At 42.4% G+C, this 288358-nt stretch overlaps 2 protein-coding genes and 1 pseudogene across 2 annotated transcripts; 2 read left to right on the forward strand and 1 right to left on the reverse strand.

Moving 5' to 3' along the window:
- The first annotated feature begins 9816 nt into the window (after positions 1–9816).
- PCSK9 (proprotein convertase subtilisin/kexin type 9) lies at positions 9817–32721 on the forward strand. Its single transcript, XM_036862380.1, has 12 exons — positions 9817–10421; positions 13587–13778; positions 16333–16456; positions 20274–20407; positions 20630–20771; positions 23706–23902; positions 25027–25210; positions 25726–25899; positions 26228–26376; positions 27218–27395; positions 29110–29291; positions 30816–32721. Exons 1-12 carry the CDS (start codon positions 10215–10217, stop codon positions 31032–31034), a joined length of 2082 nt encoding a protein of 693 aa, XP_036718275.1. The 5' UTR covers positions 9817–10214; the 3' UTR covers positions 31035–32721.
- A 3075-nt stretch (positions 32722–35796) lies between these two features.
- Positions 35797–191161, reverse strand: USP24 (ubiquitin specific peptidase 24). The gene is given in 69 exon segments (XM_036833258.1): positions 35797–36706; positions 37705–37815; positions 38156–38242; positions 39461–39536; positions 43527–43605; positions 51951–52017; positions 54058–54123; positions 55778–55891; positions 56775–56896; positions 58053–58155; positions 59701–59793; positions 60179–60295; positions 62649–62745; positions 66831–66944; positions 67387–67490; positions 68169–68264; positions 69219–69369; positions 71139–71280; positions 72341–72465; positions 73022–73242; positions 73673–73792; positions 74022–74163; positions 74560–74642; positions 75937–76035; positions 76672–76797; positions 77448–77567; positions 79649–79793; positions 82002–82119; positions 83095–83286; positions 85482–85543; positions 92548–92708; positions 93391–93461; positions 95616–95771; positions 96648–96807; positions 97507–97735; positions 97855–97950; positions 100733–100830; positions 103705–103805; positions 103808–103859; positions 105455–105548; positions 105712–105797; positions 109071–109244; positions 109328–109426; positions 110159–110269; positions 110410–110476; positions 112958–113073; positions 113985–114038; positions 114209–114349; positions 115673–115749; positions 117240–117351; positions 118219–118350; positions 118994–119143; positions 119809–119916; positions 125083–125130; positions 125340–125501; positions 125593–125688; positions 126258–126365; positions 126925–127028; positions 127225–127339; positions 128477–128635; positions 129253–129327; positions 131878–131943; positions 136076–136141; positions 136478–136513; positions 142233–142355; positions 143037–143180; positions 146947–147014; positions 148347–148512; positions 190804–191161. Coding segments are annotated over 69 exon segments (7860 nt in total). The 5' UTR covers positions 191128–191161; the 3' UTR covers positions 35797–36643.
- An 18929-nt stretch (positions 191162–210090) lies between these two features.
- LOC118897481 lies at positions 210091–218285 on the forward strand (annotated as a pseudogene).
- Positions 218286–288358: the final 70073 nt, after the last annotated feature.

Raw genomic sequence — 288358 nt, forward strand, 5'->3', positions numbered from 1 at the left:
TTAAAACAGTAGCTGGCACATGTAAAGTGATAGAGGGGCCTTTGTTCTGTTTATTCATTCATTTATCTTCAGGGTGGAAGAGCTCTGAGCATCTCAGAGGCTGGCAAGCCTTGGTGTGGACACGATGGAGACAGAATGTCAGAGCACAGTTCCTGGAGGAGGCCAGGGGAAAGGATGGGTCCCTCAACCTGCTGGACATCTTCTCCCTTTAAGCCTGCAGGGACAGAGCTGGTGTGTGGTGGGGAGGTGGTGCAGGAGGTGGGTGCCCCTGGCCTTCATTTCCTCCATGAAGTGCAGGCAGGAAGAGGGGGAGGGGACAGTGGAGGCTCATGGATGGCGAGAGCCTGGGGTAGTTCCTGAGGGGGGCCTTTTGGAGCAAGTGAAAGCATAACTGAGGCTGGCACTCTAGTCACCACTCTCTTTTGTTCAGAACCTCCCAGGACCCCTCCATCCACCGGAAGGGGCCGTACCTTTCCCTGGCCTCAAGGGAAACATTAAAAACTAGCCTCCTGTCCCAACGTCCCCAGCTGAGCCATGCACTGCTTGCTAGACATGTCCCCATTACAACTGGACCACAAATTCAGAGTTGTCTCCTCCAGGAAGCCTGCCTGGATCCAGTGTCCATCGACTGGGTCCCACAGAACCCAGCCTCTCTCTTCCTTGTGTGACTTGTTTCCTCCTGCCTCTCATCACAGAGGCCTGAGCTCTTACCTGCCTTGCTGTGGGCTCGCCGAGGGCAGGGCAGGGTCTGCTTCATCTCAGGGGCTGCAGCAGGCCGCCAGCGAAGTCTGGGCTCTGCCTGGCCTGGGTGGTTAGGCCATGGGCTCTCACGCTGGGCTCTGGGCGCCCTCTGCTGGCCCAGCTGGACACAGCCACTGCTCGCAAGGGACTGGAAACTTCTGGGAGACACACCTCTTTCCCTGGGCCCAGCCCCTCCCTAGTTCCTGCCTTCCTCCTCTCCTGAAATCCTTCACTGTGCTCTTGAAATCCTGGTCCATCACCACCGCCTTGTCCTCAAACGCCTCTCAAACATTCCTCCCTCCTCTTGCTTTGCCGAAAATCCCCGTCCCCCAAGACACTGTTTCCTCGATTTCCTCTCCTTTACCTGGAGCCTGAGGTGGGGTAGGGCCCTCCTTGCTCCTCACTGCGTCTTCCAGATCGCTGTCCTTCCGTCCTGCATACATACACACCGTCAAAGTGTTACTGACCAGGGTTCTTGGCCTCCTTAATCGATAGAAATTGATCAGAGGCCAGACAAGAAATTCAGGCAAGGCTTATTGGGGCCCCTGCTGCAGCAGAGGGGAGTGAGAACAAGTAACAGGTTCCCTTGCTCGCTCGCTCACTGTGGGGGGCGGCGAGCTGGTTCCTTCTATGGGGTGAGGATAGGAGTGTGTCCAGGCGTCTGGCTGGAGGGGTGCTTAGGTGGTTTGCCGACCCCCTTGGTGGTGTTGTGTGCAGAGGGCATGAGCAGTACCCTGCTTTTGCTCCCCCTGACCCCCTGCTTTTCTCCTGGCTCTTCAGACATGACAGTTGGGCTTTTTGGTCTTTCTGTATCTTGCTGCCCATAATTTGCCCCAGCTGCACATTCACACAGTTATTTTTAGTCCCTTATAGTGTCTTTGCATTTTGCTGCTTGAGGAGATGTTTGTCTAGGTGCAAGCACTGCAGCAAAGGGTCCCAGGTCCCAGCCTGTCTCAGAAGCTCCTGTCATCAGATTACACGCTTTACGTACTGGAGACTGAGCATACGGTCATGTTCTCCTGTGGGGGTGATTCCAACATGGCCTGGGCTCTCACTTCCTCTACCTCCAAAGACCTCACCTCCACTTCCTCTCAGCCACTCGCTCCCACCGCTATGCTCTTGACCTTGTCACTACCTGTAGTTCTATCTCCTCCAGAATCTCAGTTCCAAACACCCCACCTTCTGATCACCACATTCCCTTTTCCCAGCTCACCCCCAACTCCCGCATCCTTCACTGACACCTGATGTTGACGTCCCCCTTCTCACCTCTGGCTGTCACTCACCTCCTCCTGTGTCTCAGCTCTGCACACCTGAGGCTTCCCTGTCCAGCCTTCTATCTGCTCGCACCCTCGACTCCCTTGCCCCACTCTTTATTGTAATCACAGGCCAAAACCCAATCCTGCTTAGACCCCGCTGTCCACCAGCTCTGCTCCCGGACCCAGGTGGCTGAGCACACAGCAAGAGGAAAACATACAACATACACGCTTTCTGGTTCCACTTCATTATCAACCACAAACCTCCAGTGGGCCCTTGAGACTGTCCTACAAACCCACATGTTTTCTGAGCCATCACTCTTCCCAACTCATTTATTTTAGTTTTTGTTTTAACTAAAAATATAACACCTCTACTTTGCAGGTAATATTCTAAGCATGTTATGAATACCAATTCTTTTAGTTTCCAAAAAATTCTGTGAGGCAGGTTCTATAGTCACTTGGATGTTACATGAGGAAATGGAAGCGTGGTGGGGGTCCGTGGATTGAGCGACCTACACTGGGAGCCTCTGCCCTCAAGCCCCCAGAGACACTGCCTCGATTACATCACCCCTTCTCCTTTCTCCTCACACCTCCAAACCTTCTCCCATCCTTCCTTCCAGCTGATGCCATGCCTCCTATTTCCATGAGAAAACAGATACAGGAAAGAGAGGCCCCCAGCAGCTCCCTCTCCACACCACCCTGGCTGTACCTCTGCCCCCTTCTCCACCTCCCCACCCATTAGGATAAAGTGTTTGTGCCCTGTCTCCACTGCACCAGAAAACATCCCTTCTCACCCAGCTAAGAAATTCCCACCCCCACCTTCTGGCTGCCAGCTTCCCTTCTCTGCACATTGGCCTGCTCTCACGGTTCCCATCTAGGGGAAAAAAGCTTTCTTGGCCTCATACTCTCTCTGTCCACAACACACTTTCCTGCTCCCTTTATTAGAAAGTTCCTTAAAGGAGCTGTCCGCACTCTCTGGCTATCTCAGTTCCTCTTCCTGCATTCTCCCTAGAACCCTCTTCATTCAGACCATTCTGGTGCTAAACCTGATGGGATCTTCGGATCCCATCAGCTGATCTGTTAAATCAATTTTCCGGCCTCACCTTACTTGACCTGTGGGCTGCATTTGACCCACTTGGTCACTCCTCTTCTTGGACACACTCCCTTAGGGATCTCTGCAAGTCGGTGGCTTTGAATATTATCGATATGCTGATAACTTCCAGCCGAGCGTCTCCCTGAGCTCAGGTCACATGTCACACCGCTGATGTAGTGTCTTGGTTGTCTGGTGAATGGTCCAGACAGGGGCAACCAGAACCCCGCAGTTGCCCTGCTAAGCCTCTGCCCCTGGACTTCCCAGCTGCCTAATGACAGCCCCGTCCTTCCAGTAGCCTCGGCCCAAACTGGGAAACTTCACTCTTCTTTTCCTCAGACTCACATCTAAATTGTCGGCAAATGCAACAGGTTTTATTTTCAAAATACGCCCAGAATCCAACCACTCTCACTGCCCCACTGATACCCCTGGTCCAAGCCACTAGCAGCGGCTCACAGTCTCCTGGCTGCTTTCTCTGCTTCTGGTCTCGCCCCCTGCCATCTTTTTTCTAACCAGCAGTCAGAGCAATCCTTTAAATCATCAGGGCATTTCACTCTTCTGATCAAAGCCTGCCTTAGCTTCCCACCTTACAAGACAAAAGCCAGAGTCCTCAGAATGGGTTACACCCTCCTATTGGATCTGCATCCCAGCCCGGCGGTTACTGTGCTGCCTCCTGGTCCCTCCTGGCTTGTCCCTTCCGTGGCTGGGCTTGTGCACCCGCTGTTCCCTCTGTCTGGGGTGCTTTTCCCCCACCTCGTGTCCATATGGCGCATTCCCTCAGCTCCTTCCTCCCAGGGTCCCCTTCTCACTGAGGTCTTCTCTGACCACTCTATCTATCTATCTATCTATCTATCTATCTATCTATCTATCTATCTATCATCTATCTATCTTTCTATCATCTAGCTATCATTTTTTTTGGCCACAACGCACCGCACAGCATGTGGGATCTTAGTTCCCTGACCAGGGATCAAACCCGTGTCCCCCCTGCGGTGGAAGCACGGAGTCTTAACCACTGGACTGCCAGGGCAGTCCCTGACCGCCCTATTTAAAGCACAGCTCTCCCGCCCCTTCCTTTCCGTTATGTTTGATCCCCTTCCCTTTTTGTTTTTTTCCATAGCTCTAATTGCCATCTCATACACTGCATATTTGATTCATTTGTGATCTGTTTCACTCTCCAAGAGTGAGGGTTGCACGGGGATGGGAGGGCAGGATTTTGTCTATCTTATTTACTGCTGTGACCGAGTACTTGGCGCACAGTAGGTGTTTGGTAATTAACTAAATAAGTCATTAAGTATACACATCAGGCTCTGGCCTGGTGTTGGCCACCCCAGGGTGATTCAGACTAGGGAGAACCAGGCTAACAGGGTCCCTGCCTATGCCAAGTTCAGAATCCCATGGGGGAGACAGACACGTGACAGCTGGACTTGCAGGTGGCCATTTATATTTGTCACTTTGCGCTGCAGCCCTTACTGTACTCGGCAGGAAATGCACTCAAGCAGAGAGCTGCAGTCCCACCTCCCCCCTTACACGTCCTACCCACACCTCCTGGGACTCCACTAGCCGGCCTAGGAGCTGCTCAGCAGCCCCAGGAACTGCCCTACAACCCTCGGTGGACTTAGCCCTCACCTCCCAGAACCCCAGGGCATCCTGGATTTTAGGAAGCAGCTGGAAAGGGGGTCTGGGTCCACTTTGACAAGTAACTGTGTGATGTCGACAAAGTGCTCCCCCTCTTTGGCCTCAATTTCCTCATCTTTTAAACAAAGATAATGGTCCCAGCTCAGTAAGCCCCACGGGACTGAGGCAAGTAGATGCTGAGTATGAAAATGCTTTGTAGACGGGAGACTGTGGGCAAAGGTAAAGAGTTCTAAGTGGAATTAGGCGAGGCACCTTGTTTTGTTTTTTTGTTTTTTCACAATTCAGAACATGGAACACAGACATTGAGAGTCCCCTTGAATTCACTTCGGGGTCTATAACCTCGATTTTGTTTTGTCTATGTAGAGGTAAACATTATATATACATACGTAACCATTTTATGGAAACAAGATCATAACCTACTTTTTAAAAGTGATTGATTTCGGCCATCTTTCCATATCAATATATAAACATCTATGTCATTGTTTTTAACAGCTGCAAAATATTCCACTGTGTGAATAGTCTAAAATTTGTCCCTCCGTATTGATGGATATTTGGGTTGCTGAACCAATAGAAGAATTCAGTGAGAGCGAATGAAAATATTACACCGTGGCAGATCAAAGTGACAGTTTTATTCCAGAAGACAGTAATGCTGGAAGGAGAGAGCTAAGTGAATCGACCCGTGGCCGTGGGAGCTCCCATGGGACCAGATGAGAATGTCCCACCCTGCCACACGATGTCTGGGCTTTTATATCCTAGAGATTCCTTAGTGAGTCAGTGGCTGTTTTAAGAGCCAAATGCAACCATCAAATAGCAGAAGTTCTTATTAATGAGTATGCGCCTGTCCTTGACCCCTCGTCCAACCCAGGCCATGGCCCACTAAAGTCTTGTCCTTTGATGGTGGGTGAACATACTGGGGGCCTTGCTGGTTTATGTTAGGGCCTCCATATACTTCAATTGCTCTCAATTTTTCACAGTAACAACTGTTGTACCAATAGTACCTCTTCGTTCACTTGTCTATTTCCTTGGGATGACTTCCTAGAAATAACTGCTAGGTCCAAATGCATGCATGTTTTGACATTTTGGTATCCGCTAGAGTTATTAAAGGAGCAAAACAGAGAGCTGGAAATAGCTGCCAAGTCATAAGAGAATTTAGTTGCTGATCAGGTGTCATTTCTAATCATTGGAGAAAAGGTGGGTTATTGAACAAATGGTATTGGAGCAATGGGCTAGCCATTTGCAAAAAATAACCTCACTCATTATGCAAAAACAAATTCCAGCTGAAGCCAAGATTTAAATGTTTTCAAAAAGGAGAATTTTTATATGATCTTGATAAGGGGGAGGCCTTTCTAAGCACAGCACAGAAGTTAGAAATCATTAAATAGAAGACTGATAAATTTGACTCCAGAGAAAATATAATTTCCTATGGAGTAAAATGCCATAAAGTCAAATGTCAATCAACAAATGTGGGTGGAAGGGGTGTGGGTCACCTCTGGGTGGAAGCTGCATGCGATTCACCACTTCTGCTTCCCTCCTGCTTTGGCGGATTCAGCAAAGTTCTAGATGAAGGTGCCTTCTTCAGTCTGGTTCTGGGCTGAAACAGGGACCAGGAGCAAAGCCTACGGTGGACATGCAGTGTGAGAGAGAAACAAGCCTATGTCATTTGAAGCACTGAGATCTGGGGGTTGTGCGTAACCGAAGCAGAACCTAGCCTATGCTGATTGATTCCCCAAGCAACGCTGGTGGGACTATATCAGCATCAAACATTCACGCATCTTTTACGTAGAAATTCCACTTCTAGAAATGTATGAAACAGAGAGGCTCACACATGTGCAAAGAGGCATGGATGAGGCGAGGCATTGCTGCTTTGTTTGTAACAGCAAAAGGCAGAAAACAACCGGCACACCCATCAGTCAGAGATTGGAACATACATAGAATGGAATCGTCTGCCACCAGAGAAATGACAAAGCAGATGTAGATGCACCGACATAGTCGTAACCCGCAGATTAGGGCTGGAGTAAGACGATAGAGGCCCCTGTCCACCTTGCCCATGTAAATAAAAAGTTAAAAATGAGTCATAAATATTAAAATGTTAAATGTTTAAAAGTATTTTTATAAAAACATATCTGAAAAGTTACATAATAAATGGGTATACTAACTAGTTCCCAAGGGCTACTGTAACAAATTACAAATTACAAGGAAAAAACTTTGGTGGTTTAAAACAATAGAAATGTATTCCTCTCACAGTTCTGGAGGCCAGAAGTCTGAAATCAAGACCATGCTCCCTCTGCAGCCTCTCGAGAAGAATCCCTCCCTGCCCCTCCCAGCTTCTGGTGGATCCTGGTTTTCCTTGGTTTATGCATCATTCCCGACTGTGCCTTCATCTTCACATGGTCTTCTTCCCTGTGTCCCTCTGTGTCTTAAATCTCCCTCCCTTTTCTCTTCCAACACCAGTCATTGGATTTAGGGCCCATCCTAAACCCAGGTGATCTCGTCAGGAGATCCTTAGCTTAATCACATCTGCAGAGACCTTCTTTCCAAATAAGGTCACAGTTACAAGTACCAGGGGTTAGGAGTGGACAGATCTTTTGGGGGGGGACACTGTTCGACCCACCACAATGGGTAACAGGGGTTGCCCCTGGGAAGGTGGAGGGGGACAGTTAGGAATGGGAGGGAGATAAACTTTTCACTGTATATGCTTTTGAACTACTCACCTTAAAAAAAAAAAATTTCCTGTAAAACTTTTTTTTTTTTTTAAACTCTTTTTAAAACGAACATACACACAAAAAGGATGGGTCCCTCCCAAAAAAGAGTGTGCCCGTTCAAAATGTTGACACTGCTAAATTGGCCTAATGTACACTCATGGCAATAGCGGCTGCAGACTCCAAGTTTTCTGAGGTTGGAGAAGTACAGGGCGTAAATAGCGGGTTCTGTCTACCATTCAGACTGTGAGTGGGAGTGAAGGGGAGAGGGTCATTTTGAGGGAAGGGGTTTGGGGGGTGGAGAAGCTTTGAGAAATCTTATGTGGTGAAGAGGAAGAATAACAGGAGACGAGGGATGTGGAGGTAAGAGGGGGAGAGGAGATCGTGGACGCAGGAGATCCCTGAGGAAGCCTGACTGGGGCAGGTGAGGGTCCTCTGTGGACACGAAGATGGTCCCTTCTGCCCTAAAAGAGAAAGGAAGGAAGGAGGAGGGAAGGGTGGGTGTTGGCCCTGGAAGAACTCGGAGGGAAGGACCTGGAAGAGGCTCTGTCTTACCCTGACCCCTGCATCTTTGTGTCTCTGGTGGTGGTGGTGATGGTGGGTAGGCTGGTTGTCAGCTGGTCAGAGCAAGGGGGGGTGCATCTGAGAAGAGGGAGCTGACACCGCTGACACTGCTGCTTTGGGCAACTCTTGGGGGGGGTAATTAACAAGGGACAAAAGCCCTGCCCAGTGGCAGGAGGCCAGGGTGGGGCTGACGCCTCAAAAAGTGCAGTGGAGGATGCGGGATGAGAAGGGACTACCCTCGGGGTCCATCTGTTGCAAAATCCAAGGTGCCTGCAGGGCTTCCTTGGTCCCCCACCTCCATCCAAACACACCCACTGCACACTCGACAGTGCCCCCCCTTCCTCAGCCTGTTGACATCGTGTCCCTCTGTGCACGTGATTGATCATCTGCTGGTAGGTGAGACCCCAGGGTCCCCAAGGGGAGCATCAGGGAAAGCTTGCTCCCACCTCCCAAAAGAGGAGGACTTTGATGAGGAAGCTGCCAAAAGCACATTTCAAATACAATTCTTTTTACAGGAGACAGGAAAGGGAGCATCCGCTGCCTGCTGAGAGCCTCAGCTACCTCTCTCAGCAAAAAATTAATGAGCTCCTACTCTGTGCCAGGGATGGTGGGATATTCCAGAGGAGAACAAAGTGGAGGAGACTCTGACCTTGCAGAGGTCGCTGTCAGCCCACTGGCAGCACAGTCTTTGTTTAATTGGCCCTGCCCTCCGGTGTGAGGTGTCTGCAAACAAGGTGGAAAGGGCATTGACTTCAGAGTCCAGTGACCCAGGCTCAGAGCAAGTCATTTCACTAGAACCCGCTAATCATCTGCAAAGTGGGAGCAGGAAGCCTCCAGTTTCTACACTGTGTGGCCCTTCTGGGAGGATGCCTGGCTTTGTGTGGCACATCAACCCCAAGGTCTGGGGCTGCTGGCCTCCACATCCTCCCGCAGACAGCAGCTGTTCACCAGACCCTCGTCATGTTCTTGGACATGATGTGTAAACAGAATCTGCAAACCGAAACGTTTGGAACACTGACCTTGTGCTACAGTGGAATTCTTTTTTTTTTTTTTTTTTCTAGATTTTTTTTTTGATGTGGACCGTTTTTAAAGTCTTTATTGAATTTGTTACAATATTGCTTCTGTTTTATGTTTTGGTTTTTTGGCCACAGGGCATGTGGGATCTTAGCTCCCCGATCAGGGATCGAACCCACACCCCCTGCACTGGAAGGCGAAGTCTTAACCACTGGACCGCCAGGGAAGTCCCTACAATGGAATTCTTGAATGTACACGTATGATATCTCTGCAGATTAAAAACAGAAATATTTGTAGAATAAATCCCTTGAAATGTTTGATTAGCGCTGGCTGGAAGTCAAAAGCAACAGGACTTCAAGGGGTGGTTAGTTGGTGAGGTGGGTGTGCCGGGTGCACAAGGAGCAGAGGCCCGAGAAGGGTCGGGGCTGAGTTTAGAAGGATGGCACACTCAGACCTGCGGAAAGACTTGGGGGCTGGGGGCAGCGAGGGGTCCGCAGTCACTGGCGGCGGCGGCGGCGAGGAGGAGGACCCGGACGGAGTGGTTTAACATCGTTCAGGGGGTAGGCGAGGAGGGTGGCTGGCCAGTGCCAAGGCAGAGCCCAGAAACGCTTGACGAGGTGGGCTCAGCCGAACTTGGTGCCTGGCACAGCTCGCAGGGCTCGGGTTGAGGGGCGGGGAGAAGGCGTCTCGGGAGCGCGGGAACAGCCTTCCAGCCCAATTAAGATTTGGGATTTTGTCCTCTCTCTGAGCGTAATCTGACGCCGTTTGGGGGTGGGGGTGGGGGTGGGGGTGGGGAGGGGGAACGAGGCCGAAACCCGATCCTTCAGTCCGGGGGGCTCCGTTAATATTTAATCAGGTAGGATCATCCGATAGGGCTCAGGTGGCGTGATCTCCTGGACCCTGGGCGTCGCGCACCCACACCCCGGAAGGTTTCCCCCGCGGCGTCGAGGCGCGCGCGGCTGCAGGAGGGCTCAGGCTCAGGTCGGGTCCGAGCCAGGAGGGGCGAGCCAGGCAGTGAGACGGCCCGGGGCCGACAAGCCTCTCCTCGGCGCAGCCCCCAAGCCGGAGGCCTAGAGCCCGGCCCGGCGCGCGTCCCCGCCGGGGCCCGAGTCCCGCGCTCGCATCGAGCTCCCCGCCGCGAGGCACAGGCGCTGCGGGCCTGGCCCGCGCGCTGCCCCCGGCTCCCCCCGCCCGACGCAAACCTCTCCTGTCCCCACGATGGGTACGGGCAGCTCCCGGCGGCCGTGGTGGCCGCCGCTGCTGCTGCTCCTGCTGCTGCTGCTGCTGGGACCCGCGGGCGCCCGCGCACAGGAGGACGAAGACGGCGACTACGAGGAGCTGGTGCTCGCCTTCCGGTCGGAGGAGGACAGCTCGGCTGACACGGCCCAGAACGTGGCCACCGCCACCTTCCACCGCTGCGCAAAGGTGCGGACGCCGCGGTGGGAGGCGGGGGCGAACCCGCGCGGGGACCCGGGCGGTGGCCATATCCTCTCTGGCCTCAGCGCCCCACCCCCCACCCCGGAAGGGAGGGGCTGGAGAGAAAGTCACTGGGGGTGGGGGGCCTCTGCTCACCCGAAGACGGGCTTGGCGCGGATCTTGGGGACTGCGGGCGCGGTGGCGGGGAGAACGCGCACGGCGGCTCTTTGGGGTGCGCTCTGCGGGGGAAAGGTGCGCGGGGCTCGGAGACTGGTAGGCGCCAGCTAGGACGAGCAGAGCACCTCCAGGATCGCCTGCTCAGATCCTGGACGTGCCTCACCACTGAGGCTCGGGTGGGTCAAGGCGCTAGTGCCCGAAACGTGCTTAGAACGGCCCCGGGCAGAGAGGAGATATTATTATGCGTCCTGACGCGGATCGGGAAATCTGGGTAGCGCAGAGTGTGTGTGGGGAGTGTGGGAGGGTGTGGGCTTGGGGGTCTTGGGACGAGACGGCGCTGCTGTGACAGGAGTGGAGCGGGAGAGAAGGCGAATGAATGATAGTGGCGGGAGGCAATTTCTTCATGCCACAAAACTCACATTCTAGTATTGCATCTTTTTCAGCTGAAGAAAAGAGCAAAACTGAAGGGGAAGGGACGGAGTTATTCTCCAGGCCCGTTGGGGTCCTTGGGCTCGTCTGGGAAGGGCTTGTTGGTGCTCTCGGGAAGGAAGGAGCCTGGTAGCCGCAGCCCACCCACGCCTGTCCAGAGTGGGTGGGGCGAGTTTCCTGAAGATCAAGGCCAGCACCTGGCCACTGGGCTATGGGAGCTCCTGCCCAGGGTTGGGACTGCTGCTTCCCTCCAATTTTAACCTTCCCAGGGCTCAACTGAGGTCCTGCTACCGGGCTTGGAGTCAGCTCTGGGGTTGAATCCTGGCTCCATCACTCACTAGCTGAGTGGTGCTCGGCAAGTCACTTAACCTCCGAGCCTCCATTTTCCTTATCTTTAGAAGGGAGGTGACAGTCCTTCCCGAGGGTTTGTTGTGAAGAGTCAGTGCTGGGCAGATGGAGGAATGAAGGGAAAGGGGCTCTGTTGCCCACGTGAGTGACCTCCCCACCATGTGAGCCAGTGAAGAGAGCACTGTAAGAGGTAGCTATTTACCTGGCTGCAGTGCAACCTCCCAGTGATGCCCTTTTTGCTCCAAACTGCAGCTCCTGGGGCAGAGGGGAAGTTCTAGGCTAATGGACATCTGGCCTGCACTTCTGCCCCAGCTCCTCTGCCTGAGTGTGCTGGGTGCAGAGGGGTGTCAGGCCCTTAGTGTTGCCTGTGTCCTGTGTTAGTGGCAGGAGGGGAGGGACCTCTCTTCTTCAGTCTGGCTCCCACAGAAGAGTGAAGTTTACTCAGCTCCTAGCTCCTTCTTCCTTGTTCCCTGAGCCTTTCACCTTCTAGAAGGATGTTGATGGGTTGTGACAAGGATGAGAAAGGGCGTTTCAAGTCACCACTGCCCCCAAATAACTATTCTAGAAGTAGTGAATACCCCATCCTGAGAGGTGAGTAAGCAGAGGCCAGACAACCACTTAAACCAGGCGCTTGAGGGTATTTCTTCCCCAGCGGAAGTTTGGAACAAGAACCTCCAGAAGTTCATTTATTCATTCCTTCAATGGATATTTTGTAGAGATTGAATTTATAATGAAAATATTTTTGGCGGGCAGAGAAAGATTTTAGACCAATCCTTTTATTTTATTCATGAGAAACGGAGACCCAGAGAGAGGGGTTTCACCCCCCGATGCATTAGAACTAGGCTTCTAGGGCAAGTCTCCTTCCAGTGCACAAAGTGTCCTCCCAATTCATTAGATTTTCATTTAGCTGAGGGCATTTTAGATGGGCCTTTGAAGCATAAATAGGAGTTTAAATAAAAGTGGCAGGGGAATTTTATTCTAGGTGAAGGGGGTAGCATGAACAAAAGCTCAGGCCTGGGAAAGCCAGAGGTGGAGAATAGGGAGCACATGTGCACAGTTCCTTATCTGCCTTCTGAAATGTAAAGTGTTCTGAAACCCAAAAGGTTTCTTGTAATTTATTTGGTGGTAACCTGACCTAAACTGACATGAGATTATTTATAATTTATCCCACGGATGTAAATATTTATATTCCTATATTTTGCTGCATAGATTACAGTATGCTGCTCCAGACGCCTCTGAGCACCCTGATTGCCTATTATTACCTTTCTAAAGTCCAAATAAGTTCTGAATCTTGAAACCCATTTGACCCTAAGATTTTGGATAAAGGGTTGTAGACTGTATTCTACTCTGGTGCACGTACAGAGATGTGGGAGATTAGACTACAGAGGTAGGTTGCAGCGGGAACCAAGGGGGAGCATGGAGTTTGGACTTTGTCAGGCTATGGGGAGCCACTGAAGGTTCTTGAGCACAGGTGTGTCTGTTTGAGAGCAGTGGGAGCAGATAAGAGCTAAGAGCAAACAATTCTGCTCCTGTAGACCATGGCCTTGAGTCTTTTATCCCATGTGAGAAGTGTTGCCTTTGCTCACTCAATCATCCCTTCTGTTTGCTAGATGCTTTACACAGCTACATCTCTTAGCCTTCCCAGCAGGCCTGTGCCGTAGGTATTATGTTTCCCACACCACAGAGATATCTGAGGTTCAGAGAGGTTGAGTGACTTGCCCATGACCACATAGCCAGTAAATATTGAGGTTGGGATTCAGGCCATGTTTTTGGACTATCTCCGGAGGGGGTCAGGGAGGTACTAGAACCGGGAGGAAGTGATTATTTCAAATTGAGACACGGGGAAGGGAGGTGTAATTAAGAAGGTCTTCGGGAGGAAGTGGCCTTCAGGCAGGGCCTCCAAGGGTGGCCAGGCCTTGGTCGGCCCCACAGAGAACTAGGTGCAGGTGCAGAGGAGAACCTGGTGTTGACTGTGGCCCATGGTTCCCGTTTTTGCCTGACTGTCGAGTTTGAAAGTGTGGTATATGTTAGGTTAATACTAATAGTTGGCTTCTGTGTGGTTTGGGGGTCCTAATTTGGTGACTTCTCTTTATACTTCCTATACTCTATGGAGTTTCTTTTGCTGTAATTCTAACTTGTAAACATAGGTGGATGAAGCACTCATAGCATCCTTCTTCTTTTTTTAATGTCATCATGTCACTCCTCCTCGCTGGGGGCCAGGACGCCTGGAGGTTGCCAGGCACCTACATGGTGGTGCTGAAGGAAGAGACCCACCGCTCGCAGACGGAGCGCACCGCCCGCCGCCTGCAGGCCCAGGCCGCCCACCGCGGCTACCTCACCAAGATCCTGCACGTCTTCCACGACCTTCTCCCCGGCTTCCTGGTGAAGATGAGCGGCGACCTGCTGGAGCTGGTGAGCTCCGTCTCTGGGCGGGGCACTACTTCCAGAAAGGGCTGGGCTGCCGCATGCACACAGGGGACTGTCCTGGGTGTGCCCATGGCTGACCATCAGGAGGCAGCAAATGTTCACAGAGCGCTTACTGAGTACCAAGCACAGTGGCTCCTGGCCTTCAGTACGGGATGCCCTTCAAGCCTGGCCATACCTCAGTGGTACTTCATCTTCATCTGAAAGATGAGGAGACCAAGGTTCAGAAGGGACCACACAGACAGCCAGAGGCAGAGCTGGGATCAGACCCAGTGGTCTGTCTTCTAGCTCTCTTTGTGTTGGTGAACTTGCTGCCTATGAGAACCCTACAGGAACAAGGCCCTATGACATTAGTGGGGCCAGAGTCATTTTATAAAAACATGACTCAAGGATCCAAAATTCCTTTGAAACTGATGCTATTCAGAAGGTTTCTCCTGTAGGACAGGGAGGCTGTTCCCCCTCCAGCCCGACCCTGATGTCACCTCTTTGGTGCAGGGGCAGAACAGACATGGGTAGTTGAGGACTTCTGGCCTCCCTTCTCCTCATCCTGGCCCTAGTGCTTTAAATGCATATCTTAACCTTTCCTGGTGAGGTTCCCTGCGAAAGGGGGCTCTGCTTGAAACGAGTTGAGGGATGTAAGATTTGTAGCTTTAATAAAAAGGCAGAAGAGGGCTTCCCTGGTGGCGCAGTGGTTGAGAATCTGCCTGCTAGTGCAGGGGACACGGGTTCGAGCTCTGGTCTGGGAGGATCCCACATGCCACGGAGCGGCTAGGCCCGTGGACCACGGCTACTGAGCCTGCGCGTCTGGAGCCTGTGCTCTGCAACAAGAGAGGCCACGATAGTGAGAGGCCCGCGCACCGCGATGAAGAGTGGCCCCCGCTTGCCGCAACTGGGGGAAGCCCTCGCGCAGAAACGAAGACCCAACACAGCCAAAAAAATAAATAAATAAATAAATAATAATAAAAAAAAAAAAAAGGCAGAAAAGAATTTGGCAAATGCACCTTTAAAAAAAAAAACCAAAACAAAAAAACAACCCTTTCCTTGTTTTAGCCTCTGCTCCCTTCCTCCCAACCCGCCCCCCTCCCCTGTCCTCCTAACTTGATGAGAACACATGATTCCCATTTTCACACTGATTCTCTGCGTGGCTGGGGTGCTTCATAGCCTCCTGCAGACACTGAGACCCAGAGCGGGACAGGGTCTTGCCCGAGGTCACACAACACATAACTGGCAGAACGGGAATTTAGGCCCAGGCCTCGTCGCTCCACTGTACTACTACTGCATAGTTTCATTCCATTCAGCATACAGTGGCTGAACAACTACAGTGTGTTAAGTCCTGTGGGGACAATGACATGGATTAGACAGGGTCCAATCCCTTAGTCTAATAGGGGAAGCATCAGGTTAAGGCCTTCAATCAGTCTGCTCATCACATATTTAATGAGCACCTACTATGTGCTACAGACATGAGGATGGACCACCAGCCCTTTCCCTTGAGCTCACAGTTCAGAAAGAGAGACTGAGAAGTGATGGCCAGTCAGTTAACTGGGGGATGATATGCCCAGCACAGTGCGGGGGAAGGAATCATATGCCCACAGAGCCAGATGGCACGCATGAGCCCCGAAGGCCAGGCAGCTTCTCAGAGGGGAGACACTGCTGAGCTGCAGGCCACAGACATGTGCCCTCAAGAGCTGGGCTTTGGCATCGCGCCAGCCTGGGTTCACGTACCCTTACTAGTTTGTCTAACCTTGGGCAATTTTCTTCACCCCCTGAGTCTCAGTCCCCTACCTGTAAGCTGGCATGAAAATAGGAACGGTTCTTTAAGGACTAAATGAGATCGTCATGTATTTAAGTAGATGCTAAGCAAAGAAACTCACGGAGGTGTGGACAGGTTAAGGAAGCCCACAGGGACACTGAGGCACCCAGGGATGAGTTGCCGTGACAAGCTGATGGGCGAGGAGAGGGAATAGTGTCTTCTCTGCCATGTGGGAGATGGAGCTGTGGAGCAGGGGCTGCCCCGGGGGAGCCGTGGTCACCAAAGGATGAAGCCACCGTGGGAACCTTGCACCAAAACAGAGAGGGAGTGAAGACACCCCCTCATCCCCCAAAACTCCTTCTGGGCCTCCCTCTGGCTGATCCCAGCCAGAAGTCACTGCAAGGAGGCCTGGGTGCTGCAGTCTGCAGGGTCAGCCTCCCCACGCCTTGCAGGGTGGAGAAGGGCGGGAACGGATCTGGGGGAAACAGAATGGCCAGTGAGGGCATCATGATTTGGGCATGGAGTCCAGGTCCAGCCTTCCCCGGGGCCTGGGCACTGCCTGGCTCCCCAGATGGCATGTCAAATTCAGAATCCTTCCTAAAAGGCATCCTCCGTGCTGGCGGGTGCTGGGCTCCCCAACCTGAGCGAGGAAACCCCACACCAGGAGGGGACAGGTGTGTGACTGGCATGTGACTCGGGACAGGCTTGATCGGGTGGGTGAAGGGCTGTGGCTATGGCTGCTGTCGGCCAAATGGCTTTTGAAGCCGAGCCCCACCTCTCTGCCTTCTGCAGGCCCTGACATTGCCCCACGTCCAGTACATCGAGGAGGACTCCTTCGTCTTTGCCCAGAGCATCCCGTGGAACCTGGAGCGGATTCTCTCTGCGCGGCGCCAGGCGGACGAACACCACGCTCCTAGTAAGGGCCCCATGCTCCCTGCGCCTCTCCATCCGAGCTGAGGCCACGTGCTGCTCTCTCCTCCCTGCCGACGGTCCTCACCTCCCAGGGGCGTTAGAGCTCAGTACACTCCGCTGACCCCTTTTCTGTCCCATTCTACCCAATCCAGCCCCCATGCCCTGCCTTCCTTCTGCCCCAGGTACAATGCAGAAGTCTTTTTTTTTAAATGAGCCCCTCTCCCACCTTCTAAAAGTTCATGTTTGCCTTTTCTTGCCATTTGGCCCATCAGGCTGCACTCAGGTGGGGAGAGGGTAATCCTGACCTTGACATCCCCTAAGGCCCACAGGTCTGGGTGATCCCAGTGCCTTGAGGACAGGACTGGACCCCATAACGGGACAGATAAACCCTGTTTGCCACACCCCCACCTGGTCTCTGGTCTCCCGCCTTGCCCTGCTCCGCCTCCCTTCAGCATCGCTAGGCTTCCTGGAGTTCCCTGCGTGGGCTACTCTGTGTGTCCCCTCCAGGCCTCTCCTCCCACTCTTCCCTCTGCGTGGGGTGGCCTGGCCAGGAGGAGGAGGAGAGGCCAAGGAAAGCGGCCTGGGTTTGGGCAGGGCCTTGTAGGTGGGTGGAGGTGCCATTTATTGAGCTGGGGAAGAAGGGAAGGACAGCTGGTTTGGGGAGATCAGGGGCTGTGGTTGGGCCGTGTGGAGTCTGAGGAGCCACAGCATGAGGTCTGGAGCTCAGCGGAAAGACAACGCAGTGGTGCTCCGGGACTCAGCCAGACCTGGGGGTGAGTTCAGCCTCCGCCCTTTGCTGGTTCACGTGGGGTCTCAGGAAGCCGTTTCCCTCTCTGATCCTCCCCTTCCTCGTCTGTAAAATGGGCACAGTAATCCCATCCTGTCCTCACAGGGCGTAGTGAGGCTCCAGTGAGGTGAAGGATGTGCAAATGCTTTGGGAACTGAAAGGCTAGGCGGGTTCTGAGTTGCTGTCATCGTGACAGACGGTAGACCTGGGGCCTCCCAGGGCTCGCGGCCAGGATGGGAGATTAGTGGGAAGTGTGGAGCGTCACCCCAGGGTTGACAGCGGCAGAGGTGCGGGGCCTGGTCAGGCAGGGTGTGCTGACCAGTCTGGGCAGCCTGTGGCCAGGGAGGAGGTGCCCTTGGCAGGAAGAGCCTGCCTCTCCCCACCCCAGGCTGCTCCTCTCTAGGCAGAGACCCTAGAGACCCCACCTTCCACATCTGTGCCTCAGGGACCTCCCGGAGCCAGCTAGTGTGGGGAATGGGGAGGGGATGCTGTGCAGGGGGTTCCGGGGGACCCCAAGCCAAGCAGGAGAGAGCAAAGGCCACAGCCCCTAAATTAGTTTCCTAGGGCTGCCCTAACAAAGTACCACAAACCCGGTGGCTTAAAACAATAGAAATGTACTCTCCAGTCGGAAATAAAAGTGTCAGTGGGCCAAGCTCCTCCCAAAGGCTCTAGGGGAGCATCTTCCCTTGCCCCTTCCAGCTTCTGGTGACTGCAGCGTTCCTTGGCTATGGCTGCATTACTCCTGTCCATACCTCCTTCATATGATCTTCTCCGTGTATCTCTCCTCTTCTGTTTTTTTATGACACATCAATGGATTTAAGGCCCATCGGGATAATCCAGGATGATTTCATTTGGAGGTCATTAACTTAATCACATCTGCAAAGACCCTTTTGCCAGATAAGGTCATGATCATAGGTCCTAGGGGCTAGAATGTGGACATACTTTTTTGGGGTGACCGTTGGACCCACTGCCCTCCCCCAGGCCAGAAGCAGACGTGCGATCCTTTCCTTCCCCACTGGGATGCCCATGGATTGCCTTACCCTCCTCCTGCTCCCAGTGGCTGTGAGAGGTGGCGGGGATGGAAGACAGGAATGTGGAGTCCATCAGGAGTCACAGAAGGGCTTGGCTGGACGAGGCCCCCCGGGGGCTGTTGGGTCGGAGTGGGGCAGAGTGGGCACCATGCATGTGAGTGGAGAGTGGCGCACCTGGCCAGGAGCAGACCCTTCCTTCACAGAGAGGCCACCTGGCAAAGGGCTGACGAGCACAGGCTCTGGAGACAACTGCCATGCTCAAACCCAGACTTCAGCATTTTCAAGCTGCGTGAGCTTGAATGAGCCTCAGGTTCCTCTGCAAAAACGGGAGGTGATGACAGTCCTATCTGGGGGGCTGTGTTGGGGTTAATGCTCTTTATGCTGTAGCGAGCCTCCATCCGTGTCTGGTATAGAGTGAGAGTGCTGTCATTTCAGCCCTCCCCCTCCTCTCCTTCCATACCACAGTGAGTTCTCGAGTAGCCACTGTGCTCCAGGCACTGTGCTAGGTGCTGGGGACACAAAGACCAACAAGATGGACTTGGTCTCTGCCCACGCCCCGCCCCAGAGCTTCTAGTGCATGAAGAAGGCTAATCCATTGCTTACACAGATAGCTACATGACACCAGGTAGTCTGGATGGGGTAGGAGCTACGAAGGAGTCTAGACAGCTGTGAGCATGGAGTCAGGAAAGGCTTCCTGGAGGAAGTGACACTCAGCCAAGCCCTGCAGTGGGTATCATTAGCCCCACCAAGGGGAGCATGTCCAAGCAGAGAAACGAACAAGGACAGAGGCCCTGAGGCAGGAAGGGGTGTGGCCTGCGGGGAAGAGGCAAGAGGGTCAGGGTCAGGGGCCTCCTGGGCAGAGATGAGAAGGAGAACTTGGCTGCCTTCCGAGCTTCTAGGCATGGCAGGGGCTGTCCTGTGGGAGAGAGAAAGCTCCCTGCTCCGGAGGGATGCAGGAGGACTGGGCGCCCACCTGCCAGAGCTCCCTGCACTGAATCAGAGGCTGTAAGAGGCCACTCACAGGTCCCTTTGCCCTTAGTGATAACTCCTCTTGAGGCCCCTTTTCCCCTCTGTGACATGGGACAACAGCGGTCCCACCTTGCATGGGGGTACGAGGACGGAGCCAAGGCCTCTGAGGCTTCCGAGAGCAGTGCTGCAGTCTGGGGCTCTGCCTGCTTGACCCTCTTCCTTCCTCTCCTTCCACAGGTGTCACACCTGCAGGCTCTCCCTGCTTCCTCCTGCCCCCTCCACCTTTGTCCCGTGTAGGCATCTCCCCAGGAAGCCCCCTGCAGGTCTCGTCCCATCTTGGTGCCTGCCTCCTGGAGAATCTGAACTGACCCAACTAGAAATGATGAAGTGTAGGTGGTAGGCTTTTGGAGAAATTCCAATACTGCTGTTTTCTCTGAGCCTGTAACTTGTGTCAGTTGGAACCAGCCACCGCTGAGCCGTCCTGGCAGCTGGTGGAGTGGAGAAAGCATGGGCTTGGAGCCAGGAGGCCCAGATCCACGCATCCTCCTTGAGCCACAGTTTCCTCTCTGTGAAATGAGCGGACCTGCTCAGACGGCCATACAGGCCTGTTATTCTCCTTTTACTTGTCAAATCCTGTTCTCTCTTTAAATTCTGTGGTCTCAGGTTTGGGGAGCTGTGAAAAATTTTAAGTAGGGGCTTGGCATAGTTTTTTCCATTGTATTTATAAGTTTCGAGTGTTCACATTGTTATTTCATATTAATATCAATATTATGGAGCCAGACTACTTGGTTCTCTTGCTGGTTCCACCATCACCAGCTGTGTGACCGTGGACAGTTACTTACCCTCTCTGTGCCTCACATTCCTTGTTTGTGATATAAAGATATAAAAGTATGTACCTAGAGAGGATTTTCTGAGTTGACATATGTAAGGTGCTTAGAGCAGTGCCTGAGACATGGTAAACAATTTATATGTGTTAACTATTACGTTAACCTCATGGTTATTCTTTCCTTTCGAACAAACCTCACCTTGGAAAGCTGGAGGTGGCCTGGTGGAGGTATATCTCTTAGACACCAGTATCCAAAGTGGCCACCGGGAAATTGAGGGCAGGGTGGTAGTCACTGACTTCGAAAACGTGCCCGAGGAGGATGGGACACGCTTCCACAGACAGGTGAGCATGTCCCTCAGGCGGGAGGGCTGCCCCCGTCCCTCATCCCCGACCTGGAGGTGATGCCACCCGCGGAGTGCCACAGCTGCACCCCTGCTGGCCTCCCCAGCTGTCACTGCCCCTGCCCTGCCATCAGTTGTGGGTGGGGACGTCTGTCCGGTCACTCACTGATATTATTACAGGGTGGATGAGCTTTCTCACTCGGGTCTTGTATTGGTCGAGCAGGCGAACAAGTGTGACAGCCATGGCACCCACTTGGCTGGGGTCGTCAGTGGTCGGGATGCCGGCGTGGCCAAGGGCGCCAGCCTGCGCAGCCTGCGTGTGCTCAACTGCCAAGGGAAGGGCACAGTGAGCAGCACACTCACAGGTGAGTGATGGCTCCGGATGTGCTGGTCTCTGCATCCAGACCTGGCATGGGACGGGGCTTCAGCCCAGGGAGAACTGACTCCTGACCGAGGAGACCAAGGCAGCCTCTGCCCCAGAGGCAGAGTCCCAGAGTGTCAGAGTGGGCAGGGCCCCCAGGGGTCATGAGTGCTGATGGAGAAACTGAGGCCCAGAGAGGGGCAGGGCTCAGCCCAGGCAGGTCCTGCAGCTTTGACCCCTAGTTAGTGGTCTTTCTACAGTTTCACACTGCTCCCCTTTCCAAATCTTTTAAAATAGTTGCGTCTTTTGTCATGTTACTTTGGATTTGGATGTACCCTCGAGGTGATCTAAGCAAACTTTCTCCATCTTCTGCTTAACACTGGGGGACTCACTCCTTCTCATGACTGATTGGAGCCCTGGTTGGGTAGACCTGGTAGAGGAACTGGCAGAAGACTTTTTCCAGACTCTTGCAAGTTTCTCCATCCAGTCACCTCTGGCAAGGTCCAGCTTAGAGCTAGGACCCTGGGAGGCCTGTGGACAGAGAAGAGGGTGGGAATTCTCACTTACTGAGTCCCTCCTGTGGCCAGACCTTGAGCAAAGGACTTTGTACTCCATACCCTGAGGGTGGTATTGTGAGCCTGTTAAACAGTTGAGAAAATCAGCCCAGAGAGGGGAAGTGACTTGCCCAGGGTCACACAGCCAGAGCCAGTGACCTCGCTGGGGAAGGTGCCGGCTCTGAGTTTGACCTCCACTGCAAGCGCCCAGACCCCTGTGTCAGACGCTGGCCTCTGAGCTGGCAGAGGCAGCCATAGGCCTTTTTGAAGGGCTGGCAAGGGCTGGTGGCGCCTGCCTTGTGAGTGAGCTCTGCCCTGATTCTTTGCAGTTTAGTGCACAGGTTTTTGTTTGTTTGTTTAATTAATTTATTAATTTTTGGCTGCATTGGGTCTTCATTGCTGTGCGCGGGCTTTCTCTAGTTGCCACGAGTGGGGGCTATTCTTCGCTGCGGTGTCCAGGCTTCTCACTGCGGTGGCTTCTCTTGTTGTGGAGCACGGGCTCTAGGTGCATGGACTTCAGTAGTTGTGGCACTTGGGCTCTAGAGCACAGGCTCAGTAGTTGTGGCACGTGGGTTTAGTTGCTCCGCGGCATATGGGATCTTCCCGGACCAGGGCTTGAACCTGTGTTCCCTGCATTGGCAGGAGGATTCTTAACCACTGTGCCACCAGGGAAGCCCTAGAGCACAGGTTTTGATGTTCGGTTTTAAAGGCAAGAATCAATAATCCCCTGCCCTATCAGGTGACCCTTCCTTCCTGTCCCACCCCTTTATCCACTGACCTCAGCTCAGCAGGCCAATTCCCAAAGGTCAGTGTGCAGAGGAGGGGAGGCCTGCTTGTGCCCTGAAAGGCCTTCCACAGGCCTGGCACCCTAGGCTTGGAGGGTTTCCCGGGGAAGAAGAGGTCCCTGCTTTGGGAAGGGCCCCTAGCACATTACCTGGAGCAGAGCAGGGGCTCCACGAACAGTAGCTTTTACTTTCGTGGTCACCGCCGGTCTCCTCTGTAAGCAGATTGTTGAGGTAAAGTGTCCGAGCAGGTGGTTAATAAATGGCAGCTGTAATCGTGCTTATTCCTCACCTCCACTCCTACTTCCGCTCTGCCCCTCCTGGTGTGAGGGGCAGCTGTCTCCTCCTAAGAGGAGCCTGGCTATGGGACCCCAACTCCCACCTCTGCTGCAGCCCCGGGGACCTCCCAGAGGCCCAGATCCAGAAGGTTCTGAGAGGTCAGCCGGCCACACCCCCATCTGACGGAGCAGAAGCCGGAGCCTGAGAGGAGAAGCTGTCAGCTCCTGGTCCCCTGGCACATGGGGGCCAGAGCTGGTGTTAGAACCCAGGTCTCCACTGGGCCTGGGCTCCAGGCTGCACACTCAGCTCTGGGGCGGGGGAGTGCAGCCGGGGTCAAGGCATGACACCCCCCGAGGGGGCAGGGTTATCAAGTCCCCCCCCCCCCCCGACCCCACTCCAGCTCCAGGGCGAGGAGTCTTTTGATCCTCGACACAGTCCGAGCAGCAGTGTCCCCTTTCACACGTGGGAGGGCAGGGCCCACAGCTGCGAGTGGGCAGTGAGGACTCACTGGAGTGTGTGTGTGTGTGTGTGTGTGTGTGTGTGTGGTGGGGGAGGATTACTGTACACCAGCCCTCAGAGGATGGCAACGAGGTTTGTGAAGGTCAGAGGCAGGGCAAAGGGGGCCCTTCCTGTTCCTCTGAGAATCTTACTTATCCTCTTGGTGCCTCCGTTTCCTGGAAAGGGAAAATAATAGTAAGGTTACTGTGAGCATTGTGTAAATTCCTATAGTCAGGCACTTAGAAGGAGTCTGGTGCGTATAAGTGCTCGGGAGTTGGCTGGTTTTACAAGTGCTGCTGTTGTTAATGTGCTTCCCATGTGTATTAGTCAGGGTTGTCCAGAGACACAGAACCAATAGGATGTGTGTGTATATTTATATTTATAAATACATACATATACCACATAGTGGGCGATTTATCTTAAGGAATTGGCTTACATATTGTGGGGCTGGCTGAAATCTGCAGGGCAGGCTGGTAGGCTGGAAATTCTGGCAGGAGTTGATGCCACCATCTTGAGTCTGAAGGTAGTGTACACACAGATTTCCTTCCTCCTTGGGGGACCTCCATCTTTTCTCTCAAGACCTTCAACTGATTGGACGAGGCCCACCCCCATTATGGAGGGTAATCTGCTTCACTCAAAGTACTGATGTAAACATTAATCACATCCATAAAGTACTTTCACAGCAACACTTAGACCTATGTCTGAGCAAACACCCGTAGCCTCGCCAAGTCGACATGTAAAATTAACCCTCACGGGGGCCTTGGGGGCGGGGGTGGGGAGGGGGAGCGTGCCTCCCCATGGGTGACCTTGGCTTTGTCTTCTCAGGCCTGGAGTTTATTCGGAAAAGCCAGCTGGCCCAGCCGGCGGGGCGGCTGGTAGTGCTGCTGCCCCTGGCGGGTGGGTACAGTCCGACCCTCAACGCCGCCTGCCAGCAGCTGGCCGGGACGGGGGCAGTGCTGGTGGCCGCTGCGGGCAACTTCAGGGATGACGCCTGTCTCTATTCCCCGGCCTCAGCTCCCGAGGTGGGTGCTCCCGAAGGGAGGGGAAGGTGGCAGGTGGGCCCCTGGGGGCTTCATGGGGTGTGCTCCTGAACTGGCCTGGCTTTGGAAGGACGTGTCGGAGACTGCCGGGGCCGAGCCTGGGCAGAGGAGGGGCTTGAACCTCCACCCTCCCAGTCTGTGTACAGCACCAGCCTCAACTCTCCGCTCCCCCAGTGCAGCTCCAGCCCCACGCCCTGGCCCCTCTCCCTCCGAATGTCTCCTGACTCCCCCGGCCCCTTCTCCCTAATCCCATCGCCTCCGGCCATCTGCTGTCCCCTGGATTGACACCAGAGCTCCCTCCGCTTTCTCCCAGCCTCCCTCTGCTCCCTCTCCCGGTCCACTCGGTAAGGGCCCAGGGGCTTTGCCCGCATCACTCTCCAGCCAGTATCCCAGGGCCTCCCCACTGTCCACCTCCCCGCCCCCCCCCCCGGAAGGCCCCCGAGGCCCTGCATTGAGGGTCCAGGTGTGTCCCAGGGGAGCTACATGAGCACAGAGATGACGCTTCTCAGTTTAAGAGGTTGACCCAGCAGGTCCAACACCCGTCCATTCCTCTAACGTGCGAGGGCACCTACTGGCGGTGTGGGCACCGGGGGGACTAAGGGGAAGGAATCTCGTCCCACTTCAAGGACATCACAGTCTGGGGTGGGTGTGTTGGGGTCAGGGGGCAGGTGGGGGGCACACATGTCAGCCTGACACTGATGGATAACCTTCCCTGGCTGCCGAATTTAAAATCGCATAAAGCAGACAAAACCCAGCAAGTCTTTTCCACCTTGCCGGCTCTGCTTTTCTCCTTAGCACTTATAACCACCTAATGTGTTGCATTGTTTACTGTTTGTTTACTGTCTGGGTCCCTCCTTAGAATGGAAGCACCTCGGGGACTTCGGGAATGGTGCCTGGCATGTGGTAGGGACAGAGGGCAGCACCAGGGCCGGGTGGGGCAGAGAGTGCCAGAGTTCTGCCTGGAGAGTCAGATTTCCCTCAGGAGGGGATATTTGAATGGGCCAAACAGGTATATAGGAGTTGGCCAGCCCAGTTGGCAAGGTCTTAGTCTCCCTACATCCTCTCCTTGGCTCCCCTCTCTGCCATCCACTCCCTCACCTCTCCAGGTCATTACTGTTGGGGCCACCAATGCCCAGGACCAGCCGGTGACCCTGGGGGTCCTGGGGACCAACTTTGGCCGCTGCGTGGACCTCTTTGCCCCAGGGGACGACATCATTGGTGCCTCCAGTGACTGCAGCACCTGCTTCACATCACAGAGTGGGACGTCACAGGCTGCCGCCCATGTGGCTGGTGAGTAGCTGCCCCACCGCCTCAGCCATCATGATTCTGACAGCCCCTTTGGCAGGCAGGGTCTGCACCAGGACCACGTGTGCCAGGCTCTGTGTTGGGTATGGGGGAGTAAAGATGAGACAGACTGATGGTGCCCTCAAGGACGCTCAGTCTGATGGAGGAGGCAGGTGCACAAACGGAGTAGCCAGGGCTGTGTGGAAGGGAGAGGTGCCTGACCAGGCTAAAGGTCAGGGAAAACTTCCTGGAGGAGGGACATTTCATCTGGGGTTTGGTGGATGAATAAGAGTTTACCTGGCAAACAAAACAGCTATTGCCAAGGCTCGGAGGTGTGAGAGCAGGATGTACGTCTTGCTCTGGTCATCTTTTAGCACGGGATTGCAGGTGGTTTAACTTCTAAAGAACAGCTTGGTGTGTCTGTGTGTGTGTGCGCGCTCATGTGTGCACCAGGAGAGGAGTCCCAGGTTGGGAAGGAGGGCCAGGCCACCACCATCTCTCACCGCCTGCCCCACGACCAGGCATCGTGGCTAGGATGCTGACCGCTGAGCCGGAGCTCACCCTGGCTGAGCTGAGGCAGAGGCTGATCCGTTTCTCTGCCAAAGACGTCATCAATGAGGCCTGGTTCCCCGAGGACCAGCGGGTGCTGACCCCCAACCTGGTGGCTACACTACCCCCCAGCACCTATGGAGCAGGTCAGCAGGATGGCAGGGCGGGCAGAATCCAGACTGGGGCTTGGGAGGTCTCAGGGCATCTGTGTGGCCTGGGCAATCTTGTCCCTCCCTCATCTGTGGAGGGAGGATTCGGCCACCGGCTCCTAGACACTGGGGGAGATTGAGTAGGACGGGCTCCGGAAGGGCTTTGCAAGGGCTTTCATGACCTGTTTTAATGGGAAAATGGATCACGTTCTTTAAGGCCCCTCTCCCCCACCAGGAGCCAAAGATCTGGAGCCCTCTGTGAGCAGAGCCCTGACGGAGGCTCCCCTCCCCAGCCACCCCTCCTCACCCCAGGGCCTCGTTGCAGGTGGGCAGCTGTTCTGCAGGACCGTGTGGTCGGCGCACTCGGGGCCCACGCGGATGGCCACGGCTGAGGCCCGCTGCGCTGCCCCCGAGGAGCTGCTGGGCTGCTCTAGCTTCTCCAGGAGCGGGAAGCGGCGGGGCGAGCGCATTGAGGTGACCTGTACCCTCCCGTCGGAGCGTGAAGTGGGGTTCTCGCTTCCAGGCCCAGATCTGCCCGAGCCCCTTCCTCCTCTGAACTCCAGCGCCCATCTGCAAGTTAAAGCCAAATGGGGCATATCTCAGTCACGCGGTTTGGGTGCTGCAGGAGGGAGGAACACCGAGGGTTCCCGGGAGACTCTGCAGGATGAGAATGGATGGATTCCCGTGCCCGCCTCGGGGGAGGGGAGGGACGAGTGTGTGCCAGGGATTCGCTGCCTCTGGACGCAGTGGTCTCCAGGGCCCTCTTCACTCAGATGTTCCACGGTTCTGGCAGTTGAGAAATCTTCTCAAAGCAGCCAAAGAGGGGACTTGATGGGAAGGCTGCAGAGCCTGGCACAGATGCCATCTGGCCGCAGTGTTTTGGTGGAAGGGCAGTGCCTAGGCCAGGAGGACAAGGGGCGGGCAGGCGTTTCTGTCTGGGAGCCGGTGTCTGGGAGTGTGCTTGACTCTGCGGCCTCCTGCGTGTGAGTGCACGTGCGAGAGGCTGAGAGTGGGGCAGGGCTGAGCAGGCCAGGTCCTTGCTCTGGGGTCTTAGATTTCCCTGTATCTGCATTTTGAAGTCACTCTCAGCGTCCAGAAGAACTTTATAACACTCAGAACTGCCCATCTGCGGAACCATCTGCCTTGGGTGGAAGTGAGCTCCTTGTCCTCAGGGGCTGGCTGGCCCCTCGCGAGGCCATTGGAGACATTTCAAGGGGCTGGGACCAGGTGCCCGAGTCAGCTCCTTCCAGCCCCCTCATCCTGTGTTTTGAAGCCTTTTCTAAAGCAGGTTCCTGTTTCTGTCTTTGGCTCTCAGGCCCGAGGGGGCAGGCGCGTCTGCCTTGCCCACAACGCGTTTGGGGGTGAGGGTGTCTACGCCGTTGCCAGGTGCTGCCTGCTGCCCCAGGCCAACTGCCGTGTCCACACGGCTCTGCCAGCTGGGGCCGGAGTGCAGACCCAGGCCCGCTGCCCCCAGCCGGGCCACGTCCTCACAGGTAGGCGGCTGGGCCCACCCTGGGGTGAGGAGGCGTCTCTGGCTCCTGGTGCACCTGCCCCCACCCGGCTGGCCCCACGTTGGAGCCCGATGGCCTGGTGTGAAGGCCAGTGCTACCCTTTCCATCCCTGTGACCCTGGGAAGGCACCTCGTCTGTCTCCGTCTCAGCCTCCTCCTCCCTGAGAGGGGCGGCGGCAGTTCCTGCTTCACTGGGTTGCTATGAAATGAGTAACACGTAGAGCACCAGGCCTGGGGCATCGTAGGCATTTCCCCGCAGGCAGTGCATTGCATGAGGGGCAGTTTAGGGAGTGGCTCCGAAAGTGGAGCTGACCTTGGTTTAATCCTGGCTCTGCCAGTCGTCAGCTGTGTGACCTATGCAAGTTACTTAACTTCTCTGTGCCTCAGGTGCCTCAGCAATAGAATGAGGATAACGGGTGCTAAGCATTTAGCTTGGTGCTAGGACAACATAAGTGCTAGCTATCCTGGTTATCGCCCATTGCTTTAAAATCCATTCTCTGATATAGGTAACTGTGGATGGGCTACCTTGTGTCAAAAACATGCCCTGCGTAGGTAGCAGGAAGTCGCAGATGGGAACCTTGTGGGGGATCCAGGGATGCTGCCCCTCAAATCGGGAGGGGGCTGAGCTGTCCTGCTTGGAGGGTGCATGGGATGTCCTGGGGAGCGTTTGGGGAGAGGGCAGGTAGCGGGCCTGGAATAACTGGCTCAGGAGTTGATTCTTCATCGAGTATGTACTGGGGAGCCACTGAAGTTTGAGGAGGAGAAGGAGGGTGACAAGGGCGAGTGACGAGTTAGGAGCTGGCTCTGCAGGGGAAAGATGAGCCCAGTCAGGTGGAGAGGCTGGGACAGGTCCAGCAGGCCACCGGCCAACTTATTGGGGTCCTGGCTTGGTGGGAAGTCCACCGTGTTCTGATGGCTCTCCCCTTTGGGAACGCCCAGCAGATGAACTCCAGGGCACGTGCCAGTCCGAAGACATCGGAGTCATAGAACCCACTACCTATGAAGCACATCCAAAAGATTCCCACTTTACAGCAAAGGGAACTGCACCCTGACATGCTGAGTGACTTCCCCAAGGCCATACAGCTAACACACGGGCATTCCAGTGACCATGACCCTAACACGGGCAGAGACCTTGCCCGGTGCCAGACGCTGTGCTGGGCTCCTCGTGCATGTCATCACTTCACCCTTGCAGCCTCCCTTTTCATTTTACAGAGGGAAACTGAGGCTTGCTATATAGCCTAGGAACACTCTTTGAGGTCTCGTAGCCAGGGGTTGTGCCTGACTCCCAAGCTCTGGAGGGAGGTCCATGTCTCCCAGAGAGACATCAAGCTCACCCCTGAACTTCTGCCTGGGTGGCTGGGTTATGGGAATACCATTTCCTGGTCTAGCATCTCAGGCCTTGGAGCCCCCTCCCCTTGTCGAGGTGGAGAGGAGATGATGTTTTCCCTGAGACACTGAGGCCCAGAGAGGTTGTATGGCTTTCCTAAGGTCACACAGCAGGCCAGCAGCAAGGTTGAGCTGAGAACCCAAGAGCCCTGTCGCTCAGGCTAGTAGTGCCTTTTTCCTGCCAAGACTTGTTTCTGGGTTTCCCAGCTCCAGACTCAGACCCTAAAAAGATGGAGACTGAATGGGGTGGGGAGGAGAGACAGAGGGTCCCTTAGCATCCAGGTGTTTGAGCCGGCCCTCCTCTTCCCCAGGCTGCAGCTCCCACTGGGAGGTGGAGGACCTTGGCACCCCCAGGCGGCCTGTGCTGAGGCCACGGGGTCAGCCCGACCAGTGTGTGGGCCACAAGGAGGCCAGCATCCACGCTTCCTGCTGTCACGCACCGGGTCTGGAGTGCAAAGTCAGGGAGCACGGGATCCCGGGCCCTGCAGAGAAGGTGAAGGGGCTCGGGGGGTCGGGACGGGCGCCGGACGCCGCGTGGGGTGGCACGTGTCCATCCTGTGCAGCTTTTCTGGGTCAGTGTTTGTGTCACCACCATACCCTCACATATCTGGGGAGTGGCTTGTGGGGTGGGTGCTGTTAGCAGCTTTTGCAGCTGTGTGGACAGCACCTGTGTGTGTGTGTGTGTGTGTGTGTGTGTCGCTGGGCCAGTTTTTGCTTTTGTCCAGCTTAGTGAGATTTGCTCTCGGGGCATGCTTCTCCCCCCTTCGGAAGAATATGCGTAAATATGGCATAAGAAAAGCAGTCCACACACATTCACTGATTAATCCACTTAACACATCTGCTGGGAGGATGACTCAGCCATGACCCAGAGGACAGGACACCTGAGCTGAGCGCTGCAGGTGGAGGGGTGGCAAGCGGGACCAGCGAGGTGAGGAAGGGCTTGCAGAGAGGGGAGGCACGCTGGGGGACTGGGGCGTGAGAGGCCCTCAGAAACTGCCAGTGCAGACCGCAACCTCCCTACGGCTTCTCTATAAGTCTCCTTTTAAAAGCCACAGGGAGCTTCTTAAAAGGAAGCCCTGGGGAGTCCACTCTCCTGCCTCAGAAGAGGTTTTTAAGAGCAAGTCTGTAGTGATTGTGGTCTGGACGCTGCATTTCCCGAGGGCAAGGGCTGTCTCAGGTCCACTTGCTCAGCATGTACTGAGGCCTCTGGCATTCCAGGCACCATTCCAGGCGGTGGAGATACAAACCTGACAAGTTCTCCTGGGGCGTCTTTTCTAGTGGGATGACCGTAAACGAATGAGTAATATTACAGAGTACTTAGAAGTTGCTGTGGAGAAAAGTAAGGCAGGGAAGAGAATGGGGAGGGGGAGTTCAGGAGAGGCCTCACTAGGAAGGTGGGGGACATGACAGGGAACAGTGTTCCAGGCAGAGGGAACAGCCGCGGCAAAGGAGCACCAGGAACAGCCAGAGGGCCAGTGAGGTGGGAACCGAGTGAGGCGGGGAACCAGAGACAGGGTTCAGGCGGGGCCTGAGGGCCACAGTAAGGACTTTGGTTTTTGCTCGAGTGAGCTGGGAGCCACTCAGGGTTCTGAGGCTGGGGTGGGGGGAGGGGAACGGGTATCTGACCTGGGTGTGAGCGGGTGCGTTCTGGCCGCTGCGCCACGAAGACTGCAGGGAAGGGGGCGGAAGCAGGGAGGCCTGCTATAGGCAGGTGGACAGCTACGGCGACTGTCCAGGCCCGGGGGCGGGGGCTCAGCCAGGGCAGGAGCGTGGAGGACGCTAGGGCCTGAAGGAGGAGCCCGCAGACCTGAGGGACGGCGTGGTGGGAGCCGCGGAGGGGGGCATCCCAGGCTTTGCTTTGCCGCTGGCCGGGATGGGGAGGGCTGTGGGGAGCGTGGTGTCGGGGGAAGACCAGGAGTCCGTGTTGGCGTGGCAGACTGTGGCCTGTGCCCTCCCGGCCTGGCTCACAGTGTGCCGGGCCATACGTGCGCTTTCTTTCGCCCCCTGGCCCTGGCAGGTCACCGTGGCCTGCGAGGGAGGCTGGACACTGACCGGCTGCGGGACCCTCCCCGGGGCCTGCCCCACCCTGGGGGCCTACGCGGTGGACAACACGTGTGTGGTGAGGGGCCGGGACATCGGAGCAGGAGGCAGGACGGGCGAGGAGGCCGCCGTAGCCGTCGCCATCTGCTGCCGGAGCCGGCCCTCAGGGGAGCAGGCCCCCCAGGAGGCCCAGTGACCGCCCTGCCCAGGACGCGTGCATGGGGAAGGGGCCAGGGCCTGGGGGCCGTGGTCCCAGGCCTTGGCTGGGCTTTGAAGTGGTTCCTCCTTCCCCCTTCCTCAGCCTGGACCCCAGGGAAGAGGATACCTCTTGCTTCTGGAGCTCTCGCGCTGGCACTCGGGGTGCGCTGGCTCTCCACCTGGGAGAACCCCAGCTCTCGGCCTGGATCACCCCTTCCCAGGCCTGAGCTGCATGGGAGGCTGAGTGAGTAGGGCTACAGGTGCCGGGCAGCCCCTCCCTCGCTGTGGGGCTGGGTCCACATGCCACCGTTAACGCTGGTCAGGCTGTGCTCAGCTTCCTGCCAGCCGCTCCCAAGATGCCAACACTGTGGGTAGAACTACTTTTATTGAGCAGTCAGTCAGTCCTCAGGCCTCCATGCGGGAGGTGGTCATCCTCCTGTGGGTAGGCAGGGAGGCGCTTGAGGGCTGGAAGGGGCCAAATATTGGTCAGGGGAAGTGGAAGGTGGAGATGGCCCCTCACCTCCTGCCCGCTTTAGGGATGCCCCGTTGGGCTCCCGAATTAGTGGGAGGTCAGTTTTCCATGCCTCTGGGGGTGCAGGGTGGCACTGACGAGGGGTGATGCTTCCCCAGATGTGGTCAGCATTTCAAAGTGTCCAAAGGGCTTCTCCACCCACCTTCTCACAGAGTTTCAGAGTAGCCCTGGGGCAAAGGCAGGGCCTATATTCATACCCATTGGATAGATGAGGATGTTGAGGCTGGAAGTATGAGCCCAGCGTCAGCTGCCAAGATTCCTTGGTTCAAGTCCTTGCTCTTTAGAGAGATCTCCATCAGTTCGGTGATCTCCACGGGCCCTCCCAGTCCTGCTGTTACGACTCACCTCCTGAAGACAGCTTGTTGACAAAACTCCTAGCTCTTGTACCCACCAGCGGCATGACAGATGCAGCCAGATGTGTCCCAGGTGGTCACGGGGCCGTGCCTTTGTTTCTCCCAGCTGCCCTCACCTGGCCTGGTCCCGGCTTTGCAGTCCACCTGGCATCAGCCTGCAGGGGGACATCACCCCAGGGCTGACTCTTCAGTTCCCAGCGGAGGGCCACGTGCTCCATCCACCCTCTCACCCAGTCCTCGCTCCTACCCTGCACAGTACACAGTGTCATCCCCACTTCAGGAGGAAACTGGGAACCAGAGATGGGGGGTGGGTGCCCACCATTCACACAGCCAAGAAGTGAGGTGGTGCCAGGGTATAAACCCAGATTTGTCCCTAAAGCCAAGGCTCTTTTTACTGCACCAGGTTGGGCCCCCCATCTTTATAATAACCGAGGCTCATTAGGGAACACAGACCTGGGGTAGCCCTGTGAGCAAGGACAGAAAACTGGGCAAAAGGTACTGGCCGATTCACAGGGACCTGAGTGGAGAGGCCTTTGGAGGGATGCAGGGATGGAGGGGGAAGGGGAGAAGGGGGAGGTGCAACTCTCCCTCCTTGAGCTCCCCTATCCCCAGCCCCACCCAAGCAAACAAGCACGCATTTATCTTTTTGGTCTGTTTGTCAACAACTCTCTATTGCCTTTTTACAGCAAGTAGTTTTTCTAGATCTCTGTTTTGATTTTGTAACTTGAAGATATTTATTCTGGGTTTTGTAGCATTTTTATTATACAGTGACTTTTTAAAATAAAAACAACTTGTCATGACTCTTGCCTGAATTTGACCGTCTAGGATGAGGCCTTGCTTATACAAGATGCTTGATAACAATCTGTGGGGTGGTTGAGTAAATCAAGCCTTTGAGGAGCGTTTGTATTTTGAGTACAAGTACTCGAGTACTTGTGCCCATCCTGGGATAAAATCAGCATCTTCCTCTCGCTTCCGAGTCCCCCCAGCAACCAGGGCTCCCCCTCCTTGGCAACTTCTGCCCCACAATGTTCTAGATGCGTGGGGTGCCCGTGTCCTTTCCATTCTCCTCTCCCAGCACCTGGCACAGGGCCTGGTGCAGAGTCAATGTTTATGGTATACGTTAATTATACAAGTTTCTGAGGCTTCTGTAGTGAGTATTATGTCCATGGTCATTTTTCATGATTTGAAATTAAGAACAGCCTCAGAACTTTCCACCTGGCCAAGTATAATCATCCCATGCAATGCGGCCCCCCCGGCCCCCAGCCCCACTCTGAGGCTGGCAAGCGTAGCTGTCTTAAGCAAGGCCTAGCTCTCAACAGCCCATGTTATAAGTGATCAGGGAATCGGCCTGCAAAAGCAAAAATCCTCTCAAACTCTATTTGCTGACAATTTAGTGTCATGGAAAGCGTTCAAGAGCTGCCAGCTGCTAAGGGCCTGACTGCCAGTGGGCGTTTGTGTAAGTGGGCCCGCTGGCACCCTGCCTGCTGGGCACGCTGGACACCCCTCGCCCACCACCCAAGAGTCAGGGGTCAGTTCCTTAGCTGTCCACGCCTGGATGGCTCCAAGATCTGAGAAAAGGGAATGACTGTTCTTGCAGAGGTTGGCAGCTGGTCACTGGGAGTTGGGGAGGAATGGGTGTGGACCACAGAAGAAAGGTCTGGAGCAGCAAACACCCCAGGAGAGGGGAACCATGTGGGCAAACGCAGGACATTAGGGGTGAGACTGAGACCAGCGGGGTCCAGCAAGAAATCCAGCTTGACCAGGGACGTGATTTATGCTGGGGACCATTGGGAGACCTGAAAGCTATGGGGGAGATGTCTACAGGCCATTGGTCTGAGTTTAGCACATCCTATCCAGCTTTGCAAATGAATCCTGAAATGGTCAGGGTATCCAGAGAAGGAAATAGTAAAAGGCTTAGAAAAAGACCCACTGCCCCTCGTTATTAAAGAGTGGACCTTATTCACACTGTCAGTGCAAAGTACAAAAAGGAATCAGCACCATTTCCCACCAGGTCACTGGCCCCTGGTACCCCTTCCCCCGACCATAGCCATTTTCTGATATACACAGAAAAATGTCAGTGAACCCCCAACTCTGTTTTTGAAAAATTTATTTTATACCCTCAGAAGCTAAGAACTGCCACTCAGTGAACCAAATTTAGAATTAAGTTTCTTCCCTAGTCTATCTACTTCCTTTTGAAATTTTATAAACAAGATTTTGTACACAAGAGGTAGCAGAGGAAAATTCCAGTCTGCTCGTTCCAAGCTCAAAAGGTAACGGCCCACACCTCGATGTTAGCAGGGAAGGTGGAGCAAGACAGGGTGAGTCTGGTGACACGTGCTCTAGGCCCGCGTTTGTTCCGTCAGGGCCGTGTGTGGGCTCCAGGGGAAGTCACGGGCCAGGTGCCCTTCGGAAGGCTCATTTGCGTTCTCTCCCAGGACGCCTCTGAGGGGCTGACTCGGCCATCCTAAGACGGGCCTCACGAAGGGAGCTTCTTGAGAACACACAGCATTGAGTTTAGTTGTGCAATTCCTACTCGATTTGCAGACCATTTTGAAAGATTTATAAAAACATCTTCATCCAAAAAATTGGCAGTAAAAATGACCCTTCTTCCAAAGTAAGCCTGTCATAATTGTCACTTTGTTGTATGACATTAAAAAAAAAGTCATCAGCAGGTTCATAGACTGCAGCCATTGGAAATCAAGGTTACTGGCAAAGTGAAAGTGATGTTCCTTGCAGCAACAATGTGAGCAAATCAACCAGGGCACCTAGTATCAGCGACAGGTGATCCTGGTCCTGATGAACATGACTGAGGAGAGCAGGTGCTGGGGGCTGTGGAAGGCATTGTTTCCACAGGAACGAAGGGACAGAAGTGGCAATTTCACTCCTGAATCTGGGCTCCTGAGAGTGCAACTGCCAGCGTGATATCCTCACACTTTATCACGGCTGGCATTTCAGCGTCACGCCCTGTGGGGTCGCTTTGTGAGGATGGGGGCGGAGGGGACGGCTGGGGAGATAGTAGGACATGGGGTATTCGTGTACTCAAAATCCGTTTTGAGACATCACATTTGAATTTGCAAGAACATCAGAACCACATAAAATCTGCCTGCTGCCTCTGACCCTTTCCCTGGGGCGCAGTTCTGCTCTCAGGTGTCGGCCCTCCACCCACTCAGTGTCTTTTGACAGAAGCCACCACCAGCCTGTCATGCAATCGCAAACTGCAGCCTGGCTGCACCGTAGCTTCAGCCTTCGACCATGAGATGACAGGGTCTGCAGCGCGCAGCGGGAGCAGCTGTCTGTCCTGCCACGGGCCCACTGAGCCTGACTCTGCAGACCTGTGACTGGGGCCACTCGGCTCTTCCTGAGGTTCCCCTAGTCCTGTGCGTGGTGAGCACAGGACAGGGCAGGGCACACAACTAAAGGCAAACAGGGTTGAAAATGTGTGTAGTGACTCAAAACCCAAAACATACAAAATATACGAAATATGTTGGCATCCCCCCTCCCCTCGAGAAAAAGGGGGAGCTGGCATCTAACCTGAAATGAGTGCGTGGTACAAGACTTGGGAAACCCAACTAAATGGATGGCTGTTCAGTTGCTTACTAGTTATTTCTTGTCCCCATCTTTTTAGTGTCAGTTAGTCATGCTGAGGAGAAACTAAGTCTCAAATTCCTTCTCTGCATTAAAATGTCTAGAAACTCACAAAGCAGTTGTCTTTCAACTCAAATATTTAAACTTCATGTACAACCAGTACCAAGGGTTTCAGTAATTATTTTTCAGCAAAAGCAAATGATTGCAGGTCACATGACTTAAGACTACAGTTTATTCAATATGTCTCCAAGCATTAAAAAGATTTTATGAAGTCAAACTCAATAAAATTATATCTTAAAGTGCTTTTTATTTTGCTCTTTTTAAAATTTGTTTTGGGAACAACTCGCAACTTCTTCAGTAACTGATGTCAAAGAACGCACCCTGTACTTCTGGAGAACACAGCATTTTTTTTTTATTGCTCTTTCAATCTCAATTATATCAGAAAAATACCTTAAAGAGCTTAATTTCCCAATTTTTGATCCTGGTAACATTTCATCAAGATCCAAGTTTATGCGCAGAGCTCTCATCCAGACCCACCTGAAATTCTATACAAATAGGGAGACATATTAAATACAAAGGTCTGTGTAAACTGAGTTCTTTAACTACTATTTTACAGTGAAAAGGAATTTTTATCACATATCTTTACATCATTTTAAATTGGATATTCCTATTCAATGTTACTGCAAGATTAAAAATTTGCCCACACTCATCTAAAGGCAGCTTGCTTTTTTTTTTTTTTTTTTTTTAAATATAAAAACCAAAGGAATTTCTTTTGTAGCATCATAGAGAAAGCAACAGCTTTATCCTCACTCACTCTTGTTATGTTCATGTAACAAAACAGTCTGCCACCGGCTTTATTTCCTAAAATCTCCACAAAAGTGTCAATCCACATATGGACTGTGCCCCGGGTCAGCGGATCCACAGGCCGGAGTTCTCCTGCTGCCAAACAGCTCCCAGGCCTTCCCCGGGGGCTGAAGAGTGCTTTCCTTAAAACATGTGCTCCTCCCGTCACGCAGGCTCTCCCGGTCCAACCTCCAGGCTCTTCTAAAGGGTTCAAGGATGAGATTCTGATTTCAAAAAGGTCCTGAGCATCCAGTAACCGTGACGTGACTTCTCATCATGTGCTGGGCACATCCCCTAGGGATCGACATCGTCCAGGTCACTTCTTAACTCGCCGATCATCATGGGCGATTCAGAACCCTTTGGGAAAGGAAAAGAAGTTAAATACATACAGAGTTAAGTTAGAGAAAAAAGTTTTTCTATGCCAACGGACTTGTGTTCTGCAGTTCAAACATGTCCTCATTTAACTACTTAATGTTTATCAAAGGGCAACAAAACGTAGCAAGTGTAACACCTTATATTTGATAATTCGTGATTATGCAAAACTTTCATTTCTGTGTTCTCATTTAGTCACAGAAACAACCTAGTGACTTCCCTGCTGTCACAATGTGGTCTTGGGTTAAATCAAATCACTATGCTGAGTCTCAGTTTCCTTCTGTGAAATCAGCGTAACAGCGACCTCACAAGGTTGTTACGAGGATCCGAAAGATTTAGAAACAAACAAAACAGCGCACAGAACATCAGCAAGATTCATTTAATGAGGGCTCTGTGCCATGCACTGTGATGGAGCTACAGAGGTGGCTTTACAGAAGGTTACAGACCAGAGGGAAGACACAATACACGTCATTACATTTAAACCTGCTGCATTATTTTGCGCATAGTAGGTGTTCATAAATATTGCATTCCTTTTTCTACTATAGCGATTAGTATTACAAATACTTTAAAAATAAGCTTAAAATTACTCTTTGACTCTCCTGACAAACAGATTTCAATGGCATGAGGCCCTTCTTTTCAAGGGTCTGTGTTTCCAGGAAGGCTGGTGAGAGCAGAAGGAGGAAGGGGTGATTCTTCATAACCCAGCAGAACAAAGTACAATCTGGAAGGACCACATCTGCAGCCTCGCTTTATCAGGACGTTCTCCAAGCTCAGCAGAACAGCCAGCAGAGACTGAGGCCAAAGCCTGGCTTAATTTCACGGTGCAGCACTGTTCCGCTTTCTAAGCACACAGTGAGTGAGTCCTGAGCAGAGACTACTAGAGGGTGGAGCTGGTGTTTCCTTTCTCTCTTGATTATGGAGATTCTCTTTGGAGAACCTCAGAGCAGGTGCTGCCCTCTCACACAGGACATGCCCTACTGTACCTGCTGTAAGTGCCTGTCTCCGTTCTCATTCGCAGGACTGCTCTCCGACCCGTTACTGCTTCCCGACTGCTCCTTCTCATTCAGCAGAGCTGTGGCATATGCTAACGTGTCCTGCCGGAGATTGAAACACAAGAAAAAGTTAGGGGGTGTGCAGCGGCAGCACCATCACTGAGGAAGACTACGCTTCACTTGACCTTTGGAGGTGGTGCCTTCACATCAACCTCTGTGGCAGTGGGGGCCAGACTGACCGACCCTCATTGCTTTTCTTCCAGGCAAATAACTCTCAAACTGTACACCAACTTGCTGTCTTTTCATAGAAAATCAATTGTTTCTTCCAGCCTTACTCATTTTTAACCTATACCTCTTTTCTGAGGCTGCAGTTTCTGAGAAACATACTAAAAATCCTACCTAAGGGATTTCAAGCCACACAAAACCAAAAGACAACTCTCACCTGAGCTGAAATTGTTCGCTGAAAGGTTTTTCCAGTTGATGTTTCATTAGAGACATTACTCTGCGGTGTCCAGTAATGTTCTGACATCTGAGACAGAAAGTCAAAAATGCCATCAGGGCTTCCCTGGTGGCGCAGTGGTTAAGAATCCGCCTGCCAATGCAGGGGACACGGGTTCGAGCCCTGGTCTGGGAGGATCCCACATGCCGCGGAGCGACTAGGCCCGTGAGCCACAACTACTGAGCCTGCGCGTCTGGAGCCTGTGCTCCGCAACAAGAGAGGCCGCGATGGTGAGGGGCCCGCGCACCGCGATGAAGAGTGGCCCCCACTTGCCGCAGCTGGAGAGAGCCCTCGCACAGAAACGAAGACCCAACACAGCCATAAATAAATAAATAAATAAATATTTAAAAAAAAAAATGCCATCAGAGGACTTCCTGGGTGGTCCAGTGGTTAAGAATCCGCCTTCCACTGCAGGGGACGCAGGTTTGATCCCTGGTTGGGGAACTAAGATCCCACATGCCGCAGGGCAACTAAGCCCATGTGCCGCAACTAGAGAGGCTGCGTGCTGCAAACTACAGAGCCCACGCGCCACAACTAGAGAGAAGCCTGCATGCCGCAACCAAGATCCCACGTGCTGCAACTAAGACCCGACGCAGCCAAAAACATAAATAAATAAAATATTAAAAGAAAATGTCATCAGAGATGACAAATAAGCCCACGTGAGCCCACGATTTCTACCATTAGATATTACAGTACAAAAAGCATCTAGGGACTTCCCCGGTGGTCCAGCGGTTAAGACTTCATGCTCCCAATGCAGGGGCCCCAAGTTCGATCCCTGGTCAGGGTACTAGATCCCGCATGCCACATCTAAGAGCCCGCATGCCACAACCAATAGATCCCGCATGCAGCAACGAAGATCCCACGTGCTGCAACTAAGACTTGGTGCAGCCGAATAAATAAATAAAATAAAAATAAAAAGCATCTAAAATAGCATATAAATTGACCCAGACTTTCTGTAACATCAGGAGATTCTTTCTTAGAAGATTCCACTTCCATTCTCAAGAGCTCACTAAAATATCAATATTATCTCTTATATAATCATCCTTACCTTTTTATCCATAAAATTAAAACACATGTATTAAGATACAAATTAAATGCATAAAGATAGGTATCAACTGTACTAAAAAAAAGTCTGAACTATGAAAATATTTTGAGGACAGTCTTCAAATTAAGTTTGAGATTTTTCCTGATAAGATATGCTGCTATTGATTCCAATGTTATAGCCAGAAAAGTTAAAAACTCAATTACCTTCTTCTGCAGCCACTGGACAGCCCAACTCCAGTGATGGGAGTTCTCCTTGAAGTATTCTTTAGCAGCAGGACACCTGGTGATTGGAGGAAATTTTTATTAGCCAAATGCTTTCTCTGCAAATATACTTCTTTAATATATAGTACTTTAAAATTTGGAAACACAAGTGCTACTTTCATTAAAGTTCAGTTGTCTTTACATTAAATGTGTATGTTTTTTGGTTTGGATACATTCACATGTTTAAACTTCAAAAGGCAGTAAAAGATAAATATGTAGTGAAAAGTTTCTTATCTACCTCTAACTCACCCACTTCATTCTATTAAAATTCCAAGTTGGAAAATGAAAAATAAAACAAAAATACCCACAACAAATTGCACACTTAATAAATAACCTATTTATTTATTTATTTACATTAAAGTATAGTTGATTTACAATGTTGTGTTAGTTTCTGGTGTACAGCAAAGTGATTCAGTTATAAATATACCTTTTCAGATTCTTTTCCATTGTAGGTTATTACACGATGTTGTATATAGTTCCCTGTGCTATACAGTAGGACCTTGTTGTTTATCTATTTTGTATATAGTACTGTGTATCTGCTAATCCCAAACTCCTAATTTATCCCTCCCCCACCTCCTTTCTCCTCTGGTAACCATAAGTTTGTTTTCTATGTCTCTGAGTCTGTTTTTTTTGTAAATAAGTTCATTTGTATCATATTTTAGATTCCATATCTAAGTGATATTTGTCTTTCTCTGTCTGACTTACTTCACTTAGTATGATAATCTCTAAGTCCATCCATGTTGCTGCAAATGGCATTATTTCAATCTTTTTTATGGTTGAGTAGTATTCCATGGTATATATATACACATCTTCTTTATCCATTCCTCTGTCGATGGACATTTAGGTTGCTTCTATGTCTTGGCTATTGTAAAGAGTGTTGCAATGAACATTGGGGTGCATGTATCTTTTCAAATTAGGTTTTCTCCAGATGTATGCCCAGGAGTGAGACTGCTGATCATATGGTAACTCTGTTTTTAGTTTTTTAAGGAACCTCCATACTGTTCTCCATAGTGGTTGTACCAACTTACATTCCCACCAACAGTGTAGGAGGGTTCCCTTTTCTCCACACCCTCTCCAGCATTTATTATTTGTAGACTTTTTAATGATGGCCATTCTGACCAGTGTGAGGTGATACCTCATTGTAGTTTTGATTTGCATTTCTCTGATAATTAGTGATGTTGAGCTTCTTTTCATATGCCTATTGGCCATCTGTATGTCTTCTTTGGAGAAATGCCTATTTAGCTCTTCTGACCATTTTTTGATCGGGTTGTTTGTTTTTTCTGTTATTGAGTTGTATGAGCTGTTTGTATATTTTGGAAACTTGGCCACTGTCGGTTGCATCATTTGCAAATATTTTTTCCCAGTCCATAGGTTGTCTTTTTGTTTTGTTTATGGTTTCTTTTGCTGTGCAAAAGCTTAGAAATATGATTAGGTCCCATTTGTTTATTTTTACTTTTATTCCTATTGCCTTGGGAGACTGACCTAAGAAAACATTGCTACAATTTATGTCAGAGAACGTTTTGCCTATGTTCTCTTCTAGTAGTCTTAAGGTGTCCAATAAATGACCTCTTGATAAAATCAAACTAGTCTTTAACTTTTGTGATTTAAATAAGAATTAAGAATGATATTATGGGGAAAACAATTTTAAAATGTGATTTTGGAGCCCCCCAGCTTTCCATTTTTATTTGCCCATCTAGAAAGCTGTCCTTATTTGAAGACACTACCGATGGGGATATTGCCACTAATGTATATAAAATGTGATATGTGCAGGGTATGGAAGCACATATAAAGACACTACTGATGTCTGGACCGTGTGTCTGCTGGCATAAGACATGCTATGTGGCCCCAACACTACTTGGAAATGTCACTTTTAGGCAAGGGCTTATGATGACATGTTGCCAATATGAAGCCTAATTAATGAACCCACAATTGTGGCAGGATGATCTCCATCTGTGTCTACAATGTTATGTCATCTGGAAAACGCGTGTTCGTGCATTATTTCAATGGGGCTCTCATTTAAATCTGTTGAGGATGCTCAAATGCAGCAGATTAATCCCAACAGATTTCTCATTCTCATTCTGGTACAAGTCCAAGGATGGAAATACCCATGCCTAAGAATCAGCGAAAACCTGGAGCAAAATAAATTAAACTATAAAAAGAGCTCGGTGCAAGATTCGGTGTTGGCAGTGCAGTCTGCTCAATAACCTTGGGTTACACTCCTGTATATATATCCTGAAAAGACAAAATCTCTAATTTGAAAAGATACATGAACCCCAATGTTCACTGCAGCACTGTTTACAACAGCCAAGACATGGAAACAACCCAAGTGCCCATCAACTGACGACTGGTTTAAGAAGATGTGATGTGTGTGTGTGTGTATATATATATATATATATATATATACACACACAATGGAATATTACTCAGCCATAAAAAGAATGAAATATTGCCATTTGCAGCAACATACATGGACCTAGAGAATATTATACTTAGTGAAGTTAGACAAAGAAAAATATTATATGATATCATTTATATGTAGAATCTAAAAAATAATACAAATGAATCTATATATAAAACAGAAACAGACTCACAGACATAGAAAACAAACTTATGGTTACCAGGGGAAAGGCGTGGGTGGGGAGGATAAATTAGGAGTATGGGATTAACATACAAACTACATACACACAACAGATAAGCAACAAGGATTTACTGTACAGCACAGGGAACTATATTCAATATCTTATAATAACCTATAATGGAAAATAATCTGAAACAAAATATATAACTGAATCACTTTGTTGTACACCTGAAACTAACACAATATTGTAAATCAACTATACTTCAATTAAAAAAAAATAATAACCTTGGGTTAGCATGCAGTCACTCCAATCTTTTGTTGGCCAACGTACTAAATCAGGGAGCTGAAGTTGCAAACTACTCAGGTTCCTTCTAACATTGAGAACCTTTGCTTTCCAAGGGTCTATTGACAGATGAATAGATAAGCAAAATATAGTATACATATATCTATACAATGGAGTATTATTCAGCCTTAAAAAGAAACGGAATTCTGATACATGCTACAATGTGGATACACCTTGAAGACATCATGCTAAGTGAAATAAGCCAGTCATAAAAGGACAAATACTCTATGATTCCATTTATGTGAGGTACCTACGACAGTCAAATTCATGAAGATAAAAAGTAGAACGATGGTTGCCAGGGGCTGGAGGGAGGAGGAATGGAGAGTTATTGTTTACTGGGTACAGAGTTTCAGTTCTGGAAGATGAAAAAAGTTCTGGAGACTGATGGTGGTGATGGCTGTGCTAACAATGTGAGTGTACTTAATGCCACTGAATTGTACACCTAAAAATGGCTAAAATGGTGAATTTTATGTTATGTATATTTTAGCACAATTAAATAAAAAGAAAAAAGAACCTCTGCCTTGAAGTCAGTCAGCCTGTGATCAAGTCCTAGCTCTGACGGCAGGCATGTCACTTAAACCACCTATGATATGGGACTAATAACAGTACTTAACCTCATAAAGTTGTTGAAAAGGTTAAATGAGAATACAGGCAAAGTATTTAGCATAGTGCCTGGGTTCATAAGTGTAATTAGCTGTTTTATGACTGTCTCTTGAGAGACAATTTTGAAAGTGGGGACCTAGAAGCCGACACAGTTGGTAGTTAACTAAAGATCTCTTGAGTGAAGGTTCATGAACTCTTTGCTGTCGAGGTCCCTAAATCTGCCTTGGACTCCTGCCCTTCCTGCATAAAGCCTGGTGGTTTAGCATTTTTTTTTTTCCTTGGATTACACAAGATCTGTTACCTTTAACACTCCCCCTCCACATCTCTTGGAGATCATTTGAATAGTTGTCTGTACCATCCAAGCAAGCATGCCCTGACTGGGTGAGATTCTCTAGGTACTAAAACAAGGCAGATTTTTTCCTCTGGTCATGTTTGACTTGTAACTAAAACACCATTTCCTCACTGCATTTTGAGTCAATACTTACTTCTGAGCAAGAGTTACAAGAAATTTGACACACTGGTAGCAGCGACTGCTGTCCACGTGATTACTGTGGTGCATCAGAGCTGAAGGAACAGAAGAGGAAATTTTAACAATAAAGCACTAAACTGAAAGTGGGTCCAAGTAATAACAGCTCTCTTGTTCTGAAAATTTACAACAAACTATTTTGATAAGCAGATAAGAAACTTAACAAAAACATGGTGGTGCTGACTCAACAGGAGTCCCTAAATTCTAATGGGTAGAAACACTAAGTAGTATTCAACAAACACACAGGGTGGTGAAAGTTTGACTTTTACAAGAACTGAAAGGAACTAAAATTTATAATGGCTGATAATTCACCTAGAGACCTTCAAAGTTCTCCATCCACCACACTACTGACAGAGAGTAGTTAAAATACTTTTACTGTGATAAATGGAAATGTATGGTATTAGTTCAGTTCAACAAATATTTTCTGCTCTTTGCTTTTAGCATTTAAAGATGAATACGGCTGATCCTTGAACAACATGGGTTTGAACTGTGCAGGTCCACTTACATATGAATTTTTTTCAAGAAATACATATAGTACTACACAATTTGTGGTTGGTTGAATACTCAGATGCAGAACTGTGGATACAAAGGGTGGACTCTGGAACTTGAGCATCTGTGGGTTTTGGTAACCGAGGTGGGTCCTGGAGCCAATGCCCTGCGGGTACCCAGGGATGACTGTAATGCCTGGTCCCTGCTCTTGAGCAGTGTATGCTCCGTTAAGTTCCAGAGAGCCCGGGGACTGCCCTGAGCGGAGTACACCATTCCAAAGGGGGTGGCCTAGAATGCTGTAGCTACAGAACCTTTCTCGCATAAATTTCCTTTCTGCAATAAAAAGAGATCCTAGAGAGATTAACCAAGATGGCGGAGTAGAAGGACGTGCTCTCACTCCCTCTTGCGAGAGCACCAGAATCACAACTGGCTGCTGGACAATCATTGACAGGAAGACCCTGGACTTCACCAAGGAGGATACCCCACGTCCAAGGACAGAGGAGAAGCCACAGTGAGACGGTAGGAGGGGCGCAATCAGAGTAAAATCAAATCCCATAACTGCTGGGTGGGTGACTCACAGACTGGCGAACACTTATACCACAGAAGTCCACCCACTGGAGTGAAGGTTCTGAGCCCCACGTCAGGCTTCCCAACCTGGGGGTCCGGCAACGGGAGGAGGAATTCCTAGAGAATCAGACTTTGAAGCCTAGTGGGAATTGATTGCAGGACTTTGACAGGACTGGGGGAAACAGAGACCCCACTCTTGGAGGGCACACACAAAGTAATGTGTGCATCGGGACCCAGGGGAAGGAGCAGTGACCCTGGGGGAGACTGAACCAGACCTACCTGCTGGTGTTGGGGGGTCTCCTGCAGAGGCGAGTGGTGGCTCTGTTTCACCGTGGGGATAAGGACACTGGCAGCAGAGGTTCTGGGAAGTTCTCCTTGGCGTGAGCCCTCCCAGAGTCTGCCATTAACCCCACCAAAGAGCACGGGTAGGCTCCAGTGTTGGGTTGCCTCAGGCAAAACAACCAACAGGGAGGGAACCCAGCCCCACCCATCAACAGTCAAGTGGATTAAGGTTTTACTGAGCTCTGACCGCCACAGCAACAGGGAGGGAACCCAGCCCCACCCATCAACAGTCAAGTGGATTAAGGTTTTACTGAGCTCTGACCGCCACAGCAACAGTCAGCTCTACCCACCACCAGAGCCTCCCATCAAGCCTCTTAGATAGCCTCAACCACCAGAGGGCAGACAACAGAAGCAAGAAAAACTATAATCCTGCAGCCTGTGGACCAAAAACCACAGTTACAGAAAGATAGAGAAGATGAAAAGGCAGAGGGCTATGTACCAGATGAAGGAACAAGAAAAAAACCCAGAAAAACAACTAAATGAAGTGGAGATAGGCAACCTTCCAGAAAAAGAATTCAGAATAATGATAGTGAAGATGATCCAGGACCTCGGAATAAGAATGGAGGCAAAGATTGAGAAGATGCAAGAAATGATTAACAAAGACCTAGAAGAATTAAAGAACAAACAAACAGAGATGACCAATACAATAACTGAAATGAAAACTACACTAGAAGGAATCAATAGCAGAATAACTGAGGCAGAAGAACGGATAAGTGACCTGGAAGACAGAATGGTGGAATTCACTGCTGCGGAACAGACTAAAGAAAAAAGAATGAAAAGAAATGAAGACAGCCTAAGAGACCTCTGGGACAACATTAAATGCAACAACATTCGCATTATAGGGGTCCCAGAAGGAGAAGAGAGAGAGAAAGGACCAGAGAAAATATTTGAAGAGATTATAGTCGAAAACTTCCCTAACATGGGAAAGGAAATAGCCACCCAAGTCCAGGAAGCGCAGAGAGTCCCATACAGAATAAACCCAAGGAGAAACACGCCGAGACACATAGTAATCAAAGTGGCAAAAATTAAAGACAAAGAAAAATTATTGAAAGCAGCAAGGGAAAAACGACAAATAACATACAAGGGAACTCCCATAAGGTTAACAGCTGATTTCTCAGCAGAAACTCTGCAAGCCAGAAGGGAGTGGCATGATATACTTAAAGTGATGAAAGGGAAGAACCTACAACCAAGATTACTCTACCCGGCAAGGATCTCATTTAGATTTGATGGAGAAATCAAAAGCTTTGCAGACAAGCAAAAGCTAAGAGAATTCAGCACCACCAAACCAGCTCTACAACAAATGCTAAAGGAACTTCTCTAAGTGGGAAACACAAGAGAAGAAAAGGACCTACAAAAACAAACCCAAAACAATTAAGAAAATGGTCATAGGAACATACATATCGATAATTACCTTAAACGTGAATGGATTAAATGCCCCAACCAAAAGACATAGACTGGCTGAATGGATACAAAAACAAGACCCATATATATGCTGTCTACAAGAGACCCACTTTAGACCTAGGGACACATACAGACTGAAAGTGAGGGGATGGAAAAAGATATTCCATGCAAATGGAAATCAAAAGAAAGCTGGAGTAGCTATACTCATATCAGATAAAATAGACTTTAAAATAAAGAATGTTACAAGAGACAAGGAAGGACACTACATAATGATCCAGGGATCAATCCAAGAAGAAGATATAACAATTATAAATATATATGCACCCAACATAGGAGCACCTCAATACATAAGGCAACTGCTAACAGCTCTAAAAGAGGAAATCGACAGTAACACAATAATAGTGGGGGACTTTAACACCTCACTTACACCAATGGACAGATCATCCAAAATGAAAATAAATAAGGAAACAGAAGCTTTAAATGACACAATAGACCAGATAGATTTAATTGATATATATAGGACATTCCATCCAAAAACAGCAGATTACATGTTCTTCTCAAGTGCGCACGGAACATTCTCCAGGATAGATCACATCTTGGGTCACAAATCAAGCCTCAGTAAATTTAAGAAAATTGAAATCATATCAAGCATCTTTTCTGACCACAACGCTATGAGATTAGAAATGAATTACAGGGAAAAAAACGTAAAAAGGACAAACACATGGAGGCTAAACAATATGTTACTAAATAACCAAGAGATCACTGAAGAAATCAAAGAGGAAATAAAAAAATACCTAGAGACAAATGACAATGAAAACACGACGACCCAAAACCTATGGGATGCAGCAAAAGCGGTTCTAAGAGGGAAGTTTATAGCTATACAAGCCTACCTAAAGAAACAAGAAAAATCTCAAGTAAACAATCTAACCTTACACCTAAAGAAACTAGAGAAAGAAGAACAAACAAAACCCAAAGTTAGCAGAAGGAAAGAAATCATAAAGATCAGAGCAGAAATAAATGAAATAGAAACAAAGAAAACAATAGCAAAGATCAATAAAACTAAAAGTTGGTTCTTTGAGAAGATAAACAAAATTGATAAGCCATTAGCCAGACTCATCAAGAAAAAGAGGGAGAGGACTCAAATCAATAAAATCAGAAATGAAAAAGGAGAAGTTACAACAGACACCGCAGAAATACAAAGCATCCTAAGAGACTACTACAAGCAACTCTATGCCAATAAAATGGACAACCTAGAAGAAATGGACAAATTCTTAGAAAGGTATAACCTTCCAAGACTGAATCAGGAAGAAACAGAAAATATGAACAGACCAATCACAAGTAATGAAATTGAAACTGTGATTAAAAATCTTCCAACAAACAAAAGTCCAGGACCAGATGGCTTCACAGGTGAATTCTATCAAACATTTAGAGAAGACCTAACACCCATCCTTCTCAAACTCTTCCAAAAAATTGCAGAGGAAGGAACACTCCCAAACTCATTCTATGAGGCCACCATCACCCTGATACCAAAACCAGACAAAGACACTACAAAAAAAGAAAATTACAGACCAATATCACTGATGAATATAGATGCAAAAATCCTCAACAAAATACTAGCAAACAGAATCCAGCAACACATTAAAAGGATCATACACCACGATCAAGTGGGATTTATCCCAGGGATGCAAGGATTCTTCAATATACGCAAATCAATCAATGTGATACACCATATTAACAAATTGAAGAATAAAAACCATATGATCATCTCAATAGATGCAGAAAAAGCTTTTGACAAAATTCAACACCCGTTTCTGATAAAAACTCTCCAGAAAGTGGGCATAGAGGGAACCTACCTCAACATAATAAAGGCCATATATGACAAACCCACAGCAAACATCATTCTCAATGGTGAAAAACTGAAAGCATTTCCTCTAAGATCAGGAACGAGACAAGGATGTCCACTCTCACCACTATTATTCAACATAGTTCTGGAAGTCCTAGCCACGGCAATCAGAGAAGAAAAAGAAATAAAAGGAATACAAATTGGAAAAGAAGAAGTAAAACTGTCACTCTTTGCGGATGACATGATACTATACATAGAGAATCCTAAAACTGCCACCAGAAAACTGCTAGAGCTAATTAATGAATATGGTAAAGTTGCAGGATACAAAATTAATGCACAGAAATCTCTTGCATTCCTATACACTAATGATGAAAAATCTGAAAGAGAAACTATGGAAACACTCCCATTTACCACTGCAACAAAAAGAATAAAATACCTAGGAATAAACCTACCTAGGGAGACGAAAGACCTGTATGCAGAAAACTATAAGACACTGATGAAAGAAATTAAAGATGATACCAACAGATGGAGAGATATACCATGTTCTTGGATTGGAAGAATCAACATTGTGAAAATGAGTATACTACCCAAAGCAATCTACAGATTCAATGCAATCCCTATCAAATTACCAATGGCATTTTTTACGGAGCTAGAACAAATCATCTTAAAATTTGTATGGAGACACAAAAGACCCCGAATAGCCAAAGCAGTCTTGAGGGAAAAAAATGGAGCTGCAGGAATCAGACTCCCTGACTTCAGACTATACTACAAAGCTACAGTAATCAAGACAATATGGTACTGGCACAAAAACAGAAACATAGATCAATGGAACAAGATAGAAAGCCCAGAGATTAACCCACGCACCTATGGTCAACTAATCTATGACAAAGGAGGCAAAGATATACAATGGAGAAAAGACAGTCTCTTCAATAAGTGGTGCTGGGAAAACTGGACAGCTACATGTAAAAGAATGAAATTAGAATACTCCCTAACACCACACACAAAAATAAACTCAAAATGGATTAGAGGCCTAAATATAAGACCGGACACTATAAAACTCTTAGAGGAAAACATAGGAAGAACACTCTTTGACATAAATCACAGCAAGATCTTTTTTGATCCACCTCCTAGAGTAATGGAAATAAAAACAAAAATAAACAAGTGGGACCTAATGAAACTTCAAAGCTTTTGCACAGCAAAGGAAACCATAAACAAGACGAAAAGACAACCCTCAGAATGGGAGAAAATATTTGCAAATGAATCAACGGACAAAGGATTAATCTCCAAAATATATAAACAGCTCATTCAGCTCAATATCAAAGAAACAAACACCCCAATCCAAAAATGGGCAGAAGACCTAAATAGACATTTCTCCAAAGAAGACATACAGACGGCCACGAAGCACATGAAAAGATGCTCAACATCACTAATTATTAGAGAAATGCAAATCAAAACTACAATGAGGTATCACCTCACTCCTGTTAGAATGGGCATCATCAGAAAATCTACAAACAACAGATGCTGGAGAGGGTGTGGAGAAAAGGGAAACCTCTTGCACTGTTGGTGGGAATGTAAATTGATACAGCCACTATGGAGAACAATATGGAGGTTCCTTAAAAAACTGAAAATAGAATTACCATATGACCCAGCAATCCCACTACTGGGCATATACCCAGAGAAAACCGTAATTCAAAAAGACACATGCACCCGAATGTTCATTGCAGCACTATTTACAATAGTCAGGTCATGGAAGCAACCTAAATGCCCATCAACAGACGAATGGATAAAGAAGTTGTGGTACATATATACAATGGAATATTACTCAGCCATAAAAAGGAACGAAATTGAGTCATTTGTTGAGACGTGGATGGATCTAGAGACTGTCATACAGAGTGAAGTAAGTCAGAAAGAGAAAAACAAATATCGTATATTAATGCATGTATGCGGAACCTAGAAAAATGGTACAGATGAGCCAGTTTGCAGGGCAGAAGTTGAGACACAGATGTAGAGAATGGACATATGGACACCAAGGGGGGAAAACTGCGGTGAGGTGGGGATGGTGGTGTGCTGAATTGGGCGATTGGGATTGACATATATACACTGATGTGTATAAAACGGATGCCTAATAAGAACCTGCAGTATAAAAAAACAAACAAAACAACTAATACTAAACTTTCATTGGGTTATTTGTTTGGAAATATGTTAATATAAATGTTTCAGACATTACATGAAATTTCTAAAAATCTTATATTTGTATTTGTATGGAAATATGTATGGAAATATGTTAATATAAATGTTTCAGACATTACATGAAATTTCTAAAAATCTTATATTTGTATCTGTATGGAAATATGTATGGAAATATGTTAATATAAATGTTTCAGACATTACATGAAATTTCTAAAAATCTTATATGTTCTGGTATAATGTTATAAGTAATAATCCTAGTTATTACTTTAAAATGTATATCTCAGAAATAACTAATTTTCTTGTCAACTGCATTATTATGAACTTTCATCAAATCTTTAACCGTGGTCATTTTTAAGTCTTTTGTCATTTACAGACAGTTCTGGGTGTACTCTGATGATTTTGCAAATATGTTCCTATAAAAGGGTTTCATCTTCAAGAAATTCATGGAAAAGACTCTGACAAGTACAGGTTTCTGGTAACTGACTGTACTGCTGAACTGAATGAATAAGCATTTTCAGAACTCTAATGAAAAACTGATGAACTCATAAAAGTGCTAACAAAAGATCAAGAGGGAAAAAAATTAATTACATGGGACTGAGTGAACTGATGAGGATGAGTATAATTTTTGTGACTTTCTGTCTGAATTTAAAAAAAAAAAAAAAATCCCACAAGGACTCAGAAGCAAAGAATATACAAATCAATTTTCACTGCAAAGTAAAGGAGCTGTTACAGTGGAGGATTACTGGACTGAATGTCAATATTATGACATAGTATGAGTGTGTTTCATGTTTGGTAATTGCAATCATTGTTGCTTTTGTTGTGGTCATCCATGTACAATGCTTGGTGTCAGTCTATTTATCTCTTGTAAAAATAAAATACAGTGTGTGTGTGTGAAAAAAAAAAAAAAAAAAAAAAAGAGATCCTAAAACTTCTCTTAATACGTAGCAAAATCTAAAATGACTCAAGTTAACTGGAAATACAGGTGGATGGTGGGAGTTGGATAAGACTATTTTTAACTAAACTCTTCCTAAGAAATAGCTCATTAAAGCCACTTTAGCCTTCTGAAAAAGAAAACTCTGTCAAAAAACTTTTATGAATAGACAATAGAAATTTGGGTACATTCATACCACAAGTAAAAAAAAAAAAAAAAATTACATTTCATGAGCTTGACAATATCCTGCGTCTAAGGTTTTAGTTTTTTCCTCCTCAATGGCTACAGAGTGGGATGAAAGATTTCTTGCTTAAGTGGACAAACTTTAGCTTGTTGAAGAAAGTCACAGCACCCCCAAATCTTACCTGACCCAGTAAAAGGACCTCAAACTGTGTCTTACTAAAAGCAGGAGAGTGTCCAGGGCGATAAGATCCTCTGGCTCTAATTCTCCTGACTAGAATGAGGGAGCCCAACAGCCCTGACCAGACTTCTCGGGGCTTCCTCACTGATCCACGCCAGGCAGAGCGTGTGGGGCAGCCCCGGGGAGGAGAGACTGGCTGGAACGATGAGCTCTCTGCACATTTACTGCAGACACTTCTTCGTAAGGCAGCCATACTTGCCTAGTAATCCATTTTCTGTCTCAAACACAAATTTGACTCGCTCCACCTGTATGGGATCCTCAATGACCTGGGAGAAGTAGGAAACAAAGGCTGGTAAATGAAAGAAGGAACTTGGGTTACAGCCACTGGTGCCTTTAAAAAAAAAATAATTCAAGAGATTATAGTTTCTAACATAACAAAACCAAATACAAACAAATATCAAGTCGTTGCCGTATTTCTCAACAATATATTAAATTTTAAACTAAACATGAAAAACTATTACGTAAGTGATATTTGAAGATACACTCATTTCCTAATACGTGTTCTTACCGATAACATCTAGAGTTCTCTGTGGGTTATATGGACGCGTATTTCATGATCCCAAGGATAAGAGGTTTATGGTTTACAAAAAAACGTGTCAAAGTTTTGATATAACACATGCTCTACAAGTTGATGTGGAGGTTTACGCCACGCCAAACAGGGCCGGATCTATATCTTACTCTCGCTGTACTTCTAATGCCCGGGCACTGAACCGGGCATGGTGCAGTAAACTAAATGGGTCTGTTGTTGAGCAGGTGAACAATACGCAGTCCCACCCCAAGGAGCAACAATCTTCCAAAAGCACTAGGACCAGAAGGTGGTAAAGACCAGAAAGACAGACTTCTTAGAAATGGCACCCATGAGGTACTGCCATATTCAAAAGTGTTTATTAAATGCCTACCCTGTGCCAAGGCCTAAGGGACCTAAAGGGAACCCAGCCACCCCCACCCCCTGCCCACCACAGCCTCTCTTTAAAAAGCCCCTGGGCTAGTCTCTCACTGGCTCACGGTCAGTCACCAAATTCTACTGATTCTCTTTCTAAACACCTACTGTTCTGGCCTTTGCTCCCTCTACTCCTGTCTCTCCTTAGTACACGCCGTGTTATTTCACACTCAGATTATTGCCACAGACTCCTATGTGGTCTTCCAGTTCCAACCTTGCCTCCTTCTTTAGTCCATCCTTCAAGACAACTGCCGGGGGAATCTTTCTAAGACATAAATCAGGTCACATTGCTTTCCTGCTTCAAACCCTTCCATGGTGCCCATCACCGATGGCAGAAGTTGCTAACTTAAATGTCTACAGAGCCCAAGACGACAAGACATGAGCCATGCGGCAGACAAGAGGAGTGGTGAGGACACTGGGGAACGGGAGACCACAAGCCTCATCGAGGGGGTGCGCCGCGGCTGTTCTAGGTGACGGGGTGTGGAGGAAACGGAGCCAGTGTGGCCAGATTACCTGATTCCTCAAGACAGGCTGGGATCCAGAAAGTAAAAAACAAGACAATTTGCGCCAACTTAAATAGACATGTAGGCGGAACTTGGCCACCAGAGTGTCACCACTGACCTACAGGGAAAAGTCCACACGCACTGGTACCTGAAGCCTTTCCTGGTCTGCTTTGGGCTTCTTCCCCAAGCCCTACGAGTTCCCACTCCTTCTAGAAGGCTCTACCTCTACAATTCACTGAGCAAACCAGGGGTTTGGTGGAGAGCATGGGATCCAGGCCCAGTCGCTTGGCTCAGATCCTGGCTCTGTCACTTACTGAACAATGGCCTTGGGCAGCTCACTCCACCTCTCTAAGTTCAGCTTCTAATAAAACTATATTTCACTGATTACAACTGAATTTTAGCCCCTGCTTTTCATATTTCTGAAATTGGGATGCACCCTACAGTGGATTACATTTCAGTTTTTTGGCTCATGAAGATATTTTCAGTAGTACACAGACAGTCAGTGGTGTCTCAGATTCGAGTGAACTGTAGAGCCAGCTGTTCACCTCTGCCGGTCACAGGGTCACACAAGATCACATCTGAGCTGATCACAGTTTCCTGTCCATGGTGAGGCCTTTGCTCTCTGCACTGTGATTGCCTGTGTACTTGTCTGGCTCCCTCACTAAACTGCAAGTGCCTATGAGGCAGTTTATCATCGCTCACTTCTAAATCAGTAATGCATGAAAAGTGGCTGATATGAAGAGGACTCAGTGAGTGCAGACCAAAGGAACGCACAGGCAACCCAAGGACACAGTTTTTATTCATGAACACATGTTGACTAGTAAATACCTAAATGCAAGTGAATTAGAACATTTATGACTTACCAACATCTCATGAAGTAGTTGGAACGTATTCTTTAACTCATGAGGTGGAGCTGTTTCTAGTTGGTTCTGAAATATTTTTTAAAAGCATAAAGATTCCAGTAAGTCTTCAGTGGAAAGCACACTGGAGTGGCAACCAACAGTGCTGGATTCCAGCCCTAGTTCTGCCACCTCCTGGCTGATCTTGGGCAAGTCGTTCCCTTCTCTGCGTCTCAGTTCCTCAAATGCTAAATCTGGGGACTGAAACAAACAACCTCTACGGTCCTCCCACATGTAACCCTCCTTGATATTTTACTATGAAATTAGGAAGGAGACAGGAAAAAAAGCAGAAAGGAAGGGAGATAATTTTCAGTCACTAAACAGGCCTAAATTTGTACCTATATTTCACTTATACATATCCTATTTTGTTGAACATGCTGGAGTAGCTATGAGAATGCAAATGCGAGTGTTCTGAGATCAGCATGCTAGGAGTGAAATATATAACAAAATTCAGCGTAGGAAGTGGAAAAATCTGCCAAGATACACTAAGTGAAGAAAGCAAGGTTCAGAAAACTCACACTCCTGTGCATTTTAGTAACCTTATACATGTGTGTAGTAGGAAAGGATACTGCATTACCACACCGCACTTGCAAGGTGCCAGGTACGGTACTAAGTAAGTGAATGAGGCCTGGAAAGACATATACAATGTGACACTACGGATCCGTGGGGTAGGGTGGAGAGGGGATGAGCCTGGCCGGTGGCGGTCAAGGTGGACTTTGGCCTTGTTTGCACGTTTTAGTTTTTCACCAAGAGAATGCAGTTATATATTATCCATGTAATTAAAAATTAAAGATTAAAAACAAATAAAAATGCTAGGTGTAGGCGTAAAGGTTTTTCTAATAATCCCCAGCAAGGTAGTAAACAATATGGTTAAGAGCACAGCCCTGGAACCACACTGCTGATGTTCAAACTCCCACTCTGCCACTTACTGGTTGTGTGACCCTGTGCCTCAGTTTCTTCAATTGCAGAATGGTGATAAAAACATATCTACCTCAAAGGACTTATGTACTTGAGAATTAAGTGAGTTAAATAGGTAATATTCTTGGAACAGTGCTTGGCATCTAATAAGTGCAACATAAATAATTACTACACACTGATCAGAGCTTCATAAATGAACTACATACATCACTATTTCAGAAGGTGACAAAAATCAATCTAGTTTTGATATTTTAGATGCTGCCTGGGGAAATAATCTAAAACTGTAAAACCATTTTACACAATAATGGTCACCACAGCATTATCATTAACTATAAAGTATTATTCTTAATAGTTAAGAATTGAACCCAATGCAAATATGCATCACTAGGAAGGGAATGGCTAAGTAAATTATGGTACATGAGAGAATGAAATATACTCAGATAACTTTTAATGATATGGAAAATACTTATAAATGTCAAGTGAAAAAAAGGACACAAAATCATAAAGACAATAAAATCCCAATTATGTTAAAATACATACATAGAAAATAAAAGGGAAATGTATGAGAATAGTGTAAATGGTAAGATTTTGAATTCTTTTTTATTCTTCATTTAAAAAAAAAACCAGTAAGTATATACTATTTTTATGATTAGGAAAAACAATTAAGGTTATTAAAAGAAACACAGTGCCTGGGAGCCAAAGGAATGCTTTCCTCGTGTCTCACCCACAGGCTCTCAGGCTATCATCGGGCTTCCCGAGGTCCTACCTTAATGAAATGCAGCATGGTGAAGGAGAAATGCTCGTTACAGAAACAGCAGTACACCACCATCTCAATGAGCGCCAGCAGTGAGCCCGTCAGCTCTCGCAGAGCAAACATTACCTAGCGGGAGGGCAGAAGAGGAGTCGGCCTTTCTTCCGTCACAGTTTACTGTTGATGTGCTGTTTCCGACTTTCACTGAAATTTGCTCAGATTTATGATCATCAACATTGCCTCAAAAGAGTCTGAGTCTGTCTTGAGAGTTAACACAATTTGTGCAAATGTGCACCTTTCTCTCGGGAGTCACTTTCATCAGATTTTTAAAGGTAAACCTCCCTCCCCCATTAAAATAACCACCGATAGATCCAAAAAAAAAATACACAATGAAAAGCTTAAAAAAAAAAAAAAAAAGGAGATATATAGCACAGCACTGTTGATGTAATTAAAAACCAGTATGATTATGCTCACAGAGTCATACTTATGTAAATCAAGTTATGAAAGAAGGACTGGAAGATGACGTTCTCAAGAGGGGTAGCTCTAGGTGGAAGGGGAAGGGACTCGTTGTGGATGGGCCACAGTGGGGGGTTGTGAGCAGCCCATTTCCACACTCCTGAGGTTGAGAAACCCATGTGCTTCAGAGCTGTAGTGTTCCAGGACCAGGGACACATACAAGAGATTGGGAATAAACCCTCTGATAATAAACTGAATGACTGTTGACTGGGGAGGTGCCATGTACCTAGCTCCTGGGACCTGGAGGGGTCATTAGCTGGGCTGGATCTTGAGGCCCAATTCTTAGTTGCAGAGAGGACTAAGACTATTTAGTCCTTATTTCTTCCTGACACACATATAGGAAATAAAATTATTTGAAATAATCACTTCTCTTAACAATACTCCCCTTCATCAGAGCAACATACAAAATACAACTTATAACAAAAGGCATTTTTCCTCAAAAAGAAGAAAACAGCTGAAACGAAAAGAAAATGGCTTTAGCAGAACAAGTACATACCTCTAACAGGTAAGGTTTCCCTTCAGACAAGAACAACAGGGCTTCGACTTCCTCGTGGAGGGGCAGCAGAGGACTCGAGGGGGCAATGCTAATAGGCGGCCGTTGTTTAAATACACCCGGAGCTTTAGGGGACCAAAGAAAAACCCACTTTACTGGATATTATCACATGAAATCGACTCTACAAGGCAAAGCGATCCCCTCAAGATTCACACATGCAACCACTGAGCACCTACAACTGTTCCCTCACAGACATGAGATGGGAGAAAACACTTACCCCTCTCTTTCAATGTATGCCCAGGATGTAGGTGCAAGATCTCTAGCCTCCTGGTGATTCCACCCAAGACAATCTTCCGAAGAAGTTAAAATATACAAAGTGCATGAAAAAAAAAAATGCCCAAAGTGCCTCTGAAGAGACCGTGGACAAGGCACTTCTGTTGCCCAATGGCCAACACCACCTGTGCTGAGCAGAATCAACCCACGTGGAAGGGGTTACCCCACATGCTAGAAAAGCAAGGACTCTCACTCTCATTTTCTTTTGCAAACTCTTCTAACTCATGAATGCGGCAGCTTTGCCTCTGTAGATGGGCGAGTCAGAGTTTAGGAAGCACGCTCTAGCTCACGACCGTCTGAGCGCTCCCAACGTCCCTTCAGACAGCCAACGGCATTTCCAGATCAGAGGGACGCCCTGTGATTTTAATCTAGTTTCCTGGTCAGATGACATGAAAACCCTACCACAGGCTCGGGGGTCAGAGGCTTGCATTCCACACTGGCTGCCACGCCCCTGACTAGCGGTGAGACTTTCAGGGGCTACTAGACCTCTCCCTATCTCAGCTTCTGCGCACACAGGAGGGGAACTGCCCTCACAGGTTTGCTGAGGGGATTCAACACAACAAACTGCGAGCCCCACGGAAAGGCACAGCACACAGAAAACACTGACTACTTCTCAGCTGCTTTCCTGTATTATCACTGTTACTGTTGCTGTCACGACAAGGCCTAGAAACAGTGCAGAAATGTACCTTTATCCCTAGAGTGTTGTTAAATACTTCTATATCCCACCCCAAAGAAATGACTGGCTTGCTCTTGTGACAAACTAGTAAAATAAGGTGAAGTTTAACGTGGATTGAAACAAAAAACTTTAAGTGTTCCTCAAATATCAAATAGCCAAATGAGAAACAAGTAACACCCATTTAACTGCCAACGTTGTTACTCTCCACGTGTTACTGACAAACTCACCATCTCTCTGTTTTCCTGATGTATTAAAGACAGGTTAAAGCTTACCAACGTTCCTTTGGGAAGAGACATCTGAGTGCAAGACAAGCAACGCCACTGTATTGTGAAGGTTCCCAAATTCTCGTGCTTGTGCCGAACTCCATCGACGTATCTGTTGTCAGAGAAAATAAAGTGGATGTTAGTGCTTTGGTTAGAAGGGTGTGCGGGTTCATGATACTTTGAGCCACATTCTTTCTCAATGTTTGACAGTAGGACAGGTCAAAGTCCAAAAAAGTCATGGGTTTTAAGCCAGCTTAAGAGTGGCTTAACGTAGATGTATATTAACTTGTATTCTAAAACAAATCCATTTATGTATTCAATTCAGGTACTGAGCGCTCACCCTGTGCCAGGTAATTTTCCTGCACCCAGTACAGTGGGGAAAGCCTGTGGGGCTGGAGGTCTGCAGGCCTGGCTCTCCTCTGCCACTCGCTGCACCACACGGATGTGGGCGAGTTCTCTACCTGACTTCTTTGTGTAAAGACAGAGATAACCTACCTGTTCCGCCCACTTCGTGGTTGTGAGGACCAAATGAAACATGAAAGGTAGAATGTTTTCAAACTCGTGTGCTCCATAAATGCAAAACAATATTAATCATACAACATAACACCATTAATTAAATCTTATTTAAATTACAATGAATTTAAGTCAATCGCCAGTGTCAATGGAGTCCCTGATAAGGAAAAGCTTGAAGTGAAAAAATAGATACTGTAAATCTCAACATAACATCAACACACAGAGCATGTCAGTACTTGTTTCTTTAACACTAAAGAGTCACAGCGGCAAGGTGGTATGACAGGAGGCTGAGAGGAGGCCTAAGTAGCAAGTCTGTCTCCCTTAATAAAGAAAGGAAAGCTTCCCTAGGCAATGCATCACATACAGGGGAAACCAGAGCTTTAGCCCTGTGACCTTGTCAAGGTTGTCACAAGTTGTCACAAGTCACAACTTTTCTGAGCTGTAATTCTTGCCTGAGAATGGGGAGGAAACTGCCTGTTTTACTGAATTGTGAGTTTCAGAGGTACAGCATGAAAAGTAACCAGTTCCATAAACAGTATTTATCATTACAGCATGTTCACATTTTGTGCATTTTAAATCTATCAAACAGAAGAAATACAATGATTGGAGAAACACACCAATATAGGAACTTCAAACAGGAGAGTCATTTTTTGATATATCTGACCCTATTATCACAAAACCACTTCCCTTTCATTTTCCGAATATGAGTATTACATCTGCAGCAACATCGTTCGGCGTGTAATGGTTCGACTTCACATCTGAATCCTGGCCTGTGACCAGCATCCCGTGTAAGCACGCCCACCAACACAGCCTTGCTCACAGCCCCAGAGAGCAAGTGGAGGACCCAATGCCACTATTTCTTGAATGCTTTCGAATCCCCCAGGCAGAACCCATCTTTCCTCCTAGGTCACTCAGCACTTAGCATTTTGAGTGATATCCTAGTTAGTCATTCCCATTGGTTACAGCATTTAGAATAAATTCTATGAGGAGGCTGTAAAAATAACTGAACTCCAAAGAATTCTAAAGGCTATGTAGTACTTATACCTGGACTCTGATGAAATTAATATTTATTCCCTACAAAGAGAAACACTGTGGCTTCCAAAACTGTGGCCACTTCGCTGGGATATATAAAAGTAGGCATTACCTGACTGTTCTGCCGGTTGGCCCCTAGGAGAAAGCTGATCATGTGTCGCAGAGCTGAATGCTTCAGAAGAAGATCTCCGGCCCTAATTCCTTGCTGTCACGAGATATTGAGAATGACAAATTATATTCCTATCCAGACAGAGATCTATTCCAAAAATACAGTTAAATGAGAAGTTTTAAGTGGTAAGTTTTTAAATGGTATAATTTACATAGAGAAAGTACTTGTTAAAAATCTAACAGCCCTGCAGTGCTGCACAACGGCCCCTAGTCTCAATGCAGACTTCTACTCCAACAGTAAGTAACGATCCCTACATACACTGGAATTCTTGCAAGTAATATAATGCACGAATTAAGATTTTTAAGAAGAAACACTCATAAAACCATATCATATAGATCCTATATTGACCAGTCTGAATTTTTTGCACATATAAAATTCCTTTAGACTATCAATCTGCTATATTAGGAAAAAAATCATTTACCTTTTGTACAAAAGTGTTGAACAGGAAAAAGTACTGAGCACAGTTTTTACAATTTTCGGGAACATCTTTATCCAACAGAGCAAGTAGTACCTCCAGTAACTGATGAAGGCTCTTTAACTGATTAGAGGAAAGATGAAATTACATAAAGAAAAAGAGTATAAGACAGACATCTGTAACAGGATTAATCTGAAGTAAATCACCATGAGAACAAAAGGAAAGTCTGATTGATACAATCCAGTCTCAGATTCAGATGGATTTATGCTTTGGAGAGCAAAAACAGAATTATCAATTTGATCTTCCAGGGAAGACTGGTGGAACTGTAGAAATAATTAAAAGAAAAGCCTAGTTTTGTTTCCTAGCTTTCAGACTCAAGGCACGGTTCTACTGCCTAATTGTCACATTTTTTGCAGAGCCCATTTCTTTCTGTCTCTTAAAAGGCAGGGGGTTTAGAGGTAACATATTTCTGAATCCCTCCCTCCACTATGCTACTTCTTCACATAATCACAGATGCAAAGAATAAAAAACACAGACACAGGCATAGGGGCTAGAAACCAAGCCAATGGAGCAAATGGAGAGCAACAGCCTGACAGAATGACAACGGTAATATCGACTCAACTGTGAACTTACTTGAAAGCCCGCTGACGCCTCATGGAAAGCTTTGAAAAACATTTTATTTGTTTAGAAACCATTTTGGTCATCACATTGCTTCTTCTTTCCCTCCCACCCCAACTGTTTTTGGACAAGTCCCTAGAAATTCATGTGTGATCTGAGAATTCAGACCAGCCTTACTACTCTTTATCAGTTCATTTCCTCTGGAGATGGTTCTCACAGACTTTTGAAATACTCCCATCCATCCTGTCACACTTGTTATATACAGTAAAATCTACCATTTATGTAGCACTTCATTTCAAAGTACTTCACAATATAAAGTGGGTAGCAAGAGGTACCATTTCCATTATGGGGTAAAAATAGACATAAAATACATCAGCTGGATATCAAGTAGGATTTACTGAGGCAAATGGTTTATGTCCTCCACCACTCCCTTCCCTTTCTCCCCACCGCAGCCCTGCCTTTAGAGGTTGGTGGGATGATGCGCTATGGCCTGACCCCAGCTGTAGGGAGACTACGCTAATTCTGCCTTTATCCTTTGTCTGGGTTTGTACGTGGGAGGAAGGAGGAGAGTAAGAAGGTCCTTATGTTAAATATCTTAGAAAACTTCCACAGGGGTACTTCAGAGCAACGGTATCCAAACTGTCCTAGGCTGCTCCCAATGACCTATTTTTAAATATTCTGCAACCAGGTAAATAAGGTTTTACCAAAAATGGTTCTGCTGTTTAAGCTGATCGAAAGCCAATGCCTTAGAGTAAACCTCTACTTCCTTAGGATTCCTGGAACTGAGAGGGACAGTCTTCCTCTAGATCCTCCCTGAAGAGTATATTTGACCTCCTTCTCCATCCTGGATTGAGCAGAGCTCCTGAGCATGTCTGGTCTAATGGTGCGCCCCGGCTCAGGACTGTTGAAGGAACTAAGTGCCTGGGTGCCAGGCACTGGGTGTGGATCAAGGGGCTCTTTAAAGGACTTGCTCAGGGTTGAACAGTAAAGCCAACATCTGAATCTGAAGCAGCAATTCCTAGAATTTGCATTCAGTTCATTGAGACACTGCCTCAAGCCAATTTATAAGGAGTTTACAAGGAGCCAATTCGTTCTGAAAACAACATTTTTCAAAGTTTTCCATGTAGTGTCAGCTGTTTGAAACAGCAAACTTGGGAAGTAACTGCTGTATTTGCTAGGACTTAATAACAGACTGAATAATTAGACTCATGTCATTTATGTCCCTAAGACTTAAAATTTGGGGGGATTGAGGATGGTAATAAATACCATGGTTTGTTTTAGCATATGTGGAATTGTGAACCAGAAGAAAATATGTTACAGGAAACATGGTTAAGAAGAAGAAGAAATTCAGAAGAACAGGAACAAGGATTAGGGAATAACGGAGATCAAAGAAGGAACTATTGTGGCCAATGCCCCTGGATGGATGGCACTATTTGGTCCGGCTGCCAAATGAAGGTTCGGGTCATGAAAATAACTTAGGAGGGAAGAGACAAAGCCAGGGGTGGCTCAAAATGACTGTCGGTCTAGACTAGAGACTCTAGACTCAGGTTGGTCTTAACGCAGAGATCGAACACAAACTCCCGAGAGAAGACTCTGAGAAGGAAGTGCTCTAGAGAGAAAATCCTGACGCAGACCAAAGCAGATCTGAATTCCTAGCCTACCCTGACATCTGGGATCTGAGGAGGAGAGGACAAGAATGCCTTCTAGCCTGGCATTATCAGGAAGTCTGTGCACAGAACGTGCATTTTATGTGGCTAATTACCAGACTCTAACCCTAGGCTTTCTTTCTTATTATGTGCACTTTAAAACATTTGGTAAAAACAGAACGTGTAAATAACATTTAGAAAACAAGACTGACCTTATCCTGATAAAGCAAGGCACTGTCTAGGGTTTTCTCCAGGATGGTGGCCACAGCGACACGTACTTCTCTCACATTGCACTCCAACAAGAAAATCCTAACATAAAGAGAAACGTGGTGTGAAAAAGCAAGATAGATTTCTATAACCCAACCTTCCCAACATGGTCCCACCTACTGTCCAAGAAAAAAATTACTCCAAGATGTCAGTTCAAGTCTCCTGACAGCGTCAGCACACACAGGCCCTTGTGAGGGAGGAAGGAGGAGAAAAAGGAAAACAAGACCCTTGAACACGGAAAGTGGATTTTTTCCTCTTTCTTCTTCCTTTCTTCCCCTAAGATGAGTATCTGTATAAATGTAAATTCAGACTTCAAGAGATATACAAGCAAAGAACCTAAAATTTTATAAGTTCTGTTCACCCAGGAGTAGTTCTCCCTGGCACCCCTTCAATGTCTCAGAATAAGACACAAATTAAAAGTTCTGAGTCAACACAGCACCTCCTAATCCCCCTGTGCACCTGGTATTTCCATCCTTTCACTTTCCTCTCCTCTTCCCTCCCAACGTTTACTTATTACTCAGTCCTCCCAAAAGCATGTGAGGCTGAAAAGGTCCTGCTTCCTTCCTTCTTCTTCTATGATGATGATGATGATGACAGCAGCTTTAAGGTTTATCAGACACGTCCATCATATTTGGCACACCCAGTGTTACACTGGGATGCTACACTGCCCGCTGCAAAGGCACGACCTAATCCAATCCTCCACACCACCAAGGCGGTAGAGACAGCAGCCTCAGATGTGGCGGAGGGCACGGTCAGGCAGAAACACCCGCTCCCTGGCGCCGGGCGGTGGTGGTAACTACCTGAGAGCAACTAGGTAACTGCACGCTTCCCCACAGTCAGCTTTTCTTTCTCTGCTTCACACACACACTCTGACATGACAACCCATATTATAATCAGCGCAGTGAAAACTTACCTATCGTTTCTAATATCTCTTAACAGAAAAGTCTCATTGTTCCATGAGCAAGATTTAATATAACATAATTTTGATGACCCAAGGCAAAACTGTCCTGATGCATTCTTTCAGGTCACAACAGTGAAAGCTGCTCTGGTTGGTCCCTGTCTGAGGGCAGCATTTGCTGACAGCCCTGCCCTCCTTCTCCCCACAGGAAGATGACAGCGGAGCTTTCTGAAGCCACTTCACTTCTGCTCATTGCACGTAACTGTCAATGCTAAGCATTAGCTACCTAATGTGAATCTGACACAAAGGCTCTGTTTAACATCCACTAAGATTCTAAGTGGCAACTCCAGGCAAGTTTAAAAGATAACAAGTACTCTTGTAATATCTAGCTCTAGATGTCTGATCAGATTCAGGTACAATTCTTTTGCAAAGAATATCTATAGGGGGTGTTCCACATTTCCTATCACAGACATTAGGAAGCATCGTGAGAATGCAAACAAACCCAGAATATGGGCAGTTCTATAGGACAAATGACCTGTCTCACCCCAGTTAAATGGCATGACAAAAAAGGTGGTGGGGAAATGGAACAATTACAGATTAAAAGAACCTTAAGAAACATACAAGCCAAATGGAGACCAAATGGAGCTCATTTGGAGCCTGATTTGTACAAGTTCAATGGTAAAATAACACTTTTGAGACATCTGGGGAACTCTGAACATAGACTGGGTATAGGATGATAGGAAGGAATTACTATCACTTTTGTTCAGAGTGATGATGGTAAAGCACTTATTTATTTATTTATTTTTTAAACTTAACCTGTTAGAGATACATGCTGAAAAATTTATAGTGAAATTATATGATGTCTGAAATTTACTTTAAAATATTTCAGAGGATAAAAGAAAAGCATGCATGTGAGCATGTGTGGGAATCGGGATAAGCAAACAAGACTGGCCAAATGCTGACAACTCGAGCTGGGGATGGGTACAGGAGAGGGTTCGTTATTCTGTCGACTTTGGAGTATGTTTAAAAATTTCCACAATATAAAAAAAATTTTAAAGATGTAAAGTATCCTTCATGTTAGTAGTTTTAATTTCTTTAGATCAATTTGCAAGCATTATTTGCTAATTTAGTTTTTTACACTTATAATTACATTTAAAAATTGTCCCTCAAAAGGGCTACAGAGGGGCTAATCTGAGAGACGACAGCCTCTTCACATGCACAGTTACTGAGGTATTAGTACAGTGTATGTTTATTTTTTAGTTGTAACAACGACAACTTAAGCTATCTTAAAAGTTCTAAAGAAATAAGTAATTAGAGAAAGGAGAATATTAATTCTTCAAATCACTGAGGAATTGATAATGATGAGTAATTGGGCTTTATAAAGAAAGACAAAATATAATAAACTCTACCAGGAACATTTAGATTAGGTAATTCACTAGGTTCTTTACCATTAGGAATTCTAAGAAACCAAATCATGCTACCAAAGGAAGTTACTGAGTTTCTCTGGAGATATTTAAGAGCGAGCCTGCTTGATGGTAAACTAAGTATTTTGCCATGTTCCTTTCAAATGGATGATGATTCTATGACGTTCTACTGCTTAACACAGTACTCAGGAGTGCTAATGGGAAGATATTTTGGAATTAAGCTGGAAAATGGGTGAAAGGTTATCTTTAATGCAAACTCTAAAGGGACAGGCAACAACACTTCAAAGAAATGTTTATGTGTTCTCTCTTTATGAACTGTATGAATGTATTCATGCACAAATACGTGAGCACTTAACGTAGGGAACCAAACGGAGTAGCTTCTGCCCGTCAGGAAGCTGAAGTTTAGTGGAGGAGACAGAGCAAACAATAGGGCAGACCTACTTTAAATTGGGTGGCCCTTGACATCTGATGGATGAGAAGGTGCTTTCTATGCAAAGAGTAGAGGGGAGACTTTCAAACAGAGGGAATAACTGGCGAAAAGGTCTTTAGGCAGGACAAAAAGCTTCGTGTGTTCAAGGAATCAACAATCAGGTGAATGATAAGCCAGGTGGAAAGTGAAACACACAGGCAAAGCCCATACTCAAGTGAGGCCTTTTGTATTACATTATGGCAAAGATTTTGGATTTTATTATAAGTGCGGTGAGAATCCACTGAAGAATTTTTAAGCAGAGAAGTAACATAATCTAGTTTGTTTCAAAAGAACCCTTTTGTTGCTGTATGAGGTACACTGGAGGAGGCAGAGGTGGAGATACCAAGCAGGCCAGTGGATGAATGTCTGAAGCTCAGACCTCAAGATGAAGGGGATACGGGACCAGGAGTTTCAATTAGATCTTAACTTGCCGCCGCACGACGATCTCCCTGTGGGAAGGGACCTGCATTTCTGAATTCCTTCTTGTCTGTTTTAAGTTGAGAGATACCAGAGCATATTTGTATGCCGAGAGAAGTGACCCAACAGAAAGCTCTGGAAGGTAAAGACGCCAACTTCCTTGAGAAGCTTTGCTCATGCAGAGAGATTCATTTTGAGAGGAGAGAGGACACTTCCTCCATTCTATCAGGAGGAAAGGAGAAGGTGGGAACAGACTGGCTGGTGTGCAACTTGGGACGGGGCGGGGGCTCCACCTGTGCTGCGGGTGAAGGCTGAGGCAAGGCCATTGGCTAGGAGTGGGTGAGCCAGCTCAGCACGTCCGAGAGGCGTGGGGCACAGCTGCGGCAGAGGGAGGGAAGCGGCCACTGGGGGTAAGGCAGCCTGGCCACTGACAGCTCAAGGTGCTCGCTGGGTCTCCCGCATCGATGCTGAACTCTCCGAGGATGAGAGAATAAGGAGCAAGGTGTAAACATTCACAGTGATCGGACCTTCTTGAAAAATCCAATTACTTTTTTACTATAGACATGTAGGTAAGTATACTATCATGGTATATTTACCACACTATCATACTATCAAAAACTTTTTGAAAAATAATATTTTAGCCAGAATCCAAACATATTAGCAATACTGCGGTATTACTGTGTAACCCAGGACTGCTGACCTTTACCTGCCACCAGACTGTGAGTCCGAGGGAAGAGGTTTGTATTTTGGAATCCCCTGGGCAACAGCAGTTGCCTGTCAGCGCCTGGTTACCTGCTTAGAACTGATTCCAACCAGGAAAATAATTTCAAGTTGAAATAAAAAGAGTTATGAGAAGCTTCAGCTCTAAATCACTGGAAGAGACACAAATTTCTTTTAACTGAAAGATACTGACACTTACTTTATCAATTCTCGTCCTTCAGAACTAATAAAATATTCAACCAGCCACTGACAAGCATCAAAACTTTTTGAAAGTAATGCTTCAATAGTGGCAATCCATTCTTCAGTGTCAACCCTTTAAAAAAGCAAAGACAGCGATGTTAGACAGCCCAGCAAATAACGCCATGGAGTGTCGCTCATTTCTTTTTATTTAAAAAAAATTTTTTTTGGGGGGTGGGGTGGAGGATAAGTTATGTACTCAATGACTGCTGGACTAACATGGATAGTCAGTTCAAGCCCCATGTCTGGATATGACTTTTCCCAATTTCTAAAGACATACAGCATTTATGCCTTACACCACAGTTCTTTCTCTTTCTGTTTTGTCCATCTTTCCTGCTGAATTAGAAATACCTTAAACATAGGAACCCATATTTTAATCATCTGGGTGTTATTAGGTAGTTGCCTTCAACTACCTAAAACAATGTTTTGAATTTTTAAGTGTTTGAATTTATAAATTCAACTTTAATTTAATTAATGCCTTTTGTCACAACAGACCATCAAAACGTATCACTTCTTACCTGAGTTTTTTCTTTGTCCGTAGATAAGTTTGAAAAAGGAACTGAATGGCAAGCTGTAAGCTCACCTTTGCCATGCAAGGATAGTACGGATGCTTTAATTTAGTCTACAAGAGAGGGAGAAAAAAGACAGGCTATTTTTCACAGAAGTTTTATAGATTATTATGCATTGTTATGAACTGAATAATGAGATATATATAAAATAAAGTTAAATACTAGTAAGAAAAATCCAGCCAGTTCGTAATAGAAAATGTTGCAGTTAAATTTTAAAAAGATTAAGAAAAGATATCTCCTTCATTTCTTTTATGAAGCTTTCTCAAAATAGAGCCTTTAGACCACAGGATGTTAATTAAGCTACCAACAGACTAAGAAAGTCTTCCCCTTATTGGCAAACTGTGATCATGGTACTCAAGAAAAAGAAGCACTTAGAAGCTGATCTTGAGTCTGGTAACATCTGATTACGAATTGGGAATAATTAATCTCCTCATAGCCCAATATCTGTTTACATCACCTATGGCTACTCTTAAATTTTTTATAAAATATAACAAGAGCACTTAAGCCAGTAAGTAGAAACCCACATTCATTCACAATCTGCATTATACATTCTGAATATTGCCTGTATTTTAATATCACCCATTAAGTGACACATTTGTGGGAATTTTTTTTGGCATTTAATCTAAATGCTAACAAGTGAGAGTGAGGGTGAGTCACTGAATGCTTTAGTGGATAGATATTTAACTATGATCCTTTCTAATTTGTTTAGTAACAATCCAACTAGTACTTACAGCATTCAATGATGCTAAAGACAAAACAAAACTGAAATAATCACTACTGTACACATCTCTATTCTTCATAAACTTGAGGTTTTCATCTCTCACCATCTATAAAAGAAAATTGGTAATTATTTTTAAGAAACAGGGTAAATTATTCAATATGTAGAAGACATTTTTACTGATATGTTAGGTAAAATGGGTTCATAAAAACACTTGTCTCAAGCCTTGAAATTTTTAAAAAGGAGGAAAAACTTCCTTTCAAAGATAAGAAGTTGTGAAAAGGTGAATTATGATTCATTAAACCAAATTCTTCTGGGAAATTCAGGAAGACCACCATGTGAAGGACAAGTGAATTCTAACCTGTTACTCTAAGTGGAAAGAGACAATCAGAGCTTTCCCAAGTACAACCAACTCCATGCTCTCTGTGTATCAGACGCTCAGTTCTCTCTCTCTCTCTCTCTCAATCAAAGACTCCATATTTTTCTTAAATTTTTTGATTCTGGCTACTTAGCTTTTGATTACTTAGTGTATAAAGTCTGGACTGGGCAGCTGGACAGTCTGAATTTAAATCCTGGCTCTGTGACACTGACAGATCATTTCTCTTTTCTAAGCCTTTTCTCCTTTTCATCTGAAAAATGGGAATAAAACCTGGTACTCCACGAGAGCGTTTTAAGAATTAGGGATTTGTTGAAGCATGTAGCACAGAGTAGGTATTCAGTAACTAACGGTCATCACTGTTATATTAGTTTTACCCAAAGGTTATGAACCTTAACTTATTTTTCTCTCCAGATTCAATAAGTTAATTTCAGCAATGTGTTTCTGCACTGCCCACTCCCTCCCCCTTGTTTATGTGGGGCATCCCACAGTCACACAGCAGGTCAGTGACAGCCCTGGCCAATCTTGAGTCTGTTGCCACCTCTGTGACAAGGTGGGTCAGAAGACGTGGTGCTAGAGGTACAACTACGTCCACAAGAAGGCTGGCAGGAGTAGTTCTGGACCCATGAGATAGATTTTGACATTTATCTGGATTTTATCCCTTAGAACTTTTTATACAGTTCTTACCTGGTATATGCGAACAGGCATCTTCTCCACAAATAGTCCTTTCTTCTCGCCTTTTTTAACCAGCTTGGTTAGAATAGAGAGCCGGTCATTGTTAGGCCTATGGGGCCGAGGAGATGACTGAGGTGAAATTTCTGGTGAAGATGGTGCTGACCTAACAGATGGAATCAGAAAAGTGTTTGTCTAGAATAAAATAGCTATTGTTTTAGTAGTTTGCTACAACCGGATAAACTTAACATAAACAGGGTATTAGACTTAAACTGTATACTTTCCTGATCTAATGTATTAAAATGCAAATTCACAGAAAACAGGACCTTTAAAAAAAACTTTCCAGACAGTGCTGGTATAGTATTGGGTTGGCCAAAAGGTTCGTTTGTTTTTTCCCATAAGATGGCTCTAGTAGCACTTAGTTGTCTTTAACTTCATTTGAAACAATTTTGTTGGACTGTATGTGACAGCTGTCACAGCAGAGTGCATTAAAAAAGACATCAAAATTGGTGAATCTCTGTGTAGCCATTTTAATATTGAAGATGGAAGAAAAAAAGCAACATTTTTGGCATATTATGCTTTATTATTTCAAGAAAGGTAAAAAAGCAACTGAAATGCAAAAAAAGACTTGTGCAGTGTATGGAAAAGGTGCTGTGATTGATCAAACATGTCAAAAGTGGTTTGCGAAGTTTCGTGCTGGAAATTTCTCGCTGGACGATGCTCCACGGTCAGGTAGACCAGTTGAAGTTGACAGCGATCAAATCGAGACATTAATTGAGAACAATCAACATTCTACCACGTGGGAGACAGCCGACATACTCAAAATATACAAATCAAGCACTGAAAATCATTTGCACCAGCTGGGTTATGTGAATTGCTTTGATGTTTGGGTTCCTCATAAGTTAAGCAAAAAAAACCTTCTTAACCGTATTTCCACATGCAATTCTTTACTTAAACGTAATGAAAACGTTCTGTTTTTAAAAAAAATTGTGATAGGCAATGGAAAGTGGATACTGTACAATAATGTGGAACGGAAGAGACCATGGGACAAGCAAAATGAACCACCACCAACCACACCAAAGGTCGGTCTTCAGCCAAAGAAGGTGATGTTGTGTATACGGTGGGATTGGAAGGGAGTTCTCTATTATGAGCTCCTTCCGGAAAACCAAACGATTAATTCCAACAAGTACTGCTCCCAATTAGAGCAACTGAAAGCAGCACTCGACAAAAAGCGTCCAGAATTAGCCAACATAAAACGCATAATCTTCCATCAGGATCACACAAGACTGCATGTTTCTTTGATGACCAGGCAAAAACTGTTACAGCTTGGCTGGGAAGTTTTGATTCATCTGCCGTATTCATCAGACTTTGCACCTTTGGATTTCTATTTATTTCGGTCTTTACAAAATTCTCTTAATGGAAAAAATTTCAATTCCCTGGAAGACTGTAAAAGGCACCTAGAACAGTTCTTTGCTCAAAAAGATAAAAAGTTTTGGGAAGATGGAATTATGAATTTGCCTGAAAAATGGCATAAGATAGTGGAACAAAAGGGTGAATACTTTGTTCAATAAAGTTCTTGGTGAAAATAAAATATGTGTCTTTTATTTTACTTAAAAACTGAAGGCACTTTTTGGCCAACCCAAAACTATGCTCTGGACATAAAGTGTACTCAATAAATGAGATTTTTAAAAAATCTCAATTCTAGAACGAAATAATTTCTATGCATGTTTCTGAAAACAAAATAACTTCTTGCCAGGGAAATAATGACCAGGTAGCAGCAAGAAAAAAGAAAAGGAGTAGAGGGATTTACTTCTTTTCTTTTTAGAATTTCTCTCTAGCTTAGCTAATTACCCTTAAATCCCAAACAGCATACTCTGAAGATCACGGTATCACCTACTGAAATCACACAGCAAATTACACAGAGGAGAAACTCACAGAGAGAGATCCTCAGCTTCCTGTCGCACAACGCTGACTCGACTTTTCTTTGGTAACACAGGGGAGTTCTGATCAGACACCCTTTGGTAGAAGAGCATATAGGCGTTCCAGTATCTTCGGCGTACATCAGTATATGGGTTCGCTTCATAACGAGACAATAAGAAATAACTCTTTGTAAATAAAAAAGGTTTTTTTTTTTTTTGTCTTGACAATCTAAAACAAAGGACCCACAAATCCAGCAAGTAATTATTTACTAAATTTGTTAAATGGAAAGCGTAAGTGAAGTGTGTGTCTTTTTAGAGCACTGCTTAAAATCACTCTGAAGGTGATGCAGAGGGGCAGGGAGTAAGGAGCTGTATGGTAGCAGAGTAGGGGAAAGAAGGTAAACATTCTGAGGCAAGTGGAAGTTTAATCAAAAGGCAAGTAACATTTAAAAATAAGTTCTGTGGCATAGGATGGGATTATAATTGGCCTCACTTAACCATTTCTGCATAGAAGAGCCAAATCCAGGTAAATTCTGGCAATGACACTATGTTCAGCTAATAAAGGTTACTACCATTAGATGCATGACTACCATGGTCTGGTGTCAAAATCTAACATTGTGGATCTCATACAGGTGGAAAAATTTAAATGCCCCTAGAGTATTTCAAAATCAGGTTTCAAAAATGTCAAGGTCTCTGAAAAATATTTCTTCTTCAAATAGCAAATTCTGATGGGATTCTGTGATGTACTTTTCCTTATATTTTTTCTTCTGGGGGTAGGGTTGTGGAAAGATTCCTTTACCACACTGCATAACAAATAAGGTTTTAAAAACACAGGTGCTAGAAATGTCTTCTCCATTAATCACACCTCTACATAAGTGAAAAGGAAATTTGAAAATTTTAGTGGACTACTACTTCTGAAACTGTATTTTTAAGGTTGAAATTCTTTCAAGTTGTCCTTTAATATTCATTTCTTCCACTTAACTCACCCCCCATCCCAGGGCTGTTGTAAGGAATTATTTAAAAAGAATTCTGTAAGCAGCTTGAACCTTTTCACCCTGGCTATCAAGGAGTTCATGGATCTACATGGCTAGAGCAGTCGTATGCAAAAAAAATAAAATCTGTTCTATTTTTATATAAAAAATACTGCTTCCCATCTGCTAGAAAACTATAAATTAAGAAAATAGAACTAATGGAAAATATACATTTGCAAATACTTACTTTGATCATAAACTTTTGGTCTATATTCTCCTCCAAAGCATTCGTACTCTAGGGTCTCATCATTTAGGTCAAATTCTTCTATAACTGTGTCATTAAATTTATACCACTTTCCTTTTCCACATCCCCTAGAGCACAGATTTGATAAAACAAGTATTATGAGGTTACAAATCAAACCTCCCTATCCCCAGCATTTATCTCTATGTATTGTCTACAAATACAGCAGGTAATTACCATTTGAAAACACCTAAGGAAAATATAGCAACAGTTACTTCAATTTCTTAAACAACTTTTCTAATTGAAGGGATAAAACAATTGCAACAAGTTTTAAAAATCCAATATGAAATAAGATCAAAGAACAATGTGAAAGCTTCTTTGCACCGTAATGATAAGTGTGGATGACAAAGTAGGGCAGGGAGAGCAGAGGAGAGATACAGGGGGGCGGGGGGAGCAGAGGAAGGATACAGGAGGGCAGGGGGAGTGGAGGAGGGATACAGGAGGGCAGAGAATGCATAGGAAAGATATAGGAGGATAGGGGTAGCAGAGGAGAGGTACAGCAGGGCAGTGGGAGCAGAGGAGGGACATAGGAAAGCAGGGGGAGTGGAGGAGAGGTACAGCAGGGCAGGGAACGGAGGAGAGACTACCGGAAGGGTGGAGTGAGGGAGCGGTACGAGAACCCCTTACCGCCTGTCCTTGATGAAGGAATAGTAGTGGCCTGCATGTGCCTGCCCACTATGTACAATAACACCGACAAGTTCGTAGTTTTCTGTGAGGGCAACTTTTTTTCGTGGAGATCCTCCACCTCCCTGATCCATATTTCGCCCATTTTCACCAACTTCCGAAGATGAATCTTGGCGAGCCATTCCTGAAACTGTGTAAGGCTCCATGTTTAGCATCCAGGGAAACTATTTAAAAAGCAAAAAGAGCACATTAATGTTGGTTAGTAACATATAGGGTCACACCCAATTAAGTCTGTACAAAGAAGAGGGATGTGTTTTCCTAATTTAAGCTAGGACCACCCTCCAATTCAAGTACACAATTTCAGAAGGGCTCACAAGTCTAGGAAGGTTTAAGCAGTCTCTTGCTTGAGCATTAAGGAAAGGATTTCACTTCATCGCTGTCACTAGGATGCCTTCTAGAAATGAGGGTTACTGTCTAGAGATCTGCCGGTACCACTAGCAGCAGCTGCTTAAGACGAGGGGCTGTGTACTCCTCAGAATGCTGAGACCACAGCCTTTCACATTTTAGATGAAATTTGAAAATATAAAAAGGACACAATAAAGGGAGTACAGTAATAATGGTTATTAAAAAACCCAAGAAAAAAAAATAAGTTACCCTTATCTGTTCATCATATTTAATGGAGCGTCCACTCTCCCAGTCAAATCCAAATCTCATCAGGTGGATGACCAAGACACTAGGTAACGACTTAATACAGGTCCTTTTCACTGTTGTTCTCTAAAGAGAAGCAAAACCCAATTATCTCCATGGAGACAATAAAATAACAAAGTAATTAATATGAAGGTCACAGATTTCTACAGGGCTTTCCCATCTCTGTGAACACAAGTCATGACACAATCTAATGGCAGTAACAGTAGGAGCTTAATACTGATCTTACATAAAACATAAAGACAGCGTCCATGAATAACAAATTAATCTTGTTTTTTGAGAAGGGCAAATGTAATACCTTTTCTTTACACTTCTCACAGTAATATGCATTACTTCCCTCTAGAACTTCTCCTCTAACAAACTGGTCCAAAGAAATTTCCAAACTCTGACAGGAAGTAACTCCTAGATTGAGAGCCATGAAAGCTTCCTCGCGCTCATATCTGCTTAGGAAATAACAGAAAAACCATATCAGCAATGGAATTTAAAAATCTTGAAACTACCACAATACTTGAGATTGAACACAGAACTACTGATACATTCCTAATCACTATAATTAACAAACACCTTCTCATCCTTCTAAAAGTATACTAAACAAAAATGCCAATTTTTGACCACTCAGAATTGCTTAAAATTATGAATTTCAACAAAGAAATTTTAGAAATGGAAATTAATTCCCTGGAAATTTCCCCAAAGAAATTTAATTCAATAAACATTTATAGATCCATTAGGAGATATATCTGCAAACCTCTCAATGAATAAAAAATTTACAACATTCTAGAAAAATCATTTAAAAATGATGGTGATTATTTTTTGATGTCAGTGTTATCTTCACTAACCTGTGAGGACAGTCTTTACAGATCTTCTGATCAGAATAGATGCCCTGAAAAGTATTCTTAAAAATTTGGTCTCTCCCCATTTTCTGTTGAAATAAAAAGTTAAAATTTTAGTTGATGCCTCTAGAACTTTTAGGTTGTTTATACAGAATTTTACTTAGACCTGAGCTAAAGCATAGATTTTAATTTAACCAACAAAATAAAACGAGTCAGCTTGGTAGTTTAAGCTGGGAACTAATGAAAGAATTATAACCCGTGAGACCCGCTGCCAGAGTAATGCAAACGATCAGAGAAGGAAGAGGATCGCCATCAGCCACGCTGATGACAGGACGGCATTCTCCATGATGATCCTGAATCCTTCTCCCCGTGCCACAATTACCAAGCTCGGAGTAACTCTCCACGATCTTTTCTTTTTTCTTGTGGATAGAATGCTACAAATTTATAAGTTATTTTTATTTAATTTATTTTTTTGGCTGCGCTGTGCAGGTTTCAGGATCTTGGTTCCCCAACCAGGGATCGAACCCATGCCCCCTGCAGTGGAAGTGCAGAGTCCTAACCACTGGACTGCCAGGGAAGTCCCTATAGGTTATTATTATTTTTTTTTCCCCAGTTGCGCCGGGTCTTAGTTGTGGCAGGTGGGCTCCTTAGTTGTGGCTCACTGGCTCCTTAGTTGCAGATCGCCGGCTCCTTAGTTGTGGCATGCGAACTCTTAGTTGCAGCATGCATGTGGGACCTAGTTCCCCAACCAGGGATTGAACCCGTGTCCCCTGCAGCGGAAGTGTGGAGTCCTAACCACTGGACCACGAGGGAAGTCCCTATGAGTTATTTTTTTAAAAAGAAATGGATAACTTGTACCTACTGAGAGGAGAGGCAAATGCTGGCAGTGATGGGAGGCTGTCTGTATCTTAGAAGGCAATACCACTTAGGAAGTTTGTGACACATTTTCCTGGGTAGATGTAGAAAGCTTTGGGTCGCATAACCACAAACAACTTTTGAATCTGGTCCTTTTGTACCCTTTGACAAAGCAAAACAGCTCTGCACGGGGCCATCAGTTCACCGGTGACAGCAGCATTCCTCTGAGGCCAGGTTACTTCAATGCAGACACAGAGCATATAGCTACAAATGGTTATCATTATGGGGTATAGGTTAAGAGTTATATACTTTATCAAGTGTCAGATGAATTAAGAAGAAAATAAATCTATAATCTGTAGTGTTCTGTGTATGTTTTGATATTCAAACCCAGAAGAAATGAATTACTGTTGTGGTATTAAAGATGATCACTTTCTGATTTGTCAGTTTCATAGTAATCCCAAATCCTAAACCACTGCTCTCATGTTACAGAGTTTGAGGGAGTTAGAGGGAAAATGAAACTTTTTCTACCTTGAGATATTCATCCATCTGATCGATGAGACTGGTGAAGAATTCATATGCATCCTGTTGTTCTCTCACATAAAGTTCTTTGTTCCACATCTTGAAAATCTATGTAACAAGAATTAGATGTGTTGTTACAGGAAAAGTAGCAATTTCTGAATATGGTAGAAAAGGAAAATGAAAGAGTCCTTAAATGCTTCTAAAAACCAAGTTTACTATTAGGGTATAAAAGTTTTTACTGACGTGAGATTAGCTTGCATTCAGCCATCTATGTTTTTCCTCGGTCCCTTTATAAAAAGTCTATGAAACCATAGAGGGTGAGATCTAAGGCCAGGGAACAGAGTTTCTCTCTTAGAAACTAACCAACCTATAGGGGAAAATATAAGGTAAAACATAGTAAAGCAATGTTTTAGAAGAATGTTCTTTATTTAGAGGCATTAGTGAAATTGGCATAAATTCAGAGGAATAATTTGAACAAATATTTCAAACAGCTAAATAAGAATAATGGGATATAGTCAAAACATTTAAGATTAGCAAACCCCTAGAAATTATAAATGACTATTCTCAACATTCTAATCACTTGACTCAAGCTCCAATGCCAATAAGAATGGTATAGACATTTCTTTTATAGGTTCTTGGCAATGGGATTAGTCTAGAGTCAATAAACAAGACACTAGAGAAAGAATGCAGCCACGCTCCAAATACGTAACACCCTTCAATCCAAAGAGTTACTGGGTAAAATACCTTCCAAAAGTTCTCAGGAACATAGTACTGCAGCTTGCTTTCCATCAGATGCCCAAAGAGAGACTGCACTTGGTAGAATACACTATCGTCTGGATTGTCCGTGTCGTCATCCACTGAAAGTAATGACTAAAAAGAAATGAACTGTATTAAATCAGAAATATTCAACCGCTTTCAGAACATCTTGACTTCTGTATGTGTGAGTACCCACTGCTCCTTCAGAATGGTATGTAGGTTTGTATATGGCTATAACTCTGCATATGTTTAGCTTCAACGCTTCCTAGCTGGTGTAATCATGAATAAATCATCTCTTTGAGCTTCTGTTCGATTATGAAAAACTGGAACTAGTAATGCCAGGATCTCTATAAGAAGTGTGACATGATGACACATAGAATATTCTCAAAACTATTTCATAGCTTTGCTATATCACAAGCTACTAATAGATTATTATAGAATGCTAATGATAGAGTCTACATATTTCTAAAATACCAAAAATGTTAGTAGCTTTATGGAATACAATTTGAGAATAATTGAGGAGTTCAAAAATCACATTAAGTCAAATCCATCTGTCAAACAGGCAGCATATTACCTCAGCAGATATACAAAAATATGTGACTATGAACAATGTCGTCTATACAGATTTCAGAAGCTACTACAGAATCTCTAATTATGTCCAGTTTAGTAAATCCCAAAATGCAATATATGAATATGGAACAGTTCTCAGGCAATGTACACATACATCATTTATGATACTAAACAGGAAAGAGGAAGAAAATCACCTCCGGGAGACCAGGTTGCATATACAGCTGCTGGAAGACTGCATTCATGTAACATGTAGCGCCACCATTCCTCAGTCCCACAAACCCTGAGCTGGACCTGCTATCCACTGGGGGAAGGTACTAGGAAAGAGAGGAGCAGAAATAGAGAGAGAGAATTAGTATCTCTGCCACTAGCACATTTCCTTACAGCTTTATGAGATGTCTGAGAGGAAAAGAGAGATACAGATTTATCCATTCGGTGTGTTACGAGTTATGGTAGCAAACCTATGTTCATGAAGTACCTCTGCAGATGCAATACAATTCTAAAACTACTATCTCAATGTTTCCTTTTAGTTCCTAAAGTACCTCACATATATACGAAGCATGTATCTATACATCCACTATGTAGTCTTGCATTTAGTCACTTGATTATCATTTGACAAACATTTAAGAGCACAATGTGCCAGGCATTGTGCCAGGGATATGAGAGAGAGCAGAAATGTATTTAGTGCTTATCTCAAGGAGCTTACATTATAGTAGGGTATACATTAATTAAGTAAAAATACTGATATATATTTACAAACTGAGGTAGTAACCTGAATAGTAGGAAGGGTTCTGTGAAGCGTTTACTGCAAGAATCCTAACCTGTCTGGATAGTCAAAGAAGGCTCACATTCCTTCCCTTCCTTTTTTGAGAAGGTAACATTCCTCTATTGAACTTCCTCTAATAAGCATGCCATTAAAATAAGTATGTAAACACCCTAGCATTTCACTTAAGGATGATCTGTAACAATGTAGATTCTAGCACAGTATTTTTCTAGGTAGAAATCATCTAGAAAAGGCATCTTGGATACAAGTTCAACACGGCACTTCAATGGATATTGTAATGACACACTCTGAAATGCTATTACAGCAGAATCTTGGTTCTAATCCTATGACCAGAATCATGTTATCTGCATATATCAAGTACGTGTAACCATGTAATAACTAACCAATTGACAAAACCCTGGAGGTCTTCTGGACTGAAAGGAATTGCTAAATATCACATACTTTTCATTAACATTCAACATGCACTTAGAGCAGGGTGATTTCTAAGATCTAATTAACAGTGTAATTTATTTGTAGTCCAAAGCACAGACTAAAAAAAAAAGTTATAAAATAAGAAAAACTGGTTCATAACAGTGCTAAAAATGTAAGTATTTATATGACAAATATTTTCACTATGCTGATATAATCCCTGACTTATTAAAATAAGATTGTCATTTTAATCTGATTATTAAATAAATGCATGTAAAACTTAAAGCATAGCATAAAGTAAGCATTATAAACTAAACAGTTCATACCAAAATAGTTCCCAATTTACGTACTCACATTCCACTTTGCAAGTGCTCTTTCCTCTACTTAGAACACCTGTTCTCACTTCTTTTCCTGCCTAACTTGTATGTTCCATAGTACTCGGCTCAGGCATCCAAAGGGATGAGACTGCCTCTTTATGATGTTAGTGGAGAATGCTTTAAAAGTGTCCTCCCACTCCTTGTCTGGTATTCCAGGGCATCTGCAGCTCGCTTCCCTCTTGCAGATCCCGACATATACAAAGCTGTCCATGGCTTTTCATGTCTGGAATGACCTTCCCACCTTGCTTCAATTGGCTCACCACTCTTAAGGGCTCTATTTTAAATTCCATCATTTCTAAGAAGCTTTCTAAAACACCACCATCTGGTGTTGAAGTGCCTCTCTGTTAGTAGAGCATTCAGGACATACCTCAATCTTAGTGCTGGATTCTATCTTCATTTCTGAACTCCAAAAGCCAACAACACCTCAGCGCATAGTAAACTCAATAAATCTTAGTTGAATTTAAGTGAACATAGACTATACTGTGACAGAACCAATGTTTTCTGGAATTTGTAACTCCAGTGCCTGGCACTGTGCCATGCATAGTTCCTCAAAAAATAGATTGAAATGCTACTTTTTACTGAGAGTAATTATCAACTGACTTGAAAATCTCTCTTCTTTTTTAATCAAAAGGGTACCATTTAGTAATATATTACTGTGTATTAGTATAATACACTATAGATTATGGTTGATTTGAGTACGTGAATTTGATAAGCAAAAGAATAACACTGACTTTCTTTGTGACTAGGATAATGCAAACATAGTTTTAAAATACTATGTTTAAGAGAGCACTCTAAAAAAATTAAGTGCATTGAGGTCTAGAAAACTTACATCAAACTCCTTGGTAAGAGCAGGATCCGGTTGATGATGCATAGAAAGTAGTTCTTTTGTAATAATTTGAAGATTTGAAGGTGAGCTATCAGCCAGCATTACAAGGACTTCGTAGGCTGCCAATCGGCTATTCACTGTACTACATCTAAAAACAAACGACACAAGTCAATTTCAACAGTGAATAATTAAGTCACTTATTAAACTAAATCAACATTTGAAATGAAAATATAAGAGCTGTAATTCCTAAAACAGGGTTAAGTCAGGTCTGATGGCACAACCTAGTAATCTAGTGGGAGGTGCTCACTTAACAAAGGAAGAGACCATGAATACAGGAGGGATGATTATGGTTTAGAGCTAAGTATCTTCTTGGCCTGATGATAAAGTAGCAAATCTTTTAATTATGACTCCAGATTATTATCTAAGGGATGGATCAGCAAGAATAGAGAATAGAGAGTCTGAAAACTTTAACAAAAACACAACATGGAAATAACTATCTTTCAATTAAAGTAGGTAGAAAGAAAGGTTTTTGTAGATACTGCCCTGAAATTCAAATATCTACATGGCAGAAAGCTATACAAATCAGAATAGATGCCCATAAACATTTGCTATGCACCTGCAGATAAAAAATTCTTCAAGGACACTAATCAACTTTCTATTTTCCTGAAAATGTGGAGGCAGAAATAGTTTGCCAAGTCAATTTACTTAAAGTGACAATGAGAGATAACTAGCAAGCATTCTGCAGGAAACCAAAGGCTTCTTCACTGCTCACCTTTAGTAGAAATCATTTAGGGGATGGACAGTGATTTCTCACAGTCACCTAAGCCAACCTTGCATTTGTTAGGAGATCACAGGTTAGGAAGGATACACAGAAAAGAGGACATCCAACCTTTGAGAGAAACACTTATGGAGTGGAGTGTGGGAGATGTGTTCAAGAGGGGGTTGAAGGGCATGGAGATCAGAACTGCATCAGGCACTGAGGACAAGAGCCATGGAGCTGACGCTGTCCTTTGCTTCTTACCTGCATTTCTGGGTTGCAAAGGACAGGTAAAGAATGAATAGAAGGTACCATATATACAGGTTAAACATGAAGAAGTTCTTTTGTTGGTGTGATATAAGAATAGCATTACTTGTGAAAAGAGTTTCTGTGTATTTTAAATCTCTTTCTGGCTTCCGTGTTTAGGTGGGAAAAGGCTGGGAGTCACTGTGATAAATGAACACCATTCAGTACACTGGATGAAACAAAATGTTTCCTTTTCTATTCAAGGCACTGTATATGATTAAAAAAAACACAACTCCTCGTTGATGGATGTATTACTTTTAATAATTACAAATGGAAGAATTCATGAAAAAAATTTCAGTAAAACTGCTGAAAATTTATTTTCTCTGTTCAATGAAAACTGAAATACTCATGTATTTCTACTGCTTTAATAAAAGACTCCCGCAGAGCTAGCACCAAATTTTCCAGAACAAGACTAGGGCAGAGGTAAGGATGGGAGTGACAGTGTGAGGGACACCCCAAGAGTTTTAATGAAGGTTTATTACCTAAAACAGATTTTGCTAATAAGGAATCTCTAGATAGAGAAATATTCATACATGGTAAGAAACCTCTTAAGATTCCATAAAATACTGCTTATTATGCCTTGCCCATTTCAATAACCACTGAAATTGTATGGGAATTTTTTTCACTGGTTAAATACCAAATCCTCAGTTTCTTCAGGATTACTCAATTAACTCTGGTTTTCGTGAGAAAAGAATGAGGTTAAGTTAGATTCAGAGTAAATAAGATGGCAGCTTGTAGCAGCCTCTTCCTATTTCCAAGAGTACAAACATCACCCACAAAGGGTCAACATTGCAAAAGATCTTTCAAATTTCTACCCATAAAAACTAATATAAAATTTGACTCTAAAATTACCACCGTAATAAATCACTAGCAGTTTTAATTATAAGGACACAGTCAACACTCAGCAAATCACAAGGTTCATGCACTAAAGCGCCTATGCTTTTCTCCTAGCAGAAAGAAACCCTCAAGACTCAGAGCCTATTTATCTTTACTTTGGAAGCAATTCTTACAACCTCAGTTTCTCTTGGAATTTGTTACTGACAAAGTTAACCACATTATTACTTATTCTTCCATCTTGATGATAATAATAGTACCAGCTCAGCAATTACTATGTGCCAGGCAGGCTTTATCCTAGCCCCCTTACATGCATTTCTTTATACAGCAGATAATGTCTTACAAGCTACACACACTCACAAGATGGAAGACAAACTCCAAGTTAAGAAAATCTTTTTTGGACTAAAGTTTCGAATTAGAATTTTTACCAAAACTGAACACAACGTGCATTTTCCATACTTTGGATGAAAGTCCTGTTGACTGATGGCGGCACTGCCAGCTGGAGAATGACTATTTAAAATAATTCTAGAAGCTCGGAAAAGGAAGTCATCTAACAATGGTTTAATGAGTGATGAACCTGGAATAGAGCATAATATTCATGTTGAGGATGAACACATATTTTAATTCAAAGATCTTGTCTTGCACTTTCATATCAGAGCAGCAAAGGCACCTGAGGCCACCCAATGGCAAGGCATTCAATTTAACTTGATGCTCATTTTTTGAGCACTTATAATACATGGCAAAGATCTGTGGGGCAGAGGAGTGGGGATGGGTGGGAGAGTCGGGACAGGATGCAAAGATAGACAAGTGAAGGAACCTTCCTTTATGAGCTTACAACAGAGTGAAAGGAGTTAAGCTTTCACTTTAGAAACACAAATGCCAAGAACATCACAAGGCAGACGGTTTGAGTGAATAATTAACTTTTACTTTGGGCATAGGGGAATCCACATAAAAGTTTTAAAAACTTTAAAAATCTTTAGGTAAAAATGATGTGCCCATCTCACCCTGGTTTAGAATCACTCTTTTCTATGTATCCCCAATAGCCAAGAAGATTTTTATAGAACTCAGTTTGTGTGATAAAAGTGATAATTAACATTTTGATTTGTCTTCTGAATATAACTTATAATACCGAATATGGTTTTACAAATTATATGTGTATCCCACCATCCAGGGGTGGTGGTTGGGGGCTGCCTCTCCAGACAAGAATTATCCTTAAAAGAGGTAAGGCATACAATGGACTGTCTTTTATAAAGTATGTAACAGTAAAAAGAGAAGAGAAAAACCTACTTTGATTTATAATTTTTATTTGTTACTAAGTTATGTGATCCAACTATTTTGAATGCTATAAAATTCTCTATATGGTTTAATGACACAGATAAAATGCACCTTAAATTTGTTAGCCACTAAAATTCCAGACAATACCCTACTGTCTGAGGGTCAATTTTCTATGGAACATTTAGTACCTATCTTATTTTTCCAATTTCACACAACACTATGGCAATAACTGAGAACTGAGGTACTCTGTCCCATGGTAAGATGAAGTAATAATTACCAAGCATTTCCTTTTCTGCCCCACAGAGTGAAAGCAGGGTCTTGATGAGCCGTAAGTGTCCTGCCAGTAAGATGTTATCTGCTTCACTGGTCTCACATTCAGCTGTGCGATTAGGTTCAAAGTTATCCAGCCAAGTAATCTCATCTTCGAGCATGGTAGCTGGGCTGATTCTTAACTGCTCCATCTCTGAAGCTAAGATGGAAAAACAAAACAAAACGACCTCTCATCCTGAAGAAAGAAGGATTTCTTTTCATGGAGTCAAAATCCTGAATTAAAGTAAGCAGAGACAAGTCTCAATCTTCTACTTCACAGATTTAAAAAAACTGTCATTAATGAACAGCAGCTGCCTACAGGACTACGAAGGCTCGCACACGTCCGTTCCTTCCCTTCCTCCCTCCCTCTGTCACAAATCCAACGGTACTGAGCGCCTCCTCTGTGCAGGTCGCGGTGCTGACGCTGGGGGTACAAGATGAAAGGGACACTCCTTGTTCCGAAGAAGCTCCTGTTTGGTGGTGTTAGCAGATGTCCCAGGGAAGAAACCCTTCTAGAGAAGGAAGGGGTCGAGGGGTGAGAGGAGAGCCGTCACTCCCACCGTGTTACCTATGCCGAGGGAGGGGGGAGCCCTGTGAGGGAGAGAGGGGTCCACGGCGCAGCAGCAGAATCCATGTCTCCAGATGATGAGCCAACCTCCAGAGAACCACTCTTCGGTATTAAGTATTTCACTTTCCCCTCCAAACAAGGATTGAAAACAAGATTCCACGTTGGAGGCGGGGATTAGGGAGGAGAGCAGGAGTCATCACGCTCCCTTCCCACTGCACTGCAGCCACAGGCAGGCAAGGTCCCACCCAGTGAGGTGGAAAGGGATACTCCAGGCGACACTGTGTACCCTTGTTTCCTCATTTATAAAATGGGGCTAACACCTACGCTGCAGGGTGCTGTGTATACAGTGTCTAGTATAGGCACTGGCATACAGAAAATGCTCCCAAAACGGCAAATGTCGCTTGTTTCAAGACATAGTCCCTCCCTGCCCTCAACATCCCATTAAGGGATCTTGGATCCCTTACTTGTGGCTCAATGGCACAGCAAAGGCCTACACTGATACCTTGTTCATGCATTCTGAGGATGTTATGTGTCTCATACAACTCATGAGTCCAGCTCTCAAGCAGCAAAGCAGAACACCCTCTCAAAGTCCAAGCCCGAGAGCAAACCTTTGCTGGCTGCTGTGCAGCTTAACACTGAAAGCCTAGCTGAAAAATGCAGGACTAGGCTAGGCTGTTAGATGGACACGTAGTCCATCCACTTCTCTAGATAGTACAGGTGTTATCCCTGAATCAAGACACACAGACTATATCATCTCAGGCTCCAGCAAAACCAATTTCACTGCCCTGCTCAGAGCACCGTGTCCTCAGCTTTTGAGAGACACTTATGAAACCCAGGAAGGCATCTGCCTTAGAGACACTGCTGAGGTTTCTTAGCCCCTCTGTCTTTATGTGCCCATTACATGAAGACCTTTGTGTGAAGTTTCTTCTAGGTTTGAGTGCTGGGGAAAAGATCTGTTTCTTTTGAGAAACCATTCTGTTTCTTCCTCTAGGGTATTGAGAACAAACAAACAAATGAGGTTTCCTTTTTACCTTGGTCCTCCAGGCACCTCAAAACCTAATTCTGACAGTGTGGGGCTTTTCAGCCTGCACATACACAAGGTATTTTTTTTTTTCCCCCTCCTGGTCTTGACATTCTTTTCCAATTAACATTTTTGTTGATCCTGACTTTCATTTTATTTATTTCCTATAGGCAGAAGCAAATCTTTCCTATAAGCTTTGTGTAAAGAACAAGGAATAAACTGACAAACTCTTGATTGGAACAACTGAAATTTGCACAGAGGACTCCAACAAACCTTTGCATTATATAAGAGTAGGTACAGATGATTAAAATCTAAACACTCTAATAAAAGAGTTTGTAACAATGATATTGCAAACACCTAACACTAAACAATTACCTGACTTCTATCATTGACTTCTATTACTATCAACATATCTCAACAGAGATTCCCTCTTTCCTTCAAACCTTCAAAACTGTCAGAATTGACTATAATGGAAAGACTCTTCTTAATAGTTCTGTATCAGTGTAATTAAAATATGAGCCTTTGACAATTTTTAAAATCAACAAATCTTTTAACACATTAATGGCTGGGTATATAATAGCAGAAGAGATAACTGGTACATGGGTTTACATGCTATTTCCAAGAAAATAAAATTCAACTTCAAACAATAATTTTAATGTTATTTATATCTGAGATACATTAAGTCAGATTTAGAAATGTCTGTCTTTCTTTTCTAGTCCTTCCCAACCCCTCCCCCAACATAAATCAAAGTTAGACATCTACTTACTTGTCAGATCATCTAATAATTGGCACCTCAGATCAAAATACTCCATGCACTGGGATAACAGTCTAAAAAACAGATTACGGTTATTAAAAAAAAGGCTGATTTGAAAATTAAAAAAAATTTTCCTTGTAAGAGTAAGTTCATAAAACAACTGAATAAGAGAATTTTCCTAAGCATAAAATAACTACTTTACATCAATTCAACTTCAGTATTTTAGCAAGACACACACTAGTGATTTTACTTATACAGACATAGTATAAGAATAATAGTGTAAAGAGAGAAAACTTACTAAATCTATCACATTATGTAATGATGTACACACTGACTGCATACATAATGCATTGATTAATTTGTTCAAATATCAACTGATACACACTAAGCACCTACTATATGCTTGGAACTGTTTTAGGGGAACAGTGAACAAAGGAGACAGACAACAGATGAAAAATACATACATATGTCAATTGGTGATAAGTGCTAAGAAGCAAAATAAAGTGGATAAGAGAAGAAAAAAGTAAATTCTTTTATCTAGGATGATCAATGAAGCTTTTTCTGCAATTACAGAAGTGAAGAGCACAGGTTTTGAAGTCAGGCGGACCTTACTTTTAATCCTGGCTCCACTACTTACAGCTGGGTGTCCAGGGACAATTGATTTCAGTTGTCTCAGTCTTCTGATTTCTAAAATGCTTACTAGAGCCTTAGAAATAAACGTGCACACATATACACAAACATAAAGGGCTCAAGAATGCACTAAGGATGAGACTACATAATGAACCAAGAATTATGATTATTAAAAAAGTGGGGATAATAAAACTGCCAAACTCATTTGGCTATTGTGAGGATTAAATGATAAATGTATGCAAAGAATTTAGCATACTGTGGGGCACATAATCAGCCCGTGATAACTGCAATTATCATCACTACTACTATTATGGGAAAATATGTACCAAACTTGGGCATTAAAAAGTTGTGAAATGCAATTTTCAAATTATAAAAACACATAATTAGGGGCTTCCCTGGTGGCGCAGTGGTTGGGAGTCTGCCTGCCAATGCAGGGGACACGGGTTCGAGCCCTGGTCTGGGAGGATCCCACATGCCGCGGAGCGGCTGGGCCCGTGAGCCACGATTGCTGAGCCTGTGCGTCTGGAGCCTGTGCTCCGCAACAGGAGAGGCCGCGATGGTGAGAGGCCAGCGCACCGTGATGAAGAGTGGCCCCCGCTTGCCGCAACTGGGGAAAGCCCTCGCACAGAAACGAAGACCCAACACAGCCATAAATTAATTAATTAATTAATAAAAAAAAAAAAAACAAAAAAAAACATATAATTAAAAGACCCAATATTGTGTAAAATTAAATGCTTTACATTCAAGAGCTTCTCTGAGAATGTATGTTAAAAAATTCATTTAATGCTTTCTGTTTCTTTCCCAAAGTTTAGAGGAATTTAATAACAAATCAAACTGTTAATGGTTAGTTACGTTAAATAATCTCTTACAACAAGTAGAAGCACAACAGCTTACTACTTAAAAAATGGCTTACACATTTAAACTGAAGAATCACTGATCTAACTAGTTAATAAAAGGATTATCTGATTTTAGGAAACTTTTAACTAGGAAAAATTGGAATACTAAAGTAAAAAATGTACAAGGGCAAAAAAAGAAGTTTCTATAACTTTTAATCCACACGCCTTTATCAGGGAAAAATCATTCTCTGAAGTTCTGGCTTTACACCATTAAAGACTTAGTTTTCATGACCAGAAACACACAGCTAATGTCTATCTAATTTAGGTTAAATCTTAAGGGTCAACTGCAAGTCTGTAAGTTTTAGTTAAACTGTAATTGTAAGTTTTAGTTAAATTTTTAAGTTTTATAAATCACTCACAATGATCTCATCTCAGAAACAAAAATGTTAACTTCTTTGTTATTTATAAATTTATAACGTTAAAATAGGCTAGATGCTTCAAAATAATATTTGAGACTTAGACATGTGGGCCAGGAACCTCCATATACGAGAGTGCGTGAGAACATAATCAAGGTTGAGACAAACATTTAATCCTGAAATGAAGACTTGCAAACTGATAATATAACTCAGTTCAAAAAAATTCTGAAGATTATATAACTTACAATTAGAAAATACAGGTATTAAAAGAAAAAAGTCAGGGACAGATTGGAGAAGAAATCACAAGGAAAATTAGAAAATATCTCGTGACAATAAAATGAAACACACAACATATCAAAAGTTATGGGATGTAGCTTTTGAAAACAGTGTTACTAGGGAAATTTATGCCTATATGTGCTTACATTAAAAAGGAAGAATGATCTCAAATCAACAACCTAATTTTACACCTTAAGGAACTAGGAAAAGGAGAACAAATCAAATCTAAAGCTAGTAGAGGAAGAAAATATTAAGAATTAGAGGGAAGATAAATAGAGAATAGGAAAACAATACACAAAATCTACAAAAGCAAAAGCTGGTTCTTCGAAAAGATTAATAAAATGACTCAGAAAAAAAGAGAGAAGATTCAAATTAATAAAATCAGAAATGAGTGAGGACACTACTACCAATTACAAGATAGTATATGAGCAAGTGTACACCAAACAAATTGGATAACCCAGACGAAATGGACAAATTCCTAGAAACATAACACCCTGCAAGACTAAATCAGGAAGAAATAGTGATTCCTTGCTATCACTAGCAAGAAGATTGAATCAATCAAAACCTCCCAACAAAGAAAGCCCTGGACCAGATGGCTTCACTGGTGAATATTACCCAACATTTAAAGAAGAATCAATACCAACCCTTCTCAAACTCTTTCCAAAAAACTGAAGAGGAGGGTACACTTCCAGCAAACCTAACTCAACAGTACATTTAAAGGATTTAACACCTTGAACAAGTGAGACTGATAACTGGAATGCAAGGATGGTTCAAAATACGAAAATCAATCAATGAATACACTACATTAACAGAATGAAGGAAAAAAACCCATGATCACCTCAACTGACATAGAAAAAAAAAATTGACAAAATTTAATGCCCTTTCATGATAAAACACTAAACAAACCAGGAGAGTAAGAAAACTACCTCAATCCAATAAAGGCCATATATGAAAGTCCCACAGCTACTATCATGCTCAGTGGTTAAAGACTGGAAGCTTTCCCCCACAATCAGGAACAAGGATGCCTACTTTCACTACTTCTATTTAACATAGTATTAAAAGTTCTAAGCAGAGCAATTAGGCAAGAATAAGAAATAAAAGACATCTAAATTGGAAAGACAGAAATAAAATGATCTGTTTGCAGATGACATGATTTTATATATGGAAAACCCTAAAGAGTTCACAAAAAAAACTGTTAGAATAAACGAATTCAGCAAAGTTACAAAGATACAAAATCTGTACATAAAAATCAGTTTCATGGGCTTCCCTGGTGGCGCAGTGGTTGAGAGTCTGCCTGCCAATGCAGGGGACACGGGTTCAAGCCCTGGTCTGGGAAGATCCCACATGCCGCAGAGCAACTAGGCCCGTGAGCCACAATTACTGAGCCTGCGCGTCTGGAGCCTGTGCTCCGCAACAAGAGAGGCCACGATAGTGAGAGGCCCACGCACCGCGATGAAGAGTGGCCCCCACTTCCCGCAACTAGAGAAAGCCCTCGCACAGAAACGAAGACCCAGCACAGCCATAAATAAATAAACGAAAATAAATAAATAATTTAAAAAAATCAGTTTCATTTCTATATACTAACAATGAACAAAGAAAATGAAAAAAGAAAGACAACAATTCCACTTACAATAGCAACAAAAAGAATATAATACTTAGGAATCAACTAAACCAAGGGAGCAAAAGACTTGTACAGTGAAAACTACAAACAATGCTGAAAGAAATGAAAGAAGTCTTAAATAAATCTAAAGATATCTTATGCTTATGGATCAGAAGACTAAATCTTGTTAAGATACCAATATCCAAAATGATCTACACATTCAGTGCAATCTCTATTAAAATATCATTGATGTCTTTCACAGAAACAGAAAAACCCATCCTGAAATTCATATGGAATCTCAAGGGGACCTCCAAATAGCCAAAACAATTCTGAAAGATAAGAACAAAATTGGAGGAATCACACTTCCTGATCTCAAACTTATTACAATGCTACAGCAATCAAAACAGGGAGGTACTGGCATAAAGCCAGACATATAATCAAGGAATAGGAATAAAGAGCTCAGAAATAAACATGTATGCATGCATCTATGTATGTGTGTAAATATATTATATATATATATATATTTTTTTCAAATGATTTTCAACAGAAATGTCAAAACCATTCATTGGGGAAAGGACAGTCTTCAAAAAAATGGTGCTGAGATAACTGTATATCCACATGGAAAAGAATAAAGTTGGACCCTTACTTTACATCATACACAAAACAACTCAAAGTGGACCAAAAACCTAAATGTCACAGCTAAACCAATAAAACCCTGAAAAAAACCAGGGGAGAAACTTCATGACATTGGATCTGTCAGTGATTTCTTGGATATAACACCAAAAGCCCAGGCAACAAGATAAAACAGATAAACTAGACTTCATTAAAATTAAATACTTTTGCATATCACAGGACACTATCAAGAGAGTGAAAGAAATCCCACAGAATGGGAGAAAATATTTGCAAATCATGTATATGATAAGGGATTAATATCCAGAATATATAAAGAACAACAAAAAACAGACAACCTAACTTAAAAACGAGGAAAAGGGGGACTTCGCTGGTGGTCCAGTGGTAAAGAATCCGTCTTCCAATGCAGGGGATGCGGGTTTGATCCCTGGTCAGGGAACTAAGATCCCACATGCCACAGGGCAACTAAGCCCGCGTGCCATGAACTACAGAGCCCACACGCTCTGCAGCATGCGTTTCGCAACTAGAGAGAGAAAACCCGCATGCCACAACTACAGAAGCCTGCGCACCACAACGAAAGATCCCGCATGCTGCAACTAAGACCCGACGCAGCCAAGAAATAAATAAAATAAAAATAAATTTTAAAAAAAATGAGGAAAAGACTTGAATAGACATTTCTCCAAAGAAGATATACAAATGGCCAAATAAGCACAATGAGATACTCAAAATCACTAATCATTAGGGAAATGCAAAACAAAACCCTGAGGTGCACATCACACCCATCAGGATAGTTATTAACAAAAGCAAACAGAAAACAAGTGTTGGCAAGGGTGTGGAGAATATGGAACCCTTACACATTGCTTGTGGAAATGTAAAATGGTACAGCCACTGTGGAATGGTGGTTCCTCAGAAAAATCAAACATACAATTGCCATATGACCCAGCATTTCTACTTCTGGGCATATACCCCAAAAAACTGAAAGCAGGACTCAAATTGATATTTGTATACTCATGTTCATAGCGCCATTATTCATACTAGCTAAAAGGTGGAAACCAAATGTCCATCCATGGGTGAATGGATAAACAAAGCATGATATATACATACATTCAGTCTAAATAGAAATGAAACCCTGACCCACGCTGTAACATGGATGAACCCTGAAAATATTACGCTACGTGAAATAAGCTAGACACAAAGGACAAATATTGTATGATTCCACTTTTACGAGGTACCTAGAATAGTCAAATTCATAGGGACAAAGTAGAATGGTGGTTGCCAGTGCCTTGAGGGAGGAGGGAAATGAATGGGGAGTTACTGTTTAATGGGAACAGAGTTTCAGTTTGGGATGAGGAAAAAGTTCTGGAAATGGACAGTGGTGATGACTGCACAATGTGTATGTACTTATTGTCACTAAGTTATACCCCCAAAATGGTTAAAACGCTAAATTTTATGTCATGCATATTTTGCCGCAGTAAAAAAAAAAAATAGCATATCTGAAAAAAAAAAATCATATCCATGATTGTCTTTGAATGGTCTCTCTTCATTTCCTTTGTCCATTTTTCTACTTGGCTAGCGGTCTTTTGTGGTTTATAACAGCTCTTCACATATATTAGCAAAATTGGCCTTCTATCTGTCATATACGTTATAAACCTATTTAGTCAGTTTAACTGACTTTTGACTCTACGGCATTTTTTTTCCACATAGAAAATTTTAATTTTTATGGAGTCAACTTTATCAGTCTTTTATCTAATGACTTCTTACTGGGTACATAGTTTTAGTTTAGGATGCTAAAAAAGTCTTGGAGATGGATGGTGGAGATGGTTGCACAAAATTGTAAATACACTTAATGCCACTGAATTGTACATTTAAAAATGGTAAAAATATTAAACATTCTGTTATGTATATGTTACCACACTAAAAAAAAAAAGCCCAAGTTTGGATGCTTATATGTTAGGGGTTTAGAGTAGCTCTAACGTTTCTTCCCTCTAAGAGCTCTAATTTGTAAAGCATATACATATTGATTTCACAAATCTCTGTGGCACCTTCTAAGCCCCAGAGCAAGGGCTCGCTGGTAAAGCTGAATTAGAGAAACTGGCTTAAACTTGAGGTCAGTGTGGGATCTCTGATGTCCCAGCCTGGGCCTACACTGGGGCACCCCTGCATGCAGGCTTGCCTAAGGAGACAAGATGGGGCAGGCAGAATGGATTTACTCAAGTCATTCTCTGAGCCTGGACCTCAAGCCTTCTTCCATGCCCAGGCATGTATAAAACCAAGAAAGCAAGCTAGAAGGATACCCTAGTACCTCTAGACATGGAGTTATGAAGTAGGCTGAGCTAAGAAAGTGATGTACAAGTGGACATGGGCAGTGCGACCTTTACACAGTGATCTGGCTTGAATAATGCAGCTTCTCAACCACCAGGTGAGTCCTCTTTCTCTCTGGGGCAGGTAGACCAGGAGGAGTGGAGGCGGGAGTTGCGGTGGTTGAGAGGAAGAAAGCCTGGTAATGTTTTCTTCTAACTCTTCTGTCCTGAATGGGGAGAAAACCTGAAATGCCCTCTTTCAGGGTACAAATGTTGGAAGAGGAAAGGAGAAAGTCTATCATCTCAATCATGCACTGTGGACTCTGGGGGAGCAGTACACAAATCATTATTCTCTTTCTGTATGACGTGAACTTTTTCATCTTTACGTACCTCTGATTGACTCCTCGCATAATACTAGTTGGGGACCAGAGAGGCAGCTGAGCAGTGAGAATCACACCTAGGAGAAACTGATTTGGCTTCTGCACATCTGGATGGGCTGAAGTATCTGTCTGACTAAGAGTATACAGTTGATCACAGGCAACACGGCGAATCTGAAATTACATTTTTAGTGGCAAAGGAAGTACATCAACCAATACTTACAGACTGCTTAAAAAATTATTTTCCTCCAAAGTCCACCTGTGAAGGATGCTGGAAGGGTTTGAGTATTTCAATCTTTAATGGTAAAGTTTACATTGAATAAACTAGGGCTAATTTAAAACAAGTGTAGTCTGGGAACTAATTTCCCAAATTATTCTAGTACTGTACTCTAATCAACAGGTTTATAATTTAATGTAAATGAAAATAAGGAAAAAACTCTTCTTCAAGTGCCTCAAAGTTAACTTTCAAGGTCATGTACAAAAAAGAGGATTATAAAATCTAATGAAAGTTCATGGCTTGAGGTTGGTCTTTCTTGATTTTGACCACCTTGTTGATGCTTAATGCTAGCTGCCTTGGCCAGCTATGGATACTGAACACTGGCTGTAAGATTCTGTTATAAACAAACACAAGTTAATCACAGCACTAGTCTCTTAACTTTCAGTGAAATATGGAACAGAAAGGAGGGCAACAGTCCAAATGGTCACTTTGCTTTCAGAGTGCTCTGTGGCCTCTTTGTCTGATTCCCCAAGAGGACTAAACACCATCCCTTCTATACTCCCCATAATGTCACAGGTATCCAGAGAGCCCACGCAGAACAGGACCAAAGGGGCTTTTTATAAAGTAAAAAATCCTTACCTCAGCGCTTGGTGATCCAAGCAGAATATCAATGATAAAATCAGCAACACAGGGCAAGTTATAAAAAGATGCTAATAATACGAATAAAGAGAATGGGAGCAGGGGAGGAAAATAAGTTAGGAAATGCATTTTCAAAATTTCAAAAATTTTGAATAATTTCTTAAGCTTAACTATCTTAGAAATCATCTCTTCTTCCACACAGAATCAAATTCAGTGCCTCCACAACTGCACCCACGTCTCTGAGTCTATCCCATGAGAGCCTAAGGTGCTCAGGAGCAGGACCGTGTCTTGGTCATCTTCATACCCTGACATTTTTGCACGATGCCTTGTGCATACCAGTTACAGGATAAATGTCTTGCCTTGAGAAAACTATTAATACTTGTGAACTATAAAATGTACCCCACAATAAACTTACAAATGATAAAAAAGCTTGAAGTTATAATTTTTTCATCTTGATTTGAAAATATCTCTATAATTAAACAACTGCAGGAAAATCGAACTAAAAGTATGGTATATGCTCAAAAGCATTTCATAATGAATTAGTTTCATATATAAGCCTTTAAAAGCATTTCTGCTCAAAGTAAATCATTTTTGATATTATTTAACTGTCCCATAAACATCTAACTCTTTCTATATGTTTATCTTGATATCTTACATGATGAGTTTGGATGTTATACTAAATACATAATGATCACCAATTCTATGAACAGGCAGTCTGAATCAGTAATAATAGTGAAGAATAGGGCTCTGATGTGTTGGTACAATTTTTAAAAGTGGAGTTGTTAAGACCTCATCCCTGAATAAGTATTTATTGAGGGCCTACTACACATCATACAGTGTTTGGGTGCTAAGGGTTCAGTAGGGAACAAAATGAACAAAAGTCTCTGTTCTTAACGGAGCTTACCATCTAGTTGGGGAGGGGATAATGACAATAAACACAGTACGCAGAGAAATTATATTGTATGTGATAAAGTGACAAGTGATAGAGAAAAAAAATAAAGGGTTTAGATGATGGTGGGTGAGAGAAGGGTTGCGATTTCTTTAAAAAAGGCAGGGGAAGAACATACCAGGAATTAGGAACAGGCAGTGCAAGGGCCCTGAGGCAGGAATGTGCCTGAGTGTCAGGGAACAGCCAGGAAGCCAGGGTGGCTGAAGCACGGTGCATGAGGGGAGAGCGGGAGAAGGTGAAGGCACACAGGTGTCACAGGGGTGGATGGTGTCAGGCCTTAGGAAAGACCTGGCTCTCACTCAGTGTGAACCGAGAGGCCACTGCAAGGTTTTAAATAGAGGAGTGATACAATCTGACTTACATTTTAGAAGGTCCATTCTGGTTATTGTGTGGAGAATAAACTGCAAGGGTAGAAGCAGGGAGATTAGTCAGGGAACTACTGCTATAATCCAAGTAAGAGATGATGACAGGTCAGAGGGTGCTAATAGTGAAGGTGGTCTAAGGCGTGGAATCTAGATAGAATTTGAAGAAGGATGTGCTGACAGATTAGAAGGGTGTGAAAAAAAAGGAATGAAGGATGTCTCCAAGAATAAAACTGCTATCAATTAAGATGGGAAATCTCTTGGGCGGTATGGGCCAGACCAGTAGTTCAGTTCTGGACATGTTAATTTTGGGAAGTCTATCTGATATCTAAGTGGAGATGTCAGGGGAGCGGTCCAGGCCGTAGAGCCAAATTTAAGTGTTATCAGCACACAGAGGGAATTTAAGGCTGTGAACATGGATGTGATTATGTGGCGAGAATGAGTGCAGACAGAGATGAGGGACTGAGCCCTGAGGTGTCTAATGTTAAAAGTATGATTAGCAACAGCCCTAGTTTGCCAAAACCAACAATAAAGACAAAAGGGCAAATCTTAAGTGTCATAATTTTTAATACTGGAGTCATTATCAGTTTAGGAATTGATATATAATTCTACTTCTATAGTTTATGACATACAACTTTGGGTTGTTTTAATTCCTCCACTAGATGGTAAGCTCCTGGAGAGTAGACATACTGCCCTGTACCATCTACTGTGGAACCTTGTATACAGAAGGTGCTCAATAAATACTTGTTCAGAATTTAAGTACTCTAGCACTATTCTTACCTATTCCACATGCCAACTTTCCCCTCTGCCATTTCTATTAATGTGACCTTATCTATGAAGGGATAGAAATAATTCCCAACAGAAACCTGGTCTTTTACTAAAAGAGATGAATGGCAAGTAAGCCTCCTGCATACCCAGTTGTTGGCTCCGAAGCTGCAAGCACGTAACAAGAAGAGACAAAGCCTCTCCCGCAATCAGTGAGTCTTTGGTGGACACGGACTGTTGTCGCACACAGATGCCTGCGTGCAGGGCTACCGGGTCCCCTTCACTTCCAGAGCTGCAATTGCTTCCTGGAAACAGGCAAGCAGAAGGTTACTGTGGATCCCACAGGACCCTTGAGATTATAATATCCTTTAATGAGTCCCGTAATCCTCAAGTGAAAGTAAAGAGTTCAAGAAGACACTTTAGGCTAAGAAACAAGAGAGACTTAATCACTTGATTTGAACCTCACTGCTCTGTACTTAAAACACATTTGGAACCATTAAAAAATATGTTTATGAGGCAAAACTAGTTTCAGGTGATAGAAGTAAGAACATTGCAATTTTGGAGGCATGTGGGAGTCCTGGGGTATTAGAAACGTTCCTTATCTCGATTTAGATGGGTTACACATATGTAAAAACCCTAAAAATCCTATATATTTAGCATTTCTGCACTTTACTGTGTGTATGTCATACAGTTTAAAAACTTTTTACTATTGAGGTATATCCACACACATAGATTGAGCAGGGAAACCAAATGAAGCTGAGAAGTAAAGCTATTTATAAAGGCCTAACAGAAAATAACAGGCCAAACCAAGAAAATGATTTTTCCAGGTAAAAATTCTAGATGAATTTTTATTACAGCCACGATTATTGGCCTCACTATACTTTTACACTCAACAAGCTAAAACGCTGCTTGGTTTCTCTATATTCTGTATTTATAACCTTTTTTTCTTCTCTTAGTATGACATACGTTAATGAAGTATGCGTATGCATACATGCATATTTGAATGTGCACAAATCTAGAGTGTTTATCTTGATGTTCAGAAACATTTAGTTTTAGCTTACGCTCAAAAACAAGAGAAAAGGCTTTCTCCTTTCTGTGACTCTGAACAACCTATACAAAGATGATTCTTACAGCTACTTCCTGCCCAATATTCTAATTACTTTATCCTTTTTAATCAGTACCTGAACTGCTGAGTCTGTTTCGAATTCCAGCAGGAAACAGAGAATTACTTTCTTTAATTGGTTGGCTACTGCCAACAAGGTCAAGCCGTCCTGCAGCTGCAGCCCATGACAATCTCATGAAACAAGCCACAGTAGACGTGAAATCACTGACTTCCATTGTCTAAGGAAGTATGGAAAGAGTGTTGTGAGAAAAGGTAGTACTTGAACACATCCCGCTGACTTCAATAACCTCCTCCCAGTCTCAGTTTTGAGACTTGTTTCCCTCCAAGATCATCCACAAGATAGTCTTTTCCATGCTTCCATACTGTTCGGAGACTTTCACTACCCCTCTGCTACTTGTAATACAGAGACTCTACTCTCCATGTTCTGGCTTCAAACTACCCATCACCAATTTTGTTTTCACAGTTTCCCCTCTTCCACATTCTGCGTTTTGGCCTATGCGAACCACTGTGTGACCACCCACACAGGCTCTGGCTTTCTCTCTAACTGCTCACGCCCTCCCTTTTGCTTGAACAACTATCCTCTCTCCAAGCTAATCTCTGTATATAGAATCCCTACCTATTCTTGAAGGCCTAGCTCAAATGCCACCTCCTACATAAAATCATCCGTGATAGCCACACATGAAGATAATTTATTCCACCTCCTCTCACGGCCTGTAGAATGTTTTGCCTTTGTAGTTCTCCTATAGCATTTGGTATCTTCTACCTGAATTACAGTTATTTCTGCACTAGTGATCTCTTTCTTACCATTAGCTTCTTGAAGGCAATATTCATGTCAGTAATTTTTATATCTGCACACCACCACCAGTGCCTTCTAAACAGGAGGTACTTAATATTTCTTGAATACACAAATCACTTACTTGTATTGCGACTCGAGCCGCAGGGATGATTTCCTCAACCCTAATGGAAGACCTGTCAGACACTGACAGCTGTCGGTAGGATGACTTTTCTGGGGTACCACATAAGGACATCTGCCTGCTTGTCTGCCGGCTGACATTTCGGAACGGGCGAGAAGTAAGTGCTTCTATGCCGTCTTTGGTGAGGTCTTCCTCTAATAATGTCGGCAATGTTTGTCCCACAAGTAAAAATCTTAAAAGGAAACAAAAAGCTAGGCTTCGTCAAGGTCATTTCATACTATTTTAAAGGATGGGATTTGGAAGAAAAAGTCAAGAATTGCCTTCTGAGACTAACGCAATATATTTACATACCTTGCAAGTTGTAGGCAGATGGAATAAACTCCCTGCCTTGTTTCATAGTCTACTTCTGATGGGATGGAATCCCTCTGCATGACATTTACAACCAAACTTCAAAGAAAAGAAAAAAAAGGGCAGACATTAAAGACTTCTATTTCTTTCATAGGAAATTTTCTGTAAGTAATTTGATTGCTTATAAATGTTATCAGTTACTTAAAATTTCTACAAGATCTTTACCTATAAATGGATCATACATATTCCTATTACAGTTATTTCCTATGGTACATATAACCCTCCTGGTCCATTTAGAATTAGACTCCTTCCTTAGCCAAAAAGATAACCAACACAGAGTGTTTGGATGGTTCTTCTCACTGACTGGTTTTGAGTGCACCGATCAACTGCTATCTTGGTACTAGTAGAACTGTCAATTCAAAAATATGTCCAGAATTGGTGTATTCCACAAAGCTTGTTTTTCATAACCACTACCACCTATATTGCTGCAAAAGCTTCCCAACTGTTCTTCCTGATTCTACTCCTGATGTTTCACCGCCAAAATCTATTCTCAAAAGATCAACCAGAGATCCTTTAAAAATGGAGGTCACCATGGAACTGCTCTGCACAAAATCCTCCCATGGCTTTCTATTTCCTTCATAGTAGCTTGTAAGATCCTGCATAACCGGACCTCTGGTATCTCTGCGACCTCATGCTTCCTACCCTGCCCCCTCACTTGGCCCCAACCACACTGGACCCTTGCCGGCTTCGCAGGCACCAGGTTCGCCCACACAGGGGCTCGCACTGGATGCTCCTCTGGACAGCTTTCCCCCGTATCTCCAGGTCTTGCTCCCTCACCTCCTTCAGGTCTTTGTAAAATGTCACCCCATCAGTGAAGCTTTCCCTGATCACCCCACTGGATATCAAACCCTCTCCGTCCACTCTCATCTTATTTTTCTCTACAGCTCTTATCACCACCTGACATACACTTTTACTTCTTCGTTTATTGTTTGTCTTCTGTTCCAGACTGTAAGCTTCATGAGGACATGGATTTTTGTTTCATCTATTCACTGCTCTGTTCCCAGTGCTTAGAACAATGCAGGCACGTACGTTAACTGACATTCAAAAATAAGCCAGAAGTAAAATGCCTTTATTAGCACAGCTCTGTAATTGGCTGAGTGATCTGAAATGAGTTTTAACCTTCTAGTTCCACTTCTCTGTTTCCCACACCCTTTATCTCCTCAAGGTCTCACCTAACTTCTCTTCCCCTGAAGGCCTCCAGACAGGAATTCCTTCAATTACCCTCTGCTCAAACTTCAACATGGTCTTCACTCCTTCCTCCCCCAGAGGAAATGGCATGCCTACTTCTTTCTGGAGCAAATCTCCTTCCAACTGCAGTGGAACTTAGCCCCATCGGTTGATCATCCCCCTTACTTTTTTTTTTTTTTTTTCCCCCCTTACTTTTATCTTTATTCTTTTCTTTTTCATCGGCCCCTTTTAGTCAGCCTACAGTGAGAATCAAGTCTTCTACAAATTAAAATCAAAACAGAAGAGCAAACTTTTCCCTCAGTTATTCTACCCTTCAAACTCCTGTCACCTCCTTCTTCTCACTCAACATAAAGCAGAGATTTCTACTTACTGATTCTGCTTCTCGTCCTTACACTTGCCACGCGACACTTGGCCAGCTGCTTATGCCCTAAGGCTTTACTTACACATTGATGTCTCCCTGAACCTCTAGTGCCATTCTCCACTTCTCTCGAGAGCATCATGTCCAAACCATCCCCTTCACACGACTCACAGGGACCTTGTGTGCAATCAAATTCTTGACTTTCTCAGTTTCCTCCATCTCGTTCCGTATTTATTTTCCATATGGATTAAAGATTCACCATTCACTCACTCTCCCAAGCTAGAAATCACAGGCCATTTTATAAATGTTCCTACCCTGTATCTAGTCATAAAGACATGCCTATTTCACCTTATAAATGTCCTTCTACCACACTGTCCCATATTTAGAAACTGTCACCTCTCCTCTGGAACAGTCATAGTTCTTATAGTTCTCCCTGCCTCCAGCCGCTCCCTCCCACTTCCATTCATCTTCTCCACTGTAGCCAGAGTAACTGTTCTAGGTAACTCCTGGCTGAGAAACCTCCTGTTTTTCCATGGTCTACAAGATAATGCTGAAATTCCTCAATGTGACCCCTCTTTACATATTTCTCTCCTTTACCCTTTGCTCTAGCCTCACTAGGCAACTGTACTTCCCAAGACAGTCCATGATGCTTTCACTTATCCCCACCCCACCTCTGGCTTAGAGTGCCCTTTTCCCCTTATTTACCTAGGGAATGGCAACTCATCTCTCAATTCCTAGCTCAAATGTCACTTTCTGGGAAGCATTTCCTACTCTTATTATCCTAAGCAAATCTAACCATTTAACCACTGCTTTCTTCTCCACCCCACAAAGCACTTTTTATAAGCCTCTGTTTTGATACTTACAATAACTGTTTGTTATTCTTTATTAAACCATGAGGCTCTCAAGGGCAGGGATAATATCTTTGCATCCCCAGCACTAATGCCTTGCACAACATAGATTACCGACAATCAGATTCACCTTATCTCAAACTGATGTGGGAATGAACAGAAACAGTAAGCCTTCTCTCCTCTACTCGAGAATTTCCCTCACCACCAGAGAGGAAAGAGACATGCTTCTGTCAGTTTTCCAAATAATCAAAAGTTATAAAATGAGTTAAAGTATTCCAAAGACTAAAACATCATTCCTTCTTATTATAACTCTCATAATGCTTCACATAATGCCTTGTAAGAATAAGCAAGGCTTAGCAGGAGAAATTAACTAAAATAACTAGATTCGTTTTCTGCAATTCATATAACATAATATCGAGACTCTAACCTCAAACCTCCTGCTTTGAGGAAGTTCTCACAAAAGGATTTTGCACAGTTTCTTGCCATGTCATCATCAGCTGTTGGCATGAGTTTGGAGCTTAGAACCTTGGAAAAAGATAAGCACAATTAATCATCCCAACATTTCCAGTTGAAATTACTCCTTTATACTAAGTAAAACAATCAGACAATTTGAGTCAGAATCTCTTTAAATGCTGCTCTTTTTTTTACCCCCAGTAGTATAAGGAGGCTGATATTTCACAAATAAAATAATCACATTTTCCAAGTTCCATTTACTTAGCATGAAAAACCTTTCTGTTTTTAAGAGAGCTGGTGTATTCTTCTTTTTATGAAACCAGCAAATGTGAAGGTCTCAGGCTCCCAGACTTAGATAAGAGCAGGTAACATTATATGTTATGCTGATATGTTCTAGAAAAAGTATATAAACTAAAGTCTTATAAAACAGCCCATTTATTATAAATGCTGGATGAGTTGCCTGATAATGATTCTAACTCCTATTTACTGAGCACCTATCTACAAAGTACTAGGCATAAGGTGAGCTACTTAACATGCATCCTCTCTTCATCTCACTACGCACAGCACAGGTATTTTATTCTACAGGTAAAGACTGAGACCTGAGAGGTTAAGTGACCTCCCACCCGAGGTCACATAGTTAGAATTCAAGCCCAGATGTGCCTCACTCTAATACCCATGCCCCTTTTATGACACTGCAATACCCACCTAAAGGAAAGCTCAACTAAATATTCTGGTATAGTAGAGAATTATTTCACATAAATAATCATACTGTGGTATGAGACTACGAATCTAGCTCACATTCTAGTTTTACCACAGACTAGCTGAAAGATCTCAGATATGTAATTTTCCTTTTTTGCCTCGGGTTTCTCAGGTAAATGAGGACAATAATTACCTTTACCAGAGGATTGTTTGTAAGTAAGATAACACAAGCTTAAGGTGCTTTAGTACAAGCACTGGCACAAAACAATTGCCCAGTAAACAACTGCTTATTTAGTAACGACTTTTAAAAAAATTTTAAAGCTCACTGCCGCAGTTTCCCCAAGGTTTTAATCTAGATGTAATTCAAGATCCTTTTCTATTCAAAAAAATCTGCTTCTATGAACCTATTAGTTTTACGAGCTTAGGTTTTTAATGTGGTATTTTTGTTTAAAGATGCTTTCTTCCTAAGCTGCCCTTTGGGAAACAGGCTCCCCAGCCTCAGATCACAAGCATCACACAGGAGAATGGGAACCCTGTGCTATCCTAACCCCTCCCGAATGTCAACAGCCACATGCACACACTCCCCATGCTTAACGGACAATTTAGTGAAGATGGAAGTTTTCTCCAAAGGAATGGGTATTTGGAATATCCACTTTGAATTTTCCTAGTAGGCAAACATAAGTTACAGATCGAAATGCAAGGACATTAACCTTGCAGGTAATAGTAAAAATAAGTGCTCTGGGAGTGTTAGGTTTTCTACATTTTTTGTGTCAAGTAAAAGAAAACCTATCAGAGGAATTTCCAGTTAATCAGAAGTCCTAAAATTATACCGGAGATAATTTATATAACCCTTTGGCTCTAAGATAATGCAATCTAGGTAACCAATGACAAGCTAGACCCACTGTTGGGCCATTCTGTTTCTCTGGGTGCTCTCAAATGTGGGTGTTAAAATTTATACCTTAACTTTTTGAGACAATCATTCAAAAGCAAATGACAAATCTGGCAGTAATTGTAAGATGCAAATCTCCTAAGCTTGAATTAGCCAAAAGTTTCTAGGTAATTTTCTGTTTTGGAATATTGTATGTATTTTTAAACGTCTGCAAGAAATAAGGACATATTTTATTTTAAAAATATTTGCTAGATATTTTCTCCTTTTGAACCCAACAAATGTTTTCACAAGAATGATTATTTTAAGGCAAATATGAAATGTTATCACAGCTCCACCATATAAATGAGTGAAACATAAAAATGAATGAATGTAATTTTATACTCCAAATTAGATTGTCAGATGAAATAAAACTTGGAAAAAATGTCCAAGCAGGTACCTTCCTACCAATTATGACCTGTGTTGTGATTCAAAACCTACTGAAGATAAATGGTAATTTGATGATTAAGGTTGCTTAGGCACTGATCTGGATTCCTTAATAAATAACTGACTGCAAAGAACATCTTAGGGTAAAGCAAAATCATTCAGGGCTTTATTTTCTCCAGATCTTAAGTGGCCTGAGGGTCTAGCCCCTCACCCTCCAAGAGTGGGCCACTCTCCACACTGCTTTGTTACTGCTTTCATTTCATGACTCAGCCTATCCAGCCTCCCCTATGTCTTACTCATAAGATCTTGGAGCAATTATCTTGTCTTTTCAACTCTGACCCTTTAAATACCACAATGACTTGTAGACAGTAAACAGTTAGGAAATGTTTACTGAACTAAATCTACTAGTTTAAAGCTACTATTGGGAAGAAGGGTAATAAAAATATTCTTTTGTTCAAATTCTTTCAGTTCTTTTTTTTAACCTTGAAATAATAATGTTAATGTGACTCCTGACAAACTCCTTATAAAGCTTCATTAATGGCGACAATTACAACAGCTTTAAAAAACTTAGGATGCATTTAATAACAAGAAGGCTGAGGACTAGTAACTGATGTTATACAGACTTGCAAAACTTCCACAGGAAGATAATGACACATCTTAATACATAACGCTTCCTAATTATTTATTTACATGCTATTTTGCAAGTATAACAATGCACACAGGTATAAGCTGAAAAAGAAAACTGAGCATTTTCAAAGTCCAAAACAACAAAATACTTCAATTTACATTCTGTTTTTACTTTTTTAAAACTAATTTTTTTAAACAAACCATTCAATAATAATAGAAACCTATTTACTTATTTCTGATATCTGAAAGCATGAACCTTTAGGCCAAAATGAATCTGTTAAAATGAATAAAAGAAATGAGGTTTCTACTTCTAAGTTGTAGAGCACTCTGAAGGTGGACATTCCTGGAGCGAAAGATCGAAACAGACTTTCTAAAATTGAACTGGCGCTTGGCTGATGCTGCTGCTTGAAGAGAGGGATGGAGATTTTGAAGACTGAGCACTTGTTTCAGACAGCAGTGTTTTCTAAGTTTAATTAGAAAGAAAAAGGAATATACAGCTCAAAAGCACAAATTAAAGAGAAGCAGATATCACTACAGACTCTCATGTTTTTTTCTGACTTTAATATAATCAAATCAATGACATTTTCTAAAAACTAACCTCAAAGCCACATCGCTCTAATTATTAACAAAGCACTGAACTCCATCACACAGACAGTAAATGCTCAACAGCACTGCAATCCTACAGGAATGCTTCTGGGATTGTATTCTAAGCAACACTAGTGGGGTCATCCTAATTTGTTTCCGTGTTTTTAAAATTTGTACCACTAGGAGACTTCCCTGGTGGTCCAGTGGTTAAGACTCTGCGCTCCCAATGCAGGAGGCATGGGTTCGATCCCTGGCTGGGGAACTAAGATCCCACATACTGCAACTAAGCTCGCGCGCCGCAACTGCTGAGCCCATGCACTCTAGAGCCCTTGTGCTTCAACTAGGGAAGCCCGCGTGCTGCAGTGAAGAGCCCTCACAGCCAAAATAAAATAAATTAATTAAAATAAATAAATAAATAAAATTTGTACCACCAAACATTGATAATTAAATTATAAGATTGCAGTGTAGTAGTTTTGATAATTTTTTTAGTTAGTACGAGTAATATAGTTAATTACATTAGTTCTCTTCTTCCTCAAATTAATATATAAGGTACATGTGACACGATTATGAGCTCATCTAAACTATAATCACTGAAATACAAAATTTATAACTTAGTTCTAACAGCTTTGATCTAAATGAATTTATTCTGAGAACACAAACAATATTATAGATAAAACACAATTTCATTACATATATACAACTCTTAAGGAACAAGATTCTAAATATTAAACAAAAGGAACTTTAAATATCAACTGTGAAAATATTAAATGATAACCCATTTATGCAAGCAACTCAAACATATGCAACAGGGCTTCCCTGGTGGCGCAGTGGCTGAGAATCTGCCTGCCAATGCAGGGGACACGGGTTCGCACCCTGGTCTGGGAAGATCCCACATGCCGCGGAGCCACTGGGCCCGTGAGCCACAACTACTGAGCCTGCGCGTCTGGAGCCTGTGCTCCGCAACAAGAGAGGCCGCGATAGTGAGAGGCCCGCGCACCGCGATGAAGAATGGCCCCCACTTGCCGCAACTGGAGAAAGCCCTCGCACAGAAACGAAGACCCAACACAGCCATAAATAAATAAATAAATAAATAAAATATTAAAAAAAAAAAAACCAAACATGTGCAACAACCACATTCAGAGACGCATCATGACAGAAGAAAAATATCTCAACTGAATCAGAACTAGAGTCTGACCCTAGCCAAGACCGTTCATCACTCTGCGCTTGGGTTTCCTAATATAAAACATGAAGGAGGTGGAAGCAGATGATATTAATGGCTCTTCCAGTTCTAAAATTTGATATCATTATTTACAGCAAAGGTATTTTACAGCAAAGGTATTTTTCTAAAGAAAAAAAAAACTGTTACGGGAAAGATGATATCGTATGACCTTAATGTGATGTCATGCTGTATTTTCACTGAATCATGACATCAAATTTCCATGCCTGTTAAATAACTATCCAAGATACTCATACCTTTCTTCCTAAAGAATCAAGTTGATCAAGGGCTTCCTGAATGGCTGGATCAGTGGGTATCAAGAGCAGAAGCTTTCGTACTCGTAGAGTTATCCTGAAATTTTTCAAATATTAGTTTTTTTTCACACAAACCACAGTTTCAATAACAAAGTCATTTAGTATGGGATGTGAAGTAATATACATTTCAAGTGAACATTTACTGGGTTCCCTAACTTTAATAACTTTCTCTTTCAAGCTTTGTAAACATTTCTATTTACCTTGGCTCCTCCAGATTGGCCAGCTGGTAAAGCATGTCAAATACATTACACACAAGTGCCATCACAACACCAGGGAGGGATTTCTCCTGAGGGAGAAAGCAAAACATAAATGCAAATTTACAAGACAATTTTCTCCTTTTCTAATCAAAGGTACAAACAATAAAATTACTGGTTCTTAAAGACTGGCCACTGCAAAACTTGAGGGACGCATGGTGCTTATCTGCCTCAAACAACAACGCACGGGAACACAGAGCGAGGGGCCGCTCCCCCTCCTAGCGTGCTCAGCACCTGGGCTCTCTTCTCCTACCACCTGCTGGCGAAGCGGCCAAGGCACCAAAAGGCAGGCAGCGGCAGAGAGGCAAAAGGAAGGGCAGATGTGATGAACAGAACGGAGGGTGGGCACCGTTGGAAGCTGATCGCAGCTTGGCAGGAGCAAACAAGGCAGAGTGATTTAAAAGCAAACTCATTCAGAACTCTAATGGAAGACTGATGAATTCATAAAAGTGCTAACAAAAGATCAAGATGAAAAAGAAACATTAATTACATGGGACTGAGTGAACTGATGAGGATGATTATAATTTTTGTGACTTTGTTTGAATAAAAAAAAAAAATCCCACAAGGACTCAGAGGCAAAAAATATACAAATCAATTTTCACTGCAAAGTAAAGGAGCTGTTATACAGTGGAGGATTACTGGACTGAATGTCAATATTATGACACAGTATGAGTGTGTTTCGTGTTTGGTAATTGCAATCATTGTTGCTTTTGTTGTGGTCATCCATTTACAATGCTTGGTGTCAGTTTATTTATCTCTTGTAAAAATAAAATACAGTGTGTGTGTGTGTGTGTGTGAGTTGTGAAAAAAAAATAACAGGAGTCAACTGTATTTAAAAAAAAAAAAGCAAATTCAAAGTGATATACACACACACACACACTCACACACAACCACATAGATATATATGTAATTTAAGTTGAGAAAAAGAAGTTGGCCTGCTTTTTTTAAAGGTGAAAAAAATGGATACAACTGTATAGAAGAGATTCAGATGTGATTAAAGACCTATTTTCTGGTATAAGAAATAAAAAAGCTAGACATCACTATAGAATACATTTCTATTTGGGAAGGTTTTTAATAAATTCAGGATAAATATGAGACAGTTTAAAAATGTTAAACTCAAAGATGCTATGTAGGTCATTTCTGTTGCTGATAAACTGTCATAATACTGCTCTGAGTATGATTTCGTTCTTAAATTCTCACTACATATAAGTATAGTTACTTTTTAAGAAACGGCACAATACTAACATTAACCCTGCAGGGTTCTGTGGTATCTATAAGCAAGGCTATGCTCTCTAAGTTAAACAGACAGCCATGCAAAGATCTTACATTTGTAATTAAATGAAAGGACTATATATAATAACTGAAAAAAATCCCTCTCTGTCATTTAAATACCTTTATTTCACACGAGGGCTGGTATTATCTTACTTTCTAGACTATAAAAGCATAAAGAGCTGAATGGTCTTGTTAGTTTTGTACCCCTGGTGCTGAGCTCAGTTCCTGGCAGAGAGAAGGTACAAAAAACCCTGATTCATAAAATCATTCAACAAATACTGATTACCTATTATGTTCTAGGCACTGTTTTAGGTGCTAGAAATACAGGAGTGAGCAAAACAAAGGTCTGCTCTCAAGGAGCTTACATTTCACTGGGGGGAGAGAGAGAGACATTAAACAGGTAAATAAAATATATAGTATGTTAGGCAAAAATAAAGTAGGGAAGGGAAATGAGACGTGCAGGAGTAGGAATAGGTGGAAAGTTTAGACAGGACTGCCAAAGAAGGCTCACCAAGAAGGCAACATTTGAGTGAAGGCTGAAGGAAGTGAGAAAGAACCACATGGGCATCAGGAAAGAACATTACAAGCACAGAGAAGAGCAAGTGCACAGGGCCCACTATGTTTGAGGACCAACATGGAGGCCAGTGCAGCTGGAGTGGTGAGAGTGAGGATGGGTCATGGGGGAACATCTCAGTGGGGGTGACAGACCAAGTAGGCCCTGAAGGTCCCAGTAAAGACTCTGGCTCTTACTCTGAGTGAGATGGGAGCCGCTGGAGAGTCTGAGCTGAGGAGTGGCTTAATCTGACTCTGTTTAAAAAGATCATGGGCTGCTGGGTGCTACACAGAGAAGAGACTGAACTGGTATAAGGGCAGAAGCCCTGAGAGCAGTTAGAGAACTACTGAAACCCTCCAGATGAGCGACGATGGCTGCTTGGATTGGTGTGGAAGCTGTGGAGGCAGAGAAAAGGAGCTAGATTCTAGATGGATTCTAAAGGTAGAGTCAAGGATTTGCTGATGGATAGGGCTATGAGAGAAAGAAGGGACCCAAGGATTTTGGCATGAGCCACTAGAAGAATGAAATAGGCATTATCTGAAATACGGCAAGACTGGGATGAAGAGGTTTGGGTTAGGGGTGAGGTGGTGGGAAAGGGATATCAGGAGCTCAGTTATGGATGTTAGGACTGGGACGTCTATCACACATTTAAGAGGAGATGCTGGTTAACTAGTTGGTTCCATGTACCTAGACTTCAAGCTAAAGGTAAAAATTGGGGTGTTATCAATACACATACAATATATAACACTTTGAAACTGGACAAGATTCCTAAGGGAATGAGCGTAGACAGAGGAAAGGTCAAAGGACTGAGCCAGGGAACTTCTTTGTACACAGATCGGGGAGATGAAAAGGAGGCAGCAGAGGAGACCAAAGAGGGAGAACCAGAGCGGGAAGGGGGAACCAGGGGGGTCCTGAAAGCCAAGGGGAAAAAGTATTTCAAGGGGAAGTGATCACATGGATCAAGTCCGCTGAAATGTCAAGAAGATGAGGATTGAGAGGTGGACATGACAGATTACCTTGCAGGGTTTATTTTCGAGAGGGGTCAAGAGAGCTTAGACAACCCTTTCGAGGAGCTTCGCTGATTTGGGAAGGAGAGAATGGGGACAGGAACTGAAGCTGAAATTGGGGTGAAAAAAGGTTTATTAAAAAGATGGTAGAAATAGCACAGCACGTTTGAATGTTAATGGGAATGACCCAGGAGAGGAAAATCAATGAATCAATGAAGAGAGATGTATGAGAGGAGCAGCAAGCAGTGGGCAGGCAGAATCACTCAGACTCAGAAGATTCTGTGGTTCGGAAGACCGACAAATTGTCTATCTTCTTCTCCCCACTGAATCCCAGCATTTCTCAGTGATACAGTTCTGAAGGGGCAGGACTTGTCTGAGAGAAAAGGACATAATCGTGCAAATCTATATGGGCCGAAGGCAAAACTTAATGATGTTACGTTCTTGTTTTGAACTTGAATATTATTGCTCAATACCTGCTCCATGGCATATGATGAACTAAACACGCCGCTGCTGCTGCTGCTGGAGCTGGTTGAGGAATCTGCGGAGCTCCCAGACGGGGTTCCACTGCCAGAAGTCTTTACTGTGAGGATCTGCTCGTCAGAAAAGCCCAGCTGGTGGAGGAGCTTTTGATCTTTATTCACTGTCAGCTGTAAAAAGTGGTTTCTTAATTATTGAGAAGGAAAATACTGATATCAGACTAAAGTGCCACAAAATGTTTATTTACACCTACCAGACTATCATTTGTAAATATCTGTATACTATCCACTGGAGAACACAACTGCTTGGCTATCTTCCACCGGACACTCCCTATGGTTTCGTTACTGTGAGCCTGTAAAATGAAATGAAACACTGTTCTGAGTAATTCACTTATTCATCAATTTAAACAACTATTAGCGAGCATCTGTTATGTACCAGGCACTGTTCCAGAACCTGGGAACACAGCAGAGAACCCAAAGACAAGAATCCTGCCCTTGTGAGGCTTCCCTCCTGCAGTAATTAAATATTCTCTTCCATACTCCATCCCCCAGCATGCATGGAATGAAATCTCAAGTCCGTCTTCCACTGGAGTGTCTTCCACTCTTCCCCTTCTCACTGTGCTCTAGTCACACCAGCCACTTTCCTTGTCACTGAATAAATCAAACAAACTCCCACCTCAGGACCTTTGTACCTGCTGCTCCCTTTGTGTGGAATGCTCTTCCCCAGAAATGGCTAACTCTGTCACTACATTCAAGTCTCTGTTCAAATGTGATCACCTCAGAGACCTTCCCTCTCCATTCTTACCTAAAATATGTCATGTATACCCATCTTATCCTGCTGTCTTCTTTTTTAACCTTTATAACACTCATTATCACCTGATATTATGTATTTACTTATGAGTCTGCTTATACCCTATCAGCTTCCTTTCATTTCAGGTCTTTATTCTAAATTTGTTTTCCAAACAGCTTTTAGAATAGTCATTCATGCAGCTAAATCAACAACAGTGTTCAATCTCAATCAACAGTGTTCTTATGAAAATAACATGACAATATGGAAATGGCTTCAGAGCTTAATGTAAACCTACCTCTACAGTGAAGGTATCTTTGGTAGACTCATAAGTAACATTAAGAGTTAAAAGATGTCCATGGAATGAGGCACCATGAGGTAGAATAGTTCGGGGAACAGAGTAAAAATCCTTGAAAAAGATACAGCAAGTCAAAAGATACAGCAAGTGAGATGCACAGCGCCACAGTTAAATGTCACAAAAATACACTCCTAACACATTGAGACTAATTATAGGATGATAAAGTTGCTTTACAAAGAAGAGAGGCTTACCTCTATAGTGATCACATAGCGTTCTGCCAGAAGCAGCAATCTCTCAATTATTACAAGTTTAGTGGATCTATGAATTAAAAATATATTTTTTGAAAATACTTGAAATGAACTGCTGACTTGAGCTCAATTTCAGTCTATTTCACCAAAACCACAATCACAATTAGCCCTCTCCCCTCAAAGACTGAAATCTGCAAAGACTAAACTTCCTTTTCACTCAAGGGGGAGGTGGTTCAAGCAGGTCACAGCTGTCGCACACAGATGGAATATGGGGCAGAAGCCTGCCCCTCCCCATGTTTCCTTTCCTGTTCTTTTCTTTCTTCTTCTTTTTCTTTTTTTAAACAGTTGTCCCATAAATAGAGGACCTGGGTCTCCTCTGGGTCTGCAGGCTTATTTGTCTACCAATCCACCAAGAATGAACGATCAGTGAGTTTGAATCTCATAATCTTACAACTAAGATATGCCACATAATTCTGTAAACACAAAGAATCTGACTAAGTTCTGAACTGCCTGAAATTTAGAAGACAAATGCAAACCATTAAGTATGCCACAAATGAGAGCTGCTGTTTGTTTTACTTAGCCTAAGAATGAGGCAGAAGAAAAGGACGAAAAAAATTGTTCATCTGGTTCAAGTGACTAGTCTGTATAGTTAAAACATACAATGTAAGAATTTGTTATCCCAAGGGTTTTCAAAGTACTTAAGAAATCAACACACATCAAGAGACATAACCATCTCTGGAACAGAAAACACACAGCAAGGAACTGTGGCACTCTCACAGAATCTGAAAGTGAGACCTGAGGCCTCTTTTGGTTAGACTTAAGGAATCTTATCATTTGAAATAACAAGACTCCAACATTCAGCAGCTTGTACAGTCACAGCTCCACACTTTATTAAACACTACATGTGTTAACACTAACAAATGAAAATCCAAGTGCCCTTAATTTAAATATTTACTATTCCAGAGAGTCTAAGTATTTTGTACAGGTGTATTTCTAAATCTGGAAAGTTTTCAGATTTTCTAACAATAAGTATGCTGATTAGCAGTACTGGAAATTTCACTTTAAAAAAAGTTGGTTAAACACATTTAACAGAGTTCTAAATTCTTTCAGTCTACGGGCAGAAACCAGAACTTGATATTCAGATGGAAAATCTTTAGGAAATATTTAAGTGCTTAACAAGTGAATTGTTGAGTGAACTGTTTTATTTTGCCTCAATGATGAATTAAATCACAGACAGCACTGCAAACACTGTACAAGTGAGAGACTAACTCTTCCTCCCATAAGTGGAACAATTATGGTCACTGAAAAGTTCTTTTAAGACTAGTGAATGAGATAAACTACATGTTGTTCAAAGGCAACTCTGAAATTACATATTCTTAGTAACTCTGTTTAGGGTTTATAAAGAGAATATTTAAAAACTATCACGTGGTTTTGTTCTGTAATAGTCAAATATGAAATGATTCAGAATACAAAGCAGTTAGAAAAGACAAACAAAAAGCATGCTTATTTAAAGAAGCAGCAGTTTGGAAATCCCAATCCAATAGTTTATAAGTGCATTTCTAGTCTGATTTGTCAGACAAATGAATCGTTAGGGACCTAGGTCATAGATATAGACTACATTTTATAAACATGTAATTAGGAATTCTTAATGAAAGTCTATTTGAGATACACTTCCAAGAATGTGGGAATGCAAAAGTCATGTTAGTGTCCTTATCATGAGTTGAATCTATAATCACTTTCTGTCATTTTAAAAAGAGGTCCAAGAAGGTTGAGTTCTATTGGCTTCTTTCATATTAATAATGTATCACTACACAGTACTCAGCTCACTTAAAAAAAGAAGATAAAGAAGAAGAATGTGAGCGAGGATATTGCCTTGACTCCTCTTCTAAAGGATGGCTTTAAAAAGAAAGGAATATCCCCAACTGTGAATAAAGAGAAATAAATAAATACATACATAGGTAAACACATAAAGCGGTTCCAGGAGTTGAAAAAGACTTTATGAGCACCAACCTCTAGGGGGCAGCAGAGTGAGGCACAGAGAGGGAGCCCTTCTCTGAGCACCTGCCAAGGTTTCCTGAGCATCACTGACTGGGGGATGCTTACCAGTAATGAAAGGCACATAAAACTCCCCAAAAGTATTTCAGTTACTTCAATCTAATGTTTCTAAATACTCATCTATTCTCCTTACTATATCAAAGACCTATAACACTGAACTCAGATTTCACTGACAACATCTGAAAATACTCAACACAACAATGTGATTAAGAGATGTCAGTTCAGAGTTTTAACACAAATATTTGGGGCTAAAGTTCTTATTAAAAATTATCTTGAAAAATGATTTCAAGTAAAACATTTTAACTATGATTATATCGTAATGTACAATATTAATCAATCATTATATTCCACTTCATTTTGCTTATGCAAAATAAAATGAGGAAATGAACAATTAACTGAGGTATCTCCAAAGGAAAGAAAAGATTCCAATTATTTTTTTTTAAGCTGATCTACATTTAGGTGTTGCACAATCGTTGTAACTTCTTCAATCACTTACCTGTATGGAGACTGGACTGACGTGGCTACAGTTGGCATGGCAGTTGCTGTAAGCATCTTTGTTGCTCTGGTCACAGCGTGTGTCAGAGTGGGGCCACCAAGTGCTGAACTGGCTGCCTACGAAACAGAAAATCATCACTCTATATCAGGGTTTCTCAACCTCAGCTCTATTGACATTTTGGGCTGGAAACTTTTTTTTGTTGTGGAAGACTGTCGGGGACATTGTAGGATGTTCAGTGGCATCCCTGACTTCTATTCACCACTCACCTACCACTAGGTGCCAGTAGGACCCCTCTAGTTGTGACAACCAAAACGGTCTTCAGACATTGCCAAATGTCCCCTGGGAGACAATTGAGAACTACCATTCTACATGTGTTAATACTTACATGGCACCTCATTTAGGGATACCTGAGTACTTTAAATGTTTTTATGATGGCATATTTGGATGGAAGTCACAACTTGGGAACTCCTTCCTGTACAGATTCATCACCAGCACATATTCATCATCAGAAAGTTTAACTTATTGAGATAGTATTACACTGCAGGCTTCTAGTGGACAAAGACACCCAACACTACTGAGTGCGCTGCTATGGCCTTTAATAGCATTTATGATATAAACAAAGTGACACATGTGGAAGGATGGGAAAAGAAGCAAGTGCTTGTATAAAATTTCTGGACAGAAAAAGGAGAAAAAGAATCTATCAGAAATGTGGAAAGTACAGTAGACCTATTTTCTGAAGACAGTTTCTATACCCCAAAGGGGGTGGGGGTAGGGTGGGTGGGTGGAGCAGGGAAAGGGATGGGGAGGGAGAAGGAAGGATTTCCTGTAAAATACACTTCTACATTGTGGGCATTAGGGCAAATGCCTGTTCCCTATGTCCACAATACGATACTGCTAGCAAATTCTTCCTGTAGGATCCAGCTACAAATATCAACATTATACACGATCTCAAAACACAAAATTATAAAAGGAAAAAAACCCCAAAGCATTTATTTCAAAAACAGGTTAAATAAAATTTGCTACTCACTTCTAATCTCGTGTAGCAATCAGCAATGAATTTCTTATGTAATGATACAGAATCCTAAAAGTAAGAGGTATATGGAAATTAAAATTAGTCTAGCATTTAGTTGTAATCATCATTAAGGATAAAATGTCAAAATAAAGAAGCCCGACTTTCAGGCATGCCAACTTAGCAATTAAAAATATATTATTTTCTGCTTTTTTGTGTACCTTCTTTCCTTAAATACCCACCTTCTTTAACCTAGGATTTAGATTAATGTAACTGTAGTTTATGATTAACTGAATAGCTTCATTAGCAATTTCTTCATCAGGTGATTCCATGGCTATTTTCCAAATGAAATCCATTCCTATCAATTCCAGCTTTTCTACATACTGTTCAAAAGAAAGAAAAGTATACAGCACACCAAGGTCACAAAATTACAATTATTTTCTGCTACACTGTAACTCCACACCTCTTCAAGTTCAAAATGAATTAAGGCTGCAAAAACCAAGCTACATACGAGAACATCATTATACTGATGTGGAACTTTAAAACAAGAAACAACCAACAACAGAAACACTGGGCAACTTCCACGGAACCAAGACAGATATGGAGATTTTTCTCCAGACATTCCTAAACCTAAGCTAGAACTCTACCCAGATGGGCTACTAAAGCAGAAACAAAACAGGAATAATATGGGCACCCTCTTCAGGAGCTTTTCTTCAAAGGAAAGAGAGTCAGGTTAGAGGTAGTTACTAATCCTTGGGGCTCAATCTGGTCTTCTCAAAGCTCAGTTAGAAATGGCAGGATCGGGGCTTCCCTGGTGGCGCAGTGGTTGGGAGTCTGCCTGCCGGTGCAGGGGACACGGGTTCGAGCCCTGGTCTGGGAAGATCCCACATGCCGCGGAGCAAGTAGGCCCGTGAGCCACAATTACTGAGCCTGCGCGTCTGGAGCCTGTGCTCTGCAACGAGAGGCTGCGATAGTGAGAGGCCCGTGCACCGCGATGAAGAGTGGCCCCCGCTTGCCGCAACTGGAGAAAACCCTCGCACAGAAACGAAGACCCAACACAGCCATGAATGAATGAATGAATGAATGAATGAATGAATAAATAAATAAATAAATAAATAAATAAAAGAAATGGCAGGATCCAGGCCTTATAAGATCTTGTTAAAATTCTTACCACCTAGGAAGTCAGGTCATGAATGAAACAGACTTGGAAAAAGACTTACTTTTTGCCTTTCTTTTTTAAGGTGCTCACGTAAATATAAACATAAGCTGTATACTTTCTACAGGTCCTCATTTTCCTGCTTCCTTGTCTGTTCTTAAAAATTTCCCCCCCGAATCCTTGCCACTGCGATCCCAGAATTGAAGATTTTGGTACTTTTTCAGGTACGTGTGAATTGCTAGATCTGAGAGATTGGAAGCTTGGCTGGAACCATCCCTGCTCCACGTTCACCCAGCCACAGGAGGCCGCTGGCTGCCCCAGATCAGCAAGAAGCAAAGAGGGGCCTGAGAAGTCACCTGTGTGGGAAACGGAGCCTCCTCACACGCTAAGAGAAGCGCCCTCGTCCATGCAGAAGACCGCAGTCAAGGAGGTGTCCATTCGTTTTAAAAAAGAACCTCATGTTTTCTCTCAATTATAACACGTCTTTTGCTGAATGTCAAGTTTTACTAGATTTTCCAAATTTTCTAGATTTGAAAACAATGTTACTTACCAATTGAGCTCCTTGTCTTTTCAATCGATGATCACAGAGATTCACATTTTCAAAAAAAGTCTTAAATAAGTTAAAACCTGAAATTATAGAATGTCTGATAAATTCATGCACTCTAGGTACCACAGATAATCAATGAAAAGACAAAGTATATCAAGAGCTAAAACTATAAAACTCTTAGGACAAAACATAGGCACAAATCTCCAAGACCTTGAATTAGGCAATAGTCTCTTAGATATGGTATGAAAAGCACAAGCAACAACAATGACAAAAAAATAAATAAACTTCATCAAAACTAAAAGCTTTTGTGCTTCAAAGGACTACCAAGAAAGTGAAAAGCCAACCCACAGAATAGGACAAAATATTTGTAAATCACGTATCTGATAAGGAGTGAATATGCAGAATATATAAACAACATTTACAACTCAAAAATAAAAGGGCAAATAACCCAATTTAAAAACGAGAAAAAGATTTTTATAGACATTTCTCCAAAGATGATATATAAATGACCAATAAGCCCATGAATGGATGCTTATCATCCTTAGTCATCAGGGAAATGTAAATCAAGCCACGAGATACCATGTCATAACCACTAGAATGGCTAAAAAAAAAAAGACAGTTTATAATAATTATTAGAGAAGATGTGAAGAAATCAGACCCTCATATACTGCTGGTGTGATTATAAAATGCTGTAGCCACTTTGCAAAACAGATTGGCAGTTCCTCAAATGTCAATTATATGATACAGCAATTCCACTCATAGGTATATAAAAACTTGTATGTGAATGTTTACAGCAGCATTACTGATAATAACCAAAAGTGGTGACAACCCAAATGACCATCAACTGATGAATGGATAAACAAAATGTGTTATTGCCATACAATGAAATATTACTCAGCCATAAAATGGAATGAAGTTCTGGTACGTGCTAAAACCTGGGTGAACCCTGAAAACATTATGTCTCAGCATGATAAAAGAAGCCAAATATTCATACAAAAGGTGACACATTATATGGTTCCATTTATATAAAATGTCCAGATTAGAATAATCTGTAAGGACAGAAAGTAGATGAGAGGTTGGGGAAAGGGGAGAATGGAGAGTGACTATTACATGGTTTCTTTCTGGGGTGATAGAAATATCCTGAGATTAAAAATGGTGAAGGTTGAACAACTTTGTGAATATACGAAAAGCACTTATTGTACACCTTAAAAAAGTAAATTTTATAGCACGTAAAATACATATCAATAAAAAAACTCAAAAGAAACAACTGAAAAGAGGCTTTCTATACTTTGACAAATCTTTACCTTAAATGAATCCTTTTTGTACTAAGTAATTTCATGAAAAGACAGCTTAACAATTATTACCCTATATAATTTAAAAATACCATTCATGTAAAAAGAAATTTATCTGTGTATATAAACATATGTATATATAGCTATGTCTTTATATGCATAAGGCAAAGTCCAGAAGGATATCCCAAACTGGTTAGCTGCTTCTGAGAGTGGGCTGAGAAGAAAAGTATAAAATTCTTAAAGAACTGAAAAAATGATTTTAAGGTTTTTTCCCCTACCATTCATAGTGATTTCATATGACTCCAATTTAAGAATCTTCTCCTTGAAGAGCTGCTGCTGAACATCACTCTCAAGATCATGCTGCCCTTTTGTAAACCATTCAAAACACATCTGCGGATCAAGACAAATATCACCCTGTAACTAAAGTCCATTTCAGGCAAATACATATTCCAAACTGGGAAAGCAAAGATAAATTATTTTTAATTCTTTAGAAATTTATATTGCCTTAATACCACTCGAAACCGAACTGGTTGTAACTCTGGAACTAAATAAAGCAGTTAATTACAGCAATCTTTCCTCGAGATAATGAAAATATATATTCATGCTTTTCACTCAATTGTTACACTTTGGTTTTTCCACCAACATTTATTAATAAGCCTTACTATGTGCCAGGCACTGTGCTAGGCACTGTCACATACTTAGTCCTTTCAATAATCTTATGATGTAGTTAACACTATTCTGCAAAATGAGATGAGGAAACAGCCATTCACTGTTAGAAAACGTCAAAGCAGTGTGGTGCTCCTGGTTTAATCTACTTTCAGCTGTGTAACTCTAGTTCTAAAGATCTGTCTAGGTATCAGTTCCTTCTTTAGTGTTTCCGGGATACAACATTATTATAGGAACTCAAAGTTTTCTACTGGTTAACTTAAAATTAGTTTCATGGGAGGGAAAAAAATACTAAAAGAAACACCAAGAATTCTTTTGCTGTACTCATTTGGCTGAATTTGGTTTTATCCAGAATGGTATCAGACTTACCAAAGATCTCACACACTTGTCTATATCACAGATATATATTATATAAAATATCTTTTCAACACTTACAGTTCCTAGCCTATTAGTATAAATGTGTGCTTAGTAAATTGAAAAGTGTTTAGAATTGAAGATGTGAGACACACACAAAAATGTGAGATGCACACAAAAAAGTGAAATACTATTAAGTCCCACTGCTGTCTTGCTTCATCCACAATATCTTCTTACCTCTCTATCTAATTCACAAACATCCTGGCCAGTCACAAGACACTCCCAGATTTCCTTGGCACGATTCCAACCCAGATACAGAGTAGCTTCTTGCAAGAAAAATGCCAGAAATTTTAGATGGGCCTCTAGATACTGGAAAAAGAAATAATGCTAATTAGTTAACTCCAGGCATTCATATGTAAAAGCAAAATTAAAAAAACAAAAAAACTTTGAAATTAAAAAAATAGTTTTACCTAATGCTTTTTCATATAACTTAGGGTAAAGTAAATGTGAGAAATCTGTTTACAAGTTGACAATACAATGTAGCAGAAACTACTTGAAGTCTAACACAAACTCAGTTGACTTTAGATGCCAAAAAAATACAATTTCGGCAATCTCAGAGTAAAATACCACAACACAACTGGTGAGTTAAGGTATTTTTCTATTTTTTTATAAACAATATTACTAACCACTAGATTTGAAAAACAAAAGCCATTAGCCACAGAACTGACAGTTATTATTTCTGATCAAAGACAAGAAAAGATGTTTATTTTTATTACCATATCATATGCAGTTATCTTGGGTGATTTACTGAAAGATTTACCCACAAATATCAATTTTCTGAACTTTTATTTTGAGGTGATTATAGTCAAGATACAAAAATGTTCCATTATGACAAAGACACCTCATGCTACCTCTTTAGAGTTACTCCCAATAAATATTATTTTTATAGTTCAAGTGCAAAAAGGCCAAATGAATGCTGTAAATCATGAAACAAAAGCACAATGCCAGATACCTCCCGATAAGTGTATCGGCCATCCACTAGTGTTGAACCAGTTAAGCCTCCAGGTCCAGCCACGGCTGCTGCAAGCCGATGACAAGCTATCAAACTTCCCGTTACCAATTTCACTATTTCAAAATTTTTCTTCAAGTCTTGAATAATGCTCTTGGAGAAAACAACAAAAAGAAAAATGGTATGAGAACGTGCAGTTATTTTATCAGTTTAATACAAGCTTCTGTTTTAGCACGTAGTTGAGGAATAGCAAACACAGAAAGTTTTTCACTCATATTTCCTACATAAAAGTAAATAAAATCAATCTGGTATGTACATTTACTAGGGAATTACTATAGAATTAATAAACTACCCTGGTAAATTTCTGCTTCTAAAAGGGATTCTTAAAAAAAAAAAAAAAAGTCTTTCAAAAGAACTATTTCACTTCTTGCATACTTTTCCAGATCTTTCTTCCCAAGTCTATTACACTGAGGAAGCTCTAGCTCCTTAAGCAAACTAATGTTTTCACAATACAAAATAAGTCTTTGAATCTTTTCAAACTAATTTCTAAAATACCATTAACTTTTAAACATTGGCTTACTTTGTAAATTAAGGAAATAAAAAATAAATGAGTTAGGGATATATCAAAGGAAAAGCTCCATAGAAATGAAAGCAGAATGAGGTTTAAATTCAAGATTATTAAGTAATATAAATGAATTACATTAATAACCATAAAACCGTAATACAGTCACTACAAAACTCAGCAATCTTTTGATGTTTGTTATTATAAAAGGTTATGCAAGTAATTGTATAATAATCAAATATAACTATACTCTTACCTTGTCTTGCTTTTGATAGGTTTGTTTTATGAATGAGCGGGTGATTTCATGTAGCTGACGCAAAGCTGGTACTACCCATACAAACTGGGGATTATTAAGTTGAGATGACTAGAGTTAAAAAGAAGTTACATCAGTTAAATTTAGAAATAAATAGCAGATTAAATTTATTAGCTATAAAAAATTTCCAAGTCAATTAGGTTTTATTGTTACACATTCTATTATTTTTCTCTTCACATCGCTCATTTATAGTTTATCTCCATGCACTCATAATTCAGTCTTCAACTTCTTATTCTGCATGCAATCCTAAAGCCAAGAACTGCAAACAGGAGTGGATGTGAAGTGATAGTAAATGTATAGGGGTACATCAGCAAAAAACAGACGACAAGGAATTAGCAACTTCAGAGGATAGATTAAGTAGCACAGGCTGCTAGGATATGTTGACGTAATAAAATAAATTGATGGCAAAAGCTTAACTTGGATGATACTGAACTGGCTGATAAGTAAAATGGTATAAAAATATGGTTTTCTACAATTACATGATTAAGATACCAATGATATGATCAAGATACTAATAGTGGTTTAAATATTAAAGAAAATATCCATGGTCTGCTTGTATTTCCTAGTTAAAACAATTTTATGAGAGAATTCTACTTTTATTAATTATTACAGCCACTTCACACTTATACTTTATATTTTTCAAGACCCTTGCAAATATGTTATTTCTGCAGCTGGTACATGACAATCCAGACCTTCAAGTACATATCTGAAAAGTCTGACGTTCATGCGATACTCTTTAAACAGAGAATTGCTTTTGAATAAATAGCATCTTTCAAACTGTGAGATTTCATTATAAAGGTTGTAGGAATGTCAGATTAAACCCTATCGATCAATTGATAAGTAACTCTCTAAAAAACTGAGCAACAGTTTAAGTCCTTAGCTTTTACTTTAAAAACTGTATTATTTTTTTAAAGCCTTGCTTCTTTAAGTCTTTCTGTAAGATGAAGATGCCTATGGGGCAGAAAACTACTTTTGATGTCATTTGCAGAAAAATATCGTACTACTAAATACGTAAATGTGAGAGAGCTACTGCCTAAATAATACTGGCTTTCCTAGAGATTAGCCAATCAATCAGCAAATACCGTATTTCCTGGATTCTAAGATACAGGTTTTATAAATTTTAACATTTCTGAAATGGACACTTCTTACAACTGTATCACAGAAACTTACCAGCCACTAGGCATAGGAGTAAGTTTAGATATACCTGTCCTTATGTGAGTATGCGCAAACTTAGCTGCTTACAAAAGGTATCTGTTCATCTACCCATCATTTCTGCTGTTACGTGGCATAGTTCGCACCAAACAAGGATGGCTTTTTAACTTAAATGTAGATCACTGATTTGTTTCTTGGATGCTATCAAAAAGATTACACTATGATATAGCACTGACTAGCCTGTCGTGTCCATTGATTCAATTAAAAGCAAAGAATAACTGCCAGTGGTCTCGGACTAAAGTGTTTTTCAGAGCCAGGAGAACTTGGTGTGACAGACTCATACCCTGTGAAGGGCTATATCACTTGGTGTTAAACGTCTCTCTGTCCAAAGCTGCACCTTGATTCAAGAGAAACTGTTTAACTTGTAGTATATACAACTTAATGAAAGAAAAAAGCAGCTTGAGTTTTACAAAAAAAGACAAGGACACAAAACTCCATATTCTTCAACGTGCCTCAAAATTCTACAATCTTAAAGATTTCAAAGAAGTCCAAAGCACTACACTAGATAATGAAAAGCGGTGTGCCACAGTGAGGCTGTACATACTGGATGAAACCTGTGATGCATGTTGCAATCACTGGCATCTTAGAATCAGAGAAATAAGGTATGTATTAAAGGCCAACTACTTGCAAGACTAGCTAGAATATCTCTGCTAGGATATAAAAGTTGCAAAATGACAGAGATTAAAATTCTAAGGCTTAAGTCCGAACTCATACCTTCCAAAAGGATTACAAACATTAGGATATAAATATAAACCCTTTAGTAAATAATCAGGTATATCAAAAAGTATCGTTATGACCAATTAAGTCAATTATGGTTAGATTATTTTTTTAACATTGAAAATTACCCTTTAGAATCTAAAAAGTATTTCTGATATAGCCTTTCTAAAGTTTAGCAAACAAGACAGATGTTATTTATTCCATCATATCTATAACATTATGTTGTTATGTTATAAGAAAAATTTAAATTACTCTTCTCCATTTATAAAAGGGGCTGAAGACTATGGTGAACAATTAAAACGAACATATCTGATAACGTCTGATAATGAAGCTGAGGTTTCATAAGTAGGAGTTAATGGTATATCCAAATTAGACTCCTAATGTTAGATGAAGCAACTAGTTTAGCCTGCAAACCTGTGCCTAAACTTTCCTTATTCATTTTTGTTACAAAACTTGTCTTCTAGTGTTTCCAGTGATGAGGAACTCAGGAGGCAGTGCATTCTGTGTCAGACTGTTTTCATAGGAAGTTCACTGATCTATCATATTGCAACATGCCTTCCCATAACTTCTTAGGAGACATAAAAAGTAAGTTGAATCAAACTTCTATAACAATCCTCTAAGTTGCTGAAAAAGCTTTCCTATTCTTTCTTGAGGTCTCTCTTCTCAAGGTTGAATATCCCAGTTCTTCATCTGCCTTGTTTTACCAGACCTAGCCATTTACCTAGAACCAAGTTCAAATTTTTACATGGGTGGACATTTAAAAAGTATTTCCTCCTGTGCTAAGCACATCACTGTGAGGCTGTACTGAGGGCATCTTGCTGCTTTTACTTTCAGTTGTATGTTTTGGCAAGTGGAGGCCCCTCAGGTATGGGTAAGTAACGATTTTAGTGTCCTCACAGAGGAAGGGGAAGAGGTAAGAGGAAGGGAGCCAACATTTATTGAAAGGCTGCTGGGCACTGTGCTAGGAGGCCTTCATGTAATGACTTAAGGAATACACAAACACCACTAATTGAGTAAAAATGACTTTTTTTGGTTTAGTAATATTTTTTTGGATGAGTACATTTAAACTTTTTAATTGAAGTAAAAAATAAGTGCAATAAGAGGGAAAGGGTTGGGGGCAGACAGTGGAAGGTATAAAGGAAGCAAAGGAAAGAGGACCAAGGAAGCCAAGGGTATCCTGGCAGAATCTACAGAAATAAAGTTGAGAAATAAAGGTCAGAATTTCTGAACACAATAATGGAACTTGGGAATTTTAAGAGTGTCAAAAGCAGAGGGAAAGGGAATCAGTTGGAGGAGTAGAGGTAGCTGGGGGGTGGGAGGGGAGTAAGAGGTGGGTGATCTTGTCTTACCCTTTGCTTAGTTTCTGTGTAGCCTGGCAGGGAGACATAATTCCCAGTCAGCCCACCTTGCTGCCTGGCAGGAAAGGGCATAGCATAGAAAAACACCTTTAGTGGCAGTATATAACTCAACCCCCTGCCTGGAGTCATATCGGGGGCTTTGATCTTCCCACTGCCCCCCTTCAGCCATGTGTACTTTAAGAGAGTATCTGCAAAAGCACTCAGTCAACTGAAAAGTGCTATGTAAATGCAAGTTGTTATTATTTGAAATGAAAGAATGGTACATCAGAATTTCTTTACTGGGAGCAGTGGGATACAAAAAAGGAAGAATGTTCCTTTCAAGACTCACAAAATGACTCCAAAATTCTCCCTGTTACTTTTTGAGTTTTGTTATCAAACAACAGACGTGAATGAAGCGACTGCAAAGAGAAGCAATAAAGATGCCGCGATGCTACTGGCGAGAAGGGCTAAAGTATTGCTCAGCTGTAACAAGGAAGGAACAGGGATCAGGAAGGAGTTTTCTGGTTTCAAAAGCCATTTCCCTGGAGGGAGGAAAAAGTCCCTTCAGCTTTGACCTTCATACCTATACAGAAATGTATCTGTTACTGTGAAGAAAAGACCATTTTCTATAGATACCCTTTCCCTCTTACTATTACTATTGAAAGATTTAAACTTCTTAAATAACTCTGGATGAGTTTCAATCATAAAGATAGAGGGTGCTAAATTATCTGAATCACTGAGCTGAGAAAACTGGGAAAATTCAAATTGTATCTGACTCGAAAGAGAGCAATGTTGTTGAATTAAAGGAACAATTAATCATAACCTGAGCATTACCAGCTCCAGTTTGTCAACGATTTTCACGTAGAAAATTCACTTGATCAAATTTCAATGTCAGAAATATAACACACAGAGTTCTTAAATGTCCCCAACTAAACTTTATGACCAAGCGTAATTTAAGAGAATAAAAGCCTACTGAGTCACCAAGGCCGCTTAGCAAGAGCTGGGTCTCTGAATTTACTAATGCAAATTAGCAGTATTCAAGATCCTTTAAAGAAATACTAGGAAAGCCAAGAAATATGGTTTACCAATGAAATTCCTAAGCCATTAGCTATTTACTAAAATCTTTTCTTATGATAACACTGAAATGAAACCCCTCTCGCTGCTAGGCTTTGTTTCATCTGGCCAACCTGAGGGCCTGCGTGGGAGGAGGACATGCTCCGATCAGGGCTGCAACCACGGAAGCAGGCTCCAGTGAGCAGCTACTGACTGCAGCAACAGGAGAGCTACAACCATCACTACACATGCTGCTGCCCACCCTTGCGAAGGACAGTCCTTAAGTCCACAGTCACCTGGAGGCAAAAGCCCTGGAGCGCAGGGCTTCCACAGCACCCATCACTACCCAGTTCTACCTTCTAAAATCGAGCCCTAGCAGCAGGCACTCACTCAGTAACCGTTTGTCTAAGGAATTACTTTCGGAACACATCTGAACCAAGCACCTAGAAAACGACTACGTGCCAGCAACGAATGAACTTCTTTCTTCCCTTCTTTCTCTCTTCTGACTCTATGAATGTTCCTCCATTTCTCTCTTATGGGAGAAAAATGGACACGATGTTTATTTAGAATCCATTGTCCTTATTAAAGATGTGCATACTTTGGATTTAATTTTAAAAAAGAAAAACTAAGTTGAAGGTCTTACAATCATATGAAAATAATATAGTAAAACTACTCTTTGAATGTGACCCTGGATTTTTTTTCCCTTTGACAGTCAATAACCCCCAAGCTTTAAAAAATAAGCACAGGTCATAAGCAAATATTTAAACAGCGGTTTGTATCTGAATATTATTCGAAGAAACACTAAAACATACTTTTATCTTAAAATTATAATTCAATTTATTAAAAGGAATTATTAAATTAGTATACCTTTTAGTTGGTTCCATCTGCAAATTCTTACCTTGAATCCATCCTTCTTGTTTTTTTCCAAACCTGACCATTCTCCAGGCTGAAAATTAATTTTAAGAAATATTAAGAAATATAAGTGACTTGGTAAAAGCAGTACCTATAATTTCCCAATTTTGGACTCTAAGGTAAGAGCTTCCAGGTAGGACATTTAGTTTAATTTACATAATAGGGGAGGAAAATTACTTGGCTCTAATTACTCAGACAATACTATTGCTCTGACAACAAAACTAGACCAAAGATAAAACCAACCCTTTTAATATCTTCTATGCACTTAATGATGTAGCTCCTCTTGATTGCTTCTTTCACTGCATACGCATCACTTAGGATTGTCAGGTGCTCCTCCAAAGCTTGCTGAATAAGGCTACTGGGCAGCGTTGGGAGATGAGCCAGCTCCCAGAGTACATCTAACACCTACGATAAACCACATGTGGTGAGCCAGCCCATACGCAGGTAAAGCTGCTTTAAGTACTTGTAGCTAGAAAAAGTCATTTGATTCTCCTGCCTTTCCAGAAGTGGTCTCAAAGCGAGCTTCCCGGCCTATTCGTCCAATCAGGCTCAAGAGCTTCTGTCTTACTCTATCGGTCTCGGTCTCCCAGCTCTGTAGAACGAAAAAGGAAAGACACAGGAACTGCTTCCCAGTCCCATTTGCTCACACTGGCAAAATATGCAAAAACTTTAAACTTGAGCTAAAGAAGTTTAATAAAGTAAGAAGAGTACAGTTAAACACTGCTAATTTAGAGGGAGGAGACCTCAAAATAAGATTATTTTAGAAATATTTAAAAGTAACCACGTTCGGGGCTTCCTTTGGTGGCGCAGTGGTTGAGAATCTGCCTGCCAATGCAGGGGACACGGGTTCGAGCCCTGGTCTGGGAGGATCCCACATGCCGCGGAGCAACTGGGCCCGTGAGCCACAATTGCTGAGCCTGCGTGTCTGGAGCCTGTGCTCCGCAACAAGAGAGGCCGCGATAGTGAGAGGCCCGCGCACCGCGATGAAGAGTGGCCCCCACTTGCCGCAACTGGAGAAAGCCCTCGCACAGAAACGAAGACCCAACGCAGCCAAAAATAAATAAATAAATAAAATTAAAAAAAAAAAAAAAAGAGTCAATTTGTATTTGTAACCTAAAATATTTAAAAAAAAAAAAAAAGTAAGCACGTTTGAACACATACCTTCTGAATGAGAACAAACAAATGATTAAGCTGATCTGAATTAAATTTGACAGCTGCTGCAGCAATAATAGTATGGATATTCTCGATCACAGTAGATGATTGTCCTGACTAGAAAAGAAGACATTGGGAAGAAAGTTAAGTCTTGGAAACTGGAAAAACCCAAGTCTTTCCCTGTTGATTTACAGAAGCAAAAGTAAAACAGTAACAAACATAAACTGATGCTAGTCTAACAGCATACATACACTTGCATGATAAAATTGGTAAGACTACAAGAAGCAACCATTATTAATGGTTATCTGTTGGCCTTGTTTAAATTCCTAGAAGCATTAAATCTCTAAAAAGACAATGTGAAAACAGATGAGAATCAAGTTCTCAATCTGACATATTCATTTCAAGAGGAGAACAAAATATTTTCAACTGGCTTAAAAACAATTTAATTACTTTACAAGAAAAACATACTCATTTTTCACATTTTATAAATGATCTTGAGGGTCTCAGTTGAGAGTATTATGTGTCTCATTTTTAAAACTGCTTATAGATATTTTGTGACTTCAATTAATATTTATTTATCGATGGGCAGTAAGTCTCTGCTTTAGAGAGTCACCACCCTTCTCCCTTACTGATAAAAAATGTCAGAAAAAGGCAAAAATAATTCTGATCAACTTACCTGTATCTTCCAAATTTTAGTGAGCTCATCTAAAGACAATTTACTGCCCAAGAGTTCAATAATTCCCTTTATACGATCACAGTATTGTGCTTGGTCTATGTTGCCTAAGAGAAGAAACACCAGAGAGGCAGACAGATACAGTGAACACTGACTTTCTAAATATGATTCTATTTATTCAAAGCAATATTAACTTGCTATAAAATTATTTAAAGGCTAATATAGTCAAAGCAACAATTTCAAACCTTTTTAATACATAAATATATTATTTATGTGTTAGGTAACTTTTTTTAAGCAACTTACCTTCCAATGCAATTGACAGAACTGAGTTCTCAACTAGCCAATCTAACAGTCTGTCTGTATCTATAGCATTCTTCACAGATTTGGATAAAGTGCTATCTTCTATTAGTTTGGTTACCTAAAAAGACAGGATTATTGTGATTGAATCTAATGCAAATATTCATAATCAAAATCTTCATATATATTTTGTGACTTTTATAGTGTTACAATGTGGTCTAATGATTAGCCAAAATGTATCAAAGGCCAGTTATTAGAAGTTAATAGACTACTTATTTGTGATGTCTCTTTAAAAAGAACACAGAGCTCACACTTCCTGGGCCACTGCTGATTGGCTCAGGGATGCACATCTGACCCAAACTTCAATCAGAGCACTCCTCCAAATTCTATACTTGGGACCAGAGAGAAAGTATCAGTCCTTCCCGAGTCACAAGAGCTATCCATGGCCATGTCTACCATATGAAAGATGCCACTCTGTAGGTGGAAAGAGAACAAGGCCATCATGCTCACAAAAGCAGAGACAAGACCTGGATAGAGTCCTGGCAGTGGTTCAGTCTCAGATTCTAGTTGATCCTGTTGCCCACATGTGTCCCTGCCCTTACACGGTTTGGCTAGTCAATCTCTCATTCATGTGAGACAGCCCAGCCTTCTTCCATTGAATTCCTCTTTTAGTCTAAGATAATTCAAGATGAGTTTATTTCACTTGCAGTCAAGAATCCTAATTAACATAAAACTGAAGGAAAATAACTGGAATTATGACTGAACTGTATTGGCTCCACCGGAAACTCACCAAAACCAACTATGCTCATGTAAAGTTTAGGAAGCTGCAGAAAATTATTTCCATCATTTTGCTTAGACCATCACAGTTGTAAACAAAACAAAATTTTGCCTCAACCCCAGTTAGAAGATTTGATTTAAGTAAACACATATCTGAAACATAGTAAAAGGAATTATACCCTTAGGGTAAAAAGTAAATCTCAAACTGCATATTCCAAGGAATTATGTTCTAGCAAATTTCACTAGAACACTAAATATTTCACAGAACGAATTTGGAAATGTAATACGTATAAAAATATTACTTTATTAACAATTATAAACATGTACACCATTTTATAGATAATCACTTATCTCTTTTTGTAGGATTACAAGAAATTATTATTCTTTATTTCCCAACATTTTTACATTAATAACCACAAGTTTTGGAAGAACTTAAAAGTGTCTGTGCTTTAAGTCTTCCAGAAACGGACGCAAAACTTACTTCTTTGAGGGAATTCATTTTAGCGCTAAAATGAGGTGATTTCAGCATGCGCAGTAGGATGTCTAGTCGAAGGTCATCCACAACGGTCACCAGATCCGGTTGGAAGCGCATGCAAAGTAACTTAATGGCAGACAAGAGCTCCGGGATGCTAACCAATCTCTTTCATGTAAAAACAAAATACACACAAACGTACAGATACATAAACAGAAAAAACAAAAAGGAACCATGAAAACATTTTGATGCCAATTCTTACACACACACAGGAATACAGGACATTTTCAATAACCATGGTCTAATGGTATCTGATATTCCGCATGGTCAATAAACTATATTTTACTTCTAAACAAAAGTTAGCACATGTGTGAGCAAAGAAAAGGGAAGGGTTCTGTGATAAATTCAAGGTAGACAAAATAAATCATGTTAAATTTAAATGTTAAAATTGCTTTAAACACCTTTGGATAGCTTTTAATACTGAATTATTTTAAAGCTTCTTCAATGCTATACCAATTATACTACTATCAAAATCAACATGTTAGTAAAATTCTTAATGGTATCACTTGCTGACAACCCTACATTCATTTTATTGACTGAGGTAACACCAACCACTTGGTATTTCAGACAAAACATTTTTTGGTTAGGAGATGTAAAATTAATTTGATGTGAGTTGTATGTGACCAGAATCCAAACAGCAATGGTGTGTGAACCTTGCCCTAAGCCATGGTTCTGCTTCCACGGACCAATAGGCATTGGGGCTACTTGACTGGAAAGAACATTACCTTATCTTTAAGGTCCTTTTCTTCCACACTCCGCACGTCCTGGATTGTAGTAAGGATGACTGGGTCCAGCATGGGCTGCAAGAAAAAAGTACTAAAGTTAATAAGGACCCCTGAATCTGTCCCCAAACTAGAGAGGAGACACTTTTTTATTCACATTTCAAAAAGGAGAGGGTGCTATGCAAAGATCTGAATTCCAGTATTAGAGCAGCCACTAACTAGGTGATAGCATCCCAAGTAAACCCTTAACTGATTCTGTGCCTCAGCTTCTTTACTATCATATGGGTGCAATCCCTCTTTACTATCTTATAAAGGGTCCTTTGAAGAGCAACCAAAGACAACCAAAGACACACCGACTAACTTAAAACATTAAGCATGAGTATGTATTATTTTTGTAATAAAGTATTTTGCATTTGATTTAAAAAATGAATATAAGCACAGACCATGAAAAATACGCCGTTTTATGCATTTATTTTGCTAACTGATATAAATGAGGCCTATAGACAAGACTCATACAACACACTGCTCCAGAATGGTAGCATAACCAGGTAACTAACTCTGAAGAGTATGTGAGAAGTAGCAAACTATTAGCTAGATCTAAATGATCACTTCCATTTAAGTAAAATAATATTTAAAACTTATCTGGTGACAAGAGAAGATAGACAATATTTGGCTGTCAAAGCAAGAAGACATTAGCAATGAATTAAAGTGACATCAGGCAACTGATTATCCAAGTAGAATTTCTTTATTTACACTTATTATGCCAACTGTAGAGTGAGAACTGAGGGCTGTCAGGGTAAGAGGCAAGTCACACTGCTCTTGTCAGCATGTGCCAGCCCTGCTTAATTCTCACTGCAACTCTGTGAGATAGGCATGGTTATTACCACTATTTTACAGATAAAGAAGCCAAGTCACAGGAGTTACTTCAGTCTTCTGAAGTCACACAAGGAGCAAGTGGTAGAGACAATTGTTAATTTACATAAATATGGTATGAATTTATTGCTGAATGAATTTAAGGTTGGATGGTTTGATATAATTCAAATAAAGATAAAGTTAAATATGCTTTGGTTGGAAATTCATATACTTTTTACTCTTTTTAAGGTACACTGTGCTTGGACTTCCCTGGTGGCACAGTGGTTAAGAATTTGCCTGCCAATGCAGGGGACACGGGTTCAAGCCCTGGTCCGGAAAGATCTCACATGCCACGGAGCAACTAAGCCCGTGTTCCACAACTACTGAGCCTGCGCTCTAGAGCCCGCGAGCCACAACTACCAAGCCCATGCACCACAACTACTGAAGCCCGTGCGCCTAGAGCCTGTGCTCCGCAACAGAGAAGCTACCGCAATGAGAAGCCCATGCACCACAACGAAGAGTAGCCCCCACTCGCAGCAACCAGAGAAAGCCTGCGTGCAGCAACGAAGACCCAACGCAGCCAAAAAAAAAAAAAAAAGTACACTGTGTTTACATACAAAACCTGGAATTTCTAGAGAACTTAGTATTAATTAGCAGTTGGAATATTTACACTGAATCTCTTTCCATGGAGCAATGCATGGGTTTAAAAGCATGCATTTAAAAATTCAATCCTGGCTCTGATTATTAAAAAGCCAATTATTAAATTATTAAGTCAAATCATTTTGTCTCTCTATGTCTTAGTGTTTCAGCTACAAAACGAATGATTGTATTCATATGCTTAATAAGTGAGAACACTAGATGTCTCTAAAGACCTTAGTATCCAGAATGAAGAAATACACAAGTAGCCATCCTGTTTCATTTAAAAATCTTGCAGTATTACTTTGAAATCTAAAGAAGGCACTTAAAACTTAGAAACAGCAGGAATTTCCAGAACCTACAAAAAAAATCCTATATCCCTTGTTAAAATGGCCCTAAGTAAATTAGATATTAGAAAGAAGGAACAGTGCATACTATTTGCTTCCAAAGGACACTAAGCTTTCAAAACCATTTGTGGTGATTTAAAAAAATCTCTGTGAAAGTTTTAAGTTTCACAGACTTATTTTTATAAAGAAAATAATAAATGGAGGCATTTCAACATGACATTTTATTCAGTAAAACTTGTTAACTGAAATGGAAAGGAATAAGAAAATGTAATAAGCCCTAAACATTAGGAAGCTGAACATTCCGCAGCCTTGACTATCCTGTGACCTGCTGACGTACAATCTGCAGAGGCAAGAAATCAGACAAGATGTGCTGTTAAATTGTTCCTCAGATAGTGAGTGACTTGGCTAGCAGGTGAGCCCAGCACCACTCAGCACTGTTTAATACGTAATGGCACTGAACCCTTAAATAATCCTGTAAAGGGGGTAGGGATATATGCCACCTATTTTATAGTGAAGGAAACAAAGAAGAATATATGCTATAATATGTAATTATATTTGATAAAATGATAAATTGAAAAGGTAAATAACCTTAAATGTTAGGTCTCCTATACCTTAAATTAGTAATCACTTTTATTTATCTTCTGATAATATTTTCACTATAAAGATAGCTAATCCGAAAAAAAAGAAGTTACTCTAAATTAGGCACAATTCTGAACAACCGGATAAAAAGATAATTTTACTGTTTGTATGTCTTAGATCACCTCTGAAGTAAGTGTAAAATGGCCTATCTTACCTGTACCACTGAGGAGTTGAGGTACTCTGCACACACCCCTAAGGGCTGCACCAGTGCTGATACTGCCTGAAAAAAGACAGTGAAGGTGAGAAATAAATGTGAGTGAGTTTCTTCCTTTCAACATTAAACAAATCCCCTTTAATATGTTAGAGAACATTTTATACTCTTGAATAGGAAGAACTGATATAAAGATGTCGATTTATTTAAATTACTGTAGAAATGTGATTTAAATCATAATATGCCAATAAAACTTCTTTCAAGGCTTGGATGAGATGATTCTAACGTTCACACTGCAGAATAATAAAAATTTTTATTTGAAAAAGGAGAGAATAGTTGGGGAAGGAGTGAAATGTGACTTTAACAAAAAAACACTTAAGACTTCCATGAAGAAAATTATAAAACTTTACAAAAATACATAAATAGTCTAAATAAATGAGATACCACGTTCTTGAATGGAAAGGACCAGTACTGTAAAAATGAACAAACTGAACACAATTCCACATATGGTCTTGGTGGAACTTTCTGCAGGAGAACCTGACATGCTGGCTATATTCAGAAGAGTAAAAATATGAGAATGATCAATAAAATTTGAGAAAAGAAAGACGTTGAGCAAAACTGGCACTACCAATAATGAAAACATTGGAGAAATGGTATAAAAATGGCAGAGTGACCGAACAAATGAATGACAGGAACAGAAGTCCAAGAACAATTCATGTATACACGGGACTCAGACATTTGATAAAGCCAACAAATCAAAGTAGTGAAGAAAAAAATGGAATATTCTTTAAAGGATCTTAACAACAATTAGTTACCCATTTGGAAGAAAATAAAATTGGATTTCTATCTTCACCATATATAAACACATTCTAAATGAATTCAAGAACTAAGTTTAAAAAATGAAACTGTAGAAGTATAAAATTAAATGAGTATTTTTATAACCTTGAGATGGGGAAGGAAACACTCCCCAAGCAAATAAGAAAAATTTTAAGCCATTAAGGACAAAATTGACTGTATAAAATTTTGAAGCCTCTGTATGGCAAAAAGACACCATCAACAGAAATGAAAAGAGAAGGAAAAGGCTGGGAAAGAAATTTACAAATACACAAAATAGACATGCCATTGATATACTTAATATAAAAAGAAAAAAATAAATAAGACAAGCAACCCCAAAGACCTATGTAAATAGATCAAATTTACAGAAGAAATGCCAATAGCCAATAGTCATATAACAAAATGCTCAAATTCACAGGAAATCAGAGTATTGCAAATTAGATAATAAAATACCATTTTTTGGTCCATCATATTGGAAAGTTAAAGACTGACAATATTCAGCACTAATGACAGTACTAGGAAATGACTTTGTGGGAGTATATACTGGTCACTGCTTTTTGAAAGATTTAGCACTATCAATTATAATTTTAAAATGTATATAGTCTTTGAAATCCCATTTTCTAGGAATCTATCCTTCAGAAATGGCAGCAAATGCACACAAGGACAAATTTACATGGAACACTCTCTGTAATAGCAAAAACTTAGAAATAATCCAATGCTCATTAATAAATGACTGCATCACAGTACAACAGTTGCAGGAATACATTGGAGCCATCAAAAACACTGATAGCACTAACCTGGAAAGATGCCCATGATATAATGTTATATGAAAACATGCTACTAGGTATAGTTTGATTACAATTTGGTCTCAAAGAGAAAGAGAGAACATGCAGATATACTTTATATAAACTTAGGAAAAAGTCAGAAAGGCTATGCATTATATGGGTAACCATGACCTAGGAGGTAGATGTATGTGTTGGGGTGGGGTGGAGGACAGGAAACCTTTACTTCTTACTTTGTACAGGTATTTTAAACTGACAGATTGTGAATGATTTTTTTTCCCCAGTATTTTTCAAATCCAAAAATATGTAAATATAAATGTAAAATGACGACATTCACTTGTACTCAGTCTTATAACACGGCCTAAATTTATTCTGGGACATAGTCACCTTCTTAACTGGTCAGAAATCAGACATTTATTGTGACTTTTTAAAAAATTTATTGATTTATTTTTGGCTGTCTTGGGTCTTCGTTGCTGCATGTGGGCTTCTCATTGCAGTGGCTTCTCTTGTGGCAGAGCACAGGCTCTAGGTGCACAGGCTTCAGTAGTTGTGGCTCGCGGGCTCAGTAGTTGTGGCACACAGGCTTAGTTGCTCTGCAGCATGTGGGATCTTCCTAGACCAGGGCTCGAACCCGTGTCCCCTGAATTGGCAGGTGGGTTCTTAACCACTGCGCCACCAGGGAAGCCCTTACTGTGAAATTTTAATTGTACCTGTTTGCAAAATTAGAGTCTCAGTCTTTGCAATCTCCTTCTCCTATGCCTGAATTTCTACCATCTTCTCAATACAACCTAAACAATCTAATTTTACATCAACTGCAACAAACAACACAGTTGTCTGAAAAATGGTCTGACCTAAGGGAAAAATCTTGGAGGTATCTTTAGCTTCAAGACATTTGATAATAATGAGGGCAAGCCCAGATTCCTATGTATCCATCCTTGGCCAACTTTCATCCAAGTAGGGGAGAAACTTTGGGCTTCTCTGTTTGTTTGTTTAAATAAATTAACTCTGCAGGAAATTAGTGAGTGTTTTATTTAACCTTTTTAAAAAATGAAGTCCATTTCTAATACTGCCCAATGACCAATATAGCCAGTTCCTGAGAAACAAGCAAGCTGGATAAAACCCTATATCAGAACAGGTTTTGTTTTGTCTTGCTTTTTAAGTCACTACCTATTATCTTCCAGGTCAAGAGTCGTCTCTAACATACTTGATCCATTTAATGGGGATCAAAATGACAGCCTAACAACCTAGTTAACAGTCAGGGAGGGAGAAGAGGCCTCTGATCAGTGTCAGTAGAAGTATTTATGAGCTGGCAGACATCTGATCTTTAAGGATAAACACTGGGTAGCAACAAATAGTCTATTACCAACCACAGCACCGGTCTCTCTCATTGACCGTTGTTACTGCCCTCATGCAAAGATGGACCAAGGGAGTTAGGTGATTGGTCATGGTCCCACAGAAATAACTGCTATTGTAAGCACAATTTATACCACTTAGGTATATTATTTTACCACATCATTTTCTGCTCTGATCAATTTACAGTAGCTAGCACAGTGTCTTCTACATGGCAAGTACATAAGTAGTTTATAATTGAATGATTCATTAACTAGAGAACAGAACAAAGTGCTCTCGGTTACAAACAGGTCAGCAGTCCGTGAAAAATTAAAGATTAAGTTATTCCCCTTATCACAAGGTTAAATTTTTTGAGAAAATGAAGTTGACATGAAAAGATAATGGTATTGCACCTGAGGGATGATTCTAAGCTCCTGTTATAGCCTTTGTTATCTATGAATCTCTGTAACACCAGAAAGCTGACTAAACAATCTTTTTTCTTTTTTTTTATAACTAACCACTTGGGCCACTTGCATTTTCTCTTCTTGCGCTTTATTTTTTTAAAGTATTTGTTTATTTATTTATTTATGGCTGTGTTGGGTCTTCGTTTCTGTGCGAGGGCTTTCTCTACTTGTGGCAAGCGGGGGCCACTCTTCATCGCAGTGCGCGGGCCTCTCACTGTCGCAGCCTCTCTTGTTGCGGAGCACAGGCTCCAGACGTGCAGGCTCAGTAATTGTGGCTCACGGGCCCAGCTGCTCCATGGCACGTGGGATCTTCCCAGACCAGGGCTCGAACCCGTGTCCCCTGCATTGGCAGGCAGATTCTCAACCACTGCGCCACCAGGGAAGCCCTAAACGATCTTAAAATAAAATATTTTATTTGTTTCTGGTACTATGAAATAACTTCTGACTTATCTGAGGCATAAAATTGTTATGTACACATATACTTGCCACATATAGCAACTGTCCCTAAATAGCAAGATAATTTCATGTAACCACCACAAGTTAGTAGTTAAGAGAAAAATATCACAAAGAGAAATCGGTGTGGTGAAAAAAAAAAAACCAAACACCATACACTGAAATTTGCTTATTTTGATTAACAGTAAACATTTCTGTGGTTATCAGAACCATGGAAGCTGCTCCTGTAAAGATTAACTTAAACTTTAACATTTAATTTGTCTAGACCATGTCCCTTGGGTTACACAGCAACCCAGATAAAGTGAACTTCCACACTGTACATATAGTGGTTTAACTTACCCCAAGTTCTATATCTTCTGAATGGAGCTTGGCCTGGATTGCTGCAAATCCACCTAATTCTCCAAACTGAGAAGAAAAAAGGTATACATTAATTTTAAAATGCTATACCTTAATAGTTTAAGCAAGCAACTAAGGCTCACATTCTGCTTTATTAATGTGCTCTATAATCCTGGTCTTAAGGGTCATCACAAAGATAATTCCAATGCTCCTGTGATATACCAGAGGAGATGTGCTAAGCCCTAAAGCTGAGGTTTATCTGTAAAAACAGCACATATAAAAAAGAGGAAGAAACTGTAAAACCTATCTGATTATTCTCTGTAGCTGTCATCTACCTAAACACCAAACTCTAGGAAATCTCATTAGAAAATGGAAAACATGATCATATTAATAAAAGCTTTATACCTTATTTACCAAATCCACAACCCATCCATGAGGCTCCTATGAGAAAAGAAAATAGAAAATGAGATAGCAATACAAAAACTTCCCTACTAACCCTCATATTTCTTTTATCCTAAATCAAAAGTTGGAGAAAAATTAAAACTTAAAAAATATTTCAAAGTTTTCCCAAATGTTTCTTAACGTGATTCTTTGACATAAACAGTTGCAGGAGTAAGTCTGTATTTTGATGGAATTGCTACAACACGAAGCATTTATGTGTTTTGGGTAGCTGAGATCAGCTGTTTAAGCTCTCTGAGGTACAAGATAACTTGAGTTAAATTTTCTAAGAGAGTTATATTTTAGGAATTAAATTAAAGAGTAGCAAATCAGGAATCAAGAAATTAAAGTTTTAGTCCCAGCTGTACCATTAATTACTGTCCTAGAGTAAGCTCTTCTTTTCTCCTCCTTTTCTTCCCTCCTTTCCTTTCTTAAGCATTCACTGTTCTAGGGGCTGAATAATGTTCTAGTGGCTGGATACAGAACAGTGACTAAGAAGAGATGTGGTACCTGCTTTCACAGAGCTCATATTCTAGCAGGATCAATAAAGACAAGTAAACCAACACATAATTCAGATTGTGCTAAATTCCACAAAAGGAAAAACAAAAGGTCTTCAAATGAAAATAGGAGCCTACTCTGTTCAGAATGGTGGTCATAGAAAACCTCTCTGAAGAGGTGGTCTTTAATCTGGAACTAAAAGGATGAGACAGATTTAGCCATTCAAAGAATAGTCCAGGCAGAGAGGCTGAAATGGAAAAGGTCCTGTTGGGGGAAGACAGAAAAGCCTACCTTGTTTGAAAAACTGAGAGGCAACTCTCCCAGCTGGGAGCCAGGGTGCAGGCGAGAATGGCACAGATGAAGCTGTAGAGACAGGAAAAGCCAGATGATGCAGAAATTTGTAGACTGTGATTAAAAGGAAAGCAACAGAGGTGTTTAAAGCAAGAAAATGGTACATTTTATGTTTTAAGGGGATGTTTTGCAGTTATGTGGAGAATGGAATGGAATGGATGAATGAGAGAGTGAAAACTAGAGATACCAGGGAGAAGACTAGTGCAGTAACTAGGTAGGACATGATGGTGTTTGGAGTAGGATGGTGGCAGAGGAAACAGAGAGAAGTCAACTTAAAATCTATGTGAGATTAAATCAAAGGACCTGTTTACAGTTTGGATATGGGGAATACGAAAAAGGGATGAATCGTGGCTGATTCCTATGTTTTGGCTTGAGCATGCAGGTAGACGGTGATGCCATTTACTGAAAGGGAGAAGAATGAAGGCTGGGGAGACATAATGAAGTTCCGTTTTAGGCACGGTTTGAGATGTCTGTGTGGCAACCAAGAGGAGACAGTTGGCTCTTCAAGTCTGTTGTGCTCAGAGAAGAGGTCTGGGCCACAGAGATATAATAAAGCAGAGGGCCATCAGCACAAAGATAGCATTTAAACCCATGAGAATGGAAGGTATTTCTTAGAGACAGTACTCTGGATCAAAGTTGGGTAGAGGTGAAGGAGTCAAGAAAGGAAAGGTGGCTGAGGGGCAGGCAGAAAGCAAGGGACTGTAGGAAGGAAGTCTCAAGGAGGGAGAAACTGACTGTGACCATTCCTGTTGACGGGGTCGAGAGACATTTCCCCTGGATCTAGAAACATGAAGGTGTTGGTGTCTTAACGACAGCTGTTTCAGTGGAGTGGTGGAAAAAGAAGGCAGAATGGAATGCCTTGAAGAGTTAATGGAGAGTACAGTCTAGTTACCCCAAGCATCTCTCCAGCCGAAAATAACTAACACCACTGGATAAAAACATTAAAAAAAAGAAACTTTAAAAATATATAGCTGAGTTGACACAAAGTGCTCAGAAGTTTAAAAAAAAGAGAAAGCAGAAATCCTGTGAGGTAAGCAAACTGTGAGGCCAGCTGTCATGCTGTACGCATCTGTGGAACTCTGGAGACCTCTAGCTTCCATTTTCACAGCCTTACAGTGGCTGAGAGGCAGGACCCGTAGCCAAGACAGGGCTCAGAGACTAAGAAGAGTTTGTCACATAAATCAAGAACCCAAAGGGCTACATCCTGAGTGTAAGATGAACTGAAATAAACTTAACTGTGGAAGGGAAACAACAAAGAAGCCTGCCTACCTTGACTGTGGTACTGGATTGTGAGAAGAAAAAAATTCTCCAGGAATTTATAACCACAAAATTGCCCTCACATGGCTTTGCTGCTCCAATTCACACTGCCTTTATGGTCTGAAAAACCTTAAGCTGAGAATTTATTCCCAAATCGTAGTATCCCCAGGCATCTGGAAGAAGTAAATCTTTTTTGGAGGAAAGAACTTTCAACTCAGGCCTCAAAAAATCTTCTTAGATTAAATTCCAAGAAACGTAAGTTCACAGGAAAACAAAAAAATACGTATAAAAATGTTTTTCTATACACATACATACATACACAAAACAACTGAGTAAAAGCTGGCAGAATCAGACCAGCTTTTAGATATCAGACATATGCTTCTAAGTTAAGCATTAAACATATAAGTTAAGCATTAAACAAGGAGGAGATTGAAAATATGAGTCAAGAACATGAGATAATAAAAAATAAGCAGAGTCAAAAAAGAACCAATGAGAATTTATAGAAATGAGAAATATAATAAATGAAATTAAAGACTTAATGAATAGGTTAAATAGCCTACAGGATACAGATAGAAAAAAAATTAGTGAACTGGACCACAGATCTGAAAAAATGTTATCAGAAATGCAGTACAAGAAGACAGAAAGATGGAGAATATGGAAGAGAATAAGGGACATAAGAACAGAATGAGAGGGACTTCCCTGGTGGTCCAGTGGCTAAGGCTCCACACTCCCAACCCAGGGGGCCCAGGTTCGATCCCTGGTCAGGGAACTAGGTCCCATATGCCTCAACTAAGAATTCGCATGCCGCAACTAAAGATCCTGCATGCCGCAACAAAGATCCCATGTGCAGCAATTAAGACCCAGTGCAGCCAAATAAATAAATAAATATTAAAAAAAAAAAAGAACAGAATGAGAAGGTTCAACATGTATCCAATCAAAGTCCTAGAGGAAACGAGACTAATGGGGAAGAGGCAATATTTACAAAGGTAATGGTGGAGAATTTTCCAGAATTTCTACAAGATATAAATCCTTAGATTCAAAAATTCAATGATCTGAAGCAAAATAAACAAAAAGAATACCTCAGTTAACTGCAGTGAGAGTCAAATTGCCAACTATCAAAAAGAAATAAAATAGCCATGAAGAAAAGAAAGACTTCTTACAAAGGAACAACAGTCAGACCAACAATCAACTTTCAATAACAATACTCAAAGCCAGAAGACAGGGCTTCCCTGGTGGCGCAGTGGTTAAGAATCCTCCTGCCAAGGCAGGGGACATGGGTTCAAGCCCTGGTCTGGGAAGATCCCTCATGCTGTGGAGCAACTAAGCCCGTGGGCCACAACTACTGAGCCTGCGCTCTAGAGCCCGCGAGCCACAACTACTGAAGCCCACGCACCTACAGCCTGTGCTCCGCAACAAGAGAAGCCACTGCAATGAGAAGCCGGTGCACCGCAACAAAGAGTAGCCCCCGCTCGCTGCAACTAGAGAAAGTCGCGCACAGCAACAAAGAATCAAAGCAGCCAAAGATAAATTAAAAAAAAAAAAGCCAGAAGACACTGAAATGATAGCTTTGAAATTTTGACAGAAAAATGTGTGTCAATCTAGGATTTAAAACCCAGTGAAAATGTTCTTCAAGGAATAGGAAATAAAGTCAAGTTTAAGCCATCAAAAACAAAGACTCAGCTCCCAATGGACCCCTTATGAAAGGACACTGTACAGGATGCACTCCAGGAAGAAGAAAAATCATCCCAATGGAAGGTCTGAAATACAGAAGGAATGGTACACAAAGAGATAGCATATAAATAGGGCTGAGTCAAAACACTGTATAAGGTAATGATGACTGTACCTACTTGAGGGGATAAAACAATACAGGAGAGGACTAAGACAATGCACAATAAAGACAAAAGGATAATGAGTCAGGTGAGGAGTGAGTACACGAAACAGTCTAAGGTTTTCAAGTACTCCTCAGAGGAGGGTAAAGAGACTGATGAAATTTAGGTTTTGTTTAATTAATAAGTTAAAATTTTAGACTAACCACTAAAAGAGTAACTGAGAGGGAAGGATATGGAATCTTCCATCTGGTTGGTTGTGAAGGGGGATAGAGAATAATGCTGAAGCTAGAGATGGAAGTGGTATCCAAGGCAGAATTTTTAAAGATGGGAAAATACTAGACTCTGTTATACACAATGGGAATAATCTGATAAAGGGGAAAAAATTGAGGGTACCAAAGAAAGAATAGAAAGGCTAAGGCATAAAATGCTTGAGAAGGCAAGAGGAAAGAAGAGGGGATCTAGGGCCTTTGCAGGAGAGATAATTCCTTTTGTGGTAATGAGAAGAAATTAAGAGACAACATTTCTGGGTCTCCATTGTTGTATATGTAAATTGGGGGGAGGAGAAAAAGAACATTTTCTGAGTACTTACTAAAGTGAACCACTGTGTTCAGTGTTTTTATATACATTTGTCATTTAATCTTCACAACATAACTGAAGATAAGATTTTAGTATTTTGGGAGGCAAGACTGTATATAAAGAATGCAGACTATGGCACTAGATTGCATAGGTCTCCTCTATAAACAGGTTTGTGAACTTGGGCAAGTACTTAACCTCTGTGTGCCTCAGTTTCTCATCTACAAAATGGGGGTAAAAATAGTACGTAACTCACAGAGCTGTTGTGGGGACTAAATTCCACAGGATATACTCACAGTACTTTCCACTCAGCTCTCATTTCCTCTCTAGAGTATTGCCTGACCTTCCAAGGTGGCAACTCCTTCCCCTTATTCCATACATAGTACTTATTATTATAATTGCACCTATTGTTTGTTATACTGTGATTTTTTTTTTTCCTATTTCCTCCACTATGCTGTAAGTTAGAAGCCATGTCTTATTACTCTTTATACTAAGGGCAGGAACTATTTATTTATATCTCCAAAACCGAGAATAATGCCAGACACACAGCAAATGTTCAATAAATGATTGCTGAACTGAACCCCTGCCTTCTAGATAAATCAATGGACAAGTTTTCTATCTACTACATTGACTTCTTTCAAATGTCTCTCAAAAACCAAACAGTGTTTCATCAACAAATTGTCTGAATTATGTACTCCCTTGTGGGTATAATGTTATTGGCACTTCGTACGCCTTTAAATATAAAATGAGGATGTTGGTCTGTGCTTAGAAAAAAACAAAAGCTTTAAAGCTTACCGAGTTTAAAAGAAAATTATACGTGAGATTAACTACTAGATTTTATTTTCTGGGAATAATTAGTCGTTTCAAATGATTTCAAATGCTCTAGCTTCTCAAACATCTCTAAAAAACTGGGACACTCATTAAACTGGGGTTCTGGTAATGCAATAAATAGGGCACTTTTCATGTCATGCAGTCATTTCTCATTTCACCAAACATTATTTCAAATCTCTAAAGTTCTTCATGATGTTAATTAACAGCTATGGAAAAATATGCAATAGCTGAAAAAAATGTTAAGCAATTTTATGAACCATATGGAGTATTTGTCATTTTTCATAGGTTGTTTTAATCCTTCCATGTAAATTGTCATTTCTGTAGCAGAGAAAATCTTTTTCAATACATTTATCTATCAAAGGATGAAACAAAACTATGTTTACCTTTTGGAAAGTAGATACAGGTGAAATAGCAAACATATTTCCCTCTCCAAACACTTCTGCCCAATTCCTTTGAGACACTTTCATTCTGTTTTTAAAATGGTATTCATTATCAGGATTGAAAGCCTAGATTCAAAGAGAACAGAGGAGCATTATTATTATCTACTTCTATAGCAACACATATTAGCATTAGAAAAGAAGATAAAAATATAGCCTTGGACTCCCTCATTAATGGAATCTTTCAAGTATCCCAACAAAACATATTCCTTAGCCAGTGCTGAGGAACAAAGTGGTGCTCTCCTGTTCTGTTCAATGTTTGCTGTGGGGGAAGAGAAGAGGGTAGCAGGACGGGAGGTCTGATCCAGGCACGGTGATGCCAATGCTCCAGATGTCCTAGGGCTGCCGCAAGTAGAGATGGGCAACAAGGCAGTGAAGACAGAAGTTAGGAGGGAAAACACGAGCGCCCCTTCTTCGTGCAGCTACTGCTACTAGTCGGGGAAAAGGCCCAGAAACCAAACTACATCAACACCCTATGTGACAGTATTTGTGATTCGAATAATCAGGGAGACATAAAGGGAAGCTATTTAATCATTCTAAAAGCTGAGAAAGCTTAAAATTAGAAAGGTATTTCTTTAAAACTGAAAACACAGAACGGTTGTCCTGCTTTTAAAATAAAAAGCAAGAACAGTCAAGTTAATATCTTTAATGATAATATCATGATCACTCATTATTAATTACAAGTCAGAAGGTAGTAGTTATTTTAAACAAAAGCAAAACACAAAGTACTTCATTTTAGACATACTGTACCATTGTAAGCACAGCCAGCAGACCAGTGGGAATTGGATCTTGTTTTATTCTCTCTGCAGCCAGTTCTATTAATAGCATCAACATGTTGTAGATCCCTTCATGAATTTCAGTACCCCACTTGTGAACAGCACTTGATGTCAGCAGCTATAAAAACATAAAGGGCACTTTAGAGTCTTACTTGAAAAGAAAGAAAAGACATCTACAGTTATCAGTTCAGTCTTGACTAATGAAGAGATTACTATCATAATACTTATTTTTATGCAGATGACTTGCTTTAAAAGACCCATAGCTGTAGTCCTACTTATTGACTTATTTCACAGTCAACACTTAGTTTTGTTTTTTTGAACTTTAGTTCCCTTATATTAAGACAGTTTGGGGAATTCCCTGGTGGTTCAGTGGTTAGGATTCCACGCTCTCACTGTCGAGGGCCTGGGTTCAATCCCTGGTCTGGGAACTAAAATCCCACAAGCCACGCAGGGTGCCCAAATAAATAAATAAAACAGTTTGTTTAAAAGAAAATGTTTGTTTTCTACTTTTCATTATTACTAGGGGAGGTCAAGTGGTGAACAACAAGAAAGAACCTGAGATCAGTTCCGGTACTACTATTTTCTAGCTGTGTGGTCTTGAACAAATTTACCCGAGTTCCCGGAGACTCAGTTCTCTCATCTCAAAAGAGGGATAATTCCTACCCGCTTCACAGAGACGTTACAAGTATCAAAAGGTTTAACGAATGTAAAGTATTAGCGAGGTTTTATTATTAATATATTTTGGCTGTCGTTATTAATCAACATTCCTGGAATCTAAGAAATCTCATGATTTGAACATGCACATTCTTTTCATATTATTTATATCTCAGAAACAGAGCTGCATCTTCCCACCTGTTGACCAGATGGCAGCAGGGCTCTGAATGTGAAAAAAATTTTAGAAATACCTTGTCAATTTATTTTGCTTGTATTTTCCTTTCTGGTATGTATAAAAGAAATATTCAATTTTTAAAAAAAGTTTAAGCAAATCTAAAATAGCACTGTAACATTGTTTACTTTGCAGCTATTTTTCTTAAATATAAAAAATGGTGCATCTTATACTCAGATAGCAGCTTAGGTTTGTTAAAAAGGAAGGAAAAGGCACACAGAAGAATCTAAAATCATCATCTTTGGATTTCCCCAATCTTTGATCTTCTAAGTCCTTGGGGAAGCCTAATTCAGGAACAACTGCCAAAACAGGGACTGGGAAAATGAAAGGATTCCACTTAATAAAATAATGGCAAATTGGTACAGTGGTTTCATGTTTTTGTAAGATTTCCCTTCAGAGGGAAAATACTGTGCTATAAAAATTTCACCTTAGCCACACTGAGAACCCCTTAACAAGAGGGTTAAGACCCTGAAAGAGCCCAGACTTCTTTAGCTGCAGAGGAAAACCTCAGTTCCAGACTTTCTCTATAGCAATTAGCTGCACTATTTGCTCAAATGAACAATAATCATAAGACTGATTCTATATAAGGCAATTAGTTACTATTTTTTGCTACTATTTTTTGCAAGAATTCTTTTGCCTGCCTATATATTCTTCCTATACTTAAAAATTTGATAATAAAGCAGAGATTAAGATTTAAGAAGCTTCATTTGACAACAATAAAATTTATGTGGACTAAGCACCACTCCCTCTGTTGTCATTTCATATGTTCAGTTTTTACTTTGAAAATGGAGCTCTATCTAACTTCCAGATGAGGTGGGGCAAGACAGGCAGCACTGTGTGAGGAAGAGGCATACAAAGTTTAAACATAACTGTGCACTATGGCCAGACCTGGATGTTTTTCCCTGCCTGAATATACTAGTAAACAATCCAGGGGACTTCCCTGGCGGTGCAGTGGTTAGGAATCTGCCTGCCAACGCAGGGGACACGGGTTCAAGCCCTGGTCTGGGACGATCCCACATGCTGCGGAGCAACTAAGCCCGTGTGCCACAACTACTGAGCCTGAGCTCTAGAGCCCACAAGCCACAACTACTGAGCCCGGATGCCACAACTACTGAAGCCCACGCACCTAGAGCCCGTGCTCCACAACAGGAGAAGCCACTGTAATGAGAAGCCTGCACACCGCAATGAAGAGTAGCCCTTGCTCGCTGCAACTAGAGAAAACCCACGTGCAGCAACAAAGACCCAACGCAGCCAAAAAAAAAAAAAAAAAAGAATCCAGGCTGGCCTGAAGGTGAAAGGTTAAGAAAGTAGAAATTACAATAAAGCTCCTTTTGTGCACCTTATTCACACAATTGCTTATTATTTGTACTCTTACTTCTTTTTTAAAAAAAAAAAAAAAAAAAAAAGGGCAGCTTGTGAGAAAAGCCCAGAGAAGGTAGGGAGAGAGTCATCATACCAGGAAACACAAGTCTAAAGGCACACAGAATTCTGTAGCCCTTCTAGTTTAGAGAAATCTTTTTAATAGCTCTAAACTGTAAGAATTGAATGACATTGAACATAATGCAAGGTACCTTTGTGCTCACAGTTTTATAGGAAAAAACCCCCAACAACCACCTGACCATTTATTATACTATTACAAACAGCTGAGGGCATAAAATAAAACAGTCCTCTGAAGCATCTCTGTACAGAGTTAGAGTATTATACTCCAAATATGCAACTTGCTGCTGGACTGACTTGACCCAGGGCTCTCTGAATCTGAAGATCATCAACCTAAAGATTCCTTCCCTACACGAATAAACCCTTTTCCATGACTCTGAATAAACTTGAATTTTCTTTCTCTGCAAATTTATGCATACATTATGATAGGTGTCACAATATGTTACATTATAAAAGTGCTGGAATTTTTTTAAAAAGCTACTATAATTCTTAACAAAATTCTTAAAAGTTAAAACTACAAAATGGTAGATGAATTCATCCAAAATGAAGAAAAATCTTGATTTTCTATAATCCCTGCCCAAATGACAATTTTAAAAGATTTCTCCCTTTTTTCAAAGATGAAGCTATTTTTGTTCCTAAAATTAATTTTGTTCTGTCTTCAGCCTTGAATCAAGGGAGATTCTCTCTGTCAAGACACAGATGGGAATAATAGTTTGCAAATGAAGTTTATTTTACTGGGTTTTATAATAAATACAAACTTCATCCATCTGTAGTTGTAGTAACTTACTTGCATATGAGGCAAAAAATGGATGTCAAAACCCAGAAGCATGAGACAGCAGGAGACTCATTTATTCATTCAACAAAGATTTACTGAGCTTTTTCTCTGCACTAGGCACTGGCTATATGCTGGGGAAAACAACAGTGCCTGTGACATCGTCCCTGCTCTTGGGGGATTCAGGACTCAGGTCCTGAAAAGGGAACCATGCTGAGTTAGACTGCTTTCAGAAACACAAGTCCTGTGATCTTCTATTCTCACTGTTAAGAAAAATTGCTTTATAAGAGATGTGACCAGAATGGGGGCAAGCATATCAGTCTAGCTCCAACAGAGATGTTGCCATCCACATGCCATTTTGCCAGATACAATACTCAATCCAGTTAAACTTTCTATAGTTTAAATGTCTGCTTCTGTCTCAGTAGAATACTAAGTACAAAATGGCCTATATTTTGATAAATAAATATTATCTTTCTAAGTGCCACAATCCTTAGTTTAGTAAGATGTCTAATTTCCTAGTGTAAGTCTTAACCTATTCTTTAGCAGTTAAATAGAAGGAAGTAAAAGCTATATTCGACCAAAGACATGCAAACAATTAAATATAGAAGAAATAAATCATTTCTGAGCCCCATATTCAGGGCTACTTTTTTCAGTTTTGAGCATTCCTCAGTTGTACAGGATTCATAAACTGGGCTCACATATTAAAAAACTAAAACTAAAGCAAAAAGCCTGTTCACCTTCACCCCCACCAAAAAAGAAAAAAAAACCAGCACAGCACATTTTTCTTACCTTTTTAAATGCTTCAGGCATACACCTATCCATAAATCTTTTACAATTCTCATCAGACTCAGAAAGACCTTTGTAAAATAAATGAAACAATATGCCTTATTTAGATTTTAGGTAGTTGCAGAAATCATATATATCATTCCAAGTTCATACATATGGAACTTATTATAGAAACCTTGATTCTTAAGGAATTATTAAAAGCAGAAGACATACATTCTGATAAAGGAATAGGATGAGAAAGTCACAGTATTATTTATTAATAGCATAATATATCCATTTATATTTATTATTAATATATATTTATTAATAGTATAATAAGTAAATACTAATTAGAACTGAAATGGTTGAACTTATGTTTCCATATCAGAGTAACTTTCAATGATCTGACTAAATAGCTAATAGAACACCACCAGCAGCTACTTTTTAGCCATTATTGTTTTCCTAAACATCTCTTTTAAAAACACAAATATTCTCAATAAATGCCAAAATCACTCTCTTCCCCAAAACAAACTGAACTCTGTGCAATAAAATGCACAGAATTGTGCCTGGCATAGAGTAAATGATAAATACTTGCTAAATGAATGAATGAATCCACTGTAAAATTATCCTTCGGAATACACTTAAAAGAAAAACTCAATGACAGATTTTGCTTATCAGTGGAGAGACTGTCGAGCACATTTTCTTTTTTCAGTCCCACCACTTAGCATAATACCTGCATCCTCTCAGGCAATCAATAAATGCTGCTGCTGAGAAGCCAGTCATAAACACACCATGGAAGCTAGTCAAAATATTTCCTTTTGATGTGCCTTGTATTTAATCACAATGGTAAACTATGCACTTTTAATGAGAAAAAAACATTCGCAAAACACTGGCCCAATTCATCTTATTTTACAAATGAATTCAATATGAAAAATAAATTATTATTCTCTCTTTAATATATTTATAATATAGATGCTTCCTTATGTTGATACTTATTCTCCAACCTAGTGATATTTTATTACTCTATTCGTTTAGTATCTGTAAAGCACTTAAGACAGTGCCAAGAACTTAATAAGCATAAAATATTAAATAAACATTACTTTCTTTTCTTTAAAAAAAAAAAAGCCACTGCATTAAGCCTTAATCTAAAGTGCTCCAAGTTTCTGTGGAAAAGTTAATTTCAATTTCCATAAGCCTTTTCAATTATATTTTAAAGACTCTTACACTCTATTGGAGCTAGAAGAAAATAGCTGATTTAATTCAACGCTTTTATTCCACAGGGGATAAACAAAGACTAAGAGAGTAAACGATCTAAGATAATACAGATGACCAATGACAGGAGCTAAGATTAAAGTCAGGCCTCCTATCAAAAAAAAAAAACCAAAAAGTGAAAACTCCTCCTGTGTCCTGAGGTATGAACTTACCAAGTCTTGCTAGGTAGGTAGACGCCAAAAGGCATTTGCCTAGTGACTCTTCCCGCTTGTAAGGTATGGACCAGTGATCCGTCAAAACGCGGCTTTCCAGTTCATATAAATTTGTTGTAGGGAATTCAATTCCTTCCCCTGAGCAGTTTCCGTTTTCATCATTCTTCTGACAAAGAGGGATTATGGTTTAAAAAAAAAAAAAAAACACACACACACACAAATAATTAGTGACTACTTAAAAAATTTTCAATTTAACACAAAGCAGATCCTTAATCACTGGTAGCCCATTAATTCCAAGATTGTGGATTCCACATTTCTTTCTCGTAATCACATCTTTCACCAAGACTATCTGAAATATCCTCAGCTTTTATCAATGTGGCATCCCAACTCTCTCAGAAGGTGAGCTCATCTCATTCTTCAAAAATGAACTCTCTTAATCTCTTGTTATAAATATCAAATCTACCTCCACCTACAGCCCCTTTTCTCACGCTCTCCCAAAGTGGCAATTGTTAAGGTCACCACACTGAATGCTGCATCATTCAATCCAGTGGACATGTTTCAGTCCTTATCTTACTTTTCAGGAATATCTGACCCTCTGCCTGCTTCCTCTTCTTGGTACGCTAGATTCCCTCCCCTTACCTCCCAGGATAACATGCTTCCCTGTTCTCCTCTGGGGTCTGTAGTTCCTTCTGTCTCCTCTTCTGGTACATCCTCCCCTTCCTAGCCATCAAACACTGGAGTTTCTCAAACCTCAGTGCTAGACTCTCTTCTCTCTGCTCAGTGAATGGCACCACATTCATTTGGCAGCACAGCCAGAAATCAGGACACATTCTTAAAACCCTATTCTCCCATCTCCACCCCTAAGACTAAGTGATCAGACCTCCTATATTTCTCTCAAATCCATCTACTGCTGTCCATCTCCACAGGGATGCCGCTACTCCTGAACTCATCCTTCTGCCCTCTTTAACCTACTTAACTCTTAAACCTTCTAAACTCTTTCAGAGAAAAACCTTTCCAGAACTTCTAAACACTGTCAAATTCCTTTAATTATTTTATACCCCTACCATCCTGAACTTCTCCTTCATAACACAACTCACAGATATAATTTTACATTTATTTGTGATTTATTCTGTTTGCCCCCACTAGACCAAGCGAGCCATGAGGACAAGGACTGTTTCTGACCACTTCTGTATCTCTAAAACCTAGTGCTTAACACAAAGTAGGTATTTAAAACATATTTTTAAATAGAAAAATAATTCATGCAAAGTTTCAACTATCAGTGGGGTAACTGCCAAACTTTCCATCAGTTCTCGCTATAATAATCTGTAGTAAATCAAACGGAACCCCTCCTCCCAAATGGCCTAACACCTGGCTCCTTTGAAAACCTAACCATTTTCACAATCCACTCTATAATTTGATCATTACAAAATAAAACCGTTCCATTAAAAAAATTCACCTTTAGCCTCAATGAAGGGAAAGACCATAAATATAAAGCAGAAATGATTTAAAAACACACTGAAAAACAATTTTCAACCCCACATGAATGATATCTAAAGGAATGCAACACATTTTTTTTCAGGTTCATGGCTAAATTGGGATGAAAATAAGACAAAAAACAGGAAGGCAATAAAAATTAAAAATGGAGTAGAAGACGATATAATTGGGGGTGAAGAGCGAGGGGTGGTGGATGAAGTAAATTTAGAATCATAATGTTCGGGGATAATTCAGTTTTTAAACACAATACTTTCAGAAATATTTTTAATTAATAAGTTCTGTAAATAAACCACTTTACTTAAAGGAACTGAGGAGAATCAAAATGTAAAGATTTTAAGATAGTCTCAAAATTGTACACTTGTTAAATGCTTAAATTTATGAACCTAGGATCAAAGTAGAATTAAGGCATATAAAAACAGAATTCAGTTGGATGATGGGAATATGTCATTACTATGAAATATCTACCATTAATTTCTACAGGCAGTTAATAGATCAAATCATGTATGAAATCATCAAATGTACTTAGCAACTATGAAAACCAAGAGCCTCCGAATGGGATCATTGCCCTTGTGAGAGTCACAGGAGAGCCTGCATCCCCTCTCTGCTCTCCACACAACAAGAAGATGGCAGCCTGTGACCCAGAGGAGGACCCTCACTAGAATGCAACCATGCTGGTACCCTGATCTTGGACTTCCAGCCTCAAGAACCACGAGAAATAAATCGCTATTGTTTAGAAGCCGACAAACAAAACCTGCCCAAAGCTAAGAGCTTCCTGGGGTGGGGGTGGGGGGAGACCTTGAACATCATCAGTAATGACACAAACATCATGTGCCTCCTGAATGGACGCACTGCAAAGGGCACAACATCATTTCTGTGACAGTCCTGCCAAAAATGCAGCCCGTCTCTAGTCATGAGGAAACCCAAAATGAGGAACAACCTAAAAAATAACTAGCCTGTATTCTTCAAAAATGTCAAAGTCATGAAAGATTGAGGAAGACTGGACAGACATAACAACTAAATGCAGCATGGGATCCTGGATTAGATCTTGAACCAGGAATTTTGATGTGTTTAATTTTACTTCTTGGCTTCAAAGGACTTTAGTACTGGATCAATGTTAATTTCCTGATTTTGATAATATACTGAGGTTACATAAGAGAATATCCTCATTTGTAAGAAATACACACTGAAGTATTTAAGTGTAAAGGGATATCATGTCTTTAATTTATTCTCAAACATTTCAGAGAAAACAACAACAAAACACACACATACTTTTACATACATATGCACATTATACATACATGGATATTCGTATTTAGAGAAAAAAAGAAGAAGAAAGAGAATGTGATAAAATGTTAACATCTGAAGAACCTGAATAAAGTTTATATAAAAATTTCAAATTTATATAAAGGTTATATAAATAATTTGAGATTTACAGAAAAGTTGCAAAAATAGTTTTGTGCTATTCTTGCAACGTTTTTGTAAACCTGGAATTATTTCAAAATTAAAATAATTTAGTAAAATAAATATATAAAAACATAGATTTTTGAAGAACCTAATGAATTAGAGAGGTAGGGACTCACCTATAGTGGTAAAAAAAAAAAAGTTAAATTATACTTAGTATGTTCTACTTAAGAATCCCATTCCACTTGGTACCATAATTTGGTTTCTAAATACCTTTGTTTTTGTCTTAAATTACCAAATAAGTAATACATGTTCATTGTAGAAAATATGAATAGCAAAAAATAAAACCCACCATTAATTTCACCACTTATAAATTAATCACACTGACATTTTAATAAATATTTTTCCAGTAAAAGCTTTTTTTTTTTTTAACAGATATTTTTTCTTAAAAATTCACAAATGTGGAATTAACCTCATTCTCATCACCTCCATGGCCTCTCATCATTCCATTATTAAAGACAGGATTAATGCAGTATTTCTTTTCCTATCTGATTTAAAAGACAGATGCACAAAGCAATAATTATAAAACCATGTTAATGGGCTTATAATGAATACAGATGTGACCCATATGATAATAATAGCACAAAAGGCGGGGGGGTGGTGGAGAACAGAGTTATATTGGAAGAATGTTTTGTACACTATTGAAATTAAGTTGGTATTAATTCGAATTACAATGCTATAGGTCAGAATGTTAATTGTAATCTACAGGGCAACCACTAATAAAATAACTTTAAAAATTACACAGTGAAAGAAAAAACAAGGGAATTAAGATTGTACACTGGAAAATATACTTAATACAAAACAGAGGAGTAATGGAGGATTAGAGGATTAAAAGGCACAACACATAGAAGACAAATAGCAAGATGGCAGATGTAAATCTTGTTTTATCAAATAATTATATTAAATTATAACTATCAGCAATATATGAAATGAAAATGGACTAAATGCTCTAACCAAAAGGCAGAGATTTGCAGAATGAATTTTTAAAAAGTGATCCAACTGTCTACAACAGATACCCTTTAGATTAAAAGACATAAAGAGGTTGAAATAAAAGGGTGGAAAAAGATATATCACGCACACGTAAAGGTGGTGGAGTGGCTATATTAGTAACAAACGGAATACAGGCATACCTTGTTTTACAGTGCTCTGCTTTGCTATGCTTCGCAGATGTGACATTTTTTTACAAATTGAAGGTTTGTGGCAACCCTGCATCCAGCAAGTCTATCAACACTTTTTCCAACAGCATTTGCTCACTTCATGTCTATGTGTTGCATTTTGGTAATTCCCACAATATTTCAAACTATCTCATTATTATTACATTTGTTATGGTGCTCTGTGATAAGTGATCTTAGATGTTACTATTTTAATTGTTTTGGGGCACCAAGAATTGTGTCTGTATAACATAGCAAACTTAATCAATAAATGTATGTGTTCTGACCACTCCACCAACTGGCTGTTTCCGGTCTCTCTCCCTTCCTCAGGCTTCCCTACTCCTTGCGACACAACAGTATTAAAATTAAGCCAATTAATAGCCATACAATGGCCTCCACGTGTTCAAGTGAAAGGAAGAGTATGTAGCACGTCTCTCACTTTAAATCAAAAGCTAGAAATGATTAAGCTTAGTGAGGAAGGCATGATGAAAGCCGAGACAAGCCAAAAGCTAGGTAGGTGTCTTGCACCAAACCGTTAGCTAAGTTGTGAATGCAAAGGAAAAGTTCTTGAAAGAAATTAAAAGTGCTACTCCACAGAACAAACAAATGATAAGAAAGCAAAACAGGCTTACTGCTATATGGAGAAAGTTTTAGTGGTCTGGGTGGAAGATCAAACCAGCCACAACATTCCCTTAAGCCAAAGTCTAACCTAGAGCAAAGCCCTAAACTCTCTTCAATTCTGTGAAGGCTGAGAAAGATGAGGAAGCTGCAGAAGAAGTTTGAAGCTAACACAGGTTGCTTCATGAGGTTGAAGGAAAGAAGGCATATCTTCATAACATAAAAGTGAAAGGTGACAGGGGGACCTTCAAGATGGCAGAGGAGTAAGACATGGAGACCACCTTCCTGCCCACAAATACATGAAAAATACATCTACATGTGGAACATCTCCTACAGAACACCTACTGAACGCTGGCAGAAGACCTCAGACTTCCCAAAAGGCAAGAAACTCCCCACGTACCTGGGTAGGGCAAAAGAAAAAAGAAAAAACAGAGACAAAATAATAGGGATGGGACCTGCACCAGTGGGAGGGAGCTGTGAAGGAGGAAAGGTTTCCATACACTTGGAAGGCCCTTCGTGGGCGGAGACTGCGGGTGGCGGAGGGGGGAAGCTTCGGAGCCACGGAGGACAGCACAGCAACAGGGGTGCGGAGGGCAAAGCGGAGAGGTTCCCGCACAGAGGAGCAGTGCCAACCAGCACTCACTAGCCCGAGAGGCTTGTCTGCTCACCCTCCGGGATGGGCGGGGGCTGGGAGCTGAGGCTCAGGCTTCGGAGGTCAGATCCCAGGGAGAGGACTGGGGTTGGCGGCGTGAACACAGCCTGAAGGGGGCTAGTGCACCTCGGCTAGCTGGGAGGGAGTCCAGGAAAAGGTCTGGAGCTGCCGAAGAGGCAAGAGACCACTGTTTTGGGGTGCGTGAGGAGAGGGGATTCCTTCCCTGTGTGCCCACAGAAGGCAGAGTACCGCCTAAGCGAGCTCCAGAGACGGCACAAGCCACGGCTATCAGCTTAGACAACAGAGACAAGCATGAAACGTTAACACTGCTGCTGCTGTGACCCAGAAGCCTGTGTGCAAGCACAGGTCACTATGCACACCCACCGCCCCGGGGAGCCTGTGCAGCACGCCACGGTCAGGGTCCCGAGATCCACGGACAACTTCCCTGGGAGAACACACGGCGTGCCTCACGCTGTTGCAATGTCATGCCTCTGCCGCCGCAGGCTTGCCCTGCATTCCAGTTATGACTACCATACCCTTCGCTCTCCCCGGCCTGAGAGAGCAAGAGAGCCATAATCAGCCATTGCTTTAACCCCCTCCTGTCTGGGTGGGGAACAGACACCTGAGGGCGACTTACACGCAGAGACGGGGCCAAAACCAAAGCTGAACCCCAGGAGCTGTGCGAACAAAGAAGAGAAAGGGAAATTTTTCTGTGTAGCCTCAGGAGCAGTGGATTAAATCCCCACAATCAACTTGATGAACCCTGCATCTGTGGAATATCTGAACAAATGTTCCCAAAATGGAGGCGGTGGACTCTGGAAGCAACTGTAGACTTGGGGTTTGCTGTCTGCGACTGATTTGTTTCTGATTTTTATGTTTATCTTAGTTTAGTTTTTAGTGCTTCTTATGACTGGTAGATTTGTTTATTGGTTTGGTTGCTCTCTTCTTTTTTAAAAAAATTTATTTATTTTATTATTTCTTTTATTTTATTATTTTTTTACTTTATTATTTTTTAAATTTATTATTATTATTTTTCTTTCTTTTCTTCTGAGCCAAGTGGCTGACAGGGTCTTGCTGCTCTGGCCGGGTGTACAGCCTGAGCCCCAGAGGTGGGAGAGCTGACTCCAGGACACTGGACCACCAGAGACCTCCCAGCCCCACATAGTATCAACTGGCGAGAGCTCTCCCAGAGACCTCCATCTCAACACTAAGACCCAGCTGCACCCAACGGCCAGCAAGCTCCAGTGCTGGATGCCCCATGCCAAACAACTAGCAAGACAGGAACACAACCTCACCCATTAGCAGAGAGGCTGCCTAAAATCATACTAAGTTCATAGACACCCCAAAACAAACCACCAGACGCAGTCCTTCCCATCAGAAAGACAAGATGCAGCCCCACCCACCAGAACACAGGAACACCAGTCCCCTCCACCAGGAAGCCTTCACAAGCCACTGAACCAACCGCACCCACTGGGGACAGACACCAAAACAACAGGAACTATGAACCCGCAGCATGAGAAAAAGAGACCCCAAACACAGTTAGTAAAATAAAATGAGAAGACAGAGAAATATGCAGCAGATGAAGGAGCAAGGTAAAAACCCACCAGACCAAACAAATGAAGAGGCAATAGGCAGTCAACGTGAAAAAGAATTCAGAATAATGATAGTAAAGATGATCCAAAATCTTGGAAATAGAATGGAGAAAATACAAGAAACATTTAACAAAGACCTAGAAGAACTAAAGAGCAAACAATAATGAACAACACAGTAAATGAAATTAAAAATTCTCTAGAAGGAATCAGTAGCAGAATAACTGAGGCAGAAGAACGGTAAGTGACCTGGAAGATGAAATAGTGGAAATAACTGCCACAGAGCAGAAAAAAGAAAAAAGAATGAAAAGAATTGAGGAGAGTCTCAGAGGCCTCGGGAAAAAAATTAAATGCAGCAACATTCACATTATAGGGGTCCCAGAAGAAGAAAAGAAAAAGAAAGGGTCTGAGAAAATATTAGAAGAGATTAGAGTTGAAAACTTCCCTAATATGAGAAAGGAAATAGTCAATCAAGTCCAGGAAGCACAGAGAATCCCATACAGGATAAATCCAAGAAGAAACACGCCAATACACATATTAATCAAACTATCAAAAATTAAATACAAAGAAAAAATATTACAAGCAGCAAGGGAAAGCAACAAATAATATACAAGGGAACTCCCGAAAGGTTAACAGCTGATTTCTCAGCAGAAATTCTACAAGCCAGAAGGGAGTGGCAGGATATATTTAAAGTGATGAAAGGGAAGAACCTACAACCAAGATTTCTCTACCCAGCAAGGATCTCATTCAGATTCAATGGAGAAGTCAAAAGCTTTACAGACAAGCAAAAGCTAAGAGAATTCATCACCACCAAACCAGCTCTACAACAAATGCTAAAGGAACTTCTCTAAGTGGAAGAAAACGACCTACAAAAACAAACCCATAACAATTAAGAAAATGGTAAAAGGAACATACATATCGATAATTACCTTAAACATGAATGGATTAAATGCTCCAACCAAAAGACACAGGCTCGCTGAATGGATACAAAAACAAAGACCCATATATATGCTGTCTACAAGAGACACACGTCTGACCTAGGGACACACAGAGACTGAAAGTGAGGGCATGGAAAAAGATATTCCATGCAAATGGAAATCAAAAGAAAGCTGGAGTAGCAATACTCATATCAGATAAAATAGACTTTAAAACAAAGAATGTTACAAGAGACAAGGAAGGACACTACATAATGATCAAGGGATCAATCCAAGAAGAAGATATAACAACTATAAATACATATGCACCCAACATAGGAACACCTCAATACACAAGGCAACTGCTAATAGCTATAAAAGAGGAAATCGACAGTAACACAATAATAGTGGGGGACTTTAACACCTCACTTACACCAATGGATAGATCATCCAAACAAAATTAATAAGGAAACACGAACGTTAAATAACACAGCAGACAAGAAAGATTTAATTGATATTTATAGGACACTGCATGCCAAAACAGCAGATTACACTTTCTTCTCAAGTGCACACGGAACATTCTCCAGGACAGATCACATCTTGGGTCACAAATCAACCCTCAGTAAATTTAAGCAAACTGAAATCATATCAAGCATCTTTTCTGACCACGACGCTATGAGATTAGAAATCAATTACAGGGAAAGAAACGTAAAAAACACAAACACATGGAGGCTAAACAATATGTTACTAAATAACCAAGAGATCACTGAAGAAATCAAAAAATACCTAGAGACAAATTACAACAAAAACACGATGATCTAAAACCGATGGGATGCAGCAAAAGCAGTTCTAAGAGGGAAGTTTACAGAAATACAAGCCTGCCTCAAGAAACAAGAAAAATCTCAAATAAACAATCTAACCTTACGCCTAAAGGAACTAGTGAAAGAAAAACAAACAAAACTCAAAGTTAGCAGAAGGAAAGAAGTCATAACGATCACATCAGAAAGAAATGAAGGAAACAATAGCAAAGATCAATAAAGCTAAAATTGGTTTTTTGAGAAGATAAACAAAATTGATAAACCATTAGCCAGACTCATCAAGAAAAAGAGGGAGAGGACTCACATCAATAAAATTAGAAATGAAAAAGGAGAAGTTACAACAGACACCACAGAAATATAGAGCATCCTAAGAGACTACTACAAGCAACTCTATGCCAATAAAATGGACAACCTGGAAGAAATGGACAAATTCTTAGAAAGGTATAACTTTCCAAGACTGAACCAAGAAGAAACAGAAACTATGAACAGACCAATCACAAGTAATGAAATTGAAACTGTGATTAAAAATCTTCCAACAAACAAAAGTCCAGGACCAGATGGCTTCATAGTTGAATTCTATCAAACATTTAGAGAAGAGCTAACACCCATACTTCTCAAACTCTTCCAAAAAATTGCAGAGGAAGGAACACTCCCAAACTCATTCTATGAGGCCGCCTTCATCCTGATACCAAAACCAGACAAAGATACTACAAAAAAAAGAAAATTACCGACCAATATCACTGATGAATATAGATGCAAAAACCCTCAACAAAATACTAGCAAACAGAATCCAACAACATATTAAAAGGATCATACACCTTGACCAAGTGGGATTTATCCCAGGGATGCAAGGATTCTTCAATGTATGCAAATCAATGTGATACACCATATTAACAAACTGAAGAATAAAAACCATATGATCATCTCAATAGATGCAGAAAAAGCTTTTGACAAAATTCAACACCCATTTATGATAAAAACTCTCCAGAAAGTGGGCATAGAGGGAACCTACCCTCACCATAATAAAGGCCATATACGACAAACCCACAGCAAACATCATTCTCAGCGGTGAAAAACTGAAAACATTTCCTCTAAGATCAGGAACAAGACAAGGATGTCCACTCTCACCCACTGTTATTCAACATTGTTTTGGAAGTCCTAGCCACAGCAATCAGAGAAGAAAAAGAAATAAAAGAAATACAAATTGGAAAAGAAGAAGTAAAACTGTCACTGTTTGCAGATGACATGATACTATACATAGAGAATTCTAAAGATGCCACCAGAAAACTACTAGAGTTCATCAATGAATTTGGAAAAGTTGCAGGATACAAAATTAATGCACAGATATTTCTTGCATTCCTATATACTAATGATGAAAAATATGAAAGAGAAATTAAGGAAACACTCCTATTTACCATTGCAACAAAAAGAATAAAACACCTAGGAATAAACCTACCTAGGGAGACAAAAGACCTGTATGCAGAAATCGGTAAGACACTGATGAAAGAAATTAAAGATGATACAAACAGATATACCATGTTCTTGGATTGGAAGAATCAACACTGTGAAAATGACTATATTACCCAAAGCAATCTACAGATTCAATGTAATCCTTATCAAACTACCAATGGCATTTTTCACAGAACTAGAACAAAAAATTTCACAATTTGTATGGAAACACAAAAGACCCCAAAGATCCAAAGCAATCTTGAGAAAGAAAAACGGAGCTGGAGGAATCAGGCTCCTGGACTTCAGACTATACACTACAAAGCTACAGTAATCAAGACAGTATGGTACTGGCACAAAAACAGAAATATAGATCAATGGAACAGGATAGAAAGCCCAGAGATAAACCCACGTACATAGGGTCAACTAATCTATGACAAAGGAGGCAAGGACATACAATGGAGAAAAGACAGCCTCTTCAATAAGTGGTGCTGGGAAAACTGGACAGCTACATGTAAAAGAATGAAATTAGAACACTCCCTAACACCATACACAAAAATAAACTCAAAATGGATTAGAGACCTAAATTTAAGACCGGACACTATAAAACTCTTAGAGGAAAACATAGGCAGAACACTCTATGACATAAATCACAGCAAGATCCCTTTTGACCCACCTCCTAGAGAAATGGAAATAAAAACAAAAATAAACAAATGGCACCTGACGAAACTTAAAAGCTTTTGCACAGCAAAGGAAACTATAAACAAGACGAAAAGACAACCCTCAGAATGGGAGAAAATATTTGCAAACGAATCAATGGACAAAGGATAAATCTCCAAAATATATAAACAGCTCATGCAGCTCAATATCAAAAAAACAAATAACCCAATCAAAAAACAGGTGGAAGACTTAAATAGACATTTCTCCAAAGAATATATACAGATTGCAAACAAACACATGAAAAGATGCTCAACGTCACTAATCAGTAGAGAAATGCAAATCAAAACCACAATGAGGTATCACCTCACACCGGTCGGAATGGCCATCATCAAAAAAACCTACAGACAATAAATGCTGGAGAGGTTGTGGAGAAAAGGGAATCCTCTTGCACTGCTGGTGGGAGTGTAATTGGTACAGCCACTATGGAGAACAGTATGGAGGTTCCTTAAAAAACTAAAAATAGAACTACCATATGACCCAGCAATATCACTACTGGGCATATACCCTGAGAAAACCATAGTTCAAAAAGAGGAATGTACCACAATGTTCACTGCAGCACTATTTACAATAGCAGGACATGGAAGCAACTTAAGTGTCCATGGACAGATGAATGGATAAAGAAGATGTGGCACATACACACAATGGAATATTACTCAGTCATAAAAGGAAACGAAATTGAGTTTTTTGTAGTGAGGTGGATGGAGTTAGAGTCTGTCATAGAGAGTGAAGTAAGTCAGAAAGAGAAAAACAAATACTGTATGCTAACACATATATGTGGACTCTAAAAAAAATGGTTCTAATGAACCTCGGGGCAGGACAAGAATAAAGATGCAGATGTAGAGAATGGACTTGAGGACAAGGCAGGGGGAAGGGTAAGCTGGGATGAAGTGAGAGAGTAGCACTGACATATATACACTACCAAATGTAAAATAGATAGCTAGTGGGAAGCAGCTTCATAGCACAGGGAGATCAGCTCAGTGCTTTGTGACCACCTAGAGGGGTGGGATAGGGAGGGTGGGAGGGAGACGCAAGAGGGAGGGGATATGGGGATACATGTATACGTACAGCTGATTCACTTTGTTATACAGCAGAAACTAACACAACAATGTAAAGCAATTATACTGCAACAAAGATGTTAAAAAAAAAAAAGTGAAAGGTGAAGCAGCAAGTGGTGACGCAGAAGCTACAACAAGCTATCCAGAATATCTAACTGGGTAATTAAAGAAGGTGGCTACATTAAACAACAGATTTTCAATGTAGACAAAACAGCCTTATATTAGAAGAAGAGGACATCTAGGACTTGCACAGGTAGAGAGGAGAAGTCAGTGCTTGGCTTCAAAGCTTCAAAAGACAAGCAGACTCACAGATACAGAGAACAAACTCGTGTATATCAGTGGTGGGGACGGGGGAGGAGGAATGTAAGGGTGGGGGAGGGTGAGGTACAAAATACTAAGTGTAAGATTGTCTCAAAGATGCATTGTACAACACAGGGAATATAGCCAATATTTTGTAATAACTGTAAATGGAAAGTAACCTTAAAAAATTTTTTTAATGGTTAAACAAATAAACAACCCCCCCCCCCCCCCAAAAAAAAACCCCAAAAGACAAGCTGACTCTCTTGTGAGGGACTACTGAAGCTGGTGACTTGAAGTAGAAGCCAGTGCTCACTTACCATTCCAAAGATCATAAGGCCCTTAAGAATTATGCTAAATCTACTCTGCCTATGCCTTACCAATGGAACAACAAAGCCTGGAATGCAGCACACCTATTAACAACATGGTTTACTGAATATTTTAAATTCACTGTTAAGACCTAATACTCAGAAAAAAAATATTCCTTTCAAAATATTACTGCTTACTGACAATGCACGTGGTCACCAAAGAGCTCTCTGATGGAGATGTACAATGAGATTAATGTTGTTTTCATGCCTGCGAATACAGCATCCATTCTGCAGCCCATGGATCAAGGACCAATTTTAACGTTCATGTCTTATTATTTAAGAAATACATTTGTAAGGCTATAGCTGCCATAGATAGTGATTCCTCTGATAGATCTGGGCAAAACACATTGAAAACGATCTGGGAAGGATTCACCATTCTAGATGCCATTAAGAACATTCATAATTCATGGGAAGAGGCCAAAATATCAACATTAACAGCAGTTAGGAAGAAGTTGATTTTAACCCTTGTGGATGACTTTGAGGGGTTCAAGACTTCAGTGGAGGAAGTCACTGCGGATGTGGTAGAAATAGTAAGAGAGGACTTCCCTGGTGTCGCAGTGGTTAAGAATCCGCCTGCCAATGCAGGGGATGTGGGTTCGATCCCTGGTCCGGGAAGATCCCACATGCCGCGGAGCAACTAAGCCCGTGCACCACAACTACTGAGCCTGCACTCTAGAGCCCATGAGCCACAACTACTGAGCCCGCGTGCCACAACTACTGAAGCCTGCACGCCCTAGAGCCCATGCTCTGCAACAAGAGAAGCCACCGCAATGAGAAGCCCGCGCACTGCAACAAAGAGTAGCCCCCGCTCACCACTAGAGAAAGCCCGCGCACAGCAACAAAGACCCAAAGCAGCCAAAAAATAAATAAATTAAAAAAAAAAAAAAGAAATAGCAAGAGAACTAGAATTAGAAGTGGAGCCTGAAGATGTGACTGAATTGCTGCATCTCATGACAAAACTTGAACAGATAAGGAGTTACTTCTTAGGGAGAAGCAAAGTGAGTAGTTTCGTGAGATGGAATCTGTTCCTGGCAAAAAAGCTGTGAAGACTGTTGAAATGTCAACAAAGGATTCAGAATATTACACAAACTTCGTTGATAAAGCAGTGGCAGGGTTTGAGAGGTTTGTCTCCAATTTTTGAAAGAAGTTCTGTTAGTAAAATGCTATCAAACAGCATTGCACGCTACAGAGAAATCATTCATGAAAGGAAGGGTCAACTGATGCAGCAAACTTCATTGTCGTATTTTAAGAAATTGCCACGGTCACCCCTACCTTCAGCAACCACCACCCTCATCAGTCAGCAGCCATCAATATCGAGGCAAGACCTCCACCAGCAAAAAGGTTCCGACTCGCTGAAGGCTCAGATGATGGTTAGTGTTTTCTAGCAATAATGTATTTTAAAGTTGAGGTATGTACTTTTTTTAGACATAATGCTATTGTACATTTACTGACTACAGTATAGTGTAAACATATCTTTTATATGTACTGGGAAATCAAAAATTTCATGTGAGTCCCTTTATTGCAACATTCACTTTGCTGCAGTGGTGTGGAACTGAACCCACAATATCTCCGAGGTATGCCTGTAGATGTTAAGACAAGAAATACAGTACTAGAGACAAAGAGGGATACTTCATAATGATAAAAATGTCAATAAAAAAAAGGAAGATAAAATAAAAGAATGGAAAAAGATATACTATGAAAACAGTAACCAAAAGAGAGCTGGAGTGGCTACACTAAAATCAGAAAAAAGTAGAAGTCATGTGAAAATTTATTACTAGAGATAAGGAAGGATTTTTTTTTTTTAATGATAAAGGGCTTATCCATCAGAAAGACATAACAGTTCTAAACAAATATGCATCTAATGACAGAGACCCAAAGTATAGGAAGCAAAAACTGACAGAACTAAAGAGAAATACACAATTCAACAAGAACAGTTGGAGACTTTCACTTTCAGTAATAGCTAGAACTAGGCAGAGGTCAATGAGGAAATAGAAGAATTAATACCACAAACTAAGTATACAAAAGACATTTATAGAATGTTCCACCCCATAATAGCAGAATATACATTCTTCTCAAGTGCACATGAAACATTCTCCAGGACAGAGCACATGTTAGGTTATAAAACAAGCCTCAATCAATTTGTAGGGATTAAAATCATACGAGGTATGTTCTGTGACCACAACGGAATGAAATTAGAAATCAACAGCAGAAGGAAATTTTGGAAATCCAAAAATACGTGAAAATTAAACAATATACTCCTAAACAACTGATGGGCCAAAAAAGAAATCATAAGGCAATTAGAAAATGCTTTAAGATGAATGAAAATAAAAATACAATATAACTTATAAGATGCAGTGATTGGAGGGAAATATTTTTTAAAAAGAAAAAAAGATCTCAAATCAATAACATAACCATGAACCTTACAAAACTAGAAAAAGAAGAGTAAGCTAAACCCAAAGCAAGCAGAACGAAGGAAATAATAAAGATTAGAGTGGAAATAAATGAAAGAGAGAACAGAAAAACAACAGAGACAATAAACAAAACCAAAAGTTGGTTCTTTGAAAATATCAACAAAATGGACAAATCTTCAGCTAGACTAACCAAGAAAAAAAGAGAGAAGACTCAAATCATTAAAATCAGTAATAAAAGAGAGGGTATCAATTCTGACCTTATAGAAATAAAAATGATTATAAGGAATGCTACTGAAGATCCTATGCCAACAAATTAGATAATCTAGATGAAATGGACAAATTCCTAAAAGACATAAACCACCAAAACTGACTCAAGCAGAAACAGAAAATATGAATAGACCTATACAAAATAAAGAGAATGTTGTAACCAAAAGCTTCCCACAAAGCCAGGACCAGATGCCATTACTGGTGAATTCTACCAAACATTTAAAGAATTAACATCAATCCAACACACTCGTCCCCCTGACCCACCCCCCGACCAAAAAATAAGAAAAAAAGAAAAGGAGAGGATACTTACCAACTTATTTTATGAGATCAGTATTACCCTGACATTAAAACCAGACAAAAACATTCCACATCCATTAGGATGGCTATTATTAAAAACATAGAAAATGACAAGTGTTGACAAGAACGAAGGAAAACTGGAAACCCTGTGCATTGCTGATGGGAATACAAAATGGTACAGCCACAGTGAAAAACAGTATGGTAGGTTCCTCAAAAAATTAAACATAAAATTACCACTTGATCCAGCAATTCTTCTTTGGGGTACATATCCAAAAGAATTGAAAGAAGGGACATGAACAAATATTTGTACACCCGTGTTTATACTTACAACAGCATTATTCACAATAGCCAAAAGGAGGAAACAACCTAAGTGTCCATCAATGAATGGATAAACAGAACGTGGTATATATATACAACCAAAAATTATTCCACCTTTAATAAGAGGAAGGCAATTCTAATACATGCATGCTACAATATGCATGAACCTTGAAGACATTATGCTAAGTGAAATATGCTAGTCACAAAGGAACAAATATTATATGATTCCACTTATATGAGGTACCTAGAATAGCCATATTCATGGAGACAGAAAATAGAAGGGTGGTTGCCAAGGGCTGGGGGCAAGGGAGAATGAGGAGTTATTGTTTAATGAGTACATAGTTCCAATTTGGGAAGATGAAAAAGTACTGGAGATGAATGGGGTGATGGTTGCAAAACAATGTCAATGTACTTAATGCACAGAATTGTGTACTTAAAAATGGTTAAAATGGATCTGTAAGTCATTTTATTTATAGGAATTTTTTAAATTCTAAGAACTATTCTGAAGACTGATGAAGTTATCTTGCTTACTTGGTGAATTTAGATCTATTTTTAACAAATCACAAACCTGTACAGTGATAGTACACATTCTGAGGGCTTTAAAAAGATCTTTCTTATGTGATTATTTAGGTGATTTTTCCCTTTACTTATTGAATGTTTGTATGTGCATCTGTATGTTGTATGTGCATCTGTATGTGAGCATGCACATGTGTTGGGAAACATAAGTAAGAATTTAATATATTTATTTTACAGGAAGCTTTGAAGAGACAGAGCATCTCAAGTTTTCGATTTCTAACATAAATACATTTTATAGATAATATATTGTTTCAGGGAGTAGAACAGATATTCTTCTTTGGTGATTACTTATTGATTTTCTTTGGTCTATAACAATTTAAAGTACTTTATTGCTTACATTTAAATAAATGCTAAATCAATAGTAAGTTATACAACCATATAGTGGATATATGTATAGAGACATTATCCAGAATACATGCCCTGGTCAGAACGGAGACTTATAGAAATACTCACTTTAGATGACTCTTATAAGAGCAGAAATGTGAAGAAATAAAATGATCTTACATTTCATCCTCAACAACAAAAACAACAAAAAAAATGGTTAAAATGGTAAATTTTATGTTGTGCGTTTTACCACAGCTTAAAAAAATGGACAAAGATATCCCCTCAAAAAATAAACAAAACTACAGACCAACGTCCCTATGAATATAGACGGGAAAATCCTTAACAATAAACTAGCAAACTGAATCCAGCAATATATAAAAAGGATTGTACACCATGACCAAGTATGCATACAAGGTTGATTCAGCATACAAAAGTCAATCAATACAATGCTATAAACAGTAATCGAATAAAGGATAAAAAACACACAATCATTTCAATAGATGCAGAAAAAATATTCAAGAAAACCAACACCTTGTCATAACAATAACAGAAAAAAATCAACAAATAAATAAAAGGGAATTTCCTCAACTTGATGAAAAGCATCTAGAAAAAACCTACAATTAACATCATACTTAACTATGAAAGACTGAATGCTTTCCTCTAAAATCATAAACAAGGATGTCTGTTCTTCAGCTTCCATTCAACATTGTACCAGAGTGTCTAGCCAGGGCAACTAGGCAAAATAAGAAATAAAAGGCATTCATTCAGATTGAAAAGGATGAAGTAAAACTATGTCTATTCACTGATGACATGATCTTGTATATAGAAAATTCTAAGGAATTCATGAAAAAAAGAAACTACTAGAACTAATAATTGAGTTCAGCAAGGTTGCAGAATAAAATATCAATATCTAAAATTCAACTGTATTTCTATACACTAACAATCAACAATCTTAAAATAAAATTAAGAGCAACTAAGCCCATGTGCCACAACTACTGAGCCTGCGCTCGAGAGCCTGCAAGCCACAACTACTGAAGCCCGCGTGCCTAGAGCCCGTGCTCCGCAACAAGAGAAGCCACCGCAATGACAAGCCCGCGCACTGCAACGAAGAGTAGCCCCCGCTCGCCGCAACTAGAGAACGACCGCGCGCAGCAACAAAGACCCAACGCAGCCAAAAATAAAAACAAACAAATAAATAAATAAATTTATTAAATAAATAAATAAATAAAATGGTGCAGCCTCTTTGCAAGACAATTTGGCAGTTCCTCACAAGTTAATCATAGTTACTGTAGGACATAGCAATTCTATTTGCAGATACACCTATGAGATACACAAAGAGAAATATATTTCCACGTAAAAACTTGTACATGTGTTCGCAGCAGCATTGTTTTTAATAAGTCAAAAAGTGGTAAAAACCCAAAGGTTCATCAAAACTGATGGATGAATATAGTATATCCATACAGTGGAATATTTTTTAGCCCTAAAAATGAACGAAATACTGATTCATGCTACAACATAAATGAACTTCAAAAACATTATGCTAAGTGAAAGAAGCCAGACGTAAAAGGCAACGTATTATATGGTTCCATTTATATGAAATATCTAGAATAGGCAATCCACAGACATAAAGAGTAGATTAGTGGCTGCCAGAGGATGGGAAGAGGGAGAAAAGGAGAGTGACTGTTAAAAACACATGCAAGCTTTCTTTCGGGGGTGATGTGAAAATATTCTAAAATTAAGGAGTGGTGATGGCTGCACAACTATGAATGAACACTTTAAAAGGGTAAACTTCAGGGTATGTGAATTATATCTCAATAAAGCTGCTATTTTAAAAACTTGATTAACAAAAATGAGTTCAAAGGTTATAGTTATTAAACATAAGTCAGTATAAAACCTTGTATCTAAGAATTTCAAAACACAGAGTTGTACCTAATGATCTATGATAAAAATGATATATATGCCCAGTAGTCAGTGTTTAAACAGTAATTTAAAAAATAATATATTTGAGACCTAAAACCTCATGTTGCCTCCCAAGCAGTTAACATTCTTGGTCTTGAAAAGGGGGGGAACATACATGGTGTACATTAGGGTTAACAAATGACAACAGAGCAGCATTAAATTTTGAGGAGGGTACTACCAACACAAAAGAGATAGGGAATCAGAAGAGAGCAGGAAATAGTGACATGAATCCATATTTAGGTAGGTTTAATATTCTGAGTCATCATTTTGAGTAGAGCCCGTCCTTGGCAAAAATTACATATTGAGCAAGAGAACACATGCAAAGCTGCTCAGAATCGTCCTATTGCAAAATAGCTCCCAAAAGACATAAGGTATAAGGCTTTTAATAAGAACTTTGGAAAGTAATATACTATTTTCTCATTAGATGCCAAATCCAACTGATACCCAAGTAACCGTTAACGACCAATGATTCTAAATTGATGAGAAATACACTTATCAAAAGCTCACCATGTTCCAGACAAGGTACTTAGCGTTGGTGACGGAGATAAAGACACAATTCTTGTCTTCAGAGTACAGGACAATGTGAACAAAGAGAAGGGGTGGATCCAAGTCAGGCTGTGGGTGACGCTGTGCGTGCAGGCGAACAGTTGAAGTTTAAGCGAAACAGTATTACAGGCAGAGGGTTACAGAGGGAACTGGAATTACTTTATTTTTCAAGTATATTAAGTAATAAAACTTCAGCATTTTCAGGTTTTTTGACTATTTGAGGCAATGTCTTTTTATTATGACAGTCTACCAATTTCATTTAAAATTTAAAGATACTTAAGTTTTGAAAATATTTTACAATATTTATGTAAATTTAGCATGTTAGAGATGCACAACTCTGTCACTAAGGCAGAAGAGAAATGAGCTCACAAACAATTCTTGAATGTCACTTTTAACCTGAAAAATTTCAAGTAACACTGAATCTTGTGTACTTGGTCATCCAAGAAAAATAATAAATGAGTTAATGTCCTAAATTATGATTCCTGAATTAGCCATTTTAAGATCAGAATCAAAACAATTGCTGGAAACATAATTTAGGCTATTTCCTAAAAAAGTAATTTTATTTATGCCCATAAATACAAATTAAAATATAAACAGGACCTCTGCAACTCCCATAATATTGGTTAATGTCATAAACATGCTAGGAATTCATATAGTTGTGATTATAACTTCATTATTGGCAAATTGTTCAGAATAAGGCTTACTGTTTGCTTATAAAAGGGCTTAGTACTTTTAATTATTGGAAATAAAGTTTTTCATGGAATTGATAAATGCTGTCACTATATAGTGTAAATCTACCTCCACAGAGTTTAGCAAAGATCTTTAGATTTAACATCTAAATTATTTTGACAAAAATATTTTTCTGCATGAAAACTTCTATATTTACAATTAGACGTGTTCATATATGTCACTACCCATATCTAGAAATTTGCCTGTTTGAAAAATGCAGATGAACCAACATAAATACAGTACAGGCAATAACTTAATTGAGGGCTGAGTACACAAAACAATATCACTTACTTAGCCCTTGCAACTGGGCTTTAAAATATTACTGCATAAGCTTTTAAGTTAATAACAGAATTTTACTATTTACTTAGAAAACTACCTTCAAGTTTAAAAAAAGACAACAAACCCTTTGCTCTTGACCTCAATAAGGACATATTAAAATTTAAGCCTTCTTTGTTTAAAGAAGCGAAACCTACTGGAGTAAGTACTGCCTGTTAGTTCAGAGAGAAACTCTGCTCCTGTCTGCCCACTAACTCAACAAATATAGATAAAGAAAACTTAAGGCGTAGAAGATTGCCAATACTGCTTAAAGTTTATGTTAAAACTAAATTCGAGGGCTTCCCTGGTGGCGCAGTGGTTAAGAATCCGCCTGCCAATGCAGGCGACATGGGTTCGAGCCCTGGTCCAGAAAGATCCCACATGCCGCGGAGCAACTAAGCCCGTGCACCACAACTACCGAGCCTGCGCTCTAGAGCCCGCGAGCCACAACTACTGAGCCCACGTGCCACAAATACTGAAGCCTGCGCGCCTACAGCCCATGCTCCACAACAAGAGAAGCCACCACAGTGAGAAGCCCACGCATTGCAACGAAGAGTAGCCCCCGCTCGCCACAACTAGAGAAAGCCCATGCACAGAAACAAAGACCCAACGCTGCCATAAATAAAATAAATAAATAAGTAAATAAATTAAAATAAATAAATAAAGCTTTATTTTTAAAAAAAACCTAAATTTGATTACTGAATTATTTTATTAGCCAACAATGTACTCAAAAGAGCTTCTAAATGTTTGATTAATTACAGAAAAATGAAGATACCAAACCGATGCCAAATCATTTCTCCATGATTTTTAAAAATGCATTTGTCTATTACCTAAAACAAACAATTAGCACCATGTATGTCAAGTGCTTAAGGAAAAACATGAAAACATGAACGTTTCGATTCCAAGTCACTAACTTACAACTTTCTAATGAAACTTGAGATCTTGAGATTGTCAGTCTTATTTATTTAATATTTTTCAAGCAATTCAGAGATAGTTATATGCAGATCTAATATGCCTTCTGTTATTTCAGACTAGATAAAATGATTCCTAAAATACTGCTTACTGAAAAAAGAGATGACAGACAAGTGCAGGCAGTCCCCAAGTCACTAATACACTCTCTCAAGTCTGTTGCCAAGTTTTCTTGGAATTCATTTTCATCCCATGTTATAAGTCGTAGAGAATTTAACTTTTCTACAAAAGCTGACATTTCTCATGGCCCCTTTCTTTCATAACCCTTGGTGTTTATTCACTATATAGAAACAAGATTTTCATGAGAAGTTGTTGTCTTCGAATTCAAAGGTGGTATCTTACACATAGGATTTATCCTTTCATTTAGATTTGAGGTCTGAGACTTACAGATCATTGGTCTCAGGAAGAAAAAAATTGGTAGCTGAAGGTGGACCTTCAGTTTTAATAAACAGCAGGAAAAAGGAGAGAGATGGTAAAAGGGGATTTAGATACCCGCAGAGAAAAATGAGTGAGAGGCAAAAGAAGAATACATCTACTGAGTACTTAGCTACTTTGTGTCAGGAATGGTGCCCAACCCCATGAGGCAAGAACTGTCATCTTTCTTTTTTAGATGGGCAAAACTGAGGCTCAAATAAGACAAGTTACTCAAATCACATTTCTCATGGTCTCTTGCCTAACGCTAATAGTCATTCATGGATTCAGAATGGGATGAGAATTCAAGTCAAGTTTCTCCAAATCTCAGGTTCTAGATTAAGCACCCCTGAAGGTTTTCCAATTCCTCCTAAAACTGGTAGGATGGCACAGTCCCTAAAAGCACCACTCCAGAATGGAGGTAAATTGTTTGTTATTAAAAAAACAACCAAACAAAAAATTTATATAATTTCCCCTAAACCAAGAGTTGAGAAGGTAAGAGAGGATTGATTATCAACTCTTTTTCTTCCAAAGCACTTGTATTTCTGAATCCACTGATATTCCTAAAGTTCTAGATAAGGGTTTTCTAGGAGAAGCAAGTACCTTTTATTCTTAATTTTGTTGAAATTTCCTTTACTATATATTCCCACATGACAGATCTAAATGTTGATTCTGTCACCACCACTTGCTTGCTGTGTGACCTTGAATAAGCTTCTTAACCTCTCTATGTGCTCTAGTTTTCTCAACAAAAAATAGAGAACAGTGCCTGGTTTGCAGGATTATTACGCAGATGGGACAGCACCCACGTAGAGGGGCCAACCACAGCAAACAGGTACATCATGCCCCGCAGCCCAGACCTCTCTTCAAGCTTCAGATGAGTGCTTCTATATCCCTGTCAGACTCTTCAACCTCTGCAAAGAACTCAGTGTTCTTCTGCTTCACATTTGTTTCTTTTCTACTATCCCTAATCTCTGAAACTTTGTGTCATCTGCCCAGTCAGTCAGTCACCATACCACAGTGATCCTGCCTCAAAAATTTCTTCTCAATAGTCTCTCCTAGCCGTCCACCCCCTTAATTAAGGCCCTCGCTGCATGTTGCTTAGACTGCAGCCGACACACATAAATGACTGCTGTTCTTGCCACCATTCTATCCCCACTCTTGTGTCCGCTCCAAAATGCCACAGTGATCTTTCTTTACAAAACAAAAACTAAACCAAACCAAAAACAGGAATCTGATCCCATCACTTACTTGCTCAGAAACTTCCTTTAGCTCCCAGCTGCCAGTAAATGCCTAGAAAGTAAAAGCAAGTCTCCAGCACTGGCATGCAAAGCTCTTCACCACCTGACCACAGCCTACAAAGAGAACCTCATCTGCCACTTTCACAAACCCTTCTGCTCTAACCACACCAAACTCCTCAGACCCCTGAGTACATAGGCCTTGCCGTGAAACCATGCTACCTCTATGTTCTTTCCTCTGCCTAGAATGCTTAAAATGCTCTTTTTCAACCCAATACATTACCACTTTGCCTTTGCTATAGACTGAATGTTTATGTCCCCACAAAGTTCATATGCCAAAACACAGTCCCTGCTATGACAGTATTTGAAGGTGGGGCCTTTGGGAGGTGAGCAAGTCATCAGAGCTCTGCTCTTATCAAAGAGACCACAGAGCACTCCCTTGCCCCTTCCTTCCACCATGTGAGGTTAAAGCAAGAAGACAGCCACCTATGAACCTGGAAGCAGGTCCTCAACAGACACCAAATCTGCCAGCACCTTGATCCTGGACTTCCCAGCCTCCAGAACTATGAGAAATTAATTTCTGTTGTTTATAAGCCACCCATTCTGTGGTATTTTATTATATTACCCTGAATAGACTAAGACAGTCTCTAAAATCAGTTCAAGTATCATTTCTTTAACAAATTTTTCAAGATTCCTCCAAGCAATGTAAAGTATTCTGTCTTCTGTTTTTATACTGAATTCTCATTCAGTATTATCCAGAAGCTGTGAAAACATCAATGAATAAGACAAACACCTCCTGTCTTTGAAGCTTTGAGATACACTGTCTATCAGAAAAGACAATTAAATAAGAGATTATAATTTCTTGTAAGGAGCTTGTTACAACAACAGAGTATTATGCAAGTGTGTAAGAAGGGGAAACCATGGAATGTTATTCAGCCTTAAAAAGGAAGAAAATCCTGGGGCTTCCCTGGTGGCGCAGTGGTTGAGAGTCTGCCTGCTAATGCAGGACACACGGGTTCGAGCCCTGGTCTGGGAGGATCCCCCATGCCGCGGAGCAGCTGGGCCCGTGAGCCACAATTGCTGAGCCTGTGCTCCGAAACAAGAGAGGCCGCGATGGTGAGAGGCCCGCGCACTGCAATGAAGAGTGGCCCCCGCTTGCCGCAACTGGAGAAAGCCCTCGCACAGAAACGAAGATCCAACACAGCCAAAAATTTTAAAAATATATCAAAATAAATAAATAAATAAATAAATAAGACCCGGCACAACCAAATAAACAAATTAAAAAAAAAAAAGAATAAAGTTTCTGCTCTAAAAAAAAAAAAAAAAAAGGAAGAAAATCCTGTCATATGCTACAACGTGAATGAACCTTGAAGACATTGTGCTATTCTACTTATAAGAGGTATCTGAAGTAGTCAAATTCATAGAAACAGAAAGAATGGTGGTTACCAGGAGCTGGGGGTATGGGAAAAAGGGGGAACTGTAGTTTAATGGGTACAGAATTTCAGTTTTACCAGATGAAAAAGTTCTGGAGATCTGTTTCACAAAAGGTAACTATACTTAACACTGCTGAACTGTACACTCGAAAACGGCGAAGATGGTAGATTTTATGTTTTGTGTTTTTCACCACAATTTAAAAAAGGAGAAAAAAAAAAGAAGGGGACCCAGGCTACCATGGTCAAAGGTAGCCTACAAATGAAATGACATTTAGGCTGAGACCTAAGTAAGCATCCAGCTTCTTCAGCCTCGAGCACACGGTAATGCTCAGTCCTCACCTGACCCCGGCCACCAGCAACCTTTAACTCAGCTGAGGGCGCCGTCGCCCCGAAACACCTCCGCCACGTGGCTTCCAGGACAAAGCCCCTGCCTGGCTCCTCTCTCTTCACCAGCCACTCCTCGCTCTCCTCTGCTGGTCCCCCCTTGTCACCTCAGTCCCTTAACACTGGAGTACCTGGGAACCCAGTCCTCGGAACTCTTCTTTACTTCAGACACACACACATTCCCTTGGCGATCTCACGGAGTCACATCCAGCGCAGTGTTTCTCAACCTTGTTTTCATGATCACACCTTCGAGGAGCCTTTTAAACATTTTTTTTTCCTCCATCATCCCATCTCCATTTATTAAATACTAAAGAATAAGACTGTGTTGGCTAGGGTTGAGCTTTGGAGCCAACCACTGTAATATCTAAGATTTTCTTCACCCCTCAGGAAACAATTTTTGGCCCTTTGGAGTGCTGTTGGCCCTGCTGAGAATGCACAGGCTAATGGTCTTCAATACCATCTCCGAGCTGAAGGCACTCACAGTTCAGCTCCAGCAGGGACCTCTTCCCTAGGCTCCAGGCATCTCTCCGACTCCCTCTCTGACATCTCCACTAGGGTATTTAATAGGCATCTGAAATAAACACATCCAAAAACAAACTCTGGATCTTTCCCGTAAGATCACGTTACCTCCCTGTTCAGAACCCTCAACGCTTGCCTTCCTCATTCTGACGAAAAGGCCATTTCAGTTGCCTACAAGGCTCTGGGGAGGAGCTGCCCCCTCCACCTTTGAACCTCATTTTAAAAAGCAGCCCTGCGACACCTACCCCCTAGTCCAGCATGCTCTCTGCACCATTCCCTGCTTAATTTTTTTCTATAGCACTCACCATTCTACATTTGACTTATTTGTTTGCTGTCTGTCTTCCTTCAGCCAGAATATAAGCTCCACCAGGGCAGAATTTTTGTTTTGTCTGTTGCATTATCTCCAACAGTCCTTGATACAGAGTACGTGCTCAGTAGATATTTGGTGGATGAATGAATGAATGTTAAGCACCTAATAAATACTTAGGAAATGAAAGAGAAGGGGAAGGGATTCTAGGTCTAGAGAACTGTATGTGTGAGAGTCTGCCACCAAAGAGAGAGTGTGGCATATTTAAAGCACTTTCTTCTATCTCCATAACAACAAATACTGCGTTGTATTAAACTTGATCTATTCACAGGTTTGGTGCACTAATTGGATCGTGTTACTCAACAAGCTGTATCTAACTCTCCACTCTACCGCCAGTGTCTAAACCTTTGGTGATACCTGAATCCCTTCCACATCCCCGGAAATATCCCAGAGCTTCTGCCTAAACAGGTCTAGAAACCAGGAGCCTATGACATTTTGAGACTGCCTGTTCCTTTTTAGCAAAGATAAAATTTCAACTGAAATCTTGCTCCATGTAATTTTAACTAATGCCTACCTGACCACAGTCAGATGGGGTATATTATTTTCCTTGACCCTTCATTTCCTCACTTTTGAAAAGGACACTGCCATTTGTTTGCTTATAACTACAAAGGGGTTTTGTGAGTACTAAATAAGATAATGTATGTGGAAATGCTCTGTAAACTCAAACATCATATAAACAAAGTAAGGAGCTGTTACGGTTATCCAAACTGCTTTTAAAAGGTTCTTTTGCACACGTTTTTACTTATAGGAACAAAACTCCACTGAAAGCACTCTTATATTTCTCTTTTAGAAAGACACTCCATGTTCTTCTAGCAATATGCTCTAATTCATCTTAATCCTTACAGGCATCAAGAAATTCATTAACTCAGGCTTAACGAAAAAGGTTCAAAGTGAAGAAACGGAGGATGAAGGCAGGCAGAATGAAAGGGAGCGAAAGTAAGGCATTGTATGTTTTGTGTGTGGAAAGAATACAGAACGGAGGGTCAAGACACATGGATTTAAGCCCACCACTAGCTGTATGATTTCAGATCAGGGTTTCTTATCCTCGGCACTACTGATATTTTAGGCTGGATAATTCTTTGTTGAGGGGGGGCTGTTCTGTGCACTGTGAAATGTTTGGCAGCATCACTGGCCTCTACCCACTATGTGCCAGTAGTACCCCTCTAGTTGTGACAACCAAAAAGGTCTCCAGACATTACCAAATGTCTCCAGGGGCAAAATCGCCCCTGGTTGGGAACCACTGCTTTAGATAAGACTTGATAACTTCATATTTTAGTTTCATCTATAAAATGAAAACGTTTACCTATAGAGTTAAGACCCCTCTTTGCCTCTAAAAATGCTAAAATTCTATAAAAGATCAGAATAAAGATGATTGAAAGTGCAGTCTTATTAAAGAGGAGCAAATTATGTCATGAAAGAAGTTAATATTTTTGTTCAGTTTTCCTTATTACCTTAATAGACAATGATAAAACTTTCCTGTGCTTTTAAAATGATTCAATTATAAAATCCTTTAAAAATACAATATGAGAACTGGGTTATTATCAAAAATGTCAGTATCAAAAGACTAAAGAGATGTAAAGACTATTCTAGAATCTACATTAAAGGGATATGATAACCAAATGCACTGCATAATTTTTGATTCAATCCTGCATTTTTTTTTCAACACAATAATGCATTTGAAGTGCTTAATATATGGCCTAGTACTTTATTACAAGATTTTTCTTTTTTTTTTTTTTTTTTTGGCTGCGTTGGGTCTTCGTTGCTGCCCGCGGGCTTTCTCTAGTTGTGGCAAGTGTGGAGGGCTACCCTTCGTTGCAATGCGTGGACTTCTCATTGCGGTGGCTTCTCTTATTGCAGAGCACGGGCTCTAGGCACATGGGCTTCAGTAGTTGAGGCACTCGGGCTCAGTAGTTGGGGCTCGCGGGCTCTAGAGCACAGGCTCAATAGTTGTGGCGCATGGGCTTAGTTGCTCCGCGGCATGTGGGATCTTCCCAGATCAGGGCTCGAACCCATGTCCCCTGCATTAGCAGGCGGATTCTTAACCACTGTGCCACCAGGGAAGTCCCCACATGATTTTTAAAAGGTTATGTTCCATTTATAGTTATTATAAAATGTCTGCTATATTCCCCATGTTGTACAATATATCCTTGTAGCTTATTTTATACCTAATAGTTTATACCGCTTAATTCCCTACCCCTATATTGCCCCTCCCCTGTCTCCTCTCCTCACTGGTAACCACTAGTTTGTTCTCTATTTTTCCTGTGAGTCTACTTCTTTTTTGTTACATTCACTAGTTTGTTGTATTTTTTGGATTCCACATATAAGTGATATCATACAGTATTTGTCTTTCTCTGTCTGACTTATTTCACTTAGCATAATGCCCTCCAAGTCTATCCATGTTGTGGCAATTGGCAAAATTTCGTTCTTTTTTTATGGCTAAGTAGTATTCCTTTGTGTATATATATACCACATCTTCTTTATCCATTCATGTGCTGATGGACACTTAGGCTGCTTCCATACCTTGGCAATTGTAAGTAACGGTGCTATGAACACTGGGATGCATGTATCTTTCCAAATTAGTGTTTTGTTTTTTTCAGATATGTACCCAGGAGTGGAATTGTTGGGTCATATGGTAGTTCTATTTTTAGTTTTTTGAGAAACCTCCATACTATTTTCCACAGTGGCTGCACCAATTTACATTCCCACCAACAGTGTACGAGGGTTCCCTTTTCTCCACATCCTCGCCAGCGTTTGTTATTTGTATTCTTTTTGATGATAGTCATTCTGATAGGTGTGACGTGATAATTTTTGATTCAATCCTGGATTGTTTTTTAAAATGTCTATAAAGGATATTTTTGGTACAAGTGGGGAAATCTAAATATGGACTAAATAATAGAGAATACTAATGTATCATTGTTAAACTCCTTTGGTTGAGATAATGCTGTTGTGGTTCTGTAGGACAATGTCTTTGTCCTTAGGAGATTCACACTACTCCCCACTCTGTCAGAAGCTCCTGGGATAGTTAGGGGCCCTGTAGGGGACAAGCTATCCTGAAAAAGCAACCCGATCTGCTGCTGGTCACCCCTACCCACCCTTCAGGATCACTGCAATGGGCTATGAGCTCCTAAGAAGCAGGGATGTGTTTTAGAAATCAGAAGCCAGACCGGAATCAAAGCCATTCAACAAGTATTTGTTCAGCACAGCACAAACGGTTCCCATACTGCTGTTTCTTTCCTCTTCCTACTTTCTACACACACATTTTTTTTTTTACACCGGGGTAAGAAAGGAGGGGTAAAAACCGAACAGTGTCTCAATAGCTTTACTTCAAAATAAACTCACTTGGATTAACAGTAACATCATTAATCATTATTATATTGATAAATGAAACAAATAGGACAATCTGAAACAGAAACAACACTAAAAATCAGTTTACTATTTTAATTATTCTGTAGCGTATTTCTTTCTTCTCCAGAAATGACAATCTCTGCAAATAATCTTCTCCTTAATGAAGCTGAGCTCAACTAAGACATGTAACAAAGCTACATAAAAACAGACTGTTTAACAGTCCTACCAAAGGCTAAAAAAAGTTTTGTTTCTTTTATCATGCATTATGCTCTTTCCTGTGTGCAATATTTTTCTATGAGCTACAGAAAAAACTTACAAAATGGAGGGAGTTACCCTCCGTTCTGAATACAAAAGTTCACATTTAATGTGTCACGTCCAAAATGGTATGCATCAGAAAGACATTGGCAACAGTTCAAAAAAAGTTCCTTCCCTCAAACTGCAAAACAAGGTAAATACCATGACAGAAATCTGCTATAGGACTATCAAAATACTTGTTACCTTCAAGCTACGGTGTAGGTTATTTTAGGCAAGATTCACTTTAAGAAACTACTCGATACACGTGAATGGGGGAAAATGTGTTCCAAAATGTTGATGCAAACTATTTTCCAGATCAGATACTTTTATTTAGCACCTCCTATGTCAAGTGTTCCCCTGGACTTTATGAAAAATACAGAAGATCAGACCCTGACCTCAAAAGCCTTACAATTCAGTCTGGGTGACAAATACATGAATAATTCCAATATAATGGGGTAAATGCTATGACAGAGCATTGTATGTAAGTGTTTCTATTCAAACTCAAGAAGGGACTTTTAACTGGGTAAAGGGGAAGAGTGAATGGGAGGAAGTGGAATAGAGGGCATCAAGCTCTAATAGAAAACCAGTAGCAAACCTGAGTAACAGTACATGTGGTATGTTAGTATTTGGAATCTCATGGGACTCGCTAGACTGAAATAAGGAGGATGTCCAATACCTAACTCTGCCAACCACGAGCTTGTGTTAAATCTACTTTGTGGAGAAAGGATCAAGTACAAGGATCAAACTGATGTCACATAGTGCTATGGACTAACTCTCCTGGTCCAATATAGTAAGAGAAGGGGAAAGAGGGATAAGGAGGACAGGCCAGGTAGGAAAAAAAGCATATGCATAATAGGCTAGGAGTCATAAAAGGACCTGGCATATTTTAAGGCTGGTTTTTTTTTTTAATGTATCTTCTAAGAGTTAATCAACACACACTGTTTTATTTCTGTATTCATTAAAATATATAATTAAGGCAAGTGTCACGTTTTTAGAGTATTAATACCTTTCCAAGGTATCACTCAAAATGTTTGATTTCAAACCTACAATTGATACGTAGAGAACAAAAAGGCAGTTTTAAGAAAGTAAAAGATATACAAATTAAGCATATATTATTTCAAGAGATTTATATACTGACTATTAAGCTTATTTTTAAATACCCATTACCCATGTGCAACTATGGATAGACTCAGGCAGGGGGTCACTAATCCTTGTCAGGTTTACAAGGATGCTAAGTAGACAGACGGACACAGCACCTTCACAAATGACAGCACTTGTTCAACCTTCCCCTCCTCAACCTTCATCACCTTTTATAAACTTGTCAACAGCTGCTGACATTAGAAAGTGCTGAATGAGAAAGCAAGGTAAACAAGATAAACACCTTCAAGGGGGAAAAAAATGAATCAAATGTCAACTTTGCCCCCCTAACTGAAGCTAGTATCTAACAAAGGAAATGGTGATGATTAAGATACAGCAAGTTATGAGGAAGGATATACTAAAGATGATCTACAGTAAAAGACTTCCTCATGTCAGAAAGACAGTGTGGTAAACTATACAAAACACTTCTTTAGAAGGAGAAGGCTAGTTCCCTTCCTGACTTTGCTAATGATCCAAGAGTCGAGGTCCTCATCCCTAAACTGACCAGATTTAACACCAAAAGATCCCAATGGTCCCTCTCCCAGCTTTGAAACAAATCTTCAATTTTAATCCTTAAATTTACAACTTTAAGTATTGTTTATTGGAATAGGGAGAGGAGAAGACAGGAAATATTCTCGGTTCTACAGATAATTTTTCTGTTTTATGAAGTGTAAGGTATTCTTGATATTTCTCTCCTGTATTATAACCACTGTGAACTGGGTGATATTTCTCTCCTGTATTATAACCACTGTGAACTGGGTGAATCCAAGGTAACTCAGCATTGATTCTGGTCTTTGATCCTCCTTAACAAATGCTTGGAATTCTTTTACCACAGACCTGTTTTATACTCCAACCATAAAAACCTCAAAGTAATAAAAAGCAAACAGCACTCGCTTGTTATTCTCTACAGATGTCAGTATATATGTACACATATCATGAACTAATTGTTTTTTATGGTACAAATTTTATATATTACACAAACATTTTTTGCCTGGTGTAACTTCAACACAGAGAATACTGATTGCTTAAAAGCAACTGACATTTTCTCAAAAACAAATATGATATATAAACTTGTGAAATATAGAATGATCTGTTGCTACTGTAACTCACCAAAACATTTCAAATGAAGCAGACATCATGAGAAGGAAATCTTACAAAATGAAAATTACTAACATTTTAAAAGTATTACAGTATTTAGTAAAGACAGTCCACTCCAACATAAAACTAAACACACACACACATACACACACACACACAATATTGATAATAAACTAAGGATTCCTAACGTTATTAATACCAGACAGGTTTTTCATTTAGAGTTACTGTTACTGCCACCATCGTTAAGTCTTTCTAAAATCAACAACATTCCTCCAGCTTTAAAACATCCTTTTTGGGGGATCATTATCAACAATCATAAGAGATTTTTAGCCTAAAAAAGACCCATTCCTAGGGCAATTTCTCCTTTCTGGGAAAAAAATACATATTCATGATTTTAGGACAAAAAGTAATGACATTTAGTTGAAATAATTAGCATCATTCTTAAAAGAGATACTAGTTGAGAGAATCATTAACCTACTAATATTAAACATTCAACAAGTAAATAAATATAAATTCTGTACATTCCATGGCACTAAAGAAATATCACTTGAAAAAACAATATCACTTGCTTTCCTGGCAATGGATATCACTACAGATCAAATTACATCACAAAAAAATTCTTGAGGCACTACTCAAATGCTTTTGATAGATCTAATCTCTTCACACTTAATCCACAACTCTTCAAGGCCTTAATTTTCTGAATTATAACATTATAATCTATTGGACATAGAGCATAAGAAATCCACCAGCCTTGAAACTGGAACAGAGAAGGGACTACGTGTGATTGGTTCACCACTGTATTCCCAATGTCTAGCTCAGTGCCTAGCACACAGTCAATGCACAATAAAAACCTACTGAATGAAGGTACGTTTAAGTGTTTTGTTAAATGGGCTATTAACTGTCTGGCTGCTCTGACATTTTTGGTGTAATGCCTGTTTTTATCATTGGAATTTGATTTGTATCATTACTTAACGTAAATCTAGAGTTTTTCTTCTGAGAACTCTTTATTTTCCATTTAATAAAAATACCGGAAATAGCAGTCTTGCCCTCTTAAAAATGAATGTGTAAATACACATGAAAGAGTACATTAAGGTATGCAAATGACAGGAAGAGTCAAGTGAGTGGAATGTTTCTTGGAAACAGCAGATAAGATTGAGTCTGGAGCCCACCAACAGCCCAACAATCATGAGTAACAGTGTTACAGGTCACAGAAAAGAGAGGTGACAAGGGAAGGCCTTGTTGGCCAGGTGTGCATCTCTATTCCATCCCTTTGGCAAAGCAAAACAAAACAAAACAAAAAAACTGTGCTCTAAAGACAGCTGTTTCCAAAACACAAAGATCTTGGATAGTCTTTAAATGCTGGCAGGTAACCTAAAGGCCAATCCAAACACACCGGAGTCATACATAAGAAAAGTCCTACAAATAGTCAACAAGGCAAAATGCTCTGAGATATTAGGTGAGGGCCGGGGGTGGGGGGGAGCATGAAGAAAAGGAGAAAGGCAGGAAAAGCAACTAAACAGAAGCTCCATTAAAGCTCAAGACGTGACTCAAAATTGAAAAGTCCTGCTGAACCACATCCTCCAAGCCAGTTTTCTTATAACTAGAACTAATTAGAACCTATCTAATAAGTAGATAATCAAATATAAAATCTAGATTTTTAAAAAATGTTCCCAATTGTATGTTAGGAAGCAGTATACTTTTTTCCGTATTTCAGTTAGATAAAACACGAATTAAATCTTTCTATATTTAATTTTCCTCAGTAGCAAAGTTTTAAAATAATTTTGGAGTCTAGGCAAAATTTTCCTAAGAATCATGAAATACTTTAGTCTATTTTTTTTAAGCTATTTTTATTTTTAACGGTTTTGGTTTGTCTTCATTTAATAAAGTTTATATACTTTTCAAAAACTCATTAATTTTTTTTAATTCAGAAAAAAGAAAGAGAATTACCTGTACGTCCTATCACCCAAAAATAATAGCATTAGTGTTTCAGCACCAGTTTATTTAAAAAACCAAGTGTGTATATTTACATGTGCTGTTTTCTGAAAGGCCTCATAGCTTTAAATTTCTCGAAGAGGTGAAAGAATGAAAAAATTTAACCATAGATCTAGTGCGAGATGCCCATTTCATAGGTGAGAAAACTGAGGCTCAGAGAGGCAAACTGACTTGCCCAATACTATAGCTGGCAATCAACAGAACCTTGAAGAGAAATGTACAGTCTCCCAAGTTCCTGGTTCAATACTCTTTCAAATACCATTTGACTTTTTATTTCACTTAAGGTGTTCTTTTCATCCATTCATTTAGTTATCTATCCAATCAAACTCTGTGAGCCAGGGGTCCTAGGACACAGAGATAGAAAGAAATAATCCTGCTCCTCAAGTCCAATGGAAACAGATACATATATGTAAACACATCTCTTTATTAACTAAAACATGATCACTGCTTTACTTGGTGTACATACAGAATGCAGTGGGAGAATGTGGCCATGTGAGACAAGTGTGCCTTGAGGAGGAATGGATTTGAGGTTATCTTGAAGAATGAATCCATGTTAGCCAGGCAGATGGATATTGGGGCTCGGGGGTGAGAGTGAGGGAACAGATGGCCCCTGAACTGCAAGGGAGAGCATGGCACTGGAACGCAGGAGGTAAGACGGGATGGATAAGTATGGAGACCTTGAAAGAAAGGAGTTTAGATCTTACCTACAGGAAATAAGGAACCACCAAACATTTTTAAGCGAGGTTATCCCATAACTGAAATTTGCACTTTACAAAGATCATTCTGGCACCAGTGAGTGGCACAGAGAAACAATAAGAAAGGGACATGAACAAAACCAAAGCAGTAACAGAGGAAATAGACAAAAGGGGCAGGAGAGATATTTAGGGTTAGAATAAACAGGCTATTTGATAAGAAGAGAGAGTAAGGAGTCTAGAATAAATTAAATAATTGACAGATGGTGTTGCCATGGGCAGTATGGAATACCTTCATATTTTTCAGGATCTGAAATTTATTTTAAATTGCTACCAAAATGCTACACTGTAGGCTTCTAACTATAAGTTTCACAAAGCAATTCAATTTTCTACGAAAATTGCCAATATAAGAGAAATGGAAAGAGGGAAAAAAAGCCAAAAAATGCTGACCTGTTTATGAAAAGCTAGATTCTAAAAGAACACAAAGCAGAAGTTGAAAAGCCTTGGCAACAGAATGTCTGACCAACAAATCTTTCTGGAAAAGATTTTAATTTCAGAAACCATTTTGGAAGCCTACTGATAAAGAATGTATCATATTTACTTTTTTTTTTTTTTTTTAATGATAAACAATGTATTTATTAGAACTAATAAGAGTGTCCAGCAAAGTTGCTGTGCCCAAAATTAACATTAAAAAAAATCAGTAGTATTCTTTTTTTTTTTTTTTTTTTATTTTATCTATTTATTTTTATTGAGGCACAACCGACATGTAACATTAGTTTCAGGTGTACAACATAATGATTCAATATTTGTATATATTGCCAAATGATCACCACAATAAGTCTGGTCAACATCTGTCACCACACATAGTTAAAAATTCTTTTTCTTGTGATGAGAACTTTTAAGATCTGCTCTCTTAGCAACTTTCAAATATACAATACAGTATTATTAACTATATTCACAATGCTGTACATTACATCCCCATGACTTATTTATTTTATAACTGGAAGTTTGTACCTTTTGACACCCTCCACCCATTTTGCTCACCCCCTGCCTCTGGCAACCACCAATCTGTTCTCTGTATCTATGAGTTTGGCTTTTTTAAATAAAATAATACTTTTTTTAAATAAAATATTTCTAACATAAACATCTTAAACCTAAGTGAAAGCATATCAAATGCTGTCAATTGAATTTTACAATGCACATAACTAAGACACTACAGGAAAGAGAACTGTGTGCTAGAACTTAAGAAGTGAAAAGACTTTGGTGGTCACCTAGGGTATTACTTATTTCTAAGAAGAAAAATAAAATCTTCAACTTTCCACACACCTCTGCTTCATGGCTAAAGCATTTCAATTTCTGGAAAGATTATCAGAATGAAATATCAACTTAATTGTGTTAGCTCTCTTCTTCAGAACAAATAAAAATAAACCAAATCTACTGTCACCTACTACTAACATGAGCTTAACAAAAAATTTTTACAACTCAACTGTGACTGAAAAATATTTCAATACTGAATAATAAAAATTCCTATGATAACAATGAGAATGAGAAATACAAACTTAAAAAAGAAACTAAAACTCCCTAGAAGGAAGGTGAGAAAAAAACATCTACTCTTGAAAATGAAGCACAACCTACTTAGCAATGCCTCCACAATGTAGAAGCCTCAGGCTGAAATGTCCCTCGTATCTGAATTTTCCAGGTACCTGAAAGCTTATTTCTTTAATGTGTCCAACTTTCTTCTTCTTCCATTTTTTTTTTTAAATGAAAACCTTGTATTACACGTTCCTGACCTTTCTTAAACAGAACATACTGTAACCTTTTCTTGAGTGTGGCATCAGTAAAAAACAGCCTCTCAGGGGCATGTAGCACATAAAGCTGTTTCACATCGCCCTATACAAACGGGTGAGCCTGCCTTGTTTTTAAGGTTTTCCTATCCCCTTCTTTACCCCTGGGCTACCTGTCAACTTCTCACTACTGTCAAATGCACTTGCCTCCAACAGCTCACCACCTCACGTTTGGACTACTACAAAACACTTCTAATTTGATAGGAAACCTAATATTAAAACTTACTTGAACTATGTTTTTAAAAAAACAAGCTAAGGGCTTCCCTGGTGGCGCAGTGGTTGAGAATCTGCCTGCCAATGCGGGGGACACGGGTTCGAGTCCTGGTCTGGGAAGATCCCACATGCCGCGGAGCAACTAGCCCGTGAGCCACAATTGCTGAGCCTGCGCGTCTGGAGCCTGTGCTCTGCAACAAGAGAGGCCGCGATAGTGAGAGGCCCGCGCACCGCGATGAAGAGTGGCCCCCGCTTGCCGCAGCTAGAGAAAGCCCTCGCACAGAAACGAAGACCCAACACAGCCATAAATAAATAAATAAATAAATAAAAAATAAAAAAAATAAAATAAAAAAAAAAATAAAAAAACAAGCTAAGACACGAATGAAATGCATGATCTTGAGTGCATTAAACGTATGGGGGTGTTTTGAAATGGTTTAATCTTATGTATTTTACTTCTTACTTCTTTCTGGTGTTCCGAATAAGAAAAATTTCCTGGAAAACTGAACTCCAGACATGAAAAGTATTAGTCAACTAAATCTTTCTAAATATAATAGTTCTATTAAAAGTAAAAATTTTTCATGTTTGCACTCAAATTCAAATAAAATCAATATTATATGATATTTGAGCAGTAAGTACAAAGATGTGTAGTACACCGACGTCTGCTATTTGGGTCGTATTACAGCTGAAACTCTTTCCTCAAATTGTTAAAACATTACAACATTTACTTTTCTAATATTGTAATTGGTTTCAAATTTTAAGCTAACAGCATTATTATGTTGTATAAAGCTGTCACTACCTATTATGATTTCACTAGAATACACACTCACTGACACACAAGAGGTACTTCCTTCATGCCAAATTACATTCATTCTAATAGCAAATGGCCAGGTAATTACAAGGTGAGAACCAACTGTCAGATGAACTCATAAGCCTCATTCACAAAGGAGATACCTATATACTAGATTATAAAGAAATTCTTATTTCAAAATTAATCTTTCAGATTCCCTATTTTTCATTTACTTTCAACTGATTTTTGGAATTATTTTTTAACTCTAAAACTTTTAAATAGATTCCACTTTTTCTAATTTAACAAATCACAGTAAATCAGAAACCAAGAGTCATGTATCCAAATCACAAATAATAACTAAAATTTACTTATTTGATATTTACTCTACATCAAATGAGCTAGGATTGTGTATTTTAGGGAAAAAGGGCATGAATTTTAATATAAACCTTAATATATCATATAACATATTACATATTGTATATAAAATGTATTATAACTTTAATTCATGTATAACTACCCACTTAATACCAAAAGGAAAAAAGGAGGCAGAAATGAGTTAAGGAGTTACAAAGTAATGTGGTTTATATATATTCTAGCAGGACCAACTTTGGGGCTCTTAACAAAGTAGCAATGAAATCTTGCAAACACGCCTGACAAAATACTTCCAGAAAGACTATCCACAATACAGCAGGAACAAAACAAGCAGTTCACAATATTGGTGAGATCACAGCATTAAATGTCACTTCTAGGAATATTAATTATCACAGAACTAGACACTGAGGAAGGTATTTCTAGCTGTTAATTAAAATCTCCTTGCAAGAAAATTCCATTTTAGGGACTTCCCTGGTGGCGCAGTGATTAAGAATCTGCCTGCCAATGCAAGGGACATGGGTTCGATCCCTGGTCTGGGAAGATCCCACACGCCATGGAGCAGCTAAGCGCATACGCCACAACTACTGAGCCTGTGCTCTAGAGCCCGCGAGCCACAACTACTGAAGCCCGCACACCTAGAGCCCATGCTCCACAACAGAAGCCACCACAAGGAGAAGCCCATGCACCACAACGAAGAGTAGCCCCACTCGCCACAACCAGAGAAAGCCCGCGCGTAGCAATGAAGACCCAACACAGCCATAAATAAATAAATAAATTTATTTTTTTAAAATTCCATTTTTGTATTTTCTAAAGACAAAAGAAGGAGACTTAATAACAAATAAGGTATATTTCACAACTGTTAAATTTTAAAAGGTGCCTACAACAGTTCTTGGTTCTAAATTCTACTAACTCTCTGGACAGGATCACAATTCTTAAAGGACCAACTCTCTCCCAGCTCTGTGGAGGGCAGAACCAGGGGGCATGCCCTGAGTAGTGGTCAGGGGGGTTGACAGCCATATAGCACTGAAGAATTCTGACAGTGGGGGTGTTAAACATCTGGATAAGTTATTTAGAGCAGCTGTGAGATCTCACTCTCTAATAAGAGAACAGACTGCTACCTGCCGTGGAAAGGGTTTGAAGTAATGCTATTCAAAATCAAAACTGGATAACTTTTCAAAGTCCCGTCCAGACCCAGAGACCAAGAATTACATATACATCTACATCCAACAATACTAATAACAACCAAACACAACTTTCTGCAAAGCAATACCTTTACTTCACTGGAGGATATTTAAAAAGTGGCTTTCTGTGCAGTTTTATGTGTTCTGCTAGATATCTGGGTCTTTTTTATCTGCATTCTCCTTGCTGCTACTGAACCAGAAGTTAACGTCTTTTACTTTCCAAATTTTAATTTTTAAACCAAATACTAATTATAGCATGGGCCCAAATTACTAAACTGGTTTACCTAACTACATGACCGTGGGAAGTCATTTCTTGCAAAATGCGTGGCTTGCACTAAGATCCACCAGAATGTAACCTTCACTTTCTGTTCAGCACTCTATTCCCAGCCCCAGGACCTGGAAGGCATCAAATGTTTACCAAATAAGAGGATCATTCCTGTCCCCAAATGACAAATATAAAATAAATGTAATCATTTTTTCTTTTTTAACAATTAGATTTTAATCTGTATATTCCCAAACATTTTTAAGAGGACACTGAAACTGAAATTTCCTACGGGGCAAATAGAAATTTATATTTTTTCAAACAAGGTACTAATTTTTTAGAAATAAAACAAGTAGATTACACAAGAGCTGGCAATCTTCATACTGTTTATTATACTTCCCTTTGCTTCAACCCATTACTGTGTCCTGTCCCCTTTTCATTTGAAAGGCAGGCCGCTGGTAGGGAGAAAGCACACTGGACTTGCAGTGCATGGGGCTGGGTTCTAGTCCCATCTCTTCCATTAACTGGCTCTGTGGGGACATGTCACTTCCCCTTTGGGGCCTGCAAGGTTGCACTTGTAAAACAACGGAGCCAAACTAATCATTAATTTCTAAAGTCTTCTGCTTTAAAAATCTATGATTCTCCTTTCATTCTACCCATTATCCTATTCCTAATGCCTTGATTCAGCAATTGCCAGCCACATCATTCCTAGACTTGTACAGGAGCCTCCAAATTTGTCTTTTTCCCTCTTTATTTTTCCTTATCTTAAAATGAATTCAATCCTAAAACCATGAGTTGAGCAGAATGAAAAGTACACTGTCTTGGAAGTCAGAGAGAACAGGTTCAAATTCAGACTTTGCCACTAGCCAAGCATAGCTCTAAAATGGTGATCTTATTAACTATCTCATTGGGGATTAAATAAAATGTATAAAGCACCTAACATAGTGCCTGACACACTGTGTAGATGCTCAACAATGTTTAGCACGTCTCCCTATTTCCCAAGATCAAATGTCTCAGGTTCCCACTGTCTACAGCAAGGATGACCAACAAGGTGCACAGGTGGCATGCAAGAAGATCTGTAAAACTACAGAGGCAAAAACGGGGTTAAACATTCTCACCAGGCTCCTGTGTGCCAGGAAAGTGTCTCCCTGTATCCTTGCCAATACTCTTCTGGGTAAATCAGCCTCAGTAACCAGCCCCTAGTGAACTCTCAAAATTAAATGGTGCAGCCAAATCCACAGGTCAAGAGGAAATGAAAACTTGACACGATTCTTCAAAAAGTCATAGATTCTCTGGATTTTACGTTAAAGCAAACTCCTCAGCCTGTCATTCATATGCAAAGAAGCCAGTCCCAATTCTTAGTATTTAAATGTACAGGCAGTACAACTAATGTTAAAGTACCACCAAGCATTATAATTTATTTTGATTTTGCAATTCTAGGAAATTAAAAGGTGTGACAAAAGAAAAAGAGAGTAAAATTTTTCACAAAATGAGGATACACTGAACTTTGTAGGGCCTTACAAGCATCTTCAGAAAAAGCAATGGCTTTCTTCTTGATTTCAAAACTGGGTCAAAACTAGAAGGAAGGGGGCTTCCCTGGTGGCGCAGTGGTTAAGAATCCGCCTGCCAATGCAGGGGACAGAGGTTCGATCCCTGGTCCGGGAAGATCCCACATGCCGCGGAACAACTAAGCCCGTGTGCCACAACTACTGAGCCTGCGCTCTAGAGCCCGTGAGCCACAACTACTGAGCACGTGTGCCACAACTACTGAAGCCCACATGCCTAGAGCCCGTGCTCCACAACAAGAGAAGCCACCGCAATGAGAAGCCCGCCCACGGCAACAAAGAGTAGCCCCCACTCGCCGCAACTAGAGAAAGCCGGCGTGCAGCAATGAAGACCAAACGCAGCCAAAAATAAATAAATAAATTTATAAAAAAAACTCGAAAGAACAAGGAGAGGAGTGACGGGGACTTGCAAAGAGAAGCTCATTTCTTAAAGTGACTTAGGTACAGTTATTTAAATATATGGGAATTTTTTCCAAAACTAGGACTAATTACAAACTTTACTGCCATATACTAGTCAATGATCTAGCTGAGTTACTAGGTAACAGAGGGTAATCAACCAAGTGTGTGGAAGTCTGGAAACCAAAGAGATCTTGTGAAGAAATCTGGCTTTTTGAAGTGCCGCCTTCTTTCCCAAAATACTTCAGCCCAAGGAACTGCTGCAAAAGAATATAACTAAAAGGATAGAACATTATTTAGGAAAGAATTCTATCAGGAGGCTTAGCTTCATTAAGAATTATCCAAATTCACATCTCTACTAAAAAACCCAAACCACTAGAGTAGGCCAACCTGCTCTACTGGACCCTTGAAATGTACTAAGCAGTGAATCTGACCAAAACTCCTACCATGAGCTGCCATATTTCTGCAAAGTAATTATTCACAAGCACTGTTGCTTCTGGTTGATGCTTTTTAAAAAATCAGAGGTAAAGTCTGTTTTCTCCCCCCATGTTCTTTGCTCACATCCTTAACTAAAACAAAAAGGAATCGTCTCCACCCAGATTTGAGATTTCTGACCAAAGCCATTCGCCTAGACGGCCCTCTTTCTCCTTAACAGACTTCTCCAGTCCCCTTATCTCCCGCCCTGTCCCTGTCCCTCTACATAGCACCCTCAGTATTGCTCCAATCCCTTTCTCCAGTCTAGCTTTCCCTCATTTCTGACTTAATCCATGACCAGTACTCTGCTTACCCAGACTTGGTCCCAGCTTCGTCCTCCAACTCCAGTCCCATCACTGCCTAGCCCCTCCTCAGCTTTGACTCCTGCCCTGGCATCTTATCTCTAACCTCTCTCAGTCTAATCCCCGTGGCTTTAATATCTGACCTCAACGACGCCCCCCCCGCCCCAGACTTTATTGCAGCTGAGCCCCCTCCCCACTTCCTATCAATTCTTGTCATTCCTGGCCTCTGCCCAGTCCCTCTTCATTTTAGACCATGACCAATCTCCTCTCTTTCTGGTCCTTGGCTAAAACCCAAACCCCATTCCTGACCTCATTCCTGACCCTAGCAAAGCCGCTACTCTGGCTGGCCCATCCCACTTTTTCTCTGACTCTGAACCTGGTGCCTCCCCACTCCTTCACTGAAACCCTGGGCCGGGAAATCTCGGGCCCTCGCGTAATCTCCTAGGACCCCATTTCTCACCCCCTGATGCAAGCGTCCTCCCCATCACACACTCCAGGTCAACGTGTCTGGCTCTCCCCATCTTGGAGGCCAGCCTTGGGCCCTCCTCCCCATCCCCGACCCGGGCCTGCCCCGTTAGTGAGCTCAGCTCAAAGCCCAGAGACCCCCTACTCACGCTGCCGCACAGCCCTGCCCTACAGCCCTTATTGCCATTCAGCCCCTCCCCATGGGCCCTTCTCCCCACTTGACCCCAGTCCGGTGACCTCCATCCCGACGAGCCCGGTGTTCCATTCCCCCTCTCTCCGTGCCTCCCCCGCCTCACAAGCCCTCCGCACTCCAAGCCCAGTGGGGTGTGTCCCCTCCCGAGGGAACTCCAGCCCGCTGGCCTCTCCCGCGGGGGTCATGGGTCGCCCCTCCTCACCTCGGTGTCCACCACCTCGTGGTAGGCGGGCGGGGGGTCGAAGCCGCCGCCGCCTCCGGTGCTGCCGCCGCGGGAAGGGCCTCCGCCGCCGCCGTCACCGCCGCCGTCGCCCCGCGAGCCCCCGCCAGGCCCGGGGCTGGGGCCGCCGCCGCTGTCCATGGGCTCGTAGCCGCCGTAGTCGAGGCCCGGCCGCTCGTTGGTGAGCAGCGCCACGGCCTCGTTGATGTCGTTCTTGGCCAGGCGCAGGGCCTTGCGGATGGTGGCAGGGTCCGAGAAGCCCATGCACAGCAGCGTGGTCATGTGCTGCTCCTCCTCCGATTCCATGGCTCGGGCCTCCGGGCCGCGCCAGCCGGCGGGCTGCGAAGCTGCGGGTCCGGGGCCTGGCGGGCCGCGCGGCGCTGCCTCCGCGCCGTCCCCGCGCCCGGGAGGGCCCCTGCACTCCTGCGCTGCGCGCTCCGCGGCCGCCGGGCCAGGGTGGGCGCGGGGGTGGGCGCCCCGAGCCGAGCGACGGCTGTGGAGGGCTCAGGCGCTGCGGCGGCCCGGCCCAGCCCTGCGCGCCGCCATGTTGGCCTCCTCCTCCGCCTCCGCCTCCTCCGGCCCGCGGGGCCGCGCCTCCGCTCCCGGAAGCCGCACGAGAAGCCGCGGGGCCCGCCGGTCACGGGTGAGGGTTGGGGGGTGATTTTTCTTTCTTTCTTTCTTTTTTTAATAGAGGCGGTAAGGGAGGGGCTGCGCCGCGGAGCGTATCTAGGGTGAAAGGGACGCCGTGAGGCCCGGGCGGAGGCAAGGGAGGGTTCTCCGCCGTCGCCGCCGCCCGCCCATTCCTCCAGCAACAGGTTCCCGCGGGAGGGGCGGGAGCAAAGTGCAACGCGCTGCGCGGAACGTCCCCGAAGTCCCCGAGCTGGCGATCCTGCCCGGCGCTGACGGCGGTTCCCCCCGAACCTCGCCGGAGTCCCCGCCGGACTCCCGCTCCCGGACTTGCTCGCCCCGGCGCGGCCCGGAACGCACCGCAGCCTAAACGCAGTGCGCTCGGCGGCTACTGTAACCCACCCCAAACCTGGCCTGACTTGCACCGCGGTCCTGAAGGAAATCCTCCAGCCACGCTGCCTGCCATACCCTTCAGCGCCCACTTAAATTCATGCCCAAAGCAGGCAAACCAACCCACCCGGGCTGAAATGCACCCCCCACATACTCTTGACCTAAATCCCTCCAACTTTCGCTGAAATCACCCTAAACTGGTTGAAGTGAATTCCCAGCCCTCGTTGAATTTTCCTTCCAGCATTGACTGACCACCACCTACCCCCAGCCAACCTGACTGGACTCTACCAAACTCATACAAAAATCCCCTGAGAGTCCGAAACATATTTTTACAACCGGAACCCCAAACCCCAGTACTCTCTGTGAAAACCTCCAAAAACTCCTGACTGCATCAGCCTCCTTCAGCCTCTGACTCATTCGAACACTTTGGACCTCTACTCCCCTCCTGATGCTCATCCACCCACCCACATTCTACTGCACTCTTTGGCTCAGGATTCCGTCTTTGTTCTGCCTTTTGAGGGAGGACTACCCTCCCTCTTTTTTATGCCCTTTGGGGGAGGGGACCGCACCCCTGTCGGTTTCCACCATTGAGCATTCCTCTTCCCCTTCAAAGGCCTGCTTTCTTTGCTTTCTCTTTCCACTTTTAGCATTAGCGCGCAGGGGCTGTATCTTTAGTCCACTGACTACCACCTAAGCCCTGGTCCTTGCTATTTCCCGCCTTCAATTTCCTTTTATTCTTGCTTCTCCCAAGTTCTTTCCCCACCCTCTCCCAAGATCCTGATGCTTTTTCCATATCTCACTTCATCTCCTATTACCCTTACCCTGGTTTCTTCCTGAACCCTGAAGTCCACCGTCTAACCTTTCTCATACCGTCAAATCCCTCCTGTTGCCAACCAGGCACTCACTAAAATCCCCCTTTACCCCAAATCTTAAATTAGGGACAGTACCCAGAAATTTTCTCTGCACTCTCTCTATTAGCATCCTTTTCCCTGGACCATGAGCCCTTCTTGTCTAGTACTTGCTGCATACATTTATAAACACCAGCAATTTGATTTACAGGGTGAATTTATCACTGCTGTTTACATTTAAATGAAGTAACTGTATTTGTTGTATTGATTAAAGGCTAGATTATAGACCAAAGACTAGGACTAATATGCAAAGGAAGTAAAGTCTCGTAATTTGTTAATGAAAATAACAAAACTCCTCTCTTCTTCCATTTCTGAACAACAACAAAAAAGAACCTGCTAAGGAAGAATGCCTATAATTGGATCAGGTCACAGTGTGTATATTAAAATAAAATTTTATTAAGTGTTATCCACTTCTAGGTACTCGATGACATTTTAGATATTTATCTGTGACATATGAAGAACAAAAGTAATCCAAATCAACCCAAGCAACCTGTCATAGAGTACCTGCCAAGGTAATTAGTTTTTTCAACAAATAATATACTTAGTATTTGTCAGGTGCCAGGTACTGTTCTTGGCACTGGTGATGCAACTCTAAACAAAGTAGACAAAATTTGATGATGGCAAAGTGATGACATTCAATTTTGCACTGTGTTTAAAGAGTTAATTCAGTGACCAAATTAAGAAATCAGTTATAAGGGAAGAGAAAGTAGCAGGTAAAGAAAAAATTGTTTGCCACTGAAATTCAAAATAGAACTCAAGAGGTAATGAGACGGGGCCGACCGATTCAGCTGGCGCATAAAAAGACTCATCAACAGTGGCAGGTTTATAGAACGTGACAGAGGAAACTGTGCTGAGCTGAGAAGAGGAAGCAGAGAAAAACAAAGTCTGTGATAAAAACTGGAAAGGAGCCACAGAAGGCTACAAAAAAAAAGGAAGGCCATTTTTGAACCAGATCCTGGAGTGACTGAAAAGCCAAAGTGTCATTTGAGGATGTGAGTAGTATAATCACACTTTTTTGCATGTAAGAAAGCAAGTGAGCACTTTAAACTCTGTTGAATTGGGATAGCAGGAGAGGGGACTGTGGTATGAATATTCATACCTTCACTTACATTTTTATTTTTATTGCAGTAGAATCTTGAAAATGTTAAAGGACCCCCCAAAATAAATATTTAATTCACATATATCCTTATTTAGAAGCTTTTAGAAGAAAAGGAAATAGCTTGGTCTTGAAGAGAGGTATAATGGACTGTCTTTTTTTTTTTTTAATCTATTAAGTTTTTATTTTTTTAACATCTTTATCAGAGTATAATTGCTTTACAATGGTGTGTTAGTTTCTGCTTTATAACAAAGTGAATCAGCTATACATATACATATATCCCCATATCTCCTCCCTCTTGCGTCTCTCTTTCACCCTCCCTATCCCACTCCTCTAGGTGGTCACAAAGCACTGAGCTGACCTCGCTGTGCTCTGCAGCTGCTTCCCACTAGCTACCTATTTTACATTTGGCTGTATATATAAGTCCATGCCACTCTCTCACTTTGTCCCAGCTTACCCCTCCCCCTCCCCATGTCCATTCTCTACATCTGCATCTTTATTCCTCTCCTGCCCCTAGGTTCTTCATAACCATTTTTTTCTTTTTTTTAAGATTCCATATATATGTGTTAGCATACGGTATTTGTTTTTCTCTTTCTGACTTACTTCACTCTGTATGACAGACTCTAGGTCCATCCACCTCACTACAAATAACTCCATTTTGTTTCTTTTTATGGCTGAGTAATAGTCCATTGTATGTATGTGCCACATCTTCTTTATCCATTCATCTGTCGATGGACACTTAGGTTGCTTCCATGTCCTGGCTATTGTAAATAGTGCTGCAATGAACATTGTAGTACATCACTCTTTTTGAATTATGGTTTTCTCAGGGTATATGCCCAGTAGTGGGATTGCTGGATCATATGGTAGTGCTATTTTTAGTTTTTTAAGGAAACTCCATACTGTTCTCCATAGTGGCTCTATCAATTTACATTCCCACCAATAGTGCAAAAGGGTTCCCTTTTCTCCACACCCTCTCCAGCATTTATTGTTTGTAGATTTTCTGATGATGGCCATTCTGACCGGTGTGAGGTGATACCTCATTGTAGTTTTGATTTGCATTTCTCTAATTATTAGTGATGTTGAGCGTCCTTTCATGTGTTTGTTGGCAATCTGTATATCTTCTTTGGAGAAATGTCTATTTAGATCTTCTGTCCATTTTTGGATTGGGTTGTTCATGTTTTTGATATTGTGCTGCATGAGCTGCTTGTAAATTTTGGAGATTAGTTAATGGACTGTCTTGAAGATAAGATATGAGGGGTTTCTAATAATAATTAATAAGTAATTTAAAAACATCTATTGAGTGTCTATTTTGAGGCAGGCTGAGGACTAGGGAGACAACTGTGAGCAAAACATGCATAGTTTCTGCCCCTTTAGAACTTTAAAGGCTTTAAAGGGAGACAGAAAAATAAGCAGTAATAATAAAGTGTGATAGGTGCTTTGATAGGGGAATTTCAGGAAGTAAGGAGCAAATTTCTTGCCTCCTATGGGCATAAATTACCAAATCTAGGAAATCTGGAAAGTTTCCCAAAGTTCCCAAAGTTTCCCAAAGTTCCCAAATGTTAAACAATAATATGATAGAAAGTAGGAAAACCAGAAAAAGTAATGTAAGATGAGGGGCGAGAGTTCCAAAGAATAGGAACAGCATGTGCAAAGGCTATGGAGTGGGTAAGAAGGAAGCAATTTAGGGGAATTAAAAGTCAGTGGAGTGTGGCTGGAGTGCAGAGTTCTGGAGAGGTAGCAATGAGAAAGGAATCTAGAAACCTAGACAGACACCAGATCTGAGAGGGCCTTTTAAACTCTGATAAGGGGTTTGAACTTTATTCTGAAGGAATGGGAAACCACTGAATCATTTGTATAGAGGAGAGAGGTGATGGATGTTACTTAAATTTTTAAAAGATCAACCTAACTGCAGTGTAGAGAATGGTATAGAAGAGAGGAAGAGTGAAAGTAGAGAATCCATTTAGGAGACAAGATCAGTTAGCCTTCCTAGGTAACCTTTGAAATGAAAGAGTTGAGTTGTTTTCTTGTCCAATCTACAATATTTGTCTTTTTGTTCTTGGTTTCTGGCAGTTTAACTGTGATGTGTCTATGGATGGTTTTCTTTGTACTTGTTTTCAATGGAGTTTGAAGAGATTCTTGAATATGTGGCTTGAGATCTTTCATAGCTTGGAAAATTCTTGGCTATTGCTTCTCTATATTCTGTTTCATTCTCTCTCTCCTGTGACTTCAATTAAATGAATGTGAGGCTCTTTTCACTGAACCATTTCTGTCTCCTATGCTTGTTTCTGTATTTTTTATTCTTTTGTCTCTGTGCTTCAGTCTAGATTTTTTTTTCTGTCCTTTCCTCTGGTTCACACATTCTCTCTTCAGCTACATCTTATCTGCTAAGTCTATCTATTGAGTTCTTAATTTCAGTTATTGTGTATTTAAATTCTAAAATTCACTTTAATTCTTATGCCTTTCACATTTTTCTGAAATTCTTTATCTTAATTTCTTTAACATATTAATTACAGCTGTTTTATAGTCAGTGTCTGATAGCTTCCATATCTGCACTTCTGTGGGTCCATTTCTATTGTCTGATTTTTCTCTTGATTACCAGTCAATTCTTATGTTTTTGTAAGCATAATTAAAAATTTTTTTCTGCGCATTAAATTTTAAAGATTATATATTGTTTAAAAACTATATAGATGACCTTAGGTTCTAGATGATGTTATCTTCCTTACAAGTGGATTTACTTTATCTTCTGGCAGGTAACTGGGAGTAGGAATGATAAACAAAGTAATCTAATAAAGGATTAAGTATTTTTGGAAGCTAGACATCAATCTTTCGGGGGGCTGGTTTACTTTTGGACCACCTTTACTCCTAGCATACTTTAGGATTCCCAACTGTTTTGGTTATGTATTGCTGTATCTCAAAACACCACACACTTGTGGCTTTAAACATCAATGACTAATCATTTCTATAATTCTCTGAGTTGACTGGATTGTTCTTCTGCTCCATTTGGTGTTGGCTGGGATCACTCATAAAGTTCCATTCACCTGAGAGCTTGGCTGGGGCATTTTTTTGCTCTTCCACATGACCCCTCTCTCCATATAATGTCCCATCCTTCAGGGCTTCTCCACATGACCTAGTTCTCCATTGGGATAACCTGGACTTCCTTATGCTGGGTTCTAAGAGGGAGAATTTCAAAAATGCAAACCCTAGTGAGCAAGTGCTTATCAAATCTATGTTTGTGTCTCTTTTACTGATTACTATTGATGAAGACAAATCACGTGACCAAGCCCAGAGCCAATGTGAAGAGACCCACCCCAAGGCATAAATATTGGAAGGTGTGTTTCATTGCAGGGGCCACCAGTGTAACAGATTACTATACTAAATGAAAGCCTGGGGTGTTTATCCAAGCCCTTCCTCTTTAGTGGCCCTTGATCTCCAATTTTTGTCATCTCAGTTCTGTAAGACTGCCCAAAGCTCTCCTCAGCTTCTCAGCTTCTTGATTGATGATTAAGAATCAGCAAATGCATGAAAGGGAAAAGCAGTGCCAAATGATGGGCTCACTCATCATGTTCACCTCTCTGAACTTCCTTTCTCTTTGGGATTTGGCCCTTCAAGTTCTCACTTGGAAACTTTCCAGTGCCTTTAAATAGATATTTTTTCTATTCTGCCCGACTTGTCTGGTTGTTCTCAGTAAGAGGGATGGTCTTAAAAAAGCAGATCTGTCATTGATGGGAGCAGAAATCCCATAGAATGAAAGAAGATGGATAAAAGTACTTCAAGGTAGGGAGTAAAAGGAGCAGACCCTGACAGAGAAGGAGGTTTTCCAAGACTAGGAAGAGGTTAGTATTTTGTATATTCCATGAGGAGGAAGAGGCTTGCCCTGTTGCCTCACAGTGCCCCAAGAAGTAGAAAGAGCTCAGAGAGAAATGACTGCCTGGGCTTCCAGCATCTCCAGCCTCCACAAAATTCCCCAGTCTCCAGCAGGGCAGGGAAGTAGCAGAACCACCTTCCCTTGGAGGACCTTAGCTTGTACAGGCTATACTGTGATTCTTTCAGTGTTAACTAGTATAGAGAGACCAGAGGGCACTTCTTGATGCTTCAGACTACAGAAGACCCCTGCAACTTGTATAAATCCACCCCCCAACCCCTGCAGTAGGGGAGGGAGTCCTAATTGTGACTGTAATTCAACATTTCAATGCTTTGGCAAATGGAGTTTTAGGTAAGCTTTAAATTGTTTCAGAAAAAATAAAGAAAAATGGTATTTAATTTACCAGATATTGATGGATGCAAATTCATACCCATTATATATGTTTAAAAATTAGTAAAAACAGCCACCAGAAAATTGGCACCAATGGCCATACCTTGAATACTCTACTTGGGCATTGATTTTTTTTTTCTTTTGGTAACAGCTTTATTAAGATGTAATCCACTTACTATACAGTTCACTCATTAAAAGTGTACAATTCAATGTTTTTTTAGTATATTCATGGGTATGTACAACTATCACCACAGTCAATTTTCGAACATTTTCATCACCTAAGAAAGAAACTTAGATGGATGTTTCCTTTAGCCATCCTTATTCTATTTCCTTATCCTCCCCAGTGCTGAACAAACACAAATCTACTTTATGTCTCTATAGATTTGCCTATTCTAGAAAATTCATGTAAGTGGAATCTTACAATATGTGGCCTTTTTGTCTGGCTTCTTTTACTTAGTATACTGTTTTCAAGCTTTATCCATGTTATATAGCATATATCAGTACTTCATTCCATTTTATGGCTGAGTAGTATTATATGGATATACCACATTTTGTTTATCCCTTCCTGATGGACATTTGAATGTTAGGGTATTATGAATAATGCTTCTATAACCACTTATGTAAAAGTTTTTGTGTGGTCATATGTTTTCCTTTCTCTTACCCAAGAGAACCTAAGAGCAGAATTGCTCGGTCAAATGTTAACTCTGTTTAATTTTTTGAGGAATTGCCAAATTGTTTCCAAAATAGCCTAACCAATTTACATTCTCACCAGCAGTGTATGAGGGTCCGATTTCTCCACATTTTCTCAACTAATTGTCATAAGCTGACTTTTTGATTATAGCCACCCTAGTGGGCGTGAAGTGGTATCTCATGGTTTTGGTTTGCATTTCCCTGATGACCAATGATATTGAGCATCTATTCATGGGCTTATTGGTCATTTGTATATCTTCTTTGGAGAAAGGTCTATTCAAGTCCTTTGCTCCTTTTCGAATTGGATTGTCTTTTTATTATTAAGTTGCAAGTGTTCTTTTATATTCTAGATCCAAATCCTTTACCAGATGTATGATTTGCAGATATTTTCTCCCATTCTGTGTGTGTCTTTTCATTTTTTTGGCAGCGTCCTTTGAAGCACAAAAGTTTTAAATTTTGATGAAGTCCAATTTATCTTTTTTTTTTCTTTTGTTGCTGTGCTTTTGGTCTCATATCCAAGAAATCATTGCCAAATCCAATGTCATGAAGTTTTTCATCGATATGTTCTTCTAAGAATTTTATATGTTTAGCTCTTATATTTTGAGTTAATCTTTGTATATGGTGTGAGGTAAAGGACCAATTTCATTCTTTTGCGTTTGGCTTCTCTTTGTTGAAAAGACTATTCTTTCCCCATTGAATGGTCTTGCATCCCTGTCAAACATCAATTAAACATAGACACATGGGTTTATTTCTGGAACCTCATTTCTGTTCCATTGAGATATATGTCTATCCTTATGCCTATACCACACTCTCTTGATTACTGTTCCTGTTTAGTAAGTTTTAAAATCAAGTGTGAATTCTTCAACTTGGTTCTTTTTCAAGATTGTTTTGGCCATTTTGGGTTCCCTGCAATCATATATTAATTTTAGAATCAGTTTGTCAATTTCTACAAGAAAGTCAGCTGGAATCCTGATAGGGAGTGCACTGAATCTGTAGACAAATTTGGGGAGTATTACCATCTTAACAACATGAAGTCTTTCAATCCATGAACATGGGATGTCTTTCCATTTATTTAGATCTTCTTTAATTCTTTCAGCACTGTTTTCTATTTTTCAGAGTACAAGTCTTGTACTCCTTTTGCTAGATTTATACCTAAATATTTTACTCTTTTTGATGCTACTGTAAATGGGGTTGTTTTATTAATTTCATACTTGGATTATTTGAATGCAAATGTATAGAAATACAATTGAATTTTACGTATTGCTCTTGTAACATACAACCTTGCTGAACTTGTTTACTAATTCTAATAGTTTCCTAGTGTATGTCTTAGGATTTTCTATACACAAGATCATGTTTTCTGTGAATAGAGAGAGTTTTGTTTCTTTCTTTCCAATCTGGATGTCTTTTTTAAATTTTCCTTGCCTAATTGCCCTGGCTAGAACCTTCAGTATGGTCGGTGTTGAAAAGAGGTGGCAATAGCAGCCATCCTTGTCTTTTTCCTGATCTTAGGAGGAAAGCATGCAGCCTTTCACCATTAAGTATGATGTTCACTCTGGCTTTTTCATATATAGCTTTTATTAATGTTGAGATAGTTTCCTTCTATTCCTAGTTTGTTGAGTGTTTTATCATGAAAGGGTGCTGGATTTTGTCAAATGCTTTTTCTTTGCATATTGACATAATTATGTGGTTTTGTTTTTTATTCTATTAATTTGGTGCATTGCTTTAATTGATTTTCAGATGTTAAACCAATCTTGCATTCTGGGATAGAGCCCACTTTATCATGGTGATACTACTTTATATATGTTACTGGATTTAGTTTGCTAATATTTTGCTTAAAAACACAGTGATAATGTTGGGGAAAGAGAGCAATTACTTTTAGAGGAATCTAGAGTCTGATTATTTACTGCCAAAAAAAAAAATCAGTATAAAAAACGGAGAAATCTAGAAGAAGGAAGAGGAAAAGGTAATTTTAAGTTCAAGCCTCCTCCCACCCTTTAGTAAAGAAAGCATATTGCCAAATGAGGAGTCATTTAAAAGTTACCGTGGGGGCTTCCCTGGTGGCACAGTGGTTAGGAATCCGCCTGCCAATGCAGGGATCACAGGTTTGAGCTCTGGTCTGGGAAGATCCCACATGCTGCAGAGCAACTAAGCCCGTGCGCCACAACTACTGAAGCCCGTGCGCCCTAGAGCCCTTGCTCCACAACAAGAGAAGCCACTGCAGTGAGAAGCCTGCGCACCGCAACAAAGAGTAGCCCCCGCTCGCTGCAACTAGAGAAAGACCGCGCGCAGCAACGCAAACCCAACGCAGCCAAAAATAAATAAATAAATTAAATTAATTAATTTAAATAAATAAATAAATAAATAAATGGAAGTTAATGTGGTGTCTTTTGTCACTTAAGAAGATGATACAGGGCTTCCCTGGTGGCGCAGTGGTTGAGAATCTGCCTGCCAATGCAGGGGACACGGGTTCAAGCCCTGGTCTGGGAAGACCCCACATGCCGCGGAGCGACTAGGCCCGTGTGCCACAGTTACTGAGCCTGCGCGTCTGGAGCCTGTGCTCCGCAACAAGAGAGGCCGCGATAGTGAGAGGCCCGCGCGCCGCGATGAAGAGTGGCCCCCCACTTGACGCAACTAGAGAAAGCCCTCGCACAGAAACGAAGACCCAACACAGCCATAAATAAATAAATAAATAAATAAAAATTAAAAAAAAAAAAAAAAAAAAGAAGATGATACACCTGACCTGATGGCAGTCCAACTTAGCTTTTGGTTATTTTTCCAGCAGCAACTATGGGTTTTCCTGAGCCCCCATGACTAATGGGCAGATCTATCCCCTGCACATGCAAACTGATTCCCCTACCTCCACTTTGGGAGGCTTTTCACTTGTCGTAGATGAGCTAGGAATCCAGCAGTCCACAACCTAAGGAAATGCATGCCATCAGATTGTGGCGTGAATGGGAGACGGGAGATAAGGCCAAGGTTTTGACTGCCAAACTGAGGAGTTTTCCTGAATTTGTTAGGCAGTGAGCAGCCATTAAATGTTTTGAGTCTGGGAGTGACATGATTGAAGATGTACTTTAAGAAGGTTAAGCGGGCATTAGTGTATTGAACATAAAAGATCAAATAGGGCTTCCCTGGTGGCGCAGTGGTTGAGAACCTGCCTGCCAAGGCAGGGGACACGGGTTCGAGCCCTGGTCTGGGAAGATCCCACATGCCGCGGAGCAACTGGGCCCGTGAGCCACAACTACTGAGCCTGCGCGTCTGGAGCCTGTGCTCCGCAACAAGAGAGGCCGCGATAGTGAGAGGCCCGCGCACCGCGATGAGGAGTGGCCCCCACTCGCCGCAACTGGAGAAAGCCCTCACACAGAAACGAAGACCCAACACAGCCAAAAATAAAAATAATAAATAAATAATAAATTAAAAAATTAAAAAAAAAAAAAAAAAAAAAAAAAAAAAAAAAGATCAAATAAACAGCTGTGGGGTGAGACTGAAAAGAAGTATGCAGAAGGATTTGGCAATTGGATTTGATGATCAAGGAAAAGGAAGGACTCCTAGATTTTAAGACTGGATGATCTGAAGTCAGGATTCAACCAGAAGGGAAGATGATAACTTAGGCTTTAGATGAATTGACATTTAATTAGGAAAGACTGCAGACTTTCCCAGTCATATCACATGCATATAACTGGAAATAAAACAGTTAAAGCTGATAGGCATTTACACGGAAAGGAGAATGGAGCTATTTAATCTGGAAAGTGAAAAGATTTTACAAAAAGAGAAAGATGAAAGGACGCATTTATTTCTCTGATGACCTAGTTCCTGGCCTTTAGCTCATCATACTCACTTACACATGACACCACATGGCAGCTCAAGAAAGCAAAGCTTGTTCAGGCAGAAGTGTCCCAAACACACACTCCCATTTTTATTCCACTGCTCCTCATTTTCATCTTCCTGCTCCTGGGTAGCCGGTTCTGTACTCCAGCCTTCCATATTGTGGCTAATCTGCCTGTGGCCTCTCGACTATAGTATTATTCAACTCCCCTTCCTGCATGTTGGATCCCTCTGTCCATGGGTTCAGATTTCAGCAATCTCACAGTTTCCAGTAAAAGACTTCCTCTGCCAGCTCATACCTTCAGAACCCTCCTGTTCAGGCCGACCCCAGAATCTTTGCCAGGAGATAGAAATTGGGCAGTTTATCTTAATTATATTTTCTGAAGAATATGCAGTTATAATGTAACAGCTTGCAATTCTCTGACCGATTAAAAATTTGAATAAAGAATATGTTTACCTTGTTAGTAATGTTGAAACTCAGTTGTTGAAAAGAGAAAAATGGACTCCCATATCTGTAGTTGAAAACCCAAGACTTGAGGCTTTTATTTCCTCTGAAACCAGGAGGACCTGGCTGTCAGGCTTCAGCTTAATTTCAACATGATTTAGAAGTCTGTTTCATTTCCCTGATGTTGACTCACCAGTCTGGATTAATTTTCCAGGGTGTTATGCTAATTATAGGCTAGTGGAACTAATGGACTAAATCAAAATGGCAACAAGTGAAAAAGTAGCAGAGCGCTCTGGGTTCTGCTCCGATGCAGATCTATTTATAACTTCACATTGTATGGTTACTATTAATTAGGAAGTATTGCAATGACCCTCAGTTTTCAAAGGCGTCCACCATCATTTCTAGCTAATCTTTCCCATCTATTACCATATCCCTTTTATGTGGAGGGTGGAGCTGATTAATTACTTGCCTGAAGTCATGTCTGTGGTAAAGCCAAAATCATACTTTAAATGTTATGAATAATAATAAAAATAATATATTTGTGGAGCATTTGCAGTTTTCAAAAGGTTTCCTCCACTGTCATTTCATTTACACTTACTAAGCACCCCTAAGAAGGTTTCCTGTTGGTTAGTTTGAGGAGAGCAGAAGAGAAGAGAGTTCGGTTGACAGCTGTCTTGGTTAAATTTGAATAAGTAAGTGAGGAATATAAAGTTGTTGTTCAGGAGTCCAGAGTTCTAAGTTGTATGATCTTCACTCTCTATCACTTCTTTCTGTTAGGTTTTCTTGGCCTTTGAGGATCCACAGGGCAAACATTGTTATATTAACCTTTTATTTTATGAGTCTCTACTTTTGTTCCATCCAAATCTTAAAGATAGACGAATCTAGTGCCGCTAGAGACCTCAATTTTTTAAAAGTTGAGATAATCCAGAGATTGTTATGCTAGAATGTTGGAAGAAAATCTCCAAAAAGTGGAAGTGGTTCCAGTGACTGCCGTGAACCGTGATTGCGGTGCACCAGCTTCCCTCCCATTCTCCACGCAACAGCCTAAGCCTTTCCTGGCCTTCACAGGCCCAGAGTGTCCAGACTCTCTACATCCGATCTCCCAGAACCTTTTATAATCCCACAAGCAGAGAATTATACAGTTAGATGGGTTCTAAAAGGTCATGGAGTCTAACATCATCACCTTACAGATGAAGAAGCTGAGACTCAGAGAACTGAAGTGACTTTTCCAAGTCCCACAGCTAATAATTGTCAGAATTGAGGTGAAAACCTTGTGGACTTTTGCTCAGGTAGAAAAGGAACCAATGACGACAGTCACTCTCTCACTGAAGCTGTGTTTGCTACAGCAACCTAGTGAATTAGCCACACAGATAGCAGTTCCCAAAATGTCTTCACAGATGCTCCTTGACACAGGGTCCTGTGGTCATATTACTTTGCCCAGTTGGGAATTCATAAGGCAAATTCGAAGACCCTGGAAAGTCTCATGGGAGGAAAGAATTTTGTTTAATCAAGCATTTCTCAACTTATTTCATTATTTTTTTTAACTCAGAAAACCTAGAAATAACCTGTGTAACTGGTGCTCCTTTGAACACATTGAAGAATAAATAAATGGTACCTGTTGAAATGGAGCAGTCACAAGCAGGGTGAAAGCTTATTGCTTAGTTCTTAGCTACATGCTATTTTATCTTCATAACACCTTAGGAACAGGTATTATTACCCCTACTTACAGATGGGCTCAAGATTCTGGTTGCATGTGACAGATTGAACTCAAACTTGCTTAAATGCAAAGTGGGGTTTATTGGTTCATGTAACTGAGAAACTTGGAATATTGAAACTCACAAGATTCTTTCTCTCCTACCTCTGCTTCTTGCTGTTTGCCAAGTCTATTCATTCATTTTACTGACAGATATCCTCATAAGAATGGAGACATGGCTGTACACAGCTTAGGTTCATGCCCCAACTTCTCTGCAGCCAGAGAGGAAAGGATTTTTCCCCTGCCAGTACCACTTAGCAAGATCCTGGAGAGGGACTCTATTTGGTGGGTGAGGGTCCTGTGCCCCTCTGCTGTCCACCTCTATGGCTAGGAAAATAGGTATTGCGATTGGTTTAGACTGAGTCTCCCACCCTCTCCTATAGACAAGGAAGATACATTTCCAGAAGACCCGAAAGGAACTCAGACAAAAAAATAGTCAGTCTGAAAGTTCAGTAACCTGTCTCAGGTCACATAGCCAATAAGTGGCGGAAATGGGATTTGAACCCAGGTTTGTCTGACTCCAAACTCTCTCTCTCTCTCCATATATGTATTTTTTTCCCTGTACACTTCGTTGTTTCAATAAGATATAATCTTCACTCTTAAGAAAGGAATAGTCTGATAGAAAAGATGCACAACCCTGTAGAATTAGTGGTGAAAGTTACAAGAACAATGGGCGTTCAGAGGTTGGTGAGATCATGTCTTGATCATATCTCCAGAGCCAGTGCTCCAAATTCTTTTGGGATTATGGGCACCTTTGGAGATCTCATGAACCCTGTGAACATTTCCCCCCAAAATACTCACACACATACACACACACACACACAATGTTGCCTGCATTTTTTGCATACATTTTAATGGTGTTCATGGACTCCTGTAAGCTCATCCTTTGTTTTCCAAGGTACTTGAGACTTTGAGTTAAGAATTACTGCTTTGAAATGTACTTATCTAGAAGAGCCAGTTCAAAAGATAGAGGCTTGCTGTAGAATGTTGGTATGACCAACCTCAGGTGTTGGTCCTTCAGTATTAGCAAGGAGGGCCCAGGAAGCCCAAGTCAGAGCCATGTAGAGAGAGGAAAGGCACAGGAAATAGCGTGTTCCTTGGAACAAACTTTGGGGCACATCTATAAACAAATAAATGGTACTTGTTAAATGAGGCAATCACAAGCAGGGTGGGAATGATTGTTAGAAGTTACTGCTGCTATTTTTAGTATAAATAATAGAATCATAACCATCTAATTTGACCTCATTTTAAAGAAAAAGAAAGATGGAGAGGGTAAAGGGATTTACTCAAGGATACACAACTGATGAAGTTCTATAACTGAACAAAATGGTGTTCACCAGGTGCTCTTGTCCAGTGCTCTTTCTTCTTCCATGTCACCACATAATCACACCTTAAAGGGAAGAGGATGAATATAAATAATAGCATTCACTTATTATAACAGTCCTCCCACTTCATTATAACTTGTTTTAACTGTTTGTTTTTTCCACAAGACTGTAAACTCCATGAGAGCAGAACCTACGTCTGCTTAATAATTCACTGCTCCATCCCCAGGACCTAGCTCATAGGAGACACTCAGTAAATACCTCTCTCCTCTGAATGCCTGAAGAATGACTGAGCAGCAGGAATTCCATTCCTTGAGATGGAATACACCCCTTGCTGTTTATATAATTTCTGATGTGGCTTCTGTCACTCCACCCTCATTTTTCTCCCTTGGCACCCTCTGCAATTTCTCAGTGCTCCTGACTCATGCCAAGGAAGCCTCTACCTTCCATATATTTTAAAGGCACAGGGACTTCTAACTCCTTGTTGACTGATCGATGGAGCCCTAGAAATGCAGTGCTCACCTCCGTTTCCCTCCTGACTCCCACCGGGAGAGTTCTAGATCCCTGGGAAACACTCCTCTGGCCTGCCTAAGAGAGGACCAGCCCACTCCACAGAAAGTACCACTTCCTCCTCCTCATTAACAGATGCCACCAGGGGGATAGATCTTTTCTAAATTTCCTTGAAACCCAGGCCAGCTTTGATAAAAGGAAAAGTGTTCCCCACTGTTTATTAACCAAATCAAATGTCCTTAGTCACTTGGCAAAAGGTAGTTAGGGATGCTATGCTATGTCTGTCAGTAGGCAGCTTGTGTCTAATTAATCCAAAGGAAATATTTGTATGATGTACTTTTAATTTACTGAAGAAGGATATGTGTTCAAACCTTTGCAAATTTACACTGAAATTAATTTTTCAAGGTCCATATAACCACAGCTCTGTCAAATCTTCCTTTAAAACACACTTCCTTTAAAGTGTGACTAACCATGATAAATTACACACATTTATAAATGTCATCTCTCATAGTGTTGTTGTGAAACTTAAAGAGAATGAAGTGTGAAAAACGCCCAGCACCATGCTTGGCATATCAGTTGCCTTTCTTCTTATTCTATTTCCAGCTTTTAGGGTGGTAGAAGCCAAAACAGGTGAAATTCCTATCTGTATGGGCTAGGAATGGTTTGGGCTGTAAATAACAGAAAACTCCTAAGAACTTAAGAAATAGGAGCTTTTTCCCTCACATAACATTAAGTCTGATGGCGTCTGCTGGTTTGATTTTAGTCTGGGAGCCCAATAAATCCACAGCCAGTAGCTCTTCAGTTCTCTTGGCCTTTGCCTCATGCATATTGCTTCATGGTTCCAAAATGGCTACTGCAGCTCCAGACATCGTATTCATATCTGAGACAGGAAGGAAGGGTAAAAGACCTATCTAGTCCTTCCATTAGGAAAGCAAAAAGCTTTTTCAGACCACTCTCTACCCTCCAGCATTTTCATGTCCCATTGGCAACTCAGCCTCACTGGAGTTGAGAAAATTAGTACTTAGATTTTTCAGCCTTTGTAGTGGAGGTAGACAAGGGAGAGGTGGTCAGAAGTGGGTCTTCAGTCAGCTAACTTGAAATATTGCCACACTGAAGCTCTTAGTATGACCCTCAATTGTTTTGCAGAGCTGGGGGAGAGAGTTGAGAGTCACTTACTAAGATTCAACTTGGCTTTCTCCTCTTGGTCTAACTAAAGACTCAATTTAGCATAGTTGGATTCCATCTGGGACATATATGGGTCTATTAAGCTGCATAGTAAGTGGGGTGCTGAAGCTGGCTCTTACCATCTCACGAGAGCCAGTTGTTAAATTTTTAGGAATGTTGTGAGCCAACTGATAAACACAGTCATTATTAAAATGGAATTACATTAACTTAAAATTAAATAAATTATTTTGAAAAAGGTCATAAATACTCAAAAAGACTCACCCCTTCCTAACATTGTATTACATTTCCCTATTAACTATGCTCTTGAGGTTATGTCTGCTATATCTGTATGGCCTTCTAAAAATGTGCTACTGTGCATTTCTTCTCATCTCTGTGTTTAGTAACAACTTGTTGGTAGTTTTAAATTGGCCATGGTGGGAATATTTACACCACAGAAATCAGCAAATGCTACAAATCTGGTGGTTTTGTTTTTTGAGGTAGTCAGTTAGACATTTACTAGCACACCATTGTGCACAGTCTTAGAAAACAATAACTTGGAGAGAGGATGGATATGCATGGACATTTGAGGTAAGTAGATAGGCATTATAAAACAATTCTCAGAACCCTGCCAGAGATAAAACACATAAAGAGATGGTTCCCTGTGTTTTAAACCAACACAATAGGAAGGCATTCTATAGATTGCTTACTTTTTTGCAGGGATGCAAAGAAAAGTGGAATTTCTTCAGCCCCTGGTACTTAAAGAGTCATCCTCAAACCATACTGTTCTCCTTCATTGCCACTTCATCATTAATAACCCCCCACTGCATACCTACTATGGGTTAGATTCTGAGTTTAACCAAGCAACATTAAATATGGTCTCTATTCTCAAGGAACTTACGATTACACTGGAATATGCACCGAAAAAAAAATGAAAGAAGTCTATTCTTTTGTTCTAAATGTTCTATGCTTTTTCTTCACAGCACTTATCTTGATTTGTATCACTCTCTGTGAGTGTCTCTCTCTCTCTCTCTCTCTCTCTCTCTATATATATATATATATATACATATATTTAATGCTGTGTCCTCCTGTACACTGTAAGTTCCATTAGGAAAGGCAACTTCATCTCGTTTGTTTACAGCTGTGTCCCGGTATCTACACAGTGCCTTCAAAATAGTAGACACTCTATTAATGTTTGTTGAATGCATAAGTGAATGAATGAAATGAAATGGGTAGCATGGACAATAAGAGCTGTAGGAGGTGAGAGGAAGGAACACTTCCAATGACTGGAATGGTTGGGAAAGCTTTACGGAGGTTCTAGGACTTTAGTAGGATACTGAAGAAAGGGTAAGGCATAAATAAGGTACATGACATATTCAATACAAGGACTTGTATGGCTGGAGTGGAAAGTTTATTCCCTTTTGCTGGAGTTGGAGCAAACTCTCTGGAGTTGGTGGGTTGGGGTCACCAGTGTTATATTCATTGAACTTGAACTATGTTGTTACTTGGACCCAAAGGAGGAAAATGTAATTTAAGAAACAAATGAAGATTAGGGCTGAGGAGGGAACTCAAGGTTGAGAGAAAAGAACAATATCTAACTAGTTTCCCAGCTGCCATTCTTGCTCTTCTACCCATTCTCCACAAAGAAACCAGAGCAATCTTTTAAAAATGTAAATCAACCAATATCTCTCATGAACTTAGATGAAAAAATATTCAGCAGAACATTAGCTTATTGGATCCAGCAATGTACAAAAAATTTATATACTACAACAAAGTGGGGTTTATTCCAGGGATGCAAGGCTGGTTCAATATTTGAAAATCAGTCAATGTAATCCACCATATTAACAGGCTGAAGGAAATTCACACAATCATATCAATTGATGCAGAAAAAGCATTTGACAAAGTTCAATTCACAATCATGAAAACTCTACAACAAATGTAGAAATAGAGGGGGGACTTCTCAACTTGATAAGGAGCAACTACAAAAAATTCTACAGGTAGCATTATACTTAATGGTGAAAAACCAAATGCTTTTCCCCTAAGATTAAGAAAAAGGCAAGTATGCTCACTCTTACCACTCTCATTCAACATACTACCAGAAATTCTAGCCAGCACAATAAAGCAAGAAAAAGAAATAAATGTCATATATATTTGAAAGGAAGAAATAAAACTGTCTTGATTTGCAGACAATATGATTGTCTATGTAGACAACCCCAAGGAATCTACAAAGAAAATTTCTCAAAACAAAACAAAAAAATCCTAGCTCTCTCGGCCACCTTTCCATGCTGCCATAATGGTGTGAATGAATGTCCTGACTGATGCTCTCAAGAGCGTCAACAGTGCCTAAAAGAGAGGCAAGTGACAGGTTCTTATTAGGCCGTGCTCCAAAGTCACCAACTGGTTTCTAACTGTGACGATGAAGCATGGTTACACCGGCAAATTTGAAATCATCGATGATCACAGGGCTGGGAAAATTGTTGTGAACCTCATAGGCAAGCTAAATAAGTGTGGAATGATCAGCCTCAGATTTGATGTGCAACTCAAAAATCTAGAAAAAATAGCACAATAAACTGCTCCTGTCCCATCAGTTTGGTTTCACTGTACTGACAACCTCAGCTGGCATCAGGGACCATGAAGAAGCAAGATGAAAACACACAGGAGGGAAAATCCTTGGATTCTTTTTCCAGGGATGTAATACATACATGCAAATAAAATGCCCCAGAGGAAAAAAGAAAAATCTTAGAACAAATAAGTTCAACAAGGTAGCAGTTTACAAGATGAACACACCAGGAAAATCTACAAACAAAAAATATGTGGAAACTGAAATTAAACTGAAATTAAAAACACAATACCATTTACAATAGCTCCACAGAAAATTAAATACTTAGATATAAATCTGACAAAACATGTACAGGATCTGTATGCTAAAAATTATAAAATGTAGATGAAAGAAATCAAAGATCTAAACAAATGAGAGATATACCATTTCATTTATTGTTCATTTAGTGCTCATTTATTGAAACTCAACATAGTAAAGATTTTAATTCCCCTCAAATTGATCTATAAGCTTAATGAAATTCCTATCAAAGTCCCAGCAAGCATTTTTTTATATTAGAGAAGCTTATTTAAAAATTTATGTCAAGCTAAAAGAACTAGAATAGCTAAAACAAGTTTGAAAAGGAAGAGTAGTAATATCAGAGGAATCACTCTATTTGATGTTAAGTTTACTATATAGCTACAGTAGTGAAGACAGTGTGCTACTGATAGAAAAACATATAGATCAATGGCACAAAATAGAGAACCCAGAAATAGACACACAGATATGCCCAAGTGACTTTTGACAAAGTTGCAAATGCAATTCAATGGAAGAAGGCTAGCCTTTTCAACAAATGGTGCTAGGGCAATTGGACACCCTTAAGCAAAAAAATAAATTGAAATATAAAATAAAAATAAAAGAACCTTGAGCTAATCCTTACAGAATTAACTCAAAATAAGTCCAAGATTTAAATGTAAACATAAAACCACCAAACTTTTAGATAAAACACAGAAAATCTTCAGGACTTAGGATGAAGTAAAGACTTCTTAGACTTCACACCAAAAGCACAATCAAAAAAAAAAAAAAAAACCAAAAAAAGAGAGAATATGATAAATTTGACTTCATCAGAATTAAATACTTTTACTCTGTGAAGACTTTGTTAAGAAGATGAAAAGATAAGCTACAGCTTGGGAGAAAATATTTGCAAATCACGTATCTAGCAAAGGGCTACGATCTAGAACATACAAAGATCACTCAAAATTCAACAGTAAAAACAAACGATCCAGTTAGAAAATGGGCAGAAAACATGTAGAGACATTTCACTGAAGTACAGATGACAAATAAGCACATGAAAAGATGTTCAACATCATTAGCCATTAGGGAAATGTAAATTACAACCACAAATAAAATATCACTATATGTCTATCAGAATGGCAGAAATAAAAACCAGTGATAACACCAAATGCTGGTGAGGATACAGAAAAACTGGATCACTAATCATACATTGCTGGTGGGAATGTAAAATGTACAGCCACTCTAGAAAACAGCAGTTTCTTTTAAAACCAAAAAAACCACTTACAGTACAATGCAGCAGTCTCACTCCTGGGCATTTATTCCAGAGAAATGACCACTTATATTCATGTAAAAACCTGTACAAGAATGTTCATATTATTCATAATACCTAAACACTGGAAACAACCCAGATGTCCTTCAATGGATGATAAACAGGGCATTTATTCCAGAGAAATGAAAATTTATGTTCATGTAAAAACCTGCACACGAATGTTCATATTATTCATAATAGCTAAACACTGGAAACAACCCAGATATCCTTCAATAGATGATAAACTATGGTACATACATACCATGGAATACTACTCTGCAATAAAAAGAAACAAAGTATTGACATAAACAACCAGGTGGATGGATCACAGGGGAATTATGCTGAGTCAAAAAAGCCAATTTCAAATGGTTACATAATGTATGCTTCCATTTATATAATATTCTTGAACTGTTGTAAATATAGAGATGGAAAACAGATTAGTAGCTGCCAGGGATTAGGGCTTTGGGGGGAGGGGGAAGAGTGGCTACAAAGGAGTTGCATGATGGAACAGTTCTGCACCTTCATTGCGATGGTGGTAAGACTACTCCTGTTATAAAATTGCCTCGAACTATAGACACGCACACACACACACACACACACACACACACACACACACACAAGTACAACTATAGAACTGTTGAAATCTGGATAAGCTCTGTGGATGGCAGCAATGTCAATTTCATGGTGTCATTATTGTACTATGTTATATATAGGTACTCTATATATTGTATGTGTATAATTATATGATACTAACATAGGGTGAGGAGGGGTGAAGTTTCAGGAGACCTGTCTGTACAGTTTTATGCAAGTCCTGTGAATCTATAATTATCTCAAAATAAAAAGTTAAAAAATGTGAATCAGATCATATCAGATCTCTTACTTAAAATCAGTAGGAGACTTACTAATCATAATTAAAAGAAAATTCAAGTTCCTTCCCTTATGTCATCTTCTCCCTAACTATGTGTCTGACCTCATCTCACTCTCCATCTTATCAGTAAAGCTAAAGCCACGCACATCTTCTTTTGCATACTCTGTGTTCTTTCACATGCCCAAGATGTTTCACTTGCTGTTTCCTTCCTGGAAAGCTCCTCACATATCTCATCTGCATGTCTTATCATTCAGACTCACCTCAATGTCACCTCCTTAGAGAACCTTCCCTTTGCCCCCAGTCTAAAGCATCCCCCTCCACTCTGTTACTCTCCGTGACATTACACAGTTCATTCCTTCCTAGCACCTACCATTATCTGAATTTACCTTTGATCTTTGTTTATCAACTGTCTTCCTCCTTTGGAATGTAAACTCTATTAGAACTGGGGTCATGCTGTCCTATCTCTAGCGGTTTAGACAGTGTCTGGTCCTCAACTCCAAGGGACTTCCCCCCTCCACACACACACACACACACACACACACACACACACACACACACACACACACACACAATAAGCAGCACTCCTCTTGCCCTTCAGGTTCCGAACAACTTCAAGAAATATAATAAAAGGGTAAAGAGAGAAGTGAAAATATCACCTGTATTACCAGTAGGGGCTAATTTGGAAGCGTAGCCTAGGCAAAGCTAACTGGTTATGGAATTAGGCAGCCTTACCCATTGGGTCTCAGCCAGCTCTGGGCTGGATTAAGCCCTCCTTCTCCAGCACGTGGAACATAAATGCATGCTAAATATTTTGTGAATGAAAGAGGGAAGAAATAAAGGCTGCGACAAATCTCTGAGTCCTCTCTCGTATTGGGTTTGGGAATAAGGCACAGAGGCCTGCTGATTTAAGGATACCGGGCCCAGATGGAGAATATGGTGAAGGTTAGAGACACAGGTAGGAGGCAGCCCGTAGAAAATCTCACATGCTAAGGCATTCGGAAGCTGTTCAAAAGGAAGTTGGGGTGATGGTACATTACATCTTTTTATCCAACTCCATCAGCTCATTTACTTTGGTGCTATTTTCATTATTTGGGGGAAGTGTGAGTGATTGCTTTTCCTATGACTAAGCTCACATCAGTACTCGACACAGGTACAGTATTAAGCAATCCATCAACCTTAATAGAGTTTGTCTTTCCCATAACTCTCTTGTCTCAAAAATAATAAAAGCACGCCTAACATGCCTACTTGTCAGCTACTATAAGGTGCCACATTAATTCGAAGTGGAATTTAAAAAAAGATAACTCATGAGTTCCAAACCATCACCACAGTATTTCCTTCAATGGAAAAATGAAAGTTTTGGGCCAGATAGATATATTGTCTGGAGCAGTCTGGCTACAGTTACGAATAAGAGATTTAAAAAAGGTGAGTGTGAGCAGAATCAGAGGAAAGGAATACAGGATATTCAAAAGTATGAGGGATAAACAATACAGCAAACTTGAAAAAGAAAACCTTTAAGAAAGATGAAATGATGTCTCTATTCTGAACCACCACCATCACCAAATGGCCACAATGTGTGTTGGACACACATCCAACTTTCTCTTGACAGTTTCCCCATTATTTCTCCAGATATATATGTGTAAAGATAAATTTAAAAATATAATACATATATTTCTATTTTTCCAGTTTGTCCTGTGCCTACTGGGCAAGCTTAAGCCCGCGTGTATGCTCTGCTCTGTCAAATGCTTCCGTGTGTATGTGTGTTTTGTGTGTGTGTGTGTGTGTGTGTGTGTGTGTATTTATACACTGGGGAAATAGGAGTGAGAGGTGCTGTGTGTAAAAACAAGATATACCATGTTTTGGGTTCATTTTAGGATTTTAAAGAGTTGTAATGGGTCACTAACAGCTTGGGGTACTAGTTTTTCTCCTTGTTTTCCTGTGGAAGAAGAGATCCAGAGCCCCAGAGTAGCACAAAAGGAGGGAAGGGGAGGGGAAACACAGATTTTTACTTACTTCACAATTTTACTTAATGCCTATTTATAAAAACCAATCCTTTGAAAATGAACAGACCTCTCCACGTTAATCAACGTTGCTCAGTGTTGCAGAAAAAAAATCTAAATCAACCGACATTTGAAAATGTCTTTTAGTCAGAACTTTACCCATATTAGTGAAAACCACAAGTGGCACCCTGTAACTCAGAAAGAGTTTTTGAGACAGATTTGGGGAATCATTTCTGTAAATAAGGAAGATGGACTACTCGCTTGACAGGGGCTGAAACTTTTCTCATGTTTGTTATGGCTTGATTCATATCGCCATTTGATTTTTCAACTGTTTATCCCTTGTCCCCCAGGTGTGTCAGTCAGGGTCCTGGCAGGAAGCAGAAGTACACTCAGGTGGAATTCAGGAGAGAATTGGACAAAGGGACTATTTACAGAGGTAAGGGCAGGTTAAGGCACCCCGGGGCTAGCCACAGGGTGGTGGTCTCTGCCACCCCTTGGGGCCTGTGGGAGCTGGTCTCGTGAGGGAGGGGCTCCCCAGTGGGGGCTGAGGCTGTGGAGGGAGGCAACCATTCCAGAACCATGTGCAGATCACAGAAGGATGGAGAAATATATTGACTTCACATTCCTTTAGCTCTCTACCTCCCTCTAGTACCTCCCATTCGTACCTCCACGAACCCACCTGGAACCCAGAGGGCAAGGGAGCCCAAGGGCTATGGTCCACGGCAACTAGTTCCTTGGCACACAGAGCAGGCACAGGAGGAAGGCGAGGGTACCCAGGGGTGGCAAAAAGAGGGAAGTGTGCCAATTCATAACATTGTGCCTGAATTCCAGGTGAAAGAAAAATTTGATGCAGCAGATTCCCTCTGGATAGGACCATTCAGGAGAGAGGGTGAGATAAGAAACTTTACAGTTTGTTTTTCTCATAAAAAAACAATGCAGTTGCCCAGACCTGGACTATTCGAGGAGTGAAAGAAGAAAGAGAAGATAGCACATTCTAGACTGGTCTCCAGAGGCAGCAGGCAGCCCAGATTTGAAGCAACTACCCTATGTTTGGGATGATTTATGCCCCTTCATGCCAAAGTGTTGCTCCATTTTGCCTGGAATTCAGGCAAAGTTTGATTTAAGAGGCCTGGGTTCTCTGAGAAATTGTCTTGGCCAAAGAAATGCTGACTTAGCTCACCAGGTCTTCAATCCCTGAGGTCAAGCCTTGTGGCATCCTCCTCCTGGGTTGCTCCTGGAAGAGCCTGATGGACTCATAGTGCTGTCACTGTGTGCTGGTCAGAAGTCATACTGTTTAGAGTAAAGACAGGGCTTATCTTGCCACCAGGGCTAGCTACATGGATGAAGTTAGAGTTCTTACAAGTGGCTGAGATTTGATGGAACATGCAAAGTCCCTTCTGAACTCCAGTGTTCTCCTTCAGAGGTCCTCTTTCTATCTTGTTTTTGTTGTTGTTTACTTGTTCATTCATTCAATAAGTATTTATTGAGTTCAATGGGTCAGGCAGAGCTACTATATCTTTCGATTCTAGGATATCCTGCAATGCCATAGTCCTGTTTCTCAGGGATATAAAGACGAGTAAAATACAGAACATACAATGTACAACATACAAATTTAGGAAATGCAGTGAGTGGGAGAAACGGGTGATAAATCACATTGCAACATTGGGAGTACTGCAAAAGATACCAGTCAAGAGTTGGAGACAGAGGACAGAGCAGTGAACTCTGCCTGGGGCAGTGTAATGACCTAGGAAGTCCCACATCATCTATTATTTGGGTTAAGTCATCAAACACCCATCTAAAAACATCAATATTTCCTGGGAGATGGGTGATGTTAACTTTACCCTCGAACAATTTTCAAGTCCATATTATAGAACATGATCAACTTCTTTCTTCCTATGTACGCTTCTCCTCAGCATTTAAGGATGCTCAAGCCTTGTACATCCTAAAGAATTCCCCCTGGAGTCCACTTCCCCCACCGCTCCATGCCTCCTCTTCCCCTGTGCAGTAAGACTTCGCACAAGAACTGTTTTCTTTCTTGCCGTCATCATTTTCTTACCTCCTAGTCACTCCTCATCTCCCAGCTCACTTCATCCTGGCTTCCACTCCAGCTGCCATCAAAATGATCCTCCTTAAGATTAACGATGGCCTCCACATTGCTTGAGCCAATTGGCAACCTTTCAATCCTCAGCTTACCTGACCTCTCAGCAGCATTTGATGCCATGGACACCAGCTCCAGTTGCTAACTTGGCATTTGTGAAACATTCTCCTGGTTTTTCTCCTTTTTTAAAAAATAGGCTTTATTTTTTAGAGCAGTTTTAGGTTCACAGTCGTACTGAACACAAGAGATTTCCCATATGCCCTTTTGCCGCTGCATCGCACAGCCTCCCCCATTATCAACATCTTGCACTGTAGTGGTACCTTTGTCATAACTGATGAACCTACATTGACACATCATTATCACCAAAAGTCCATAGTTTACATTAAGCTTCACCCTTGGTGTTGTACATTTTATGAATTTGGACAAATGTATAATGACACGTATCCACCATTATTGTACACGGTAGTTGCATTGCCCTAAAAACCCTCTGTGCTCTGCCTTTTCATTTCTCTGGGACCTGATTTTTGGGAAGTTTAGGGATTCTAATTCAGAACCAGAATGACAAAATGTCTGATTGCAAAGCTCGAAGCCCCTAGTAATTATGTGCCGTTGTTTTGTCAATAAATACTATCCTGGTCACTAACCAGGTCAAGGAATTTCAGGCATACTTGTTTGAATATGGGCTTTTGAAATCTCAGTGGTTTTTCCCCTCCTTTGGCTACTCCTTCTTAGTATTGTTTGCTGGATCACCCTCCCCTCTGTGATCTTCAGATGGTGCAATCCTTAAGGTCTTTTCCTAAGCCTCTTTCTCTTATCCCTCTGTACTCTCTCCCCAAGTGAACTCATCTGCACTCATGGCTTCAATGATCATCTATATAATAATAACACTAAAAAGTATATCTTAGACAAATCCTCTCTCCTGAGCCTCAGATCCATATATTTTGACATTTCCATTGAGATGTCTAAAAGGTATTACAACTTCAGTTTATTTAAAACCAAACTTACGGTGTCCTGGGTCAAAACGGGCCTTTTTACAGTGTCTATTCTGGCAAATAGCTCCACTATCTACCCAGAAATGCAGCATCATTCTTAATATCTTCTCGCCAGTCTCCCCAGCCACCAAGTTCTGCAGATTTTTCTCGAATCTCTCTCCAGTCTGATCACATCGCTCCTTCTCCAACGCTACCATCACTTCTCCCTTGAACCATGGCAATGGACTGCTAATTTGTTTGCATATGTCCACTGTCGTCTCTTCTCCAATTCATTCTCCACAGGGCAGCCACAGCCATCTTTTCCAAATACAGCATGACCTGCGTCTTTCCTCTGCTTAAAATCATTCAGCTGCTGCCTGCTGCCCCGAGCAAAATCCTTAACGAGGCCTAAGGCCCTGAATGACCCAGCTCCATCCTCCCACGTCTCAGCCCAGCTCTTTTCACTCTACCCCCTGCTCTGACACACTGGCTTTCTTTTGTGCTGCCCACTTTTGTGCTTCTGTTTCAGGACCTGTGGAGTGCTAATCCTTCTCCCTAGAATTCTCCCTCCCCTCTTTTCACCAAATGAACTTAATTGATTTTCAATCTCATTTCAAACACTGCCTTCTCAGGGAGTTTTTCTTGAATTCTAGACTAGATAAGACCTCTCCGTTATATGCAGTCATAACAGCTTATGCTTATAATAAGTTTGTAATTATATGCTTGCCTGATTATTTGATTCATACCTGTCTTTCCCTCTATACCGTAATACTCGTGATATCCGAGTCCATTTTTGCTTTCTCACTATGGGAACCCTAGTGCTTAGGGTAGTGTCAGGCACATGGTAGGTACTCAGTAAATATGTTTTGGAAGAAAGGAGACTTTGTAACCTGGAAGGGCTCAGGGGGAAAGTGACCGAGGGCAGGTGGGTTATGACATTTGGAATGACTCGGAAAAGACGTAGACAATTAGGTGGGTGGGCCATGACAGTGGTGACCTCTGGGCAGGAAAGAACGGAAAGGGCCTGTCAGGGACAGAGGGCATGTCCACAGGTGCCCTCTGAGCCTCTGTAAGTCTGCGCCTTGTGGGAGCAAGTGCCCAAACTCTGCCAGGAGACTTGCTTTTGAGGCCTGGATTTGATGCTAACTAGCTGTGTGTTTTTCCCTCTCATTCTTAATTTCACCTGTAAAATAACAGAGTTGGATTATTATAGCAGTCAGGGCTCTTAGCTGCAAAGAACAAATATTGCCCCTGGGCAATTTCAACAGAAAATGAACTGATTGAAGGGCTGTTGGCCAGCTCACAGGATTCCTAGCAAGCTTGAAGAACCAGATGGAGAGATGGTAAGACCAGGGAAGACTGAACGGGCAGAACCGAGGCCAGCATCTCAGTGAGGGGCCAGACTCCCTCGAAGCCAGCACAGCTACCCACTGGGCCATTGAACGCTGAGCGACACAGCTTGTGCCCCTGCCGGGAGTGGGCAAGGGACACCCCTGTTGGCACCACTGTCTGTGCTGCCCTTGGGAACTGGATGTTGCTGCCTTTGCTGTTACTCTCGGAAAGAATGCTCTGCTTTCTTTCCTTTGTGTCATTAGTTTCTGACTCAAAAACCTGAGCAGGTGCATCTGACATCCTGAGCTTGGTGTGCGAGGGCAGGTGTGGGGATGGAGGCGGGGGACGACTATGGCAGACTGGAAAACAGCTTCCTAGAGAGGGAGGCAGGCTCTGTTGGCCATCAACCCCCCTGAAATGGAGAGTTCCCCAGGGGAGGAATCAGAGGGTTCAGATCCCGGGCAGCCAATCAAATCGAATGCCCGGTACTAGGCAGTCTCGACGGTCCCTTCAATGCTAACAAAGCATGCATCCACCAGCAAAATGAGAATGGATCCAGTCATCACCTCACACCCCTTTCCATTAACCTCAGCAACATAGAAAAGCTACGACATCATCGTTTTGCCTCAGAAGACTTTGTTCGGTATTACAACTCCTTACTTCTAGGTACTTGGGAGACTACTCTGCGTGTCCTTGTCTTACGTGTTTATTTGAGCCACTGAAGCCAGCCTGTGTTTCCTGGCTCCACAGCCCTAAAAATAGGGCATTTTTGAGTAGCCTAATAACCTGTTCAGAGTGCAGCAGGGCCTGTGCTGGTTTGTATTTTTAGCAGATGCTCTTTCTATTGGAGGATCTATTTTTAAACTAGCCAAATGTCAGTTCTCTCTCAACTGTCGATTTTCATTCTCAAAGACATGCTGGTTTGTTTGTTTGTTTTCTCCTGGTAGAATTTACTCTACCATATAAAAGGCACATTTCAGTCATTAGTGGTTCTTTTTGGACAGAAGTAACATTTTCTTGCCCATACTCTACAATATCTTTTTTTTTTTTAACTTGACTGAGAACTAGGAGAATCAATGAACAGGGAATTCTGGAAGGAAAGGGTCCAGGATCTTGCAGTTGATTTATGGCACCTTCTTCTAATGCATTTTCCACCATATCTGCTTCCTTAGGCAAGTAGCTTGCATTTAAAGTAGCCGAGCTGTGGGAACGAGGCAAGCTATATAAAATCATTCAGTGTGAATAGCTGATTCCGGCTTAATTTGCTACCATTCCAAGGTAACATAGAGGTGTGAATGTAAAGTAACGTGACTGATGCTTTAAAAACTACCAGAGATCTTTTTATTTTATTTTATTTATTTTTTATTTATTTTTTTATTTTATTTTTATTTTTGGCTGTGTTGGGTCTTCGTTTCTGTGTGAGGGCTTTCTCTAGTTGGGGCGAGCGGGGGCCACTCTTCATCGCGGTGTGCGGGCCTCTCATCATCACGGCCTCTCTTGTTGCGGAGCACAGGCACCAGATGCGCAGGCTCAGTAATTGTGGCTCACGAGCCTAGTTGCTCCATGGCATGTGGGTTCCTCCCAGATCAGGGCTCGAACCCGGGTCCCCTGCATTGGCAGGCAGACTCTCAACCACTGCGCCACCAGGGAAGCCCACCACCAGAGATCTTACACATCCAAATGAATGTGGAACTCCTCAAAGAGCCCCCTTTGGAAGGCATTGTACTTGGTCTGACAATGTCTTTTTGCTGAAAGTGTTTTTGGAGTACCTTTTTCAGAACTACCTTCCCAGGCGTGGATCAGGCTCTGGAATGTCCTCAGTGATCAAAGCTGTATGTGCTTGGGGAACGTGGGGCATTCGCTCAGGAGAAGATGCTGTCCCATTCTGGTGGTGTGTGTGTGTGGTGGTGGGGGCGGGGGCAGCGTAAGTGTGGTCAGAGTGGAGCAGGTGTGAAATTTGGAGTGAGATGTTTCAGGTTCAGTTCCTCTCTCTTCCAGTTACAAACTAGGTCAAGCTGCTCAACGTCTTAGAGCACCAAATTCCTTGTGTGCAAAATGAAAGAAATCCCACCTTCCTTGTGGGGTTGTTAAGATTAAATGTATTAATGTGTGTAGAGTTCTGGTACCTGGTAAACATTCAAAAAGTGTTAATACCCTTCTTGACTACACAGTTCTTCTAACACACTTTGTCTCCAGCCAAACGAAGCTGCTTTGCTCTTCCGCTTTCAAGCCCTCCCTGTCTTTACTGATGTTCTTCCCCATCCCACCTCCCACCTATATTTCCCCCTCCTGCATCTCTGTATGTCCAAATCCTGTTTCTCTTTAAGGTCTGGCTCTAATAAAAATAATACTAATGAAGAAAGACGTTAAGCAATTTGCTCAAGGTCTCACAACTCTCTTTTTTAAAAAATTTATTTATTTATTTTTAATTTTTGGCTGCATTGGGTCTTTGCTGTGGTATGCAGGCTTCTTATTGCAGTGGCTTCTCTTGTTGCAGAGCATGGGTTCTAGGCTCTCGGGCTTCAGTAGTTGTGGCATGCAGGCTCATTAGTTGTGGCTCACGGGCTCTAGCGTGCAGGCTCAGTAGCTGTGGAGCACGGGCTTAGTTGCTCCGCGGCATGTGGGATCTTCCCAGACCAGGGCTCGAACCCGTGTCCCCTGCATTGGCAGGCGGATTCTTAACCACTGCACCACCAGGGAAGCCCCAAGGTCTCACAACTCTTATGTAAGTGCTAGAGCCAGGCTTTGGGTGCAGGCCATCAGACACTAGTGTCAACACTCTACAATGTCTGCACTACACTACGCTACATTATACCCACATGTATAAATGCCTCTTCCACCTTCTACATGAAGTTTTCCAGATCCCTCATTTAGAAACACCCTCTTCTGCCTTTGAATCACATATACTCCATTTACAAAGCTTTTCTTATGAAGCATTAACTTTCCACATGGTATGATGATCATTTTGGTGATTAGTCTTACTGCCCTGCAAAACTGAGTGCTCAGTAAGTGTTATTTTTTCCACAGTCTCTTCTTAGTATCTTGCATAATTTGTTGTAGGTGCTCAAGAGTGTTTGTTGAGTGAATCATTTAAAAAAATGTAAATCTAATCACGTCTCTCTGCTTAAAATGTTCCATTTACTTTAGGGTGAAAATGAAAATGTTCGATACAGCCAGAAGGTCCTGAGGGCCTAGTCTGCCGCCTCTTGCCTCACCTGGAACCACTCTTGCCCTGGCTCTCTGCTGTCCAGCTCACGGTGACTTTCTGTTTACTCTTCACCCGCCCTCCTCCCTGAGGACCTTTTCACTTGCTTTTCCTTTATCTGGAAGGTTGGATTCTCTTTCCCGCCCTTGCCTTTGGCTTGGTCATGACTATTCTGATGACTTACCCTTGTTACCTTGCCTCTAGGTACGTTGGGGAATCACCCCTCTGGCCTGCCTGGGAATGGGTGTGTTACATCCTGGCCCAGACTGTCCAGCCCTGTGACAGGGGACCTACCTGGTGGCCCTGGCTCTGTCCTCACTCTGCTGGTGGGAGTGCCAGGCTGGGTGATACTTGGGGATTAGGGCCTGACCTCTGCGGTGGCCTCTGGGGCAACAGAGGCTGCTTGTCCAGTCCAGCTTGCCGTGTCACTGAGGAAGAGAGCTCTGACTCCAGGCCAGAGATTGATCCTGGCAGTGGCATTTTCTGAAGGCAACTGTACCCTTCATCTCCCCTTGGTTCATACATTCTGACTGCCAGCAGGCCTGGCTCAGAGCCATCTTGGCAAAGAGGAATTTTTATAGCCTGATTGCTTTCATTTTGCTGTCTTCCCACATTCCTATCCTTGGGCAGAAATAGTCTCCAAATAGCTTTTGTACCAAGGGTGATATGAGGTGGGAAGCATGTAGGGGAGGAAAGAGATCACAGCAAGGACATCTAAGCTGGAAATAGGTTACTTCCTCATTTAATAATAATCTATTATTTTTATAATAATAGGTAACATTTATTAAATACTTACTAGGTCCCAGGTACTGTATTAGGGATTTGTCCATATATTAGCTCATTTAATTTTAAAAATTATAGCCCTTTTAGTGGGGCTCTATTATTATTCCCACTTTATAGATTAGAAAGTTGAGGGTGAAGGAAGTTAAGAAACTTGCCCAAGGTGAGTAATAGCAGAGGTGGGCTTAAAGCTGAAGATAGGAGAGTTTAAATTTTTGCCTTGAGGATGATAATATCAAATTACATTATGATTTCCAGTGTAGGGGTCTAGCAAAGAATGATCATCAAAACAGTGGACTCCAGAGAGATCCAAGCATGATCCAGAATATTCCCTGCATGTTGACACATTAATGATCACTTTATAGTTACTTATCCAGTTCACTGGGAAGCAGCCTGATGTGACAGAGAGAACATGGAGTCATGTTGGAGTCACGTAGACCTGGGTGTGACACCAATTGCAGCCTCTCCTATCTGTACTGCCTCATACAGTTTATATAACCTCATTGTGACTCAGTTTTCTCATCTTTAAAAATGGTCATTGTGATTCATAACCCATAGGGCTGTGAAGATTAAGTCAGAAAACACAATACAGCTTTTTGTGCTATGCCTGGCATGTAGATAGTGACCAATAAATGGTAGCTATTAACATGGCATGGATGTGAAGGGAAGCCACAGGTGATATTATTACTAGCCTCCCCTCCATAGTTCATTATTAGCTGATAAATTCCACTGTTGACATTTGAATTAAGATGTGCTGTCTCTGGGAGGCCCAGTGGCAAAGAAAATACCTTAGGGGATTCCCTGGCAGTCTGGTGGTTATGACTCCGCACTCCCAATACAGGGGGCATGGGTTCGATCCCTGGTTGGGGAACTAAGATCCCACATGCCGCACGGTGCAGCCTTAAAAAACAAAACAAAACAAAACAAACAGAAAAAACCTTAAAGAGAAAACATTAAACCACGATCAATCTCAATTATTAAGTCTTAATTAATAATTAAGCTATTTATTGTACAAGCTGGAAAGTAAGCTTGTAACTTGCAAAAAAAAAGCCTTAAATTAGTAATACAACAGCTGCCTCCATTTAATTAGGGTATATTATATGTTTGATGTCTTTTATTTTATTGTTAATCCTTGTGACTACCCTGTGGGGATAGTATTATTACCATTCTATCTATGACGCTTAGGAAGAGATTAAGCAACATGTCTGAAGCCACCTGAGAGTAAGTGACGAGGAAAGGATTCAAATAGAGGCCTAACTCCAATGGCCATATTTTCCCCGATATGCCTTACTACTCTTGGGACTGGCAGTCCTACTTCTGAGAAAATGCCCTAAGTAAAAAATTTTAAAAAGAAAAGAAGGTCAGTTGTTAAAACAAAACAAAAGCCCCCAAATCTTTATAGCTCATACTCATCACATAGCCCTATGGCCCCAGATTGGACAGTAAAGTGGCCAGCTGCCACACATTAACATAACAGAACAAACTTCAAAAGACCAATACATGAATCATGTCAGCGGAGAACATCTGAAACTATATTTAGTAAAAAGGACAGAATGCAAAATAGTACCACGAGGAGTATACACACACTTCTCAAAGCTAGAGAAAATTGGTATCTGTATTCCAATAGGGAAGAGAAATATTCAGAGTTATGCAAATGATTAGCATACGAAGCCTCTGTTGTATTTTGGGGTAGAGTAGTTTATAGCATTCAATTAAAAAAAAAGAAAGAGGGCTTCCCTGGTGGCGCAGTGGTTGAGAATCTGCCTGCCAATGAAGGGCACACGGGTTCGAGCCCTGGTCTGGGAAGATCCCACATGCCACGGAGCAACTAGGCCCATGAGCCACAACTACTGAGCCTGCGCGTCTGGAGCCTGTGCTCCGCAACAAAGAGAGGCCGCAACAGTGAGAGGCCCGCGCACCGTGATGAAGAGTGGCCCCTGCTCGCCTCAACTAGAGAAAGCCCTCGCACAGAAACGAAGACCCAACACAGCCAAAAATAAATAAAATAAATAAATAAATTTAAAAAAAAAGAAAAAAGAAAGCACATTGAACAAGTTTAAAAAAAGGAGACAGATTTTTTACAACTATCTAGTTTTAAGTTGTAAAACTAGCTTCTTGAAAACACTGAAACAAAAAGTGACGACTATCTTGAGAGGGATTTGTTTATTATAGTGTTTCCTCACCTGGAATGTTAGGACTCCTAGGGATAGTGATACAGGAACTCCAAATTTGTGCTGTATTTCACAGAACATGATGGAAATTATGTATTTTAAAAGCAGGTTTAATCACGTTGGCAATAGTTAAGGATAGTTAAGTTTGGCTCTGTTATCAGCTCACCTGAATTTGAACCCCAGGCTTGTTACCTACTTGCTAAGTGATGCTGGGCAAACTAATCTCTTCTGTTTCCTTGTCTGTAAAACTGGGTTAATAATAATGCCTACCTCAATGGGTTACTGCCCCAGCACATGGTAAGTTATCTGTAAACATTAGCTGTTATTAAACTATAAAGCTTCTTTGCTCTAATCTGGAGTTATATCAATTCAGCACTAATGTTATTATCTCAAGCAAATCAGAAATCTCCATTGACCATTATACAGCATTTGATTGCCAAAATATGGGAAAATGGGTGAAATGTGAGTAAATGCAGTTTGGTCAATAAAATCTTTCAAAATATGGGTGAGAGGGGAGAGGGAGAGAAGTGTCAGGGATCCTTGGTGATAAAATCTGAGGATGACTCTACAAGATGGATGCATTTGATAAGGATGAGGGGAATGGGAGGCCTGAGCAGAGCACAGAGGTGGAAAGCCACAGCTTCCTCAGGCTTTCCCAGAGTCAGAGGGAGATGATCATGTTTTGTTGAGGCCTGACACGTCCTGAAGACAGATTGCTGTTCTCCTCTGCTCTCTGTGCCAAGGTCGGATTGCGACACCTGAACCCAAATCAGGACTTGCAGAGGTGAAGATGAAGGGGGTTGTGCAACCTGCGTACCAGCTGGGGCTCCCCATCCCTGGGAAGTCTGTGTAACCTTGACCTGAAGCCAAATTCCATGGCCTGTGACATCACAAGACTTCGGCATGGTTTCTCTCTGGTTCTGATCGCTTCCTCCACTTGCTGCTTTGTGCTGCTCTAAATCAAAGCAGATGCAAAGCCCAGCCCTCCGACCAAGTTGCACAAACAATGCACAGACACTGATTCTTTCATGAACTTAGTAAAATGCTACTGACTATGGACAAGGGCAACTATTCTAGGTCTGGGGCACATCCCAGACACAGCCTCTGCCTCCTCCCACTTTCCGTTCATTCCTCCATTTTTCTGGTCTCTTTCCCTCTCCTCCTTCTGTCCTGCACATAAATTCCTCCCCTGTATCACATGGGAGAGACAAACCAACCCCAGCCCAAGCACTTACCACTGTATTTTGCCAACAAAGATAGTTTACCCATCTTAAGAGGAATTCTGGTCAAAATGTGTTCTCATTTACATTACGGTTATGAGTATTAGGTCAATAGAGCATTTGTGACTATCATTTTACGCAAAAGGAGTGCTTATTAATAATATAGAATTATAAAAATAGGAAAATACTTATAAATAGTGGTCTATCAGTGGAGTTTTGACATATCAGAACCGCAATGGTGGTAAAGAGTTGGGACTAACAGTAAGGGTGAGGGGAGCTCTTGGGCTGCACCTCACAGGCCTGCAAGCCCTGGACCTGCCCAGCCTCAAGCTGAAGAAAGAGCCGGAGTCAGCGACAGAGACACCAGTTATTTAATAGATGGAGGATCTTACACCTCTGAAGCAAAAGAGTCCTGGCGCGACTCCCCACCAGATGGCAGGCAGGACAGGGCAGCAAGGGGAGAGGGAGGTTACCAGTTATAGGGGGAATTGACATCTCATTGGTTAGCAGGGAATCCAGCAGAGGGGCATGCACATCCCTCACTACCCCTTTGATGAGCTATCATAGATCTAAAGATTAGAATAATCACCAGCTGGGGCTGGGGGCAAGTATGTAGGCATTTACTGATTAGGCTGTATGATGAAGAGAGAAGGTCAGTCATGTGAGTGGGGTGTAGGTGAGGCAGGAAGGGTACTTCCTACATGGGGAGGTATAGAGAGCAAGAGAACAGCCATCTTGGGTGGCCTGATCATACAGGCGCCATGGAGCCATTGAAGAATCCTAGTAGGAGATTTACGCCATTAGACTTATGTCTTTCAGGAAGGTCACTCTAGTCACCCTAGGTGAAATGACAGGAAGGAGGCAAAAGTGGATTCAAGGAAACCACAGGCAGAAGACAAGAAGCTCTAGGATAAGGCATGGTTGGTGGTAGTGGAATGGAGGGATGGACTCAGGAGGTTGAGCTTACAGAAGTAAGTGGCCAATGGATGTGGGACGTGGGGGTGAGGATCAAGAATTAGGGTAACCAACTTGTCCTGGTTTGCCTGGAACTTTACCGGTTGTTTTTTTTTTTTTTTTTTTAATTGGAGCACAGTTGATTTACAATGTTGTGCTAGTTTCAGGTGTACAGTAAAGTGAATCAGTTATATATATACATATATCCACTCTTTTTTAGATTCTTTTCCCATACAGGTCATTACAGAGTATTGAGTAGAGTTCCCTGTGCTATACAGTAGATCCTTATTATCTATTATATAATATATATAGTAGGGTGTATATGTCAATCCCAATCTCCCAATTCACCCCCCCCCTTTCCCCACCCCTGGTAACTATAAGTTTGTTTTCTACATCTGTTACTCTATTTCTGTTTTGTAAATAAGTTCATTTGTACCATTTTTTTTAGATTCCATATAAAAGTGATATCATATAATATTTGTCTTTCTCTGTCTGACTTACTTCACTCAGTATGACAATCTCTAGGTCCATCCATGTTGCTGCAAATGACATCATTTCGTTCTTTCTTATGGCTGAGTAATATTCCATTGTATATATGTACCACATGCTTTTAATCCATTCTTCTGTCAATGGACATTTAGGTTGCTTCCATGTGTTAGCTATTGTAAATAGTGCTGCAATGAACGTTGGGGTGCATGTATCTTTTCGAATTATGGTTTTCTCTGGATATATGCCCAGGAGTGGGATTCATGGATCATATGGCAGTGGAAGTTTACCAGTTTGTTTTTGTTTTTTAAAAAAAAAATTTATTTTTTTGGCTGCATCAGGTCTTAGTTGAGGCACACGATCTTTGTTGCTGTGTACAGGATCTTCGCTGTGGCATGTGGGATCCTTAGTTGTGGCATGTGAACTCTTAGTTGTGGCATGTGGGATCTAGTTCCCTGACCAGGGATTGAACCCAGGCCCCCTGCGTTGGGAACATGGAGTCAGCCACTGGACCACCAGGGAAGTCCCAAAGTTTACCAGTTTTAAAACTGAAAGTCCTGGGGCTTCCCTGGGGGCACAGTGGTTGAGAATCTGCCTGCCAATGCAGGGGACACGGGTTCGAGCCCTGGTCTGGGAAGATCCCACATGCCGCGGAGCAACTGGGCCCGTGAGCCACAATTATTGAGCCTGCGCGTCTGGAACCTGTGCTCCGCAACAAGAGAGGCCGCGATAGTGAGAGGCCCGCGCACCGTGATGAAGAGTGGCCCCCACTTGCCGCAACTAGAGAAAGCCCTCGCACAGAAACGAAGCCCCAACACAGCCATAAATAAATAAATAAAATTTAAAAAACAAAAAAAAACAAAAAAAACCTGAAAGTCCTATGTCCTGGGAACCCCCTCAGTCCCAAGGAAATTGCGATGGTAGGTCATCTCCTAGGTGTATTACTTGGGAGAGTAGAGTTTGGCAGGGGCATCTACTGAGAGGAAGGATATAGAAGGAGGTGGTTAGTAGGTGATAAAGTGGGGCAGGAAGTGGTGGAGGTGGTGTCTGGTGATAATGGAATCTTGAATATCCTGTATGTGAGATGCCTGCGGGATATCCAAATCAAGGTAACAGTCTGGTGTTCAGATAAGAAGTTAAGACAGGCGATAAAAGCTTGATAATAACAAATCAACAACCACAACAACTGTGATTTAAAAAAAACATTCTAAGTACTTTTCATTTTTTGCCTCCTTTGATCTTCACAGCAACCCTATGAGGTAGGAATTATTATTACCATTTTACAGTTGAGGAAACTGAGGCACACAGAGGATAAGGAACTTGTTCAAGGTCAAAAGTCAATAAGTTAGTAAGTGGAGGTGCTGAGGCAAACATCTCTGGCCCAAGGTGTTCTTTGAGACATATGTCACAGGAGCAAGACATCAGAAACACCCTAACTAGGAGACAGATAGATAGGTAAACTAGGATACACTCATGAAACGGAATGAGTGTACTCCACTTGTTCCCTGCCCCCACCCCCAGAAAAAGAATGCCACCTTCCTCTCTTTCTCTGCCCCCAGCAGTGGCTCTGGCTTTGCTGGTCTTGTTCTTTTAGGCCCCTGTGATGTCAGAAGGACAAGCAAGTGAGAGGGAAGATGAGGGGGAGTGCTGAAGACATTGGCATGGAAGCAACTGTAATGTATCAGGGTCGTGGATGAGAGAAAAAGCAAACTTTGTAAAGACATATTCTTATTGCATGAGTCCCCTTCATGGTATTTGAAAATACAAAGGGCTTGAGCTTTTTAGAAATCACCTTCTGGTGGCTGAGGTCAGGTTCTGTGACGTTGGCCACGTGAACGGTGCAACATGGTTGGGGTAATGGTTTTACCATTATTTGCCACAGTTTTGTCACCACCTCAGGGGGTGACAGAAACAAGGCAGGGGGTTCCTAGAAACCACCTGAACAGGAAGGGCACAGGGCTTGACCAGGTACTGAGAGCTTCCCATGTGCAGGTGCTAGAACACCTTTCAAACAGGGATAAACCACAGCCCTGGGCTGCCTGGAGCTTCCAGCTTCCTGGAGGAGAAGGATACAGAAATAAATTTTCCTTTAATGCAGTAAGTGGATTGGTGGTGATCCACACAGCAGGCTGCTCAGGCAGGGAGGAACCCCACTTCGTTTGGTCGTGGAGGGACTTAGGCTGTCAAACAAGGCTTCCTGGACCAAGTCAAGAGGGAAGGGAGAAGGCAGGAGGGGGATGATGTTCCAGAAGGAGGGACCTGTATGGGCAAAGACAGTAAGGCAAGAAAGAGCCTAGTGTGCACAGGGAACTACCAGCAAGTCAGTGTGACCAGAAGAACAAGTCTGAGGTGGGAGTGCTGCAGGAAGGGGGACCCCTTCCAGGACCCGAGAGTGCGCTCTTGTCTAACACTTGGAAATGAATTGTCTGAGGAGACACACGTACTGACAAAGCAAAAGACTTTATTGGGAAGGGGAGTCCAGGCAGAGAGCAGCAGGGTAAGGGAACCCAGGAGAACTGCTCTGCCACGTGGCACGCAGTCTCAGGTTTTATGGTAATGAGGTTAGTTTCCGGGTTGTCTCTGACCAATCATCTTGCTTGGCCGATATTTGGTCTGACTCAGGGTCCTTCCTGATGGTGTGTGCATCTCTTAGCCAAGATGGATTCCAGCACGAAGGATTCGGGGAGGTTGGCAGGACATATCATGTCTTCCCTCCTCCTTTTGGCCCCTCCCGAATTCTCCCAGTTAGTTTTCCGTGGCAGCACCGATTCTTTATCAGGACCTCATGTTGTGAGACAACTCAAGCAAGCGATTATCATCTTGCGTGGCGAAGATGGGCAGTTTCCGTCAATGGTTCCCTAACAGCAGCAGGAGCTGATGGGGCTGGAGTGCAGATGTAAATTTTCTTGCAGCAGGAGAGAAAGCTCTGGGGGGTGCATTCATTGGCACCTCTCTTTTCTCAAGCAGTTTTTCAGAGTGTGTGTTAGGGGGTGGGCAATGATGGGAATGAGGGGGAGAGCCAACTACAAATTAGCAAAAGGTTGTCAAAGTCTGGGTCAGCTGAGGGGGGAGGCTGTGAACCAGTCGGCCTGTGCCATTTTCTCCAGCAGCACTTGGGGTGTGGGATGTAGGAACCAAGAAGACGGATTGAGGCAGGTGAAGCAGGGCTGCAAAGTTGGTGAGGAGGTAGAGGGGAGTCTCTTTCAGGCCAAACAACCATGGGCTGAACTTGGGTAGCCAGGAAGGAACAGAAAAGGGGTTGCTAGATTAGGAGATAATGGGGGACTCAAAGGCAAAGAAGTTACGGTTCGGCCCATTTTTCCCCACCCCGTGCCAGAATGGCTTGCAGTGGCAGTACTATGGTGCTGCCTGGCCTTGAATAGGTAAGTTCACCTTTCTGGGCCTCAATTTCCCCATCTGTATGATTACACAACCACTATGGTATTCTCCAGCTCTGACTGTATGATTGTGCAAACCAGCATATTCCAGCCTCTTGGGCCCCCGGGTGAGACCCTTTCTGTACCTTCAGTACTGGAGGTGCAGAGTCAGTGTGCATCATTTCTGCTCAGAAGGAACTAACGCTGGGGAGGCGAATGAGATGTGAGATTTCAGTTCATCAGGGCTGGATGTGAAGCAATGGCCCAGAGTTCACATTCAGGTCACTTTGCCTCAGGGGTCTCAGTAAATATTAACCAACATACTGGATGACCTTGGTCAAGCTACTGAAATAATTCACCACTTGGTTTACTCAACCACCAAGGAAAAGCAAGTAGTTATATGCTCAGGGTGGCCACAAAGATGTGTGACTCAGAATCGTTGGGGAAACAAAGGTACAAACAGAAATATTTATTCCTGGAAAGGCTGCTGCCTTAGGTTGAGTTCCCTAGAAGCAGAGCCTGAGAGAGGGATTCTTGTTCAAGGGATTTACTGGGAGAATGCTCTCAGGAGAAGGGAGTGACAGAAATGGCATAGGGCAGAGGAGAAAATTTAGGGAAGTGTGGTTTCCTCCAGAGCCTGGCTTCAGTCAGCTCCTACAGGGAAGCTCTAGAGCACAAATTGTGCTGCAGGCTTAGTCTCATCTAAGAGTAAGAGAGTGGGCCTTTTGTACCCAAATGTCAAACAATTACTGTCTGAGGTCGGTGGACAGGTGGGGTGGAGGAGGGAGTTGTGTAACCTCCCTGGTGAGGTGCTCTTGTTTGGTCCAGGGCACTTCTGTTCAGAAGAGGGCAGCAGAATTTTATAAACAGAAGATGTATCTTCAGGTCTGTGGAGGATGGAAGATGACGAATTGGTAGTTAGAAAAGAAAAAAAAAAGGAAACGATATCACTATCATCCATGCAGAATTAAAAGACCTGAAGATCACATACATCAACTCATAAACATTACTCACATTCTAGTGACAAAGCAGTAGAACTACCTTCATTCCTTCTGCATGTATTTATTAAACATCACACTGCTGGCAAAGAATGAATATTCTTAGTATATAAAGAACTCCTACAAATCAATAAAAATGAAGACCCTGATAATTACATAGGTAGAGGATATTAATCAACAATCTACAGAGGGGGAAATATAAATAGCTAGCAGACATTTACAAAAATCATTCAACCTTGCTGATAATCAAAGAAACACAAAGGAAAGGAATATGCAGATTTTAAATTACAAAGATTTAAAAATGAGAGCACACAAAGCTAGCAAGGAAAGGAGAGATGGGTGCTTTCTACTCAACTCACAGGAATGTAGATAAGCTCTTCTTAGAAAATAATTTTATGGTATGTTTCATGAGATTTAAAAATGTTTAAACTCTTTGATTTGTACTTCTACTCCTTAGACTCATCCTAAGGGAATAATCCAAATGTTTCACTGTTATCATATAATGGAATAGAGAAATTGCAGTGTGCTAGGCATTGTGCTAAGTGCATTAATACGTATTATTTTTTTTAATCTATACAATTGACTTAGTAGGTGGGTACTTTCATTAAGTCTCTTCTTGCAAGAGAGGAAACTGAGGCTTAAGGAAGTTAAGTAAAGGTCACTTATTGTGAAGAAGTGGAGAAGTTGGGATTATCTGACTCTAGTGTATGGGCCCTTAATAACTTTACATGGGTCCAAGAAGAGGGTGAAAAGCTAGTGTTTTTACAAAATGATTAAATCAGGTGTGGAATTAATTAAAGAAACCTCAGCTAATATTGGAGTCAGGACAGACCTGTAGGGGAACTGTCACACACCCACCATGCATGTCAATTACTCTTAACAAGAAGAGACTTCTGCCTACATCTCTGATAAGAAGGTGTTGCCTACTCTACAATCCACCAGGAAGAAGAAAACGCTCTGTGAGAGTACAGCCCAGCCAATCAGAGACTGTAGCAGCCCAACCAATGAGAAACCTTCGTACTGTGGACTCCCAGCTTCCTCCAATAGACTCTTTGGTTATTACAGCCCCTCCAAATTGCCCCCTTTCCCTATAAAAGCAAGTTCCCTTTCTTTGTTCTTTGGATTTGCCTGTGGTCCTCCTTCCGTAGTTCTCATATCTGGAATTGCAGTTCCATTGACTATTCCCAGGTAAACTCACTTTTGCTGTTAAATAACTGGCTATTATATTGTTAAAGTTGGCAGGGGCAAACTGTTCCTCGTTCCATTGATCAGAGAGCCTCAGCAGCATTTGGATTTCTAATTAAGTCAGACATTTAATTAGGGTTCCTGGGGCTATCACCTAGTCCTTTGAAATTTTTGTGATGAGTTTTACATAAAAATATAAAAGAGTCCTAGGCTCCTCTGTGCAAAATGGTGAAGTCAGCTACTGAGTTTGGCACCTTTTGGGGTTGAGGTGGTAGTGAACTGATGGCTTCATAACAACCGGTTACGAACAATCAATTGTATAAACTTGTTTACTTGTCTATCTCTCCTCCAAAACTGTGAGCTCTGTAATAACAGGGATTATGTCTGTCTCATTCATTGAAATAACCTTAGAAGGTGTGATTGGATTATGGGCAGGCATCCAGCAGTGTCTGCCAAGCTCTCCTGTGCCTACAGGAAGACATGTCACAACAATGGTCATTACAGTGGCATTGTTGGTATTTGTAAAAAAATTGGCAGGACATCTGGGTTGTTTCTAGTTTTTGACTATTTCAAATAAAGCCGCTATACACATTTGTGTACAGGTTTTTACATGAACATAAGTTTTCATTTTTCTGGAATAAATGCCCAGGAATGCTATTGCTGGTTTGCATGGTAGTTGCATATTAATTTTTAAAGATATGGTCAATCTGTTTCCCAGAATTGTGTACTATTTTACATCTGACTAACAATGCATGAGTGATCCAGTTTCTCTGAATCCTTACCAGCATTTGGTGTTGTCACCCTTTTATTTTAGCCATTTGGATAGATTTGTATTGATATCTCACTGTGGTTTTAATTTGCATCTCCCTAATAGTTAACAATGTTAAACATCTTTTCATATGCTTATTTACCATCTGTATATCCTCTTCAGTGAAATGTCTCTACATATCTCTTTGCCACTTTCTAATTGGGTTGTTTGTTTTTTATTTTAACTGTTGAATTTTGAGCGAGGTTTATATATTCTACCCTTTGTCAGATATGTGGTTTGCAAATATTTTCTCCCGAGTCTGTAGTTTGTCTTTTCATCCTCTGTATAGAGTCTTTCCTGGAGCAAAAGTTTTTAATGTTGACAAAGTACATTTTATACATTTTTCCTTTTATAGATCTTGAAGATTTTCTCCTACGTTTTCCCCCCAAGTTTTGTGGCTTTACATTTTACATTAAAGTCTATTATCCATCTTGAGTTGATTTTTTGTATAAGGTGTGAGATTTGGGTCAAGTTTCATTATTTCCCCCTTCTTTGGATGGTCAATTACTCCAGCACCATTTGTTGAAAAGCCTCTTTTTCCTCCATTGGATGGCTTCTGCATTTGGGTGTATTTGTGTGGGTCTGTTTCTGGGTTCTCTATTCTGTCCCATTGATCTATGTGTCTTTTCCTCTGCCAGTAGCACACAGACTTGATTATTGTAACTATAGAATAAGTCCCGAAAGCAGGGAGTCTGATTCCTCCCATGTTATAATTCTTTTCCAAAAATTGTCTTAGCTATTTTAGTTCCTCTGCCTTTCCATATAAATTAAAAAATATATATTTATTTATTTTTATTTATTTATTTATTTAATTACTTCGGCTGCTCCGGGTCTTAGTTGCAGCACGTGAGATCTTTTAGTTGCGGCATGCGGACTTCTCAGTTGCAGCATGCATGAGGGATCTAGTTCCCTGACCAGGGATTGAACCTGGGCCTCCTGCATTGGGCGTGCGGAGTCTTACCCACTGGACCACCAGGGAAGTCCCCCATATTAATTTTAGTATAAGCTTCTCTATATCTGTACAAAGTCTTGCTGGAATTTAGATAAGAATGACGTTAAATCTACAGATGGATCTGAAGAACTGACATATTTACCATATTGAGTCTTTCAATCCATGAATGCTGTATGTCTCCCATTTACCTCTTTGATTTCTTTCACCATCATTTTATAATTTTCAGCCTATAAGTCTTATACACGTTTTGTTAGATTTACACCTAAGGATTTCATTTTTTCTGAGTGATTGTAAATGTTATTTTAAATTTAATTTGTTAGTTATAGAAATACAATTGATTTTTGTATGTTCATGTTATATCTTATGACCTTTCTAAACTCACTTATTAGTTCTAGGAGTTAATTTTTTTTTTTTTTTGTGGGTTTCTTGGCATTTTCTACATAGACAATTATGTCATCTGTGAGTAGGAACAGCTTTCCTTTTCTATCTATATGCATTTTATTATTTTTTTTTCTTGCCTTATTTCTCTGGCTAAAACTTCCAGCATGATGTTGAATAAGAGTGGTAAGAGGGTTAATCCTTGCCTTCATTCTTATCTTAGGCAGAAAGCATTCAGTCTTTCACCTTAAGTATAATGTTATCTGTAGGTTTTTTGTAGATGCTCTTTATCAAGTTGAGAAGTTCCCCTCTCTAGTTTTCTGAGAGTTTTTTTTTTTTTAAATCATGAATAAGTGTTGAAGTTCACCATAAGATTCTTTTTACAATTGATATGATCGTGTAATTTTTCATCTTTAGCCTGGTAACACGGTAGATTTTTGAATACTGAGCCAGCCTTGCATCCCTGGAATAAATCTTACTTGGTCATGGTATATAATTCTTTTTATGTGTTACCAAATTCTATTTGCTAATAGTTTAAGAATTTTTGCATCTATATTCATGAGGAATATTGGTCTGTAGGGTTTTTTTTTTCTTTTTTATTGTTTTCATCAGGTTTTGATATCAGGGTGATATTAGCTTTATAAAGTGGACTGAGAGATATTCTATTCTCTTCTATTTTCTGGAAGAGATTTTGTAGAACTAGTGCTAATTCTTATTTAAACATTTGGTAGAATTGTACAGTGAAAACATATGGGCCTGGATATTTGCTTTTGGAGAGTTTAAATGAATTCAATTCCATTCATAGACAAAATTATGCAGACAGTACAAAGATTGGTGATTGTCAGGGGTTCAAGAGGGTGTAAATGAGGGATGAATAGGTGGCACACAGAAGGATTTTTAGGGCAGTGAAACTGTTCTGTATGGTACTATAATGGTGGATACACATCATTATACAGTTGTCAAAACTCATAGACTATACAGCATGAAAAGCAAACTCTGATGTGAACTGTGGGCTTTGGGTGATAATGATGTGTCAGCGTAGGTTCATCATTTGTAGCAAATGTACTACTCAGGTCGGGGATGTTGTCATGGGGTGAGAGGTGGGGTTGGCTACCTGTGTGTGGGGGGCAGGGGTACGTGAGAACTCTGTACTTGCTGCTCAGGTTTGCTATAAACTTAAAGCTGCTCTAGAAAATAATCTATTAATTAAAAAAAAAACCAAAAACCAACTCTGAGCCTGTGGTTGCAAAATGGGTGCTCTTACACCATTGTCCCCATCCCTAGCGTTCAGCTCGTGACTCACATCGTGCCTGTATTGGGCTGCCCTTGTGTAGACACCTCCGGACTTCATTCTGTGAGCAGCTGGCCGGCTGTTGTGCCTAAGTCTGAGGCTGCCCTGGACTTGACTCCAGTTTGATCTGCTGTTCTGCTACCTCCTTCTTCCCTGTGGCTTGGTAGGTCTGGAACCTCGGAACTAGACAGACTTGAGTGGCAGCCTGCCTAAGCCTCTTTCTCCTCATCGGTATAAAAGGGGATCCTACAAGATTATGATGCAAGGTACCCAGGGCGCTGCCTGGCACAAGGGGTAATTTCTTCCGTTTCCTTTCTCCTCTCTCGGTGGTGTGGCTTAGGGTGGCCCACTCTGGAAAGGCAGCCCTTTCAGAGTAAGAAGTAAGGAGACCGGTGAGGGAAGGAGAACAGAGAGGGACGAGCCCCAGGAACCTGCACACAGTGGCCAGGCCAGCTAGTCAGTGCCCTTTCCCACGATGGACGCACGTCTCCAGATACGCTTGTTTCCTGGGTCCCCTTGAGGGTGGGGGTGGGAGCAGGGAGCACATGGGGTGACGGGGGCAGGATGTTGTTTTTCAGCTGACAAGAGCTACTCCGTTTCCGATTCTCACAGGCGACCTGAATGCCCATCACATCGGGCAGGGAGAGCTGCCCAGATCTGACACTAACCCCTTGTCGAAGTGGCTGGCAGGCCCCCGGGGCGAGGGGACGCCTGCGGGCCAGCGGAGCCTGAATGAATTTGGAGCCTGTGAATGAGGTGGGGTTGGCATCCCTTGAGACAAACTCCCTCTTTGTTCCTGAGCTGTACCTCCTAGACACGGGCAGTGCCAGCTTTCTTCACTCCATCCTGCCCACATTCTCTGGCCCAACTCAGCTGTGCAGAGAGGCACAGAGGCTCCCATGTTTTAAGCCCTAAAAAGAATCGGTTAATTTGTGTCTCGGAGACCCACAAGCGGCCTGCAGCCTGCACGGCTGGGGTCGTAGAAATGAGTGTTGACAAGGCAGCAGTTTTCAAACATTTTTTTGACTGTAGCCTTTAGTGAGAAATAAATTTTGCATCATGACCTTGTCACACACACAGACACCTTCATGTACACCCTCACGCATAATTTAAACATTTAAAAAAGGAAGTAAAATAGACTAGACAGTATCAGAGTGCAATGAAGATAGATACTGTTTTGGTGAAACTCTCTTTTCTGTGTCACTGAAAGGAAAGGTGTATTCATTTCAATACACATTGGGTGTGTGTGTGTCTTGGGTCATGATATAAATCGTCTTTCTGACTGTGGATTGTGGTTAAAAAAAGATTGAGAAACACTTTTCTGGATCACCGTTTCCCCAACTATATATTAAATCATCAGCTTGGAGAGGGACGAAACGTGTGCTTTTTAAAGGCCCTGAAAATTCCTGCAGTAAAGACATCCGTGGAACTTTGCTAATCCAGTGTGTTGCTTTGGATTGCTCCTTTCCTCCAAATCCTTATACTATCTCATGGAACTAATATTTCATAGCACACAGACTTAGAAGTAATCTGAAAAGTCCCCTAGAATTTCCTCAAGGGTTTCAGCAGCAGGGTGAGGGGAGGCTTCTTCAACAAGAACGCAGCTCCTAAATCTGTTACATTGTTAGTTGCCTTGTAAGAGTGTGTCTGAAAAATTTCTCCTGCTAAAAATGTTTGAAAACTGCAAGTCTAGTTCAACTTGCTGGTGTTTTGATTAGAGAAACTGAGGCCCAAAGAAGGGAAGGGACTGGCCCAAGGTCACCCAGTGAAGTCATGTTAGAGCTGGGACTCAGTTTTGCTGAGTTCTTAACGGTAACCCTCTGACCCCACCTCCAGGGTCAGATAAACACCCTGGTGCTGGGGGCCTAGACGGGGCATCAGAGGGCCAGCCTGGCCTTATCCCTTGTCCCCTGCTCTATTGATGACCTTTTGAGAATGGTTTGACTACTCTGTATTTGAGCTTTCTCATCTGTAAGATGGTAAATAAGGATACTACCTTAAAAGAGTAGTATGAGGTAATAAATGACACTTCTTTGAAAAGGCAGATATTTTATAATAAATATAAGGAGCTTATTTCTTTTTTCTAAGCCTCAGAAGCGAGGTTCCATAGTTCCAACCAAGACGTTACCAACCCTACTGTATTGTAACTTAATGAATTATTATTACTTTTTTTTGGCTGAGCCTCATGGCTTGCGGGATCTCAGTTCCCCAACCAGGGATCGAACCTGTGCCCCCTGCAGTGGAAACACGGCGTCCTAACCTCTGGACTACCAGGGAAGTCCCTGAAAATTTTTTTCTGTTGTCCAACTCTAAGAAAAGTTGCTCATTGCTATATTTTAAAAAAGTAAAAGTGTTTAGGAATTCCTCTTTTGTCCAACTAAAACTCTATTCTTGTTTTCCCAGAAGTGACTTTGCTTAGATTGTATTCCAACCAGCAAAGAATATCTGTTCCACATCCACAGAGGTTTAAACTAAAATTGTTTTGCATCCAACAGTGTCTGAATATAGTACTGCTTATGAAGCTTCTGTTGAAGGGCCAGGCTTGAATGGTGTGTGATTGCTTGTACCTCTGAATCCTGTCATCCCCTGCCACCCTGCTCCTCCACCTGACATCCAGGGACTCTGTCAGTAGCTTCCTTGGTTGAGTTTGGCTGAATGAGAAGCCCTGGCAGGAGCTCAGAGGGTGGAGGACAGTGGGTCGGGGTATTTATCCCCTTGGTTGCTTCCCTCTACCGAGGGAGTCCTTCCGACCCAGCCTGCTTTAGCTCTGGGTCTAATAACCACTTCCTTGTCTGGCTTCGGCCTGCAGGTAAATGTCTGTCCACTGTTCCTTGTGGTTTCTTCACACCCTGATTGTAACTTTTGTAATTTCTTTATCAACTTTCCCTAAGTTACCCAGTTTGAACGAGACATCTGTTTTCTGCTGGGACCTTGACTTATACACTGTTTCATACACATTTTCTCATAAAGACAGCATATTTTCTTGCCCTTTTACCATTTGGTGTCCTGACACCTGTTAAAGTACAGAAGACTCACATTTTCCTTTCTTTTGCATTCCTTGTGTTGAGAGGCAGTGATGAGTAGGACCTCACCCTGGGATGATTTGAAAACCACTGGTGCCTGAAACCCACCTGGAGGTTTGGGTTACTGGGTCTGGGTGAGACCCCGAGTTATATTACCAGGAACTCTACATGGGAGCCACTGATGTAGGGAAGGAGGTCTAGCACTGCAATTTGTTTCTGCGAGACCACAGCTGAGGCCTCTGCCCTGAGCTTCAGTGCCCCACCTGAAGTGTGTGTGTTTGTGTGCGTGTGTGTGTGTGTTTGTGCGTGCATGTGTGTGTGTTTGTGCATGTGTGTTTGCGTGTGTGTGTGCATGTGTGTCTGTGTGTGCGTGTTTGTGCATGTGTGTTTGCGTGTGTGTTTGTGTGTGTGTGTGTGCGCGTGCATGTGTATGTGTGTGTTCCTTGACTCTGACTGGATCTTCTATAACGGTCCCTAATGCTGATATCAGTAGAACTTTTGTTCTGACCACATGCACCACTGCCCTCTTGTGGACAGTGGCACAGCTGTGACGGTGGCTGAAGTGTCACTTCACGGTCCCTGTCACCTACTGTCAGGACTGAATGGGGCTTCAAGAGGTGGTTTAATCAAGAATAGGAAAGGCTGCACTTAACCACTCTCAAGCAGACAGCCGTCTCCTTTTCTCTAACCGCCTTCAGCAAGGGCCTCCTCCTCGTTCCTGTGCATTCTTATTTCAGGAGCTTGTTCATTTGTTTAGAATTAGCTCTCCATGAGAAGGGCATGGGGTGAATGAATTGCTCTGCAGAATAACCATGATTAAAAATAAGGCAGAACATTTAGGAGAAAACCCTCAAAGACCACAAATTAGCCCCTGGGAGACAGAGCCAGAGAGCAGAGTAGCCAAGCCCTGGGGACGAGGAAGCGAAGTTTCTGCATCCAGCTGCGCTGCTGAGAATGCCCCACTCACCTTCCTCCCAGACGCCCCCTACACCCCTCCTAACGTACCTCCTCCTGGAGATCCTTCCTCTGGCTTCAGCCTCCTCTTGCCCGTATCTTTGGAGCCTTCTCTCAGCCCCTCCTCTGAGCATTCTCCTGCCTCTGATTTCCAGCCTCCACACCTGCTGCTCTATCCCCTTTCATGCAACGTGCTTTCAGCGGCCCTTTCACAGAAACGATGGTAGCAATTAGATAGCTGTTTTTCATCAAATTTATGTACTATATAGTGCATTAATTATTAGTATATTTTACATTACATTATTATTATTTTTAGGGATGATATATGATGAAGAGTATTGTGCATTAATCATCAGTGTATTTTTTTTTAAATATATTTTGCCGTTTCAGTGACTCAGGGGTATCGTGATGATGCTCTTTTTTTTTTTTTTAATAGACAATCAGATGTTTTTATTTATGTATTTATTTTTGGCTGTGTTGGGTCTTCGTTTCTGTGCGAGGGCTTTCTCTAGTTGTGGCGAGCGGGGGCCACTCTTCATCGCGGTGCGCGGGCCTCTCACTATCGCGGCCTCTCCTGTTGCAGAGCACAGGCTTCAGACGCACAGGCTCAGTAATTGTGGCTCACGGGCCCCGTTGCTCCGCGGCATGTGGGATCCTCCCAGACCAGGGCTCAAACCCGTGTCCCCTGCATTAGCAGGCAGATTCTCAACCACTGCACCACCAGGGAAGCCCTCATCAGTGTATTTTATTTTTAAATTGAAGTATAGTTGATTTACAATATTAATTTCAGGTGTACACCATAGTGATTCAGTATCTTTACAGATTATACTGCATTAAAAATTATTACAAGATAATGGCTATAATCCCCTGTGCTATACAATATATCCTTGTTGCTTATTTATTTTATACGTAGTAGTTTGTATCTCTTAATCCCATACCCCTATCTTTTCCTTCCCCCCTCATCAGTGTATTTCATATTAAACAATTTTTATGATTTTTGGTGGGGGGATATATAAGAAAAAAGGCTAAATGTGTTCCTAAGAAGTGGATGTAATTTTGACCACTTAAATTTACAGCAAACAAATTTTTGTGCCTTATTTGGACAACTTTTAATAATGATTTTAGGTTGCCCATGATCCCTGCCACCATTCCTGCACTGCCATTATCTGGGTTAATATGAGTCTGTTCACTCATTCAGTGGTGGTTTTTCTTGAGCACATACTTTGTGCCAGGCACTGTTCTAGGCTCTGGGGAGACAGCAAAGAATAAAACTGTCTCTTCTTTCATAAAGCTCAGATTCTGATAAGCGATGAATGTGTATATAGTCTCATGGGCTGGATCATATTTCATTTGCCTCAATAGGTCCTTCTTGAGTTTTGGAAGTGGGAACAAGCCCCCAAGCTCCTTTTCTTTCACCATCTCCCACATGTGATCTCTTATGGGTAAATTTTTGGGAGAACTTGGCTGCTTATTGGCAATGCCTGGTGACTGAGTTTAATTAACCATTCACAACCTGGTAACTTTTCTAGTAGCTGATGTCACAGTAAGAAGAGGAGGAAAGGGATGCCACCTTCCAGGGCTGAACTAGTTGTCACAAGGCCGCTGGCACTTGTACAAGGTGTGAGAGGAAGTCACACTGCATCAAGGCAGTTTAGCATGGTGTCCACAGTGTAGCTCTGAGGACTCACAGACCTGGGTCCAAATTCTGGTTTTGCCACATATATATCTACACAGCTTTGGGCAGATGACTTAACCTATCTGAAGCTCATTCTCTGCCAGATCCCACCCCTACCTCCCACAGAATGAGGAAAATGATAACTGTCACCTAAGAGGCTGCAAATAATCAATCAATGAGGTTTTATAAATGTATGTGTGTGGATACAGTGCTTGGTATAGTGAGTGCCTGGCACAAGGCTCAATGAATGGTAGCTGTTATTACTAAGTATAATTTAGTGTTACTTCCCTCCTACCAGCTTTACTGAGGTATGATTGACAAATAAAAATTGTATATATTTCAGGTGTACAGCATGTTTTGGTATACATATACATTGTGAAATGATTACTACAATCAAGCTGATTAACATATCTATCCCCTCACATAGTTGCCATTGTGTGTGTGTGTGTGTGTGTGTGTGTGGTGAGACCACTTGAAATATCAATATATACTCTCTTGGAAAATTTCAAATATACAATATAAAATTATTAACCTTCTCTACCAGCTGTATCCTATAGTCATCATACTGTACATTTGGTCTCCAGAACTTATTCATCCTATAACTGAAAGTTTGTACCCTTTAACCAGCATCTTCCCATTTCTCCCAGCCCCCAGCCCCTGGTAACCACCATCCTACTCTGTAATTATGAGTTTGACTATTTTAGATAACACATATAAGTGATATTATACAGTATTTGTTAATGTTTCTTAATTTTCACGTATAATGGGAGCTTCTTGATTAACTGCACTGTAATTAGAGAACATATACCATACAGTTTGACAAGTGCTGAGACAAGGGAAATACAGGTTGATACAGGTGCATATAGCAAGGACACCTGACAGTCTAGGCAGACTGCCTGGAGGAGGAGTGAGTTATAAGCATAACACTGAAGGATGAGTAGGATACAGCTGGTAGAGAAGGTGTGTATGTATGCATGTGTGTATGTGCCAGGGAGTAGTGGCTGAAGGGCCTCAGTCTTATGAGGGAGACCCATAAATGAACAGGACAGGTTCCAATGTAATTTAGTAAATGTTATGATGGAGGAGAGCCTGGAACGTTAGGAGCACGGCAAAGTGTAATGGCTCTGCTTCATGAAGTTATGGATATGTAAAGCTAAAAGGTGTGCTGCATGCTTAAGCTAAAAGGTGTGCTGCATGCTTGTCAGACCTGGGTTTGAGTCTTCTTTTGCCTCTTAACAATTTTACTTTGGGCTAGATAATAAACTTCTTTCAGTCTGTTTTCTCATCCTTACAATAGGACTAAAAATCCCTGCCTGACAGGATCTACATGAAGCTATCTGAGATACATCAGATACAATCAAGCAATTAGCAAAAGGCAGGTGTCAGGGCTCCGCTAGTGAGAGTGATTTTAATCCCCGGGTGTCAGTTCTTACAATGTCACAATGGGCATCTGGCCCACAGAGAGACTCTGAGGTCATGCTGCCACTGCAAAACACCCAGGAGGCACGGCAGCAGGTAGAGAGGACAAGAATAGCCAGGAGCCCTGACAGAAGGAGCCTGTGAGCATGGCACGCTCTGGCCAAGGAAGAGCCCAGCAAGCTGGAGGGTGTTGAAAGCCGCGTGCGCAGAGCACTGGGCCGGAAGATTTGGACCCTACCAGCTATGCACAGGATCCTCCAATGAGCTTGGCCCTCCTGAGTCTCAATTTCCTTAAATGAAAAGCGCATTGACATATATACACTAATATGTATAAAATAGATAACTAATAAGAACCTGCTGTATAAAAAAAATAAATAAAATGAAATTCAAAAAAAAAATGCAGGAGAAGTTTGCATGGCAGATTTGATCCTCCCCACCCGCAGTGGAGAACTAGATTGAGAAGAACTCAGAAGCTTTGTCCAGATTCGGTAGGAAAAAGCATTCAGATCAATCAGTAGTGTCTGCTCTGAGTGACAGGGAAGTGGCAGCATGTGGGCCACGTAGTTTTTATTCCTGGAACTTGCTAGGAACCCCTAACATTCTTGTGTGCTTATTTTGTACCAAGCACCATACTAAATAGATCATGTGAATTATATAATTTAATTCTCTTAACAACCCTGTTAAGTCAGGGACTATTATTATCCTCATTTTACAGATGAGGAATCTGGCACAGAGAGGTTGAGTAATTTGCCCTAAGTCATACAGTTGTTAGTTGTGACCAGAGTCTCTTCCAGCTCTCGTAGTCCATTGAGACTGAAAGCTCCTTGAGAAGAGGAGCTTTATCATACTTAGTTTTGAATCCCTCGGGCCTGGTAGGCTTTCAGACCATATTTATTGCTATGCTGAACTCAGTGGTTCTAGCTGAACATACAATCATTTGGGGCCTCTAAAAATTTTCTCACACTTGGACCCAGCCTCAGATCCCTTGCACCTGAATCTCTGAGGCTGGGGCCTGGGCACCTGATTCATGATTCTGGCTAAATATTCTGATTCTTTACCAAATGCTAGCCCTCCTTCTCTGTTCCTGCTTCATGGCACTGGGGGGTGCTGTTGGATAGTCTAAGAATTAATAGCCCCCTCAACCCAGGAAAGGCGTTTCTTTTTGTTTTCAAATTTGTTTTGTGTATCTCCTCTCACGAACTTGGAGAACTTGCGAGATTGACCTGCACTAGACTTTCTGTGGCTCTTTTGAATGTTAGCCATTGATGTTTAAGCAAATAGATGTATAAGATGGTGAGTCTGCAGTTTTGTTTTGTTTTCAGCCTTCCTTAGGAGCAGGACTCTGTGTTCAGGAAGAGGAGGTTTGCAAGGAATCATGTGAGGTGAGGTGGTCTGAATAATAGGCCCTCAAAGGTGTCCATGTCCTAATCCCCAGAACCTGGGCTATGTTACCTTACATGGCAAAGGGAACGTTGCAGATGTGATTAAGTTAATGATCTTGAGATAGGGAGATTATCCTGTGGACCCAATGTACTCACACGTGTCCTTAAAAGCTGGAAGTGGATGCAGAAATTTAGATCAGAGAAGGGGATGTGAGGATAGAAGCAGAGCTAGAGTCAGAGGGGGATTTGAAGATGCTTTGTTGATGGCATTGAATATAGAGGAAGGGGCTACAAGCTTGTCATGGGATGAAGGCAGCCTGTAGAAGCTGGAAAAAGGTTTTCCCCTACAGCTTCCGAAAAGAACACAGTCCTGCTGACACTTTGATTTTAGCCTAGCAAAATCCATTTCGGACTTCTGAACGTCAGATTTGTAAGATAATAAAATTGTGTTTCTTTAACTACTATATTTATGGTAATAATAGCAGCAATATGAAACTAATACATGAAGAATACCTGAAATGTCTTCCCATGGTAGACATTACTGCTTGGCTACCTAATGGCCATTCCTAACCCCCTCCTCCCTTGCCTTCTTCCCAGGTACTTGTATTTCTAGCCTGCTTTGTACTCTGGTGATCACGTGACCCGATGAGTCATAAGGAAAAGTCAGCAGGGGAAAGTGTCTTCTTCCCTGAAAAAAGAAGCTAGGCACTCAGCGAGAGCTCTCTCTCACTGTCTCAGCCACCCCCTGATTTCTTACTTTGAGAACATACTGTGAGAATGTGATGTCTAGAGCTGCAGCAGCCATCTTGGGACCATGAGGTGAAAGTCCATACATCACACCCTCAACCATCCTTAGGATCTGAAACCATTGCTAGGTCATCCCAATGCGTCATAACCGTTATACTTCACTTTCTAAAATATGTCCCTAATTGCTCTCTCAGGAGCCACACAATTTCCTCCAGAGGATTATATAAAAATCAATAAATATTTATTAACTGGTCCAGGCTCCAGGCTGAGCATTGGGATGAAGATATGGATTAAGCAGTCCTGTTCTGGAGGCGTTCACAATGTATTTATACGATTTTCTTCGGTTACAATTATGCCAGAAACCCAACTTTATAGTGGTGCTGTGAGACTCAAATGAGGCAAGAAATAAATCTAAGGTAACTAGCATGGTGCTTAATAAATGTTAGTATACTGTGATTATTAGAGGACTTTCAGTTTAGAAAGCTCTTTTATATGTTTTTCATTTTAATTTTCATCTTCATAAAGATCTTGAAAATAAGGAGAATAAAAATTGTTACTCTCCATTTGCAGATGAGGAAACAGAGACCCAGATTTTGTAATACTTTCTCAGTGGCACTGAAACCCCATGGCTGGGTGCTCAGTAGGTCTCAGGTTTCCTAATTTCTGCTTTGCTGCTTTTTTCCCTCATGGATCATTCAATGTCAAAACAGGTAAAAATCATCTGGCTCAGGGATGGCAACTAGATTTTTGTTTACTTCATGTGTCAGCTGTGGGCTACTTGTCCCAATTGCCTGAAGCAATGTATTATGTCCTGCTTATGGGGAAAGGGTGCTGTGATTGATTAGTAATGTCTGCATGGGCTTTTGGTGGATGAGTGAGGGTGGCATGTACTTGCTCTACCTGATCTAGTCCAACTCTCTCATTTAACCAACAAAGAAATGAACTTTAGAGAAGGAAATTGACTTACTCAAGGTTACATAATGAACTAGGGGCAGGGCTGGGACTAATGATTTTTCTCACTTCAGTCCAGCTTCCAAGACTACCAGTCATACTTAACTATTTAAACATCCTTTTTCTAGGGAACCCTCATACACTGTTGGTAGGAATGTAAATTGGTGCAGCCACCGTGGAAAACTGTATGGAGGTTTCTCAGAAATATAGAAATAGAACTGCCATATGACCCAGTAGTTCCACTCCTGGGTATATATCCGAAAAAACCAAAAATACTAATTTGAAAAGATGCATGCACCCCAATGTTCATAGCAGCATTATTTTCAATAGTCAAAATATGGAAGCAACTTAAGTGTCCATCAATAGATGAATGGGTACAGAAGATGTGTTATTTATATACAATGGAATACTACTCAGCCATAAAAAGAATGAATCTAAAAAATACAACAAACTGGTGAGAATAACAAAAACGAAGCAGACTCACAGATATAGAGAACAAACTAGTGGTTACCAGTGGGGAGAGGGAAAGGGGGAGGGGCAAAATAAATAGGGGTAGGGGATTAAGAGGTACAGACTACTACATATAAAATAGATAAACTACAGGGATATATTGTATAGCCCAGGCAATACAGCCAATATTTTATAATATTATAAATGGAGTATAACCTTTAAAAATTGTGAATTACTATGTTGTACACCTGAAACTTACACAATATTATAGATCAACTATACCTCAATAAAAGAACTTAAAAATACCCATTCTTTTTCTTACCTCAGTGGATTTCCATTGTTTAAGTGGAAATCATTGAGGCAACCTAGAACGTTAAAGACCATAGGCTCTAATCTCAGCTATGACGCTCTGTAGCATTAAACACACTAATCTTGTTGTGCTTACAGATGAATCTGCTTCCCCTGCATATCTTCCCCTATCTCAAAGAAACTGGACAGCATTGTGAACTAGATATTGCTTAAGACATGTCAGCCAAGAAGTTTAACATGAAAGAAACACTGTGGCATAGACTATGTAGAGACCTTGAAAGGCAGCTTGAGTCAGTCAACTGGGCTCTCAGTGTGTGTCAAGGCTGTAAGCTGGAGAGGAAAGAATGGCTAGATTTGCACTTTGCAAGAAATAAAACAAAAGAAGCAATCCTTTCACTTCCCAGGTTACAGAACTCTGGCTTGATTTTTGACATGTGATTGGGCTTTGGAAAGAATCCCATTTCCCATGGGCATTTGGCCCTTTGTGAGAGAGGCTGGGTTGCTCTCAGGTTTTAAAGTAATCAAAAGCTCTGGGCCCTTCGGGTTAGGAGGGAGAGCAGTGACCCAGGCTGATGCGGGGAACTCTGACTGGCTCTTTCATTTAACTGTAGCTCCTTAGGCCCTGGGATGTATGCTTGGTTTGTAAACTGTAAAAGCACCTTGCAGGTGAGAAGTAGCATTTCTATGGTCTGAGCAACAACATAAATTATTTCCGCACTTTTCAGAGAGGGGCCTTGGGGTCAGAGGGAGTCTGTGGAAATTCTGCTTATCAGTGACAGTGAACTGGAGTGGCCTGGATAATTGAATCTGTATACTGGGTCTTCTAGCAGAAACATTATAGACCGTAAATGCAGAACCAGATCATAAAAAGTTAGCCTTTATGGTTTAGTATTACTATTGCCCTAAAAGTCAATAGTTTAATTTTTAAATACTCCATGGCATTTCAAAGTTTACAAAGTCCTTTTCCACGTATCATCCTGTTGATTTTCCACGAGTGGCAGGGGGGAGTCTCCCTATTTTAGAGGAGAGGCAACAGAAGTTCAGAGATGCTGAGTGACAGGTGGAAGGTCAGGCGATGAATCACTGGAGAGGCTGGGACTTGACCTGGGACCTTTGGGTGCCCAACCCAGCGGTATTTCTGTCTCATGGTGGTGGCCTTTGCAGGGTGAGTGTGGTTACCTGGAGTCCTGTGGGAGGAGCGGAGGTCAAGGCCAGGGGAGGGGCACATGTGGTTAGAGCAGTTGGAAGTGTTGGACTTGGGGTGGGCTTGCGTCAGTGGAGGGCTGGGCAGGCAGGATTCTGGGGGTGAAGGACACGGCATAACCAGGAGATTGGTTTGTTATCAGCTGTTATTGATTGAATTCTTACTTTGAATTAGGCAATGTGTTGCAGGCTTAACGTTCATAACCTCATTTAATTTGTAGCAAGCGCTATTACTTTTAGGTTGTGCAACCTGATTCAGGAAGGCTGAACATCTGGCCCAAAGTCACACAGCTTGGGAAGGGATGGGGCCCAGGATAGAAATCTGGTGTATCAGCTCTGAAGCCTGTGCATCTGACGACCACGTGAAGCCCGAATTGCGTGAGCCCATGAGGTGTAGTATTGGGAAACAAAATTGTAAAAGTAGGCTGGGGCCAGTTGGGGAGGCTCTGAGATGCCAAATTAAGGAGCCTTGGGCATTGTCTTGTGGGCAGCGGGGAGCCACTAGATGGGAAAGGAGAGCAGAAGTCTGCCTCTCCTTCCTGAGTCAAATGGAAATCTTACTTGTAAGTCAAGAGGGCGCACGCCTGGTGCCATTTCCATGGGCGCTCACTCAGCTTTACCCCCATTCCCACTACACCCGTCCACTTTCTTCTAAAAATAAAGTAAGAATCATTTAAGAACCTCTGAAATTCTGAAGCCATTCTTGCCGTGAGCTTGGCGAAGGTCCTGCGAGGATGCAGAGGGACAGTCTGGCCCGGCCGACTCTTGCCTCTCTCTCTGGCCAGCGGCCTCTGCACGGCTGTTCCCCAGGGAGTGCGCTCTGGCATCCTCGACTTACTTCATGTGCCCCTAAATAAACACTGTGGATTTAAATGCTCCCACGGGGCCTTTCTAGAGAGAAGAGTGTTCCCGAAACAAAAACTCAGATGACGTTGACATGTGTCCAGCTCATTGGTCTCGCTGACGAGGGACCGCATTCCCGGCGGCCCATTCAGGAGGTCTTTGCTGATGCCACAGGGCCTGGCCTGGACTCCTTGCTGGCCTCACATGTCAGAGTGGAGGTGGCTGTGAGGGATGTGGGAGCTTGCCGGGACCTTTAGCTGGGGAGTGACGTGATGGGATGGGCTGTGATGGAATGGAGTGGCCTGGTCCAGATGTGCCCCGTGTGTCCTTCACGGGAGGTGTGGCTTCATGTCTGTGGCCCTCTCACCCCCATCACATAGTAGAGCATATCTGTCTATTGCTCTATACTTTGTAAGGATTGTATACATACGTGAGCTCATTGAATTTTCTCACAGCAACCCTGGGAAATGTTATACAAGTTATCCGAAATTTATAGGTCAGGGCACTGAGCCTTAGAGGATGTCTCTTGGACAGATCTCAGCGTCCCATCCTCCTTCTTCCCCATACAACTGTGTAATTGGGTGAAGCTGGATTTTAAAGACTACCAAGGCAGGCACGATGGGGGGCAATTCTTAGGAACGACCCGTGGTGTGCTGCTTAGCAGAGGGAATGTGTGCTGTCTATCTGTCATCTGTCCTTGCAGATCCATTCTCTTCTCTACTTTACTCTGCACCCTGGGAAGCTGACCCTAACAGACTCCTTCTGTGGGTTCCATTGCCCCCTGGCTTCTGGCTGGGTTCAGCCAATGGTTGGCACTGACAGGGGATTGGGGGGGTGTGGAGAGTGACCTGGCAGGGGGTTCTCCCAGCCAGGAGGCCATGAGTCGGCTAAGTTCTAGGCAGCCTCGCTGCCACTAACCCCAGGGAACTGCACTCCCCCTTGATGGTTTTCTTGAACTCTGCTCACATCTTAAAGAAGAGCCCCTTTATTCACGTCCCGCCCCCATTACAGATTTAGTGTACTACCTGCATCTGCTGGGGACCCATACAGCTCACTGCACAGGTAGTGAACTTGAAAAGGTTGTTTGTCACACACATTAAAGAAGGTATTGAGTATAAATGTCTGCTATTGATCTGTGGGTTGGGTAAGGACGGGCTGTGTCTCTCCAGGCACTAATTGGTGGATTTGAATTTTCTCCCGCTGGCCTCTTTCTTCTCTGGTTCCTGCCCAGTCAGGAATTTTCCACCTAGTAAAACTTCCAGATAATTAAATGTCCACTTTAAATGCTGTGAATCTGGAGAGAGTGACTCAGGGGCAAGTGAGAGTTTATTCTGGTGCCAGCAGTGCCTGTTTTGTGCCTCGTGTCCAGTGAGGGCCATGGTGGTGCCGGTGGTCCAGAGATGTGCCCCCATCAGACCCTTCCTGCCACAACAAAAACCCCTGGTTGGCAAGAAGGTTTAACTTAGAGACTGTTCAATTATGTATGAGTGATAATGTTTGTGGATACATTTGTAAAGTGGATGTGATGATTATCATAGCAAACCCTGGCCAAAGCAGAGAAAGGAGAAAACCCATGAAAAATCCTGTGTCTGATGCAGCTCTGCTCTGATGTCCAGATCAGAATTGGAATTATCTCCATTTCTTTAAAGGTGCAGACAGTTAATCCCGCAGCTGTATGCTCTGACCAGAATCTGTCATTTGTATCTGGCAGATTGCTAGAAAAGATCCCCAGTGAATTATTTCTCCTATGTCATGTCCCTTTGCAGTGTGACCTCGCTTGCTCCTCCCAGAGAGGGGTTGGGGTCCATTTCTCCACCTTCTGGAATCTAGGTTGGACTTGTGACTTGTTTTGGTGAGGAGAATGCAGCAGAATTGACATCCTGAGATTTAAGGAGCCTTTTCAGAAGGCTTTTGCTTTCACTCAGAGGAAAACATATTTACTATGTAAAGAAGCCCAGAGTATCCATGTGGAGAGGCCATGAGGAGGAAAACAGACACTCTGCAGAGCAGAGAGGAGGGGTCCCTGCTGAGCTCTGCTGGACTTCCCTGGTGGCACAGTGGTTGGGAATTCGCCTGCCAATGTAGGGGACACGGGTTCGAGCCCCGGTCCAGGAAGATCCCACATGCCGCGGAGCAAGTGGGCCCATGTGCCACAACTGCTGAGCCTGCGCTCTAGAGCCCGCGTGCCACAACTACTGAGCCCACATACCACAACTACTGAAGCCTGTGCGCCTAGAGCCCGTGCTCGCCAACAAGAGAAGCCACCACGATGAGAAGCCCGCGCACCGCAACGAAGAGTAGCCCCCTCTCGCCGCAACTAGAGAAAGCCCGCGTGCAGCAACGAAGACCCAGTGCAACCAAAAATAAATAAATAAATAAATTTATAAAACAAAAAAAGAGAGACACCACTGCAATGAGAAGCACAAGCACCTCAATGAAGACCCAACGCAGTAAAAAAAAAAAAAAAAAGCCTCAGAATTGGGAGCAAAGAAAATGATTGTCCATCCTCATAACTGAGAGCAAAGAAAATGATTGTTGTTGGATGCCAACAGGGTGTGGTGTGATTATTATTTGGGTGGGTTATTATGCAGCAGTAGAAAGCTGGTACACTATCATGTCCAGCTTTACTTGACACACAGGGTGATGGGCTTGGAACCCATGAATTCACAAATATTGTGTGAATATTTTTTCAATAAATACTTTATGCATTGTCATCTACTGGAAAGAGTCCAGTCTTGGATCTGGGTTTGGATCCTGACCCTGTGGGTGATCTTTCTGACCATGACTTTCCACATTGGTTAAACAAATGTGGAGCATCGTGAGATTATAGGAGATAATGAACGTAAAGCACATGGGCGTAGTGAGCACCAACAAATGTGGCCATTAGTTCACCTTTATGACTGTGTAGAGGACAGGGTCTTTGCTTTCAGTATTACAGGTTAGTGAAGAAGTATAGTTAATTTGGGGGATGAATATGATAAATTCCAAACTAACCATACAATAGAGTCCAGGCAGGGAGAGAGGGATTCCTTCCAGGGAGTGTCTTCCTAAAAGAGGTGGCATCTGAACCAGGGCTCTCAAAAGAAAATAGATTTTAGCAAGCTGGCAGTCTCCTTAATGACAGCAATTCTTGTCACTTGGGGTTTTATGTATTGTTGGATTTTATTCCTTGTTTATCTTTGCAGCTTTTTCCTCTTAAAGTACAGTATACCCACAGATCAGCACCAGGGCAGTACAAGTGGGAGGTGGTAAGTGGAAGGCAGAGTGCTTCCATATGGAGGGGCCAGGATCTGTCCTGCCTTCTCCCCAAAGCCTCCAGCCCTCAAATACCACTGCTCTGAGTGTAAACAGGGATACACCAGCTTGGATTCCAGAGCCACTGAGCAGGGCTGGATTTTAGCCAGTTGCACATGGCATTTTGCCTTCCTAGATCCTTCTGTGTCAGCAGCCAGTGTGTTGGATTTTATACAGTCTGGCCGAAAGTGGCAGTGGCCATGGGCCTCGGCCTACCCTTCTTGAGTCAGGTAGATAGCGTTTCAATCTCAGCTGCATCATAGTTTCAACTTTGGCTAGGTTACTTCACTTCTTTGCGTCCAGTTTCCTTCTTTGTAAAATGGAGACACTTAGACCTCTTTTATAGGCTGTTGTGAGGATTAGATGAGGTGACACATGGAGGACTGCCAATCCTGTGCCTGGCAATCCTGCTGGCCCTCAACAAATGCTCTTTCTTTTTGTCTTCCTCTCCTGCTCTCACAGATTGGTTTTCCTTTAAATAATGCTCCCCTCCCTCCCCCTTACTTTTCTCAGTAGTGCTGTCCCTTTAGCTCTGCCTCACTCTTAGCTGCTTCTGTTGGCAGGAAGAGGCCAGCATCATAGCACTTGTGAAGACGGCAAGTTTGAAGAAGGATCTGAGTTCAAACCTTGATGCTACTGTTCACCGGCTCGGTGACCTCGGGAAAGTTACTTATGCTTGCTGAGCTTTTGTTTTCTTACTTGCAAAATAGGCATCCAAATGTCTACTTTATACAACCCTTTTGAGATTAAATGACTTAATGAATAAAACATACCCAATCTGGAGCTTACTCAGTGTCTCTCCCCTTCATCCAGGAATATGTAATCCCATCATGTTCCAACTTGTATTTTGGCCGGTCACTCTGGCTTCTGTACACCCTTCACAGGCAATAACCAAAGGGACTGAATTTAATGGCACTTCTAGAGTTGTGTTCTCTGGTGACTCATCTGGAAGATGGAGGCAGGCATTGAATGAGTGTTCTTTTGGCCTATCCTCGAGGCCTGGTTGTCCTACTTAACTGGAGCCAGCATCCCGAGAGCAGATTCTGTGGTGGTGTGGCCCAGGGAGGAGCTGGATTTGCCACCCCTCCACGCCAGATTCTTCCCCAGGGCCTGGGGCTGTGGGAAAAATAAGACAAGAGTCTGCCTCTGAGTAGCTCAGAGTTTAGCAGAAAGGACCAAAATATAAGGGTCTGACTTTACAGTTTGGGCTGCAGATATTGTCCTCCAAGTGTCCTGGAGTGCAATCTTCTCTCTAACTCCCTCCTGCTCTTACTAAAAGAAGCCTATTCATTCTCCTCCAGGAACCCTAACAGGGTTCCTGGATACTCACCACTGTGTGTGTGGGGAGGCCCAGACCTGCTGTCTCCCAGCTCATCACAAGAATCCAGGAGGCAAACCCTATTGTCTAAGGCAGGAGGTGCCCACCTTCCACAGGAGATGGCTTGCTTTGGGATGGTTTGGTGGCTGCTGGGTGTTTGGACAGGGGAGCTGATGTAGCAGTTGTAGTGAAGGGAGTCTGAAGGAGCCTTTTTCTCTATTCTTCTTGTTGCTACTGACCGGGTTTCTTCAAGGGTGGATGATTCTCCTTGCCAAGGTTGAACTACGGCACTGATCAAATGGACAAATTCTTGCCTGGTAAACATTGCCAGATGTGGCAGAAAAGGCTGGTACTCACCAATATTCATGTTCTTTTCTTCCTCCTGGGCGTGGAGCTCAGCTAGACTCCCAGACTCCCTTGAAGCTACGTGTGACCACGTGACTGGGCTCTAGCCAGTGGAATGTGGGTGGAAGTAATGGCACCAGTTCAAGAACTGGCCCACGTGTGATCCTTGCTCTCTTTCTTCACCCACCTGCTGTACGGAAGGAACTCCGAGGACCTACATGGAAGGGGCCTGGGTTCCTGAATAACACATAGAGCAAAGCCTCCCATCCCTACCACCTGGCACTGGGCTGTGGCATAAGACAGAAATAAACTTGTAATGGGTTCGACTGTTGATTTAGGCCCTCAAGTGATTTCCTCTAAAGTGACTTGCTGCCCCCATTTCTAGATATAACAGAAACTGACCTCATTTGAGGTGGCCCTTTTCAAAGAGTCAATTATACAAGTGACCAGGAAAATCCAATGCAGTGAGATGAAGTGGTAACAGGGACATGCAGAGGCTCTGGGAGCTCAGAGAAGGCTCTTAACCCAGGCTTGGAGGCTCATTCAGGAGAGACTCTGCCGAGCAACTCAGAGGGCAAGGTGGGGGATGGTGAGGATGAGGAGGAAGAGGCAAGCAGGCGCTAAGGAATCTGGGGCAGGGTAAGTGGTAGGGGGTTGAGGCCTCTGGCCAAGGCCAAGTTAGGAGTCCCAGTTGAAGGAGAAACAAGGAGCCCTAGGTCAAAGCTTTAAGATCTTGAGTCTTTTAAGAGCTGGCTTGGTTGGCTTGGTTTTAGGATTCAAGTCTGGGGAAGGGTGTGTGCAGTTGAACAGGAGACGAAGCAAACAGAGCCATCCAAAGTCTCCAAAGTACCGTCAGTTGGCCGGGCCCACCATAGGATCTGCAGGGAAGCTCCTACATGCATCTGAGGTATTCTAGGTAGGGAGTGGTGACGGATGATGGGTTTGAGATCCATTTAAGAGATACAGCAGGACTTGGTGACTGCTGGGAAGAGAGGAGTTAAGGCCAATATCCAGCTTTTTGGTTCAGGTGTCTGAATGGAAGGTTCTGCTATTCACTCACAGAGGGGACTTGGGATGAGCGGTATTGTGGGGTAGGTATGAAAATGGATCTGGTTTGTGGAATCTTGGGTTTGAAGGACCATCCAGTTCCTGGCTCCATTTTCCAGATGAGTCACCAGAGAACACAACTCTAGAAGTGTCATTAAATTCAGTCCCTTTGGTTATTGCCTGTGAAGGGTGTACAGAAGCCAGAGTGATTGGCCAAAACACAAGCTGGAACATGACGACGGACTACATATTCCTGGATGAAGGGGAGAGATATTGAGTAAGCCCCGGATTGGGTATGTTTCATTCATTAAGTCTAAGTCATTTAATCTCAAAAGGATTGTATAAAGTAGGTATTTGGATGCCCATTTTGCAAGTAAGAAAACAAAAGCTCAGTAAGCATAAGTAACTTTCCTGAGGTCACTGAGTCAGTGAACAGAAGTTTGAAGGGCCTCTGGGACACCCCGCAAGAGAAGTCCAGTAGGCAGGTAGCGATTGAGTCTAGATCTCGTGAGTGTGGTTGGAGCTGGAAGGGAGTAAGTGAGAGGAGAAGCAGGCCAAGACCGAATCCTGGGGAGCACCAACACTTATGGGATGGACAGACAAAGGAGGGCCCTTGTAGCTCCTTTGGGTTCCCCCCAGCTCCCAACAACAAGCCTCCCTTCCTGTTTAGGATACAACCATGCAACACCCAGATGGTTCTTTCAGCTTCAGCTTCATTTCCCTTAGACTAGCTGTTGGCTAAGGCCCAAACATGCTCCCTTTCTGAGCCCACCTAAGCTGGGATAACCCCACCAAGGCAAGTTCTGTTCTGCATTAGGACCCTGCTCTCCTAAGTCTTTATATCCAGGCTTTGGTTTTCCACCCCTGCTGCTTCAGCCTCAGTCTTGGAATTGGAGTTGGTGGCAAGGCCTCTGGCTGCATAATTCATTACGGGCCCCGCTCTCCTCCTCAGGCAGCCCACTGACAGTCTGACTCAGGCGTGAGTTCACACTTTGGGAATTTTAATAAATGCTGAGCATCCCAGCCAGCCCAGATTTCTCTGTTTCTGTGCCAGTGGCTTCTCTAAGGTGATCCCTTCCCATTTGTCATCCTCTGTTCCAGACTTCCTCTGGCCTTTTAATTAAAGTCCCCTACCAAAGAAGAAAGCATTTAGAAGGTGTGGTGAATGCTCCTTTAAGCTAATTGACCAAGATGTCTGAACATTCATGTGGTTTTGTTTAAAGAGTCTGACCTGGGTCAGGAACATTTGCTTTCCGTGGGGTTCATTTTTTTCCTTCTTGAAACTTCCACAGAACATTATTTTTTCAGATTGATCTGAGCCAAATATTCCCCTAACTTGCCCAAGTTGTCACAGATGATTATCTGGCAAAAAAAAAAAATACTGTAGACCTATCTGATTTGGTGTTACCGGTTGCAGAATTATCAGATTCCATAAAAATCACCCAAAGGATTTCTCCCCGCCCTTATGAAAGCATTACTTGGGTGTTGCTCTTCATGCCAGAAACCACTATGATTCCTAATTGGGCCTTTTAACCACCGTGCTACTCTTTTTATCTCTAAGACTGCTTTTCCTGCAGTGACCCGGTGGGTTCACTAGGAGATAGATCCTCCAGTCACCCTGGACACCTCCTTCTTTCTCAGGCTCCACATTCAACCAGCTACAGGCTGATGTTTTCACTACATATTTATTAACAGTGGACCATATGACAGGGATTATGTTTCAGCATTGGGAGTAGAGTGGCGAGCCAAGTGGAAGCAGTGCCCACAGTTCTAGAGATTCCATTTCACAAGGAAGACACTGAAACAAGCAATTACAATCGAGAAGGGTAATTCTTATGGTAGGACTACACCACTGTAAGCTTTCATTTAGCTCAGGATAAACAAATCTATCAACGCGAAGTTAGCTTTATTTATTTATTTTTAAAATTTTTATTTATTTATTTATGGCTGTGTTGGGTCTTCGTTTCTGTGCGAGGGCTTTCTCTAGTTGCGGCAAGTGGGGGCCGCTCTTCATCGCGGCGCGCGGGCCTCTCATTATCGCGGCCTTTCTTGTTGCGGAGCACAGGCTCCAGACGCGCAGGCTCAGTAATCGTGGCTCACGGGCCCAGTTGCTCCGCAGCATGTGGGATCTTCCCAGACCAGGGCTTGAACCCGTGTCCCCTACATTGGCAGGCAGATTCTCAACCACTGCGCCACCAGGGAAGCCCCGTGAAGTTAGCTTTAAATTGCAAAGGTCTTATGCAAACATTGGTCATTCATTAATATTATCAATGAGTTCTTAGAACCTACTCTCAAACATGAAAGGAAAGGAGGAAAGGGCCCAAGCTGTGGGTTAGTGAGAGACACACGAGGAGGTGGAAGCCAATGGTGAGAAAACACAGGGCGGGATGACCAGCTCCAGGACTGAAGAAAAAGTTCATTTTTTCAAACTGCAGAGTTACTGGTCTCTGTGGTGAAAGGGAATTTCTGAACCATGAAATGGGAAGGAGGCCACCAAGACCGCTTAAACCCTTTGCCTTTACTCCCCACTCTCTGCTTCCTACCCAGGAGGCTGCCGTTGAGGGAACTGGGCTGCAGAGAGGAGAAGGGACCAGCCGAGGTCCCACAGTGAGCCAGTGACAGGCCTGGGCTGGACCCTGGGCCTCCTGACTCCTGCTCCAGGTATTTTTCTCACTATACATTTTTTCATTTTCTTGGTGGGGGCACCCTTAATTCAATAAAAACAAAATTCACAATTTCCTTTCTGACCAAGGACATCCTGTTTTACCTTTGGGTGTCACAAACACAAATACAAACTGATTGGCAGCCTGGTGATGTGCTCTCCCAGGCACGATACGGGCTGGGCCCTGGCCTGGTGCCTGCCTTTTCGGGGCTGCTGCTGGTTATGAAGGGATCATCACAACACCTGGTGGTGGTCATGGTGGGGGGAAGGGAGGGGCCTCCCAGCAGGCTCTGCAAGGGCAGCCAGATCTGCGGTATGCACTGGATGGCCCAGGGAGGCCCTAAGCTTGCCACCCTGGGGCCCCCAAAAGTCCTAATCACATGGGAGCTGGTCAGTGTTGAGGCTTCTCCTACAGGCTCTGCCCCAGAGCCCCTGAGCCATCCTGACTTGGGTGCAGGTCCAGCTCTCTCAACTTGGTGGATATGGAAGGAGTCTTGCAGCCTGGAGTGAGCTTGGGGTCGCCTGTGTGCCTGGGGATGATGGCAAGACCTAACATTAACTGAGAGTTTACCACCTGCCCAGAATTGTTGAAAGTGCTTCACGTGGGACAGCCTATTTAATCCTCCCGACAGCCCTAGTAGGAAGGTATTGTTTTGAATATCTGTATCATACAGATGAGGAAACTGAGGCACAGAGGCACCTCCCACAGACAAGAAATAGCTGCACCAGGATTCAGACCCAAGCAGGATGATTTCAGGAGCCATGTATTGAACTATTAGGGATGCTGGGAATTACAACCCTCTCCCAGCTGGGTCCCATACAACTGGGCTTTTGCCTCAGATTCCCTGATCTGTACCTCAAATCCTTGATGAGGTTAAGACCTTCTATATTAGTTAGGACTTAGTTGCATGTGTCAGAAACTCAAATTGGTTTAAGCACAAAAGGAACTGGGTTGGCTTCCTTCGCTGGAAAGTCTAGGGGTTGTGCTGAATTAAAGCACAGCTGAAACTAGGCGCTCTAATGATCAAGTCAGGATTTTCCTTCTTTTTCTCTTTCTACTCTGTGCTCCTTTGTATTTGCTGCATTCTCAGGCAGGTGCCTCCCAAGTGAGGAAAGGTGGCCACCAGCAGCTCCTGGCTGGTGCTTCTCTTCCTAGTTTTAGGAGCAGATTCCTGCCCTAGTTTTAAGAGAAGCCCCTGTACTGACTCTCACTTGTACTAACTCTGGTCATGTGCCCATCCTGAACCAATCACTAGGACCATTCCCACCTAGGGACTCCACTGGCAGAATTCCACTCCTGAGTTAGGATGGAGCCAGTGGAAGCCCTCTTTGAACCACTTGGACTGGGAGAGTTGAAGGTGGAGAGGGGCCACCAGTGAGCGACCAGCGGCTTCGTGTCCATCCCAGCTCACCTGGGATGCGGCAGAGTGCACAATCCAGAAGATCAAGGAATAGCCTTGTGCATCAGTCAGGAAATAGACGGCTCAAATTAGGATGCATCGAGAAGTTAATAAGGGCACTCTTCATGGCGGAATGGCGGGTAAGGAGATCACAAGGGATGTTGCGGAACTTTGGAGTTAACAGCAGAGAGGTTTTTTACCATTCCTTGTCCTGAAAGGGTGAGGGGGTGGTAACTGGACCAACGAAGAGAGGGCTGTATGGAAGGGTGCCCCCCTACAGCATCTGGACCTGCAGCGGAGGGATTCAGCCAGCCTGTGGTGACCAAAAAGAGAGGGCACTGGGGGAATAAATACCCCAACCTCTTTATTCTCTTCCTTTAATCTCTGGATCATATTTCCCGTTGTTCCCATGAGGACAAGGACACCCATATAATCCATATGTCAGCCAGCAGGGACAGAGAGTCAAGTACAGAAAGCTGGTAAGTGGTGGGAGGGGCCTGGGCTCAGCTGACATATTGGCATGTGACCTTGTTGTTTCTGCCTTGAGGTTATTGGAGATGGGAGCATTTATTTAGCATAGAGGAAAAAGGGCTAGCGTGTCCTGGTATACTGTCAGCGCAGACAACTGGCTGTCCCGGACTGAGGGAAGGCTGTGGGTGGGAGAAGAGAGGTGAGCCCACTCAGGTCCAAAACACACCAAAATTTAAAAAGTAGGGTCCAGAGACTTCACTGGTGGTCCAGTGGTTAAGACTCTGCACTTCTACTGCAGGGGGCGCAGGTTCTATCCCTGGTTGGGGAACTAAGATCCCGTGTGCTGTGCAGAACGGCCAAAAAAAAAAAAAAAAAAAAAAAAACGGTCCACATTTGTGAATAGATTCTGCCTTTTGAGGAGGTGGGGTTGGAACTGAGGGGTTGGACATCCATATGCAGTTCTGAGTGGTCTTTAAAAGTGTAGGCTGCCTGAGTTCAAGTTCTAACTGCAAGTTTGGGAGAGGTATTGGGTTGGCCAAAAAGTTCAGATTTTTCCATAAGGTGTTACAAAAAAGCTGAACGAACTTTTGGGCCAATCCAATACTTAAATTGTGCCTCAGTTTCTTCATCTGTAAAATGGGAATTATACTATTACCAGTCTGATGGGGTAGTGGCGCAGATTAAATAAAATTGCTCCAAGCACTTAGAACAGTCTAGTACATAGTAAGGGCTCAGTACTTGTTAGCTGTTATTATTGTTATTATTATTGGCAAGAGCACTGAACAGAGAGTCTGAATCAGACTTATATACCAGTCACGCTCTCCTACGACTTGTTTTGTGCCCTTGGGCGAGTCACTTTCCTTCTTAGGCTTTGTTTTTCTCTTCTCTAAAGTTAAGGGGTGGGATTCAAAGTTTCTGAAGACACATTTTGGCTAGAAAATTCTAAATTCTGCAAGTCCCAAGTCCATCACAGATTTTGCAAAGGTGCCCAAAGGGGAAATGTGTTTCCAGGGCCCCTCGGACTCCTGCTAAAGAGATCTCAGGTTTCTCCCCCCAGCATCAGCTTGGGGAGTTCCCAGTAAGGGGACCTATACGGCTCCTCCCCGCAGGTGTCTCAGGGCCGCGTGCTCATCTGTTTTTGATGGCCTCCATCTGCAGCAGATCTCCTGGATGCTGCCAGGGGGAGGGGCCATCCCTTTGCTGCTGGTCCTTGGGGCAAATCACTCACTTGTGAAGGTCTCCCCTGAGGCCTGAAGTTCACCTTCAGGAGGGCCCTGAGCTGGCTGGGCGCGGCCTGGGACCGCTGGGAGGCTGTTACACCATCCGTGGGTGAGTAGGATGGCCCAAGGCCAATTAATGTTCTGAAATCTCATCTGGGCTTTTCAACTGCCGATTTGATCTCAAATGGCTTGAACTCAGGAAATTTGCCTTCCAGTTCTCTTTTCCTGCTTCCTCCTTGTGTTTCTTCTATTCCTTTCTCTTGATAAAGGTAAGCCCCTTAGTCTGGCCTCGGGCATTGGCTCCGCTGCCTCCCAGCTCTCCTTGCTGCCTCTGCGGCCCTTGCTCTCTGAGCTCCTGCTGCTCTGGGGGCCTTAGTTCCTTGATTATGCCAAGCGGTTCGCACCTCAGGGGCTTGGCGCATGCTGTTCCCGTGCCTGGAACACCTCTCCATCCCTTTTCTCATCAGCTAACTCCTACTCATCCTTTGGATCTCAGTTTAAAGCTCATTTACTCCTTGGAGCCTCTGTTGACACCCATGGTTACCAGTGGTTACGGGTTTGGAGGATGTTCTCAATGTCTATTTTCCCGACAGGACAGGGAGGGCAGGGCTGTTTCTGCCCAGTTCATGCTGGCCTCCCTGCGCCTGGGACAGAGTCTGGTGCTCGGTCACTATTTGTAATTAATTGATCCTTCTCCATTTGTTGCTGCCTCTCTTCTTCTTCCTCCTTCTTGTCTTTTTTTCTTCCCATCTTCTCTTTCTAAAATGCAAACCTGATGACGTCAGCATCTGTTAAGATTGTCTGACTTTCCCATCTTCTTGGATAAAGGTTTGATTTACAGGACTCACCAGGACGGCTCCTTGCCCTCTTCCCAACCCTGTCCCCGCAAGCACTTTCTTTCACTCCACCCATGCCCGCCCCCACCCAAATGCTCTTTCCCATCTTTAGGCTTCTTCACAGACTGCTCACTCTGCCTGGACTATCTTCCCTGACTGTTACCTCCAGTTTTTTTTTTTAGTTCACAGCTCAAGGGTCCCTTCTCTTGGAAATTTGCACTTAACCTTCTGGACTGACCAGTTGCCTCTTCCCTCTCCCACAGTCCATTGGGCCTCCCTTCCTCATGGTTCTGGCCCTGCTGGGTTGGACTTGTCTCTTTACTTGTATTCCTCACTACAGTGGGAAGGGCCTTAAAGGACCATGCCTCCATTTGGAATCCCTGGTACCTTGTATATATTGCCTTGCACACAGTAGGTACTCAGCAGAAGTTTACTGAATACTGAGTTTTGTTAATGATAGTTAACCGGGTCACGTCCAGCTTTGTGTTGAGATAACATATCACTTACTACCTGAACAGACATAACAGTTACTCCACCCTTGCCAATGACTGTCCAGTTTTGGGGTATCGTGTGTTTAGAGGAGATGGCTCTATCCTCAGTCCCAGGAGGATGAATCATGGTTGGTTTAAGTCATCCATGGTGGTCTCAAACTCTTTGTCAGTAATTGGTTTGGATATGGACCCATGAACCAATCATATGGTCCCTAGGACTTGAGAGGAAACTCACTGTGGGGCTTCTGGGAAAGAACTTTATTGCTGATAAGAGAGATGCAAAAGAAAGAATGTCCCCTTTTTTAGATAGAGTGTCCTTGAGTGATCCCTGCTGCAGCCATCTTGTGACCATGAGGCAAGAAATCAGTGACATGCTGAGGTCACAAATCACAAGGCTGGCCAGCACTGAGCCTTTGACGACATCTTCCTGCCCCCGAATTAACCAAATGTAGAATTTCCCCTCGTTCCTGGACTTCTGGCTACGTGGGTTAGTAAACCTTTATTGTTTAAGCTATTTAAAATCAAGTCTTCTGTTACTTTTAGCTGAAAACATTTAAACTGATTTACTGCCCGTGTGTTCTTGGGCAGGTGACTTATTCTTGCTCAACTTGAGTTTCTTTATCTGTAGAAAGAGATGCCAGTCTTTCTGCACATCTTTTCATTGGTGATCTTGTAAAAGACGTGAATTTACCTGCAAAGAGGGCAGAGCTGCACGAGTGGAAGAAGGGGTTGGCATCGGCCCCTGCTAGGGGGCTGGATGGGATAAAAACACTGGAGATGGCTTGCTCTTCCTCCTTTGTTTTTTGACCAGGTGGTAGGTTTAAACATCGAAAAGTAGAGAATGAACTTCCACAAAGCAGGAGGCTGGGTTTCACTCAGCTGCTTTCTCACCAAGCTGCAAAATCCAGAAGCAAACAGGAAAGTTAAGCTCTGCCCCGTGTCGTAATGTCTTTACTATATTGCCCTGGTCACATACATTATTTTTTATTTACCTGAATTGAACTTTTAAAGGAATGAAAGAAACTGTAGAATAACATAAGGTGAGAATTTCCCATCCACTTCTTCCTCCCATCTACTAACTCACACTGCCCACACCACTGCCCAAACCAACCACTATTACTCTCTTGTTTTTCTGCCTTAGAGGTGTTTTATGTACGTACAAGCACAGAGTACACAAAATAGAGTATTATTCCCCCACTTTTTTTTTAACTTAATCAGTTTATCACTGTTCTGCACTTTCACTCAGAAGTATATCTTGAGATTTTTCCTTAACAGCACGTAGCAAACTTAATTATTCTTTTTCTTCTGTAGTATCACAGTATTTCATTGTAGGGTGTATCAATTTATTTACTCCGTTCCTCATTGGTGGTCCTTTAGATGTTTCTAATATTCATTATTACAAACACTGTTGTAATGAATAACCCCATGATTAGTCTGGTTTAACCATAGGAAAAATTTTTAGGAGCAGAATTGCTGGGATAGAGGATATATGCATTTACAGCACTCTGAAAGGTAGCCCACTTGAATCATAAGTACTGAATCAGGGCCAAAGGAAAAAGACTTGAAAGTCCCTTCTTTTATCCGCACCTGGACCTGTTCCAAATATCATTCTGTGCCAATCTGACTACCTTTCTTTGCTCTGCAAACATTTACTGTAGACATGGGATGGCTATTCTGGTGGAGTGGCTCTTTCCTGAATGAATGAGCCTAGTTAAGAGCCTGGAGATGATTTAGCCGATGAGGACTTGAAAGCCCAGAGAGGTAGAGTCATTTCTCCAGGGCTCTACAGCACAGCTGGAGCCAGGACCTCGGGCTGCTTGAGTCCCAGCCCCGGACTCTTTCCTTTGTGCAGGCTGTCTTTTTCCATTGCAGTGCTCTTCGGAAACCTCCGCAGGGAGATGCCACATAATTAAGGTCACATCTTGAATAGTGTTCTTCACAGACCCCTTGTGTATTCTTCAGTCCTGTCACATGGAACCACTCACCGCTTGTTTGTTCGTGTGTTCATTCATTCATTCGTGGTTCACAGAAAGGAAATAAACCTCAGAGTGCCCTGCAGACGTGGAGGGGCTGGCTGTGTGCCGGGTGGTTGCTCTGCTCTGAACTGACCCAGCGTCACCAGGAGTTGGGAGGCCAGTCCTGCCTGCTCCACGTCAAGAGAATAAAATCAGGCTGGACACACAGGGGAAGGAGCCAGAATGGGGAGGGAACTTAAAAACAGCTCTCGTAAAGGCATGCTGGGGGAAAGTGGAAGTGATTGTCTTCAAGAAGGGTTTTGGAGAGTCAAAGGTCTGTGTTCAGGCTGAGGCTTCCCCGAGCAGAGGGGCTGGGGGTTCCGTGCTGCCCCTGAGAGGAGAGGAAGACAGATGCCTGGGCTGATGACAGGCAGGAGGAAGGGCGGGAGCTGACATTGCCTGGGCTGGGCGGCTTTGAGGGGTGAGCAAGTCATTCTTGCCGAAGACCCTTCAGTGGCCTCCCATGACTTTTAGGATAAAGACCACACTTCTTGCCATGGCCTAGGAGAGCCAGCATGGTCTGGCTTCCTGTCCCTCGCCCCCCTCCCCTTCAGGCTCTCCTTATTTTACCGTCTCCCCTGCTACTGGGCCTCCCTTCTTTGATCACACCACATCTTTACCTGTTTCAATGCCCTAGCACGTGCTGCTCCCTTTAAAATGGGGCCAGTGACAAGTCCTTCCTCAGTGGTATTGCATGACATAATAACAACAATGATAATAATAATAGCAGACACATTGAGACCACTCACCACATCCCAAGTATTCTAAGCATTTTACATCTATGTTAAGTCATTTAATGTGCACAGAAGCCCTGTGAGGCACGTGGTGCTCTTATCCCCATTTTACAGGTGGGAAGCTATCAGACTGGGCTGCTCAGGAAGCCGACTCCGAGATGGGGAAGGGTGTGCCGGCTGCTTACAAGGGAGCGCTCTTGGGACCAGCACCCCTGGAAGGAGGGGAGGAAGTGGGAGGGCCCAGGGGAGAAGCTGAATTGTGACCGGTCTCAGCCGAGACCTCAACTGACCCCATGGGATGCTCTAGCTTGGATGGTCCTTCAGTTGGTCCAAGTTGGGGGGAGGGGACTGGGATTTGAACCACTGTGTTGATCGGACATTGGACGTGAGCATGAACTTGGGTGAGGTAGTTTTCTTCAGCCAAAGCCATCCCCAAAGGAGGCTGCCAGCTGTGGGCTGTCCGAGGCAGCACTCCCAGACACTGGGGGCTCTAAGTTCTTCATTCCTTGAAGGGCACCTGGGAGCACTGCATCCACCAGGCACACAGAGGGCAAGCAACTGCCCCAGAGTTTTCAGGGGGATTGGAACTCATGCTATACTGCCTCCCAGGGGATCCTTGTGTTTCGAATAGTGCCTGACAATTAGTGCTCAATAATTGTCAGCTGCTCTTATTATTGTTATTATTTTACAGGTGAGAAAACTAGATATTGGTGAGGTGAAGTCGTGTTACCAAAGTCACACAGCTTTTAGGGAGTAGAGGTGGGGTTTTAACGCCATTTCGTTAACTGGAGAATTAATTAATATAAGCTTCATTAGAGCAGGGACTTGGTCATCACTGTTGTCACCAGGGCCTAACATGCTTGGCATATAGTAGGTGCCCAGTAAAAACCTGTGGAATTAATTAGTTACTTAGCTAAAATACTTACGGAGCTTTGAGTCTGATTTCCCAGGCCTCTGCTCCCTCCACCGGCTCCCTCCACTGGCAGCCCCTTAGAGAGTATCTGATCTAAGCACCCTCATCTCACAGGTGAGGAACCAACACTCAGAGAGAAGGGGCTTGCCCAAGGTCCCAGAGCCTCTTGGTGGCTGGTCAGGACCCTTACCTAGGTTTCTGTGGCCAGTGGTCATTCTACCCATCAATGTGTACGCCAGTCACCTGCAGATTCTGACTCGGCAGGTCCAGTGGGTCTGAGGTCCTGCATTTCTAATGAGCTCCCAGGTGGAGTGAGGTTTCTGGCCTAAGACCGCCCTTGGAGGAGCAAGGCCACTGGGGACCACAGACGTCTGAGAGCAGGAGGCCCCTGTGAGCCACAGCGGGTTGGTGCCGAGATTTGGTGTCCAAAGCCTGGGGCCTGTTCCTCTTCCTGCCACACGTAATGCAGGTGCTGTCAGCAGGTGGCAGGAACACCTAGTTGTGGGATCACAAATGCACTCAGGCGCCTGGCTGTTCCTGACAAGCCTCCCGTCTAAATCAGTCACCTGCCGGAACTGGGGGGGGGGACGGCTCGCCGTGTGTGTGTGTGTGTGTGTGTGTGTGTGTGTGTGTGTGTGTGTGGGCTGCCCAGGTGGGCTGGAGTCAGGCCCAGGTTTGAGACCAGGAGCTGCTACATATTCATGAGAGGCTCGGGGGTGCTGCTTCCCCTCTCTGAGCCTCAGTTTCCTCACTTGTGAAATGGCAGGATACTGCTTGCTAACTCACAGGTCATTGTTGTGAGGCTTGAATGACATAAGTGCATGTCAGGTCCTCAGCTGGCAGGTAGCAAATACTTGAGTGTTTGTTTTTCTTATTTTCATTTTTATGGGAGTCCAGTCTTGCAGGGAGTTTCTTGGTGATGAGGGAGGGAGGGTTGGAGGGTTACTAGCTTCGTACACACGGGGTCGGCAGGAGGGACACCGCGTCCTCAGTCTGAGCATCATCCTGGCCTCCGTCCTTTCTCTCACCCCCCACATCCAATCAGTCACTCAGTCACCGATTCCCCTTCTTCCTAACTTCTGAGTATCTTCCAGGTCTGCTCACATCTCGTCGTCTCCAATGCCTAAATAAGTGGACTGGGCTGGTGATTGATCAGTAATTTACTTAACTTTCCCAAGCTCCCTGCAAGAAAGACTTGCAAGAAAGAGGTCTTATTATACCCACTTAACAGATGGAACAATCTAGGCTCACAGTGGTCAAGTGGCTTCTCTAGCTGGTCAGTGTCAAAGTCAGGATGAAGCCCAGGTCTTCTGGATAATGGATACTGTGCTTTAGCCTCTACGCATTGGTCCTAGTATTCTCAGCTGTAAAATGAGGGATTTAGCTAAGCAATCTTTACATTTGTATACATCTATCACTCGATCTTGCCTATGCCAGATGCCTTCCTTTGTCCAGTCATTGGGCCCCATCCCTTCCCTCCCAGCTCCATGTTCCAAAGCCTGCAGCATCCTTGGTCAGGGGCAAGGTCTGGCTGCCTTCCCAGGGTCCCCTTAGTCGAGCACATCTTTGTATCAAAAGTGACACAGATTCATCCTGATGTCCTGAATCTCCTCTGGAGGAATTGTAGATGACGAAGCTTTCACCATGGAATACTGCTGAGCTCCTTGAAATCGTTTCCACACCTTCCCCCTCCCATCTCCATTGTCATGGGTCCAATCCGCCGTCATCTCTTGGGTTTCATCATAAGCTTCTTGAATTGGCATCTTCACTTTTCCAATCTCTACTCCATACTACAACTAAACTATATTTTATAAACACAAATCAGATTGTTATTCCCCTGCATAAAACCCAGTAAAGACTCTCTTTTATCCTGGGAATGAAGTCCAGAATCCTCACCTTGACCGCTGAGGGCCTTTGTGATCTGCTCCTTTCCTACCCCCGCTTCTCTAGACTCTTCACGTCACTCTTGTCGCTGCAGCCATATTGGACGTTTCTCTGTTTCCATACCAGGTCTCTGCCCGAAGGCTCTCTCCTGACTATTCATCCTGCGAGTCTCCTCAGGGACGTCTCTGACCCCACACGGCTGGGCTTGATCCTCTGCTCTGTCCCTCCCTAGAACCCTGTGCCTCTCCTGTCATAAGGGGCCCCGTGCTCTTACAATCAGTACATTGAACAGGTACAGCTTGGTGAGATACAAGCGTGAGACAGTTTTATTTCCCTGTAATCGTTGCCTTCAGATGTGTTTGATGGAATGTCCCTTTATAGCAGATCTGAGCGTTTTCTGGACAGTTAGTCCTTTAAAACTCTGATCTCACTTCCAATTTAGAATTTATTTTCTTCCTGGTCCAGGCCAGGCGTTGGCCTGAAGGACCTGGGTCAGGAAGGAGATGTGTCTGTCTTTTCTCTCCTCCTACACTCCTCACTTTTCTGCTTCTGGATCTTTCAGGGTTATGGATGCCATAGCGTGGGAAAGGGCAGCAGTACCCATTAAGTGCAGGGCATGATATTTTAAATGAATGAATGAAGGGCATGGGCTTAGGAATTAATCCCAGCTTTGGTTTAGCTTTAGGCAGGATTAGTTATTACTCAGGACGTGGGCAAATCAATTTCTTTCTTTAAGCCTCAGTTTCTTTATCTCTAACATGGGGTTAATAATCTCTACTTGGCAGTTCAGGGTGAAGAGAAAACGTAAAATGAGATAACTATAAACAACAGTGCCTCACGGAGTGCATAATTGCTGCTTCATAAATGTTAATTCCTCTTCCTTATCTGTGAATGGGGGTGGGGAGGAGGTGATAATGCAAGTCCCATAGGGCTGGGCTCACAGCTGCCTGTGATAACATGCGAATGGGGGCTTAACAATAATCATTTCATTTCCTTAGGATTCCCATGTGATCCTTTCTAATGCCTGTGACTTTACAAGTTGACCTCAAAGTCTCTAAAAGACATCGACCAAAAGGGCTTTTGATCCCCACTGCGCTAGACTCTGTCCTGGGCGTGGGAGGCACACACACTGGATAGACTCCAGCCCTGACCTTAGGGCGCTCAGAGGCTCACTAAGGACGGAGACATCCCCAGTTCAAATTTTGGGTAGAAAAGTAACGTGTACCATTCTAGGATAGGAAAGAGACATGGGAGCAACTTTTCTCTTGCCTGAATGTGATGCCAAAGATAGGCTTTTAGAACTTGAAGGAAGCTTCACAGGACTCAAGCTACACCTATACTGCATGAGTGGGAAAGTAAAGGTCCAGAGAGGAGAAGCAAGTGTCTGAGGTCACGTTGCTATTTGTTGGTAGGGACAGGAGCACAGCGCACAGCTCAGAGCTTCCACTTCTTTGGCTAATTCCTACTCCTCCTTCCCATTAAATGACACGGACTTGGAAGAGCATTTCCTCATCGCTCCCTCCACCCCCTGCACCCACCCTCCGCCATACACACACATGGGTGAGGCCTCTCCTAATCTCACCTGCGCTTCAGGCTTCCCGTTTGGTAACACTCATTACATCTATAATCAATCACTATTTAACGGCCTTTTCTCCCATTGGATTGCAAGCCCCGTGAAGGCAGGAGCCCCTTCCCTCCTGTTCACTGCTCTATCTCCAGCACAGAAGGGGCTCAGTAAATAATTGTTGAAGGACAAAGTGTTGTGTGCCCCCGACTCCTGTCCTCTGAGTACATCTGAGCCTTTCGGGAAGTGAGGAGCAAGGGCATAGGAAGTGATGGCATTCAGAGTCCCCTCTGTGCCAGGCGCAGAACGGGGTGACTGTCTCTGATGACCTCACTGCATCTTCTAGCACCCGAGTGCCTGGTGGGGCCCCAGAAGGAGACAGAGTCAGGAAACAGGTTTAGATTTAACTTTAGTTTTCCTTGGAAGCCAGGAAGCAGTGTCATGAATGGACAATGGGAGAGATAATGACACTTAGAGGTACCGAGAACCTTCCCAAGGAAGCTAGTAATTCAAAGTCCAGTAGGCCTCATGTCACCAAAACCAGTGTGTGTGGGGGGGTGTGGCTGGTCATTGACGGCACGGGCTCAAGCAAGGGCACATCTCCTGGGTTCCATCTGCTCGTTGGTGTGCTGCATAGAGAGCCTTCACTGAACCAGTCAAGGGGGCAGTGACCATCACTAGTGGCCTCTAACTGTTCCCTGCTGGACATTCATTTACTGTCCAGTATACCCAGCCCTACTGGAAACTGGGCTGTGACTTACTCCTTTCCTCTTAGCTCTGTGATCTTGGGTAAGTACTTTAAGCTCTCTGGACTTCAGATACCTCATCTATAAAATGGGGATAAAAGAGTACTCAGATAACAGGCCTTCTGTGAAGATTAAATGTGTCAAAACCAGCAAAGTGCTTAGATAATGATATAAATAATTAACATTTAGTGAGTACAATGTACCAGGCCCTGTTCTCTTTCCATGACATTGAGAACAGTGTCTGGTCTTGGGTGGGTAAGGGTATTAGTTTGCTAAGGCTGCTGTGACCAAGCACCACCTCTGCTGTCGTTGTGTAAAAACAGCCGAGGACAACACATAGGCAAATGGGTGTGGCTGCGTTCCAATAAAACTTTATTTACAAAAATGGGCCAGTTTGCTGACCCCTGACCCTCCGAACCTCAGTTTCCTCATCCACAAATGGAGATAATAATCCTTTCCTCTCTGGGTTTTTGTAGGAGTAAATATGATAGTTAACAGCCCTTAGGTAAATTATATTGAGCTCTTCATTTGTGCCAGCCCTGTGATACTGCTTTCTTAGTCTCATTATTGTTCTGCTGTAGCATTGTAAGGGACACATCCTGGATCAGAGAGCCCTGGATTAGGAATCAGGAGAGTTGAGGGTATGACTGTGGTTCTCACTATTCATGTAGTTGGGGGTGAGTGATTTCCCGTCTCTGAACTTAGTGCCTCCGTCTATAGGACAGGGAACACGATGCCTGGCTCAAAGGCTAGACAAGAGATGCGAACCTGCAAGGCCCACTCTCAACTGCCTGTGACCACAAGGAAGGGAAAGGGAAGTCGCCCAATCTGCTGATGTTGGGTGAGCGTGGGAAGGCTTTTCCTCAGGCTGCCGATGAAAAGGCCTCCTGTCGCCCCCTTTTATCTGACGCCTTGAACCCTCTTCCTGACCCCCTTCCCTACTCCGGCTCCCACCAATGCATGACTGCCGTGGAACCCAGATTAGAGAGGAACCGTGCTCAGGAAGTGCTTGAACCGGCCAAAGTGGAAACATTTCTCAGGGCTGGCCAAACTGGATGGCGTCCAGGGCCATGAGGAAGAGTTTGCTTTTGGGTGCCTGGGTGGGGATTGGTGGGGGAAGAGGGGACAATGTGAAGGTTCTGTGAAGCAGTGCTTCTCGCAGCACTGGCTCTGAGGCAGAAGGTCGAGCTGGTCGGCTCTAAAGCAAACATTCTTTCTAGAGCCACAGTCTCCCACTGCCTTGCAGAACTTAGAAATCTGATGAGATTGTTTCTGACCTGATCCTTCCTTCTCTGTGTGTGTACGTGTGTGCGCACACAGAGGTGCGGAGGCTACGGAAGGGCTTCCTCTCTCCTGGGGCTGGGAGGGCTTTGGGGTGTGCAGGTCAGGGCTTGCCAAGAGGGCGTGAAGGGTGCAGCTAACATACTTGCTGTCTTTGTAGCACTTTTGTGCACCAGGCACTGTGCTGGGTGGCTTGTATGCATTCTTTTTCTTAATAATGAGACAGGCATTGCCCTGCACAGTTTAAAGATGACGATACTGAGTCTCAGAGTGGCTAAGTTCCTTCCCAAGGCCATGTAGCTAGGAATGAGCGAAGGAGGACACAGACCCGTGTGCCTGGATGTGAGACTGCATTGAGACGGTCCCCTGGACGGGAAAGCTTGTGCCATCCTTCCAACAGCTCAGCTCCCCTGCTTTGGCTTAGGTTCCTGGAGTCCCCTTTTCCCAGCCAGATGGTGGGAGATAGAAAGAGCAATAATTATCTTTTGTCTCAGGTGTTTCTATGCCCCTGCCAACCCCCAGTCAAGGGGTCTCCATCCCACTGGAACTCTGCACAGGAATGACCCCACGGGTCTGGCTTTGGGTCCAGCATCTCTCTCTTACACACTCCCTTCCACTTGCCCTGTTTCAATGGTGATACGGCAGCTCCTGTTTAGCGACCTGCTGCTATGTGCCAGATGCTGGGCTTAGTGATTTTCATTTCTTGTTTAATCCTCACCACCCCTATGAAGTACAATTTGATATCTCCGTGTAACAGATGAGAACACTCCGATGTAGAGAGTTTAAATAACGAACCACATGGCCAGTAGACTGCAGAGCTGGGTGGTACTTCTAGGTTTGTCCAAGTTCACAGTCTGTTCTCTGAACTGCTCTGCTTTCCTGGCCCCCTCATCACAGGGTGTGACACTTTTCCAGGTACAGGGCTGAGTCCTCACTAGAATGCTAGCAGGGTCCTAGGTGTGGGGAGACACTGGATCTGGAGTCACAGAAAACTGGTTTGAACCACAGTGTTGACATTTCTTAGCTATGTGACCTTGGCACTTCATTTTTCTAAAGCTTAGTTTTCTCACTGTTAAAATAGAGATAACCGTGCCCTGTATAATTATATGATTATGACCACATGATTCATGGTGCTATCAAAATGCCCAGCACATATGTGATTAATGTTTGATGCATGGATGAATTCAAACTGAGCCTTCCTGCGAGCCTGGCTCTGCTGACATCGTGGGCACCTCCCTCTCGCCTGTACTCCTAGGTTGGAGAGCAGCGATTTCTACTTTCATGTTCTTACCCTGGCAAGAGCTGCTGTATGGCGTACCTGCCTGGTACAGGAGTGGGTAGCAAGAGACCAAAATATTCTTCCCTCACAAAAAAGCCAACCCTATTAGTTTTCACGTGACACTCTCACGCTTCCCTCTTCCTTTTCCTCTCCTTGCCTGAAATAAACCTCACGCGTCAAAATCACTCAGCATCCCTTAAAGGGACACAGGCCTCCTCTTGATACCAATTCAAGAAGTGAGTCCCCTCCCCCTCCACTCTTCCCCCAGCCTTGATAATTCCCTATGACCATTAGGACTAAAACATCAGGTAGCTAGAAACCCATGCTCCCAGCCTGGCCTGAGATTTTTGCTCTCTGCCCCCTTCTCTCCAACTCCATCCTGGCTCCAAGGCACAGAATGTGGGCTGAGGAGATACCCTCAGTTAGAGACCTAAGGCTGAATAGGAAAGGTAAGCTGGGAAGAGCACAGTTGGGGGGCACCTGGGCTTGAATCTTAATCCTTCACTTTCTGACCACATAGCCTTGGGGTCATCACCAAATCTCTCTGTGCCCATCTCTTTGTTTGTTACTGGGGATAGTGTTACCTAATTTGCAGATGGGGGTTTAATGACACATTGTCTGTAAATTATCCAGTCCGTTGTGCGCACTTAACCACGACTGCTATCATCAGACACCTGTAGTCACAGATGGATCTAGTTGAGCCCAGAGGTACCTTAGAGCATGCCCCGGCCAGCTGAGCTCCTGGCCACGGCCTCACAGGGTGTCCTCGTGGGGAATGGGAGCCGCTGAGGAGGAGTTATTCACAGATCTCTGGAGTCAGAGGTAAGGGGAGGGCACAAGGGTGTGGGAGGGAGAAGTTGATGAAACCACGCTGCTACTTCTGTTTCCTAGTCCAGACCAAGGGTTAGGTCCCAGTCTTCTGAATAGGGTCCAGGGCAGAGGCTTAAGGTGTGTTTTTCACAAAGGCCTATGTAAGGTTTGGTTCCCAGCAGGGCTGCTTTGGGGTCCAGCTGGCAAAGTGAGATACAGGTTTGGGGAGAGGGCCCCTTTCCCAGGGATGCCTGGAACGTGGGTTGATTCAGGGTCTGTCCTGAGGACTGAAGGGTGCAGTTCTGGGGGCCCTGGGAAGGAAGAGCTGCTCTCAGTGGTGGGAATGGTGGCAGGGAGGGACCCTCCCCTAGAAGCTTCCAAACCGCAGGTACCCTTGAGGGTAGCACAGAGCCCAGAGTTTGTGAGATGGCTCAGAAAACCCCAGGGGCGACTTTGAGGAAGGCCAGATTCCTTCATCAGCAGGTGAGGGCTCTGAGCCAGTGGCATCTGAATTGTTAATGGGACCTCCTTTTCCCCCACAGCCTGCTGAGGGTCCCAGGGGATGTAATAGCATCAGTCTTGATTCCAGAAATTCTTGGGGTGGGGGAGGCACCCCAATCAGCTGCAGTGGGCTGAGCTGCCGGGAGGAGCTCTGGCTGGACCCTGCCCGCAGGCAGGCTGGGGAGGGAGCAGCGGGGCCAGGCCGTGGAGAGCACCTCCAGGCCCTCTGGGAGGCTGAGCGAGAGCTCTGGGCTCCTGCTGGTGGGCTCAGATTCAGGGAAGGTGCTGGTCTAGAGGCAAAGACTGGGCAGTGTTACAGGGGCCTGTCAGACTGTGGAATGGTCCCTAATATTTGGTGAGAAGCATTACAGCATGGCTGGAAGCACCACAGCCTAATGGTTAAGTGCAGGAATGGAGCCTACTAGGGTTCCAATCGCAGCTCTACCACATCCCAACTCCGTAACCCTAGGCAAACTGCTTAGCCTGGTGGGGCGCTTAGAGACATGCTGCCAGGCAGAGCGTAAGTGTTGGTTTTATTGCCTATCGGTTACCTTATGTGCTAATGGTTATACATTCAAGGTGGGTATAGTCCGATCCTCCAGCTGGGCCTTCAGTAGCTCTGCCTGTGAGAGGATGGAAGCAAAAGAGCCTTCGGAAATGGGCTCCAGATAACAAAATCTGGTCTTCCAAAAGTCTCCTAGTAAACAAAACCACAGTAAACATTAAAAATATTTCTAACTGAGAAAGGAACATGCATATGCATATTCTAGACATTCCAACAGTGTAAAAAGGTAGAGTGAAACCACGTTTCCATGTGACCCCAGAGCCTTCTCTAATCCTTCTCCTTAGGAGGATGGTTTCCTAAAATGGTTGTGCAAATACAGTGTGTGTGTGTGTGTACAGTATACGTACTATTATGCACTCCAAATAAATTCTATTTTGTTAATATTTACTGAGTTCTTATGGTTCCCCAAGCACAATGCTAGTACCTTCCCATGTGTTATCTCATTTAGTCCTGTAATGACCTTGTGTGGTCGTGATGCAGATATGGTATTGTTACTTTGACCATCCTGTGGATGAGGAAAAGGGGTCTTGGTGAGCACACTTGCCCAGAGCCACAGAACTGAAGACTGGATGAGCCGGGGGTCAATCGGGTGGGACTGACACAAAGGGGATGCGGGTCCTAGTACTTCATGCTGCCTCTTCACTGCCTGTCCGGAAAATGCTTTCTGTGAATTTCTTAATTTGACTTCAGAAGGTCTAAAACAGGCACTCAATGCTAGAGATTATTCTGCTGGGGCAGAGTTTATTCAGTGGGGCCTCATTTGTGTGCCCACTGTCCATTTATTAATTGTCACCTGAAGAAGTTGTCCTGGTCCCCGTGAGACGTGTCTGGGGCTTGCTCTTAGGGCCAACTGACCTACGCTTAGATTGTGTGTGTGTGCATGCATGTATGTGTGCATGTGTATGTATGTATGTGTCCCTATATGTGTGCGTGCATGTGTATGTATGTATGTGTCCCTATATGTGTGCGTGCATGTGTGCGTGTGTGTGTATGTATGTATGTGTCCCTATATGTGTGCGTGCATGTGTGTGTGCATGTGTATGTATGTATGTGTCCCTATATGTGTGTGTGCATGTGTGTGTGCATGTGTATGTATGTATGTGTCCCTATATGTGTGCGTGCATGTGTGTGTGCATGTGTATGTGTGTATGTGTCCCTATGTGTGTGCGTGCATGTGTGTGTGCATGTGTACGTATGTATGTGTCCCTATATGTGTGCGTGCATGTGTGTGTGCATGTGTACGTATGTATGTGTCCCTATATGTGTGCGTGCATGTGTGTGTGCATGTGTACGTATGTATGTGTCCCTATATGTGTGCGTGCATGTGTGTGTGCATGTGTATGTATGTATGTGTCCCTATATGTGTGCGTGCATGTGTGTGTGTGACATTTGACTCAGAGAGATCTGAGAAGCAGTGACAGCGCAGGTTTGCCATGGGTAAAGACCAAAGGGGACAGTGGAATAAACCTTTGTCTGACCCCTCACCCCTTTTTGGTTTCATTATTTTTTACAAAGAATCAAAGTAAGGCCTGTCCCAGAGAAGGGAGTCACCCTGATTTTGGGAAAGTTTTAAACAGAATAATAATATTTACTTTGCTGTGTCATTGTGAGGACTGGAGAGAATAGTACATGTTTGTGCTTTTCCAGCTGGGTAGTCATAACTCTGATTCCACAGTCATACATATCAGGGCCTCGAGAAGGCACAGAATGGCTATGATGCTCTAAACCAGGGGTCCCCAACCCCTGGGCCATGGACCGGTACTGGTCCGTGGCCTGTTGGGAACTGGGCTGCACAGCAGGAGGTGAGTGGCGGGCGGGCGAGCGAGCAAAGCTTCATCTGTATTTACAGCCACTCCCCTTCTCTCACATTACCGCCTGAGCTCCACCTCTTGTCAGATCAGCGGCAGCACTGGATTCTCATAGGAGCGCGAACCCTACTGTGAACTGCACATGCAAGGGATCTAGGTTGTGCACTCCTTATGAGATCTGAGGTGGAGCTGAGGTGGTCCCATCACCCCCAGGAAAACAAGCTCAGGGCTCTCACTGATTCTGCATTATGGTGAGTTGTATAGTTATTTCATTATATATTACAATGTAATAATGATAGAAATAAAGTGCACAATAAATGTAATGTGCTTGAATCATCCTGAAACCATCCCCCCACCCTGTCTGTGGAAAAATTGTCTTCCACGAAACCGGTCCCTGGTGCCAAAAATGTTGGGGACTGCTGCTCTAAACTACAGAACAGTAAATTAGAAGATGGCATTGATATTTTTTAATTTAAAGAGAGCGTGAACACACTATGGAGGAAATACGTCATAGTAGTAAAGGGCATGGTCTTTGGAGCCAGACTGTCTGGGTCCAAATTCTGGCTCTGACATTTGCTGGCTGTGCAACCTCAGGTAAGCTAGTTAACCTCTCTGTACCTCAGTTTTCTCATCTGCAGAATAGAGGTAATAATAGTGCCAGCCTCATAGAAACACCAAAAAAATAGAAGAATTATACATGGAAAAAGCTTAAAACAACATCTCTTTTAAGTGCTCAATAAATCTTAGCTAGTACTATTATGAGGAACAGAATGTAAAAGTCATATTCTTTTAAAAGATAAAACAGGAGACTTCAATGAATTTTTGCACTTGTTCCAGTTGGCCTCGGGCTAAATTTTTACAACCAGCTGGGTTCTCTTGCTCACTCTGTGCATTGAGGCACTTTTCTGGAAATTTTTGAGAGGTACTGTGTCTATACAACGCCTGGCACTTAGTTGGTGTAAAATACATTATAGCTGTCATCTTCAATATTGTTAGTGTCATTCAAAGGAGTGTTATATCTGTCAAATTTGAGACATGATTTCCTTACTTTAGTGAGGTGACGTCAGCGGGAGACACTTGCATCTTCTGGATGAGCAGAGCTTTCCGAGGCTGTTGGTAGGGCCTGGGGGAAAAAAAAGGCCTAGTCCTTCTTAAGATTTGGGGGTTAAAAATGAGGTCTGATTATTCTTCCTTGATGGCCTGCTATTTGCCTGGTAGCTATAAATGGCTTTTGGTGATTTCTAAAAAATCAAACCTACTCTTGGAGGACAAAGATTAGCCATTTTGAGAGAGCTTCTAAACATTTACTAGGCAATAAATACATGAAAAGAATTTAACCTCACTAAAACCTCCCAAATGTAAATTTAAAAAACTTGACCATAATTTCTTTTTTGAAATTAGTCAACATTGGGATTGCCATCGGGTTGAGTTATACCTGGTCCTGTAAAGTGAAAATTGCATATAATCAATATTACTCTTGGCCTGACCATTAAGTGTGGCACACTTTATTTGTATTTTATAATTCCCCATACTAATTAATTTAAAAATCTTTTTATTTTAAAAATGTCTGTCACACACAGAAATAAATTGTGTACAGAAAAATCTCTCTGTAGCCGTCACTCAGCTTCAACTCAGCATTCTGCCATATTTGGTTCATCTACCAACTAGCCTTCCCACCTTTTATTTTGCTGCAGATTTTAAAGCAAATCATAGACATCATGTCATTTGTCTACATTAAAAAAAGTAAAGTTCTTTTTTTAACCTAACTGTAATGACATTATCACATCCAACAAAATTAACAATAATTTATTGATATCATCTAATACCAGGTTTCCTTCAGTTTTTAAAAAACGTCTTTTAACAGTTGGTTTGTTTGAATCAGACTTTCAACAAGGCCCACATGTTCACATGAATTCCTATGCATAGTATGGAGTTAAGAACTCTAAGCCAAGTTAGAGGAAGAAAGGAAAGGATAATTATAATTATAGCTAGTCATAGTGGCTTTATGAAGGGGATGCTTTGAAAACTATTAATGTGTTTTTCTATTTTGCTTCCTTCCTTTCTTGACCTTTGCTCTAGCTGACCTGAGGTGTCCATCATCCTGGGGCTAGATCATGATTTATAACAGAAGGAATGGAAAAAGAAAGGGCAAGTTAATATCCCTCCTCTGACAAGTAAAATAGAATTATTCAGCAGGAAAATAACCTTGCAAGCCAGGTGTTATCTTGAAAGAGGAATTCTAAATTCCTTTAGTTTTCCCCTTTAGCTTTTCAACAATGCATTCTGATTTACCCAGCTTATGGAGTTCCCGTTGTGTGTACCAGAAATACCCCTGTGCTTCATTAAGGCATTGCCAGGAAGCTCTAGTGAAAGACAGAGGGCATGATGTGATGGTAGAGGGCCTATCTGACCTTTTGGGACACTGTGAGATAGTGAAAAAGACATAGAAAGGAAAAGGAGGAATGAGGAGGTAAGAGATCAATTTACATTGGATGTTCTCTCAGCTTTGGCCCAGAAAGTTGGGAGGCATGTTGAATAAGTATAACCAAGGGCAGAGGAGCTCTTGTACTTCTTACTAGTTGAGACTCTGCTGAATATATTGTCGTTCTGGGCTGTGACCGCATCCACATGGCAGTGTGGCATGGCTGGGCAGAGATGGCCACACAGAAAGTGGTGAGAATTTGGCTAGGAAGCATTGCCAATGGGAGTCGCCATGGTTGGGCAGTGTCAAGGTGCGCTGGAGGAAGGGCTGCACAGTGGACCACCTGGGCCAGGCCAGATTGGAGTCATAGCAAATGGGAGGGAGTCTAGAGCCAACAGAGGAGTCGAAATTGCCAGGGAGAGCTGGGATGAGGCAAAGCCAGCCAGGCAGCCCCCTGGGCTCTGACCAGCTGTGGAAAGCCTGGACTACAAGTTGCTCTAGTGCAGACCCAAACTTCAGCTGTGAATCCCAGCAGGTGGATCAGGGACTCCTGCCCAACCTGGGCCAGAAGAGCCAGAGCAGCCAGAAAAATATGACTCTTCACCTTCCAGGACTTCATTTAAACCCTATCTCTTCCCCCATACACCCAGATGTCATCTTGGAGAGGAGCCAGGAAAGGAGCCAGAAGACTGGTATGTCTGAGAGCTTAAGCCTTCATTTCCCCTTAGAGAGTAAACATTCTTTGAAGGGATCACTTATGTTATTGTGTTATACTGAGGTTCAAACGTGATTAGACATGGAAGTAATCAGGTCATCCTTTTGAATGGCTTTTGGCTATTTCCAAAAATCAAATCTACTCTCAGAGGACAAAGATTAGCCATTTTTGAAAGGCTTCTAAAAACATTCTAACTGATAAATATATGAAAAAAGTTAACTTCAATTATCTGTCCAAATGTAAACTAAGACAACCATCCCATACTTTCTTCTTTGACATTAGTAAACATTGGAAAAAGTACAAAAAATCTGCTAGTTGGGAGGAAAACAGTTATACACAAAACAAAGGAGCCACATGGTCTTGGTCTGAGTTTCGATAGGAGTTAAGTGTTCCACCCTGGTATAACAGGAACATGAATCAAGCACTTTTTCTGGGCCTGGTGCTGCTGTAAGAAATTTAGGTGTGTTATTTCACCAAACTGTTACAGTAACCCAATGAGATATATACTCTTACCACCCCACTTTACAGATGGGGAAACTGAGCCACAGATAGGTTAAGTACCTTGCTAAATTTGCACAGTTAGAAAACAGTAGACCCAGGCTTTGAATTTGGGAAGTCAGATGTGAAGGCCATTTCCCTTAACCTCAGATTTGCTTGCCCAGATTTGGGAACTCAAACCCTTTTGCCAGTGTGACAACTATCAGATACTCAGCACTGATTGGGGTGGGTCGAGAATTTCAAAGCATTCCTTCTTGTCTATGGTCTCTTTTAGCACTGAGTCTCTGTAACCTTAATATGTACCGCTGAGTAATATTCCATTGTATATATGTGCCACATCTTCTTTATCCATTCATCCGATGATGGACACTTAGGTTGCTTCCATGTCCTGGCTATTGTAAATAGAGCTGCAATGAACATTTTGGTACATGACTCTTTTTGAATTACAGTTTTCTCAGGGTATATGCCCAGTAGTGGGATTGCTGGGTCGTATGGTAGTTCTATTTTTAGTTTTTTAAGGAACCTCCATACTGTTCTCCATAGTGGCTGTATCAATTTACATTCCCACCAACAGTGCAAGAGGGTTCCCTTTTCTCCACACCCTCTTCAGCATTTATTGTTTCTAGATTTTTTGATGATGGCCATTCTGACCAGTGTGAGATGATATCTCATTGTATTTTTTTTTTTTTAAATTAATTAATTATTTATTTATGGCTGTGTTGGGTCTTCGTTTCTGTGCGAGGGCTTTCTCTAGTTGCAGCAAGTGGGGGCCACTCTTCATCGCGGTGCGCGGGCCTCTATCGCGGCCTCTCTTGTTGCGGAGCACAGGCTCCAGACGCGCAGGCTCAGTAATTGTGGCTCACGGGCCTAGTTGCTCCGCGGCATGTGGGATCTTCCCAGACCAGGGCTCGAACCCGTGTCCCCTGCATTGGCAGGCAGATTCTCAACCACTGCGCCACCAGGGAAGCCCCCTCATTGTAGTTTTGATTTGCATTTCTCTAATGATTAATGATGTTGAGCATTCTTTCATGTGTTTGTTGGCAATCTGTATATCTTCTTTGGAGAAATGTCTATTTAGGTCTTCTGCCCATTTTTGGACCTAGAGTCTGTCATACAGAGTGAAGTAAGTCAGAAAGAGAAAAACAAATACCGTATGCTAACACATATATATGGAAGCTAAGAAAAAAAAAAAAAAAGATCATGAAGAACCTAGGGGTAAGACGGGAATAAAGACACAGACCTACTAGCGAATGGACTTGAGGATATGGGGAGGGGGAAGGGTAAGCTGTGACAAAGTGAGAGAGTGGCATGGACATATATACACTACCAAACGTAAAATAGATAGCTAGTGGGAAGCAGCCGCATAGCACAGGGAGATCAGCTCGGTGGTTTGTGACCACCTAGAGGGGTGGGATAGGGAGGGTGGGAGGGAGGGAGATGCAACAGGGAAGAGATATGGGAACATATGTATATATATAACTGATTCACTTTGTTATAAAGCAGAAACTAACACACCATTGTAAAGCAATTATACTCCAATACAGATGTTAAAAAAAATGTACGGATAGGTTTGTTTGTTTTGAGGATTGATAGGATCTTTCTGAAAACACCTAGCATAGGCTTAGCCAGGGTAGGTGCTCAATCAGTGTTGCTTGTTGATTCCAAATCTTGCTTAATCAGCTCACTTGCATTCACTATTCTTTGAAAATGCCCAGAGAAGAGCTTGGCCACTTGCTTCCTGTCTTTCCTGCTGAGGCTCCTCTGAATAGTGTCACTCTCATGCCCTGGATTATTTATCACTCCTTATGAGCGCTCTTGGGTAGCTGCTGCCCTTTCAGTCTGGGTTCAAGAATAAAAACACATGGAGCAGACCTGACCCAACCACATTCTGGCCAAACCCAGCTGTCAGCAGGCTGAAGCATAGCTTCCCAGCCCAGTTTAGCCTGAATCAGTTGAAGCAGAGCTGATCTGCAGATTTGTAATTGTGAGAATAAATGCTTGTTGTCGAAAGCTATTGAGTTTTGAAGTGTTTGTTATGCAGCATTATAGTCACAAGAGCTGACAAACCCAGTGTTGTGTGTTCTAAAGTCCACACGCGTGTTAAGTACGGGAACGATGCGACCTCCTCACTGCTGCTTCTGAGAAGATAAGAGTCTAAATTTAGGAAAGTTATATGGACCTATATCTGTAGCAAAAGCTTTATTTTCTACCTTAGGAAATAACCAGGAGTATGGACAAAAGTTCATTACAGTGTTATTCCTAATAGTGAAAATTGGAAACAAACTGAAGGAACAATATGAGAACCATGATCAAATACACTATGGTTTAGCCATACAATAGACTATTACACAGTGTGTAAGGACAAGATTCAGATAAGAAACACTTAAATAGTGATTTAAAACAGATTGAAACTGGTTTCTCTCAATAAATGAAGTCCGGGGGAAGGCAATCCAAAATTGGTTTGATGGATCAAGAGTCACAATTGCTTTCCAGGTTTCTGCTCCACTTTCCTTAGAGCGAGGCCTCTGTTTTCATGGTTCAAGATGAGTGCTAGAGTACCAGCCATCACATCCATACTTCCAGCAACAGGATGGAAGAAGGAACAAAAAGGTGTGCACACTCCCACTTTAAGGAGACATCTTAGACTTCCTCACATGACACTTTGTTTATATCTCAATGGGAAAATTTAATCACAACCATGTGCCCAGTTAAAAAGTTGGGTACTATAGCTATGGAAGAAAAGGAGAATAAATATTAGAAGGCATACTTAGTTATTAAAATTATGAATATGAGGACCTCTGGGGAGTCCTGTCTTACAGTTTACTTTGGTAGCTGATATCTAGTGACTTTATGACTCAGGTAAAAGATACCTGCATTCTTGGAGTTTGTTGGAGCAAAGGATGTAAGAGTGTTTCCCATGGACTAAATGTGGGCCACCTGTGAGAGGGAGGTAGCGTGTGTGCCTGACAAGGGTGAAAACAGATTCAATAGAAAAAGGCAAGAGGTGAATTTCTGGGTTCCTAGGAGCTGCAGAAACAGTAAGTGACAAGCTGGAGGAGAAGGCATTATTGTTGTTGTCAAGGGAGCTGTAGGTGTAGGGTCTCTGAGAAGCCACGAAATTGTGTTTAAAGAATGAGCTTTAAGTGTTGCTGAGCTGAGAGAGTGTGATAAAGCTATCTCGGGGCAGTATAAGTTCATTAAGAATGTCCCTGCCTTTCTTATCTTGCCTTCCTTTCTTCTCAACCCTGGCGGGGGGGGGGGGGGGGGGGGGGGGGGGGCGGGGGGCAGAGGTGGGCGGTGGCAGGAAGCACAGTCAGCCAGAGGATGAGGAAATGCGGGACGGTACAGTGGAGGATGAAGGACCACGGCTTTCCTCTTCCTCTCCCCGCCCCACTCAGGAGAGCTTCTTGCTGGCAGCGGGCCCCTAGCCTTGGGGAGGGGGGAGCAAGTGACCCCTTTGAATCAAGCTTGGAGCTTTGATTATTCCATGGGATTTTGAATGGTACTATAACTCATTTTGTGATTATTGGTTTATGTTTCTCTGATTAGAGTGCAAACAAATTGAGTCAAGGGTGACGTCTTTATGTGGCTTTCTCTCCCCAGGGCCCAGGTCAGAGCCTGGAACACAATCAGCACAGAAATAGGCTAACACTGATTCAAGGAAGAAAGAACGTTATTAAAGCAAAGAAAAGAAGGAAGGAAGCCAGGTCTAATGCTTTGTCTGAGGGCTCCAAACTGTGGCAGCCACTCTGTCCTCTCTCCTCCCAGAATGTTCGGCTTCTTCTTCTCATATGTCCAGCCTTGCATTAGTGATCTGTGTGCTCTTATTAGTTATTTGTGAGCTCTTTGACGATTGGACCCATATGCTGATAAAAATAATAGCTATTATTTACTGAGCACCTGCTAGGTCCTGGGCAGGGCGCGAGGGCAGTGCTCCCCACACACTAATGCACACCTGGGGAGCTTGGGAAGAGGCAGATTCTGATTCAGCAGGTCTGGGTGGGCCTGAGTTTCTGCATTTCTAAAAGGTAATGCCTGTGCTGCTGGTCCTAGGGCATGGGTGGAGTGAAGTGGAGGACTTTAGGTCATTTGATTCTTACATCAATCCTTACATCAATAGAGACAGGCACTATTACTCCTTGCATTTTGTGATAAGAAAAAGGAGGGTCAGAGCTGGTGAGTGAGGGCCACACACTCATTAGCAGCAGTAGCATTCAGATGCAGTGCTAACTTCATGGGATCTTTCCCAAGTGCCACGTGCTCAGCACGCCAAGGGGGGTCCCTTAAGAGCCATCTCTGCACTGTTGGACCCTGGAAAGAAAAGGGAGAGAAAATGATTTGATCCTCTAAAAATAAACCATAGGCCGTGTTGTGGCTCTAGAGGGAGTCAAGGGTCTGTGAGGGCTGATCATCCGCTCAGGAGAGTGCACACCCTTCCCTAGAGGGGCGGTGCTCACTGCCCTTCTCTAGGCCCCAGGCTCTCAGCTGCAGCTGGGGGAGGCCCGGTCCCTCCCTGTCCGCTCAGTGGGAAGGGCCCGGAATGGGAGCCTTAGCCTAAATGGGGAAGGCCAGTTTTCAGAGGGAAAGGAAGACAATGACTCACCTTTCCAGCCTTTGCAGGCTTCTTCACTCATCTTGACAGCCCTCCTGTGAGGCAGGAGCTGTCATCTCCACTTTACAGCTGGGAAAGCTGAGGGTTAGTACTGGCTGTCAAACCTGGGTCTTCTGATTCTTCCAAACCCCGGGTGACACTACACTGAGATTTTGGGGGTTCATGAAAGGAGAGCCCAGAATGCTGGGAAAGATACAAGCATGCTCTTCTTTGAAGGAGGGTAACCTGGGGAGCAATGAACCAGGGTACAAGTCTTGCCACCTTAAACACTGCATGACTGTGGGCTGGTCACTGGACCTCTCTGGGCCTCTGTGTCCTTCTATATAAAGCTGGGGTAATAATCGTGCGTGCGCGTGTGTGTGCGTGTGTAGTTGATCCTCATTGTTCACGGATTCTGTGTTTGCATTTGCCTACTTGCTAAAATTTATCTGTAACCCCCATATCAATCTCTTTTGTCATCATTTGTGGACGTGTGCAAAAGTGATGAAAAATTTGAGTCACCCAATGCACACATTCCCGGATGAGGTCAAACAAAGTGATGCTCTGCCTTCTTGTTTCAGCTCAGACTATAAACAAGCGGCCTTTTAATGATCTACTGAGTGCCACATTTCCCACATTTTGTGCTTTTTCTTTGTGATTTCACTGTTTAAAATGAAACCACTGTAGCGCTGCATGGCTACAGGACACGTGTACAATACATACGGGGCGCGCAGAGGGCCCCAGCTGCAGTGCTGAAGTGCTGTCCATTGTTCCTATGCACCTTACGGAGAAAATACATGTTAAATAACTTTCATTCAGGCATGAGTTGTGGTGCTGTCGGCCATGAGTTCAACAGTATATATTAAGTAAGATGTCTTTAAACAGAAATATACATAAAATAAGGTTATATATCGATCAGTTGATAAAATGTGATAACCAGAGGCTTGCAGGAACCTAACCCTGTATTTCCCCTAGGAGCAATGGTTCAACGTTTATGAATCCAGTGTTCATGGTGACGTTATAGAACACAATTACTGCAAATAACAAGAATCAATTATAGCTGTTTCAGGGACCATTGAATGTCACTTCCCTTTTCTCCTAGTCTCACTCATTGACTGTTTTTGGAGGGGACATACTCGTGAGCCCTAGAGACCATGGTCACGGTCAGAGGCAGCAAGGAAGAGCAGGCAGCAGAGTCCAGGGTCTGAGTGTGGACTCTTCCTATGAGGCCTGGAACATCCACATCGCCTCACTTTTATCCATGTCTATAAAGACGTGCCTCTGTTTTCCATGTGTGTGGAAGGTGATGACATGTTACCTACTTTATGGTTTGTTGTAAAGATTAAATAAGTTAATATGCATAAAGTGTTTAGAACAGCCTGGTAAACAGGGCTGGGAGTGGGGTGAAGTTCCTAGGGTACAAAATGTACGGACGCACTCACCCTGTGCTTGCTTGCCTCGTTAAATTCTGTGCCCTAGGCGTCTTTCTCTTTTCACCCTGGTCCCAGCCCTGCTGGCAAATGAGTATTGGCTATTGCTATTATTAATGGGAAGTCCCCTGCTCCTCCCTTCCCCTCTGTCCTCTGGAAAGGGTCCTGGGGCCACTGTTGGCTGGCCTGGGTCTTTTTGAGCCCCAGCTGTCACCATGGGCGGGGCATGCCCCCCTTCTGGGCCTTGTTCTTCCATCTGTCCAGTGGAGGTGACATCGTCCTAGACACGTTTGACCATGTCAGCTGCCTCTGAGGGTGGTTGTGAGGATCAAATGAGATAATGGGTGGGTAGGTTTTTGTAAACTAAAGTACAGGGCAAACGGGAGGTTTTAGTGCTTGTTCGAGTGCCCCCTTCTGTCTCTGTCATCCATCCAGCCATCTCAACTCCTCTTGGACCAGTTCATGGCTTCTGTCTGCAGCGCCCTCAGAGAAATGAATTCCAGATGGCTGAACCCCGTGGTAGGAAGGAGAACATTATTTTTTATTTACCCTAAAAACTACATTCGAAAGAGCTTCACTCCGTTTCCAAATCTGGTATCCTAGACCTGGGTTCTTACCCTGTGGGCTCATTTTGGTCTCTGAAGACCCTACCAAATTTTACAGGAAGGCAGAGATGAGACACTTATTGAAGACCTACTATGGGCCAGGCGTTGTGCTAAGAGAAACCCTCTGTAATCCTGACAACTCTACAAAACAGATGCCGTTGGCACCGGTGTCCTCACTGCGGAGGTGTGGAAATGGAAACCCAGAGAGATTAAGGAAGTTGCCTGGGGTCACACAGTCAGTCAGCGGCGGGGCCAGGATTTGAACTTGGTTCTGTCCAAATCCAAAAGGGAGGGACAGGGGAGGTGCTGGAGCCTGGGCTGGGGGTCACACACGTTGTAAACCAGCTCCTTCCTTACCTGTTGGGAGGTATTGGGCATGTTACTTTAAATTCTTTTAATCCTTGGTTTTGTCATCTGCAAAAACAACGATCGTAAAAATATTTGTAAGGTTGTTGTGAGTTTTAACTAATTTACGTACGCCCGGTGCTTAGTACGGTCCCCGGCCTAGAATAAGGACTCATCAATACTAGTTACTATTTCAGAATGAGGAAAGCGGGTTAGTAAATGCTCCCTTAGTACGGGAGGATAAGTGTGCTTTGTGAGGAGGTACAAAAATGCATCACCTGTAACTCCCCCAGCCCCTTCCCTGTGGCGGAGGAAGAGGGCGCTGATGCTGCCTGCTTGGCCTGCTTCCCCCTCGGAGTCTCTCAGCAGCTCTGACTGAACCCAAGAACAGACGAACATTCTTCGTGTCCTCTTTTCACCTGAGAACATAACTTGGTGCTTAGAAAACACCGTTGTCTTCATTAACTTGGCCTTGGCTCACTTTGGGCTTTGACATGAGAGAGAGAGCCCTTGGAAGGTGGGTTGGGTATGTGTGTGGGAGCACAGAGAAGGGCCCTGGGAGAGCACAGAGTGGGGCTCGGGGGAGCACAGAGAGGGGCCCG

The sequence above is a fragment of the Balaenoptera musculus genome, chromosome 1, assembly GCF_009873245.2.
Source record: "Balaenoptera musculus isolate JJ_BM4_2016_0621 chromosome 1, mBalMus1.pri.v3, whole genome shotgun sequence".
Taxonomy (NCBI): Eukaryota; Metazoa; Chordata; class Mammalia; order Artiodactyla; family Balaenopteridae; genus Balaenoptera; species Balaenoptera musculus.

Bases quoted from the DNA above. Each gene is read 5' to 3' on its own strand.
- PCSK9 (XM_036862380.1), top strand. From the start codon at position 10,215: ATGGGTACGGGCAGCTCCCGGCGGCCGTGGTGGCCGCCGCTGCTGCTG. The intron at 10,422-13,586 runs GTGCGGACGCCG...GCTGGGGGCCAG, and splicing joins CCTTCCACCGCTGCGCAAAG to GACGCCTGGAGGTTGCCAGG. The intron at 13,779-16,332 runs GTGAGCTCCGTC...TGCCTTCTGCAG, and splicing joins GCGGCGACCTGCTGGAGCTG to GCCCTGACATTGCCCCACGT.